A 264,053-nucleotide genomic window follows, 5' to 3' on the forward strand; every position below is an offset into this window, starting at 1 on the left:
AATGGGCTCCAGGCAGCAGCAAGGGCACAAGCCAGGGAAGCAGGGCCCCATCTTTGGGCTGGTCACTGGTGTTTGGTGTTGGTGAGCCCCGTGGCATCGGGGGAGCGAGGAGGTGTGTCACTGTTGGACACACAAAATGATTTACACAGACACAGTTTGAAGTGTGATGAAAGAAGAATGTTTAGTTTGGTTTTTTTAGTGTTTGTAGATTTTTGATAATGACCAGGGATTTGATAGTTAGGTTATCACTTTTTCAACTATACTGGTCGTGAGAGATGTCTATTAAAAGGTATATCTTTAATGGAATGTATAAACATCTATGTTTATAATTACTTTCCTGGGAAAATGGCTAGAAATTATGAAAACAATATAAAAAAACTTAATTCTCAAAGTGACAGAGGTGGGATTGGTGTCAGTGCCCATTCCCAGAGCTCTGCTGCAGGGATCTGATGGCTCAGCCAGCGAGGCAGAGCGAGGAGGGGCTCAGTCCCACCAGCAGCTGCTGGCACAGGTCCTCACCTGAATGGGACCTACAGGTGGATTGGCCCTTGTAACCCTGGGGGGATGCTGAGCAGGAGACCCTCTGACTTCTCCCAGTAAACTTCCATAGCAAAGGAAAACTCCCCCTCCCAGGCTGCTTTCCCTCAAAAACGCCTGGGCTTGGAGCTAAAGACAAGAAGCAGGCTATGTAATGTCTCAGATGGGATTTACTCCCCTGCAGCACTGCTAAGTCATGGATGAGGTGTGATCAAATCTCATCTGGTGTCCAGCTCATGGTGGGGATGGGACCCTGCCCTGGAAGCTCTGGAGGGAACAAGAGCTTCCCTGTGCTGGGATTGCACAAGCTCCTCTGTCAGAGGTTCAGCGTGACCTCTGCCTGACTCATGTTTTTTCCTCCTGTTACCAATAAGAACTTTTTCCTCATGAGTCACTTTGAAACAGTTTGTGTGTGTTCAGGGAAAAAAAAAAAAACAAACCCAAACCAACAAAACCCAAAGGTTTTCCTGAGGAAGGTTTGTTGGTGAGACAGAACGAATCACTGGGTACTGTCAGGGACTGTTCTGCCTGCACAGTTCACTTAATGAGCTCCTAGGGCTGCCAGGGAATTTTTTTTTTACTGTCATTTGTGTATGTCCCTTCATTTTAATGCTTTGAAACGCAACAGTGAAAAACCCAAGTGCTACTCTTCCACTCTTTGAATGCCTGAAGCTCAGGGAAAAAATGACCCCTTCAAAAACTGGCCAGTTTAGCTGTGTCCATCCTAACACAGACCTAAAATATGCTGGCAAAACTGTACTTGTTCTCTTCCACTTTCTTTTCAGGTAACACAAACGAAAACATATGTATAGTATTGCAGCTGTGACTCTTAAAAGGTCTGAAATACTGGGATTTCTGCCCCCTCCCATCCCCATGGCTTCCTTGCAGGGGCAAATTTGACCTGTATGACTTCACACAGCCCAAGAGCTTGGTGGCAGTGGCAGGGAATTCAAGTCCCTGGAATCACAGACAAGCATTTTGACTCTGAGAGCTGAGTAGTTCCTGAGAAATTCTTTTCTCTGTAGGGAGTAGACATTAAGGTACTCATTGTATGTGTTCATTTTCAGAAGTAGGGATAAGTTTGTATCCTGATGGCAGGAATTATTTGTTTTTTTTGTATTTGGCTGCAAAAAGGTTATTTCTGGCTAAGTCAGCGTGTTCATCTCTTCAAAGACCCATTGGCCCTGCTGATTGATTTAAGCCAGTTTTGACAGATCAGCTGCAGGCTCAAAGAAACAATTAAGTTTCTGTGGTTTTTGTGAAGATTAGGAATGTAGAAGAGGGAAGAAACCTTAGCACTGCCCCACTAAGGGAAAGACTGGCTTGAGCACAACCCTTGCTAAACATCTGAAATGCCACAGCAGGACCAGTTTTAAGACTGCCCTGATGGTGAGACAAAATTCACTGGGCAGCAGAAAATGCAGTCATGGTGAAGAAATCAAGTGGAAATCAGGTCTCATCTGAACTTCTTGTCACCTTCACTGGCAGCATGGTTTTCCCTTTGCCTTTCTGTCCTGGATTTGTTCATTTCCACTGTGAGATCTTCAGGACTGGTGAATGGACTCCATCCATCCATCCCCACACTCTGCTGTGGCCATAGCCTGGAATTTCTCAGACTGACAGGCTGTAATCAGGCTGAAACTGTGTGGGCCTGGTGAGGTCTCTGAGCATTTACAGCTGATTTTGAAAGGTTTTTGAGTGGCCAGAAAGTTGAAGGAGGTGGTTCTGCCCCTCTTCTCTGCCCTCCTGAGACCCACCTGGAATGCTGCATCCAGCTGGAGCTGCACCCCATAAGAAGGATGGGAACCTTGCAGGGTGTAGCCAGAGGAGGCCACGAAGGTGGTCAGAAGGCTGGAACACCTCTGCTGTGAAGAAGGTCTGAGAGAGCTGGGGTTGCTCATCCTGGAGGAAAGAAGGCTTTGGGGAGAACTTTGGGCACTTTTCAGTGACAAAAGGGGGTGTATAAGAAGGAAAGAGATATAATTTTCTAAGGGCCAAATAGCGAGGGGAAAAGGGGCAATGTTGGGTGATATTTTTAAACTGAAGGAGAGCAGGTTTAAATTAGATATATAGAAGAAATTCTTTACTGTGAGGGTGGTGAGGTGCTGGCACAGGTTGCCCAGAGAAGTTGTGGATGCCCCTGGATCCCTGGCAGTGTTCAAGGCCAGGATGGATGAGACTTGGAGCAGCCTGGGATAGTGGAAGGTGTCCCTGCCCAAGACAGGATGAAACTGCAGCCCAAGCCATTCTGTGATTCCATGATTCTAGATTAAATGGCTTAATAGTTCTCAAGCTTTAGATCCTATTCATCTACAGGAAGATGTGCTGGCTTCTGAAGCACAGAGCAGTTTTTGTTATATTCCCAATGATATATTCCTCAAATATAATTCCCAGTGAGCCCAAAGTCCTGTTCCCCTTGTGCATATCAGCCTGTCTTGAAATGTCATGACCATTTTCTGCATCTGATATAATGATTGCTTTATAGACAAAATAATACAAAAAAATGTTCCAGCAATGACCTTTCTGCGTCAAACCCCTTGCCTAGAGAAGATCAGGATCTTCTAAGTGACTAATTAAATCAGAAGTGAATCTGTCAAGAGCAATAAATGCCGAAAAAGTATGATGAGAAAGCCTGCTGTCAGCCACAATATTTCAATTACTGATAGTACAGCCTAGGAGAGTCAAATCCCATCTCTAAAAATCTGCTTCTCGATCCCGTAACACTATCCACAAATGGATTTTGATGTGGCTTTTAGCCCTTCCTTGTATAAATGGCAAACTTTAGATCAGTTTTGATGGTAGAAATGTAACTGCAGAAAGTTTAAACATCAGAGCTGGGAGAACTGATCAGCTCCAGATGACTGTGCCAGGAGAACTGGGATGAGCTCCTTCCAGGCTGGAGTCCAGCTCACTTCCAGCTCCACAGCCAGGGCTTTTATTCTGAACATCTCCTTTTCCCTTCCTCACCACCAAAAAGAGAGTGGGAAAATCTTCTGCTGGAGTCCTAATACTGAATCACAGAATCATTTAGGCTGGAAAAGACCTCCATGATCATCAAGTCCAACTTTTGACCGATCCCCACCTCATCACCCAGCCCAGAGCCCTGAGTGCCACGTCCAGCCCTTCCCTGGGCACCTCCAGGGATGGGCACTCCCTGGGCAGCCCCTGACAATGCTGACAACTCTTTCAGTGGAGAAATTCTTCCTGATGTCCAACCTGAACCTCCCCTGGCACAGCCTGAGGCCATTTCTCCTTGTTCTGTCACTTGTTCCCTGGGAAACAGAGAACACTTAAAAGGGATAAGGGAGAAAAGCCAAAAAAATTATCTGTGAAATACAATGATGGTAACTAAAACTGGTGCAATGTGCTGTCAATCCATGCATGTACAGATGTTCAGGTATCCAAAATATTGATCAATCTGTAGTTTCCCTGCAGGAAACTGTGTTGGCTTGTGCTGAGCCAGTGTAACTCATCACAGTATTATGAAGAGCATGGGCTGCTGCAGGGGATGCAGGACAAAATCTTAAACTTGCTGCAATTAATACAGGACAAGAATGTGGCTGGAAGACATGAAAAGGGCTGGACAGGACACAGGATGCATCCTTAATTGCCTGAGTGGTCTTTTCCAGTGTCTGCATTGCTATAAAGTAAATTGCTGTGAGCCTAACTGATGGTAACTGAAGAAATAATGCTGATATAAATCAGAACCTCAAAGAATTTGTAAATTGTGAGGTAAATCCTGAAATACACATTATTTCTGTATCTATTTCTTGTTTGGATTAACCATTTAACCACTGACTTTTCTCAAATTTTTATTTCAAAAGGGGGTTCTGCACATTCTGTATTTAGGAACCATTTAATTTACTACTGCAATGGAATTCCAACTCAGATGGAATCCAATTCACATGTCAGTCTGGAATTACCTGTATTTGAAATTGGACAAGACATATACTTCTTTATAGGAGGGACCCAGAAATTTCTAAGGGCTAAAGATCTGTTTTTTGTCAGTGCAAGACAAAAAAATTCAACCAAGACTTTTTTTCCTGAAAATTTAGATAGTTAAAAAAATATATATATACAGATCATGAAGAGAAATATTTATATTTGAATATTGAATTTCATTGACTTGAGTCTTCTTTCTTATGATTATTTATTTATTAGTGGGGTTTTAAAGTCAGATAGCATCCTCTGCCCGGCTACAGCCATGGGCTTCTTGTTGCCTTCCTGACAGGAGATGTAAGTGGTGCATCTGTGGATAGATACAGCCTGGAAGGACATCCTGGTGCTAAGGTGAACAATCTCCTTGGAGCAGAAACGTTTCCACATCAATTATTTTTTTCTTTTTTAAATTTTTTTTTAAAGCATTCTACAATACCGATTTTTTTTTCTTCTTCTTCCTGGGCAAGCTTTAATTTTCCTTTGTTCTTCCTCCTTTTAATTTTCTTTACCCCTTGATGAGCTTGATATTTGATTTTCTGAGCCAGAACAGCTCACAAGTGCCTCAGTGCTACACAAGGTCCCATCTCTGCTACCTGAACATAGACAAATGAGAGGGTCTGTGGTTCCAGATCCCTTCCATCCACATGAAATTGTCTGCAACACTGTGATATGTATTTAAGTGCTTCTCTGAACATATTGCCTCAGCTCCAAGAGCTGTACCTGTGATTTTCCATCCTTTAGCGTCAGCTCCTCATAAAATATCATCCCGTGTTCACTCCTTGTCTTTGCCTGAGCCAAGTGACATTGCACTCAAGTTATTGTCATGTGTTGTAAAGCTGGAGGCTCATCTATCTTGGGAATGTGCCTTGATTAGTAAGACAATGGGAAAGAAAAAAAAGATTTTTGTTTTTTCAGCTCTGCTTAACAAGGTTCTTGATTTTCTGGCATTGCTCTGGCTTAGGGAATGTTGGAATTGCAGTGAAATGAGCACAGGGACAGCAACTGGACAAACAGCTTAAACTCAGGAATAAACATTCACACAGGTATTTGCTTTTACTCTTAGTCTGCTTTCAAGGTTCAGGATTAAAGACCTTCAAAGCAGTACCACCTGATGTGTGGACAGGAACTGAATTCAAGATGTTTATACCTGATATTTGAGGTGAGTCTGGCTCCCAGAAGTTGAGTGCTTAAGGTGTGAGAGGGAATAAGCACTCTGAAGGATAAACAGGGACTAAACCAGCAGTTTTAAAATGGCTTTTTCTCAAAGTCAGGCCAGAGGAGCCAAGTTGAACAGGCAGAAGAGGCAAGATCCCCTGGAGAGAGCACAAAGGAGAGAGGAGCAGCAAAATTCCCAGCGGAGCATCTTTGTTTCTGTTGCCAGCAGTTATCACCTCCCTGCAAAAGGTAAAAAAACCCAGAGCACCTTTTCCCCTAATCCAAAAGCCAAAGTGTAAGGACAGCCAAGCTCTGCCACCTTGGAAACAAAGAGATAAGAAAGGTTTATCCAGGATGGGCCCTAGGATGGCCAGGATCACTCTCATTTCTGTGCTCATCCTCTGGGCAGCCTCACAGCAGGGAAGAGGAGATGACACTACAGGTGAGTGATGCAAACCTGGCCAGAGGACAGCTTAGTTTGGATGCTGGATAGATAATTCTTTGAAATAAACCAGCCAAGGCAGCCACTCTCTGGAGAACTGGCAATGTCCCAGTGACCATTTAAGAATCCTCTGTCGATAATTGAACAGAGAAAATCTAACCAAGCAAAAACGCAACCTTTGTCCCCAGCCTTTCATCCCCAGGCAAAATCCTTGTCATTTCCTTTGTGCCAGAAATAAACGAGGAATGTTTCTGCTTTGTCTTCAGTATTGTGCAAATTTTTATGAAAATTGTCTTTAAAATAAGCTTTAGCAGGAAATGATGTAGTAATGTGCCTGGCAAATTCCCAGGGATGCATAAGATGAAGCTGTAGAAGACAAGCTTAAAATTTCATCTGTGGTATGGACTGTAATTTTGAAAAACCCTAACCCAACTGTAACTGCTAAATGAACCTTTAATTTACTCTTCATTTCTGGTTTGATTCATTTAGATGAGAAAATATCATGATTTTTGACTGCTCTTCATTGCTTTTTTTTACTTAAGTGGTTTTGTGAGTCTCAGTTAAATATAAACCATGTTTCTTAGAACCTTGCAGACTTTTCTGTTATTCTGTCAAAGCCACAGCTTAAAAGAGGTTTGCAGAGATTAGGGTCAATAGAACTCCCATCCTAGTGCCACTTAAAATAAATGGTGTTGACTTTAAAATTTGGAATTTGTAGGAAAATCGAGTCTATGATTCATTTTTTTAATGTTTTGGAGTGTTTGCATTTCAAAAATGAGCTTGAATCTGCCCTCCATCCTGTTCCAACCGTTTGTTTTTGAGGTTTTGGCACTTGCCTTTCAGTCTTACTGCTCTCCAGTGAGAAAAGATTTTGCAGATCCCAGCTCACAGTGGCTCCTGTGGCACCTGAGTAGTGAAGTTTCCAGAACTGCAGCTTTGTCTGTGGCATAAATGCTATGAAGTATTTTTTTATTGCTGTTTTTTTTGGTCATGCTCTCAGTTCTGATCTAGGCTTAACGCTGAGTTCCAAGGAGTTTTTTCCTGTGCAGCCTTTGCTCCCAGGATTTCCTTTCAGTGTTTGTTTCTGTTAATAAAGGGTTTGCATTAATTGTTAATGCTCTTTTTTAAATAAAAAAAAAAAAAAAAAAAAAGATATTTTCCCTGATGCTGCTGAAAGCTGGTGGTTTCTGAGACAAAATCCTAAAATCCAGAAATGATAGGTGTAACATACCCATTCTAATGGCAGGTGACTGCCTTCTGCTGTGCCATTGACTTCAGCTGTGGGTCGCTGAAAACAGCAGCCAGTGCATTTTAATTCATTTGATTGTGCCATAATCCCATAGATGGGAGTAATAAGAACAGAAAGCAAATTTGCTAAAGAGCCTAAATTGATCCAAGCCACATTGCTCAGCAGCAAAACTGCTGTCAGCAAAATAATTGAGCTCTGTGAGTGTCAAAGGTTGTTTAGAACAGTATGGAAGTGATGGATGGGGAAAAGGTTGGTGGTGCTGCAACTGTCCCTGATGCCTTCAGTCCAACTTCTTGCACTGAGGGCATCATTTTTTACCACCACAGCCTTTTCTCAGAGCTCTTTAGGCTTTGGCAGCCTCATTCTATACTTTGTGTGTATATATATTTATATATATGTACCTAGTATCAATGTTTAAGTATGAAATATGACTTCATATCTGCTCTGACAGCTGTAGCTTCCAATTATAAACTGTGTCTAATTCTACACCATCTTATTCTCAGTTTCATACCTGTATTTATGTTGCACATTGCTGTAGAGACTGAGCCAGCTGACTCTGGAATTTTTAGCTTTCCAGTGCTACGTCCTGGCTGCAGCCTCAGCTCTGCACGGACAACACGAATCCTCAGTGCTCTCCTTACTCAGTTTTTCCCTTCCAGTCCCTGCCTTGCTCTTGCCAGGCTTTCTGTGAGCTCTGGAGAAAAAGAGAGATCATGAGGATGAGGAACAAGGCTGAGCTCTTGCTTCTTACCTGCCCTACTCCCCTCTAATGTGATTTTATACTGTAACAGTCAGATTCCTTAATACAGGAGTTTCTCTTTTTCATAGAACAGTATTTTCCTGCTCCTGTCTCCTTCCATGGTCACAATAGATGTTTGTGCACTTTCTCCAGGGAAAGGCTATAACCAGAATTATTTAGGTATTAATTCTGTTCCACTCTGGTTATTTAGCCATTCAAGTTACAAACTAATTTAAAAAAAAAACCAAAACAAAAAAACCAAACCAAAACAAAAAAACCAAAACAAAAGCTGAAGTAAGATTTTATTATTTTTCCCCCCACACCTACATGCCTGGAAGCATTTGTGGAGAAAGGTATTCTTGGAGCAGTCTTAACACGTGGCAAGGGAATGCTTTCCAAAATGCAATAACAGCTGTTTCTTGTCAGGCACTTGTGCCTCGTGTGAGGTGTTAATGGTTCAAATACACTGAATAAAAAGCAGCCCTTGATCTCTGATTCCTGCTCCAGAACACAGGTTTGTTTTCCTTTTCCATTCTCCTAGAGAGTTATCCTAAAGTTAGCCAGAGGGAGAGGTCACCTTGCTTTCTCTGGCTCACTCCTTCCATGTCCTGGTCAGAGCTCCATCCCAGCCTTTGGGATCCTCTCCTGCCTCAGGCAGGGTCTGGGCTTGAGCCAGGCTTTGAGCCAGGCTTTGAGCTAGGCTGGGTGTCTTCCTGTCCCTCTTGACCACCTCCTTCCACTCCCTGCTTAGGGACCAAGAGCAGCCCTGGTGCCAGCCGGGGATGTGGAGAGCTCTCACATCTTTTCTTTTTCCAATGGACCTCTGAGCTGCTGTCCCTTCAGGGAGGGGGCACAGAGGTGCCCTGCTGGAGGCTGGCCAGGAGGAAGAAGGAGGGAGTGGGGTTTCCTGGCAGTATTTTCCTGCTGACCTGCTCCAAGCAGCAGCACAGATTCCCTGGATTCTGCTGGAGCTCTCTGGCTCTCACATGGACTCTCTGGAGCTCAACCCAGCATCAGCTCAGCCTTCTGCTGCAGGAGTGAGGCAGAGCAGGGCTGCACTTCCAGAGACCACATCTAGACACCAAGTCTGTTCCTTGTTTTCTTCTGGACTGTCCCTGCACTACAAATGGATCCTCCACTCCAAAGCTCTTTTCCTAGTCCTGCTCAAATTGCACAAATGTCTTTTGTTAGCTGGAAATCTAAATGTGATAAAAGCACAGGATTCCTGAAAGCCTGACAATTCTTATTCTTTTTTTTTTTTTTTCTTCATGAATTGTTTTAAACATGTTTCATGTTTTGAGGCAGGAGATAAGTTGTACAAATAGGATAAGCTGGAAATGTTTTAACTGTATGCCTGTTGTGTATATTGTGTTGGCTTCAGTCTGCCTGTTGGCTGACCCTGGTGCCCTCAGAGTTCTCAGAAAAGAAAAAAAAAAATCCTTCTATATTTGAATCTCTGCAGCTAATTCATATTTCTCCTTATTAAATTTTCTTCTGCTTTGGCTAGAGGATGATAGAGGCATTTCAATTCCATCCGATCTGTTGCCCAAATGGGACACAGGGTGACTCAGCCCCTCTGGCTTCTATAACATCTCATCAGGAGCCAGCCTGATGTCTGTGACAAGACTGTGGGTTGCCTACTGCTAATTCTTAAACTCCAGCTGCCTTTGTTGCTGTTATTGGGGTTTCTTTGTGTTGTTTGACGTTGGGGTTTTTTCCCTGCTGAAGTGTTTCAGTTTTAAGTAAAGTCATGAATTCACTCCTCATCAGAAATGGTTTCAGAACCCTGGAAGCTGAGTCCCATCCCCAGACCTGTGTGAAATGATGCAGTTAATGACCTTATCACTGACTTTGTTTATACTCAAAGCCAGTGAACCACTGCAGGTTTCCAGTGGTGTGATCAACAAGGTCTGCTACAAATGCAGAGAGGCAGCACAGGATCTCCAGGAATACCTTTTGTGTCAGCTACCTGGAAGTGCTTCCCAGTGATGTATGAGTACCCAGTTTTAGCCTAGGGTGATGTCTGAAGGATGTCTTATTCCAGACATCTACTGTGACTCATCTGCCCATGAGCTCCTCACCCTTTGTTCCCTTTATAGTCAGTGGAGAGTGATGAAGGCTTTGGCAGCAGGAGGCTGGAGTGGGCTTTTAAACTACTGGGATGACTCTGCCCTGGAAGTGCCTATTGTGTTCTACTCTTAATTTATATTAACATATGTAAATTTCCTTATTATTAGCTTGAGTTAAATTGCCCTTTTTCTGCCTCACACCTGAAGGCACCAAGAACTCTTAGAATTTTCTGCCAGTCTTCATCCTTTCATGACCAAAGTGATGCCTGTGACAAGCAGTCACTACCAATTCTTTCTTGTGTCTGTTTTTTGAAGAAATGTTCTTCCCAACATCAGCATTCCTGGGAATCATTCATCTGTGTTGGTTCTGTCACTGCTTTCTTATCACTCTGTGTTTCACTGGATACTGCAGGGAGCTTCTGCTCTGGGGTGACAAGTTAATGCTGATCCCTTTCTTTCCTGCTTGTGTTTCCTAGAAAAAGGCCTCTCTTTGCTGGGGTACCACCTGTGCAACTACACCCTGACCAAAAGTGTGCTAAAAATGGTTGCCTACCAAAAGTCCTATGAGAAGAACACACCCTGTGGAGGGTGGATCCCATGGATGGTGTGTCCCCAGACACACCACAGAACGCAGTTTCACAGCGTTGAAATCCCTGAAACCATCACTCTCACAGATTGCTGCGAAGGATATGAACAAGTTGGACTCTACTGCTCTCTAGGTAAGTTTTAGTCAGATTAAGAGATGAAATAAATGCTTCTTATGGAAGAAGATTCACTTCAGCTGAGATGTGTAAAGGCTTAATTCAGTTCTGGGCCATGGGCTCCTATTAACTGAAATAAATGACTTTAAAATAATATACAGTTAACTTTGTCCAACCCGGCAAGGAGTAGACACAGCACATTAAAGCTCCTGATTCTTGCTTTCTGCCACCTCTAGTCACAAGTTTACTAAACTTCCAGGGGAGCCTGAGGAAGGCAGCTGCTTGTTAGCCCTCCAAGGGCTCATTACCTGTCTGAGTTCAGGCCAATATCCCTGGCCAAGAGCAGTAATTCACTGTCTGGTGCAGTGTCTGCTCTGAGCCTGCCTGCATCTACACCAGGAGCTTTCTCCTCAAAAGTAATTCAGGATGCACTTGGGATAGCATCTCCTTTGATGTGGAGCAGGGTCTGTTTCCAGAATGCAAACCCATTTTTGGTTCAAATTTAAGACAACCTGTGGCTTCAGGGCAACTTGATGCCAGATGCTTTCCAACCAAAACTACGCTAGGACCCATTTTCTTAGGACTTCCTTGGTTACCTATGACTATGTGGGAGGTCTGAGAACTGGTGAACTTTTTGGTGGATCTGATCTAACATCTGAGTGTTAATAAGACTCTGCTCAAGAAGACTTTATCAGCTTTGTCTCAAGATGGAAGCTTTTTCCCCTTCCCACATCAGGGTTTGCAGCTGTCAATCAGAAATTCCCATTTTTATTAGAGCTTGAGACATGGATGGATGGGATTCCTTGGGGAAAAAGAACTTTCTTTTTCCAGTGGATAAATTTAGATGCTTTTAAGCTGAACAGGCATCTTGAATTATCTAAACCAGCATTGAACTGTTCTGTCATATGGAAAAGTTCTGCAGGACATAGTTTTGTCTCCTGTTTTCAGCATGACATTGCATTTTCTCTATTTCCACTTGTCAGTATGGACCTGGGCATTTACATAAACACATACAGGAACAGCAGATTGAAAGGAAAGGTCCTGTTGCAGCCCTGGCCCTTGTTTTGGGTCATAAGACTTGGGTGACTCAGATCTGTGGGAATGTCCCCAAACCTGCTCCTGCACCGGATCATATAACGTGACTTGAGGGGGGATGAGCCATATGTCCTGTCATGGGATCTGTCAAGAACAATGTCTTCATCCCACATTTCAGTTGCTTCAGAGCAGTGGAAAAAAACCTTCCAAATGTTTTTCTTTTTTTCCCTTAGGCATTTTCCCCACAGTCACAGGTAGAATATTGTGACTAGCAGGATTTTAACAGAAGGATGGGAACACAAAAATTGTCCATGTGTTTTATTTGTTCCTGAAATGATTTGCTAGAGAAGAGAAATTAAAGTGTAATTCCTAATTTACTGTGTCCTGCTGATGTTTGGCTCCATGGCTGTTGTGGAGTCCCAGCAAAGCAGAATTTGAGCTGCAGGTTACTGTGTGCCCAAGCAGATTTGTCAGACAGGCAAAGGACCTGCTGCTGATCATCTCTATTTTCCAAGCATCGGTTCCATGCTGGGGTAAAATCTCCAGTGCAACTAATTATGGTTGAAAAGTTACTTCAGTGAAGTCTTTTGGATATACAGAGGTGTGCATACATGTGTGTCTGTAGGTATCAAATGAGAAGACTGAGAACCAATCAGAGAAAATAGCTTTTTAATTCTGTAGCACAAGAGAAGAGCTGTGCCAGCCAAATGTGGAAAAGTCACTGTGGTTGCCACTGTTTGCACAAGAAATTCAAGTGTTTCTGAACCTCTGAACATCAAGACTATCTTCTTGTGTGGGGAAAAAAAAAGCTTCCTGGTAACACTTGAAATATTTTTCTCCCAGTACAATTCTGTCTCTTAAAAGCATCTCTAGGGATATTTTAGGCTTGAGAGCTGTTGATGATTCTGTTTCATCTAACATGAACAAATCTGTAAATCTCTTGTAAAGCTTAGCTGCAGAATTTCTACCCTGCTCTTGCCATGTTGTTGATGGGCACTCTGGATAAGTTTGTCCATGAAATACTGTGGTCACCCTGACACTTTTTCCTGTCAAAGTTAATTTGGGAATGTTTAAAACCATTTATTGTATGGCTTCTAGGTGATTTCCTTGTTTACATTATTCTGGTATCTTTGCTTTTCAGGGCATTAGTCATAAATTCTGTGAATGGTAATGCACTGTCTAGACACAGTCTTAAATAAATGATGAGAAGAGAAACTGGAACTGCAGAAATTACTGCACAGCACGCTGTTGAACTACTCTTATTTTCTTCTTGACGTTATCCATGCTGGCATGCTCTCCATCCTGCCAGGAATGGAAAGGTCTCCATGACTTTCCACAGCAGCCTGTTCCTGGCCACTCCTCACCTTCTCATCCTAGAGGGAAACATTTACCCCTGCCTGGGATATGGCAGGCCCTGCTTTTATTATTTCTTTGCTCTTGGGGAAAAAAATGTCTAGATCACTGGTCAAGTTGCTCTGGTAGTTCTCACTAGTTCTCTGTCCATTGGGATAGGGTTACAGGTACACACACAAATGACTTTGACATTTTTAAATAACAGCTGGAAAGTTAAATATCTAAAAGTTATGAAGTGCTGGAATTCATTCTTAAGGTAGAATTAAATAAAACAACCTTTGTTTTCTCTCTTTTTGCCCATGCATGCAGATCAGTGAACTCTTTTAATTACCTGATCCAGTTCTGCAGTGCCCCAATTTCCCACATTTCCCAGTGCCCAGGGATGATGGAGCTCCCCAGAGTGTGCCATCCTGACCTCCACATTCAGTGCTCTGCTCAGCCTCTCACTGAGCAGAGAATTATTTATCACCTTTTAGGTGAATCCTGGGGGATTCACAGGCAGCAATTTGTCCTCACAAAGGCTATGGGAAGCGAGGGAGCTCCTGTGTCTTTCACAGATGGGCAACTGAACTGCAGAAAATCTGTGATCAAACCATTCTGTGTCGGTTTCAGACTTGCTTTCAGACACCTTGGGTACAGTTTTAATTTTTTCATAAATTTATTCTGATTTCCATGGTGCTTAGTGCTGCTTTTAAATAACTTGTATGGTTGGGGCACAGGGCTGCAGGTCAAGCTCACGGGCCTGTGAAATCCACTGCTCTGAAAGGTTGTTTCACCACACAAAACTTCTCCCAGCATCTTGTCTTTTAGGTAGAGATAGGACCCAGTTCTCCAGGCTTGTTTCCAGCTGCCTGAATGGATGGGATGGTTATTTCTCCTGGTGACTGGCTTGCTGCCCACTTTCCAGCATAAGATGAAACCAGAGAGCTCCTTATCTGCCATCTAACCCTTCCTGATCCCCAGCTAGGGAGGGAGAGTGCATCAGCACATGGTGAATGCTGGGTTTTAAGCACACATGTACAAAAATACCTTGAAATAAGAAGGCCCAAGACAACTTTAATTGTGGAGTTTCTTGAGAGCACTTGATGTGCAATGTTAAAATCATGATTTAATCACTGTGCCTTATGTGCACAACTTCCAAAGGTTTTCAGAAAAGCAGCTACAAAGTAAAAAAAAAAAGCTGATTGTAGGTGTCCAAGCAGCTCCTCAGCCAGGCTGGGACCTTGCAGAGCTGCCATGCAGATGTTCCCAGAGCTGGCATGCAGATGTTCCCAGAGCTGCCATGCAGATGTTCCCAGAGCTGCCATGCAGATGTTTCCATGCTGACTGTAACCAGAGCAGCAGGAGCTGGGGCACTGCTGTCCCTGTGCTCAGCTGCCTCAGGAAAGCCAGGGGACAGTGGTGTCACATTTGGGCAGCACTGCAGCATCAGCCTGGGGTGGGAAGGTGCCAGAATGTCCTGTGGGACTTCACCCAGAAGCAGGTGGCTCTGGCTTCCCTGCAGTTTGTGTCCCTTGTGTGCCCCCAGCAGCTGTTGAAATGGGATTATCGGCATCCCTGCCACAATTCCCATCCATCCATGGGAATCCTGTCTGGGAATTGCCTTGTCCCTTTTTGAGCCCACTGAAGCTGTCTGTCTCCATACTCCCTGTGCTGACAAACTGCAGAAGTTCCCTCCTGTTTGGGTAAAGAAGTGAGTTCTTTCACCTGTTTTATCATTGTGGGCTCTGGTGAAAACCAGCTCCGCCTTCACCTTGCCCCCCAACTCTGGGATTTTGTAAACCTTGATCACTTCCCCCTCAGCCTTCTCCCCTCCAAAGCAAAAGTAACAGCCAGGAAGGGTGTTAAATATTTGTCAGATTCTGGATCAGCACAAATCCCAATTAAACCCCTGGAGAGGCAAACAGGATGGAAAACGTCCACCTGAGCAAGTAAAGCTTACCAATGCTCCAAGACCCCAAAACCAGGGTTGTGTGATGAAAACTGCCAGCCTGCCTTTGGAACAGACTTTCCCAGGAGCTTTCTCTGTAGTTTCATAGATTTGTCTCCACCTTCTGATACCTGAGACAAATGCAGGGTGCTGGTCCCTGGGTCCACCACACCCTCTGGAAGAATCCATCCCTTCCAGAGGGAAGGAGGGAGAGGAAGGGGATTATGGCTGAGCTAAAGTTGTCCCTCAGCATCAATCTCCTGCCCCATCCTGCAGTGATGGCAGATCTAGCAGCTGTCCAGAGGCAGGCTGGCAAGTGACCTTTGGTTGCTAAGCTGCAGTTCTGCTTCCATACATTTGTGGAAATAAAGGAGGAGAAAAGCCTGTACTTCATCCAAATGACAGAGGAGTTGGCTGGCTTGCTCCTCACTGTTTGCTTGGAAGGTGACTGTCCCCAGCATGATTGAAGAGGAGGGCACAAATTGAATTTTCAAAGTGCATCTGGTACAATTAGGCAGAAATGTGAAGTGAATCCATCTCTGTTTCCGTTGATCCGAAAACGATGACCTTTTGATTTCGGATAAATGGCTGCTGTGGCACCCAGCCAGGATTCAATAGTGTTTTCTGAGACTGCATGTGACTCATTAAACCATTTACACTGCAGTTAAACACAGCAAAAAAAATAAAGAGACACAGGTGGGGAAAAAAAAACTGCTTTGGACCTCAAGCCTGCTTGAACTGCACCTGAATATCAGGGCTGGAGGAATTTCCATGCCTGGGTCCAGCTGACCAAGATCCACCTGCTCAAACCAGGGTGAATAGGGAATTTTTCAACACAGGGTGTTTGTGTTTGTGCAAAATCCAGTGTGAGGGGCTGCTCAGCTCCCAGCACAGGAGGCTGAGAAGGAGCAATCATTTGGGAATGTGTGTGAGACTCAGCTAAGAGCAGCCAAGGCTGTATCACACCTTAATGTGGCTTTGGAAATCAAGAGGGATATTTCTAGGAAAAGGACCTGTTTGGGGGAACCACCTGTAGTTCCAGCCCCAGAGACAGAGGAGGATCTGGAATGTGCATGTGGCAGCAAGTTTTGTAGATTCAGTTTAAGTCTTGGTTAACCAAGACAATTTCCCTGGCTAAGAAACGTACTTTGCTGAGGCCAAAAGTGCTAGATTCAATATCCCCTCCTGCTTCTCAGAAACCTCACATTTGCTCTCATCCAGAGCCTTGGCATAACAGAAATTGTAAACCCACAGAACTGCTCATAATAGATTTATAGTTTGCCGTGGATCTTTCACTTACTATGGGTTTTATTACGTCAAACGTGGTTTTCCTGCACCACAACTGTTTCTATTGCAACAATCAGGTCCATTTTTCTCCTGGCTGACTTTAATTGCCCAGTAAAGGATCAAAAATGAACGGAAAAGAGATTTCTTTCAGGTTGCTTAGAAAGACCAGAGCTGAGCATTACTTGGAGCTGTGTTTGAGAGTGTGGGTAAAGAAGTGAGTTTATAGAGCTTGGAAATATCTTTTTTTTTCCTCCATAGAAGAGATTTTGTGCTGGCACTGACCCAGAACCACTGTCTCCTGCAACCTCCTGCCTCAGATGCCCTCTCTGGCATGGGCTGGAGTGGGAGTGGCCAGCTGGAACAGAATTAGTGCAACCAAGGTTAAATTTATGCCAAAAAATATTAAATGAAAGTTCTTGATTTCTATCTTGCACAGTACCTGTTTTCTTTGATCATTAGATATTATTTGGATTAGTCACAGCTGACACCAGGAACATTTTCTGTTCCACGGTGCTTCAGTGTCTCCACATTTAGAAACTTAACTATGAGCCCATCCATAATTATTAATGGAAAGTTAGAAATTCAAAATTTCTGCAACAGAAATTTCATGGACAAGAGAAATATCTGAGAATATTTACACCTTTGAAATTAAATAATGATATTTTAGGCTGCTGTTTTCTTCCCATTAAAAACTCAGAGCAGACATGCTTGTAAAATGAGGAGGAGGTGTTTGGTATAAATTAAATATCACAATTTTATGGAAACAACTTTCTGTATTTTTGTTCTCAGAAATGTTTTTGTTACTTAGCACTCAATAGATCCAGTGTATTTGCCTCAAGACCTGGTATTTGTCCAGTGAAGGATATGGAAACATTTGATTATCCTTGCACGTTCGATACTGAATGTCCAGGGCTGAAAAAATGCTGCAGCTCATCCAAAGGAGCAGGCTGTGTGGATCCCATGCCAGAGGGTATGTTACTGATAAATTCAATGCTGCTTCTAATAGAAATATCCTTAATTTTCCCTCCTGAGGGTAGGAGTGGGCAGGAAATCTGTTACCATAGCTCTTCCCGAAACAAATACGGGAATCTGCTTTGGATGGATTCCAGGATATTCAGCTCCAGTGCTTGCAGCCGTGAGCACTGAGTGGTGTGTGGGTGCTGTGGGTCCAGCAAACCTCCCTTGGCTCCTTCCTTGGCTCCTTCCTTGGCTCCTTCTCCTCTGCTGGCTCCTCTGCCTGTGGCATATGGCAAACGAGGCCCTGGCTGGTGGCTGCTCGTGGGCCCCTCACATTTTGCCAAGTTAAATCTTGCTTTGTTTCCTCAGAGCCTCCCTGAAGCTCTGTTGCCTTCTCTAGCACCAGAGCTCAGATGACTTGGCTGTTTTATTTCCTGTGCTGCAGGGAGGACGTTCTGGTACAACGTGACAGTGCTCGTGAAAATGGATTTTAATGAATTAATCCGGGTGGATCCCCACCTTCTGAATCATTCCCGCCTTTTGCACTCTGTGGTATGTATAAACACTCTTCCCTCGTTGTGCCCATGATTCTGTTCCTCAGGGGCCACTCTTTGCTCACCCTTTGTTCTGCCAGATTGATGCTTTTTGGCCCAATTTCTGATTATTTCTGTATTTCTGATTACTGAATGTCAGCTGAGTCCTTAAGCAATTCAAGTAACATTGATTGACCAGCTTCTTTAGCAAATTTTCAGGTCTCTTCCAAGGGCAATTTAGAGACAAACTGAAATAAAGGAGGTTTTCCTGCTTAAGTAGTGTTTGCTCCAGCTCTCACTTCAGTTTTGGGCCTATGACAGACTTCAAGCCCCTCAAAACATGATATTTCCTGATACAGAATTTTAAGTTAAGCCTTTCCAAGACAAACCTATCTGCTATAATCTGCTGGCACTGATGGGCAGGAGAATAGAAATGATAACAGCATGGGTGTAATTCTTCCTCCTATCTAATTTCCCCTTCTCATATCCTAAAAAAGCAATAAACCCTGGTCCTGTTGCTGTGTAGTAGCAGCAGAGGGGCTGAACCCACCAAGGGATCCACCAAGGCTTTTGTATCTTGGTTTAAAACAAGCTATGTGGGAGTCAAACACTCAAGAAATGGGGAGTTGAGGTGAAGCTGTTCAAGGAGCTGCTACTCAGTGTCCTGCTGTCCATTCCACTGACTCTTAATGCTCAGCCCACCAGCAGATCCCTTCTCTCATTCCTGACTCTCAGCTGGGATGGCTTGGTGTGCCTGGGGTCTCTCTGTGGCTCTTAATCCCACTCCTCATCCTGAGTCTGTTGCTTTTTCCTCTTCTTCTTTCTATTCCCTTTGCCAGCAGTCCATTTAGCTGTTCAGAGAAGTGTTGGACAGCTTTATTGCAGCCAAACTGCAGGGGCCTGTGTAATGTATTGTAATCCACTGAGACTTTTCAAAGCAGGACTTTTCCCACCTCTTCCTGGGTTACTCCTTCTGCCAAAGCATTTTGAGATCAGCTCCACACGCCCTGCAGCTTGGCATTTCTGTACCATAAATCTGTTGTGAAATGTGAAAATAAGAACTCACCATAAACACAGGCCCAAGCGGTACCACTTTGCCATGGTTTCTGAATTTCTTCCTACACTCAGATTATGATAATAACCACTGCATAATTCATGTGCTGGGAAATGACCAAGGTGCTCCAGTGTTTGCTGCCCTGTTTTCCAGATCACTGGAGCACTGCAGCCCCTGAATGCCTCTGTGCACCACATCCAGAGTGACCGTGGGGACATCTACGCTGGGACAGTGGCCTCTCAGCTTCTCCTGGGAATGCAGCAGCCAGCTCCTCTGGCAGAGGTTTCCTCCTCCCTGAAGGCCATGGTGAAGCGAGTGTATGAAGTGATTGACACACAAGTGCAAGGTCACTGATTGTAATCCTGTCACATTTCAGGGGGTTTCATCCCTCTTCGCTTGGGATCTCATTTATATAACCATTACTTTGCACAGAGGATCTTGCAAACTTTGCAAACACGGCCCTGACCGTTCTGTTTTAGGATGGAGAGTTAATGGTTATTTTGGAGTGAGTAGTTTGGAAGGGAACACTTCTGAACCCTCAAATTTATTTTCTCCCAGTAACATAGTTTTTCAGATGAAAGAGCAAATATGTGCATATTTGTAGCACAACCATTAGTAGTATTAAACAGACTCTTTGAAAAACTGTTTTCTTGGGGAGCAGATAGATTCTGTTGCCATGTTACTTCCAGTAGCTTGTATGAAACAAGTCATATTTATAGTCTGTTAATTACTGTAGCATATTACTACATACTTTTAAAATGTTACATAAACATTCCAATACATTAATTTTAAATTATATCAGTCTACTTACTGCTTTGCAGTTGTCTGAACATTTTCACTCCTGAAATGCATGCATAAGCTCCATTATCAGTGCTTCTTATTCTGTGTTTACTCAGTCCAGCTTTCAGTGAAATCACTGGGTAGTCCTCCTTCCCCCTGTGCTGACATCTCAGGTTTGGATGGCATCCTACAGGCTCCTGTAAGCAGGAGCTGCCCCTAACTGTCCTCTAATTCCAAAGAATTGGGGTAAAAAGTGATTGGGTGATAACATCCAGAATGGCTCTAAGAGCATTACTGCAGATTTCTGGTTATTTATCATAACCAGAGCGTGGTCTACACACAGTGCAGATCAGTCTTGATGCTGCTCCCAGTACCTGTGCAAAGTGTGTTGTTCTTCCTAGATGTCAATGAATGTTCCTATGCTGAATTCAACGCTTGCCCTGAGAAAAGCAACTGTGTAAACCTGGAGGGTTATTACAGCTGCCACCCTCAGCATGAACATGCCACTGTCATCCCTCACTGGCTGAGCCCAAGGAAGGAAGGTAAGAAATGTTGGTCTCAGCTTGGCAAGTGCTGAGGATGTTCCTGCAGGACATTGTGCTCCTTTGCAGGAGTCACCTGCAGGAATTTCTGGAGCATGAGTGCCCGTTCTCCTCCTGTTGGGACAAAATTCCACATAAACATGTTACCTATTTCTGATGGAAATGCAGAGTATTCATTTCACAGTCCCTCACTCTTTCCTCTATTTCACCCTCAGCTGTCCTCATTCACCTGCCAAAACCTTAAACTTCAGACCCTACAGCTTCTCAGTGCAAGTCACTTTTTGTCAGTGCACCTCTCCAGCCTCTTGAGAAACAATTAATGGCATTATTTCTGCCATTCTCTTCTTTCCTGTTTTGACTGCAGCCCAGACTCAGTGGTTGTATGAGCCCACCCTGAGCTGCTGAGCCCTCTGCTGCAAGCAGTTTGGCACTGGCTGAAATAATTCCTTGTGGTACCAGTTCAGCAAAAGATACTTACAGCCCACAGACATCAACGGGCCTGCTAATAGGCTTTAAGATAATGAGATGAATAACTGCTTGCACATTTGATGCTTTAGTTAGAAAACAATTCTACAATCCCTTAATCTCAAAAATTACGATAATGTATTACTTTATGCTTTTGTGATATGATAATACTTTTATTTTCTATTTATATTACTTCTATTGCTGCTTTTAATGTGGAAAACATGAATAGTATTATTTTGGATTTGCTTTCTTAGCAATACTCTTAACTCTTTGACAATATGATCTTCCCCTAGGCATTGCAGCATCTACTCCAATTTCAGTAAATGCTGTTAACACTGCCACTAGTTATCCCTCTACAAGGAAAGCAAATCTCTTGTCCATAACCAACCAATCTACAGATGTTGGGTGCTGTAAGTAACCTTGGATTTTAATAAATGTTTTCTTGATTTGTGATGGGAACAAACCACAGTAGATTTGTGTTTACATGGGTGATGCAGCCCTTTCAGGCAGGAGTTATTACAATCCTTTTAACAACACCCTGTTCTTCTGTGGGAGGAAATAGATTTAAGTTGTTCTTTAGGAGTTCAGAGAGCCAGGCTGGATATTCTTGTTTTTCACCCACAACTTCTGAAGGAAGCTGAAGCCAGAGGAATTAAACTAAGGCCCCTCTATTGCAGGGGAGAAAGGCTTTTGGGGTGTTTGGCAGCCACCTGGCCCAGAGTGCTGGAAACAATTGTGTTCTATTGAAGCAGTTTATGAAAGCAATCTTTTTTCCTTAGTCTACCCATTAGCATGAAAAATTTGAAGCTGTGGCAGCAGCATGCCATGGTCTCTGGGTTAGCAGGGGGTGTGATGCTCACCTCACCTGGCCCCAGCTCTCCCCAGCAGAGGTGTCTTGTCTGGGCTCTGTCTCCAGCCAGACAGACTGGCTCTGCTGCAGGGCAACTCACCCTACCCAATTTAACAACTCCTCCTCCCGGGAGAGGAATCATCTCTGAAGGGCCCTGTCTTTTCCCATTGACATGACAAAGATTGCACTGGACTAGAGTGGAATAACAGGTGAAGTGCTGCACACCACTCTCCCCCAGCCTGTTAGCTGGGGGCTGGAGGGGGTTCCAGGATAAATCCAGGCAACCTTTGCCTGAATGGGTACATTTTGATGATTAAAATGACAGGAGGTGAAGCAGGTGTCAACACATGTAGAGTGCCCAGAGTAACTGTTCCAAACTTAGTCCTGTTGCTTGTACCTGTAGCTCACTGGCTGATTATTTATGTGAGTGGAGATTTGGAGGAGATTAGGTTTTCCAGAGGAATTGTGGCTGCCTCATCCCTGGAAGTGTCCAAGGCCAGGTGGGACATGGCTCTGAGCAGCCTGCTCCAGTGGAAGGTGTCCCTGCCCATGGCAGGGGGTGGAACTGGATGATCTTTAAGGTTCTTTCCAGCCCAAACTATTCTGTAATTCTATTATTCAACAGAAATGCATATAGTAAAGGGAAATAAAAAAGTTAAACACTAAACCAGTCACCACAGTGGGATGGTTCATAGATGAGGGGATCTGCTAGTGTGAGAGGGGCAGATTCTGTCCTGACAAAAAGAGAACCCTACCCTATTGACTGTCAAAGTGCTTGTCTGTAGTGGATTTAGAACAGCACAAGGCTTTAAAAGTTAAATGTTGCTTTTTCCATGTCCACTCTTCCTGGGACTGCAACAGATCCCTCTGCAGTTACAAACCATCGAATCCTCAGCGTTACCAGCAACAGCTTTGAAATGTCCTGGCTTGTCATTCCCACTCTGAACCACACTTTCCAAGTCCGGGTGTCCAAGGGCAATGAAACTGTGCAAAACCTGCAGACAGAGGAAATGCACATGGATGTGTCTCACCTGGAAGCAGGTGTGATGTATTCAGTAGAGATCAGCTATGAAACTTGTGGGAAAATCATTATCTCCCATCAAAATGTTAAAACAGGTAAAGAAACACTTTAAAATACATATATATAATATAGTATATCTCTATCTTCTCCCTTCTCCTCCTGCCATCCCCACTCACTTGCAGTTCAGCAATGATCCTTTGGTCCACACTGAACAACATTTCCCACCTTCTTCAGCACTTTTTATCTCACCTACTCCAGCATTTATCCAACCCAGAATATCAAACAGCAGAACTTTATCCTTAGTTGATAAAGGAGTGCTGGAGCTGATCAGACAATTACAGATACCAGGCTAAGCTATAATTATTTTTTAAAAAAAATATTTCTTTGGTGCCTGGCACTCCTTTCTGCTGCCACCCATCTCCCAGAAGCCTCATTTTTTCCTGGTTGATGTCTTTGGCCAGTGGGAAATCCAGGCAACTGGTTTGTCAAGGGCTCAGCCGAGCTAACAAGAGTGCCCAGAGGAAGGGCAGGTTCTGCTCAATAAAGGATTAAAGAGAATTACATGGATTGAGTAAGAAAGCTGCAGACTACCTGCCCAGTTCTGTTCAATTAACTGGTGGTGGGAGCTTCCTGAGGCCCTAGTGTGTTGATCAAACATAATTTTGCTTCTTCTCTAGCCTTAAATTATTTCCTAAGCCTCCATACAAACAAGGAAACAAATCTCTCCTCCTTTTTTCAAAGAGCAGGCAGTGAACTATTTTTATTGACCACGGAGGGAATGCTGCTGTTCATGTTTATCCCTAAGAGCCTTCCCTTTGATGAGATGAGGGATGACTCCAGTTTGGGTCAGAAGGAAATTACTCTCTTTGTGGAGGGAAAGTAGGAGGTCTAGTGGTTATGAAAAGGGAGGGCTGAACTTCAGAGTACGGAGCTGGAGCCCTTGAGAAAAAGAAAAGTTTTCCAAGGATCAGCCCAAGGAGTAACAGCCATGGAGTGTTTATACAGGACAAAGCAGTTAGAGATTCCTTGGCTCTTGGTTTTGGCTCCTGTGCTTTGTACAGTATCTGTCAGGGCTCACACACAAGAGGCATGCACAGTTTTTTGTTGTATTTTCAGTTTAAGAATATATTTACTATCCCCACTATCAAGATCAGGAAAATAAATAAATAAAAACTGTGACTGGTGGGCCAGTGATGAGCCCATGGGCAATTCTACCCTGGGTGTAACTTCAAGGCAGGAGTTATGTAGGGCCAGGCCCAGGTATGTGTAAACCCACACATAAAGTATATGTACACCCTGTTCTCATGCAGTTGCAATTAGGCACCAAAATATCTCTTTAGACCCGATAGAAGTGCATCTTCTCAATGTATCAAAAGCTTACAGGAGCCTATTGGCTTTATGTTTTTGATTTCATACCAAACTCTCTCAATCTTGTCCTCCTTTCTTCCATCAGCTGAGATTTTGGTCCAGGTACATCAATTTTAGCTGAATCCTTTCCTACTCTGTCGGTGTGTTTTAATGTTGTGTCCTACAGAGGCCAAGATATTTGATGTTACTATGAGGATTCTCAACTACAACTTCACTGATGATTTCCATAATTCCAGCAGCTCAGCGTATGAGGAATTTTCAAGACTGTTGCTTACAGAGGTAAACTGACTATATCTCTGGGTAATATATATAATTTTTTTTCAATGTAAAACTTATTTAATCTAATAGAGAATTTTATGCCTGGATGAAGTATTCCTTCAAAATTAGTATACTATTTCCTGTGACCTTTCTTTATAATTACATCAAAATTCAACTGACTAGACAGATCAAGCCCTTGGCCTTGTTAGCAATGAAGCCAGTGAGAATTTTCCCCTACAGAAGAGTGAAGGAATTAGAAATGCAGGCATGCAACAGGGGCTCCTCTCCTTGGATCTTTAATTTGGCAATAAACTCAAAGTAAATTAACTTGAGCCTTTTAACGGATTATTGAAATGGCATTCCTGGCATTCATTTCAGCACAGCCTGCTTAATAAATGTCTTTCTCCTCTCAAAGCTCTTCTTTCAGGAGAGGTATCTGGATCAAGCTTTCTTCTCCAGCCTCATTCCTTGCCTGCACACATGTGGTCACTGTCCACAGGCAGGTGCAAGCAGCCAGAAACAAAACTTGAGTCATCAAGTCTGGTGCCAGCTCTCAGCTTCCCAAAAAACGAGGAGGTTTCATATGGAGCAATCTCCTACAGTTTTGCTGCACAGAACAGGGCCTCTACAGAGGAATTGGGATCTCCATCCAAAACAAAGCTTCCCCAAAACAAAAGTTGACTCATAATCATGTGTGAATTTAAATGCAAGAGAAAAACCCAAAACAATAATGGAGCTGTAAGTTCAAGGGCAGCAGAGAAGAGGCATTTGCCCAACAGAAATTGCTAGTTGAACCTCCTCACATGGTTTTATTTCCCACAGTTACAAACTGTTCACTTTTGTTGTGCAGGAAGATTCTGGTGAATGAGTCTTCTCTGTGATTAATGCAGAGCTGATTGACTTCATTGGGGTGGGAAGAAAAAGGAGCATTGCCCATCTGTGTTGCTTCTGCCTCCTTGGGTGTTTGTGAGCACAACATCCCCCTGAGAGGGATTCTTCTCATTTTCTTGCCTCTCTAACCTGATGTGAGCTCAGACCAGCTAAACGGCTTGTTTGTAGGAATCTTTCTGAGCAAGCTCTGACTGAATGGGAACAAAGCTATGCTCATTTATGACTCTGCAGTTCGTGCTCAAAGGCACGCTCTGAGGTGTATGCAGGAACAAAAGGCTCAAGCAAGAGCTGCCTTTTAGACATGTAAGGTAAAACTGCCAGCTCCTGCACAGCTCAAATACTGACAGCACTGTGCCAGCTTCAATGGTCAGAGTAATGCCATTAGTTCAGCTGAAGTGACTGCTCACTGGTTTGGTAATTAACCATGATGTAATTGTGATATTGCCTTGAAGCTGAGCTGTCTCAAACATGTTTTTTGAAGTTATCCTCCCCCATTTTTTCTTGTCTCTCATCCTGAGGTTTCTTTGTTATTGGACTCGGCTGCAGGCTGAACTTGGGAACTAAAGCCATGCCCACACATGTAAATGAAATAAAATACATGTGTGACATACACAGATAACATCAATGCTCTGCTGCATGCACTTACCTGGACAATTCAGCCAGGGCCAGGGGGAATTCTGCTCCCTTGAGCCAAAATTTAGAACTTGATTTGTAAGACCAATGGTCAGATGGATTCAGTTTACAAAGGTATCATAGAATTATATAATCCCAGAATTGTTTGGGTTGGAAGAGGCCTTGAAGATCATCCAGTTCCAAACCCCTGCCATGGGCAACACCTTCCACCAGACCAAATTGCTCAGAGCCTTGTCCAACCTTGCCTTGGGTACTTCCAGGGATGGGACATCCACAGCTTTTCTGGGCAGCCTGTGCCAGGGCTTCACCACCCTCACAATGAAGAAGTTTTCCCTAATATTGAATCTAACTTTATCAGTCTGAAGCCATTCCCCCTTGTCCTGTCACTCCAGGCCCTTGTAAATACTCTTGCCTCATCTTTCCAGTCAGTTCCCTTCAGGTACTGGAAGGTCACAATTAAGTCTCCCCAGAGCCTTCTGCTTTCCAGGCTGAACAATCCCAATTCTCTCAGCCTTTCCTAAGAGCAGAGCTGCTCTGATCCTGGAGCCTCCTCTGGGCTCTCTCCAGCAGCTCCAGGTGCTCCCTGTGCTGGGCCCCAGGGCTGGGGAAGTGCTGCAGGTGGGGTCTCACCTGAAGGGGCAGAATTCCCCCCTCTTCTGCTGCCCACACTGATTTTGGTGAAGCCCAGCACACAGAGGGTTTCTGGGTCCCAGTGCACTCAGCCAGGGCATGTCCAGCCTCTCATCCACCAGCACCCCCAAGTCCTTCTCAGCAAGGTTGCAAGGACACTCACATTACTTTGTGCCAAAATAATTACTGAAAAATAAGATTTATGAAATACTTTGGAACATTTCTTTTTACAGCATCTTCTATCTTGTGCTTATATAAATATTTAAAGAGGTACCTGTTGGCTCCCTAATTGTCAGTGCTTCTCTCCCATTGCTCAGCTTGAAAATTCATTTCCACCCAACATTTCTGCCTTGTACAAACCTGGGAAGCTGAAAGTGCAAATTGTATCCCTGGCAGCAGGAAGCATCATTGTGAGGCTCAGAATTACCGTGCAGGATCCCGAGTTTCCAGTGGACTCCTCCACATTTGCCCCAGTGCTTTCCTACCTGCACAATGGCTCCGTGCTTGTGGTGGATCAGCAAAACACTGCAGTAAAAGGTAATTTTTCAAAGAAGAGAGCAGCATTTGTGTTTTGATCACGTGCAGAATCACCAATATTATTCACAAAATAGAAAAACAAAGGATGTGGTTTGCTGAAGAGAAAACCATCATGTGAGAATTCTTTCAGGGGTTTTATTCATAAGCCCAGAAGTGTCAGACAAAGGAGTGCTGGCTGTCCCCAGGTACTTGCAGGCACTGCTTCTCCTCACTGTGTTTAACCCAAGTGGAGCCCTTGGTTTCCCTGTTCATTTTCCTCTCTCTCCTCTCTGTCCCCAACTGGAAGTTTGCCATATCTTTCTCCAGCTGAATGGCAGACAGGATTACTGTGGAATCTGTATGCTTTAGATACACAAGCCCTCTAGGCAGTTTTGTGCTCCAAGACTGGGGGAATGTATTTGGGACAAGGTTTAAGAAATCTAACATCTTCACTCTAGAAGCCCAGCCAGAGGAATTCCCAAATGTCCTTGTTGTGAATAGGATGGAAGAAACTGGAAGAAACGTGCATGGAATTTATGTTAAACCAGGCCTTTGTTTAATCTTCAGTAATCACCACTTTTAACTTCAAAGGACTGAGTTCTGTCCTCAGGTTTCCCAGCTGGCAGAGACAGCAGAGTTCAAAAAGTTGCCAAAGCCAACAGAATGGGTTATTCTTCTCTCTTGTTGTATTGAGCCTTTCTGAGCAGGAAAAACTCCCTTTGCAGCTGTGGAACATATGGAGGTTAAGGAGAACAGGACAGGAAAAAGACAGGAGACAAATTGCACTCAAAGCCTACAAATATCACAGTAGCAGCTGAGACTGATGTGTGCCAAAATACTTTGAAATGTTATTGATCCTGGGACCAAAAGGCTGAGGAAGAAGAAGGTGATAGCTCTGGATAGTCACTTTAGCTGCACAAAACCAGGTGGCTTCCAGTAGCACCACACTCATCCAGGGGCACAGCCAACACCTCCACTCCTCCTTAGGGGCTGAGAAAAGGGGTTTATTTCTCAGCTTTACCCAAAGAAGAGTTTCTTCAACCTGAGTTTCCTAAGTGGAAAATAAGGAGTGAAACACAAGAAGAAAGGATTTATATAATGGGGTGTTGTGCTTCCTGACCCTGGAGAGCCCCAGGACATGACCTTTGCAATAAACCCACCCAGATCCTGTCCCCTGGATCCTCCCTGCAGCCTGACCACCACCAGGCTTTGTGCTTGGTTTAGTGAAAGTCCATTCAACTGTGAAAAGCAGGGATGAGAAGTCAGAAGGGACAGCACAACTGAAGGGACTGGACCAGATCTCTTCGAAGATCCATAAATTATTAAGTTTATCGCCATGATGAATAGAGACAATAAAATCTGTTTGTGGGGCATGGTAAGAGAAGAGAAAGGGATGTGTGCTGAATCAGGCACGAGATCCTTCTAGCACAATGTCACTGTCTCAGTAGCAGCCAGGAGCCAATTCCTGGAGAGGCATCACCTCCCACTAATAATCTCCTAGCCAACAACTGTTTTCAGCTCCAGGAATCCCTGAATCCAGAGGGGTTTCTTAGGGTTTATTTATCCCCCATCAAATCAGGTAGATCTTTATCATCTGCAACATCATTTGGCAAGGAGTTTCACAGATTTTTACCCTTTGCATGTACCCCTTACAGGTGTATAATAGGTAATCAGAGTGAACACAAAGGTGGCTTTTTAATCATTTTTGGACTGGGACTGTTGGTTGAGGTGTGTGAAGGGAAGTGCCAAATGTGAAGGGCCAGAGAGGTGCCAGGAGTACAGAAAGAGCTCAGAGCAGACCTTGGCTGAGAAGTGATGGTTTAGAGAGGAAAAAAGTGCTGTGTGTGTGTGTGGATGTGCACAAGTGATGCAGCAGTCAGTGCCAGTGTTTTGACCCGATGCATGATTGAATGTGGCCATCAGAGGTGAAGGAATTTGCTTAAAAAGCCGTGCAAAGTGAGGGGAAAGGAAACCCTCAGAGACAATGAAGGCAGTGAATGTAAGTGATTTGGCAATTAGCATTTCTCGGATGGTGTTGGAAGCCACCAAGGGTCACAATTATTTCATAGCACAGTTAGGAATTAACAGGATTTCATCTCTGGTGTTCAGTCAATCCTGCACACTTCTGCATTCCCTCTAAGTGGCTTAGGCTGGAACATAATAGGCTGGCCACAGGAACATGAAATTGTCTAATGGAAACTATCATGGACACAGCAATTATCCAAAATGACAAGTAAAAATAATTGAATTATTAAAATAGAAAGAATTGAAATTTTAGCTAGAAGGAAGGAAAAGCAAGCAGAAAGACGAGTGCATGTATGTGCATGCACACGGAATGGGACATTCCTTTGCTTCAGAGAAATAATCACCATCATTAATCTGCAGGTTTGCAGAACAAGCACTTATGTTAATTTGTTATTCAAAACAATTTTCTACCCTCTGATCTATTTGTCCCAAGACCCAGTTTTTAGCCTCATTTGCTGCTCTCCCTCTCTCAGGCCCCTGAGGCAGTGAAGGTGAGCAGAGAGGCAGTCACACAGAGAAGCCTCACCTGGGATTCACTGGAATTATTCCTGTCCAAAGGACTAACTCAGCCCTTGTAGATTTGCTGGAACAGGGTATGAACGGCAGCACAAGACTCCAGATATAAATTCCTCCAAAGAGAAGAGACTCAGCAGTAACATAGGTCTGTAACTGCATGAAAAGGCATCTCTAACTCATTCAGAGCAGCTGAAATCAGACATAAGGAACACCCTCAGAGCATCTTCATGCATTGATGAATCAGGATGTCTTTTCTGACACTACCAGAAAGAGGGTCACAGTTTTACAGTATTACTTTTGAGAAGAAAAATTGTACAAAAAGAGATTTTGCCTTTAGCACTTCCTCTGTTAAGAACAGAATAGTGCTTCCCGTGGGAGCTACTAGCATTTACTTTTTATTTGAAGCAGAAGATTATTTGGTTTAAGTCTCTATTTAATGTTGTATCTACTGGTAGCTAGTGGTACCATCTATTAATTACCTGATATATCTGGAAGTGCTGTACACAGAACTTGGTATAGTGAGTGATTTTGATATAACTGTAGTACAAACCTACAGCATTTTTTCACTTTAAATGTGTTTACCTCTAAAAACAGTTATTTAAAAAGCCTTTACTCAGAGAGAATACTTTTCAGAGTACAAGAACGAGAGAATAACAAAAGAGATGGCGTTCTGCATCACTCAGAGCTTGGCTGATGGTAAATGATAAAAAGGAAGACCACATAAGTAAATTAAAAAATGACTACTTAATGATTATTTCTAGCTAAATGCAGCCAGCAGGGAGGCTCTCTGACCCTTGTTCTTGTTTTGGTCCCACAGACTGGGATGAATGTGCTTCCCAAGCTGAGAATGACTGCTCTGTGTTTGCAGAGTGTATCAATTTGATGGGCTCCTACATGTGCAAGTGCAAGACAACCGTGGATACCAATCCATCCCGACCTGGAAGAAACTGTGAGGGTGAGAAAAAGGCTGGCAACTAGGTTTTTTTTTTTTTGCCATGAAACATTGGAATAAGTCGTGGGGTTTTACATCTGCTTTTATAGCACCTGTTCATATAATTGCACCTTTGCAGTCTGTGACTGGAGGGGTATATATGACCTGTCTCTAAATATACACATATATATATATATATCTATTTTTATATATATATATAATAAATAAATAAATAAATAGATTCAGATGAAATCTCTCTGAGATCCTCCTTGATAACTGCAAGGAGTACTTTTCCCTCTTTTGCTATGTCTGTGGCTAGTTTCCTCCCATTGAGTTGATCCATAGCCTTGCCAACCAGAACAGGAGACCCAAGAATGAAATCTGCTTCTGGCACAAACCAGATTCAACCCCAGAAAAATCACATGTTCTACAAAGTGTTTGTGAAAATCCAGGACCTGTTTCTATAATGCTGCCATGGGCGGTTGAGTGGCCTCACTGCCATTTTCAGACCAGGCCTCGGTGCCATTTTCAGGCCAGGCCCTGGCTCCTCCTCATCCAGTTTCAGGCCCCATTTCAGGACGTGTTTACTGTGTTGCAGGTGAGATTGTGGATCCTCTCACTGAAACCATGGCTTCTGAAACAAGAAACAGCAGGGACTTTGCCCTCGAAGAAGGAAGCCCTGCAGGCCCTGCTCCCGCTGCCACCACCGAGACAATGGCGGCTGCAGGCTCTGTGTCAAGCACCGCCAAGCTTCTCCCTGCCGCGCTGGCCCTGGGTGACAAACGAGCGTCCCAAGGTCCCACCAGTGCTCCTCCAACCCCTTGGCAAAAAGGCCTGGCCCCACAGATGGGTTTCAGCGGGGGCAGCAGCCCCACGGCCAGCAGGGCCCTGCCCGTGGGCACAGGAGCCACAAGTCGGTCACGGCAAAGCTCCGCTGCCACGGCTGCTGTCCCAAACAGCCCCAGGGGCACGGCGGGGCCAGAGCAGCTCGCTGCAGTTTGGGGGCTCCCAAACCGAACAGCCTCAGGTGCCAGCAGCGCTCGCACGGCTGCTGCCGTGCCCCGAGGTGGCCCTGGCACCGTCCTGCTGGCCACAGGCAGCGCTGCCATCGCCACCCTCCGAGCAGATGGAGAGCAGGGCAGGGAGAACAGCTCTCGGTCAGAGGGACCCACGGCAGCCTTGGGGTCACCAGCTTTGCCAGGCTCCTCTCCAGCCCCCAGCCCGTTCCGCAGTGAGTACGCATCCCACGGGATCTGCACGTGTGGGAATTCACCGGGGGGAGATGCAAAGCCTCGCTCAGAGTTCACAAAAAGGCATCTAGAGCTGGTTTTTCAACGTCAAAATTATTTTTTTGGTGCCTGCAAATTTTTTTTTTCTATATCAATAATATTTTCTGCAGGAATTGGCACTTTCTCTTTCGCTAAATCAGCTTGTGAAAGCGATTCCTCTTCCTGGCAATTCAGCAGTTGCTTTTATTGATGTTACATTTCTTCAGCTCCAAGAGGAGGAAGCACATAAAAGAGTGCACTGAGTGTGGCTCATGGCAATATTTGCTGCTTGTCCTTTTGCCACATATCCCTGTTTTTCCTGCAGCCTCTGGCACCAGGACACAGCAGCAGCAGCTGGCTATGGAGTTAATTTAGGGAGCTGGGGAGGAAAAGGACCTGCCTTCCCCTTCCTCTCAGCAGAGGATGTTTAGTCAGAGTCCTCCACAAATCCCCTGTGAGGCAGGAGCTGCCTGGAAACCTGAGAGACACTGCCTCAAGAGCTGTAATTGAGAGCAACAAGACTGGCAAAGGTTTCATCTGTTTGGGTTTGGGCAGATGTGTTGCAGCTAATTAGGGGATTTTTCTGTTGATTGGAGCTGAATCATGTTTTAGAGAGTCAGGTCTTAAAATGACAGTTTTGTTTGGGATAGGAATGCTGCTGTCTCTGCCCAATACTAAATGGTATTTTTTTTTTTTTTGTAGTGTGTCACTATTTGGCTGTTTCAGTTTTGATTCTACTTGTTTTTATTCTGTCTCTCGTGCCCTCCACATCTGTCTGATCCCAAGCCACACTTCCCTCTGCTCTTTTATCTCCCCCTCCCCTGTGATCTCGCATTCCTGGTGGTCTCCACTCATCCAACCCCACTTCTGGTGCTTCCTCACTCCTTTCTCCCTGGAAAATGCCTTTTTCAGCCATGTAAGGCCAGTTCTGCTGCTTCTCCAGCCTCTCTTGTCCCCCCAGGGCTGCTCACCATGTGTCCCCTCCTGCCATCCTGCCCTGCCTTGGGCAGCTATGCCAATGCCCTGTTCAGCTGCTGTCTTCTCTCCTCTTGAAAAATATGTTTGGTTTGTTTTTTTTTTTAAATGAAAACAAAGATTATTTTTAAAGTATAAAAATAGCTAATTTTAACTGACAAAAAGTCCCATAAAGGCTGTTCCCAGCTGGAAAAAAAACCCCTGAAGAATCATAAGCAAAAAAAAAGTTCAGTTTATAAAAACTTGGTTTATATTCCAGATAAATTAAATATTCAGCCAAGTGCTTTTGCAGGGAAAGAAGCTTGTGAAGGGCTTATGCCTAAGGAATAAAAGCAAGAACCACCAGATTGGCATCTCATTAGCCCAGGGCAAGAAATTCAGAGGGCAAAATCCCATGTTTGGTGAAATTTCATATGCAGCTCCTCCTTGTGGCCTCATCTCTGACCTGGAGGCTCAACCTCAGCCAACTCTTCTTAGTCTTTTAAATACCAGGGGGTATTTTATTATTATTATTTGAGAATTGTTCAGAACATTTTCCCCTCTCTGAGACAACTGAATGTGTTTTATCCCCTAAATAGCTGTGCTCACATGCCATGGCAAAAAAGCCATGCAAGCCCAAATCCTTTGATCTGACTGTCGGTGGTGAGGATTCCTTTGGGATCAGAATGACGCTGGGATAAAGGAACCCTCCTCCAGTGGCCTGCTTCAAGCAGGCATTTCTCCCCTCCCCTGTAAAGCTTGACCTGATTTCTATTTCTTTTCCTCCAGTACCTGTCCTAGTTCAAGTGATTATTTTCCCAATGTGAGTAGAACCTGGATGTAAGTGGTCCACAGAGTTTATGCAGGGCTTTATAATTCCTTCTGTTTCAAAGAAAGCAGCTAATATGGCAGATTAAAATGGAATATAGGAGTCTGAGAGTCTCAGAGCTGGAACCTGGTGCCTGATATCCTGTGGAGGTGCAGTCTGGTGTGTGCAGGGAGGAGAGTAGATTGCTACACCAGAAAATTAAGACTGGTAACTTGATTTAGAATTTTAAATTGAATCCTGTCCCAGGTGATAAAATTCTTGAAGTTCTTGGTGAAGTCTATCCTGTATTTATATAAACCATTGAAACATTAGGTTTTGCTGTGCCGGGAGTGATGATTTGTTGGGAGCTGGGGGCAGAGTGAAGGCAATTTGCTGGCAATGGTCACAACATTGGATGATTGCAGTCATTGCTAAACGGATGCCAGGGGCACAAACAATGCCTTGAGAATCCCTTTGTCTGATCTCTGATCACTTCAGTGTCTGTAGTAACAATGCCAAACCCAGAGATGCTGGGAAAAACGGAGAAATCAGGAAATAAACTAAAATGTTTGAGTCTGCCTTCATGTCATTCAGCAGATGTGAACTAGGGGGGATGTGTGCACTCTGTTGGGGTTCACCTCATCCCACCCCAGCTGTCCAAAGTGTAGATGTCTAAGCTCAGGCAGCTGCCCAGCCTTTCTCTGAGGCTGCAGGGAGGATTTGGTTTTCCTCTGGAGGGACTGGTGGGACAACCAGCTGAGTCTGGGAGAGCAATTCCAGTGCCTGAACAGAGCAACATTCCCACATCCCCAAGGCAGAGCTGGCAGATATGGGACCTACAGGAGGTCAGTGCCTTTCTTGAGAATCATCTGGGGCTCACACAGGGCAGACTAAGATGCTGGATGACTTATTTTTAGACTTTTGGGGTTTGGGTTACGTTTCAGAGGGCTGGCCCTCTGCTGCTATGAGTTGATGCACGTGGCCAGGAATGCTGGACACTGACGCATCTGTCCATGGAGTGCAGTCCATAAAACAAATAGAAATTGTCTTTTTTCTTACCTTGCAGCCTTCCAGAAACTTAGTGGCACAGTTTGGATAACAAACATGGAATACTCTCCAGGCTTTAGCAATACAAGCAGTGAGGAATATCAAACGTTTGCACAGCTCTTTGTTGATGAAGTAAGTGTTGAAGAAGGATGTGGCTTGTTACCTGTCTCAATAAAACCCTGTGTATGGTCTTTATGCCCCAAAGCCTGAATAACTCATGTGTGTCCCATGACACATTTGTAAGGTTTGGCTCCCCCTGACTGCCTGAGGCTGCAGGGTAAGTGTGCAGCTGTGTTTTAGAGGGAGATCAGGATTTTGGGGTTCTCTGGTACCTCCATGTCCTCTCCTTCTCATACCTGGTTATACTGAATTATTGATCTCCCCCAGGGGTGTGGTGGAAAGTTAATGGAACTAATGCAGTGTTCTGACACCCTTGCCCTGAACAGCCCTATCCTAATTAGCTGTATGATTGTTATTGTCCTTTGCAGCAGTAGCTCAAGGATGACAGTTCTTGTAATCACTCTGGATTTTGTAGCCCCATATCTGGAAAGGGAGTGGTTTCTTGAAAAGTCACCTCTGCCCTCACTTCTAATTAGAGTGCAGGATATCAAAGCACAACATGATATCTGCTGTGCCTTTAACCTTCTCAGGATTCTCAGGTATTGCCTTTGACAGTATCAAATATTGCAGTGAATGTGTCAGAAGTTTGTTCCTTCTGATGCTCCCTCAAACACACCCATGCCTGGAAAACCACTGGTTACACTGGGCTGTTTTCTTGCCTGCCTGATCTCCCCTCCACCGTGTCTCCAGAGGCCTTGATAAATGTGGTGATAAATCCATCACTGGCAATTTGATGGATTTTCAAATCCTGCCGAGGCCTCCCAAGACTTCCAGGGGACAGAGGTGCCACGGGAACACAGCTGTCACCCGGGCACAGGCCAGGCCAGCCTGGGCTCACACACAGCTGCAGGGAGGGGAGAGGGTGATCCATTCATCCTTCTTGGACATCAAATCAGTTTCCCACTGCTCACAAGGGTTTGCACCTTCCTGGGTTTGCTAGCAGAACACAGCTTTCCTGGAGCTGTTTTGGCCCCAAGCTGTCACATCAGAAAAGCTGTGACAAAACGAGAGTGATGTGATTAGCAAAGTGAAAAGGGAACAATTCCCCACTGACCTCCCTCTCATTCAGCACCACGCTCTGCCCGAGGCTATTTCAGAACAGCACAGTATGGAAATGGACTGAAATTAAAGTAGTTTCTTCATTCAGTCAGCTTAGTCCAGAAAATCATGGGTACAAATATATTTAAGAAAAATTGTAAAATGGTTGCATAAAGGAACAAAATGAAGTTTTGTGTCAGTTTTACCCGGGTCTCAAATTTCCGGGCAGAAAATGATCACTTGTGATTTTAAGGAGCTAATTCCTTTTCCCATCACTCTGGTTTTGTGGATCAGGTGGAAAGATGAGTTAGTGCTGATTCCTTCCACCTCTGAGCCACTGTAAATGGGTATAATTGCATAACTGCTCTAAATAATATTACAAATACTGTATTTCTAGATGCCAAAGAAAATTTAGGAGACCAGAAAGATCTGTATATTTTCCTTTCAGGTTATGAGGACCAGAAATGGTTATTTTAAAGTAAATGAGGGAAGTTTTATGAGCTTTAAAAGCACTCTCAGGTTCCAGTTAAATACAGTTTGCCAGAGATTTTTTTAAACCTCTTTGGAGTCACAATCTACAATTCAGAGGATTTATAAAACCTAATGTGTATAATGTTCTTTAGGCCCAGCACTTAAATGCCATGTGGTTAAATTGGCAGCACAGCAAATGGAAATATCATCCTTTAAATAATGAAAAGGAGGGAAAAACCTGATGTGACAACCTGCACTGTCACTGTCCAGGCCACTTCCACCACCTTTCTTGTAATGCAACTTAAAAACAACATAGCTAAAGTTAAAAAAGTATTTAAATCTTGGGGTTTGTTCAGCTTGTGCTTTACAACACCCCAAGAAAGATATCATGGCTTGTCCTCAAGAAAATCAGTTGGGAAAGCAAAAGGTTTGAGTTGAAAATACATTCACTGAGGTGCAGTAAATTCCCAAGCAGAAAGCTTGTTTTGAATTTGGGTGTCTTAGACTTAGCTGAGTGACAAAAGGTGTGAAAGTATTAAATGCTAATGCCTTATGAAGGTGACCGCCTCATTTGGAAGGCACACAGCCTGTGTGTGTAGCTGATTGCACCTAAATGATTGTAGTTGGAGTTATATGGATGTGGAATGAGTGTAGGAAGAGGGATTAAGGAATTTCCACTATTCCAGTGTCATTTCACCCTTTTGTTGAGTTTATCCACCTTCACATCCTGGAAGCTGCTGGTGCTGGTGGCTGGGCACATCTATGCTCCGGTACCTTCTCCCTGAAGGTGCAGCCAAACCACAGACAGTGGGGAAAGATTTTGGTTTTTTCTCTCTCTGAGTCAGTCTTCAAACAATATTCTGTTCAAATTGCTGTACCTTTTCCTTACTTATTCCCAGTTTCCAGACTGTCAGTGCATTCCCTGCTTAGGTTTCCTTTGTGTGCCACAGAAATTGCAGATACAATGACAGACCTGAAAATAATTTCTCTTGTAAGAACTCCCCATATTCAAGAGTATTATATATTGAATATTTCCTTCAAAAAAATTCCGTTCCCCTCGCCCCCTCCCCTTTTTTTTTCCTAGCCTTGTTTCATCAAGCGTTATTTTGATAACCCAGGGTGTGGCACCTGTTGGGAAATCCTGGAATCTCTCGGATAAAGGGTTTTGTAGTGTCACCTAGTGGCTAAATACAAATACTGTGAATGTGCCCTGACATTATTCAAGCTCTGGGTCCTGCTTTGGGAGGAAAATTGGAATAATTACAGAAACAAAACAGGAACAAACAAACAAACACTGTAGCCAGGTGGGGGTCAGGCTCTGCTCACAGGGAACAAGGGACAAGACAAGAGGAAATTCCTCAAGCTATGCCAGGAGAGTCTCAGGTTGGACACCAGGAGGAATTTCTGCACAGAAAGGGAGCTCAGGCCTTTGCAGGGGCTGCCCAGGGAGCTTTGCAGTGCCCATCCCTGGAGGTGCCCAAGGAAGGGCTGGATGTGTAACTCTGTGCTCTGAGCTGGGGACAAAGTGGGGATTGGTCACAGGTTGGACTTGATGGTCTTGGAGATCTCTTCCAACCTCAGTGATTCTGGGATTATGTGAAAAAGAAGAAGTAAAATAATAAAATTAGCAGATAGGGAAAGAGGATGAGAACAGGGTGGGCTAAGAGGATGTCACAGGTGTCTGTGTTTAATGTTGAGAAGTTTAGACAAAATTATGAAAGCTTAAAACTTAGGTCTGACCTCCAGCTTTTCAGTACCTGCTTGTGAAACAGCAGAAAGAGAGAGCAGAAGCAGCCAAAGAGGCCCTGTCTTGGTGAAATGGGAGATTTGGGATCTGACAAGGACAATTTATATTCTGCCCAGGTTTTTAGAGGGGAGCCAGCTGTCTCCATCCTCCCAGCTCTGCCTGAGTGCTCCGTGGGGCACTCCAAGGTTTGCTGTGTGGGACCTGCAGGCCCACAGGAGCTGTTTCCAGGGGCACACAGGGGGTTTGCTCTGTGCCACGTTGCCCTGGCACCCAGCAGGAGAAGCACATCAGCTCTGGTGACTCAGGAGAGAGCTGCAGGGCACCTGCAAATCCTGGGGCTGGCTGCAGGATAACAGACAGAGGGGAAGCCAGGGCTGGGCAATGTGCAGCAGGCAGGGCACAAGGCAGTGCAGAAGCTGTGAGAATGCAGCACTAAATGCACCAGCTCTGTGAGTGGGTGTGAGGCAAACAAGGCTGCTTCTCCCGGTGGCTCCCAGCGCTTGCCTCTTCCCTGGGCTCTTCCTGGTGGGAATCACTGCTGGCATTCCCAAGCATTACACACTGCAATAAACTGTGCCTTCAACTCATGGCTGAAATCCAGCCCTGCTGCTCCAGATATTTCCTGCAGAAATCAGGGAGAGGAAGAAGCAATTGGAGGTGGCCACAGTGTAGCTCCCACCTGGCCCCTTACTACCTTGGGCTGGGAATTTAGAAAGAGGTGGGTTTTGCTTGGCTCTGGTGAGAAATCAGCTGTAAAGCAAATTTTGAAGGTTGCCTGCTCCAAGTTGTAATGTTCTTGGGCTGAGATAGCTCTCTGAGGCAGTGTGGAGTGTCAGGAGCACCTTCATTTCCACCAGCAATTCCTTCTGTTGGATTGCTTCTCTCCCCAGAGGCATTTTGAGATGCAGAACACGGGAGCTTCCCTGCAGCTTCCTCCCTCCCTTTCTGTTGCCAGAGGTAAGGTCTTGTGCCAAATGACAGATGAGATATCTTAATCGCTTGGCTTGTTTAATATTCATGGTTAAATATGCACCACATCCTTCAGCTGCTCTGGAATGAAAATGTTACAAAGCAAAAGGTCAATTTTCTGCTGCTGCCCTCCAGAGCAGGAAGCACAACACTCATTTCTGAGCAGTGTACACAGCCTGAAATGTAATTGCTCCATCTGCCTATCCTCACACACATTTTGTTTTTATTCCAGGTGCATAAATCTCTGCCCCTTGAGGTGCTCCAGCAGATGGATGCTGGTCTGATTAAAGTGCTGGTAACGGGTGTTACTAATGGGAGCACAGTGCTAAGTTTCAATCTGCTGCTTGCAGAAGAAGTGGATGTCCACCATGTCATCACCACTTTTTGTGAAGCCTTGGAACACAGCTCCTACTTCACCATGGACAGGAACAACCTCTCCATACATGGTGAGGAGCAGCTTGTGCCCCAGTAATTCTTCAGAACCAGACAGATGATAAAAGTTATTATTAATCTGTGTCTTCTGAGGTGAAAATATCTGTAAAACACTTGGATGAAAAGCCTTTTTCTCTCCTTATATTGCTCCTGCTTATCCATCCAGTAAGTTTTTCTGAGAACACCCACAGATGACATAGCAGGTGAGGTACCACCGATCCAAAAGGACAAAACCAGCTGGTCTTTTTGACAATATCTAGAATCAGTTTTACAGAGAAAAAGGTAAGGAGATTTTAGAGGTCATGGATTGAGGGATTTATAAGCTACTAGTAGAAATGTGTCCCTGAGCACAGCCATAACTACTACCACTGTTTAAAATCATTTAAAATCACATTACACTCTGCTTTGCACTGATAATTTTTCCATTAAATAGAAATCCCAATAAATAAATGGAGATGCGAGTTCTTCTTCACAGGGAATAGTTGTTTTCCTCACCTCATCAGACCTGTGGGTCTGGAGCTCAGGTGAAAACCCACACTTTGCCAAGCCCAGCATGATGGCTGATTCTACAACTTCCTTTCTTTTATATGCAATCAAAGTAAGTAACAAAAAACATTAATCTCCTGACCAAGAGCAGCTGAATTCTGTTTCACAAGCCACCTCTGAAAAAATACCAAATACTGTATCCCTGGCACAATCCATTTCTCCAAAGAATGCTGTTATGAGCTGTCAATTAGAATCTCATGCAAAATTACTTCAGAAACATGTTTAGACTCTGCTCTATAATTTTTTTTTATATTTTTTTTTGCCTGTTAGACTCAATGCTGTAAATCTGGAAAGTTACATATCCTGGTAATTAGTAGGAGCAGAACTATCTTGTGGTAGTGCTTTGTAGAGTACCTGCCCCCCTCAAACCTGGGCTAAAACAAAGGATTTGTTTCAGGGACAGGTCCCCATAGAGCAGGTGGCTGGTGCTGCTTTCTGAGTCCCACCTATGGTCTGGTTTGTTCAGGTTCTTAGATTTTGGAAAGAGAAAGAGAAGTAAAAGTAGGTTTTCTTCTCTCAAAAATGAAAATTTTGGCCAGGTGAAAATTAAGACAGCAAATAGACTGCAACCTGGACCAGTCACACTTCTGCTTCACTCATGCTGGTCATTTACTCAGCATCTCCTCAGAATTGTGAAATGGGAGAGAGAAAAACTGAGGAGGCCCCTGGGGTTAAAGCATCCCCTTGGGCAGTTACCACTTTAGGAGTGGGAGTGTATTATATTAATATTTAATGCTGTAAGGTTCTTTTAACAGTTCTCTTTCTCATATTTGCCACAAAAATTAGACAGGATTGTCAAGATTCTTAGTGATTTTCATTAGCAACAGCAGAGGGGATGGAAGAGGTAATAGAGAAAGTAAGAGAAAATACTTGATGGGTGGCTTGACCTTTGTATGGCAGCAGGGAGGAAATGCTGGCATTATAAATTACATTTTCATCTGGCTTCTCTCTTTCTTCAGGTCATTTGTTAGCTGCTGTATGATGGGTCTTCCATTTCCTAAATTCTCTTAGGCTTCTTCAGTAATTCATGTTTGCTTTTGTAACCACAATGATAAGGAACATTTTTTACTGAAGTCACAATGACTTGTCAATTGATACCAACCTTTGTTCAGTCTTAACTAAGATAATAATGTGATAATAAGCTTTTGGGAAATCCAGCTCGGGAAGAGCTCCAACTTTTATGTTCCTTCCTCTATTGTGTAAATCAGTGACTTTTGCACTTGGGGCATTTCTGGAAGCTGGGCAGTTCCCTAAGGATTTATATGTGTGTACAGATTTTATGTATTGCTTGGGAAATAGGGGGTATTTTTATATTTAAGCCACTAAAATTATTTAAGAGAAGTTTTGTGCGATGAGACACATTGTTTGTGCTTCCCTGCAAATATAATTTATTGTCTTGATTCTCTCTCAGTCAGTGGTGGGTGAATACTCAGGGTGTAACCCCAGACCTGTGCAGGATGTTGGGTGTTTGACACACACATTGATCTGAACCTGTTCTTCCCTTTTTAATTCCTGGAACCATTAGAGATTGCCACTGGCACATTTGTTCACCTGTCTCAGGACAAACATGCAATATGGGGCTGCCACATGAGGTTTGTCCTGCACATCCTCCAAAATGAGTTTTCCAAAGCACTCAAAGTCCCATTTTTTGGGTACAAACTGGTCACAAATGAGGCCTGTTTTTTTTAACAAACTCCTGTTTATGCCCCCAGACAGAACTTGGCAGTCTTCTGCAGCTCCAGGCAAAAACATACAAGCACTTGTTGAGCAACTTCCAGTGGGGGATATTGTGCAAGCACTGATCCTCCAAAAGCTGTATGTACATGTGTAACACACTAATTATTGCAGCTGCTGGGAAATAAAAGCACTTCAGCTTTACTGATGGGCACTTTATGTGTCTCACGGGCTCCTTTCTAAAAAAAACCCAGCTCTGGCAGTAAGTAGAGCAGGTTAAAAGAACAAAAGAAGCTGGTTTCTTGCCAGTAACTGTGAGCTTCCTCCTAAGAGTTTGCTTTTGCTTGATGAGACCAATCTGAACATGTAAATTACAACAGTACCTTTATTTTTGGCATTCTTCAGCTCTTCCCTTCAGCCAGAAAGCAACAGTGATGGATAAGAAACCAACAGTGATGGATAAGAAAAATGTGCACAGCACAATTTTACCTGTGACATCTTCGCAAACTTCAGCTCATGTTTCCTCCCCTGCTTCACTGGACTTCTCTCCTGCTGAGCACAAAGCTCTGGTGGACACCAGGTTCTCCAGCACGGTGCTGACTCCTCTCACCACCAATCCCATGGCAACTCCTGATGTTTCTCCTCCAGCATCTCCAGCTCCCCTTGTCAAACCCACCCGAGAGGTTTCCATTAAAGAAGCAGTGAGTGTGTTTTGTGAAATTGAGAGGATCGTCCTTGCCATCCAGAAGAGATTCTTGCAGCAGGAGTCCATCCCAGAGAGTTCCCTGTTCCTGGGGGAGCCTGGCTGCAATGTGAGCACCAGCAATGGCACCCATGTTGTGCTGCAGGCGGGCTGGAGCGACTGCGGCACCCAAGTTGAGACTGTAAGTCCTCTGATCAAAGGAATGCAAACAAGCTCTGGAGCACTTTATTTCTCTTTCAGGAGGGAAGAGGCAGTGGCAGATCCTTAGCTAGGTGTACAGTCTATTACTCTGTTTGGAGAAAGAAATCCCCTTCCTGTGACAGAAAGTTACGTGTCAGTGTGTGATGAGAAGCACCAAAGAGAAGGGGAATCTTTGAGGTCAGGCAGCAAAACTCAAGTGAGAGTCACTTCCCATGCCTCTGCTGGGTCCCCTTTGCAGCTGTCTTTTCTTAAAAGCAATTTCATCATCTCATGCTGACAAATACTTCAATAGCTACCAGCAGTGGGGACAAAGAGTGATAGCTCTCTTTGGATCCCAAACCAATGGCTATGTTCAGACTGTGCCAAAGTACAGAAACTCCCTTCTAGAGCAATGAACATTGCTAAGGAATGATCATTGCCCCATCCCTGCAAGTGATCAAGGCCAGGCTGGAAGGGTCTCTAGGCAGCCTGGTCTAGTGGAAGGTGTCCTTGCCTATGGCAGGGGGTTTGGAACTGGATGATTTTTAAGATCCCTTCCAGCCAAAGCTGTTCTGTGATTCTATGATTCTATGATTCTATGATTCTATGATTCTATGATTCTATGATTCTATGATATGACAAAAAGGAAAAGGAGGAAGACTGGTGTGTTTTCTTTGTTGTTATTTGTTCAGCAACAAAGATACTGGAGGTTTAATCTGTTTGATTTTTGCTGTCAGGAGAACGGGGAACACCCAAGCACCTGAAGTTGTAAAGCTCTGGTACAACCCTGGAAATGCTGATGTGCTCTCTCCTTTCTGTGCTGCAGAACATGACTACTACCGTGGTGAAAACCACCCTTCGGAATGATGTTTCTGCTCAGGGAATCATCCACCACTTGAACATTGCCAGTCCCATCCACTGTGTGTTTCAAAATGATGTCTTGACTTCCTCTGGGTACACTGCAGATGGGTGAGGAGCACCTCTCTCTGCTTTGAAATCCTGCTGTGTGGCTGAGTGCTGCTGCGTTGGGAAAATCCCCAGGGGCTGTAGCTGTATCCAGTGACAGCACTGGGAGCAGTCTGCCATCCTGGGAATCCTGTGCTCAGAACCATGCCTTAAGTTTTAGCTTTTATATTTTTCAGATCCTGTACTGCATTAGTGTATGACTCTGAACTCCACTGAGGGTGTTAGTAAGATCTCTTCACAGTGTGATCCTTCCAAGGATTGAGAACCAAGGTCGTCATCACAACCTCAGGCCTGAAAAGTATAAACAAAAGTGAACTGGGGGGAGAAGCAAACCAGGGGAATGTGACTTCATTACCTGGAGCTGTGATTGGACAATTAACTTTTGATATACAAGTAGACCAAACTATTTTTCTGTCTGAAAAACTCATGACCATCATCCATCTTGGGTGTAGCCTCTGCCAGGCTCCTGCACTGCCCAAGGTGTATCTGTTAAATGCCTTTAATAAATACTCACTTTGTTCCCTAACTCTGTCTAGCCTCTGTTCTAGGTAGCCATTCCAAGGCACCAAGGAGATCCCTGCTGTGCTTCTCCCCTACTCTGACTAATGTACCAGTAGATCCAACAAGCTTGGCCTTTACCTGGCTAAACCACAGCTGAAAATAAACCTTTGGGAACTGCTGCTTCAGGAGTCAGAATTCCTCATTGCCTTCCTGGGCAATCTCTTGTAGCAATAACAGCATTTTCCTGCTTTTGGAACATATCTATAGTGTATCTTCCCACTTGACATGGGCCTGCAGATTGCTGTGTGCCTTCTGAGAATGGCATTTTTTAATCTCCCCCAAATCCTTCTTTGGTCAACTTGAAAAACCAGAAGATACATAATGCAAATACTTTTTTTGTTGTGTAAGGCCTCACCTTCAAGTAAGATGGAATCAGAGCCACACTCCACAGAGAATCAAGGCTGTGCTGACAGAAGATGTGACAATAGAAGCTTTTCTCTCATGGGGAGTGTCCTCCCTTCATACAAGAGCACCTCCTCTCTTGCCTATCATCATGTTTAAACTATTGGCACCAAATCCAGTTTCTGTTTTCTAGCCCTGTCCAGAGATTGTATTTTCCTTCCTATTCCCCAGCAAAATCTTTGTCAGGGCACTTTCCTTTGAGCTCTATAATTTTCTCATGCCTTTCACTTTTTGTTCAGATTTTCCCTGTCTCAGTTGTTTTTTTTTTTGGTTCTTCTCTTCTGCACTAAGCTTTTACTGTCCTTGTTTTGAGCTTTCAGAGTCTTGCTCTCCTTCTGCTCCACTCAGAGCAGTTTCTCTCTGCCCTGTTTGAATTGCTGAGACCACCCTTTGGATTTTCCCACTTGTGTTTCCATGCTCTCTGCCTCCCCAGCTGAAAACTCAATGCATTTTCACCTTTTCTTTTGAACAGAGTCCTGCCATCCTGGACTGCAGATAACCCTTCACTGTTTAAATATGTAGGAAAACAGGCACTGATTTAAGACTTGCAGAGCCTTACAGTCAATTTTGTGGTCTTTAAAGAATGATAATTGATTTTTTTTCAGACTTTACACCATCTTTGAGGATTTGCACGGATCTGGACACTTCAGAACAGAAATGCAGTTGTTTATTGGAAACTCCCCAGTCCCCAGAAATTTCAGTGTCTCTGCCAGTGAGGATGTGCTGATTGAAGTGGGGATGCAGAGGGCAGACAGCAAGCTCAAGGTGGTTCTCACTGACTGCTGGGCCACTCCAACCAATAATTCAGTGGATCCCCTGTCATTTGTTTTTATCAGCAACAGGTACAGCAATGCCATTTGTAAATACCATGAGCCATACCTTAGGTCTTACAGTGGTACTGACTAATAATGTGTTATATTTTCAATGCCTTTTACATCTGTTCTCACCAAAGCACACCCCCTTTCTATTTGGCCTGATTACACCTTCTTTGAACAAGAAAGGTAGATATGAAAAGAGATTTCAAAGGGCCATGTGGAAGTTTTTTGAGTTTGGTTGTCTTCCTTACAGTTTTGTGAGGGAATTGTGTTTTTAACCTGAAGAAATCACTTAAGGTGATTTTGGTAGTCAGTAGTGAAAGGGCATTTGAGAAGTGGGTGCTTTATCTCCTTCTCTATGCTTCAGAGGTTTCTCTGTGGTTTCAGCTTTATCAAGAGCTTATGTGCCTCTTGTCAGAGAAGAAATAGGTTATTTAATTCCTCACACATGATATTAAAGCAGTCTCTGGTGAAAGAGGTTTGTTCCTGTCTGGATCCCTGATCTCACCCCAATGTCATATTTCTTAGGCTCACCTGCCATCTTAAAATACAGGATAATAATTTTCCTCAGTAACAAAATCTAGTCCTTTAAATTTGATGGTTTTTTTCAATTTGTGTTTGGTGAAGCCAAGTTTAAATCCTTCTTTCTGTTATTCTTTCCCTTCTTCTCCAACTCTCCAACCACTTACCCCATCTCTTGTTCCATAAGGTCACTGTGAGAATAAAGCAGCAAACAGCCCCTTATCCCCACTGCACTGCCAGAGCTGCTTCATGAAGGGTCTGGCTGTAATTTCCTAAAGGAAGGAAAGCCTTAAAACCCAAGTTCTGTGCTAGAACCAAAACCTGCCTTCTCTAGCCTTAGCTGCTCTGTGTGGTTCTTGTCTCCCTTTTCAGCTGTCCCATCCCAAACACTTACACCACTCTGCTGGAAAATGGGAATTCGAGCAAAGCTCAGTTTAAGATGAAAATTTTTTCCTTTGTCAACAACTCTGTGGTTTACTTACACTGCAGAATTCGTATTTGTATGGAGTCACCAGGAAGCACCTGCAGGACTGTAAGTGTTTTGCTCTGTTATTTTCCCCCCCCAAATATATTTTTCTCATTGTCATATGGACTCCTGTGATGGAATGGAAGGAGTAGTGTTTGAAAACAAGGTTTAAAATAACTCTTGAGGTTTCTTTTGTTCTCTGGTGAGAGCAGAGAGGAGTAGGGAAACACTACAACCATATGGAAGGGTCAGCTTTTCTTCCTGTTGCTCATCCTCCTAGAAAAACACATGGAGCTTGCACAGAGCTGGGGAACCTGAGAACTCAACCTTCCACTCATTTTAAGGATGACTAAAAAGCAATGAAATTGGGCTGGTTAGAAAAGTATCAGCTCAGATGGATGTGTCACAAAATAGGAACTCCCAGAGGAGTCAGAAGAACGTCTGAGTAAATTTATGCATTTTTCTATCCTTTTTTTTTTTTCTTATTCACTACAGATTTGCTTCTTCAGCTGAGAGTTTAGATGCCAGGAAAGGAAGCTAAGTGTCATTAAGTTTCTAGGGCTGTGACTTTAATAGAGTTTATTATGGCTTTTTGAAGCAATAAACTAATCCATATTCTGATAAGAACTGCAATTTTTAATTGTCTGTGCTACAAAGCATTGCATTGTTTCTTTTTACTCGCAAGTAAGTGATACACAGCTTTAAAAATGTGTTGCTGCCATAGGAATAAGAAAAAACATTTAACTGATGTGGGGTTTTTTTCTTACTAGCAGACACTTGGGAATTCTCCTCTTCCTCTGCCAACCTTCCTGGCTCTTTTTCTTTCAAGGATGTTTTCATTAGCGGTTTGGTGTTCCCCCATTGTTTAACACTTTCCTCTAGCTCTAAATAACACAGGTTAAACCCATTTTAAAGCAAATGATCTCTTCCTAAAGGATTTAAAAAGGCTACCAGAAGATGCTTGTTTCCTTTCTCAAAGTATAAGGCTTCCTCCAGACTGAAAAAACAAAAATAAAAGCAAAAAAAGTAGGGACAGGAAACATGACTGACAATGGTAAGATGGCTCCAGTTTTCACAGCTGAGTACAAATACAAATATATATAAGATGCATTGTTCTTTCTCCTATGCAAAATTTATCCTGTGAGAAGTCAGTGAATTCAGTATCTTCAGTTGAGGATAAATTGTGATGTGGGGAAGACAAGTCCTGCACAGGGTGAGCAGTGGCTTTTACAAAGAAGGGAGGAGGAGCTGCAGAAGGTGCAAAGATCAAGGAAGATGAGCAAGAACAGAGGATATTTGTAAATAATGTAAGATGGCTGGGAAAATGCCCTGGGTCAGGGATCTGACCCTCTGATCTGTTACTCTGGGGAATAGTGACTTGCTTCAGGGCAGGTTTAGCTCAGCTCTTCACCCACACACTCGATGCTTACATCTTGTATTATTTCTTCTTACTCAGTCTATTTATTTTCTGTTTTCTTTGTGGAAGACAGTAAGGTGCTCTAAAATTTAGATTTGAAATAAAAAAAATGGACTGACTGAGGAGAGAAGTAGTAAGAAATGAGTAAGAAAAATTACTTTGAATGGGAAGAGGAGGGGTGTGCCACCACCATGCAGATGTTTGGTGGAACGTGGCTGCTCCATAGCCATGTGGAACCAAAAATTCATTTCCATAAGGGAGGAACTACATAAATGTGTTCTCTAATGGATCTACTGACCAGGGAAAGTTGTTTGAAAGCAGACCAAAGTCATAAATAACCACATGGCTATTTTTCTGGGGGCTGACCCAGCTGAAGACAATGTTGCTGGCAGTGCAGGATGGTAGATGTTATTCAGTGCAGCCAAACTGGTAACAGTGCTGAGACATTCTGATGAAAACAAGCTGGTAAGACACCCTGCTGGTTTTGCTGGTCATGGTATGGTGCTGCCATTTCTCTGGGGTTTTTTGTGCTCATCCAGGAGAGCCACAGTACCCTTTGAATAACGCCAGTAGGTTTTGGTTCCCATCAGGGAGCTTTAGGCTGCAGCTTAAAACAAAAAGGCAGCGAACAAAAACAGAAAGAAAAGAAATGCACAGAGAATGCCTCTCTGCAAGTGCTGCTCACACAGAGCTAAAGCTGTTCCCCAGCATCCCCCAGGACAGGGATTTCAGCTCCCAGACCAATGGTTCATGTGTCACTGAGGTTGCGGGTAGCTTCAGAATGACACACGCCTCAGCAGGGTCTGAAAGCTGGTGCTGCTTTTGCTGGTGCTGGTTGCAGTGCCCGCCATGGGCAGCAGAAAAATCCAAACAAAAGTGCTTGTAAAACCCTGGCATTAGTGATAAATTTATTCTCCCATAAGGTTTCTCTAACATAAACAGAAAGTCAATGGAAAGTTTGCCTGTGTGTTCACATCAGTGTGTTCCAGTGTGACTAATTACAGATTTTATACTGATTTTTCCCTGATGCCATTTCTTTTGGACTTCCTTTTGGTGCTGATTTCAGTTTAACAGAGCATAACACTAAGAAACAAAAGCCCGATGGTGAGAGTAGCACCGGGCTTTCACAAGCTTATCAGAAGGCTTTGTATTTTTAATTAGTAAAGCCACATGACTTGTTGGAGTTTGAATTGATCGTTGCAGAGATGCCATGCAAGGGCTGGACTCCTGAAGGCTGGAGAAACCCTCGCCCTGCACAGAACATCCTGGGGACCCCTGTGTAAATCAGCTGGTGAGTTGAGAGCACACTCACATGCCAAGACAGATTATTCTCTGCTGCCAAAGGAACCTGAAGACCTGTGACCCATAGGGTTTTGTGCCCCTCTGTATTCCCTGGGAGCAGGTATTCCTGCTGGAGCCACGTGGCAGCGTGGAGAAGCACGTGCCCTGCTCAGAGCTGGGACTGTCAGGTTGTCAGGGAATGTAGAAAGGAAGATAAGGTGCTTTTGTGTGGCTGTTTGCACAGGGTAACAAGTGCAACAACCACAAAATCAAACAATTATTTCAGTTGTAACGTGTGAAAGCAGAGTCACCTTTCCGATTGCATCTGGTTATGAAGTGTTTACACTGCTGTTAGTCTGCAATTATTTTGGGCTCTGAAGTCCCAAATCAGAGGATGTAAGAGATTTTATTGTTGTGTTTCCTTTGGCTCCCTGGTATTGACTTCATTTCCATGGTGAGGGGAAGTGGCAGAGAGCAGCTGATGCACAGCACCCTTGGTTAATTTGGTGCAGCACAGGTTAATTGAGGGCAAACACCAGCACTAGGGACAAGCAAGGTCTAATTTGTTATGCACCTGCTTTTTCTGCATTTACCCTGAGTGATGCTTTCAAGGGCACCCGTGGTCTCTCATGTTTTCAGTCATTTGGCCCCCTCCAGCTTTACATTTATAACTTCTTACAGTAAAACACTCATTGAGACTGTTTTGGCTCACCAATATCAGAATCTTAACTCGTGGTTACCGTGAATAGACAGTTCATAATGTTCTTTTGGACCTAGGAACTGACTCTGACTTAGAAGAATGTATTTTTCTTCCATTACATGGTCTGTTCAAATAGGCCCTCAGTACTCATTTCTGAATTAATTCTTAAAAATAAATAAATAGATAAATAAAGCAATTAATGCAGCTTTCTTTGTTCAGCTCTTACAAGTAGCTTTCACTCCTATTTTTGCTGGAAATCCTGATTAACTTCTAATTTGGAAAATGGCCATTTTCCAAAAGGGCCTCTGGTGAGGAGAGCTTTCTTTGGATTGTGCTAAATTGATTTCCTGGCAAAGGTGGCACTTTTGGATGCTGTCTCTTATTTCTAGTTTGGATAATCATAGCACATATTAAGTGATCTACATCTCTGTATTGAAGGGGTAACATGAATTATCATGTCAGGTAACAACAGGTGTAAGTGCTGCAGTGGAACATGAAACACTTTACCTGCTCTGCCAAGACTTGCTCAGCTGTCATATGGCAAAGTCCCACGTGCTCAGGAGGGCCTGCTCTGTGTCTGGCTACAGGCTGCCATTCCCACCGTGCATGTTCTCCTTTATTCCTTTGTTTTATGCTGAAATTCAAAAGTGAGACTGAATATATTGCACAGCACTGTTTTGGCCTGTCTTGGAATGATGCCCTGGGTGTCCTGTAGCTTGAGCACTGCTCTTACTGACCTCTGGGGCTGCCAGCAGTGCCCTTTGGCCAAAATATCTTGTCTCTAATTGCAGGCATGTGTGCAGTGGTATTTATCTTCTGTGTACCTCAGGTACCACACAAGTGCCTGGCAAAACAAGTGGTCTCCTGAAAATGTAAGCAAAGAAATGCATGTTTCTGTAAGTGCATCGAGGAAGGAATTACAAGCACTTGGACAAATAGGAAAAGAGGCATAATGATAAAGGGAGAGAATAAATTCTGCTTGCAGATTTGGACAAATATATGGAAGTGGTTAAAAGGGAACCAGGAGAACTCTTTCTGTGATCTGTGGTGCCTTGGGAGGCAGTTGGCAATGTGGGATTTGACTCTTGCCCACACTGGGGCATTTGGTGTTCGTTCTTTCCTTCCCCTCTGGGTCTGGGTGCTCTTCCAGCAGAGCACAGGTGTCCTGCAGGTCCTGTGCCCTGCCTGCCAGACTTGTGCAGACACTGCACACAGCCTTGGGCTGCTCAGTTGGCTCCAAATGACTGCTCAGCTGCAGCACTGAGCCCGTGGTGACCAAGCCAGTGTCACTCCACTGACCACCCAGCCACATCGCTGCTGGCTCAGCTGGGAGCTTAGAGACCCAGCACACACAGAGAACCTTCCCCAAATAACCTGTGTTTGAAGAATATTACATATATGATAAAAGCAAACCAAGTAATTTTTATAATCATAAATGAATGGAGGCAGGATTAACCTAGGGGAATGCTTCACCTCTAAAGCACTTCTGAAAGCAAGGCAGCATTTAAAAGAGTCACCAGCACTAATTCTTTAATTCTTGCTTTAGCTGAAAATCACACTCATGTCTGCAGGGACTCTACACTGGTATGTAAAGAGAGAGCATGGTCTGTCCTCACACCCTTTGCATGAGAATCACCCTCCCCAGAAGGCTGATACACTGCTTTAGCACAATTCTGTACTGGCATGTTGGATAATTAACATGCAGGGCTTGTTTCTCTCCCCAGTAAAAGATTTAGGAATATCAACGTTTTTTACTTTTACCTCTTGATTTATTTTATTTATTTATATTTTTTATAGCATCTGATTCGAAGAGAGGGAAGGAGGCTGGCATGGGAATTGGATACATCATCCTCATAGCCCTTGCTGTGTTTGGTTTTGTGCTGGGAGTTGTGACCCTTCTCATTTTCCAGTACCAGCGAAAGACGGGGAGATACAACCTCAGGATCAAGTCTGACAACTTCAGCTACCAAGTGTTCTATGATTAGTGATTCCCAGGTTGCCACATGTAAGACATGAATTATGATCAGTTGCACTTTTTAGCTGTTTATCTCTTCCTGAAATGGTGAAATACTTGCAGATGAACATCTTTTATATGAGAATATTTGAACCTGCTGTCCTCTTTCCTTTTTGCTGTGGGTAAAGGCCATACAAGTAAGAAAGAAATTCCTACTGTTCTTCCCTGTTTTCAAATGATGCAGCCTACAAGAGGAAGAAGACTGTATTGTGTCCTTTATCTTCCTTCATGGTTTTGATCTCAGTCAGAAGATGGCACATCACCTTAGAAATGGCACATCACCTTAGAAAACACCAATAATTATTTCCACCAAAAAAACATATAATTTTTGAGTTTAAACCAGTCACTAGTGTAATAAAGGAGAGAAACTTTACCACTCTCTTTATAAATTTATCTCAGAAGTTATCCCTTTCTGCAGAAGCTTAGGTTTAATTATTATTTTTTTGAGATTTTTTTTTTGAGAAAGTAGTGGGATGTTAAACATGTAGAGTTTGAAATATTGAGATGCATAAGCAGTGCTTACATGTGCCTGCAGAGAGTCTGAAAGCACAGCTCTGAGGAGACTTAACCACTGCCACATGGTCTGAAACTTGAGAATTTAACACTTTCTCAGGATACCACAGGATTCAGCACGTTTTTCTGTAGAATTGCAGAATCTAGCAGCTCAGCATCATTTGCATGCTTGTCTCTTTAAGAGGAGGAGAGCAAAGTGAGAAAGCTGTCAGGCTGAGAAACACCACCTAACAGCACTTCCCAACTCAAGGATGTTTGCTGTGGATTGAATTCTGCTCCTGGAAACGGGTTTATTTGCCATTATTGCTAGAGTTAGTCAGTAATCCTTCCCTGGAGCAGGCCTCCCACAGGACAATGCCACGGCCTCAGTAAATGCACTGGACACATCCCCATGGCATTCGCAGGTGATTCATTTCAATTCGCAGTGATGTGTAATATACACCACAGGCAAAGGACAGGGAAAGCTCTATCCCAGCTTCCTGCTCCTAAGTCTTGAGTGGTCACATTTAGCTGTATTTCCCTGTCTTTCATCCCACTTACCCAGCTCTGGGCAGCTCCTGGGAGATGGCTGAGGTGAGGGTGATGTTCTGGTGGCTTCCCAAGAACTGGATGTGTCAGGAGTCCCAAGGGAAGGTACCTGGGACTCCTTGGTACAACTCCAGCAGCTGTATTTTCCATCAGGGATACGAATCCCACCACAGAGCCATAAACCAGCACAAAGGGCATATCAAGATTCATTGAATTAAAACCTACACATGAAATCTCTGAGTCTCTCCACAGAGCAAGAATGGCTTCATTCTTATTCTTCTTCTCCTTGTGCTCATCATTCTGCTCACCTGAGTAATACCTCGTAATAATGGGAATTCTGGAGTTGTGCAAAGAGGTTGTAGCATAAAGAATATTGTCAGGTTCATAACACTCTTACATCATGATGGAGTCTCAGTTAATGGCTCCCTTTTGGAGCTGGAACTACTCAGCTCTTCTTTCCTATGTATTAACTGTCTTTGGAAGGGAGCTGATTACTTGTCTCAGTCCTGATTAATTTAATTTATATTTTTTTTCCTAGTGGGATCATATCACAAGGAGATCTGAAGTTTGTCTTCACTCAGCATTTGGCTTTCCTTGCTCTACACAACACTGACTCTTTCAAATTAATGTAATATATAAAAGGTTTCTATACCCCCTTTCTCCCTTCCACCTCTTTTTTTCTTAGCAATCTGGTTCTTCCCTGGTGTCTTAAGAACTCTTTGTGACAACAGCTCCAGGTTGAAGTGAATTTTGGCAGTTTTTCCATTGATAAAATAGAAGGGAAGAAAACAAAGACATCTGTCTCTCTCTTCAAGTTCCAAGATCTGATTTTCTCACTGTGACATATCACTATGTGCTCATCTCAGCATCACTTGTGCCATTAATATTGACAAGCTGCATGTTCCCATTGATATTCAAGGAAGTGAATCAGCAAACCCTCAGAGAGATCTCTTTTTCAGTTTGTAATTTGCTGTTTACTCAGGGTGAGGTTGAAACTTTGAGCTGCAACAGCGTTGAAGACCTAATTGTGCAATGCCTTAAGTATACAGAAGCTGGGGAACAAGCACTGGATTTGCCACCAAGTAAGGAAAAGCCCCTGTGGATCTGGGGCTTAACCTACTCAGGGTGTTCTTCAGCAGGAGTTTTTAAATTTGATTCATTCTGTAATCAGCAAGGATTCAGTGGAAAAGAAAGAAAGAAAGAAAAAAAAGATAAACTATTTTTGTTGCTGGCAGCCCATGTTTTTCCAGATAAATCAACTGATACCTGTGTATTCTGCTTAATTAGACCCTAATGATGGTGCAGTCAAGCCACATAGTGCTGCCCACCTAAGTGAGGTCTCCAACTGCAAATAAATTTGACCTGAATTTTGCCTGGCTCCAAGACCATCAGTGCAGCAGCAGCAGCTCAGTTTGCATGGTCCATTGGGTACAACAACGATCTCAGCTGGATAAACTGGAGCAGAAACCTCTTCCATGCAGTCATCATCTCCTGCAGGGCTCTTTCCTGGGCTGCTCTTCTCTGCTGCCCCAAATCCCCACCTCAGTGGGTGTGCTGAAGGATGGGAGGTGAAGAGGTGTCAATAACTTGTCCCACCAGCCCATGGTTCTGCTTGCTGCAGTCACTCCTCCTACACAGTGATAATCTGCTGTGCCTGGGTCACAGCTAACTTAGTGATTTATAAACTAATGGACACCATTGTAAATAACTCTTAGTGGAAGTTGGTCCTTAGCTTAAGTCATGAATGTTTCTAGTAGCCAAAGCACTTAGGTGCTGAGTTTTGGGTACAGAATAGCAGAGGAAAGTGGCTTTTCTATCCCCCTAGTCCAATTTCTATTAGGTAATAAGATTACTGGGTAACAGACTTCCACATTTTGAAAAAGGTTGTACTGATTGATTTTAGAGCTTTTATATATGCCTTTTAACTATATCAATAAATTTCAGAATAATCATTTGCATTCTGCTTTAGATTCAAGTGACTCTATAAGGAGTAAGACACTTTGACTTATCTTCTCCTTATGGAAATAAGAGCTACCAGATCCTGATCTAAAAAAATAAAAATCCATTTAGTTGTAAGTGATGAAACTATAAAATATCTTTGCAGTCTTAGTCTGATGAACGCGGACTCACAGAATGGAAGGGTTGGAAGGGACCTTAAAGACCATCTAGCACCAAGTCCCTGCCATGGGCAGAGACACCTTCCACTATCCCAGCTTGCTCAGATTCCCATCCAGCCTGGCCTTGGACACTTCCAGGGATGGGGAGTCCACAACTTCTTTGGACAACAGCACAACAATTAGTTCTTGTTATGTAGGAGTCTCTTAACTTTTGCTCAGTTTGCTGTCAAATGTGAAATGTCTTTGCCTTCGGCACTCAGTGACAGGATCAGCTATTTTACTATAAATATTTTTCTAGTTTTTAGTACTTACAATCCTGAACTTCTTGGAGGTGACAGGATTAGAGATCTGCCTGTTGATTTTGGTGGAGCTATGCTGTTTTCAAAAGCTGAGCATTACTCCTCAGGATGAAATGTGAACCAGTAGCTTGTATTTGATACCTTGCATGCTCAGCAGAAACTGTTATTTGTGACTGAGTCTGTTTATAGGAGTTTTGTTATCTTAATAAAAGCAGCCTTGTAACTTATTGTTGACTTGTGTACTTGTGTTATGTTTTCCTGTGTGATTTAGTCACAGGTATTAAAGATGTGCACTTGGTGGATGTGGCAGCTTCTGAACTGTTCCAGTATCAGTATAATGTTCAGAAATCACTGAAAACATGGCACAGGACCTTATCCAAACCCCAGTGGACTGCAGTTACCACCAACTATATTCCTGTACCCCCTGAAGGTATCTTTCTTCATCTTTACAAAGGGTAAACACGCTTTAGTTTCATCCTTTTCAGCAAAGACAACCAAAAGAGCATTCAACATTCCCAGTCCAATTTATTGCAGCAATGTGGTGATTCAATCTGAAGCTACTGTCACACCAGCCTCCCCAGGTGTTTAATTTGCACAGTTCTGACAGCTGCTCCAAAAGAAGAATTGAGTGCTCTTTGCTTGAATAAATAGGTTTTTAAAGGTGGCCAGCTCTGCACAGCTCCTTTCCCTGAAGGAACTTGTCCAGGGGATTCCATCCACTGGTTCCTTAAACAACTGATGGTTTGTCTTCTAAAATTCAGTGTTCTGACTCTTTGTCTGGCCTGTATTCCTTGTGGGCTTGTGAAACCCACCAGGGCATGATCACTGCAGCCCACACTGCTGCCAATATTGACATCTCTACCATTTAAAAAAGTAAATGTAAATAAACAAACATATAAATAAATAAAAACCAAGCTCACAACATTTATTTTATCTGTTCTGGTAAGCAACAGGTGTAGTGATGCTTCCTCTCTTTTGGTACTATCACCTGGATAAAGAAATTACCCTCATTGTGTCCAAGAGCCTGACAGATTGCTTTCAGACTCCTGTGCTGCTTTTTCCCCTTTCCAATTTGGTATTGCCCACATTTTGTTCTTTCAATGAAGAGCTGGCTCTAAATAATTATTTAAAACAATGAACAAAAAATATGTAGAAATAAAGATTTAGTTTTGACTTCTCTCACTGTTCCTAAGAACCCCTTTAGGCCAGTGGTGTGCATGTTTAATGCTCATGAGAACACAGCACTGCTGACACCTGATGCAAAATTATTCCTTTCTCCCATATTAAAATGCTGCCAAATTCTGGTCCCAGTGGGGCTGGGAAGAAGCTGAGATACTGGAAAATTTCCTCATCCATTAAAATATAAACAGGACAGGTTTTTAATGCCTGTTTGGAAAGTTTTCTTGCAGGCTGCGGAAGGAAACAAAGGAACTTAAAAAGTTTGGCTGCAATTGATCTAAAACCATGGTGTTGACTATGAATTAGTCAAAAGCCTAGAGCAGAGAGCCTCCTAATGGCTTCCCTCATCCAGAGGCAGAAAATTCCCTTCCCTGCCTTTCCTGCCCTCCTTTCCCCAGTGATTTTTACTGTGAAATCCACAGAAGGATGAGTTTCAGAGACCTAACACAAATATTTGCACACTAAGAACAATCATAGTGCAAGTGTGAAAGAAGAATCGAGAAAAAGCCAGAATATTTGGAGGTGGCAAGGAAAAGACCAGAGCAATGAAGTCCAAATTCTGTATGGAAGTTTCACTAACAAAACACTGCTGTACTGCTTGCAAAGGATCTCAAAACATCCACTCACAATATTCCCTTTAAATCAGCTGGTCTTCAATCCTCTCTATGATGAAAGCTAAAACAATTAAGGGTAACTGAGTGTTTCTGCCTAGAAACGGGATTTGATGAAATAATAACTGCAAGAAAAAAATATTGGTTTTATCCAACTACCTTTTTGTGTGTTTAGGTATGTGTTAGAGAAAGTTAGGCACATGTAGGAATACTGAAATTTTACAGTGCAGAGAGATCAATTTGAGTTCACTTTTTTCCCTTTTCCTTTCCCTGTCCTTACAGAGGAAATATTAGTAAAAGTGCTTTTTCCTAGGTAACTTTCTGGCATAAAAAAATATTTAATACCTTCTGGAAAATTACAAGTATTTGTAAGAACAGGTGAAGTAATAAACTTTTATTTAAAGGGTGGTTTTCTCCTTTTCCTGCTTTACTACATAGGTCACCAATTTCAAATGGAAAGTGGCATTTCTCTTCCATGATATTTCTGTTTAAGCCCATAAAGAACACAATCATTTGGCAGCTGCTTTTCTTTGACTTGTTTGGTGTCTGGTATTGCTACAGGTAACTCACGGGAGGACCAGAACCTCAGGAAAATTAGAAGAGAAAATGAGCTTTGGTTACTTTATTGCTGATGCAGTGAATATTTGGCAAGTTGCTGCATGGGACTTTTACTCTTTCCCCATCTGGATCAAGCCTTTGGGAAAATCCAAGGAAAAAAATTGATAGAAGCATTGAGGAGTGCTTGGGACCTGCAGGCATGGTGGCATGATGGAGTTGCTTTCACTGGTATTTGGAGGCAGATCAGATGTGGTTCAGCAGGATGTGAGGAGCTGCATTCTCAGCAGGGCTGACACAAATCCATCCCAAAAAACCTTGCTCCCTCCAGGACTGTGAAGGTGAGTCTGAATTCCAAGAAGAGGCTGCCTTCCTGCCACAGTTGGGTAGAATATTCATTTAGGAATAATTATTCCAGCAAACAGTATCACTACATGCTTGGGAATGTGCTGGCAGCTAGTAACACTACTGACAGTGTGGATTCTTCATGGATTATGCTTAGTCTTACTGAAGCTCTGGAAATCCACTCAGGAAATGTCTGGCTTTGCCTCTCAGAGCATCTGGAGCTTTGATATGGAATGCTGGCCACTAACAATGCTCTCGTTTATCAGCTGCCTTTGGCATCTGGCAGTTTGAAAAGATGAAGGAAGGGAATTCACAGCAATACTTTGAACAAATATTGCTATTATTGGTTCATGGAGACAGAAGGGTCTTGTGTTTGTTCTCGTGCCAGCCTTGAGAGGCCAAGTACTGAGTGTTACACATGAATAGTGCTCTCAGGATTATTCCAGCATATTTAATTGTGCTCTGTATCATACCTGCTCAGTGAGCAAAGCTGCCCGCTGCGTTCCTCAGCCAAAAAAGTGAAAATATGGAGGAACTGGGATTTAGAACGTCATGTTTACTGAATCCAGCTTTAAATTTTACAGAGCAGTTCTGGGGCCCCACCTTATGTGTGTCTGTAAGGAATATCTCAGTTACAGCTGAACAAGATGTTATTTGCTTCTGGGCATGTTTTTTATTGTTCCAGAAAGATTTTCAGCTGGTAAGTTGTTTGAGACTACATTTTGTAGCCCATATAAAAATCAGCTGGCTTAGTCACAGGAGATGGTAGATACTGCTGCAAATTTCCTGAGTTTCTTGGCATTTATTTGACTACCTGTTACCATTTATTTGACTACTTGTTCTCCTCCTTTTCACTTGACTGGCTACAGCTGTGACATGGAATTCTTGAACAGGAGAAAGGCACCTCTGTTTTCTGAAAGATCTGTGAGAAGCATGACTTTGTGAAGTTTAGTCTCTTCCCTGAAAGGACTTCTACCTTTCCCTTGGTTCTAAGAAAACCAAAGTCAGTATGCCAGGATGTCCACGCTGGGTCTTTGTCCTGTATCTTGGATGTCCTGTATCCTGCACTTCTCCTGTGAGACAGTACTCCCAAGGATAACACATTTCTTATATACCTCTTCTTCTGCTCCCTATACAGACTGGAGGCTGTGTGGCCTCCCTGAGAAAATAAATGTTTGGCATCTTCCAGGTTTGTTATTTCTAGCACTTCCCCTAGAATTTATTTTCTTAAACTGATACTGGGATTTTCATGGGATAAAGCCATACACACCAGAGAAAGAAACACCTGGGGTGGCCTGTGCTGTTGGCTCACTGCCTTCCTTTGTTATAACCACAGATGGAAGTGTCTTCCCATCCATATGAGTGACTGATATTTGTGGCATGTCTTGGGGTGGTGCCTCTTTGCTCCTCCTGCTTTGAATTCAAATTCAAATTTGAATTTGTGCCACTCAAATCCATTCAGCTGCTGTGACTGCCTCTGGCACTTGTCACTGAGGGCAAGATGTGACACACATTTGCCTCACAGCAGCCTTCATTTAGACCTGTGCAGGCATCTGCCCCACTTTCCCAAGGAAATTCAAAATTAAGAGTAAGAGATACAGTTTGAAGTTAATGTGATGGTGACTGGGCTTTTTGAAAGTGGGATGCCGAGTGAAAATACAACCTCCCTTTGTGCAAGTTGCTGATATTTGAGGTAATTCTTCATGGCAGCTTCTTGCTGGAATTCTTGCTGCTTTTGACAGATGATGGATGAAGCAGGAGATAGAATAAAAGGATGAAACAAGACCTAAAATTGTTTCTGTGATTGTACAGCTTTTGTTTGTTTAGGAATAGGTATTAGTGACTGTCAGCTGAACAAACTGTAGCTGTGTTCTAAAGAGAGCTGCTTGTAGTTTGTTTTCTTTCCCAGGCTCCATAAAGATGCCAACAGATCTCTCTCTATTTTAGCACTTCCTTGGGGAGTCAGATGGACCCTACTAACCTACATCTGACAGAATCCCTCAGCCATGCTCTGCACATTTACTGGCACGGGTTTACTCAGGTTTTCTGTCTAGTTACACACAAAATCTGCAATTACAGCTGCTGGAGTTAATAGGTGCTTTGTGGTGCCCTTGCAAACCAACCTTACATTATTAACATGCCCAAGTAAAATCACATGGAAAGTTTTACTGCATTTTCCCTGCCAACACAGCCTTGACTAATTCACTCAGCACAACCAGGTGAGTTAATGTTCTGTACCTGCTTCCCAGTTTTCTGAGCTCTCTCCTGGGAACTCACAGTGGTGCCTTTGGCCTCTGCTTTGCTGGAGAGGATCTGCAGTCAGCAGAAGCAGCCCCTCACAGCTGTACAGATGTAAGCAGCTGTTTTGAATAGACACACAGAGGGATTTGAGTTGGCAGATATCAGGAGCCTGGCAGCTGATAAAACACCATCCTCCGAGGTCACAGCTGACCAAACACACCTTCCTCCTGGAGATGCCCTGGTTGAGGATCAGCCATCCAGTCCCTGACCCCTGGGCTGGCAGCAGTGGCTTGTCCTGCTGAAGGGAGAGGGCAACCCTTCCTCTACCTTTGCACAGAGAAACTGTTTTTCCTCCTGCCAACAGGGTTTGGGTTTTTGCTAATCCTGCCATTGCTTTGCCATGTGCTGGTGCCAGTGGTAGGGGAGCACCCAAGGCAGGCAGAGGATCCAATGAGGGTGGGGAAGCCCTGGCACAAGGTTCTCAGAGAAGCTGGGGATTCCCCATCCCTGGAAGTGTCCAAGGCCAGGTTGAATGGGGCTCTCAGAAACCACTTCTAGTGGAAGGTGTCCCTGCCCATGGCAGAGGGCTGGAAATAGATGATCTTTAAGTTCCCTTCCAACCCAAACCATTGAACAAATCTATGATTCTAAGTCCAAAAACCAATCTCCTGTGTTTAATTCCTGCCCTGCTGTGTAACACTGCAAAGTCAACTTCCTCCTTTACTGTCACAGATTTCATAAGCACAGAACCAGGGGGAGGCAGCTGCACTACACATGCCAAGGTAAGCCAGCACTGAGTTACATGTGGACAAAGTGCTTTTGTCACATTGCTTCCTTGTCACATGATTTGGCACTGAAGGATTTTCCCTCCCAGAAGAAGGTAGAAGCTGTTCAGGATCTGAAATGAAAGTGCTGTTTCGTTCTCAGCGCAGTGTTTCGTTCTGCAATGAGAACTCTTCAGCAATCTGGCAAATTATTCTGTTTATCTACCAAGCAGAATTAGACATATAAATAACTGTTCAAAGTAGTTTGAAGCCATGTCTGAAGAATAGCACAGGTTCTCACATTCTTTCCCAACAAAAAATAAATTATTTTGGGCCTTGGTAGTTTGTTTGTTTTCCTGTTGTGACTAATATGTCAAGTTTAAACTTCTTAAAGTGTTAAAATTTCTGCCATATTTTAGAGTTTAATGAATTGCCATATCCTGTCAAGGTACATTTATTACTGCATACTATATATCATATTCTTTTGTACCACCAATATATGTAAATTCTCAATGTGTGGTTTTAGCTGACAAAGGGATTTGCAGAAGAAATCTATGTGTGATAAAGAGACCACACAAAACATATAAAGAGCATTTTTCCCTAAATATGTGACCTGAAACTTCCTCTTAAGTCTGTGCAGCTGGTTCTGACCACAGGACAGATTTTTTTTACTCTTTTTTCTGCACCTTTCTCAAGCTTTCCCTTTAAAACAGCAACAGATACAATAATTCAGTTGTTCATAGTTTGTTGCTACTCACTGTGTACTTTTATCTGATAAAGACACATTGCCTGTGGATTTCTCTTTTCTTTGCCCTATGGCAAATAGCACATTCCCATCAAAATAAAAGGACATATCACTTTATTTACAGTACTGGAAACTCAGTTATTTCTATGCTTCTTCAAGTGGAAATGGCTTCTGTAATACAGATCCTGTTCTGTGGCTTGAATCACCCAACTGAAAAATAGACTTTGTACAGTAGCATGCAGTAGCATAGGACAAGGGGGAACGGGGATCAAACCCCACTGCTCTGCAAAGGGAAGGACAGTAGGTTTAGATTGGGTATTGGAGAGAAATTCTTCCCTGTGAGGGTGGTAAGGCACTGGAACATGTTGCCCAGAAAAGCTGTGGATGCCCCTGGCTCGCTGGAGGTGTTCAAGATGAACAAGGGAGGGGGCTCTGAGCAACCTGGGATTGCAGAAGGCGTCCCTACCCATGGCAGGGTTTTGAAACATAAAGGCTCCTTCCAACCCAAACCATTCTCTGATTCTATTAAATAACTCATCTCTTATTGCAGCCAGTGGCACAATTTAAAAATTAGTGGTCAGATGGGCTGAACTCAAAGAGGAAAGGCAGCCCTCTGTAGCTCACAGGATAACCTCTGGTAGAAGTGAAGGTCCAAAGACTGGAGAGGAGAGTAGTGCAAATCTTCCTTCATGTAGCTTTTCCTCTGCTCTGCACTTGAATCTACTCTCAGGAATATAGCTGAATACACTCTCAGGAGACATTCCAGCCCTTCTGTCCATGATCTCTCTGGAAGGCATCCCATGGCCAAAGGAGGATTTGAGACCTGATGCATGTGGGCAATATTTTAGCTCTTCCAACTGCTGCATTCACGGAGGTGGATGAGCTCACATTTTGAACGTTCCCATGTTTATATGCAATGAGAAATTTATTTACAACTGATCCTTAGAGATGACGTAATTACTCTTTTTATAGTCTCAGTCTCTGTTGATAACCATCTGCTGAAGCTGTTGACTCTCTCCTCACATTGCTGCAGGGAATTTCCCCAGGCTAGGGGGACAAGTCAAGGACAGCCATAAGTGAGGTGTGTCATTATTTCTGTCCTTCCCCTCTTCATTTTTTTAACCACTTTTGACCAGCTAGAAGGTGAACAGGAACTTTACTAATTAGAAGTGCACTATAGGTGTGCCTTTTTGAGGCATTTTGTTGTGTGCCTTTTTGAGGTATCTTGCTGTGTGATTGCATCACTACTGAAAATTGCTTTTTCATTTCTGTTCATTCAAAACTCCTCTGTCCTCCCCTTTCCCCCTTTCACCTGGGGTAGACAGACTCCTCTTCCTCTTCAGCCAACAGTAGTTTGGCTGAAAATACTTTGAAAAGTTGTAAAACTGAATTCTTGCAAGGCTGGAGTGTATCTGGTAAATTCACTATACCAGCAAGATTAACCTACTCATGGTGTCAAGAAACTAGAGTTTGGATCATAAATCTCAACAAAACCAGAACCCTCCTTGGTTTTATTCTTTTACACAGAAAAGCAAAGATATTATTTACTTGGGGAAAGGAGGGAAAGTTTGGGGATAATAAGGGAGTTTGGAGAGCCAACCACTATGAGTCAAATCTCAGTCTTTATGGGATAAGGGTGGATCCTTTCTGGAATCCTGCAAGAATATCTTTGTATTAATCATTTAGTGAAGACCAGTCTAGGATAGAAAATATGCTTTTACAGTTAGATAATAAGCCTCTAAGTGCTCCTCCCTCCACCCCCTCTATTTCTGTCCTGGCAGCAATAACAATAACTATTAATTTCAAGTGGCATGAGTTTGGGAAAGTGTTGCTTTCCAGTGCTATTATGCAGGAAATAAGCAAAACCACAAACCTGTCTATAGATATAGACAGATAATGAGATTCTCTTCCAGCCTGGCCTCATGGAGACCTGCTGTGCTGTGTACTTCAGCCTGGAGATTGTTTTGTCCTGCTTACCAAGAGATCTGCCACTCTTGGGAGCTGCTCTGGTTACCTGTCCCCAGGTGACCCAAAGCAGCACATGCAGCAGGGAGGGCAGAGGTTTTACAAAACAGCATTTGGGACAGGGGAAAGATGCTTTTAAGTGTCTGCACATCACAGTGCAAACCAAAGTGTTTATAATGTGACTAGAGCCAAGACAAACTTTAGCACATCACCCAAACATGCCAGCAGGATGTGTTCTGTTTCTAGTTGAGATCTACCTTTTTGTGTTTGGAGGAGTTGGGCTGTGGCCAAGCCATGGTTTCCTCCCACACCTCCTCTCAAGCAGTGCAGTCCTGGTCCCCTCCTTCATCCCTCACATTGTCCCTACCCCAGTGCAGCCACCCACAACATGCCACCACAGCAATGGACAATGGGAAAAGCCCTCAACAATCCTGCTCTCAGGCTGGGCCATGAGGCACTTACACCCAGGAACAAGGAGAAAAGAATGTGCTGAAGAAAAAGCAAACACAGATCTGCAGTGATAAGATCAGAAATGGCAACGGGCAGTTTTGTTCTCGGTGGAATGCGGGTTCTGACCTTTGTGGGTTAATTTTAGAGGCTTGACTTCAACTTTCAGGTAGTGTTGCTTGTTTAGACAGCACCTTTAGTGTAAATTGGAGTCAGGCTTATGAAAATACTTGCACTCAGCCAACAAATCCCACAGTTAAATAAGAAATCTTTAGGGAAATATGCTTCAAGGGTATTTGAATTATTGCTTTTCTTTAAATATCTGAGGCATGCACTTTTCTTTTATACTTACACATTAATCTTTCCCCATAAATTTTATTCACCTGCTGTTTGAGTCACTCAGGAGAGAAGGCAGTTTTCACCTGACTATTTACACTGTAAAGTGATGTGTGGTTTCAGGATTGCTCAATAAAGGAGGGGCTCCTTCCTTGGCTTGTTTCCCTCTTCCCTTTCACCTCATCCACCAGTGTCATTTCCCCCTTCCCTGTTACGTAGCAGAGCTGAACAGAAAGTTGTCACAGAATCAGAGAATCACTGGATGGTTTGAGTTGGAAGGGACCTTAAAAGTCATCCAGTTCCAGCACCTTCCACTATGCCAGGCTGCTCTCAGAGCCCCATCCTACCTGGCCTTGGACACTTCCAGAGATCCAGCCCCAGCTTCTCTGGGCACCCTGTGCCAGGGCCTCACCACCCCAAAATAAAGAATTTCTTTAAATATCTAATCTAAACCTACCCTCTTCCAATTTGAAGCTGTTCTCCCTTGCCCTGCCTCCAGCTGCCCTCATAAGTAGTCTGTCTCCATCTTTCTTTTAAGCTGAATTCTCAGCAGCTTCTCACAAGACTAATTCAGAATTTGTAGCCAGTTTTCACTTCTTGAGACTGTGTTCACGGCTCCTTTTCTGTCTTCAACAGTAACTGGAAGGCAAAGGCAGGAGAAATGCCAAGCAAGTGGGTTTAATAATTTGTGTCGCAGTAGAGCAGGGGGGCAGGTTGGCAGTGGAGCCACCGTGCTTTGTGCTGGCCCTTTGTAGGACATGACTGTCCCTTTCCCAAGGAGATCACAGAGCAGTGACAGTGGAAGAAATAAGCTGTGTGCAAAATACCCAGCCACTGATCTAAGAAATATTGATGGGGTTTTTTAATGCCGTGCAGTAACACATCTCCCATGCAGTAATGTATGCCATATCACAGAAAAGGAGGTTACTTACCAACAGTAATTGGTGATTTCTATTTCATGTGTGTATATATTTATACATTTTCTCTAGGCTGTAAGGACACTTATATCATGAGGACCTCAGCACTGAGGCTTTTTCATTTCAGTGACTTCTGGACCCACCTCCCCTGGTGTTCCACACAAAGGGGCACTTACCACCCTCCACACCCAATTCTATTTTGCACACTGGTTTCCATTCACCCTCCGAAAACTGTTGATCAGAGAGACACATGGTGGAGAATGAGCAATAAACGTGCACATGGACAATGTATCTCAAGGTACTCCAGTTGGCAGTAGGTACCCATTTCTTCCTTCCTTGAGGAAATACATTTACAATCCTAAAGCTCCTCTATTTCTGTCCCCCTACATCTCTCCAAACTTACATTGCTTTCATAAAAGTAAATATATATAATTATTTGTTCAAATTATGGACCATTATGGTCCTCATGTTGTTCAACCACTTGCATCTATTTGGGTTTTAAGCTTTTTTCAGGGAATTAGAAAGTTGTCGAGGTGTTTGAAATTTCTACACACCAGTTCTTCTCCTCTTGTGGTACCAATTTATCTGCTGCATTAATTCACCTGAAAGCTTTCCATGCCAGATGTGGGCAGATTTTTAGCCTCTAAGGCATGGTATCTGTAGTCTTCAGGAAATCTTTGTGGAAGCACTTCAGACAGATATCTAACCACTAAACATCTCTGTTAATAAAACAAGGGAAATCCATCTCAGCAAAACCATTGGGGCAGATGAATTGTGAAATGTAACCAAATCATGTTTCCAGAATGCTCTGAAAATCTCAAATGGCAGCTGCTGTAGAGGTGCAAACTTTAAGCTTGTTTCATAATCCTTGGGCACTGAAATCAAATGACTGCCAATGTCAACACAAGCTTGGAGGACTTGAATAGATTTTTAAATTATTTTAATTATTTTAATTAATAATTAAACAACAATAAAAATAATTATCTAGTATTGTTTTATTTGCTAGTGATCATAGATCTTGCTATCCTATGCAAATTACACTTAAAATATAGAATCACAGAATATCCTGATTTCAAAGGGACCCACAAGGATCAGAGTCCAACTCCTGGCCCTGCACAGACACCCCAACAATCCCACCCTGTGCCTGACAATGTTATCCAAGCTCCTGGAGCTCTGGCAGCCTTGGGGCTGTGCCCGTTCCCTGGGCAGCCTCTTCAATGCTCAACCACCCTCTGGAGGAAGAACCTTGTCCTAAAATCTGCCCTAAAACTCTCCTGACACCACTTCATGCCATTCCCTCAAGCCCTGTTGACAGAGAGCAGAGATTGGTGCTGCCCCTCTGCTGCCCCAGTTTGCATTTCTCACACACATTTCCTTTGCAGGGCTCATACAGGAATTTGAAGCTTTCTTTTGTGAGATTCATTTAAAGAACTGGTTCTTTAGAGAAGGATTATTAGCTTAATTGCTTGAGATAAGATCCCTTTGTTTCTGGGTATATTCTTGCTAGATAAATGTGCCAGCTTATGTTTGTTTTGAAAGCAGGGACAGATCAGGCTGGTGCAGGAAAAGGTCTCCAAAGCCAGAGTCTAGGCTAGAAAATTATTGAATTAATACCCCTCTGGAGAGCAAACCAAACAAATTAAAGTGAGGAAAGAAAAGAGCATTCTAAGGAACCGAGACAGAAAGAAATAACAGCAGAGGACAAGTCTTAGTCACTGATCTCCCGCTGGAGCCCTCGAAGGAAGACAGCAACAGGGAAACAGAGCCTTCCATTATATTCAGTCTTGAAATGAAACAAAACAAGAATATGGGTCCTATCCTTCTCCCATTAATGCTGGCAGGCCCCAGAAGAACAATTTACATTCCAACTAAGCCCTAGTTGCTTTCATATCTGACTTGCAAAACGGTTTCTCAGAAATAAGCTGGAACAGGCACAGAGAGATGAGCACACCTGGCGATTGTATTAACCTAGAAAGAAGCTTGAAGTCTTTGAGCTGCCCCACAGTAATGTCACAGGAAAATTCAAAATCATCTTAAGCTGAAACATCTTTCACAAACTTATAGGGTGGTTGCAAACAAGGCTGTTTAAACTCTCTGTACCCTATTCACAAATGTCACTGAATTCTTATTCCCACACCTGTGTTGTGTAGGGACATTTTTTGTGAGGCTTTGGAACACAAAAAGGGATTGTGATGCCATACCTGGTATACTGAGCACTCATTACAGGTAATTATTTCTTTTTTTTCAAACTGCACAAAGGTTGAGGCTGTTTTTCATTGTGAGAAAAAAGCAGCTAGAAGCATTCAATAATCCACATACTCATGGGATTAACTTTGTCACTAATTGCAATAATTGGCACTGACATTCTGTTGTGGTGCTGAGGATAGGCAGAGAGTGGGAGAGTCAGGCTGTGTGTTTGTAGAGATGGAAATTTCTGCTACTCTATATCCAGGCTGGATGGGGCTCTGAGCAACCTTGGAAGTGTTGTAGTAGAAGGTGTCCCTGCCTGTGGCAGGGGGTTGGAATGAGGTGATCTTTAAGGTCCCTCCCAAAAGAAATCATTCTGTGATTCTATGTTGTGCACACCTTCAGGGTAATGTGTGCTATCATGCAATATTCATATTTGTATAATTACATGAGTCACCTATTAACTCATTTTTATATTTGCTCACTGCTTTGAAGAAGTTCATTATATTGTCATTTACCTGATTCATGACTTTATTTATATACTGTTTTTAATGATTAAAACCAGGGCTTAAGGCTATTTAAATGTTAAGGATAAATCCCAGATTTTTGCTAGAATGATTCTGTAGAAGGCATACCTGTCTGGAAGGCTGAAACTGCCTTGCTTCTAGTGAGCAAAAGTCTTTATTCTTTATGAAAGAAAACTTAAACTAGTGGAAGAAAATCTGAACTATCTGCCTGTGTGCTCCTCTAGGCTGAGCTAGTCAGAAATCCAGTGTCAGTCCCTTTGCCTGAATGTTTAGCAGGGAGCAGCTCCATCGCCCTTGTGCTATTTGTGCAGAGGGATCAAACCCAGACTGGATTCCAAGGTTGTTCAAACATTGAATATTTGGCTGCTGCACACAGTTGGTTAACCCAAACACACAGAGTGAATTCTTGGAAGGAAATTACTTATTTAGCACAGCAACCAATAAATAATCAGCATTCATTCCTCAGCCAAAACAGATCCCCACATACCCTTAGCACAAGTGCATTTTCTTCAAGATGATGCTCTCATCTTCTCATTCTGGTCCTGAATCTTTCAGATCTTGCACCTGTCATTGAGACATTAGAAAATGTATGATTGCTGCCTTTCCTTGCAAAAAAACCCAAAAACCCCCCCCAAAAAAACCCCAAAAAACCAAACCAAAAACAAAACAGAGAAATGCTTCCATAAATGCCTTTTCTGGATAAAAAGAAGTAACACATTCTCCCCAGTGACATCTATGCTTCTAAAAAAGTGTGGGCCAGGGAGAGAGTTGATGCACTGGACCTCTGATCTCTCACAGTGCTTAACTCTCAACTCACTCCCTGGTTCTACCCAAGACAAACCTGATTTAGAGGGATGAGCTCTAAGCAGTGTAATTTTTGCCAATTTTTGTCTCTGGCCTTGGGGCCAGGAGCAGCCCATAGCTCCTATTTAGTGAAGTTTGTGTTGAGGGTGATATTATGGCACCTCCTTTTCATTTTCACTTCATATCTAGAAAAGACAGATTTTTAATTTTAAAATTTTTTTTAATTATTATTTTTTTTAATTTTTAAAACCTCAACACTTTGAAAAAGGTGGTGGAAGTCTGGAATCCTGATCCTGACTGTGGTGGTATTTTTTGCATTGTGTTGAAGCAAAAGAAGTGATTTACAATGAAAAGGGTGTAGGTATGAAATAGGGCAGCCTAAGATGGAGCAATGTTTTCTTACACAGTCATTGCTAAAGCATATCAAAGAAGATGATCAACATAGAGGAGTCACTGGCAAAAAAATTACTCCATTGAAAGGTCTTTAACTATGATTTTTTTCCCTTCAGAGAACAGACTATTGAAAAACAAAACCTGTTTACACAAAAAGAAAATCTCCCTGAGAAGTAGACAGTTTTCATTGGAATTCTCATGGAAAACTTATCACAACACTTCTTCCCAAAATACTGTCAAATAAACTTTACTCTGTCTTTATAATTGTGTATTTTGGATAACATTGCCATTTGACAGAGTTGGGAAATCAAAGTGTTTAAATTCAGATGAGAGTCAAAACCAAACTGTTCAGACTTAATGCAACCAAGACTTTCCTTCAGACTGAAAATCTTTTTTTCACAGCACCTTGTAGCTCTTTGGAGAGTGGTGACATTTTGAGTCTTGAAGTTAAGGTTCAGAGTCTTGAAACAACACAGTGGCTCTCACACCTACTGCTACTTTTATTAATGCTGAGCCCAAATAATTTTCAAAATTTTGTGGCTCACTTCTGTGGACTAAGGCTGGGAAGCAGAAAAAGTGATTTATGAAACACCTTTTTTAAAAACATCCTGAAACACCTGTGGCAAAAAGGTGCTTATTGAATTAATTCTTTGTTCCAATATCTATAGGTGAAACAAAAGAATTCATCACAAGGGTTGATACAGAGCATCAAAGTTGTGGTTATTGAAGTTATACTTTCACTGTTGGCAACAATCCCTGGCTCAGTGCTCTTGAATTCTACCCTGGAAGCCACAGGTAATTTCTTAATTCTTTATTTTCACCTATGATTAACGTGGGTATTTGTTCTGACAGTGGGGCATTTTAACGTGTTCCTACAACAGATGTTGTGTCGGTGATGCTGCTTCATGGAGAACTGGAATTTCTTCTCTGGAGTAATTTTCTCTGTATTTTCCTTTATTCCCTGGTAGAGCAAACTAATGCAGATGCACAGAGCAGAAGAAAGAAGTAAAGAAATGAAGTCACAGAAACAGCATGGTGTCATTAGTATAGATCAAGATGATCAGAGTTTTTCTAATTCTGGTTCTAGAGCCACCTTGGCTGCTCTTGTCTGAGCCATTTCTTTGTGCAGGGCTACTGGGTGAGGCAACAACACCCTCTGATGATGCTGTGCTTTTGGTTTTGTGCCCTGCCCAAATGCAGAACATCCCCTCCTCTTCCAAACTCCTCTCCTACACAGGAAGTTTCTCCCTATTTTTGCTACCCTTATTTCCAGAGCATTTTGACAAATCCATGTTTTGGAAGCCTCAGGGATTCCAAGCTATACTTGGAATATACTGACCTGTGGGCATTGATTTGTTTCAGCTGCATCTTTATCTGTTCTGTTTGTCCTGGTATTTTGTACTTGATTCCTCTTCCATTTGCTCTTTTCAGGATAATCCAATGCAAGGCTGGGAAGGAAAATGTGGGTTTCATTTAGTCAGAGCTAGTTAGGGCCCACTCATCACCTTTGTGGCTCAGCACCATGCCTTGTCAGTCCTCCACAAAAGGAACTCTGCTTTGCCAACTATAAACAGCAATAGTTTTTAATGCATTAAAAAGTATCTCAATATGAACTTGAAATTCCTTATATCTAGGAGGCAAACAGAGATACCTTTCTTATTTCCTTCCTCTTCATTTCTCTAATTTTATTTTTCCCCATGAAAAACTCATGACTTTTATTAGCCTGGTTGGGCTGAGCTTTGGATCTTGTTTTAAGGTCTTCAGTGTGGTTGATGTGGAAGAAGGGACACTGGAACATGATGTGTTGTTTAGGTCTCAGGCCAAGCCAACTTATACCCCATGCTAATATAACCTAATTTCCTTATATCTGATTAAATTTTAATGCTTCTCAGAAATATTTTTTATTACCCTGTGTAGTAGCTTTTAGCAGTAGCTAAAAATCACCAGAGTACTTACTCGTTTCTTGCTGTGAGATATGGATTAGGAGAATGGAAAAACAGGCTTAAAACTTAAAAGGAATAAAGAAAGTTTATTAACAGAGCTACAAGAATAAGAAACCAGAATAAAACCTCCAGAAATCTTTCCTTTCCCCCCCCCCCAATTTTTTCTTTCCCAACTGATAACATAGAGACAAAACTTGGGGTGTTAAAGCAATTTCCCACTTTTTTTCCTAAATGCCAAACTACCACACTCTGTAACATTTTAAACCCTCGTGACCTGTAAATTTGGAGTGCACATTTAAAGCCAAACACTTCAAATGTTTTGGAGCTTTTGGGATCTGTGCTGTTTGAAATCACACCAAATTAAAAATGCACAAATCAGGTCAAAACAAGAGTTGTTTAAAAAAAACCCACCACATTCTCTCTGGCACTGAAATTACAAAAGGTAGCTTTTCTGGAAGCAGTATTAGACGTGAGAGATTTATGATTAATGATGGACTAAACATAAAATAAAAACTTGAGACATTGTTAATAGGTAATAGGCTGATACAGAGAAAAACCCGGTGGTTTCCTCTGAATAATGCAGCTGAACATTAGGGGGGGCTGAGCTCTCTGAAATCACAATCACACACTAAGGAACTGAAGAGAAAATTCAGTGGTAGGGCACTTCTTACACAAGTGTGGTTATATATAAGGCAGAATGGCAGCTGGAAATGTCACTGACTCACAGCTAATATTAAAATTATAGCAATAATGCTAATAATAATAATAATATTGACAATAAAGAAAATTACAACAACAAGTACAGCAATAATAATCTTGAGTGACTGTAGAAGGCAGGAGGGTTTGAATGTCTGAAATCCATACTGTGACCATGCTTTGTGACAGTGCAGGTTCATCCTGCTTCTAAGGCTGTTTCATTTATCAGCATTTCCTTATGGGAACAGGTTGGCTACATAGCCCTGTTTCTGTCATCATCAAAGGTGATGAAACACATTTGATTTTTACCAATGACAGTTATATGAACTTACAGACATTTTTTACACACCTGAGAAGTACAGTTCTTACCTAAAAACCCCATTTTCCCTCCACTCCTAATGCCCACAGACCAATGCCCATCCTCGCTGGCAGTACTGACACATTTTAGGAAGTTCCTGGATATGTAAGTTTCTTACTACAGCAGGATAAAAGAAGTTAATTATTATCTATTATCCACGATTATCCTCTTCCCCCAAATTGTGATTTCCACAAGAAATTCCATCTCTGATTTATAAAATGACAAGAGAGAGTCTGGAAGTGTTTGGGGATGGCTGTCAGGAGGGAAAATTAGAAAATGGCATGCCTCAGAATGGGTTGTTTATTTTTCAGCTGTCACTAGCATTTCTCCCCAGCATTTGCTGCTTCTAATTTAGGTTGGCTGAGGGGCTTAGAAGCCCCCAAGGATTTTATTTTTTTCCACATTGTATTCTTTGATTTAATAAAAGATACTGCCTTCACCAATTCAGCTGCACTCTGTATTTCTTTTAGCTTCATCCTTCTTTTCTTGTTTGTTTTGAGAAGTTAAACACAGGCTTTTAACGACGTGTTTTTAAGCAGATGGAAATCAGTATCTAAAAAGATATTTTTTTTCGAAGTCCTGAGTCTTTGGTCACCTCAAAGGAATGATGAGTTGCAAGTGAACTAGATGTAATTTAATCTCGTTATTTCCTCATGTATCTTCACCTTCTAACTCTTGGTGAAACCTCAGCATCTTTCAAAAATAAATGTAAGAATTAAGTGATCACTTAAATCTTGAGTTGATAGGTTGGTGAGATGAGTCACAAGGAACTTAAAATATTTGAGAAGGGTCACCAGTTTCATTCTGGGAAGTCTCTTACCTGTAAGGTATGTGGCAAAACTTGTTCTGTGTTTATGAAAAAGCAACTTTTACTGTAAAGTACATGATAAGCCGAGTTAAAAGTTGGTTTGGTTTTGGGTCACTGTCAAATTGAAAGAAGAGAAACTGTGAATTGAGGCTGCCTAGCAGAGGAGCTTATCTGAACCTATGTCCTGGTGACAGGCTCTAAGGCAATATCCAGCCTCTCTGCTGTATCTATTTCCTGAAAAAAAAGAGAGTTTTTGATTTTTTTTTTTTTTTTATGCTATATGTCATTTGCTGTATGTTACTAAAAATGGGTTTATGCTGCCACATCTGAATTTGTTTCTCTTTTTATATTTTCATACATAATTTAAATGTCACTAAAAAACAGTGGTGCTTCTAAGACACTAAGAATTTGACTTAATAGACTTTGCAGCCAAGTTTCCATGGATGTCATTTCATAGAAAATCCTGGTTAAGAAAGTAGGGAGTGGCATTTCCCACCCTGTCCTCCATAGTTTGCAAGCTCATTAAAGGTTATTTGCACAGAGTAGGACCTGCAGAGGTCAGGGAAGGGATATAGGGTCAAAACCTACCCTGGTGTGTGGGGATGTACCACCAGAGTTCCCAGCTGAGCATGAATTAGAGACTGGGTTTGGTCTTATGGAAGTCCAAGAGAGAGAAGTCTGACAATGTTGACCTCCTAAGTAGAAGGAAATGTGATTTCCAGTTATTTATGCAAGCAGAAATAACTTTAAGAATTCCAGTTAGATCTGTAAACAAGTGATTGCTAATAAAACTGACTGAGTCAGGAGTTTCTACATCAAACGAGGCACAAAGCTGAAATTGCTGCCTCACACCAGAGTACAATACCCTTAAGCTCATTTCAAGGAATATTTTTCTTTGTCTTACTTCCCTGCCAGAATAAAACTGAAATTAAACCAATTTTAGAAAACAGCGGCTGAAGCAAAATCTGGAATTTATGCAGTTATAGATGTGCCAAGCCTTGCAGGTCTAGAAAAAACTTGAATTAGGTAAATAATGATCTTCCTTCTTCAGGCCTTACTCTGCCACACTCCATTCTGTCCCACCCTACTCAAGACAGAATTCCTCTCACATAGTGTGAATGGAAAAAAAATCTCACTGCAAATGATTTAATGAAGACTTTTACCAGTATAAACCTCAGGCAGGGTAGGGTATTAAAAATATGACAAAATGTAAATGTTCAAGTCATTGATGAGGCACACAGAGGCAGTTTGACATCCAGCTCAAGCTGTGATCCGGATTTGGTGACCAGCAGGGACTGTCCATGGCAGCTGCCTAACCTGCTAAAGAAAATGGGGATAAACTCAGCTAAGAATGACAAGTCTGCTCGTCCAGTATTTTCCACCTGCTTCAAAGAAGAGAAATAATGGAGATTTACAACCACTCCAGTCTCTTTACAGTATTGCAGAACCAATGACTGGCATCTGTTTGGTGCATTTCTAGCAATTTGCTCTTCTAATGCAGTAAGCATGCAAGTTAGAACTGAATATTTAAACATTTTCTCCTAAATAATTAATAATACAGGAAAATATGGAGGGAAAAGAGGTGGATCTACAGATTAAAGTAAGACTTTTGGACCCAAGGCCCTCAGTTCTGGATCTCAGTCATGTATTGCCCAAACCCAAGGCTGTTAAAGTATTTTACTTATTGAATACCCAGAACAAAAGAGTGTCCAGTTGCGTTGCACTGCTCTCTAAATTCTTCCTGATTTTGACTCACCTTTGGCTCACACTCAGATCTTGCTCCATTAAGAAAAAGCAAGCACGCTTCAATGGAAAACGTTGGAATTTATTACAGAACAGGTCAGGTGTGAGGTTTTTGTTACATTAGCTGCGATCCCGATGTGCGTGAGGCGCTGGCAGAGGCTGGGACGTAACACTTGCAGCCTCGCCCCTGTTTAAATGACCAAAGTGTTCCGTTCAAAATGTCACTCTCACACAGGGGACGAGCACTGCAAGCAGGGGAAGCCTCGACATGGGCACCTGGAATTACCTCTGGCATTTCATCCTCCCTGTTTTCCTCTGTAAGTAAAAATCTCTTTGATTGTTGATTGTTGCTGTGTATTTAGAGGATGTCCTTGAGAAACATTCAAAATGATAATCAGGGAAGGGGGGCTGCTTAAAATGGATATAAAATCCAATAACATGTGATATTTACAGGGTTGTAGGGTTTTGGTCTTCTGTTTTTGTTTTTTTTTTGTTTAGCTTGAATGCATTGGATTCCAGCAGATATTTTAATAGGGATATAAATCTGTAAGTAGGTAAAAGAATGAGAGCAAAGTGCTCAGAAAACTCATCCAAAAGACCAAACATAGTGTCTGACCAGATTTTATGATTTTTTTACACCTAAGCTTAGTTATGAATGATGTATTTTGCAATTTTTCTCCTCTGAAAGACTCCTTAGGAAAAGACACATAAAAAAAGCATGGATTAGGTTGTATTAACTGTGATGTGTTCTCACTGCACTGCAAGAGATTTAAAAAAAAATCTAGAAATTCAGAGGGCTGAATTGTTTTATTCTTAATATCTGGTTTCATGTCGTTCAGTGCAGACAAACACAAGTTTCTTAAGTGATCAATACCTGCTGTTAAAAGTCTGAGAGTTACAAGCACAGGATCTTATGATTCAAACTGTATTTGGGTGTAAAAAATATATCAGTCTGCAGGAAGAATTTTGAAAAATATGTATTGTTACATTACAAGTTTCTATGTAGATATCAAATGATATGAAAACACCACCTTCGATTTACAGGTGAATAGAGTCAAAAGCAGTTAATTAATTTGGTTCTTAAGACTTTGATAGAGCTGCTCCAATACTCCCTGTCTGAGAATCCTCTGAGTTTCCTTCAGCCAGACCCAAAGATCCAGGATAATAAATTAGTGTTGCTAAGGAGTAAACTGACATAATGCAGAAGGATATGTCTGGGTTTTCAACAGGACCAAAGCCACTCTTCAAAATCAAAATTGAATTACCAGATCAAGTAAGGAAAACTTAGCCTGACTATTTAATCACAATGGAAAAAGAGTTTGATTTTCCTTTTAAAGAAACTTTGGGAGAGTTAGAAATGTTGCAGAATTGTCACCTTCCCACTTGCAAACTACAGGAGTTACAGTTTATTGGTAGTTAAAAATAGAGGTAAACACAGGAAGGCAATGAATTTTCACCCAGGATTAATATGATTTAGAACATCAACAGAAAGGTATCCTCAGAAAAGGTGTTCTCTCCCGCCTGACAAAAAATAATTAGGAAAGGAATAAATGCCCTGCAAAATAAAAAAAATTAATTATTATTTTTGAATTTAATTATTATTTTTGAATTGAATTATTTATATAAAATATACACAAACAGGCAAGGAGAAAATTATGCTGGAAAATCCATTCTGCCAATTTTTAATTTTCCTTTTAATTCTGTATGAATTTTAATTTAGAGCAATCATAGGATCATAGAATCATTTAGGATGGAAAAGACCTTTAGGATCAAGTCCAACCTTAAACTCAACACTGATGAGTTCACCGCTATACCCTTTCCTTACTGTAAATGAAATTATATTTACAAGAAGAAAAGTACATGGAAAATTGAAAAAATATGTAAACTAGGAATAGAAAGGTAACAGAAATCTCTACATTTATGCAGAAAAAAAAGTACTACCAGGAAATTGGCAAGATCTCGAATTTATGCAAATGAAAAAGGAAGATCGTAGTTGAGGAATAGCAAAGAATATGAAACTGGAGATGAGGAAGAAAGGGAATAACAATGAAGATGAGAACGTTAAGTGAATTTTTCACACAAGACCAAAGTTACACTCGGTAGACTATTAAAGTAAATCACAGAATTACAGGTCAACAATCCATAATTCACATTTCTGAAATTCTGACAGATACCATAATGACATTAGAGGGAAAAGACACAGCGACTACCACCACTGAGAAGCATGTAGACATGTCAAGAAGCACAAACGACAGAACTGGCCCAGCTCTAAACAGCTCAAATACCTCTGTGACAGAGCCCAACACCCAAAACCTCCTGGGCACAACCTCACTGTCCCCCTCCATGATGAGGACGATGGGTGGAGGTATGGATGAAGGGAGGATGGACACTACACCCACAACATCAACGCGGCAAGGGAGCTCACTGGGGATGTCTCCTGGGAGTGGTGCAGTGATGTCAGCATTCCCAACAGGGAATGACATCACCACTGTCCCCAGCATGGGCACAGAGAGTGGCTCTACTTCCTCCCCACATCTCAGCTCAGGCACAACGAGCCACTCTTCCTCCTCCTCCTCTCCTGAGGGCTCCCCAGCTGTGACTCCCAGCCCACAGCAAAGCAGCACCACTGGGATGCCCTTGGCCACCACATCCCGCCCATCCACAGCAGTTGTGCTCTCCTCTCCGTCCTCCACTGCTGGCATTACGAGTGCTCAGTTCTCTGCTGGGACAGCAGAGACCAAGCCACAGGGCCCAACTGCCCCCAGACCTCCCACCTCCAGCACCTCTCCTGCCTCAGGCACCACTGCATCCAGCCCTTCATCCACACCAGGCAGCAGCACGGGGACACCGGCACCCCGACACACCTCCACACCCCTCACACAGGGACAGCCCGCAGAGGAGGTGGCGGCTACTTCATCTCCCATGAGGACCTCCTCGCCTTCCACAGCCACAGCCTCTGTCAGGAGCCCCTCACCTTCCACAGCCACGGCCTCTGTGGGCAGCTCCTCACCTTCCACAGCCACAGCCTCTGTGGACAGCTCTTCACCTTCCACAGCCACAGCCTCTGTGGGGAGCCCCTCACCTTCCACAGCCACAGCCTCTGTGGGCAGCTCCTCACCTTCCACAGCCACAGCCTCTGTGGGGAGCCCCTCACCTTCCACAGCCACAGCCTCTGTGGGGAGCCCCTCACCTTCCACAGCCACAGCCTCTGTGGGCAGCTCCTCACCTTCCACAGCCACAGCCTCTGTGGGGGGCCCCTCACCTTCCACAGCCACAGCCTCTGTGGGGAGCCCCCCCCCTCCCACAACCCCAGCCTCTGTGGGCAGCTCTTCACCTTCCACAGCCACTGCCGCTGTGGACAGCTCTTCACCTTCCACAGCCACGGCCTCTGTGGGCAGCTCTTCACCTTCCACAGCCACGGCCTCTGTGGGCAGCTCCTCGCCTTTCACAACCACAGCCTCTGTGGGCAGCTCTTCACCTTCCACAGCCACAGCCTCTGTGGACAGCTCTTCACCTTCCACAACCACAGCCTCTGTGGGCAGCTCCTCGCCTTCCACAGCCACAGCCTCTGTGGACAACTCTTCACCTTCCACAGCCACAGCCTCTGTGGGGAGCCCCTCACCTTCCACAGCCACAGCCTCTGTGGGGAGCCCCTCACCTTCCACAACCACAGCCTCTGTGGGGAGCCCCTCACCTTCCACAACCACAGCCTCTGTGGGCAGCTCTTCACTTTCCACAGCCACGGCCTCTGTGGGCAGCTCTTCACCTTCCACAGCCACAGCCTCTGTGGGGAGCTCCTCACCTTCCACAGCCACAGCCTCTGTGGGGAGCTCCTCGCCTTCCACAGCCACAGCCTCTGTGGACAACTCTTCACCTTCCACAGCCACGGCCTCTGTGGGCAGCTCCTCGCCTTTCACAACCACAGCCTCTGTGGGGAGCCCCTCACCTTCCACAGCCACAGCCTCTGTGGGGAGCCCCTCACCTTCCACAGCCACGGCCTCTGTGGGGAGCTCCTCACCTTCCACAGCCACAGCCTCTGTGGGCAGCTCTTCACCTTCCACAGCCACAGCCTCTGTGGGGAGCTCCTCACCTTCCACAGCCACAGCCTCTGTGGGCAGCTCCTCACCTTCCACAGCCACAGCCTCTGTGGGGAGCCCCTCACCTTCCACAGCCACAGCCTCTGTGGGGAGCCCCTCACCTTCCACAGCCACAGCCTCTGTGGGGAGCCCCTCACCTTCCACAGCCACAGCCTCTGTGGGGAGCCCCTCACCTTCCACAGCCACAGCCTCTGTGGACAGCTCTTCACCTTTCACAGCCTCTGTGGACAGCTCTTCACCTTCCACAGCCACGGCCTCTGTGGGCAGCTCTTCACCTTCCACAGCCACGGCCTCTGTGGGCAGCTCCTCGCCTTTCACAACCACAGCCTCTGTGGGCAGCTCCTCGCCTTTCACAACCACAGCCTCTGTGGGGAGCTCCTCGCCTTCCACAGCCACAGCCTCTGTGGACAACTCTTCACCTTCCACAGCCACAGCCTCTGTGGGGAGCCCCTCACCTTCCACAGCCACAGCCTCTGTGGGGAGCCCCTCACCTTCCACAACCACAGCCTCTGTGGGGAGCCCCTCACCTTCCACAACCACAGCCTCTGTGGGCAGCTCTTCACCTTCCACAGCCACAGCCTCTGTGGGGAGCCCCTCACCTTCCACAGCCACAGCCTCTGTGGGGAGCTCCTCGCCTTCCACAGCCACAGCCTCTGTGGACAACTCTTCACCTTCCACAGCCACGGCCTCTGTGGGCAGCTCTTCACCTTCCACAGCCACAGCCTCTGTGGGGAGCCCCTCACCTTCCACAGCCACGGCCTCTGTGGGGAGCAGAGCCACGACTCCTGGAGGAGAGGAAAGTTCCACCATGGACCAGGGGATCAGAACATCTGAGCCCACTGCCAACACCTCCCATTCCCTCCCTTCCACATCCTTGGCAACCCCATCCACAACGAACCTTAGTATAACAACATCTGTTAATCCTCCTTTTACTGGAACTTGCTGTGAGTATTTTAACACATGATACTAAATTTATTTTGATCTATTTTTGGAAGAGTCGAGTATAATTTTCTTTCATTATTGTTATTTTTAGTTGGCATTGGAGCTTTTTTACAAGGTCTTTTTTAAGTTGGGAGTTTAATCCAGGAATATGAATCCCTGCATCTATTTATTTTCTGAAAAGCTGCAGTTCCAGTCTGGAGCTGTTTTTGAAATTACAGACTTTGTCTTAGGCAGTGCCACAGAGGTAAAAATCTGTGTAGTTATGCTGCATAGGCCAAGTTATGTCAATGGAAAGTTTTATTGAATTTTATTGGGTTTTATTTGTTTTGTTGATTTTGGTCTTGAAATTTCCTTTTATGAAATACTGAGGCAGTTCCTTCATTGGGAGAATCCAGTTGATTTTTTTTTTTTGCTAACTCGATTCTTATTTGTTTTATTAATTCTTTTCTACTGTATCTTAATTTTTTTGCCAAAGTGCTATCTGCCCATATTCAACAAATACGCAGTAATCCATTGGTTGGATTGGATGGCAGAGCCATCATTTTTCAGTGGATAAAAAAGTAAAGCAAAGATGGAAAAGAGGAGAATGCAGCCTTTTTGAACTCTGCACCCAAAAAACAAAGGCAGCATGACTTCCATTTTTAGCACATAGTAATATTCTTCAAGATCTATTAGTCCAAGGGGTTAATCCTTCCCTGATCTGGAGTCACAGTGTCCATGGAATGCAGTAGGAGATATGCACACACACACAAAAAGGAACAACCTGCTCCTTGACAGTGGCTCAATGGCCAAGGACAGCCCAGTGACCAGTGGTTCCTCAGGGGTCACTCCTGGGACTGGTGCTGTTTAATGTCCTTGTGGGTGACATTGACAGCAGGGTTGAGGGCACCCTCAGCAGCTTTGCTGATGACATCACACTGTGTGGTGCAGTTGACACTGTGGAGGGAAGGGATGGCATCCAGAGGGACCTGGACAGGCTTTAGAGCAGGCCCCCTTGAATCTCATGGAGTCCAGTGAGGCCGAGTGCAAGGTCCTGTACATGTACTGGGGCAGTGCCAAGCACAAACACAGGCTGGGCATGAATGGACTGAGAGCAGCTCTGAGGAGAAAGACTTGGGGGTGTTGGTGGATGAAAAGCTTGGCATGACTCAGCCATGTGCCTCCACAGCCCAAAAACCCAAAGGCATCCTGGGCTGCATGCAAAGCACCATGGGCAGCAGGGGACGGGGGGATTCTGCCCCTCTGCCCTGCCCAGGTGAGACTCCACCTCCAGAGCTGCCTTCAGCCCTAGGGTTCTCAACATGAGAAAAACGTGGAGCTGCTGGAGAAGGTCCAGAGGAGGTCACAAAGTTGCTCAGAGGGGTGGGACACCTCTTCAGTGGAGGCAGGCTAAAAGAGTTGGTGTTGTTCAGCCTGGAGAAGGCTCTGGGGAGACCTTAGAACCTCTTCCAGTAGAGAGGGGACCTACAAGAGGGACTTTGTGCAGGGGTGCATAGTGACAGGACAAACAGCCTTTAACTGAAATAGGATAGGGCTAGAGTAAATCATAGGAAGAAATTCTCCCCTGTGAGGGTGGTGAGGCCCTGGGACAGGTTTTCCATAGAAGCTGTGGATGCCCCAACCCTGGAAGTGTCCAAGGCCAGGTTGGACAGGGCTTGGAGCAACCTGAGATAGTGGAAGTTGTCCATGCCCATGGCACAGGGTTAGAACCAGAGGATTTTTAAGGTCCCTTCCAATCCATTCTGTTGATCTTCAAAAGGCTTTTATAGGAGGTATGAATTTGTTCATCACTGTGAGTTTAAGCAGTAGTGTGTATTTTTCACTGATGGTAACAGTGAAATGAACTGCTCTCAGCTGTATGAAACTTTCACACTTTACAGCAACAGTGTCCATCGAAGTTCAGAATGTGACTGAAGAAGAAATACAGCTCAGCTGGACCAGTAGCAGCAAAGGCAGCCTCTACAACATCTCTGTCATGGATGGAGAGGAGATAAATACAACAACTACAAAAGACACAGAAACTGTGTTTAAAAACCTGCTTCCTGGCCATGTGTACAACATTTCTGTGGCAGTGTCATCTTGTGTTAATAATCGTTCTTCAGTCACTGTCCGAACAGGTACCTCCTCCATCGCCCTGGCATTTCTTTTTACTTACTATAAACTCACAGTATCTTGTTGTGATATGATCTGGATTTGATCTCACAGACTCTTATTCCTAAAAGTAATTTTTATTTATTTGACTCATCCCCTTATTTGGATAGGACTGCTTGAATGAAACGGGAGTTTGCAAGAGTAAGAGCTCTGTAAAATTTCTGATCATGCTGTATTATTGAGCCAGATAATTCTGTACAGAAGTCAGGATATTTTGGTTGTAGATTTACCAGAAAATATTCCTGTAGTATGGAGTTAAGTTCTACATGCTCTTGTGAATGCAGACAGTCCTTAATTGTCATGTTACCTTTTTAATTTCATCCTAGGTTATAGACATTAAGGCAAACATTTTAATTGTGTCTCTGTACTGAAACTGATTTTGAAGGAACATGACACACAGTATCCCTCTAAATCTAAATCTCCTTTTAAAACTCCCCATTGCCATCTCCCCCTTAGCCAATTCCTTTAGACAAAACTTACTCCACTTAAAAAATTACCACTTGGCACTGTATACTTTTGCTTTTCCATCACTGGAAGAAATCTAAAAGTCAGCCTGTCAAAGGAAGCCACTGGGTTATTTTGGCATGATCCACGTTTGATAAAACTGTGCTGCACTTTATCATTCTTTCCCAGTGGCTGAGAAAGTGCTCACAATTTCTTTTTATATAACTTGAAAGATCTAACTTGGCTTTGGCAATTGTTACTTTCTTCCAGCATTTCTCTAAAACATAAATGTCCTTGTTTCAGTCCTTTTTTGAGTTCTCCAGTGGATTGTCTGATTATTCTCAGAACTCTTCTAGGGCAATTATTTTGGCAGTTGACTGTGGGGGTTTCTTCTGATGGACTTACCCTCTCTCTTAGTCTTTAGGACCACAAAGACAAGAAATTCTCATCGTTATTTCTATTGAAATCTTTCAATTCTTCAGTCCACTGGCTTTCATTTATTAGTTTCTCTATTCAAGAAAAATAAAAAATTGTTTTCTTTTGTAATCTGGAGCCATCTGCCCTACCAGAAAATTGTTTGTAAGCTAATTAAAAAGAGCAATAAAGACCAAGTCATCCATATGTCATGTGAAATTAAAGATTATGTTCAATTCTATGAGAACCGGAGATGTAATCCAATGAGCTAACCACATAAAACCTGCTATGCCAGCCTTTAATGGGTTTTGACCCTTCATAAATTGTTCAGATTAGCAAATCCAGACAAGCATACTGAGGTTTTGAGACCCCATGATGCATATTTTTTCCAAAAGAAATTGCAGGTGACTTTTACTTCTGAAAACTCCGTCTAGCTTACCTGAGTTGTACGAGCACATAATAGCACAACCTATATCTTTAGCTCTCATGAGAAATCAGAGTTCTCAGTGCTATTTCAGTGAGCTCTCAAATACCACCTACCCACCCACCACCTGCCTCTCTTTTGATATGCTCCAATTTTATAATTGGCGAGTCTCAGTTCTCACTGGGCCAAAGGAATTGCTGCTTTGGTGACTCCTTGGCCATAATTAAAGACTTTCACCTATTCCATAATTTTCTTATTAGCATTAATAATGCATGCACAGAAGTGATTATCTTGATTTTTTTTCATTTATTTTGCAGATCCTACTTCCGGTTTCGAAATAACTGAGTTTTGTTCAGCACAAAGTACTGACTATTCTGACTTAAAAAGCATTGCATGCTCCAGTAAGTTTATAGAACCTTAACATTTGTTTATCCATAACTATGGGGTATTATTTCACAATATAGTATCTCCCATGAGTATTTTGCCATCTGCTTTATTATGTCAGTTCACACACCATCTGAAGTTCACACTTTGGTGCAGAAGCTGCCTCCATCAAACTTCAGTGTCAGCTTCCAGCTCTATTTTAGTCTGGACTTTTCTATGTAAAGCTTTCTTCTTTTGGCTCAGGGCTCATCCACCTACTCAGGAGGATTTAAACTCACTGAGAGCCTTGCAGAGTCTAACAGACTGGTGTTGCTTCTGCTGAAATCAATGGGAGAGTGGCTGTTGAATTAGGGAGTGGGATGTACCCTAAATAATACAGGAATGGTGAACAAATTGTGAGGATTGCGATGGCTGACAAACTCGGAGAGATTCAGCTCTGAAGGTTCCAAAGCCACTGCATTAGACACACATGATACACTTTATTATTATTATTTGATTAGTTTCTGGTTTTACTGCTTCATATTATAAACACATGAGATAATAAAGTCTAAAGACCAATTCTGGAGGTAATCCTGACATTCACCCAACTGTTTCTTCATTTTTTTTTTTTCTTTTATTTTTTCCAGGCCAAGCATTTGCCTGCAGCGTTCGGTTAAAAAATGAGATATTTAATAATACACTTTATAACTCTGCTAGTGAAGACTACAAAACAATGTCTGAAAGGATCAAAACAGACGTGAGTTGATGCAATCTTCTTTGTCAACATGAATGAGCTGCAGAAAGGCTTGTGATTAGCAACCTTAGTCTCCTACATTCATTGTTAAATCAAGACTCTGACAGGTGAAAAAGAGAAAAGAGTATAGGAAGCACAAAATACTCCAAGGACAGACAGCTTGTTGTCCAATGAGGAGAGCTATATTCCCTAAGCCATCCTCAAATATAAGTTATTTAGTGAAAGGCACTTTAAGATCCTATTTTTGGAAGGAACATCCCGTTCTGTTTATTTTCTCCCACTTCATTAAACTGATGTCTGTGGAGGCAAAAAAAAAGGATGTTATTCAAAAACAGCATTTCAGACAGAGTTGGATACATGAAAACTTTGCAAGTGAGTGCTGTGAGTCCAGATCATTGGTGATGCACTTCATCAGGATTATCATCCTGATATTCTGGATGCAGGATTGGACAAAGTATCAAGGGGTCCATTTTAAGGGGGAAAACGAGGAGAGGGAGTGGAAGCTTCGAGCTAGTCACGCTGACAGGCAGAAGCATCAGTCTGCCACTCAACTGTCTTTAGCAGCATGTTAAAAGAAACCTAATCATTTCAACACCTCTCAGGAATCCTGATGTATATAAGCCTGCTGGAAAGGTAAATCTACTGTGAGATTGGGGTAGACTGCTTTAAATAACTAACACAGCTATTTAAAGTGTGATGATCATACCCTTTAGCTAAGAAACTCCACAGATTTCAAAAGCAGTAATTAATTTGTTCTCACCACGCCAACTCGGAGGTAACCTTGTCTTATGACTGCTAACATCTCCACTTCATGGATAGAAAATTTATTTTAGTGGATGTAAAAGGTTTCCTCCAACCTGACTGAAAGCAACAGGAATCCCTTTACTGGCTTTTAATGAGCTTTTACCTCATGGAAAGTGTCAGCTTTTCTTCAAAAAAATGGCAAAATCAAAGAGAGGCTGAACTAACATGATTGAAAATATAGACAATTTCTGTATTGGATTTTTTTCTGTCCAATCTGAATGTTGAACTATTTCTTTTATATTCCACAGTACTACCACTCTGTAGTTGTAGCTTTGAAATTTTACAGTTTTGCCTGCATAAGTCAGGTTTCCCATCTAGACTGCTCATCAAGGTGAGGAAAATAGCATTTTTGGAGCCTCTGGCCAAGGAACTTGAAGGGATGTAAAGTTTGGGGTGGGGGTTTATCCCACAGAGAAGATGGAGGCAAAAAGCTGAGCAGTGACTCAGAACAGGGTTTGTTATCATCTATGAAAAATAATAATCTTTCAGACTTTTCAGATAAAATACCATACTTATCCACAGTGAGAGGATAACTTCTCCTAGTGAGTTGAATCAAACACCTAATTTTCTGAAAAGATCGGTCCTGACAAAAACATTTCAACCAGTCTTGCTTAAAAAAGGGAACTGTTTGTTCTTGCTTGATATCCATATGAAAGCACTAAGCAAGACTCTACCTTTGGAGATATCAGTGTAGTTGATTTGATTTTGGTTAGTGCCATAGGAATACACTTGGTTTATGCCAGAATGATTGAGAGACAAATCACACCCTTGTCTCTCTTTGCAAAGGTATTCTGTAAGGTCACGGCTTTGAAAATCTGGTGACAAAATTAAGTTTTAAACCTCTCACATCAAATTCTGTGATGGTAGTGCATGCAGGACCGTGCTTGAAGTTTAGTTGCACATTTAAAAAAAGTTAGGGGACACTGAACATAACTTTAGAAATATTGGGTGCTCTTTGCAGATTCCAAATATTGTACAGTCAGGGTCCCATATGGGTTTGTGGAGGAGGACAACTTGTTTTAATGCATTATTCATTGATCACTAGCTAAACAGATTGGAGCTCTGGAAGTCAAACTCAGATTTCAACTTTTCAATCACAGATGACACGTCACTCCAGAATCCTCTTTCAATATTTTTGTTATCCCAAAGCAATTACCTTGAAAGAGTAGTAAGCAAAGATTTAGTGATTTAAAAATAAATATAATTTTCACCTTGCACAGGTTGTTGAAGGAATGCATGCTGAACTGCCACAGTGGAATGACACCTTCAATATTGTCATGCTGGATTTCAGACCTGGCAGCGTGGTTGCTAATTTTCTCTTTCTGCTGCCAAAAGAAGCCACGGATGTGGGGAATATACAGACACACCTGAAAAAAGTATTAAGGAACAAGTTTGGGCTGTTCCAAACTGAAGTGCAACGTAAGTGATGCTGAAACAGCTCCTTTGTAATGGTGTGGGGATTAAAGGGTCAGATCTGCTGCTGTTTAATTAAGATGATAAATTAACTTCTCTCTTTTAAGATATTCAAATAGTTCAAATAGTTTAAATAACCTATTTAAACATTCACCAGACATATAGTGATTTAATACAGATTATGAAATAATAAGCTTTAATATAGTATATTAAAATATACTATTTTAAAGGGTCATTACACATACCCAGTTCTAGACTCAAAGGATGGGTTCTCTTCACACAAAAGGATCTAAAAACTCTCAACTTACACCATTCCATCCATCAAATCCTCAGAGCAGTTGTTATGGATGTCACCAAGAGATCACAAGGACCCTCAGAAAAGATTTCTAGTTAACAAATCTTCACCACATACAAAAACATTTTCAATATTATTCAAAAGTTTCAAAGCTGCCAAGCAGTAAAACACAGCTGTCACTTAGGGCTCCAGGATTTCTTACACCCACTTTTTTACTGTTTCTAGCTAACATTTCTTAAATGTGTTTTAAATTTCCAGCTCTGTCTGTTCAGTCATCAACTGACAACAGTTCCTCCTGGAGAGTAGCAGTGATTGTCCTTGGAGTTTTACTTGGAGTTGCATTAGTACTGATTCTTCTGGCAATACTGTTTTACATCTATGTGAGGAGAAGATCAGGTAAATACTTGGTTGAACCTTCAGGACTCATCGGAATGTTTGTCTACAAGCACTTATAAGATAAACCATCACTTAAATATTATGGGCAAGGCAGAAAATTAATATATTTATCTTATCATTCAATGTTAATAGTGCATATTAACTTAGGATAATTCCACCCTTTCCTTCCCAATGTCCATTGCCAAATTCATGAGCTTCTAACAACATTCAATGAATCTTCCTTTAAACAGGTATGGAATTTCCCACATTGTACACGTGGTAGAGTGAGGAACAGAGAAACTTCTCTTCAGCCTATCCCCTATAGGTACTGCAATGACTCCTAACACTGGCAAACTAGAGAGACAGGATCCAAACTACTCAATACTGTATTTAGGTGACACTGAAAACAGGGTGACTGAGCCTGGTAGCTGTGGCAGATCACTTGAATGCTCAGCTGAGTCCAGAGTCACCCTGTTGGGTTTTGTGCACTTGGCCAAGGGTGATTTTTATTTAAGGGAGACTTTTATCACAATATAAAGATACCTTTTTCTCTCCTGTGACTGCAGAATGAGCCCAGGGTAATTAGCGTTCTAGCATATGCAACTTGATCAGGAGTTTGGAGAAAAATGGCATACATCTCAGTTATGTGGGCTTGCTATAGAAGTCTGGTGGACCAGAAACTTGATTTGGACTCTTCTCAATTCAAAGTTTCTTCAATTGCTGGGCTGTGAAGGAATAACTGCTCATATGTGTGAAATGTATAGCATGCTAAATACAGGTGTGGTTCCACAGCATAGTCTCAACGTGCTAGTAGATGGGGAAGGGAAACATTAGGTTAATTTGACCTAAAAGTATTTTTCTCACCTCTTTTTGCCTGTCAAAAATGGTTGGCTGAGCAAGGATGTGCCATAAAGTGCAATATTGTCCTGCTCTTGATAATCCTAAAGTAGAGTCCAATAGAAGAAACTCCTGTGACATTGGAGCAGACCTTGCTTTAGATTTCTTCTAATTGGTTTAGAGCAATTAGAAGAAATGATCTTTACCTTTTTCCACCACTCTTCACTGCAGTCCTGGAGAAGTTACAGTCTGTTTCTACTATGGTGCAGTTTTTCCTGCTTGGACTGTGCTGAACAGATGATAAAGGGGCAGTTTACTGCTGTTCATATTTCCAGCAGGATTTATGTGTTTCATTTCAAACCAGCTCTCCCTGTATCTGTACATTTTGTCAGTCTGCCTACACTCGGAATTCCTGTTGAGGCACTGAGTATCCTGTGATGTTGAGGCCCTGGCTCACACCCCCTGAACACCCCTGTTTTCTGGGGATTAAGTTATTGTTATTTGGCACAGCTTAGAGTGAATTGGTGCCAGGACTGCAGCACAAGGTGGGAGTTCATCAGAGTGGGGGTGCACAAACAGCTCTGCTCTGCTCCATATGCAGCCAGCATTCATTCTTTTCATCCCTCCATCCTCGTGCTCTAACACAGCTCCTGGCAGAGCCCTGCCAAGGACCCTGGCTGGAATATTATTTTTAGTAGCAGGGACCTAGGAAACAGGGTCTTGCATGCTCTCCCTTTCACATGGAGGTCTTGCACACCCTCCATGCAGTGTCAACTTGTCTATCCTGATTAGGTCTGGGGTGTGGAGTCACAGACACCCCACTGATGGAAAGAGAGTGATTAATATTTGTTAAACTTTTATTATGTGGCTTTTAAATATAGCTAGCTCTGGGTGTTCTACTCACTGAACAGTCACTCAACAATGTATTCTGTCAGTAAATACAAGTTCTCTAGGGAGCTCTGTTGAAAATACAAATGAGTGCTCTTGCTTATGTTAATACTCTTTTATTACTTTTTTTGAGGGATCTACTTTAAATAGCAAATCCTCATTGTCAGTAAACCTTTCTGATGTTCTTGTAAATAGTGTTAAATAGAGACCATGTACAGCAGGCTTCAACCGTCCTGGGATTGTTCACACAAAATGTGTTTAATGTCTTTGGGGGAAAAAAAAGTGGTATTTTAAACAATTTTCTCAAAGATGCTTTACAAATAAAACCTTTATTTTTACAATTGTGAATTCTGAAGGAATCTGCTGTTCTTGTTTTGTCGTGTAATTTGGAGTCTCTTCTACCTACAAGGGGAGAGGGTGGCCAGTGCAGTCAACAACAGAGCTAACCTTGGTGTGATTACACAGAAGGATGATCTCTTTGAGCTAAATCAAACAAGAGAGAAGATCTACTGAATCTATCCTTTTTTAACTTCTGCTTCAGTAGAAGTCTCCCTACCACCAGAGTGTGGAGTCTAGACTCTGAGAACTCTCTGAAATTGAGAGCAGGAGAAGCCAGACCTCCTCTTTTCACAGGGGAACACTTCCTCCCTCCCAAACAGCATTCAGATGGGCTCCTCATGCACATTCCCTTCTCAGAGAGAGGCAGCAAGTGGGACAGAGAAATAAATGGCTGAGGATAAGGCACTCAAAATGTCGAGGCAACAGGCTCCTGTTGATATCAGTGGGATTTAAGCTGTTCCTCCATTTTTGTGTCAGGATGTCTGTGACTGAGAAAGGGCATTTTGCCTGCTTCAGACTTGCTTTTCACCCTCCTGGAACAGACTGACACTATGTTCCAGAAAAACCTGAGCTACCTACCAATCCCTTCATGCATGCTGTGATCAAGGTCTTAGGGAATACTGTGTTCTGTTCCTATTGGAACTGATGAGATGAGACTCAAACCTTCAGCTGACTTTTTCCAGCAATTTCACTTTTCCACAATTTAGTATTCCAGCTGCTGTCAATAACCAAAAGCTTTTGCTTCACCAGTGTGAGAAAATCACGGAGCTGTGGAACCAGGGCCATAGCCAGTTGTTGCACTGCATTCCCAAGGGCACAGGCAGTTTGGGCCTGGATAAAGCCAAGCCTTGAAAGAGCAGATTGTTCACTTGCCATCTTCTATCTAATTGAGATTATTTAGGCTGTGCTAGGAATTCCCCTTAGTGCCTTTGTCATTGTAGATTCATGACGGAACGACACCTTGAAAGGGAGGAGAAAACAAGAGGACAAGCTCTCAGACTTTACCAAACAGGCCTGGGGAACACTGGGGATGCCACATCTGCCCTACTGTCCCCCAGCCTGTGACAAGCCAGAGGAACAGAAGGAATTGGGGATTATCACAGGGAAACCACAGGTCCAGAAGTTCCCTCTGCAGGGAGCTGGATCTGTGCTGGAAGAAAGACTGGAGTGAGACACTAAAGTGTCTGAAGACACTCAAGTTACACCAATCAGGAAAAAGAGGGGTCAAAGTCACAACTAGCATAGCAATGTGCCTTCCCCAAACTTAGCTGCTTGCTTTCCTCCTCTCAAACAGCAAGAGAGTGCTGTAGGACTCCAGGACATCCCAAGCACATGTTGACCTATAGCCTAAGGGGTGCATGTGTGCCCTCAGCACGGCCTGGAAGAAGGAACTGGGGGTTTTGGGTCTGGCAGCTGGTGCCAGGAAACAAGCACAACCTGCTGAGACATCAGCCAGCCCCCTCCTCAGGCCCACATTCCCTGCACAGGATATTGCAGGGCTTTACCACTGGCTGTGGCTGGTCCTCGTGATTGACTTTGGAATAGAAAAGCTGCTGACATCAGCTTCCAAGTGTACTAGTGGGGAAAAAAAATCCAGGAATAGAAATATCACTGTTGGTAATCCAAGAAGACCTGTGTCATTTTAGTCACTTTTATGGGAGCTGGGATGTCTAAGGACATTGCATTCTGGAGCCCTAAATCAATAACATCCCTGTTTAGCAACTATTAAATGGATCAAGCTGGTGTATCTGCCTGCTGGAAACCCAGTTTTCCCTTTTTGAGCAGATCCAGACTGTGCTGCTGCTGAAAAGGAGTTGGATTTAAACCTTTTTTTTGGTGTATAAACACACCCATCTGCCAATGTGTGTTAACTGGTTCTTTTAAACACTCAGTTTCTGAACAATCAAAAAATTTAAGGCTGTGCTCAACTTCTGGTTAGAAAGCTTGCAGTGGAAAACTGGGATTTGTCCAGCTCACATCCACTTTGCTGTCCCATGGCCCCACTTAAAAGTTTGTCCTGAGAAACTGAAGCTCTCCTGAACTGTAGGTCAAATCTGTCTCCATTCCTCTTGCTGTGGGGGACACCTGATCTTTAGCTTGTGAAATTGGGCTAGAAACTGTGGCAGCAATTGATGTTTTAATTCAGGGATGTATAAGCTGTTGTTGCTGGTGTTGTATGTGCCCTGTTCTAGTCTCACCATGATCTTGTGCTGCAGCAACACAACACAGGTTAGACAGGATTAGAAACGACTCAAAATGATTTTAGGATGGCTTGGTCCTGTCAGGTGTTTGGGGCATTTCCTACACCAACACTTGACTCACAGGAGACACTTCCAGCTTTGTGTCCTGCACTCCTGTGCTCTTCCAGCTTGGCTGAGCTGCTGCAGTGAGTCAATGGGATCCCACAGCAGAAAATATTTAATGGATTAATTAGAAAATATAGAAATATGTGTGAGTGGGCTGACTTCAAAGCTATTTCACTGCCAATTATTCCTTCTTCTCAACTTCCAGCTTCGTAAAGAAACATATTTTAATTTTATTTTTTTTCTAAATATGAGTCTGAACGAATATAACAGGACATCTGACCCTCCACAAGTCTTGATTAGACTTGGAAAACTCTCCCTCCATGAAGGTGTGGGATCAGAAAGTGCTGCACTGTGCAGCAGGAGCCACCAGATAGCGCTCCCTGTACCGGCACCAGCTGCTCCAAGACCTGTTTGCACCAAAAATCTTCAGTAATTCACCAATTTTTGGCTCAGCACGGGGTAGCCTGGAAATTCACTTCCTTCCAATGGCCTTTGCAATGCTTAAATGCACTTCAGTTCTCTCTCCAAGCCGTGCCTCCTTCCCCAGCACATGAGATGGCCTGAGAGTTGGGAAATTACTAAGTTTTATTGCTCTGGAGAGGTGACACAGAGCAAGGAGAGGCTGGACACACAAGGGGAGCTGGACATCCTGCAGGTCACCCTGCAGCTCTCTGGTTACACATGCACTTAAGCTCCTGGGGGAATTACAGCCAAAAAAGGAAGGGATAAAGGTGTCTGTGGGAATCTCAGCGTGATCCTACCTGTCTCTCTGAGCACCTAAATACCAGCTTAAAGCACAGCCCTGAACCCTCAGAAAATACCCAGAGAAAAAGGGGGCTTTTGCTCCACAAACTCCTCTTCCTCTTGTTTTTTTTTTTTTTTTTAATATTCTGGATTAGTGCAAGAAGTAAGGGTATCACAATTCAAGGAGTCAGGGAGGCAGGAGCAGTCACCTGCCTCCCCCTGAGGCACTGATGTGTTTGTTGGACACTACCAAAGTCACTTCATTGTCACTCTGGTCAGATATTGACAGCAGCTCCTAAATTTTTATTTGCCTCATTGCTGCAATAAACTATTCAACTCATTATAAGGTTAATTGTCTGTGAAATAAATTTGAAATCTTTATTTGATTTCTCATAATCAGAAAGCTTAAGCAGCCTATGAGCTCTTATATTTTTCAGTCATTCCTTGTGGAGATTTTCACACTGGATTCAGGGAATCAGCAATTTAAGTAAACTAATATTAAAAAAAGATATAATTTCATGAGCATGGCCAAATTATCTATGAAAAAAACTCCACATGAATTAAAAATGTAATTAAATATTAGCTTTTGGCTAATTAAAAAATGAGATATTCCAACTGTCACTTTTCTTCACTGTCAGTAAGGTCATTTCCTGTGTCTAATCATTCCCCTTGTCTAAGGACAGGGATGGCTGCAGAGAGAGCTATCCTCTTGAGTATCACATACAAGAGCCTGAATATTGTGCCATTAGTTATTAAACCCTAACTAGTGTTTAAGGAAAAGATCTTTTTATTTCTTCCCTTCTGATGGGCAGTGCCTTAAACCTGTGCCTGGTACTCAGGAATGAGAAGGAGGAAGGAGGGAATGAGAACATGGATTGGCAATAGATGGCAACAAGAGGCCCTCAGGAGGGTCCCTGCAGTGATGCTCAGCTTGCAGGGCACGTGATGTGCCATAACCCTACAGCCACGGGCTCCTGAACCGCCCTAAAGTGCCAAAGGGATAAGCAGAACAGTCTCTGGCCTCTCCTTTCTGTCTTTCCAGAAGAAATGGACTCGGGAAGAGCAGCTCATCCTTGGCCTGGGGGCAGCCACCCAGCAGGGCTGCCCAGGAGGAAGGAGGAATCCTGGCAGGAATCACAGCTCGCTCCCTCCCAGGGATGCAGCTGTGCTCGCTGTGTGATGCTGTGACAGGGATGAGGCATCTGTCTCGCCTCGGGCTGGCCTCTGCTGTCAACAGAGAAAAATGAGCACCTCCAGGACATGATTCATGTGCCCTGTGTTGTGTGTCTGCTTCAGATGAGATGAAACCTCCCAGAAATGGCTGTTTCTCTCCTCTGTGTCTGTAGGGAACACACAGCAACACAAACTCCTTGACACCTCCGTTATAACACAGCTGCAGGGGCTCAGGAAAAGATTCCATTCCCAGCTTCCAGGACTTGGAAGAAGGTACCGGCTTTGTCTGTCATGCCAACAGCTGGTGAGGTGGGTCAGCAGATCTGTGGTGTCACAGGCCCAGACAGAGCATTATTTTGGGTCTTGAAGAAAGAGCAGGAGTTTTTGCAAGCATGGGGAGTTCAGCAGCAACAGGGATCTGTGGCTCTGCAGGCACACAGCTGGCACTAGAATTTTTCTCTGTTTTCCAGGATTTTGCCGAAAGGGTCTATTTACCACATCTCTTTTCATGACTGGTGTTTTTCCTCCCTTCTCTGCTTTGAGTATCACAGAATCACAGAATAATTTAGATTGGAAAAGACCTCCAAGGCAGCTGAGTCCAACCTGTGCCCAATCCCAACTTGTCAACAAGCCCAGAGCACTGAGTGCCACATCCAGCTGTTCCTTGAACACCTCCAGGGATGGTGACTCTACCACCTCCCTGGGCAGCCCTTTCAAATGCTGAAAAAACCTTTCCACGAAGAAATTCCTCCTGGTGAGCAGCTGAACCTCCTCTGGTGCAGCTTGAGGCCACTTCCTCTAGTTCTAAATAACTGCATAAATGGGATGGCTCTCACTAACAAGATTTTGGTCCTGTGTGGGACAGGAGAGAGGTCCCTCGTGTCTCTCCATCCCACATCCCTGTCACCATGCCTGTTGAATGCACCTTGACCTCAACACACACATGTTACAGAAAATGCACATGCCCTCATCCCTCTTGCACGTAGAGCTGCAGCCTGATTTTGTGTTTTGGCAGAGACTGGGCAACCCAGGACGGGAGGGGAAGACAGAAAAAAAAAAAAAAGGATTAATGCAAGGATAAGCTGAAAAATTCTTGAATGCCAAGTTAGTGCATGCTGATTGAGCTAAGAAAACTAAGGGGAGTTGTGACTGCTTCCCTCTTCATGGCAGATCACTGGCCAGGCTCCTGCACGGAGCCCTGGGAGCAGGGATGTGTTCTGACTGTGAGAGCCTGACAGGAGAAACCTGCTCTGATTCTCACTGCCAGCAACCTGCCTGCCTCAGACAAGCAGCTGGCAGCAGCGGGTGGCTCAGCTGATACTGAGATAGAAACCAGATAAACCCCTCCTCCTCCTTTTTTTCCTTTTTTTTTTTTAATATATTTTGTCTAGGCACAAAGGTTTGTAGTTGGCCTGCTGCTAACAATGAGTGTGCTCCTGCTGCTCTGAGAAAAATTTCCTTACTTCTAGCAAAAGAGTGCTGAAAAATCCTAGTTAGAAAAGAGAATGGATCTGCAGTTTTATGCCATGCTTGAAAATGCCCTTTTCTTTGAGCTCTTCAGTCTCATGCCAGGAACTGGTTCCTGCTTTGCTGTAACAACTCTGTACTTGGGTTGTCCTTAATGCCTTTTACAACACGAGGGTGCACAGGCATGTGAGGTATTTACAGTTCTCTCACAGGAAAATATGCTCTGGGCTGTCACTGCCAAAAGAAAAAACCCTAGCAGAGGAAGCTCTTGGGTCACTGTAAAGAGGAATCTGATTTTGTTCAGCTTGTGCAATGGTCAGAAGTGGCTGTTATCCTAAATATGAGGAAACAGAGTTTTCTGCTTTGTCCTGCAGCTTGTATTGCAATTGTCTCTGTCTTGTTCTCTTGTATTAAATGACCTCTCCAAGAGTAGCCAGGAACAGTCGCCCTGTTCATTCTCTACATTGCACAATGCAGTCTGAAATTATTTCATTATGACTTTAATTAGTCTTTCTTACATTAAGGTTACAAACACCACATATCATGATTTTTTTTATTTATTTAGTTTACTACTCAGCTCTTAAAGGAGCTGAGGGAGTTGAGGGGCTTATAAGAGAATGAAATGGCTATTCAGTTTTAGAATTACCTCTGACACAGACTCAAGAGTACAAAACTAGCTGTCATTTTTTTCCAGGCCAGAAAGATTACATTGGAAAACTGCCAAATTCAGGTGACTCTGTAGGATCCTGTCAGCTCAGACTGGCCAGGGAGGCTGCAGGTGCCAGCCTTCAATCTGCTTCAGATAGGATGGTGGGGAGCTCAACAGTGAAAACTTCCCTGAGGGCTCCTTCCTTCCCTAACCATCCTCTCCTCTTCCCCTTCCTTTCCCAACAAAAGGCTCTACAAAACTGGAAGAATATCTTGAGTAAAATTATGCTGGAGATGCTTCCATCGGCCTGGACAGTTGTCATAACCATCTGGCCTGTCCTCTTCTACTTAAAAGAGTTATCTGAGCGAAGTCTGAGGAGCTGCTGTGATAATTTGGGATGCCCAGTGTGTGTGCTCCTGCCCCTAACAACACACCCTGCTGCCATGGAACATTTGTTACACTGTGAGCACGTACAGGACTGGCTGCAAGGAGCTTCTCACCACAGGTGCTACATCTGGAAACTCCAGATGTCCACAGAGCGTGCACAGGTGAGGTGGGAAGTCGATCTAAATGGTTCAAAACAGAAAAAGGAAACGGAGAGATGCTTGCTGTCCATGTGCACCTTGGTGGAAATAAAAGTAGAAAGATTTTAGCTGTTTTCTGCCGCTGTCAGTGCTGAACCTACACTGGAATCTTTAAAGAGTATTGGTTTGGTAACATTTAAAAACATTGTGCTAAACATAGGGTAGCTGTGTATTTTCTGTCTTGCTGGATCAGAAGCCAATGGCTGCAGAGCCACCACTGGTGCCAGTTCTGTTCAGAGAAGAATAGAATATATGTATATTTATATTTATATTTATATTTATATTTATATTTATATTTATATTTATATTTATATTTATATTTATATTTATTTTATACTTCTAGATAGATGGAGTGGAATGGAATGGAATGGAACAGAACAGAATAGAACAGAATAGAATAGAATAGAATAGAATAGAATAGAATAGAATAGAATAGAATAGAATAGAATAGAATAGAATAGAGTAATAGAATAGAATAGAAAAGTTTAAGTTTTAAGGGACCTTAAAGATCATCCAGTTCCAGCCCCCTGCCATGGGCAGGGACACCTTCCTCTAGACCAGGTTGCTCAGAGCCCCATCCAAACTGGCCTTGAACACTTTGAGGGATGGGATTTGGCCGACCTGACATGTGATTTGGCTACATTCTTGTGAGGTTTGACTTGGTATCCCATCCTAATCTATCCAACACTGTACAGTATCATAAAATAAGATAAATAGTTTAGCAACAGGTAAACTAACATCCCTCAAGGCACTGGGAAAGCTTCTAATGGGCATGTTTTGATTAAGAGATTTGATTCAGGCCTAACACTGGAGACAGTGTTAGGCCTGAAGAGATTAAATATTTGAATCAGTGATTTGGAAGTAAATATAACTCCTCTGCTGATTAAGGTGTGTGACTTATGCAGGATGGTAAACAAAAAGGCAAGAACGGCTGCAATGCAACAATCTTGACTTCTTGATAAGCCTGACTCACTTAAGTGAAAAGTATTTAAGCAGCTGACTGCCCAAATGCACTTTTAGGAATCAGGAATGAAGGCCACATCTCCAGAACAGGAGGCTGGGAGCAGCAGGAATGGATTCAGCTAAGGATTTGGCAGTGGAAGGATAAGCAGGTCAGCCTGAGCTCCCACAGTTACATCGTGGCCAGAAAAGGTTAATGGGATGCTTGGATTAACAGTGCGCAAGCAGGGCAGGAGCAGGCTGATGTTAACTCTGAACATGGCATTAGTGGGATCAACACTGAAATGCTACATCAGGTTTTGGCATCAACTGCCCTAAAGAAAGGCTGGGAAGGTACAAAAAAAGGAGTCACAAATGATTGGCTGGCAGGAGAAAATGCCACAAAAGGAGCCCTAAAGGGTTCAGTGCATTTCGTTTATACAAAAAAAAAAAGATTGGACACAACTTTATTATGTCTTTGCTGTTATTATGAGGTATTTACCTTCTTGGGACCAGGAGAGGGAAAAGTACCAACCTGCAAAGGCCTTTTTAACCTGTAAAAAAACCTTGTAAAACCTACATGTAAGCAATTAGTGGAAAATTGGGGTAGATATGGAAATACTCTACAAACCACTTTACAGCAAATGACAAACTGGTGGAAAAACTGTCCAAGGTAACCTTTCTCTCCTTTGATTTGATTTGATACCTTCAAATAAAGCCAGGATAGAGAAGAGAGCTGACCATTGCTGACTCCCACAGAGGGTAACTGCATGGCTGAAGGACTGGTGGGTTCCAGGGACCAGATTAGCAGATATGAGCAGGTATGACATGATAAGTGACATGTGCCAGTCCATCAGTGGCCAAATGGGCATGGATTAGGAGGAGCTCATCGTGAAAGGCTTTCATGTCAGGCCTGTGGACTGGCCAAGGAAGTCAGACACTGATGGAATTCTGGCTGTGAGGTTTGTGGCGGTGCCAAATAATTAGCAGGGTTCCCAGCTCACCACTCTCAAGCCTTTTATAGCTGTCCCAGGGACTCCAAGGAGCTCATCTCTCCCAAACTGATGGACTGTCACTCTAATGACCATGACAAATCTGAGTGTAGTGCAGGGCCTGCAGGTTGGCTCCCTCCTGGGTGATGACAGCTCTGCCTCCTTGGGAACCCCCCTGGTTCTTTGAACAGAGTGCATCACACTCTAAAATCCCAGATCTTCTGTGCTTCCGCTGCCAGTCATGTCCAAAAACACCTGAGGCAGACAGGCTGGGAAAAGGACTCTTTTTTCCCCTGGTGTGGATGGTCAGAGTGCCCATCTGCCAGGCACAGCCACTGCTCCACCCAGCCTGCAGCAGGTGGGGTTATTCAGGGTCTCCTGACCTTTGTAAAAGAGCTGCACACCCCAAGGTGAAACTGTGCATTTCATGAAGCTGTTCCACTTCACACAGGAAAAAAGAGGAAGGTGGTATTCACATCCTTTCCCCAGCTGGAGTTTAGTTGCCTTTTCAAAGCAGAACAACTGTGAGAGGAAAGGCATAAAAAAGTTTCCCCACAGAATACTTAACAGCAGTGACTCAGGCCTTCTCCTGTCCCATCAGGCATGTTCTTGAAACAGAGCAGAGACTGAATTTGAAATGTACTTTTTTCATCTCCAGGATGAGTGCTCAGGGTGTTGTGGGAGAGGTGCTGCTTGCAGCTTTCGGTGAGAAAAACGTGAGTTTGGGTCATGGCTGAGAATTCCCTTTGGAAACAGCTTTCAGGAACTAAGTCCAAGTCAATTCCTCCAGGCATGAATCTTTCCCTGGCATTTCCTTCTGCCTAACTTTTCCTGGTGATGGCTGTGTGTCCCCCTTTCCCAGGTGCTTGACTCTATCCCTTGGCACTGCACAGGGAGGCTGAGCTAAAGGATTTCAGGAGATTGGTGCTGTGCCTTATTTCCATGTTGCCCTGTAAATTGAGACTGCAGCCTTTTCATCAGACTGTGAGAATATTTTCTTCACCTAATCTGCTCACAACAGGTTTGCTGAAGGTTTTCCCCTTGGCTCTCACTGCATGAGTGCTATCACTGGCTCCCCTGTGCCCAGACCCTGGGAATACAGTCTGGGAAGGTGCAGTCTAGGGAGATAGGATGCCTAAAAAACCCAGCTGTGGTTTCCAGTCATTAGTCTGAGCAATGTGTGCACATTTCTGCTCATAACCAGGGTAGTATGATTTGAGGGAGGCTGCACTGGAGGAATGCAGAATTATGTCCAAAGTAGCCTCTGTGCTGGGGACCTTTTCCCTAGAGCCCTTGTTTTCTTCCAGCATGAAGAAAAATCTGCTGTTTCTACCTTCATGATAACCAAGGGAAAGTAAATTTGCTCTGAGTGTGCTCTGTTTACTTCAACTGAAAGCAGTGAGTTCTTATAAATTATGCCCAATCTCTGACAGAATAACTCTATTTGTTCAGGCAGGAAGCCTGACTGTTTTCTTGCTCTCTCCTAGCACATCTTGGGATCAGCTGGCAACTGAGGGCTACTTAGATACAGACTAATGAACCACCAGGTCTTGCAGAGCTGAGCTAGGCCCCTATGATTTCATCCTACCAATGCTACCCCCCTTCAGTTTGCTTGATCAAAAAAATCTCCAAAAAAACAACCAAACAAAACAAAACAAAACAAAAAAAAATCACCTTGCATCATAGGCTGTACACCTGTTGATTGCCATGAGTGCCACAGGGAGCAGCCACAGAAATGAACTGCAGCTAAACTGGTCAGACACAGGTTGGTGCTCTGCCCTTGAATTTCTTGCCTGTGCATCTCTGGATGGGGATGCTCCAGTACCCAGATGTAAAAATACAGATAAAATCTGGTGTGAAGTGAACATGTGAAACCTCTTGTGTTATTCCTGGAAGTGTCAGCTGAAGACAAATGTGGGGTGAGACACAGCTCAGGTGCATCCATCTCTGTATCACTGGCCATGGCTGTTCCAGGTGTCAGGGAAGCCAAGATGGATCCAGAATCCATCCCAAATCAAGGTCAACATTTAAGAAGGAAAGCCTGAATTTTCTTTTGGGGATGCACATTTCTTTCCAATCTCTCCAAGATTCTCACTCTTTTGAAAGGGAATCCACATGACTAGCTCAGATAGCAATTTTCCAGGCAGCTAAAATTAGAGATGAATCCCACCCATTACACAGCGTATACCTAACCTGAAAGGAATGACTGATTATGTTCTTCAATATTAAATAGATCTGAAGGCAGATCTGTTTAAACTGACTGATCACATTCTTCTCAAATAGCATTATGTGAATATTTCCAGTATGGATAGGGAAGTATTAATGTCATGTACAGAAAGACATGACAAAATTCAGAGGGGTTATGAGTTGTTCCAATAAATAGGGAAGGGAAACAACAGGAAGGACCACAGCTGTGAGATCAAATCTTCTGGGGAGGGTAACTTTCAAGTCAGAACCAAAGCATACTCAGGGTATTCAGGATCTTTTAACCATTACAAGACTTTATTAAAAATATGTGATATTATATCTTTCCCTCCCTTTTTATTACACCCTAAAAATTTTGTAATTTGGCTAAACTGCCTTAGATTTAGCAAGAGCCAGAAGAACCATATCCTAAAATACGCCGTAGACAGTTACTCAAATGATGGTTATGAAATATGGGGGGAAAAAAATTTATTCCTCTCCTTATATTCTGGTCTGCAATATGATTTTGCCCTGTTTGCAGATTGTTTCCCCACAAAACCCAAGATAATTTCAGGTCTAGTGGCTGAAGTCGAACAGGATCTAGGGATTTCTGAGCAGATACAGCACAGGCTCTGCCCTTCCATGGGGTCACCTGCTGTGATGACAGACACCCACCAAAGCCACTCTGCCACTCCCCTCACAGGGGAGGGAAAACATAATGCCCATGAGTTAAGGGCAGAGAGAAACTGCTCTCTAAACACAATCACGGGTGAAACAGACTCATCTTGGGGATAGTAACTTAATTCATTGCCAACAAAATCAGAGCAGGAAAACGAGAAATAAAAACAGATCTTAAAAACTCCATCCTCCCACCCCTCCCTCCTTCCCAGCCTCCTCCTCCAGTGCTGCTGGGGATGGGGATGGGGGTTCGGGCAGTCCATCACAAGCTGCTCCTGCCCCTGCTCAGGGAGGGGAGTCCTTCCGTCCCACAGGACGTGCTTCTGCACGAGCTTCTCCCACACGAGTCCATGGCACGGGAGACTCCTCCAGGAATTCCTCCAGTGAGTCCATCCCTCGGGCTGTCCACAAACTGCTGCAGGGGGGTCACCCTTCCACGGCGCGCAGTCCCTCAAGGCCAGGCTGCTCCAGCCCGGGTCCACCACAGGGTGACAAGTGCCACCAGGAACCTGCTCCAGCCCGGGTCCCCCCACGGGGTGACAAGTGCCACCAGGAACCTGCTCCAGCCCGGGTCCCCCCACGGGGTGACAAGTGCCACCAGGAACCTGCTCCAGCCCGGGTCCCCCCACGGGGTGACAAGTGCCACCAGGAACCTGCTCCAGCCCGGGTCCCCTCTCCACGGCTCCCCTCGGAGGTGCCCGGGGGCCGTGCCACGGCAGCCACCTCCATTCCCTTGGCCAGCAGGTGAAGCGCAGCCAGCCTGGCACAGAGAGCTGGGGGACATCCCACCGAAATCGGAATTACGGGACGCACAGGACGCTGGGGAACATCCCACCGAAATCGCGATTACAGGACACTGGGGACATCCCACGCCAGCAGGAGCACAGGAGCCGGAGCACAGGAATCACCACCCCGCCGCAGGGATACCCGGCAGGACTGCAGTGTTGGCTCGATGTGTTGGGGCGCTCAACACGGGGCGCTGCCCGGGGGCGCGGGTTCGAAACCTGCGGCTCCGAGGAAGAGGACGTGGTGTGGTGGCAGTTTCTGCATCGGGCAACCCTGGCCCCGTGTCCGACTCGCGGGGACAGCGTGACCCGGCTTGGTGTAGTGAAGCTGGAAGCACCAGGAAGAGTCCCTGAGGACGTGCCAAACAAGCAGCCTGACCTACGCAACCGGGAGTCAGCCAGCTCCCGCGGCCGCCTGTACTCTGCGATACTGGGAGAAACAGCAAAATCTCCCTTTTCGTTAAAATTCATTGTTTTATTATCTTTCACTAAGCTGCTGGTTTGTTCTCTCCCCTCCCTGTGCTTTCCTTGCCGCTTGTCCCTTTTTCTCCACCATGGACTCACAGCTACCAGAATCAAACCATATGTTTTTTGTTCTCAACCTCATCCATCCACTGCTCTAACCTGTGTTCTTTCCACTTTTATTTCCCTACTATATTAATTGGCAAGAGCCACAAGAGCTTTCCTTCCGCACTTCCTTCCGCACTTCCTTCCTTCCGCCACTTCCTTCCGCCCCTTCCTTCCTTCCTTCCGCCACTTCCTTCCTTCCGCCACTTCCTTCCTTCCGCCACTTCCTTCCTTCCTTCCTTCCGCCACTTCCTTCCTTCCTTCCTTCCTTCCGCCACTTCCTTCCTTCCGCCACTTCCTTCCTTCCGCCACTTCCTTCCTTCCTTCCTTCCTTCCTTCCTTCCTTCCTTCCTTCCTTCCTTCCTTCCTTCCTTCCTTCCTTCCTTCCTTCCTTCCGCCACTTCCTTCCTTCCGCCACTTCCTTCCTTCCTTCCTTCCTTCCTTCCTTCCGCCACTTCCTTCCTTCCTTCCTTCCTTCCTTCCTTCCGCCACTTCCTTCCTTCCTTCCTTCCTTCCGCCACTTCCTTCCTTCCGCCACTTCCTTCCTTCCGCCACTTCCTTCCTTCCTTCCGCCACTTCCTTCCTTCCTTCCGCCACTTCCTTCCTTCCTTCCTTCCTTCCTTCCTTCCTTCCTTCCTTCCTTCCTTCCTTCCTTCCTTCCTTCCTTCCTTCCGCCACTTCCTTCCGCCACTTCCTTCCTTCCTTCCTTCCTTCCGCCACTTCCTTCCTTCCGCCACTTCCTTCCTTCCTTCCGCCACTTCCTTCCTTCCTTCCGCCACTTCCTTCCTTCCTTCCGCCACTTCCTTCCGCCACTTCCTTCCGCCACTTCCTTCCGCCACTTCCTTCCGCCACTTCCTTCCGCCACTTCCTTCCTTCCTTCCGCCACTTCCTTCCTTCCTTCCGCCACTTCCTTCCTTCCTTCCTTCCTTCCTTCCGCCACTTCCTTCCTTCCTTCCGCCACTTCCTTCCTTCCTTCCTTCCTTCCTTCCTTCCTTCCTTCCTTCCTTCCTTCCTTCCTTCCTTCCTTCCTTCCTTCCTTCCTTCCTTCCTTCCTTCCTTCCTTCCTTCCTTCCTTCCTTCCGCCACTTCCTTCCTTCCTTCCTTCCTTCCTTCCTTCCTTCCTTCCTTCCTTCCTTCCTTCCTTCCTTCCTTCCTTCCTTCCGCCACTTCCTTCCGCCACTTCCTTCCGCCACTTCCTTCCGCCACTTCCTTCCTTCCGCCACTTCCTTCCTTCCTTCCTTCCTTCCTTCCTTCCTTCCTTCCTTCCTTCCTTCCTTCCTTCCTTCCTTCCTTCCTTCCTTCCTTCCTTCCTTCCTTCCTTCCTTCCTTCCTTCCTTCTTCCTTCCTTCCTTCCTTCCGCCACTTCCTTCCGCCACTTCCTTCCGCCACTTCCTTCCTTCCTTCCTTCCTTCCTTCCTTCCTTCCTTCCTTCCTTCCTTCCTTCCTTCCTTCCTTCCTTCCTTCCTTCCTTCCTTCCTTCCTTCCTTCCTTCCTTCCTTCCTTCCTTCCTTCCTTCCTTCCTTCCTTCCTTCCTTCCTTCCTTCCTTCCGCCACTTCCTTCCGCCACTTCCTTCCGCCACTTCCTTCCTTCCGCCACTTCCTTCCGCCACTTCCTTCCTTCCGCCACTTCCTTCCTTCCTTCCTTCCTTCCTTCCTTCCTTCCTTCCTTCCTTCCTTCCTTCCGCCACTTCCTTCCGCCACTTCCTTCCTTCCTTCCTTCCTTCCTTCCTTCCTTCCTTCCTTCCTTCCTTCCTTCCGCCACTTCCTTCCGCCACTTCCTTCCGCCACTTCCTTCCTTCCTTCCTTCCTTCCTTCCTTCCTTCCTTCCTTCCTTCCTTCCTTCCTTCCTTCCTTCCTTCCTTCCGCCACTTCCTTCCTTCCTTCCTTCCTTCCTTCCTTCCTTCCTTCCTTCCTTCCTTCCTTCCTTCCTTCCTTCCTTCCTTCCGCCACTTCCTTCCGCCACTTCCTTCCGCCACTTCCTTCCGCCACTTCCTTCCGCCACTTCCTTCCGCCACTTCCTTCCGCCACTTCCTTCCTTCCTTCCGCCACTTCCTTCCTTCCGCCACTTCCTTCCTTCCGCCACTTCCTTCCTTCCTTCCTTCCGCCACTTCCTTCCTTCCTTCCTTCCTTCCTTCCTTCCTTCCTTCCTTCCTTCCTTCCTTCCTTCCTTCCTTCCTTCCTTCCTTCCTTCCTTCCTTCCTTCCTTCCTTCCGCCACTTCCTTCCGCCACTTCCTTCCGCCACTTCCTTCCGCCACTTCCTTCCGCCACTTCCTTCCTTCCTTCCGCCACTTCCTTCCGCCACTTCCTTCCTTCCTTCCTTCCTCCCTTCCTCCCTCCCTTCCTCCCTCCCTTCCTTCCGCCACTTCCTTCCTTCCCCTCCCCACCTTTATTTCTCTATATAACAAATAAACCTACAGAAATAACAGGCAGTTATTAATAATAATTAATAATTACTATCAATAATAATAGCAGGAATTCCATTCCATGCTCTATCTCCACAGGGCAGGGCATAAGAAGACAGGAAAACATACCCTAGAAGCGACCCAAACCAGTGTTTTCAAGTGGCAAAATGATCCTCTGTCCACAAAAAAAACGTTGCTGGGGGTTTGTCCTGGCAAATAATTGCATGAGCGTTTCACAGTGGGCAGTTCATTTTTGCTCTCAGCTTGACTCTTTAGGAGGATTTATCCTGAAATATTTTCCAGAAAACTCCTCAAACTCTGCCCAGACCAGCTTAAGTGAACAGCAAGTTGCAAGTAGCTGAGGTAGAGTTTTATTAAAAATTCTATCTAAAAATATTTTGCCCTTTTACAAGTTCTAACTTTCTTTTTCCCATCTGCCTCCTCCACGCTTCTCGCTGGACTTTTCCCACATGTTGTATCCCAGCAGTGAGGTCCACAGTGGCCTTTGCATTTCCCGAGGCTGTAGCACATCTATACATGAACTAGTTCTTGCAGAGGCACCAGGGCTGTCAGTGCTGCACTAAAATGCCTCCCGTGGCTCTGCTGAACAACTGCCCCCTCTTGCTGTTGGTGCATTTCCACTTTTCCCTGCCCTCCCCAGAGCAGTTCTGCTTGCAATGTTCTTTTTCTTTCCTGTGGGCTGCACCAGTCTAGTGTCTGTAATGCTTATCCTGCTGGAAAGCCTGGAAGCTACTACTATTTCCTCATCTATTTTAGGAGTCAGGGTTTTGTCCCTGCCTGCCTGTCCTCACCTTCATTTGTAATCTCCTTTTTTTTTTTTTCTGTGTGTCCTGGTTTTTTTCTTTAACACAGTTTTATATCTCTACTTTTTTTTTTCTTTTTTTTTTTTTTTCCCTTCACACAGAGTTGTGTTCTTGATCTTTTTTGTCTGCAGGGACCAGGGGATCACCTACAAAGTTAATGGAAGAGTTAATGAGGGAATGTAGGAATGCAGTTGGCTGCTATTTTTAGCATGCTTCAACTTATGTAATGATTTTTTTTTTCCCTGTGTGGTATCAAAATAGATACCAAAATACCAAATAGAACTTGGTTTCTGATAAACCTGTTTTATGTCTCAGTGTTTTACAAGAAGCCCCTGTAGATACTGATACTGCAGCCACCATGATAAAAATAAATACTGGGGATCTGGTCGTGTACACTTGCTCAGGAAAAACTCTCGTGGAAGGCAGCACCTTGGTACCACAAACTTCTTATGGACAGAGCTGAAACTTGGTTTGTGCAGCAGATTTCAGGACTGTACATTTCAGTTCTGCTGCAGCTTTTATGTTGCGTTCCTTGCTTCTCTCTCAGCCTTTAGGAAGTTAAAAGAGGATAGCAACCATCATGCTGGGTGTGTATCACACATTCACTAGGGTATGGTTCCTCTCTCTCTAGTTCCACCTCACAGTTAAAATAATGATGTTTTTAAGTTTTGTTGGGTTTTTTTTTTACCTTGTAAATGCCTTAGACACACACACATCAGTGTTTCATAGCCCTTTTCAGCTCCTGTATGGAGATAATGGAGATAATGCAGCTTTTACAATGTTCTAAGGGAAATTTTAAGAGACAAACTTGAATAAATTGTGAGTTCTACAGACACATGCTCCAAATTGAGTTAACTGAAACCCTGGGATCCTCACTGGAAGAATGCATCATGAATTATCTTTATTCTTAATATTAGGTGATAATTGTCTTTAAAATGTTTACTCAAACACAGTTTAAGCCTTCAGTGAGAACTTCTGGATGGGCCCATCCATGTTTGAGTGGTATTCCATAGCAGGTAGATACTTCTTCCCCAATAAATGAGTTACAAGTAAATAACTTTCTGCAACATCTAAGGACTGAATCCAAGGCCGAGCTTAGAGTCTCCACGCTATTCCTTGCCAGTGGGTTGCAGTGGATGGTAAATTTTGCATGTTTCCAAGGGGGAATCTTCCCTCATGGAAGAGATTCCCACTAAGGGTTACTACCACATTCTGGAGAGACAATCACATCAGGAATTCTTTGAGCCAAGAACAGCTGGAGAGCACCAGGGAGACATTTGATAGAAGCCAACCCTGCACTGAAGCGCTTCTTTGCACATCCATCTCGCAGCCACTGTCAGGAGGGAGGATTCTGCAGGGCAGGGACCCCATCTGACCTGGCCCAGATGTTCTGGGCAGCAGTTCCCTCCCTGCAGCACCGTGCTGCAGCTTGGCAGGGATAAAATACTTACCTGCCTCCCAGGGGCTTTGTGAGGCTTATCCCATGTCTCTACAATGCCACACGAGTTCCAGCCTCTCCGGGAAGCTCCCTGATTAGAAGATTCCTCTCAGATTATGAACTCCTGTATGCCATGTTTGGTAGCTGCTTTGAAACCAGTGCTCAGACCCCTGCTGTATTTCATCCCCACCTTCTGCTGCTACCAGAGGAATTGAGAGGGAGCCTCAGCACACACCTAAAACAGTCCCAGCAGGAATGGGAACACTCAGATGGTTGGTGGTTTCTTGGCAAACTGGTTGGGCAGAGCTTTGTGTCCCCAGGTAGCACAGCCAATGAATCCAACCTGGAGCCGAGTCACGGGTCCAGGTTCAAGCCAGCACTGCCAACTCAGCCCTAATGCCATGTGAACACCACCCACTGCCCCTCACCTGCGGGACCTCAGTGTCTGAAGGGAGGTGTCAGAGGATGAACCGTGCCCTGATCTGTGGTGCCCGGAAACGGGACAAGAGGAATGGGCAGAAATGATGCCCAGGAAGTTCCACCTGAACATGAGGAATAACTTCTTTCCTCAGCAGTGACTGAGAACTGGTACAGATTGTCCAGAGACGGTGTGGAGTGTCCCTCACTGGAGATATTCCAGACCTGTCTGGACACAATCCTGTGCTGTGTTCTCTGGGGTGACCCTGCTGCAGCAGGGAGGTTGGACTTGGTGACCCCCTGCAGTCCCTCCAGCCTGACCCATCCTGTGATTTAGTGATGGTGTGACCTCTCTGAAATGCAGGTCATTGGTGTGATGAGTGAATGCATGGAGAATGTAACTCAGCGACAACTTTCCTTCCTCTCCGTTCCTGAACTACAATGGCTTTCTCATAAATCAGTGGGCAGGAGCCCCAGGGCCAGAAGAGCTGTCTCGTCCTCATGAAGACGGGATGGCACAAGGTGATATTGGGTGGTACTTCTGCTCCCCGTTTCCTCAGGGAATACCTCCGGGAGCCCATCAGGAAGCCTGTCCCCGCATGGGGACAATGCTGGCTGCCCTCCTCACTGTGTCCCGGCGAGCGACCTTCGGTGCCCCAGTCCGCGGGACAAGCGTGTTGGGGCAGAGCGACAGCCACGGCCACCAGCGGCTTGGGGACACGCTGCCCACCTTTGCCGGTGCCGAGGGGCGTCCCGACCCCTCGGCTCTCCCCATCCCCGGTGGGGGCGGGCCGGGGCGGGGGCGGCCCCAGCTCCATCCCTGCCCGCCCGCCTCCCGCAGCAGTCGGGGAGGAGAGGCGGCACCGGAGGGCTCCTCCGCCAGCAGCCGGGCGGGCAGCGGTGCACATGGCATGTCTGATGGCGGCTTTCTCCCTGGGCAGCGCTTTGGTAAGGCGGGCCCTGCCTTCCCTCTGCGGGGCCGCGGCGAGCGCCGGGCGGGGGGCGAGGTGCGGGGCTGGGGCACGGAGATGGAGCGAGGGCTCCGCGGGGAGCTCCGAGACGCTTCCCGAGGGAAAAGCGGGGTCGGAGGGTGAGCCCGGGGCTGCGGGGTGCCGGATGTGGGCTGAGGGATGCGGGATGCGGGATGCAGGGTGAGGGATGCGGGATGAAGGATGCGGGATGAAGGATGCGAGTGTGCGAGCGGCCGGCGGCGCTCGGCGGGACTTGACCGCTGGTTACCTCTGTCTGTAGCTAAGGCGGGGGGATTATCGCCGAGCATGCTCCCTGCGCCGCTGCGCCCCGCCGGCTTCCCGGCGGATTTGCGGAGGGACCGTAACCTTTGCATAACAGCCGGGGCCGGAGGGGCACGGAGCAGGCAGAGCCCCGGGACCCTCCTGCCGCTGCCACCGGGCGGGCGCTGCCGTCCCCGCCGGGCTCCGGGAGCGGCCCGGCTCCTCACCGGCTCCATCAAACTCCATGGGAAATAGCCCAAAGTGGCCAAAAGCAGCCGGGAGGTGAGCGCGGGGCTGCGGAGCGGGCGCGGGTCGGGATGCGGGGCTGGGGCAGCAGCGGGGGCACAGCGGAGCGGGGAGCGAGCTGCAGGTGCTGGAGCAGAGGGGTTCAGCTGTGTCTGTGCCTTCCACACGGCTTGGCCGAGTCTGTGGCTGTCGTAGCCGCGGGATTGACCAGGTTTTTCCGAGCGAAGGTGATCCCAAGACGGGGAGGAGGTTGGACCATCCTCACCCATAGCAGCTGGTCTCTGGAGGAGGCAGGTGTGTGAACAGGCAGTTCGGTCCACAAAGTGGCTGGAATTGTTTAATGTCCCACGAACAAAAGTCTTTGGCTTCGTGCTCTAGGGTGATCAAGTAGTCAGAGGCAAGGCTCTTGTCCAAAGGATATTTCCTTTTGGATCGATCTAAACTGGAGAAGCTCTGGCTGTTACCTGAATAATCAAGGTGACCTGCTCATTGAGAGTTAGCTTTTGGGCATTCCCTCTGATTGTGTTAAGGTGCTCAGTGGTTCCTCAGAACAAAACAGATTCTGAGTGCCAAAGTCAGCCTTGAAAACATTCAGGGAACAATATTGTTAACTCACCTTCTCTTAGTTTTTAGGGAAGTTCCCCTGCTTTAATTGTTGAGCTCTAAGATGTTTCACATTACTCTTGTTATGTTCAAATTACATACTGTGGCAGTCAGCTCTTTAAGAATTTGACAGTAAGTGTCACTGGATACCTGACCTCTAAGTAAGTTGAGAGCACGATTAAAATCTCTTTCTTGAGAAAATGTGGTGAGCAGAGCTGATTGTTTTCAGCTAGAACTTGGGGCTCCCAAGTTGTGCTTGAAGAATGTGAAGATGCCAGCTATGGAGTGGTTATGCAGGAATACTTTTTTTCGTCAATGATTATGTTGGACTGGAGGTTTTTTGATGTTTTTGTCAGCATTCATGACAAGTGAGTGATCTGAGCTGGGCTGCTGTTACAGCAAAGATGAGAAGACCAGGAACCATGAGAGGGAAATGGAAGTGGCACAGGGAAGAGGAGGCAGTGTCACTTCTTAGCTGAATTAGAGAAATAGAGGGGAGAAGTGGCAGGACCTTCAGCTCTGTGTTCATGCATTGAGAAGTAGTGCAGCACATCTCCAAGAGATAACTTTGTAGATTGTTAGGCAGATGTCAGCATGGAAAGCCTGGCACATAAGCCATCTACAGAAGTCCTTTCCAATACAAATCTGCATTAAAAATACTAAATTTCCTAATAGACAACTGTGCAGGTGTTTGGCTCTGCTTATGACATCCACCAAGCAACAGATGACAGCTTCAGCTGAAATTCTGTTTAACTGAAGAAATTTCATTACTGTTTTTCCTTTTGAGCTTACACACATCCTGCTCATATTGGTGCAAGACACCTGTGCTGGTAAAAGGAATGGAAAAAAAAAAATCCAGATTTTGTATACATAATTAAAAAAAAAAATAAAAAAAGAAGAGAAAGGTGGGTGGAAGGCCATTGTCATGGTCAGGAGAGGAGGGGAAGGAGACCTTACAGAGTCAGTGGTGCAAGAACTGGAGCAGGGTTTGTGTGTTTATGTACCTGGTAAGATTTCCATTAGTTATCACTATGAAGCATGGAAAGCACTCGAGGTTTTTGGGTGCAAAGCATTGTGCTTTCCTAAAAGACCTCCAGAAAAGAACTTGTACTGTCATCCCAGGTTGCAAAGTCCCCAGAACTATCAGTGCAGGAGAAAATAAGGCATGAAATAGTGCATTTGAAATTCTCAGAAATATAATTTCACCTTTACAGAAGCATAGGCTGACCCAGAGGAACAGGAGCTCTTAGACATTTTGAGCAGCTGTCTTTTGAAATGTCTGTAAAAATAACTGTTCAGCCAGCTCCCTTCCCCCTTCAGCTCTGTCCCAAGCCCTGGAATCAGAGTAACTAGAACCAAATTCCTTGAGTGCATGAGAAACCAAATACAATGGGAACTGAACTTATAAATGTATTAATCTGGTGCAAGATCTGAAAGGAAAACTAGTGCTAAAGGAACTGTATGTGCTGCAAGAGCTCTTTTACCTCTTCTGTCAAGGCTCAGGCAAAAGAACAAACAAAAGATTGCTTTATTTTACTCCTCTTTCACCTTTCAGTGCATTACAGCGCCAGATTCTTGTGCTATTTAAAGAATAACTCCTGTGATGGAGAAAGGTTTGATAGGTGTTCCTAAAGTCTGTGAACTTTCTCCCCTTTCCCTGCAGGGTGGCAGCAGCTCTGGTTGCACCATGGCCGAGCCAAAGTCTGTGTGTGTTTCGGTGGACGAGGTGGTCTCCAATGGCACAGACCCCCAGGACATTCGACTCATGAATGGACACTTAAAAAAAGTGGACAATGCCCTGACAGAAGCTCACAGGTTCTCCTACCTGCCCCGCAGGCCAGCTGTGAACATTGAGTTCAAAGAACTGTCCTACTCCATCCAGGAAGGGCCATGGTGGAGAAAGAAAGGTGAGGAAAACAAAGATTCACCCACAAGAAGCTGTAGATGCAGCAGTTCATACAACTGCTTATTTCTGCCTCCCAATTCTTAAGTATTTGGTGTAAATATAGTATTGCTGTGCTGCCAAATATCTGTCCTGTGATCTTGCCTGTCTACAATTTATTGTTGAGGGTGGGTAGAGCATGCAGGAGTTTAAAGATGGGGGTGGGGGAAATGAGGAGGCTTTGTTTTTTCACTCCTGCAATTGGCTGTTTTGTGAAATGGTTGTTTTTTCAGTACTCTTTCAGAACAGCAAGTATCTCAGAATTTCAGAAGGCATTAGACCAAGATAAGAACTGTTTTCTTTAAAGGCTGTTTGGAAAAAAAATAAATGTTGGGAGCTATAGGTTTCTCTACAGCTTAGATGGTCTCTCAAAGCTTATCATTTCTTTGATGAAATCTCTGGCTCTTGCTGGGACTGAATGCTGAGGTTCAGTCAAGGACCAGGATGCTCTTTGGGTAACTCCTCTGCTGATACACACTCCAAAGAGTTCACAGCCTGCAACACAGGGCGTACCAAAATGATAGATATTGGGCACTTCTCAAGGAAGAGAAGTGCTGGGAGTAAGAAGGAATTATTCATCTCTCTTCTTTATAGGTTCTTGGTTGATTCCAGTTCTAAAAGGTGATTCTGTCCTTTCTCCTCTGCTTGGCAACAATTCCTTTCATGCCTTCATTTGCTTTGTGTAACCATGTGTTTCCTAGAGAGTTTTTTGGTGTTTTTCTTTTTTTTTGGTATGTGTGACTAGTCCTCTCTCTCTGAAAGGAAAACTAGGTCGTGCAGTAAATTCCTGCCAGCAAAAAGAAGTATGCCCAAGAGACAATATTGAAATCTTCAGGAGAATTTTGTGTACTAAACTACATAATTGCCCTTCCTTGAGGAATTCACTCCCAGTAATGAAAATTGGTGTGCTTGTGTGCTTTAGTTCTTTTAAGAGATAAGGCCCTGCCAGTGCAGCTCTTACCTGAGCCATACTTGATACCTGCACTGGCTCTGAAACTATAAATCCACTGGCTTAAAGGTTCCACTTGAAATTGTTTCACAAAGTACTTGGCTGCTGTCTGTAAATTGTGTCATTATCACGACACCAAGGCTTCAATAGTCTAAAAATGTGTGGTATGAAAAGCACTGGAGCTGTTGCCATGAACTGTATGGGGACAGGCTGGGCATACAGTTATTCATTTGTTGAAAGATCTGCAGATTTCATGCTTTAATGGGTTTTTCAACATCCAAACTGTATGTAGACCCACTGGCATTCTTTTAATTGTTTGCTAAAATTACACAGAGTCACATTGTCCATAGGAGAACAACTTAGTTTGGCAGCAACTTTGGTGCATTCAAAATTATTCTTTATCTTATCAGAATGAGCACAAAATGTTGAAGGTTTTTTGTCCTATAAGAAATGGAGCTATGCCAAAATGTCTCATTTAAGATTTAAAAGCTTGAGATTTCTAACTGAATCTCTTTCTCACTGGCCAGAATTGATTGAGGGGTTCTATACCCAAAACTACTGCAAATTTTCTGACAAGCCTGGGTGACTTGGCTTGAATAAAACAATGTCCTGGCAGACGTCCTGGTGCTGAAAATGACCTGTGGAGGTATTTAGCTCTGGGGTATGGCTGTGGCTGTGTCACCACATCTGGATTTGAAAGAGGAGATTGAACTTTGCTGGCTGGCTGTGTGCAAGGCTTCAGATCCTCCTCACCTGCTCTCACACCTTGTGTCATCCCTGGGACCACCAAGGACAGCCTCAGAGTGGCTGAGCTGCTGTCTGCCAGCAGGGCTTGGCTCTCCTCTGCTTGCCAAGCACCTGAAACAGACTTGGGAGGTCTGCACTCAGTGCCAGGAGTGCTCTCACAGCCAGGAAGGTGAATCACATCATGTGGTCAAGGCCATTCCCAGCTGCAGCCAAGTCCTTCTCCTTCTCCTCATCACTGAGAGCACAGCTGGAGTATTGTACCAGTTTTGGGTGCTTCATATCACCAGAGATACTGGGAAGCTGGAAATGGTCTGTCAGAGGGATAAAAAATGGTTCAGGGCACCTACAAAGAGCAGCTGAGGAGTCTGGGCTGCTCCTGCCAATAGGGCCAGATGATAAATAACAAGAACCTGTGGCCACACACTGCAGTTTGGGGGGGCTAGGGTGGACACCAGGAAATCAATACCTGTTCCCCAGGTGGGCTTTCTCCATCACAGGGGGTGTGGGACACGTGGCTGAGCAGCTGATCTGATCTGGAGCTGGTGGTTGTCGTGCTTTGAGTAGAAGGCTGGGCCAGGAGACCTCCAGAGGTCTCTGCCTTCAGTGTTTCAGTGAGTTGCTGGTCAGATTAAAGAAACCTTCTGGAACCAAACTTTCCTCCCAGCCAAGTTCCCTGCTCCAGGGACTGGCTCAATAGATTGGTTTTAACAGAAAAGATCTTCCATTAGAGAAATAGAAAACCTAAATATTGCCTAAATAATCTCCCATGAAGGTAGGGACCAAACAATTCAGATTCTTTGAATTGTTTTAGGGGTTCTGCAAGTAGAAATTTTATTTTGTGTGTAATTTGGGATATCTCTGTTCAAACCTGATGGATTTGTAGCTGAGTGCATTACATATAAAACTATTCTGAATGCCTTATCCTGGTTTCTGCTCCAGTGGGAAACTGGGACTTTGCAGTGCCCAAGAGAAGGGCAATATTGTGCCTCCAAACACTGGTGGTTGCTGCAGTTCAGCACTCCTTGTAGATTCTTTGTGCTAAAAGTCTCTCTCGTTGCTTTAATGTGAAATATTTGAATTCACTTTTTGTGAGAAGAGTAGCAGAAAACATGCTGGGGAAAAAAAATGTCATTCAGTTCACATTGTTCTTGGGTGCTGGTTGTGGTAAGAAGAGATAAGGGATGCTGTTTCAAAAATGTCTTTTAATTAATGGTGTTTCTATTCTGAAATGGAGCTTGAAAAAGAAAATCTACTATTTCTACATCATTCTGTATGACTGTAATGAATTAGTTAAAACCTTTCAAGAGTGTTGGATCACAAAGGCAAAAGTACAGTTTCTTTGCAAAGACAATTTGTGCCAGCATGTTGGAGGGGAATTCAACTGAAGAGCAATTCCCTTCAGTAAAAATGGCATTGCAAAGTAATATTAAGGTTAGGCTCTAAATTAGCAGAAGGAGGAATAATTAGTAGTGCTGCCATTGTGTTCTGTACTTAGCTTGATTGTTCAGACAATGCAACTCATGGTATGTCATGTCTCTTACTTTTCATTAAAAGCTCAAAGAAAGTTGAATTTGCATTGCTTGTCAACAACAAAGAAGCTAAATAAGCCTTAGTAGACTTCAAATTGGAATTTTTTGTTGATTTTTGTCTCAGCCTTAAACTGCTTAATTAAACTATTAATTATCATTTTCTCTTTAAGGAGGGGCATTTTGATTCTGAGGTTTATATGATAAATGCTGCTCTCCTCATGAGGCTTTAGCAGAGATTGGTGTGACTCTGGAGTTGATTAATTCCTGGTGTAATTTCCCCTGAGGTCAGTGGGATTAACAGGGAAGGAATATGGCAGGTCAGTCCTTGATCAAAGCCACTGTATCTGACCCATCCCGTTTAGCAGGAACTGTTGCCAATACAGGAATTTGGAAGAGGTTAAAGAGGTAAGAAGTTTCAAAAGGTCTCAGCTGACTTTGGCATTTTCCCTGTAAAGCTTTTAGGGAATTGTTTCAACAGGTAGAAACAACACTTCCTTCAGGTTTGAAGGAAAGAGATTTTCGAGTGACTTGTGAGGTTAAGGATCTTCCAGGATGGAAAATGGGTCTCAGTCTTTGAATCCAGGCTATGTTTGAGCATGTCCTGGGGGTTTGCAAGGGCTCACGATGGCAGAAAGCCCCAGGACTCCTGGAGGAGCTGTTGTGAGAGGGACTGGCAAAGCCAGAAAAAGGAAACTTCAGCACATTCATTAGAAATAATAGGGCTGCTTAGTCCCAGGATACTTCTTCTTTCTATTAGGATGAGGGACCCAGCTGGCTTGGAGGGGAAAAGAAAGAGTCTTGTGTTAGATCCAGTGTGGATCCTTAAATGTGAAAAGCAAGATCTGCAGAGCTTTGGAACAAAACAGGGCTGAAGTTTCACTGTCTTGTCACAAAGTCATTTATCTAAAGGTTGAGAAGGAGATAAAAGTGGGTCTTGGCTTCTGAGCTGTATGTTTAAACTGCGGTTTGAAATGTAAATCACAGGAACACAGAGATTGGTTTTACCAGTTCATGGAAAAATGGTGTGTAGGTTTTCCTACTAGGACTGCCTGAAAACTGTTTGCAAGAGGATTTGGTAGAAAAGTCAGTGCCTCGGGTTTCTGTCATTTTTGTTAAAAGCACCATGAAATAAACTGAATTGTGGTTTGGGGATGAATTATGTATACTCCCCTATACAAAGGGGGCATGAAAAGTACTTTGGAGCTTTCTGTCTGGGTCAAAGTCATTCAGCTTTAAAAAAAACACATGTGTTCTATATATCCATAAAAAGGACATGTGTTCTATTATCTCTAGGTGGGTTTGCTATAATATAGGATGGAAATGGAAATATTCTGCCTATATAATTGAGTGCATCCAGGAAGAAAGTAGTAATAAATTTACTTGCAGAACACCACAACAACTCAGGGATTGCTTTTTTCTTTTTTTATTTTTTATTTTTTCTCCCTCTCACACTTCTCAGTATTCATGGTTAATTAGGCAACGTTTTAGTTGGAAATTTCTCCGTTGTTATTTTTAGGACTGTAATGAGTCATTTGTGCTGCGTTCGAGTGCAAGTTCTGGGAGGATTTGGTCTGGAGTAACCTCTGAGGGAATGGGCTCCGGCCGGGTATTTTCATAGAGCAGCTTAGGAGCAGCACAGAAATCAATGCTCAGCAGAAAAACGCGACATTTCTTATTATTTTTGGTTTGTTCTGCTGGCTCAAACGCCGTGGAAACAAACCGGAGAGGTGCTGCTGGCTTTGCTGTCAAGGTTGCAGCTTTGAGCGGCAGGAGGGGAATGAAGGACCGGGCTCCTTCTGGATGCTCCGGTGGGGGAACACGGAGCCTTTGGCAAGTTCTTTGGTATTCATGGAAGGAGAAAAGTGGCCGTCACAGCCCGAGATAGTGTCAGCAGAACAGCGCGATCCCTGCCTTCCAGCTCCGAGGGCTGAATATTATGTTAATACCGCTCTCTGCATAAGATGGAAACTTCAGCCGCTGTCAAACCATCAGCAGAGATTTAAACAGGCTGGGCTTTGCTGATTTGCCTCGGTGCCGTCTGAGGAATTAGTTCTGGTACACACACTCGGACAGACCCCTTTCTTTTTATTTAGTTGGGCGCTTTTTAAAATTTATTTACTTATTTGCAGCATCCTCTGTACGACTTCATCTGAAAGATCTCACCCCCCCTCATTTCTCCCATCCCCTCCGGAGATACCCGAGCCAGAGGAGGGCAGGGGGAGCCGGGCAGGGAGGGTTTGCTCGGGATGCGGGGCTGATCCGGGCAGGGGGAGCCGAGCAGGGAGGGTTTGCCCTGGATGCGATGCTGATCCGGGCAGGGAGGGTTTGCCCTGGATGCGATGCTGATCCGGGCAGGGAGGGTTTGCCGGGGATGCGATGCTGATCCGGGCAGGGAGGGTTTGCCGGGGATGCGGTGCTGATCCGGGCAGGGAGGGTTTGCCGGGGATGCGATGCTGATCCGGGCAGGGAGGGTTTGCCCTGGATGCGATGCTGATCCGGGCAGGGAGGGTTTGCCCTGGATGCGATGCTGATCCGGGCAGGGAGGGTTTGCCCTGGATGCGATGCTGATCCGGGCAGGTGCAGTGCGCCGCAGGTGCCGCATCCCGCCCGGCGCGGTTACTGGCGGCCGATGCACTGCAGTAACCCCGCGGGATGCTCCCGCCTGGTTGGCTGCTCCAGGCTCTGTTGCTAAGATAGGAAGGAGGGAGGGAAAGATGCAGAACAGGAATGAGCGAAAACCCACTTTGCGAGAGAGGTTTTTCTTTTTTTCTTTTCCTTTTTTTTCTTTCTTTTGACAGATGGGTTGTATTGTTGTCGACCATTTTTTGCCTGCTTTGTCTGAGAGTGTGTTTTCATCTCAGAGAGGAGGATGTGTGCAAATTAAGATCCATATGTTAGGAAGAATAAACAAGCTAGGCTGGTCAAAACCAACTGTGATTCTGGTAAAAGGCTCTTTTTAGGCAAATATTGTGTAGATTCCTTTTCAGTGGTTTAGAGGGTCGGCAAAATTAATTAAAATGAAGCATATTTTTTTAGTAGAGGGTTTCTAACCACATGTTTTAACCTTAATAAAATCTGTGCAGTTTCTCTTTTAACACTTAAGCTGTGTCAAGATGGTAAAAATATACTGAGTACTCACTGTTACTGGAATAGTTCACAGTGTTTTTATTAAGTGATAAATAACTCTTTCCAGTGTTCTCTTGCATATGTTCCATAAAATAGAGGTTATTTGGAACAAGTCTTGGTCAGCCCCTTTGTCTGATCCTTCTACTGTTTCCCAGCTGAGCATGACCTTACTTCAGCATTACTTGTTTTCCTTCAAGCAGAATCCATTGCTATTGTGGGTTTGTTTTTTGTTGGGGTTTGGGTTTTTTTGTTTGTTTGGAGTTTTTTTCGACCTGCAGCTTTTTTTAGAAACGTGCCTTGAGTTTGACTCCGTGAGTTTTGGTCACTGAATCTTAAAGCAGAACATCTTTCTCTTTGCTGTATTGTTTATTAAACCTCAACATTACAATGACCTCACTGTTCTTCATTCTAGCTAATGTTTTGATACAAAAAATTTTATTAGCTGCTGCTGTGAAAACTTGTGGCTGAGCAAGGAGGTTTTAGAGAGACACCAGTTAAAGCATTGTGGATTTTATATGCCAGGAAGTGGTCGCAGTGACTTGTGGGGAGTCTGAGCTCTGTTCTTTGCAGTTTCCATCTCTCAGAAAACGTGTTGGGGGCTGGCTGTAACTCACCCTGAAGCCCTTCCACTTCAACTTTCTGTATGCTCAGTGGGATTTGATGAAATGATTTATCCTCTGCACGTGGTGGTCATGCCCTGCTGGAGGTGTTGAGGAGGTAGAGACAATATGCACCATCATCTGGGTGTACTTTTGTCACATTTCAAAGTAGACTTTGGTTTCCGTAGTCTGGAGATCCATCTGAAGGCTGGGGAGAGATGAAGCAAGAGGCATTTTGCAACTGGAGGCTTCAGACATCACGTGATTGATCAGGGTTTTCCACAGCCTCACTAAAAGGAAAGAGAAATCGCAAGAACAGACAAAAGTAGAAGCCAACTCGAGTAAAAATGCTGTTAAAGTTAATTTTTTGTTGTGTACTTTCATGCCATTTTGGCAAGTGCCTTCTGGAAGTCCTTGGGGTCTGAGCTTACCAGCTCTCTAGGGCAGGTTTTTGTTCTCTGGGGACTAAATATCTCAGAGTTCAGCCCTGTATCCTCTGAGAAATTACTTGTTTCACACTTCCCTGTAGCATTGTTCTTGTGCATAAACTGTGGAGACAGTCAGAACATGATACTGCTCGGAATGTGGCAGGCCCTCACTCAACTGCTTCATAATTCACATCTGCACCCTTTAAACTTTGGGTGGGTAACTTTGTTTTCTATTAGAAAACAGTGTTTGGTCTTATTAGTAAAATAACAAGTTAAAACTTACAAGAAACAACATGCAAGGAGAACCCCAGAAAAATTTACATGGCAGCTAAGCACATGGGAATGAACTGATTCGAATTTATAATTAAAGAGTTGCAAACTGAAAGGTGGGTGTTCATTCTCAAAATGAAAGTCCTTGAGGCAAAACCTAAACCAACTAGCGATGCTTTAACCCCAGAAGCTCTGGTGAGGTGAAGAAGGACATGTGCCTGGCATAAGACTGAGTTTTTGTCAAAAATAAATCAGGAGTTTGGGTCATTGTGCCCCTTTCTTTGCTGCAGGCATCTGAGAGAAGTGGCCACCTACCTTCTTGTGGGATTCATTTATTTAAGAGCTTTAATAAAATGTCTTGTTGAAACATGACATCCATGTCAGATGACAAAATGACCCCCTTTTTTTAGGTATTCCTTCCAAAGGAAATCACATACTGTTAATATTGCCAAACCTTGTATCAGAAACTTCTGCACAAGGCCTTTTATCTCCTCTCAAAAGCCTTGATACAGTAAGAAGCTGAGGTGTTGGTGGTTCATATTGCCTGCCCACTGTGCCAGCTTTGAGCCCAGCAGCCAGCTGGTTCAAAAAACCAGGTTGGTACAGAGGAAAACAAATCCACCAGCCCTTGCCTAGACTGTACCATGTGGAAAATTCAGGTTTCTGCTCTGAAAATAATTTACAAGCAGAGCTCTAGTCCCAAGGACTGGCAGAGTGTTCCTTATCAAGCCCAGGACCAAGCTTTAACAGACATCTTCTTGATATCAAAGTCTATTAGGAAACGGAAAAGGGTCCCCAAATTGTCCAAATGTAGTCACTTTTTGATGAACTTCACGAGAAGAATAGATAATACACTCTGTATGGAAGAATTACTGCCCTCTTCAATCAATTCTTTAAGTTGTTCATCCCCAAGTCTGATGGAGAAGGGTAACAGCACAGACAGAGAAGGACAGACAGTTTTGGTTGTTTTCAGTAACTCTTTGAACCTCAGTAACTTCCTACAAGTAACTGTAAGGAGGCCTGCTGAAATATCCCATTAGTGATTATTTTGCAAGTGAATTTCCTTGTGAATTCTGTGCTGTAGTGTAGATGTTTGAGTTTTATTTGGCCTTTGGACACTTTGTCGTTTAGAAAAGAAGATTTCAGAGAGAATATTTGATCTGAATGTGAGTGGTGACATAAAATACAGCAGGACTAATCCTATGGAAGTGGAACAAGGACAAAACAATTCTGTCTAGGAAATGGTGTGGCTGGACCTTCTTGTCACTGCTGGGCTTCTGTTCCCATTTACAGCTCATTTGGACTTTGCTGATTTTGTGGGGGAAACAGATGTGCTCTGCAGACTTAATTTTCTTCAGAAGGTAGAGGGATAAAGCCATCCAGATTCTTACCAGGCAGAACTATGTGGAGTTACATAACAGCCGAAGAGAAAACCACTTGTTTGTTCGGGTATTTTTTTTTTTTGTTTGTTTTTTGTTATGTATTTGTTCCAAATAAAAAGAAATGGCATAGACCTTGGCTTTACAACCTAATTTACCATCTGCCTCTCATCTAGTATGTACAGCCTGCATCTTTTGTGTAAGAATCATATTTCTTCCGGCTTCTCATGTTTAGAGTAATGACAAATGTTGTTTATAATTGCAGCACATCTGCTGCAAAAGAGAGGAGAAGATAGAATATGCAGTGGTCAGGTTCCTGGGTAAATGAGAACAGACCTGTGCTCTGCCTCTTGCTGAGCTTTAGAGGGTAGGCTTTTATGCCAGACAGAAGAAAGACGTTTCAAATGAAGTGATGCACCTGGTTAATATGAAATTTAAAGGAAAAAACCACCACAAACTGAAGCTTTTAATACTCTTGTTGAGCACTGGAGTTAAATTCTGCCCTGTTGCATCAGTTTTGTGCTTTTGAAGCAGTCAAGTGGATGGGGCTGCACCAGCAGAGCCTGGCCAGTATAATTTTTTTTTTTAGTCATGATGCAGTTATTACCTCAAGTGCTTTGAAAATTAAACACTCTAATAACACCAGCATGGCAGGGCTAGAGTGGGTAAATGAGTACCCAATTAAAAGAAAAGGGATTGAAGCTAAATATTTGCTATTAGAGGAAGAGCATTTTCTTTTTCTGGGTCAAAAAGCCACAAACTGCAGCCAGCTTATTGCATATGAATATCAAGGCCTGACTGTCTAAAATGCTATTTGAGGCTCATAAAGCTGAAGCCTGTGGGTGGCTGGCTGGGATGGAGTTCCATTTCCTTCTCCACTTGGAGAGGTGAAGGTCTCATGCTGCCACCAGAGAAATGTGAGTCAGAAAGCCAAGGACAGTGCAGAGGAGCACATCTGTGCACAGCTGGCAGTGAGAAGTTGCACCCCTGGGTTTTCATTTTGGCCCTGAGTCTGGAAGAATTACTTGAAGAAGAATTTTCCCCAGAAGAACAGGTTGACAGTACATAAATACAAAGATGATCAATGGGAGACCTTTTGGAAAGCGAGTTGGGTCGGCCTGTTTTCTAACCAGAACTGCTGAGTTCTTCACGAGGAGTGTCCAGCAATAATGACAGTAAAAATGAGATTGTTAGTAGTGGCTGGAGCTGGTGGGGCTTTGAGACATGAGGGGATTGCTCCTGCCCTGGTGTGTGGCAGCCTTTGTTCTGTAATTCCAAGTCCAGCTGGTGGTGAGGCAGGGCCCCCAGGAGCTGTGTGGGCCAGCAGGAGGACAGAGGGCTCTCCCAGCACCCTCCTGAGCACAGGTGACACTTGGGCAAAGCTGAGCAGCCCCAGTGTCCCAGAGACATCCCTCCTCTCTGGCTGCACGCACAAACACACAGACAAGGTCTCTCCACCTTGGTTGGTTTTGGACACGCTGTCCCTCCAGTCTGTTCCCTCAGACTCTGGTCTCCTTTGGTTGTTGGCACCTGGACCTACAGTAACCCCTCAGATTTGCAGCCTTTTGCTCCAGCAAATGCAAGATTTCTGCTGCTGACTGCTGAGTCCACGGTGTCCTGCACATGAACTCACACTGGTGAGGGCATTCCCATGTGGGACAGTCAGGACTGGATTTTAGCAGGAGTGCAGGCTGGAGTGATTGATGAAGAGCTCTGTCAGACAGCTGTGGCTGCCTCCTTACGTGCCTCTGGCCTCTTTAATCCCCATTTCCATCTACTTTCTCAGGTCTGTTCCTCCTCAGACCTTGATCCATCCCTTTCCCTGCCTTTGGCAAGTCCCCTAAGTGTCCTGTGATGGATATTTCTCACTCTCATAGGCACCCCGTGGCTGGTTTTACACCATTCCAAACTTCTGTTCCTTCTGGGTGGCATGGTAAAGTACAGCATTCCAGGGAGACAGTTTCCCTGGGGACACATCTTGGTGGGTTTTCCTCCAGGAACAGTAGTCCTGTCCTTTTTATTTTCACATCTTCAGAGTGGCCAGTTCAGGGGGCTGTGGCCTCTGAGCCTCAACTCAGTCTCTGTGCTCACTTTGACTGGCCTTTTATCACATAACTGAGCAAAGACCATTTTTAGACCTTCTTGGTTGATTGGATTTTTCTAAGCTTTGAATTTAAAAATAAATGAGCTAATAAGGCTGGCCAGTCATTTGTTTAAGCCCATGGAAAGTTTGCCTGTGGTGTAAATCATCACTGCAGTGGAACTCACGTTAGGCACATTTTTACCCTCTCCTGTGAAAGTTTCAGGAAAGTTGTGAGTGACTGCAAATGGGGAATGGAGCTGCTGCACTTGTCATTATAATAAATCAGGTTCTGCTGTCTTACAGGCTGAGTTATGACAATATGTGTGAGCTGCTAGATCACAAATAGAGGAGCTTGACAGACATCCCTGAAGGAGGCTGACTGATTTCTTGCCTGGGAGAATGATGATGTAAACCTGAAGGAGAAGTACATAACCTGAAGTATTCACCAGTCCATGGACCCTGGGGTCACTGTAAGACTTGGTGGAGAATGACTGTGTCTTGTGCAGGAGTCTGACACCTGGGGACACCAAAAGAAAGATTAAAATTCTGAATATACATAATACATAACAGATTTACCCTTTAGTCTCCAAGCAGAAGTATGGGCATCAGTTTCCTGAATCCCATACATTCTATTCGCATTATAAAATCAACCAAACAAATAAAAATAAAGCAGGCCTTCCCATATAGGGCATGGCTGTGAAGTTTTAGCACTCATCTTTTGATTCTTATTGACAGGCAGTAAAAATAAGTTCCTCCAGCAAAGTGAATTGGGACAAAGGATGGCACACGCTTTACAGTAAATAAAAATAACTTCAAAGCCAACCTACAGTTCTTCTCGGATGTTCATACTATGCTGCTCTAAAAGTCCAGGCCCAAATGAACCTTGGAATCACTGCAATGACACAGTGGACAGAGTTTAGCCAAGGAACAGGTATCAGCATTCTGCCAGGGCTGTTGTCTTATGACAGAATATTTTTGACCAAATTAACAGAAATTAATAAAGTTTGATGAAGGAAAGGCATGGCCTAATAGCCAGAAGGAACTTTTTCACTTATTTGTATGTTTCACTGCTAAAACAACATTCTAAAAAATCCAGAAGTCAATGAAATTAATTTTAAATGTCAGTGTTGAGTGTGACCAACACACAAGGCATGTTTATATGGTGGTGGAATGTGTCAGCAGACACCATCCCATAGAGACGTGTCTGAAAGCATCAGAGGAAGCCCTTTCAGAGTACTAAAAGTAATATATTGTATGTGCAATGCCTTTCTAGATATAAATATGTTCAATATATATACATTTAATTTACCTATATAATATACCTGTAAATATGAGTGAGTATATATAAACACACAGGCCATATATATATCTATATCCATATATCTATCTATCTATCTTTATATATCTATATATAGGTTATATACAGATATTTATAGGTTATCTCTGTTTTCATATTTAGATGTATGTATGCACATATACTCAGGTATATTTATTCCTGTACAAAAGCTGGCTGCATATCACTGCAACAAATACTTTGAAGATAACATTTTAATCGAGGTGTATATTCCTCCTCCTCCTTTGTAGTGACAAGATGATGTAATTATGGGAAAGCATCAGCAACCTGATTATTTTTTTATTTTTTTTTAATGAAAAGCAAGAGAGTATCGGTTGCTTAGGAGTGGTTCAGGTCTGTTGCTACTGGATTAACAGCATAACAGGCTAAAATAGCAGGAAAAATGAATATGAAATGGAAGCTGTTTCATCTGAGTGTCAGTGGTGTAAAGAATGGCATGAAGAAATGGCAGCATTTTGCAGATGCTTTTCAATAGGGACTTATTACATTACATAAGTTGAGTAATTTTCTGCTCCCAGTCATTTCTCTCGTAATCAGATTGTTTGTGCTTTGTTCTTGTTTCCTTTAGAAGTTGTAAGAATTGCTTGGAGCTCTCATGTGTAGCAGTGGTGGGTCCAATTCAGACCTGTTTGGGCAATTTTGCCTGTTTACAGTTGCCGACATCATTGTCTGAATTTCCTCATTAGCTGAGCATTTTTGGAGCTTGCTTCCCTGCTGGGTGTAAAGGAGAGTGTGTTTATGTGCCAGATAAATGGCTGCTACTTCTGTTTGTTTGAACAGTGGTCTGCTGGTGAAAACTGGGAGGAGTTGCGTATCTTGGGGTGCAGAGGGAAAACACTGAGGTTTTAAGTAGAATAACGTGCTTTGATTTGCAGGAGCCACCAAGGGAGTGATGCAGAGAACAGGGATATGCTAGAGATGTTCCTCTGGTTTTTCTGGGGACTAGAAACATTCCTTATCTGCACCAGGAATGCAAATAACAGCACTGCAGATCCGCAGCTGGAGGGCACTTCCCAGGAAGAGCTCTCTGCTCATGGTGGGTGTCCACATTCCCTTGTGGCTGCATTTGCCTTCGTGATTTCCCATTGTGATTTGGGAAAGGGAATGGGCCAGGGAGGACATTGCCTGCTTGTGGTCAGCCTGGAGAGGATCCACACTGTGTACCCCTCACACATCTCAGAGCTGTGAGCGGGACTGGTCTGTGGTCACTTCACCACTCACTGGGGTGAGGAGGGTGGGATAGGGATGACAAAAGCTGTATTGGCATTTTTGCTGGCCACACTGGCACTCCCAGACCTCGGGATTTGTGTGAATTGCCCAGTGTCCTGTAGAAGATGGTCCCACCTGTCCCTCCTCCAGCTCCCCCATCCACAGTAGCAGCCATTCTATGCGAGTGCTGACGCTAAAACCACACAGAAGGAGGTGGCTCCAGATGCTTCCAGGGTGTTTACAGCTGTACACAAGGAAAGGAGATTGGGGATATAGGCAAGATTAACCTCTCCTTTTGTATTGCAGTATCATTATCTAATGAGATCAGAAGCAAAGCCCAGCAGCTTAGTCAGTATTAGAGCGTAGGCACCCATTTCAGGAGGGAGCCTTTGAGAAGAGCAATCCTGAGCCGTCCACCTACACCATTTTCTTTGCGGCTTTGCAAGATGGAAAAAGTGACAGCTGTAAACCTCCCCAGAGGCAGTTGCATGTTCTCCTCATGTGCAATGCCTCCAGACACTTCTGCCCCCCTGCACTCATGGGTGATCTCGGGGGGTGACCCCAGCCTCTGCTGTCCCTGGTCTGCTGGGACAGAAATAGGATGTTTTCTGCTGGAATTCGTGAGGACAAGGTCTGGTTTTGAGCCGTCCATGCTATTTCCACCAGACAAGGTCCCATTCTTGGGGTTTATGTACTTTAGGACTCATGCCCTGTTTTCTGCCTTGCTTCTGTTTCAGTTCTGAAAGTACTTTCTGGTTTAAGTTCAGCAAACACCCCTCCACAAGAGCTCCTCAAAACCCTCCACAAGAGCATGCCTTGTGCAGTTTCCCCAAGCAGCATTCTAACGTAACAGATGGTGGGATTTCTGTGGGCAAAGCCAAACTTTGATTTTTGTTGTGTTTTGAATAAACCACTCTGTGTGACCATTCGCTTTACTGACATGTGAGGCTCTCAAGAGCAGTGCTGTGGGAACTGTAGCAAACCCTTCAGCTGTAAAAGGATAATTTATCATCAGCAAATAAATGGAGAGTGTGGGAGACAGGAATTGAGTAGGTAAGATCCTGTCCCTGCTCCAACATCTTGAGCTTAATATTTGATGTCCATAGACTAAGAACATAGGACCAGGGCATGTGGAGGCTGCTGTGCTAACAGTAATGTCAGCTGTAAGTACACAAGGACTATTACAAATATTACAAGTACAGCAGTAGAAGCTCATCTGTTGGGGGCAGATAGCAGAGCTAAAAAGCAGCGTGTTGGGTTCCACTCAGGTCTTCACTGGAAGTGGAGCAGTGACTCAGTTTTAACACATACACACAGGAATTTAAAAACATGGCAATATTTTGAAAATGTTGTGATCTGGTAACAGATTCTGTACTTGTGCCATTACCCAGATTGCTGCAGCCCCTGTCAGAATAAGGTAATCTCACCTGTTGGCACAAGGAGAAGAAAAGACACAGGTGGTGCATTCATCAGTTGCACATAATGATCAAAAGCATTTAGACAGCGCTGAAATGAAAACCAACAATATTAGAGGTGCTTATTTTTCCATTTGCATGCAGACTACAGCTGTTATCACTGTGCCTTGTTCTGTCACATACACTTAGAATAAAATTGCTTCAAAACTCTGAACTTGTGCATTGCCCATATGGCACTGAGCATGTTGCCCTGAGAATTGTCTGTAGCCTGGCAGACCACAATTGCTTTATCTCTGTGTGTGATTCGTGTGACAGTGAGATTTTAAATTATTTGAAGGTATTATTTAATTTTAAGGTATTTTTAAAAACATGGATTGCATGAGCTGTTGTACCTAATAAGCAGTAGAGCAATTTTTTTCCTCAGGGGTCTCACAGCAGTGAGAAACAGGGCTGGACACATTCCTAGAATCACAGAATGGTTTGAGTTGGAAGGGAACTGAGAAATCATCTTGTTCCAATCCCCTGCCATGGTCAGGGACACCTTCCACCAGCCCAGGCTGCTCCAAGCCCCATCCAACCTGGCCTTGGACACTTCCAGGGATGGGGCAGCCACAGCTTCTCTGGGAAACCTGTGCCAGGGCCTCACCACCCTCACAGGGAAGAATTTCTTTCTATTATCAAATCTAAATCTACTCTGTTTTATATTGAAGCCAATTTCCCCCTTGTCCTGTCACTCCATCCCTTATAAATCAACCCTCTCCATCTTTCTTGTCAGTTCCCTTCAGGCACTGGAAGGCCACAATTAGGTGGCTAAAAGCTCATTTCCAGGCTGAATTAACCCAGTTCTCCAGACCTTTCCTCATGGCAGAGGTGCTACTCCTTTGAATCCATGTGGGCTCCTGCCGTGTAAGAGCATGTGTACAAATGACCTGTAATAAAATAACATGTAAGGATCCTTTTCTTGACAGAAGATTTCATTGATGGTCAGAGGACTGTGAGTTACTATGAATTTCATCCAAAAGATGCCAGACAAGTGAATCTCCACATTTCCTAGGGGAAGTAGTGGCTGAGCATCCACACAGCCATGCCCTCAGTGTCTCCTCCACACCCCCAGAAGAGAGGAGAACAAAAGCTGAAAACCAATGGATGAAAACTAATGGATGAAGATCCAGGGCAGTTTAATTAGTGAAGCCAAGCTGCCTGTGTCCCCTCCCAGCTTCTGGCACACTCTAAAAAACCAAAGCCTTGGCTTGGTGCGAGCCCTGCCCAGCAATAGCCAAAACACAGTGTGCTAGGAATACTGCTCCAGGAAATTCCCTCTGGCCCAGCCAGACCCAGCAGAACAGCTCACATTTCATGTTGACATTACAGATGTTTGCAGCTGGTTGAAATGAGCCCCACATTGGCGCTCTGGGTTCCCGGTACAGCGGTGTGACGACGTGGAAGGTTCCCATCTTCCACTCTCTCGAGTGCTGCAATATTGCCTCGTGTCTAGGTTGTCATGAATCCCTGCTTTTGGTCCCTGAGCCAACACAATCCTGTGCCACTGTATTGATTTTAGTGGTTCTGTGTTGTTTGGCAGGAGCTGTGTGGAGAGTACCTGTGATTTTTAGGATCAAAGCATGTTTTGAGGTGACACGGATATTCTTCTAACTCTGTCTCTTCATTATTTCATTTAAAATGACAGTATTTGTGGGGGAAACTGTGTAAACACCCTGGACTCTTTATCTCCTCTTTATTTCCTGTGTGTTGTAACTGATGTGTTAATAGGTAGCAGAGATACACAACTTTGAGAAGGAGTAAAGTAGTAAAGTATAGGTAGACCAGTGATACAAAGTCATATAATAAGGGAATAAAGAAACCTGAAGTGACAAGTCAAGTTGAATTTTCTGGTAATGCATTCAACCAACACTTCTTTGAAATGTCCTTGTCAGTTTAGTTGGTGGTCAGGAAAAAATGGAAACATGTTTGCCTTGACTTTGGGAGAAAAGATGTGTTTTGGAATAGGGTTTACAGAGACACTTAATTAGAAGGATATGAGAAGACCAGCATTTTTTATGTGTGTCTCTCTTACTAATGATATACATGAGTCTTCAGGCCATTAAAACAGCTCATTTCTTTTGATGGACTTCCAGTTTGTGGAGGAAGCAGCTGCTTTTACTACCAGATTTCTCCTGTCTAATTAGACCAGTTGAATCAGCCAGCTTAAATCAGCCCATAACTTACCCTTTGCCTCTTCAGTGAAGAGCTGAATAACCTAATTGTAAAGAAGGACAGAAAATGTCAAAAGAAGTTACAGTTGTTACTGGGAAATGAACCAGTGCAGAGTAAAAAATACAAGGGAAAAAAGGCCATTAACACAGAGGGCCTCCTGATGAGCCTATAATGAAAATCCCTCTGGAAATTCTCAATATCCTCGCTTTGTTGGCAAATGACAGTGCATCAGAGTAGAAACTTGTTGTTTGTTCACTGTATTTTCTTCTGGCTACATTTTCATGCAGGAGATTTGTTAGGTCGAGGAGTTTATGGTTGGGAAGAGGGAAAGCCCAGCTGAGTCGATGACCAGGGCTCTTGAAACTCTTTGAGACCCAAGCTGGAGTTACTGATCCAACTCAAGGATTTAGGTGTGGATCATCCTCCCCTCAGTGAGTTCCACTGGCCTCTGGAATGACTTCTTGCTGGTTTGCCAAGAACATAACCAAGCAAAAAAAAAAAAAAGAATCCACCTCCAAAACTCACAGTTGAATTTTCTCTCTGCCTCAGAATAAGGTGGGAAACCTGTACTGGAAGTCAGGCTGTTGTGATAGGAGTTACTGCTTCCCACCTTGCTTCAGTAATAATTCTGTAGATAATTCCAAAAGGACAGGATTCCCAGAATGCTGAATGACTCTGATACCTTATTTTATTATGTCCTGAAAATGTGAGCCAAAGTTCATCCTTTTTTTTTTTTTTTTAAACTTCAAACCATTTTAATTTGTACATTTGAGTTTTTTTAGTCTGTGAAATCAAAATTAACCAAATGGGTGGTATTTATATTAGAATTAAAGTGCAATTAAATATAAAATTTTTTTTTTCTGTTTTGTGTGTGAAGAGTTTTTCTCTTAAAAACTCTTGATTCTTCCATGGGACATATTATTGATGGAACATTTAGTTGCTCAGGATATGGTTAGCAGCAAGACTTCTGCTTTGCTCATGCTACTCTATAAGCTTCAATAATCCATAACATAAAATGTAGGTCAGCTGGAGCTTTTAAAAACAGATGGAAACTCAGGAGTTTACAATAATTCAATGGATATATGTCCCTGTGAGGCTGCCAACTTCTCCAAATGCAAAAAAAAAGCAGATATCAGGGTGTTGAAAGGTGCTTATTTTACCTCATTTCCATTCCAGGACCAGCAATGCCCTGTGCAGTGGCTTTTGTTTGTAACATATTCAGCACTGCCATGCTACAGAAGATGATAATTACTTCTGAGGTGTTTAGAGGATTTTATATTTAGTTTGCTGACAATGAAAAGTATTTTAATTTGGGCAACTTCATTAGTGTAAATATTCTAGGAGAGAGAGAGATAAAAACACAGTTGTTCTAAGTAAAATGTGAGAAGTGGAGGTAATCCAGGGTTTAGTTATGCACACACTTCAGATTTTCCTCAGTTTTTACATTCAGGATCATAGGTTGTATCTTTTACTAGATTAGTGCTGAAATAAATACATTACCCTGTGTTCCTGTTCCATTTAAGTCTTGAGTGTTTGGAGGAGAAGTGATCAGAACAAGTGTGGCTGTTTCTGAAAATAGAAGCCTCCCAGGACACGTGCTCCAGCTGTCCATATGGCAGGGAGCAGGGATGTCCTGCTGTCCTGGGAGCTGCTGCAGCCTCAGCAGCTCTCCCAAACTTGACTCCTGCTCCCTCTGACAGAGCTTTCCCAGGTTGGAATGCCCATCAGGAAGTTTCTATCCATGTCTTTATGGGTAGGAGGGTTAAATCTTTAATCCCAGCAGGGTTAAAGACTCAGTGCATGAGTTTAAAATTTTTAAAACACTGCTGATATTTGCCCCCAAGTGTGTTTCAAAGAGTCCTCCTGGCTCCTGGTGTTCCTCACCTTCTTGTGGGAGAGAATGGGACAGGAGCAGTGGGAATGTGAGGGGATGGAAGTGCATTTGCAGTTTGCAGTGCAGAATTGGTTTGAGAGGGTGGGGAGAGGCAGGGGAGGGCAGGAGCTGTTCCGAGGGTCAGGTGGCAGAGATCTCCTGTTCTTCAGAGACAGTTCCTGTCATCACATGGGCAGCTGAGTTAGACTGATGTGAAAAAATGGAACCTGTTTGGAGTCAAATGTGACATCTTGAGTTTCCAAAGCTGACTAATGAACTGTGATTTTTTTTTCTTGATATCAGGTTCTCTGGCAGCTTTTAAATCACAGTGACTGAGGCTGAAAACATTTTTCAAAATCCAAGAAATGTCTCTCTTCATGTCTGTAAGGGCTGGGGACAAATCATCATCTTGTGAGCCATGGCAGAAGTCTGTTTTAGACAAAACTCTGTTTGTAATAATCTGAGAAAGGTTTTTTTTTTCTCCTCTTTAGTTTACAGGAGACATTTCATCACATTGTGGTTTAACCTAGAGTTTGTGATGAAGATCACAGAAGGCTTTCTCTTTGGACCAGATATTGCCATGAGGCCCAGTGTGGAGGAAAGAGATGCTAAATAACATCAGCTACTTCTTCTGTAACTCTAGAAGGCCCCAGGGCTCCCCTCTAACCCTTTACACAGGTGGATAGGAGGAAAGAGCCAAAGTTTTACTTTTGCTTTTTCCCCTTCCCTCCTTCTTGTTCTGGGTACACGTGGGTGGGGAGGCTGGGATGAGGAAGGGAGAGATTCACAGTGTTATAGATACATATTTTATTATTGGCTTTTCACAAATATTAAAATGAATGTTATATGTATAAGGTTAGAAAACTTTGTTGTTTTAATATAGTTCCTTCTATTTCTGTTATTGATGAAACTTAGAAATAATGGTATAATACATATATGTTGAGCTATGGCATAGTAGTAAAGTAAAAACTATTTTTGTTTGTATAACCCAAAGACTGAGAAAGGTAGTTAGAGACACCCCTCCATTCTTAGATTATCTTGTCCAGATGAAGACAGCATCCAGGGACAGAATTCCAGGGGAGGAATTGCATTTCTGTTATCAGGGAATGTAAAACTCGGTGGAGCCAAGAAGATTGATTTATTGGGAAGGGGGCAAGATAAAAACTAAACAAAGAAACATCCAAAACTTAAGAGAAATGTTTGAATCATGTATGAGAATTTATGGATATGTAGTAGGGTTCTGTTTTTAAGGGACAATCCTTTGTTAGTAAGGTGTGCTCTCTTGGCTGAATGCAGAGACACCCGGGTGTATCTGTATACTTTATCTCCTAATTGGCCTTCTATTAAACTATTAAATTCTATAAAAAATATGTGAACCTTGTTTTTCACAGCAGTGAAAGGGGACTCTCAGCATCAGCACAGGAGAGGCAGAGCAGAGTTCTCTGAGGGAGGAAAGCTTTCTGTCTGCAGGGAAGGCAGATGGGGCAGTTCAGTTCAGAACAGCTGCTGGGGTATTTCAGAATATCTCCCACTTGAAGATTATTTTTTTTTTTTCCCCCCAAAAAGGAGCGGCTGTTGTGAAGGATTCTGGGTTTTTTTGTTTGTAAGACTGTGAATAACACTATTTGTACCTTGATGTATGAAGGTACTGCAATTATGAGAAATTGCTTTCTGCCTGATTATCACACGTAAACAGCTTTTATCTCACAGTGTATCAGGCTCGTGACTCCGGTTTGTCATTTGAGGGAATGTGTCAGCCTTTCATTTCAAACTGGGTTGGCTTTTCTTTTGTCAGGAAAGACCTTTCCTGTGTGCTGAAGTAATAGAAACTAAGGCAATTAAAAAAAAAAAAAAAAAGAAAGAAGGCAGTGAAAAGCAATTATCAAACAAAGATTAGGCTCAGGATATTGCTTGGAAAAGACAATTCTACTAGATTCAGAAGAAAGATGAAGCTGTGTGTCATTCATACCTTTTTTTTCTCCTTTCATACTTCCTAAGGGTTGAAGATAAATTAGGGTAGCTATTTTCTGTGCAGGCAAAGTACAAGCTATGCCCCAGATCTCCAGAATGCTTCAACATGTAAATACAGCTTCTGGAGCCATCAGGTCCTGCTGCAAGCAGAGATTTATTTGCATTCATGTTTGAAGGTTACTTTCGTTCATTGACCTATTTAATTGTCATGCTCTATCCCTGGCTGCAGGCATATGGCTCCATGTGCCTGTGGAGGGAAGAGGAGCAGCTTTAACTCTCTCAGGCAGAAACATTCCACAGGAAAAAACCCAAGAACTGAATCTTAACATGGACGTAACATGGTAATAATAAAAACAATAAAAATAATAAAGAAATAAATAAAAGAATAAGAATATAAAAATAAGAATGAATAAGAATAAGAATAAGAATAAGAATAAGAATAAGAATAAGAATAAGAATAAGAATAAGAATAAGAATAAGAATAAGAATAAGAATAAGAATAAGAATAAGAATAAGAATAAGAATAAGAATAAGAATAAGAATAAGAATAAGAATAAGAATAAGAATAAGAATAAGAATACCCCTGAACCCATGTGTAGTGGTGATCATCCTGTAAACCTCAGTAGAAGGCTGCAGGACCCAATAAAGTGAGACAGAAAAGGTGAATGCAAGGAAACACATTACCAACAATTATTTAGATGCTTCTGCTCTGGTCATAACCATAAAAAAACACAGAATAAAAGGGGGCTGGCACAAGCCCATCCATCTCCCAGTGGGGAGGTGTAACCAGTAGTAGCAGGACTAAGGAGGTTTGCCACAATATTGGTGACACTGACTCTGTTCCTCTCTTCTGTTGCTGGAACATTTCTCAAGAAAATCTGAATTCTGTGTCCACCTGCAAACACCTCAGTTTTTTGTCCCTTGGAGTGTGGGTTCTCCAGATGAGGGGAGAGGGGTTGTATAGTCTGTTAAACCCTCAAACTCAATATTAGGGGGCTGCAGAGCTTGCAAGCCTAACAGAGTGTCACATCTAATTAGTTATTCTGAGGAAGAGCAGCATTCAGATACTAAAATAATGTGATGAGCAGCCAGGATACCAGAGACAGAGCGCAGTGCACATAACTCTTATTTCAGAATTTCAAAGGAGTGGAATCTTTACTTAGTCAGGGCTTTTTTTGTTTGACTGCACAATGTGAACTGTCACATCCAGTGTCTTGCATAAGTTTAATATCTAGTCCATGGATCCGAGAGAACAATGAAATTAAAGGACTTTTCAGATTCTTTATAATCTGCGGCTTGGTTTAAGATTCTCCCTGTGCTAGAACTCGGTTTCTTGCCTGCTTGGCCATCTTCTCATCATTCTCTTTTATTATCCAACATGACCTACAGTTAACTGGGAATTTTGTGTGGTAAATCTTGGCTTGGGGGCTCACAGTCACTCTTTAGGCTCCAATTTATTTTGTGTTTTTCTGACTTGCCACGGAAGGAAGTTGCTGTTCAGCACAGAGGAAGTGCACTGGTGTCAAACGTTAGGCATTCATACAAACAAAATTCAAACCTTGCTTTTGAGTTTGTCCTCAAATGTTTAGCTTCTGATTAACATCTTCCAAAGCTCATTTGGGTTTTTCAGGCTGTGTAGTGGTTTTAGGTTCACTAGTTTGAGTTTTTGACCAGCTCTGAGATGTTCTGGTCAAGTTTGAAGCCAGTGCTCCCAGCACAGGGCTCTGTGCTTGAACAGCTTGAAGAAAAAATGTGTGAACTGTCCCCAGTTATCAGAGTGCAAGGAAAGTGCCAGGTATTAAAGACAGAGTGAAAACACAACCTCTGATACCTTTGTGCATCCTGAACACGGCCAGGCTGCTCTTCTGGTGGGTTCCCAGGGAGCATCTGAAGGTGTGGAGCTCCAATCCAGCCTGAAGACACAGGGCGTGTGCAATTGCTGTGCTCAGTTGTTGTGATTGTGCAAGCAAATCAAACTGACATTTAAACCCACAAAGAGGACACTGAAGTCAGCCATCATTTTGGCAGTGGATGGGATTTCTCACAGCATCATCGAGAGGCTTGGTGTCTCACCTAAGCTAATTGTCCTAAACTCCTGCTGTAGTGGAGAGAGAGGCACTTCCACAGGGTTATTTATCCCTTCCCAGAGCAGGAATGCAAAATAAGGAGAATTAATCACCATTTTGGTGTGCCAGTTCCTATCCACTGATAATTTATGGGCCCTAGAAATGAATTTAGGTTAAGCATCAAACATTTTGATGTGTCAAATTAGGTAGATTGAACACTCCAAGCCTCGCTGTGAGCTCGGGCTAAGCCCTGCATCTGAGTTAGGACTAATCCACCTCATGACCACTAAGTGGGAAATCGGCTGTGGATCAAGAGCAATATGTTTGAGAAGGCCTGGCTGCAGGCTATATTAAGAAATGCAGTTTAGTCCACTACAAAGAAAGAGCTTTGCTGCCCACAGGGGAATTTCTTTTCTTTCTTTAAAGCTTGAAAGACTTATTATTTTAGGTTGCGAGGTATAAATTCCTCATTTCTGAGTTGGAATGGGCTGTGAGGCAGAGGAGCTTGATTTGGTTACTTCAAGCACTCACTTGGCTTTTCTGCCCTTTCTGTCCTGATGTTTTGGTGGCTGGCATGCTGTTTTATAGACATTTACATAACGAAGGTCGTTTCTCTGAGGCAAGGTACAAGAATACATTACAATTGCAAATTCTCTTAATTGTCCTAAAGCAGGGCTCAGAGCTTAGACAATGGAAAATCCTATTGTTCAGTGGCCCTGAGGGACTGTGTGAACAGAACAGAGATGTGTGGATGTGTTGATTCTAAAACTAGGGTGAGAAAATGATTGGTGAAAAAGGTTTATTCACTTTTGGTACGCAATGGATGGCAGAAATCACCAACCAATGACATATGAGTTCACATACAGGTTTTATTTGGTAGGCTTAAACATCTTTATTATTTCTAGTGTGACTTTGCCCCTCCAGGCTTTGTAGAGGTACAGTTCAAACCAGGATAAAATTAGGAAGGTGCCTGTTATTAAAGCAATATATTTTTCCACTCTGTTTGTCAGAAAAGCTGTTTCTGTCCCTCAGATTTTCTGGAAATTAAAAGATGCCTTTTTTTCTTCCCAAGCATCTGTACCTGCAATTCACTTTAACTTAAGCTTGTTTGAACTCAGTGTGGAGCTTGGGAAAGAAACCTTCATTTAAATAATCCCCATCAAGAGGGTTTTTAAAATCCAAATTATTTAAATAATCATCAAGTGATACAGATAATCCCTTTCAACTGAGAATTTACAAACTGAAACATCTACAAGCCCTGTTGATAACAGGGAGAGGAAAGTGCTCTGTACTCAAGCAGTGGGTGGGGAACACTGTGTTCTGGCTGGTTAAAGCAGAATTAGAAATATATGGCAAGCACCTCCCTGCTTATATTCCAGTTTGGGGAAACACCCTGCCTTTGATCTAATATTGGTTTAGGTGAAAAGCCCCAATCATCACTGGATGAAGCAGACTGGTGTAGTCCCTTCTAGTAAACCCAAAGATGTTTTTCTGTGAGAGTGGCTTCTCAGGAGCAAGAAAAGGGCTGAGGTGCAGAAAGTGAGTAATAGATTGAGAAGGAGCAGGCAAGAGAATTTCTTTCTGGCATATTCACACCTGCGTGTATGGAAAGGGATGATGAAAAAACGATAAGGAAAATGTTTCCTAGCTGATGTTTTATTACATCTCCAAATGTAAACCTGGCCTTGAGCTGTTATCTGTGTGTGTGTGTTTCTCATCTTCTGCCTCTCCATAGAGTTTCTGCCAGTATTTCCCAGCTGTTCAGTTTTCTGATAGAAATCTAAAGAATGAAAAAATAAGTACCAAAAAAATAAGTACCAAAAAAAGAAAAATAAAAAAATGAAAGGCCTGGCAGGTCACCAGGGGGTGTTTCCAATGTCTGGGTGGGCTTCTGCAAGGTTCTTCTCTCAGCCAAAAGTCACTGACTCTCCCTTCAGTATGACCTGGAACCAGGTTATCCTGTTCTTCCTTTATTTGTGTCCAGTTCAGAATCCAGGGAGTGGCCTTTGGCCTTCCAGGTGTGACTGGAGGATCTCAGGGGCTGCAGCAAAGTCATTAATTTCCTGGGAGTGTTTTTCCTTAATAGGAGGGTTCCTTACTCCTGCCTCAAGGGGAAAGATGTGACAGCTTGGTGCCACATCCCCTAATTTCAGTTTATGTACTGGAGAATTCCCTGGACTTCTGCATAAATTTGGGGATTTTTTAATTGATGTAGGAGGAGGTGAGATGAGGAGTGAGCCTGTAAACTTTAGAATAGGAAAATACAATGGGGATTCTTTAATGGGTCGATATACAGTCCCAAGAAATTGCTGCAATTTCTTGTCATAATTTAAGAAACAATTTGGCTGATAATACATTAAGAGAACAAATTTGAGGATTGAAATTTAAACTGCTGTTTAAAAAGTATGTTACTTGTTGAAATCATTAAGGCAATGCAGGAAAATAATACAGTAGTTTCCAGAGATGTCTTCTGTATTTCCAGCTGGATATTTCTCAGTAGGAATACATTCTACCTAAAAAAAGCACCACAAAAAAAGGTGCAGAAATAGAATCCTTGTGTAATTATTTAATTTTTAATAAAGGAATGCTTCATTTCTTCCTGGCAGGGAGTGTATAAAGAGCAGGTTATGATGTCTCTGGTTTTGATTTTTAAGTGCCAAATGCTGATTTCTTTGTGGCTCAGTTTCCAGTTGCTTATAGCTTTGCCAAACTCGCGCTGCTTGAGTTGAAATTTCCTGTGTTGCCTTTTACTTCAGTAAATGCTCTGAGAAACCTTGGAGCAGTTTCAGGACAGTGGAACTTGCAGGGCACCAGCAGCAATTTCCTGCCTCCAGAAGAGCTTGTGATGAAAGAGAAGCAGTTCAAATACATTGGGAAGGGCAAATCCTGCTGGAATTGCAGGGAAAGCCTGCTGTGCTTACCCAGGACCTGAGATGGGGTCTGGGTGCCCACTGATGGAGGCAGAAATAGGTTCCAACACCCAGAAACTTACCCAAGTCTGTGTGACATTCCTCTGAGCAAGAAAAGAGGATTACTGATGATCAAATGCAAATGAATGAAGCATTTCAGTCAAGAACCTAGAGGTGGTATTTACCTGAGGAAGTTCACTGTGAGGTGGGAGTGGGTTTTGGTTTTGTTTTAATTGGTGCTGATTCAGACACATCCTGAGGCATTGCTCCTACCCCAAGGAAGAGGAGGGGATGGCTTGCTTCTTTCCAGATTAATCATAATTTCTGTGGGAATGGTAAAACCAGATCTCCCATAAATCTCCAAGAGGAAGTAGATAAAACCATCAACATGTTTCTCCCTTGCTGATTCCAGTAGTAAAAATTTTGTTGACTTGAGCAAGGAGAGCTCCCTTGGTAATTTCATCAGAGACACAAGGTCACCTCTGTCCATTTATTGAAAAAGTGGCTTTTGTGGGCTCTGCTGCCAGGCAGGGAGGGAATTCCACCTCTGGCATGGGGAGTCAGGCCAGGCAGGTGGTTCAGCTGTGAATCTGGTCAAATATCACACTGCCTCAAGTTTGATTTAACGGGAAATCCTGACATGGGGAAACGAAACACAATCTGCTTCTCAGGAGAAGCATCTGAACTCTGGAATGTAATGTGAGGTGAAATTAAGACCAAAAAGTTTTGTATCACTAGAATTTTCTGTCTCAGTTTTGATTTGTTTCTGCTGTGTTCTATTTTTAGGGGGTTGGGCTGAGAAATTTGCTGAGGGGTTGTTCTGGTTCGTGATGGCATGTTAATGTCAAATCCGTATTTTAAGCAGTTCTTGAAAACTTCTATTAAAATTCCCATGGGTATCAGCCCTTAAATACATCTTTTTAAAGGTTGTGTCACAGTAACTTCAGGAGGAGACGTAGGGAAAATGAAAGATCCACGCTGATTTCCGCTGGAAGTTGAAAGAGTTTTAGGAGAAGTGAAGAATGAGAAAGTCACAATGCTACGCTTGTCCTTGATGTAGGTGGAGTCCGCTGGGCTGGGGCTGAGAGTAGTGAGAAATTCCTGATATATGGCAGATATAGGACATGAAACAGGCCCTGTACTGTGAGAATACAATCCCCTCCAAATGCATAATCTGTTTCTCGTGGAAGACATGTGGCCCGCTATAGAAGTTTTAGGTCAACTGATTCGGTTGGAGATTAGCCTCGATGTTCTGAAAGGGAAGACTGTGGTTACTTAGGGGACTTTAATTCCTCATAAAGGATTATACTGGGGCACCACACCACTGCCACGGTGTCAAATCTTTTTTGTGGGTTTGCTAAATTACCCTTTGTAATGGAAAAGCTTATTATGTGCTTCCAGTCAAAGGAAGAGACGGGTTTGAGTTGGTAGCAACTTAAAATGCCAGTGATTAGGGTCCTAATCTAATATTCATAGTTTTGGGGCTTTTCTTTTATTTCTTCTTAAAGCATATTTCTCTACTGTATTGCTGAGAATTTCAGGAAGAATTTCTTGGTGGAAAGGATGGCCAAGCATTGGTGGGGGTGCTCAGGGAGGTGGTGGAGCCCCCATCCCTGGAGGTGTCCAAGGAAGGGCTGGATGTGTGCTCTGTGCTGGTTGATGGGGTGGTGATCAGTCAAAGCTTGGACCTGAGAATCCTAGAGGTCTTTTTCAAGCTGATTCTGTGTCTCTCTGATGAGTCCTGCTCTGATTTAACACCCTGTGTGGGGTACCTAAAACAGGAAAGTCTGTCAGAGGGACAGGAACACGTGCAGGTCACGAGGGCGAAGGTAGAGCAGTTACTAAAGGTAAAACAATTATTTGTGAAACTCTGGGAAAAGTGACTTTAATGTTAAATCTCACAGTTGTAGGTAGGGAGAGGAAAGGTTTCAGTTTTAGGTAATGATATCTATGTTATCCCATGTTTGCAGATACTGAGTCTGTATTTTTGGTTGCATGTTGATGGCAGTATATATTTTTTATCCTCCCTCAAGTGTTTTTTTACAATATTTACTGCCTGGTGCATAGTGCAAATAATTGGTGGTACATTCTAATATTTGAGTCCCTTACAGGCTTAACAGGATTGGGAGAGAGCTGGTTCTCATTACACCAAAGAGGTAGAATGAAGGACTTTGTCCCTACTGATCCTTAATTTAAATTTTATTAAATATTAAATTTAAAGTTTATTAAATATTAAATTTAAAGTTTATTAAATATTGGCATGTCTGAAAGGCCTGATTGTTCCTTGCACTTTCCCTTCAGATGCTGCTGTGGATGGTGAGATTGGTGTGAAGGACAAGCTGGTTGACCTTGTGGGGGTGCCATGGATTTCTCTCTTCAAGTGATAGATTGTCCTTGCTTCCCTTTTCAGGACTTGTGCCATAAACAGGCAGTGTGGATATTCTGCTATTTTCACACCTGTGCTACCTCATGGCTTCCAAACAACTTGTTTCCTTTAGGTCCAGAGCAAGATTTTTAGTGAAAAATTACTGGCCTGTTTAAAAAAAAAAAAAAAGGCACTCAAGAAAATAGTTATTTAGATCCATTTAATCAGTTACATTTTCTGCCACGAAAACAGTGGGATCAGATATTTCTAGAGAGGTTTTGTGGCTACTGCATTCCCCTGGGCTGGGGTGTGCTCGGGGGAGAGGATTTGCTGTGGATTTTGGAGACCCCACAGCAGCGTGACAATGGTTTTGGTGCAAAGTTTGCTCTCTTGTGGCATAGGAGGAGGGTGAGTTGAGAATGGTGACAAGAAGAAAATTTAAAGAGAGTAAGTGGAGATGAAAACAAATAATGAAGTCAGAAAAAAAGAGAAATCAGAAGATAAGCCACAATTCTTTTTATTTTTCTAGGAGCTTGCAGACAGTGTGATTTATTTTTTTTTACAGCATTTCCATGTTCCAGCCACAGCCTGTGCTGATGCTCAGAGGTCTGGGATAGTTTACATGTGGGATGTACATATGCCTGCATATCCACCAGTGTGGCAAAATGGAGTGCCAAATCCTCTGCATGTAAATGGATTTTCCACCCTTCTGTTTTGGTTTTAACTGAACCACATAAACATTGTCAACATATGAGGTTGGTTTTTGACACCTTACTTAGCATTTTTTTAATAATTTAATGCTTTAGCTAGAAGCACTGGCAATTAAAATAAAGTAAGCAAGCAAAAAAACCAAAAAATAACAAAAGGGAAAGAGATCCTGAAAAATATAAATGCTGGTCAGGGCTTTCTCCACCTTCCTTACACAGCTTTTATGCCTTTACATGGAAATTCTGCAGGGCAAGGTGGATGCAACTGGTCCAAATCTGGAATTCTCATTGGAGCACAGTTTGCTTACACTTAGAGTAACATGCAGTTAAGGCTTTTTATAAAGGTTTACTGGCAAAGATAATTAACTCAGAAATAAATTGAAATGCTTGAAGGAGGTGGTGTTGTCACTTTAAAACATCCTTGCCTGAGGATGTAATTATTGTGGCACAAAAGTTTTGAAATGGATCAATCTAAATTAGAAAAAAAACCCTGCATGTTCTTAATCTGGAATAAGTGTCTCCCTAGAAATTGTTTTTACAGTTTTACTGTGGTCAGTCTTTCTGTCTAGAAAAGTTAGAGTTTAGAGTTCCTCTGGCAGGAGAGTTCTTGTGGCAAGAGAATGAAGAAGCTTTATGTATCTCCTTTTGCTGAGTTTCTTGTCATACAAGACATTTTTTCCGTTTCTTTCATGGAAAAAGGCAAAGGTCTTTGAGATCTCGGCTATTGCTCTCTCTAAGAAGTTTTGGTGAGAGGGCAGAATTTTGGCAGTGAAACTGCAGTGATTGGAGGCCAGGACAAGACTGTTAGCTGTGGGATATTGGATATTTTAGCAGCAGCCTGGTAAAATGCTCAGAGGAGACACTCAGAGAATGGCAGCAAGGCTTCATAGCCCTGTTTAAAAATCATCCTGTGGTGATCCACGAGCGTGAGACCCTGTAATCCCATTTGTATCATGGCAGGAAGCTGCTGCTCCCACTCACAATTTGACTTTTGATAGTTATTTTTGCTAGTTACTGCAGCGTGCTGATGCTGGCATCAACCTCTCAGGAGCTGGCTGTTCACAGCGCCCGTTTGTCATCAACATTCAGTGGAAAGGAACTTCCATCACTCCCCAGATGTGATTAAGGGTTCAGTGAACTTGTCTTTCTTCTTCCAGGTTATAAGACCCTTTTGAAAGGAATTTCAGGGAAGTTCAGCAGTGGAGAACTCGTTGCAATTATGGGACCTTCAGGAGCTGGGAAGTCAACGCTTATGAATATTCTGGCAGGATACAGGTCAGTATCAATGAGGATCCCAAGGTGAGATTACCAACCCTGAGGGCTCCTTGGAGACAACAGCAGAAGAAATTTTAGCCTAGAGTTTGTCAAAAACAGGCAAATTCATAGATTTTGAATTAAATTCTTATTGCTAATCTTTTTTTTCCCCTCTGTGTCCCATTTTGGTCACTTGGGATTTATCTCTTAAGGGGTCTGATCCAAAAATAAGAAGAAATTTAAAATCAAAAAGCATGTTTATGAAGAAAATCTTCTTTTTTGGCTGTGTAACAAATCTGACTCAGTGTCTTATGTTTGTGATGTTTTTTAAATCACATAAACACTTGAAAAATCTACTCTTTTTAGTCACCACTTCAAAATGTTGATGTCTTCCTCACCAAAATGCAGTTACTTTTATCTTTCTAAACCCCCTCTTGTATGGCCATACAAGGTGTCTCTGCCTTGTCATTTGGGGCATAAGGAACAGGACAGAGAAACCTAAAATAGCACCAACTTTAATTTCTTGATTTTTTTTCAGATATTTTTTTCAGATATACGACAGAACGCATTTTGAGTAAAATTTTCAGCATCTTGGCATGAAGCTTTATGTGAAAGAAAGCGTAATCAGGAAATAATTTAATTTCTATCCAGTCTACCAAATTTATTTCGTAGTGGCAATAAGTACCTAAGACCTCCAGGTGCTCAGTCATGTGGCAGCACAAGTGAGGGCTGAGATTCACCTCTGTTTTGATGTTTGGTTTCAGAGAGACGGGGATGAAAGGAGAAATCCTCATCAACGGGCAGCCCCGCGACCTGCGCTCCTTCCGCAAAGTCTCCTGCTACATCATGCAGGATGACATGCTCCTCCCTCACCTCACTGTCCAGGAAGCTATGATGGTGAGCTTTGTTCCTTCCTCTCATTTATCTGAGCAGGAGAAAATGGAAGGTGGTTTTTGTTGTGCCCTTGGTTTTACCCCTGGCAGTGCCGCACGGTGTTATCCCTGCCTGATCCCGCTCCATCAAAGTTCTTGGAGTTTGGTGATGCCTTGGATTCCATTTCAGGCTCATCCTTCTAGGGATTCTTTGGCTTTATAATTTCCAGTTTGTGCCCAGCATTATGATTTGGAAGGAGATCTAAGTGTCTGCTCCTTAGATCTCCTAGAGAACAGAACCTGAAATTCTTCACAAATGAGCCTTGGTAGGGACCATCTGTTTGCTTGGGTGGTGGATGAGTAACCTCATCTCTCTTTTTCTCCCCATCTTTCATCTTCTGACTGAAAATCGTTATTTACACTTCAGTGTGATCTCTCTGCCACTTCTACTCTTTTGTGCCTTTTTAAAAATAAAGGCATTTTACAAAATCTCATTTCTTCATGGGGAAAAAAAGCAACCAGGAACAGAATAAGTCCAAGATGTACAGGCAGTGTAAATTCTTCTCATTGTTTTGCGTCGCATCAGGAAGTTTATGAATTGCCAACTTGACCAGTTAGTCTGGAAGTGTCTGTAGCTCAGCTTGAGAAGTGAGCCAGTTTTTCTCAGAAATTGTTATCAAAAATAAAGCTTGGGTTGCTCACACTGTGCCAGCTCAATTCACAAATTTTAAGGCCAGAAGAAATCATTCCAGTTTTTATGCGGCTAATTTTTTGCAAAGGCTCTGTTCTGTGGAGAAGTTTTTCTTCTCTTTTGTTTACTTGAGTGTTTTAATCAGAATCCCATGGGACCACTTTTGCAGAATTGGGCCCAGATTATACTTGCTGTCTAAAATTAATCAATCAAGGCTCTGCCAAAAAATAATTACTTAACAGTTTAATTGCTTTTAATAAAGGTTAATCATGATGTTTTGTGGAGCTGCCTCTCAGGACAGCAGATGTCATCTTTTCACAAGATTATTTATTTCTGCACTCACTTGTTTGCATCCTGGAGAATGGCAGAGTTCATTTATCCTTACAGTGTGAATGAAGCACAAATAAACTGTGTTTTTAGAATTGCCTAGGAAGTTTTTGGGTGTGCAAAATATGTCACTCTCCCATCTTCCTGTAAAGCTCTTTGTTTTGCAGAATGGCCTTTTTTTTCGAATACACTTTTTGTCGGGTGCTTTGCCTAAGTCAAATTAGACTCAGTTATTTACTGCACAGAAAAATGTGATGCTTGTGGCTGGAACATTGTTGTTCAAGTTTAGGTTTTCTGACTGGGTTGAGAGAAGTTGTTTAAATGGTATCTTGGAGTGTTGTGCCTGAGACATCTACTCTAAAATCAAAATCCATTGTTTTACATTCCAGGTATCTGCTCATCTGAAACTTCAAGAGAAGGATGAAGGGAGGAGAGAAATGGTATGTACACTGCCCATCAAACTAGAATTTGGGGGATGCCAAGAAGTGGGCTCTGTAAAGCAGACATTTTTTACCTAATACTGAGCAGAATTAATACAGAATAAATCCAGAATAAATCATAACCTCTGGGCTGACAAATGTCATTAGGAGGGAATGTTCACTGCAGTCTCCATGAAAGCTACTTTCAGTATGAGACTGGAAAATTGTAAAAGATTTACTGAAACAAATTGCACAGGTTTTGCAGGATTCCTGTCCATGCACCTTAGCATCTTGGATTCTCCTGTGTCTGAGGGCTCAGGAGAGTGAGATAAATCACCCAGCTGGACCTGCACTAGGAACTGTGCTCCTCTAACCCATCCACGGGGAAAAGCACCTCTTTTCCTCAAATATGACAACTGTGGCAATTTCCTAGGTAGAGCAGCTGTTTTTGTGACTGTCCTTTGTCTGTTTCCAAATTGGAGCTATTGGCATTTCTTCAGACTCAAAAGAATCCTTGAAAATCAGAAAGGGAAGCTTACAGGAATCAGCTTATGTTTGGTAAACACAGGTTGCTTTTTTATTGGAAAAGAAATTGATATAGAAACAGCTGTTAACTTAGTTGTACTTCAGAAGCCTTAGCTCATTTACACTCTAGTGAAGTTAGGCCAAGCAAGTTAATTCACTTGTTCACACTGTCACTGTAATTACAAGCAGCTCTTTGAATTAAAAACTGTGCTGTGTTTATTCAACACTTGTTAGAAGAATTTTCTGGTTAGTGTTACTGGCCTGAGCAGGAGAAGATAATTCATTTTATTGTTGTAAATTGGAGTGTAAATGTTTATCATAGATAAATGTTATGAATTTATATACTTGTGCTAGCAGGATTGCAGACTCTTGTTTAAAGCAGGGACAAGTGAAAATCGTCCAGTGAACCACAGTTTATGTTTCTAGCTGTCCTTGCTTGTGCTTCCTGAGTCCTGTTTACCCTCCCCAGAGATAAAGAGAATGAGGGAGTTGAGCTTTTTTTCTCTGAGAATCAAGGCTTAGTGGGTTTTGCTATTTTTTTATTCTCTCCTACTGGGAAAGGGAACTCCTGGAAATCAAAATCAGGACAAGCAAAGGGTCAGGCCCTGGTTGGTCTCACCAACTTTCACCAGGTCAGGCACTCTTTCTGGAAAACTCTCTATCCAAGCAGTAGGTATTTGAAAAATGATGGGCTCTGTTTCCTCAGTGAAGTATTAAGTGTCTGGGCTGCTTTCTACCTCTGAAGTGGTGGAAGTTTTTAACTGCACGAGCAGTGTAGCTCATGGATTCACTCATTTTTGTGTCCATGCTTTTACTGAGGCCAGAGAGCTATTTCCCTTATATAGGGCTACCAGACCAGACCTACAGCCACTGAAACAGAAAAAAATCATAGTTCCTGGGATTGTTCTCCTTTTGCTCCCAAAACCCTGGGAGGAGCTGTGCCCTTCCTGAGGCTGTGCCCTGAGGAAATCCCGAACATCTGAGAGCACCTGTGACAACTGCATTGGCTCTGAGGGGAGTGAAAACACTTGAAATCAATGGCTGCACTTGAAAGAGGAGACTGTGGAGAACAGAGGAGATAAAGCAGGTCACTGCTCTACAGAAACCACTGGGTTTTGTTACAGAGTCCCTTGCAGAGACAACCCCAGAGTTCTATTGAAAGAAGCTGCTTGGTTTCACTGTGTAAGAGCCCCTCACATGCTGCAGAGCTCTTCTGATGTAAGTGCCACATCCATAAATACACAGCTACAGAAGAACTGGCTTCCACTCCTTTTTCACCTCTTTACTGAGTGAGGTCATGTAGGACAAACAAGCAGAATTTGGGTCAAAGCAGTAAATGGTACTGAGTCTAATAAATGTTACATTAGATGGAAAAAAGGCTTCAAGTGTGTGGGTGATGAAACAAAGTCGTGAGCTGGTTCGCAACCTCCATGAAAATCAGTGCAGAGGCTGGAGGGGGTTTTGTGCTCATTTTATGTGGAATGTTCTGTTCCCTCCAGGTGAAGGAAATCCTGACAGCCCTGGGTTTGCTGACGTGTGCCAACACGAGGACTGGGAGTCTTTCTGGAGGCCAGAGGAAGCGTCTTGCCATTGCTTTGGAGCTGGTGAACAACCCTCCTGTCATGTTCTTTGATGAACCAACCAGGTACTTCTAGGCCAAAAATTAAAGCTAGACAAATATGGTTTTGCACAGTAGAACACAGCTACAGAAAAGTTATTCATCTCCAAATCCTTGGGAAAGGCTCATTTGGTGTTGCCTGCAAGCACTGAAAGAGGCCAAGAAATAACTTGATTTGAATTCTTGGTGCCTTGGGTCACTGTTGCAACTGCTGGACTGTGGGGCTGTAAATAATATTTAAAGCAGACACAAACTGCAGGAGGAGGGAGAAGAGAGAGAAAAATATTGTGGCATGGGTTTTCTTTTTTGAGCGAAGACAGCTTGAATATAAACATTTTAAAATGTGACTTTTGGTAATGAATGTGATCAATCTGGGAAGAGGCTGGGAAAGCCATGAATATGTATCTATTCATTAGAGTTGGGAGCATTTAAATCTGCAGCCCTAAAATGTAAAAGTCCCTTAAGGCAGCTTTGAGAATACTCTTTTTCATTCTCAGGCATGCTTCCAACTTAATTAAAAGCCTGATGGAGAAACACAAGCATAAGGTTGGCATATGATAAAATGAAACTGCTACAGAGAAAACTTGTAAAAGGATAATAATGGGAAACCAAGTAGCAAATGCATGTGCTAGTTTTGAGTGGTGCCTGTGGATAACAAACTTATTTGTTTTTTATTTTCCAGTGGCTTGGACAGTGCATCATGTTTCCAGGTGGTCTCTCTGATGAAGGCTTTGGCCCAGGGTGGCAGGTCCATCATCTGCACGATTCACCAGCCCAGTGCAAAGCTGTTCGAGCTCTTTGACCAGGTACTGCTCTCAGACTTTCTCTTCATGGGTAGTTTAGGGTGGTTATGCTTTCAAGGCTACACTCTTCAATCTGAAAACATGACTGAGCTGTGTAGTTGACGGCTACAAATCATATAAAGAAATTAAATAAATAACAGCAAAATACACTTTTTGATTGTGGTTTGGTTTTTTTTCCCTTCTTCTCTGCCTGTTTCCTTTGTTTACACGTAGTGTTTGTGAAGAATCTTGCTGTTAGGTTTGTGAAATCATGGCTGTTGCACTGGTGATTGTCACACCTTCACCCAGCGCTGCTCCTGTGCTCAGGGCTGTCACTGAAGTGAATTACAGCAATATAAAAGCAGGAGGGCTGCAGTGCCAATGTCTGCAATGTTGCAAGTGTATATTCTCGTCCTAGATACACAGGTGTAGATTGAGAAGAGTTAATTCACATGAAATGATAATAATCGAATTTAGTATTGATAATTAATTGAAATTAAGTCAGTTGGAGAGCTTTTCTCCAAGCTAACAATGGCATGTGGACCATGTGTGTTTAGATTAGATAAAAATGTATTTTAGTCTTGTTAGAGGACTTAGATTAGTCCTGTGGGAGCTGAGAGAAAACCTCCACCACCACAGGTGAACAAACTCTTGCAGATTGCCAGTCTGGCAGGGAGGTTTATTTAAAGTCAATATCGTGGCTAAAAGTGAGAGTGATTGAGCTGTTTGCTGTTGCTGTGCTGTCCCAGCTCTCCTTCCATTCCTGCGTTCACCAGCCTCATCTCCCAGCCCAAAATAGCCATAATGTGTGGAAATTAGATGGCTTGGCTCTCCAGCTCCTTGCCTATTTTCAGCATGTGCCAAAGGCTGGAATTAGTGTGTTTCTGTGTTAATGTGTTTGAAGTCCTGCAGGCAACGTGTGCAGAATTCAAACTCCAGGCATTAAATTTTCCATTAGCTGTAATTCCGTGCAAAGTTAATTTCAAGTGGTGACAGATCTTCCCAAGGTGCTCTTCTCACAGGGACAAGGAGATGTTATTATGCAACAGGCTCAAATATTTTTGATACTATTTCACTTTTTTCTTTATTTCTTTTTCTTCTATTTTCTTTTTTTTTTTTTTTTTTTCCTTTTCTTCTTGTTTTCCAGCTCTATGTTCTAAGTCAAGGTCAGTGCATTTACCGTGGGAAGGTAACAAATCTCGTCCCTTACCTGAGAGATTTGGGGTTGAATTGTCCAACCTACCACAACCCAGCAGATTTTGGTAAGGACAGCTTGAATAGTTTATTTCATTTATTTTGTATTTTATCACCACCTTCAGGGTAAAGGGAGCCATGGTGTGATTTATACTTCTGTACATATATTCTTATGTGCTTTGTTCATATATGAACCAAAATTCAAAATAAATTTTTTTCCCTGAGTAATTTGAATGCCATCTAGTGGTACAATTTAGTTTATATTTCACTCTCTTAGAAGTCCAGGTTCAGGAAATTAAAGATAAAGCATAATCTTTAGTGTTTCATAATAACTAATATTAGTGGCTTTTTTAAGTGGCTCCAGTATTTTGCATGGGGTTTTTTTATCTTGAGCAGTACTACTGTGGTTAGAGCATTGAGGGTTTTTTCAGTGTTGTTTCTTAATGAAAAAAGAATGGAAAGTGCCATAAAAGTAGACTTTTGTCATTTTTTGTTACCTGTATTCATTGCCTTTCCTCTGAACTGTTTCATTGAACATCCAGGATAAAGAGATCTCTCTGAAGATTTATGGACAGATGCATTTAAATGTTAATTATATAGACACGAATTTGCACGTGTTTTAAAAAAAAAAAAAAACCTACTGAAAAAAACCTGAAACTACTAAAAAAAAATACCTGTTTTTGCCAGTGCTGCAGCATCAAGGGGATTTAACACCGAGGCTGGTACGTGGTGAGCAGTGCAAAGCAGTGACTTGGACCTTTGCAAGGCTAACTCAAACTCTCTGTTGTTGTAGTTATGGAAGTGGCCTCTGGTGAGTACGGGGACCAGAACAGCCGCCTGGTCAGGGCTGTGAGGGAGAGGATTTGTGACACAGACTACAAGAGAGACGTGGCTGGGGAGCACGAGCTGAACCCCTTCCTCTGGCACCGGCCCTCTGAAGAGGTATTTTGGGCACCTCAGCTCATGGGGCTGCAGGGGAGGGGGGAAATTCAAACCCTCGGCCGGTGGAGGAGTCTCTGGGCACACTCAGCTGATGTGAGTGGGCTTTTGTGAATGAAAACCAAAGCAGATACTGCGAAGGAAGCAGTTTATTCTGTGGTGTGTTTCTGCAGGACTCCTCCTCCACAGAAGGGTGCCACAGCTTCTCTGCCAGCTGCCTAACCCAGTTCTGCATCCTCTTCAAAAGAACTTTCCTCACCATCATGAGGGACTCGGTAAGAATGGCTTTATAATAACTTCTGCAGCCAAAAGTTCAGCTGGGTGTGAGGAAGTGCAATGCACCTCAAAGGTCCTGTCCAGCAGCCCATCCATGAATTATCACAGAATTTCAAAGGGGAGAGGCTGATCTTTCAGTCTTGCTGTTAACTCTGCCGTCTTCATTGTGAACGACATCGTTCTACACAGCACTCAGAAGTACCTGGCCTAAAAACCCAAAGTTTAAACCCCCTCTGTGCTGGCAGGTCCCTTATACAGTTATTAATCCTACTGAAAAGTGAGTGGGAAGTTTTAGTGCTCTGTCACAAAATGAGGTTTTCCAGAAAATTTGGGATGGTGGAGAAAATAATTTCAGTGTGATATAAAGTTACTACTTAAAGTCTTCATTTTTGGAAGTAGAAAATAGGTAGATAAAAAGTTTGCTTCTTTGCCATAACTTGTTCTCCCTTCCTGCTTTTTATAAGTGCATTTGTCAACAAGGATTAATTAAGTTAATTAATTAAGATCAGGAGAAACTGTAGCTGATTTGCTGATGTATAGATTGAAAGACAATGTTGTTTTTAATATATTTTTTTTTTTCCTGCTAGACTCCAAAGGTTTGCATTTGTTCCCAATGTTATTATTTCTTTTGTTCTTCCAAGCCTCTTGTGGGAATACTGTGTAGCAGAGAAGGCACAGAAAGCTATTTTATTCCTGGTGAAGTTACTTTGGTCTATACAAGCCTGAAATGCTTTTCCTGCTTCTCTTCTGCTCTGGGGAAATTTATCTTTTTAGTCAGAAAGTCTCCTTCCCCTGATGAATAAGAGGCAGTGGATCCATGATATTGTCAGAGAGTGAGATTTCAGGTTGCAGCATTTGCAGTTCCTATATTACCTGGAAGAAATTTCTGTGGGAAACTCATAATTTTTCTTACCCAGTAGCAAATGAACATTTCTCATGGCAGGGCACTGGGACTAGGTGATCTTTAAGGCCCCTTCCAACCCAAACCATTCAATGATTTCTATGTAAGATTTTCTGGACATAAGTGCTGCTTTCCTGCAATCTGATTTCAGCCACACTGACATTATCTTTGAGCCCAGACTTTGCACTAAATGCCTCTTTGCTTACCCCAGGTCCTGACACACTTGCGGATCACCTCACACATTGGCATTGGGCTGCTCATTGGATTGCTCTACCTGGGCATTGGCAATGAAGCCAAGAAAGTCCTCAGCAACTCGGGATTCCTCTTTTTTTCCATGTTGTTCCTCATGTTTGCTGCGCTCATGCCGACTGTCCTCACCTGTGAGTGCTGGGCACTGTGTCACAGCACAGGGGAGGGGGTTGCAGGGAGGTGGGAGGCTCTTGGAATGTCTCTGGTTTTTTATAAGATAGAATTTGGCTTGTGATTCTATTTCTAAGACAGGTGGGGGGATAAATCTTGCAGCCACAGAAGCACTGCTGTGCCAGCAGAAACAGCCTTGGCCAGCAGCACTTCTCCCTCCCCACTTTTTCCAGTGTTTTTCAGCACAGACAGTTCAGTGTTACAGTCCTGGACTGGAATTTTCTCCTTATCCCAGTGCATCTTAGCCATGCCCTGAGCTCGTGGATAGATTTAGGGAGGATGGAATAATTTCTGTGGGGCTTCCAAGTTATGACTCCTGCATAAAATCAGGTTGTTCATGTGGTGTCAGAAGCAAACTCCTGCAGAATGTTGTGTACTTGCTTTGGGAGTGCTGGCACTTTGGATTCCCTCTTGGACCAAAAGGAATAGCCAAGTTCTTTAGGTCTGGAAACCACTTTTAATTGAAAAATCCTCTTTAAGGGGGGTTCAGATCATCTGAGTAGACCGGTCCATAGTCTCAACAGGGAGTGGTTTTAGGGGCTGACCTCTCAGATTTCATTACAAGTCACTGAAACTTTTGCTGCTCTGTCAAAGACCTGAGAGTTCCAGTCCCACCCTGGGACAGCAGCAGTGCAGGATGAGATGTGGGTGAGCTGTGTTGTTGTTGTGTGCAGCAGTATTGCACCCTGCCAGTCTAACTGAATAACCTGTGTTCCCTGCAGTTCCCCTCGAGATGGGAGTATTTCTCAGAGAGCATCTGAACTACTGGTACAGCCTGAAAGCCTATTACCTCGCCAAAACCATGGCTGATGTTCCTTTTCAGGTACATGCTTGACTCTTCAGTGAAACAGAACCATTTAAGTTCATGAATGACAAGCCCACTTGCCAAGAAGATTAGTACTGGTGTTCTATCCATTGGAATACTGGGGAAAATGCACATCTGTGTCTGGTGAAGTTTCAGGGATGAATCAGAAGCACCCTGAGAGTGCAGGACTTCACAAAAGCTGAGACCTGACCCAACACTCTTTTAATAAACACATGACCAGCTTTGCTTATTTGCAGGAGGGGAACTGTGAAGGGATGGGAGTGGAGTTTCCAAATGCCCAAGTAGAAAGACAAATATCACACGCCTGTCATGTAATGGAAAGGCTGAGAGCTGTGGATCAATTAGAACCCCACCAGGATTTTGTCTTGCCCAGAGCAGCAGTGAATGCCTGGCTGTCAGGGGCTAACTCCCAGTGTGTGTCCTTGCAGATCATGTTCCCTGTGGCTTACTGCAGCATCGTGTACTGGATGACTTCCCAGCCCTCCGACGCGCTCCGCTTCGTCCTCTTCGCAGCCCTGGGCACCATGACATCCCTGGTGGCTCAGTCCCTGGGCCTGCTCATAGGTGCAGCCTCCACATCCCTCCAGGTACTGGTGGAGTTTGGTGGCCTCACAGCAGCTCTGCTCCCTGTCACTGCTGCTGTGTCCCCAGGATGGTGGCTGAGAGCAGGCAGGCAGGAAGTTTCTTGCTGTAGTAAAGCTCTTGAGGCTCCCCACTCACACAGGGGCACAGACGAGCCCTGGCTGTGAGGCTCTGAAGTTCCTGCCCCACCTGAAGGGGCTGTGCCTGCCCCTGCTTGGGTGGATTGTCACTTGGTGTTCACCCCAGACTGAGCAGGTCCTGGAAACTGCAGGACTGGTGTGCTTCTGCATCCCCACAAACTGGAAATTTTCCACAATAGGAGAAGGTTCTTCCATGCACACCCAAAAAAGCTGTAGAAGGAAAGGTAGGAAAAGGCTTGCCCAAAACCCCAAATTTCTGGAAAGGGAGGGAGAGTGGCAGCTGTTGGCATGACTGGAAGCTGGCTGTGTAACTCCTGGCAGGAGATGTGCTGAGGTGACCATTCCACAGCAGAACAGATGATTCTGACCTCAATATGCCTTGATGCTGTCAAGATTTCTGCAGTAGAACACCTGATTCCCTCTCTGTGCCAGCCTGTGGAGACCAGCATAGCCTTACTGTGTGATTCCTGTGCTTCTGCTCTTCCCCTCACAAGAAAAAGAAAAATCAGCAATTTTCTAGTATTTCAAAATGTGATAATTTGGAGGAGTAGAATTATTCCTAAGAGTAACAGAATAGCAAGATAATTTTTACTTTTTGTCTGTCTTTCTGACAAGAGACACTTTATTTCTTCTCTTCAAAGGTGGCAACTTTTGTGGGCCCAGTTACTGCCATCCCAGTCCTTCTTTTCTCTGGGTTTTTTGTCAGCTTTGATACCATCCCAACATACCTCCAATGGATGTCCTACATTTCCTATGTCAGGTACTGCTGGGGAGGCCTTCACCCTCCCATCTGGAAATGCTGTTTGTTTGCCTTTGCTTGGTTATTTTATTTTATTTTATTTTATTTTATTTTATTTTATTTTATTTTATTTTATTTTATTTTATTTTATTTTATTTTATTTTATTTTATTTTATTTTATTTTATTTTATTTTATTTTATTTTTTGTGCCAAAGAGACTGTTCACAGCATGTTCTTCTAGGGCATAAACATACTCATGCCTGTGATGCAAACCACATTATCTCTCTGCATTTTAAGTTGTATATGTTGTGAAATAAATAGGAACAGGTTACTGGCCACAAGTCCACACCCTTTGAATTCAGTGGGACTGCGCAGCATGAAAATCTTCCTGGATTTTGCTGTGGTAGATTTATGAAATAACAGGTACATCACCAACTGAGAAATTGATGCCAGCGCCTCCTTTTGGAAGAAAATGTTGTATAATTCACTGCTTTATCCTAGATAGGTTTGTTGGATACAGGCCTGTGTTTAAGTTTTGCAGTAGCAGTGCCACAAAAGACAGAGGATTTGTGTCACCTCTAATTTAAACTGCTGCTTTAAGATCCATAGGCACCTTATGTGTTGTCTGTGTCTGACACAGCTATTTTAGGATGGGACAATTCCCACCAGGAAACCTCTGGAGGGATAGTTTAGATTAGACACTGAAATGTTTATAGCTGAAATTAGAGAGGGGAATTTCCCATTCCCCATTTCCCCACCCTGCCCAAGCTGCACTTATTACCTGAGAAATCCCAGGCAAAAAAAAAATCCTCTTTGTCACCAAGTGAGGTCCTACACAAATTCCTATCAAAGACAATGAGACTGCACCCCCTGAATTAATACTCAGAATTCAAAGGGAGCCCTTAAACCACTGCCTGGCTCGTGTGGGGCCTCCTGAAGCCAGAGGGAGCTTTCATATGCATGAGATCCATGATGGTTTATCTCCTTGCAGAAGCAAATCCTGGGAGCATTATCAGTGAAACCATTAGTGCACAGAGAGAAGGAGAAGGGGCCTTCTAGGTTGATGCTGGTTTTAACATAATTCTGACTTCAAGCCATGATTGTGTCCCTGTTGCTTGTTCAAAAAAAACAAAAAAGGCAAAATAATGATGTCACTGTGAAATGGGGAATGTCTGAATATGAGCTGAAATTATGCTGCTTTCTGATTTAACATTTTTCTCTTGCAGAAATTGCACTGTGCACTAACTGGGAGCAGTTAAAGGCAAAACTCCTGCCCTTGTTCCCTCTTACGTAAAATGCCCGTGACATGTGATGTGTCTGATTGCAACAGGGATAGAACTGTGCCCCAAGACAGATGTGTCAGAGCAATATTGAACCCCTCAGCGTTTCAGCTGAGCTCTCACAGGGATTGTGTTGCACTTTTAACCAGATCATCAGGATTGTCCCTGTAATCCCTCCTTCTTCTTTCCAGATATGGGTTCGAAGGAGTCATCCTCTCCATCTATGGACTGGACCGAGAAGATCTGCATTGTGACAAAGATGACACCTGCCACTTTCAAAAATCAGAGGCCATCCTGAAAGAACTGGATGTAGAAAATGCCAAACTTTACCTGGACTTCATTGTTCTTGGGATTTTCTTCTTCTCTCTGCGCCTGATTGCCTATTTTGTCCTCAGATACAAAATCCGAGCGGAGAGGTAAAGGAAAAGCAGCTAAGCCAATGCAGTAGGAGAACTTTAGACATGCAATAGAGGGCACTTGACATTGTCTCACTGTGGCAGGCTGGGCCCCAGTGCCCAGCCAGATGCTGACCGAGCCCATGGAGAGCCACAATGGGATAGTGGACATACAGTGTTAAGCCAATCAGTCCAGTTGGGTTGGGTCATGTTTTCATTACACTTTCTAGCTTTAACTAGGAAGAAGAACTAGAAGGGAATTTTACACCACAGAATATCAATACTGAGGCAGTGTAACTTGTACAAGAAACCTGGCTGCAGGAGCTTTCCTTATGAAAACCAATTTTGGAATAAGGTCACCGGGATACCAGTCCTGGTGGCCAGAATAGTGTAATGTCATCTCTAGTTGACAAGGTAGTGAGATGCAAAATGAGGAATGCAAAGAAAATAGGATTCTCTCATCTTTTTGAATTTCATCTTTGCAGTTTTCTATGTATTATTTTGCAATTCTTTTCCACAGAATTACCCCTTCTGGCTAAAAGTCTGTAAATGTATTAATAAGGTAAAGATATCTTTTTAATACGGATACTTTTTTAAAAGAAACCTAAAGTGATTCAAGTAATTATTTTTGTTTCTGTCTGAATTTAGAATTCTGGTGCTTTACTTGTCGAGCTGGTCTCATATCTGAAAACTGTAATGACAGGAAGAAAAGGCAGATTCTGAATCTGCAAAAACCTGTGGTCCCATTTGGAAGCAGCACTGGATAGCACATGCAGTTAGACATGGTCAAGCTGTCACTGAATGGTTAAAAAAAAGATTCTTTTTCAGTGTCTTCAAATCCTTAGTATTTGTGATATTTTGGGATACTAGCTGTGTTCATTGATCTACCTCCTGCAACTGAAAAAAAAAAAAATCAAAGCACTCCAAGGCTCATTTTTAATTAAATTTTGAAAGCAGGATCTGTCCCTAAAGTGATTGTTAAAGGAGTGCAAGAGCCTGTGACTGCCTCATCCAGAGGTGTTCATTTATATCTGCAACACACTGTGTAGGACTCTCCAAAATATACACAAATGACTTGTAACACTGCAGGTCTAGGTATGCCAGGCAGTTCTGTTCTCATCCCTAAGTCTACATAAACAACATGAGAATCAGTTGAACTGAACATCAATGAAACTGTTATTTTGGGTATGTCACCTCTGTAAATTTGGCAGGGGGGAATTCTGGTCTTAATTTTGTCACTTATTTTCATGGATTTGCATTTTCAACCCAAAAGAATCCACCATACTCACACTTGGAGAGCTTTGGTGCAAATTGCACAGCCTTCTGCCATGACTGTGAATTTATCTTGGTGTCCCAGACCCCTGAGTGAGTCCTGCACCTCCTGTAAATGCATTATTCCCATCAGGATGCTGAAGTCTGGCAGGTTGGAGGCAGCTCAGTGTCAGCAAACCCTCGAGGAGCCCAACAGCTCATGGCAGCAGGGCAGGTAAGAGAGACCTGGCACATCTTCCGGCCCCCAGCAGATTCAAAAATTCACAAACTTTTCCAAGACTCCGTGGCTGTGTCTGTCCTAGTGAAATAAATAGTGCCAGGGCCAACTCTGCCAGTCCTCAGGCAGCTGGGGCTAATAGGAATGGCCCCTGGACTGACTTTTACACAACGCAAACACTGTCTGGAGAAGCTCTGGCTGTGCTGGGCTGCAGCTCTGCCTTTCAGCAGGGAAGAAAATTGGTTCTCAGTTTTCCTGACCTGTGCCCAGGCTCTGTTTGATTTACTAATACAGACACAGACTGCATGGATCTGTTAAACTCAGGACATCTGAACTAAGCCTGTTGTCTGGAAGTTTAAATCGAGTCACATATTTCAGGAAGGCTAGCTGAACTTTCCCTGAATATTAGGTTTACCTGTGAAAGCAAAATTAATCTTTACTGTAGAAGAAAAACCAAATTCCTTGCACAGCCTCTTTGCATAATTTTTGTTGCTGTTTTTTCTCAAAAAGCTTTTGAACAGCTCTGCAGCTTTTCCAGGCATAATCATGAGCAGGTATAAACCTATACGGCTGTCAGATTTGAAAAATTAAGAGTTTGAGCTATTCTAAATAATACTCATAGCTGTGAACAGTTTTAAACAAGGCACAAGCTGAAATCCCTTCAGCAAAACATGCCTTGATTATTTCAAGACTCTCAAAGTGGTTGTGAGTATTAAAGGCAGTTCAAACATTTTTTTGCAAGCAGACCAAGGACTACATTTGCCAAAATTACTCTTGGGTTGCAGACTTCTGGTCCAAGCTGAGGTCAAAGAGTATGACATCCCTGGCATTGAACAGCTTCAGGGTTTATGTTTTGTGTTTACCAACACCATTTACCAAATACCACCCTGACAATCCCTTGCAGTGTTCCAAATGAGGTAACTTTGCTGGCATTTCCACACTGGTATCTTGTAGGATGCCATTCTCTCCCATCCAGACCAGTTTAGCTGTATGAATTCCTTGGATAATGTCTTATCTCTGCCTGTTCCTCTCTTTTTAGACTGTCTCATTTTATGTTTGTAGCCTCCAGTATGTCCTCCTGTACTGTAACTTTGTATTGTGTTATGGTAGCCAAAAACCTGGCCCTCCATGGGTGTTCTTGAGAAAATTCCTGCTCTGGGAATATTTTTTGTCACTCCTTTTTTTTGTTAGATTCGCTTTTTCCAGCCTTCTGCTGGCAGCATTTAGCTGGAAGTTACTATTCTAAGGAATGATTTCAGACTGTAGTATCCCAGTAAAGAAGTAATTCTCTGGGAACTCAGTGACACACATAGATGAGATAATAATTTTTTCCCTCCCTAGCTCACAAATTAACTAATGATCTCTCTTTTGTCACTGCTGTGGGACAGAAGCATTTTAAATCCATCCCAATTATGTTTTCATCTACTGCAAAGATTTTCAACGTAGTCTCAGGTTGGCTTTTTTTTGTCTTTACCTGGAGATAAATTCCAACAGGTTGGTATAAAACACATTCCCAGGTGAATGGGCTGAGCATGCAGGTGCTGGTGAGTTGAGCAGCACTTTGTGAAGCTCTGGAGGCTTCATTTGGAAGAATAAGGCCAGTAGGATTCTTCAAACCCTCAATTTAAAAATCCTCAGTTTTATAGCCATATATAAAGAGCCATAAACTCTTTGAAGTCAATGCCACTATTACCATTTGAACCAGTCACAGCCTGGCTAAAAGTTGTGGAGGAGGCAAAAGGTGTCTAAAGGTCACTTGAAAACTGAATGTATGATTTTTGTTGGGATTGCAGGAAGATTTCAGTGTCCTGTTGGCCTCCTTGTTCTATTTTGACTTGTTTTGAGACATTGCTTTGGTTACTGGGTGCATTAGTTAAGACTTTAGGTCTTTCATACATTTTTTGTTGTTTTTCTTTGTGGAAACTTGCATATAATCTGAAAAACCCTGAAGGTTTTTAAAAAACAACTTGAAGCATTATTATTTACACTTAAATAAAAGATTTGGAAAGCAGATTCTGCTCTTAAGAAATTGAGAAGATTCCATTGTTACAGGTCAAAGGGAGTGGAAGAAGACTGGTGCTGAAATCCTCTTGGGCTCTCAGAATTTAGAGCACAAAGCACCTATTTTCATTAAAAGAGAGGAATATGTGCACATGTAACAGGGAGAGCTGGTTATGTAAGTGGGAGATAATGAACCTGAGTCCAAGAACTGGATGTCTCAGGTGATTGACAGCTCCGTCCACACTTTTGTGTCAAACTCTGTGTTCTCAGCAGAAAGGAATGTTTTATTAAACACTCGTTCCTGCAAGGAAGTGTGGTGCATACTGACCTGTGCCACCCCAGTGATCCTCACAGAGATCCTACCTGACCTATTTACACAGTGCTGGGTGGATTTTGGGACTCTGAGAATTGGGGGGAAGGCCAACAAAGCAGATATCCTGGTGGGAGTCTGTTACAGACCACCCAACCAGGATAAAGAGGCAGGTGAAATGTTCCATGGGAAGCCTTGTGGTCAATGCCCAGTGTTCCTGTGGGAGACTTTTACTTGCCAGATTCCTGCTGGAGATACAGCACAGCAGAGAGGAAACAGTCCAGAAGGTTCCTGGAGTGTGTGGGAGGCAATTCCTGCCACAGCTGGTGAGGGAACCAGGCACCGGTGATGCCCCACTGGAGCTGTTGGTGAACAGAGAAGGGCTGGTGGGTGATGTGATGGTGGGAGATCCTCCTGGGCACAGCAAACATGAAATGAGAGGTTTTGGTTCTTGGGGAGATGGAGGGGTGGCAGCAGAACCCCCACCTCGGATTCTGGAGGGCAGACTGTGCTTGGGAGCTGGATTGGCAGAGTCCTCTGGGAGGCAGCCCTGAAGGGCTGAGAAGTCCAGGAAGGCTGGGGATCCTTAAGGAGGAAATCCTAAAGGCACAGCAGGAGCAGGCCATCCATCCCCACGTGCCAAAGGACGAGCCACAGGGGGAGAATGATTGGCCTGGCAGAGCAGAGAGCTTTGGCTGGAGTTCAGGGAACAAAACAGGGTGTATGGCCTTTGGAAGACAGGGCAGGCAACCCAGTAGGACTACAAGAATGTTGTGAGGTTATTCAAGGAGAAATTAGAAGGGCCAAAGCCCAGCTAGAACTTAATGTGGCTACTGCTGTAAAAGACAATTAAAAATATTTCTGTAAATACAGCAGTAAGGAGAGCCTCCATCCTTCATTGGATGCCACCCTTTATTTCCTACCAGAACAGCCCCACAGGGTGCAGCTGCTCAGGAATTTCTGAGTGGATTTTCCTGTGAAAAGCTGTTGGGAACTAGAAGTAGGCAGAAAATGACACGGTGTCATGTCCTCTGTGACAACTTGTGACAGGCTGATCACTGCAGTGCCACACAGCACTGGTGAGTGCAGAAATTATGTGCTGAACACCACTGGAGTTCATCAGGAGGTCTGCCATTAGTGAACAGGGGCAGTGGCATTTTCAGGGATTGACTCCTGCCGCCCTCCTCTTAAATACCTGTTCCCACAGTACACAAAGGGGTTGTTGGTGTATCCCACGGAGTGAATTTATCAGCCCACATATCACTCTTCATATTACGTGTCTAAAAGTTTCAGGTTGAGCCTGCAAACATAGCAAGTTTTGTTTTAATTCTGTTTAATGCTTTATTTCTGTTTCTGTACATATTTCAAGTAGAGTTTCTGAAGGAGTAATTGTACCGTAGAGCACAAGATTCAGCTTCAGTCTTTTTGTCATTTTGAAATCTTGTGGCGGATGATAATTTCATGCAGTTGTCAGCTGTAGAACCTTTCTTTAAGAGATTTAGATTTCTGTTGGGACCTGTTGCCAGCACTGTAAAATAAAAGGTGACTAGTCAGGATGTGTCTCATGTCACCAAACATGGCCATGGCTCAGCCTGCACTCTCTGCACTGGTTGTGCCTTCAAGACACACCCAGCTTTTGCAGCTTTTGCTGGTTCTTTTTTTTTGGTTTTTTTTCTTTTATCTGGGGGTTTCCCTGCAGCTCAGCTCATGCCTATCGATTACTTGTGTCCCTTTTTTCTGGATATTCATGGCTGCTGTCCATGTGGGGTGTGAAAACTAGCTGCTTGGGAAGAGTGCAGGGTGGTTAAAGGTGGGTGGGTGACTTGGAGACTTCTTTGAGCTACCAAAACCCCAATGTGCTGGATCTCTGGGCGTGCTTTACTCTTTCAAAAAGAAAAGAAATTCAAAAATGTCTTTTTAAGCAGATTGCAAGGCAACATGGAAGCTTGTACTTCTAAAGGTTGACGGGGTTTTCTACTTCAGTGGCATCTGTGATGTCTTTTTTTCTGACCCCACAGTAGCTAATTTAGTGGCCCATTTAGGGTAATCATTAAACAAACTCCTTTCTGCTACTCCCAGAAACCAGCTTTCCTGGCCTCAATGATAATTGTACCAACCTTTACAAATGTGAATTGTCGATCAATTTAAAATTAAAAAAGGGAAAAATTCTCTTATATCATGGCAAAAGAAAATTAAATTTGAAGCAATTACACTGATAAATTTTAAAAGAAGAAGATAACAAGTCCTGCAGTGGAGCCAAGCCTTTACCTGTGTCAGTAAAGATTTATCAAATACCTTATCTGAGTCAGTTGACCTTATTGTGAGATTCTGCCCTTGAACCTGTTACTGAATTATTTAACATTCGGTTCTTTTGTTTTTCAAAGCAAGAGTCAATGCAAGGTATGATTTTAAATCAGCGTGCTAAAGTGTGCATATTCTGAATATCTAATATGTCATTGTTGTCTCTTGTTTCTGTAATGCATTTGCATTACTGTGAATCAATTTTATTCTGCTTCTCTAGAGACTACTGCTGCCTGCACGCTGTGATATATTTGCACTGTTGTAGATATATATATATACATATAATGTAATTATATTATACAAACCATGTCTTTTTCAGGTTGCTTGTTACCTTTGTAGTTTACGCTTCCCGGTACAGTGAACCTGAGTAAAAATGTGGGATGTGGGGCATTCTGATGATATATTACAGTAATAGAGAAATCTTTGTATATTTCTGTATACTTAATACCTGTAAGAAGAGATTTGTATGTGCATTATTTTCCAGACTTAGGGCTTTGTTTTCTGAGACTAAAGAACATTTATGATAACATAACACACACACACACAAAATCAAATAAAGTGTTATTATTTTCAGACAGATGCCTTTGGTCCTGTGTTCACTCTGAGGGAAGGGGAAGAAGTGTTGGTGGTGATACATTTTCACTGCCTGCTCCTTGATCCTGGCAGCCAGCAGGGACATGGAATTGCCTCTTTGCAATTGGGGTGGTTTCAGGTAACTCCCAGTATAGGAGGGTTACAGAAATATCCACTAAAAATCCTTAAAAGCATGAACGGTGGTCACACTAGACAATGTTGGAGGTCCCTTCCAACCCAAACAGGGCAAGCATCAGAGGGTGCTTCTCTGAGAAATCCTACAACTGAAGGACTTCTTGAACCAGTGAAATTAATTACTTTCGTATTTTCATGCAATTTTGGTGGATTTTTCCTTCAAGGACTAAATCTTCTGTTCATCTTGCCCTTGCTGCCTGCAAGTGGCAGATGTTCCCTGCGCTGTTTCATTACAAGAAGCAGGAAAGGATCATTCCCTGTTTGCCTTCTGCTTGGCACTCTGCAGTGGGTGGGTTTCTTCCTCCCTTCTCCCCAGCTGAAGAAAAACTCTGTTTTATCCTTCCAGTCCCACCTGTCCACTTCCCATTTTAACAAAAACCGCTCTCCCTCATTCTGCTGCAGCACCTGTGGGATGTTCTGCAGCCCTCTGGGCATTTCTGGAAAGCCTTCAGCTGGTTTAGAAAGTCAGCATTTTCATTTCCTGTGTTCCTCCTGAAGATGCACACTGGCCAAGAAGTGACATGCTTACTGCTCCTGCTGCTTCCTACTGGGCTGGCAGGGAAACCCTTGGGCAGAAATCCTGACCTGGCAGTGCCAGGAGGAGGGTTCAGTGTTGGTGTGCTGTGCTTTGGCAAATATTCACTTCCCCTGGGTGGTTTTTCATGCAGTTTTTAAGGCTGTTTCATGGTGTTTGACTTAAGGCCAAGCCTAGACAACATCACTGTCTTTGTGCCACCCGTCCAGACCACCACAGCAACCAAATTACCTGCCTCACTCACACAGTTCAAAGAGAACTGGCCTAACTTTTACAAGTACCCACTCATAAATAACCTGAGCAGTGATGCTTAAAGCATGGATTGCCCTAAGGATGCAACTGGATTACATTTTCAAGACAGTTTTCTCACGATGACAGAGATCATACATTTATGTTATGTTTTATAGCCCTGGAAATAATACTTGATTGAAGGAATTATGTTCCCAAAAACTAAATGTCTCCCTGTGCCAATTGTTGTCCATAGATCAGGAGGGGAGGAGGAGGAATGGGAGTCCTTCATAGCCTGAGTGGCAACATAAATTACTTCAAGCATTTTATACGGCAGTTAATGCTTATTAAATAACCCAACCATAAACTTCTCATTAGCAACCCTGCAAAAATTAATATACCTCACATTCAATTCCCATCCACCATGCGCGCCAAATGGATTCATAAAATAAAGAACGTTTGAAAACAAAGAAAACTTTATTTTCCAGCAGCTATCCATTTAAAACCTGCTTAGGAATGCATGTTGAAAGGCATGGGAAGCCAAGGAGGTGGGTGGGGTAAGAGATGGGCTCGTTGAGCATGGGAGGGTGCAGGGATCTGCCCAGGTGAGCGGTGAGCAGGTGCTGTGCTTCCAGCATCACTGACATCTCCCCATGGGACAGCCTTCATGAAGGGCTTGGTGGGAAGTGTTGCCAGCTTCATTTAGGGGCAGAAAAGCTGTCAAGGGCTGGATTAGTCAAACTGACACTAATTGCATTGGTTTCTATTGTTTAGTGCATTTTAAATTTCATAGCCTCGTTTGGTTCTGTGTTTTTTTCCTCCCTGTGCCTGAAGATTGTTTCAAGATCTGTGAATTTTATTATGCACTGTTAATTCTGTGTGATGGCTTTTCTGGATTCCTGACATTCCTGTTCCAAGCCTGTGCCTGCACACATATGGGAAGGCTGAGAAAAAATGCTCTCTCTTACACAGACAGAAAACATTATCAAAACACGAAGCTGATCCATTTTCAGCCTTTGACAGCAAAAACACCCCTCAGAGTCGCATTGTTTCCCCCAGTTCTTTCTAGCAGAGTTATTCTCTTGTCCCACTGCCTGTTTTGCTCTGCTGGACAGGCAGAATAAAGCTTCACCTAGGTTCCTAGGACCTTTTTTTTTATCCCTGGCACCAGTATAATCAAATATGAAGTAGATTCTGTGGCTTCATCAAGAGTCTTACAGGTGCTTTTTGTCCTTCTCCTGTGTAAGAATCAGACAGTAACCCCAAAGTACTTAAAGAAAAACAGAAGCGACAGTAAACCTTTTCATTTTGCTCCTTCTCTTCATTGAAACTCAAATTCTGTGTCTTGGTGAAGCATCCCTTGGATGGGGCATAATGCCAAGTCTCAAAAAGGGTAAGAAGCAGAGAAAATCTCATTCTGTGGCAGGAAGGAGCTGGATTTTACCTACCAAATTTACTTCTCATGAAGCTTTCTGAAAACACTATAAACTGGAGTGTCAGTCCACACTGGTGGCAAGTTAGATCCCTGGGAATTTCCTAGAATTTCTGCAACAAGTTCAGCAATTAAGATTATTTGGCTCAGCTGCAGGGAAATATTTTACTTCAAGAATTCCAGATTATCATTTCAGTTGTGGTGTTCTAGTACTGAATCCCTCAAGACTGCTGTTTACCAAAACAACCTCCTGTTATGGTCTGAGACAGAAGCACATGTGGAGAGACCTAACTCAGAGACAGGTGGGAACAGGACCCAACAAGGGCCTGTCTTTGTCTGGTGGCTTCTCCAAGGGAGATTTCTGGCTGCCCCCGTGGGTGTGCAAAGGGAGATGACAAAGCACAAGAAGTTATCATAGCTAGGTGGAATAGAAACACTGGTCTCCAGCAGGAAAGTACTTTGTTTTCTTACCCTGCCCACCTCTGGTACATGGAAATTGTATGAAACAAAATTTTATAATGTGAAAAATGGAAAATTTACCTGGCAGGGGAAGGAGCAGCCTGTTTCCAAACACTGGAAAAAGAAGCATCCTTTTCTACAGCACCTGAGTGCTACCCAGCTGGTTTTAGGATGCATTCTGTGTTGCAGCACAAATATTCTACAGTAAAGTCTGTTTGTCTGGCTGGTTTTTCCTAGTACTGAGGACACATTTGTAGTCCCATTGTGTGCCTGGTGAAGTGTGCTGGGACAGGGACCATCCTGATGTTCATATACCAACACTGGCAGCTTTCAAACATTTCAGGAGAAGGATCAGATCAGGGGAAAAAGCCTGCAGAGTAATAATGGACTCTTCTGCCCAAAGAGAGTTATTGTTTCTGGCAGAGAGCTGCTTAGAAAACTCCCCTGAGAGCTTCTGAAGTTCTCACCTGAACTTTGCTCCTAAGGAAGCTTTAGCAGCCATCACCCCAGAGCAGTGAATTTTCCTTTTTGGGCTCAGTCTGGCAGTGAGGGCAACCTCTTGGAAACTGAATCTGGGTCTGGAGATGCTGGGTTTAACACAGGGAGCAAGGGTTGGTTCTTGTGTTTTATTTTCTGCTCTCCAAGCTGTTTAATGGCATCATGGTCGAGTTTTCAAGCTTTACTAAAGGCAGTAACTCACACAGAGACCTGTGGCAGCACCGTGTGATTTGGCTGCTCTCAACAGAGGAAGATTTCAGTTTCCATATTCTTTTTCACTTCAGTTTAGCACCTTGTCTGAAATCTTTCTTTTGAGCACGAGCTTTGCCTGAGGAGGTGTGTGACACTGTAGCAGGATCCATACCCTACCCGGAGTCATTCGGGAATGGCACCTGAAGGAAGTGGCACATTAAAAAAAACCACTTTTTTTGGAGGTATTTGAGATTAAATCCCTTGTTCACGTGGCTACAGGTTTGTTCTTTGTTGCTAGCACCCATCTGCTCAGAGCTCCTTGTCTGTCCTAGTTTTCTCTCCTGTCAGCCAAACACAGCTCTCCTGATTACTTCAAAATGAACAATTTCCAACACCTTTCCCTTGACGACAATTGCTTTAAAAGCCAGTAGAACATCTTCACTCACTGAGGCACCATTGCAATCAGTCTGCAATGTCAAACATGTTCTATTCAGCCTTTATTAGAAGCTGGAGCTTTGGTGGCACTCAGCTGCCATGGCTGCAGTTTAGGACTATTGGGTATTTGGGGTTTTAAACGTCACTCACTGCGTAATGGCTCCATCAGCACAAAGCCTTTGTGTCACAAACTGACACAAGTGGGTTCCTGTACCACCTTTGCTGACTAAAATCACAAAGTTGACCTAATTTTTTTTCCCCTCCAGAAAATTATTCAGAACTTTGTTTACCTATTTAGCACCCGCTGCATGGCGATGTCGGTGTGCAGAGCTGCAGATACAAAGGGTGAGTCTTCACTGAAGGCTTTTTCTCTCTGAGGCTGGAAATGAGTCCTATGGACACTGACTCGGGTGAGGGGAGCCCTCAGAGTGATCCTGAAGGGGAGGAGAGGAAGGTCCCTCCTTTTGTAGCCACATCTCTGCAGGTCCTGCACACTTTGGTGGGCACTCCTCTTTTGGTATCTCACTTTGCTCTGCCTTGGCTCTGCCTGTCGTCTTCAAATCTTCAGCGGCTGCGGCTTTCACTCTGTTTCTGCCAGCTTTATTTTCTCAACAAAAATGTTAGTTTTTAGAATTCTAGGGAGTTTTTTAAGGTTCATTTGTGTGGGTGTTGATAGCAGTCTACCTAGAGAGACCTCAAGCGCTTTCCTGGGTAAATTCCCAGAATAGACATCGTCCCTTCGGACTTGGTGATGACAGCATATCCCCAGGTAATAATTATTAGTGCTGTGAGCAACTGACTCTGATTTATAAGCCCAAATGTCTGGAGCAGCTGCATGACCCAGTGGTGGCTTAGCTCTTGGGAATGCTTTGCCTCAGCCCAGCAGCTCGTGGTTTTTGCAGGTGACATCACGGCCAGGGATGGTGCTGAGGGCACTTGGTCTGTTCAGGCTGTAGAAGGGGAGGCTGAGGGGAGACCTCACTGACCTTCCTCATGGGGAGAAGAGGAGGGGCAGGCACTGATCTCTGCTCTGTGGTGACAGTGACAAGACCCCAGAGAATGGCCTGAAGCTGTGTCAGGAGAGGTTTAGGTTGGATATCAGGAAAAGGTTCTTTCCCCAGAGGGTGGCTGGGCACTGAACAGGCTCCCCAGGGCTGTGGTCACAGCACCAGCCTGACAGAGCTCAGGGGGTGTTTGAACAACACTCTCAGACACAGGGATTCTTGGGGCTGTGCAGGGCCAGGAGTTGGTCTCAATTTTTGTGGATCCCTCCCAACCCAGCACTTTCTGTAGCTTTTTGAAACACCTCCAAAGACCTTCAGTACACTGCTCAGTTTATTGCTCATGTTACAACTGGTATCCTGCCATATTCAAATCAGATTTCTGAGTCTGTTGGAAGTGGTTTATGAATGACTAATTTTTTACCTGCCTGGGTAAACTTATTCATCACTAAAGTGTAAAGGGATAGGTCAAACCTCCAAGGAGGCATGTTAAGGAGGAAGATTTTCACAGTGGGGGTGGTGAAAGGCTGCAACAGGTTGCTCAGAGAAGTGAAAAATCCCTGGAAAAGTTCAAGGACAGATTGGCTGGGGCTAGGAGCAACGTGATTGAGTTGAAGATGTCCTTGCTTGCTGCGGGGGGTTTTTTTTAAAGTCCTTTCAAATAAACCATTCTATGTTTCTGTGTCTCCATCTTTTTCTCTCTCCTTGCAGCACAGCCCTGTACAACTCCTGTTCTCCCCTGCTGAGCCCTGAGCACAGTTTCTTGCTGCTGGAGCCTCAGGGTCCCCATTTTATTCCCAACACAGCTCTTAGAGGCTCTTTACTGGGCTCTTCACTGAGCTCTCACTCAGCTGAAGCAGGGAAGCTTCGAGCTGCTGTGCTGAGCATTAAAGACTCCCAGGCGAAGGCAACCACACAACTCCAGGAGCTTCTCCTGTGTCCGGCGAGACACAGCAGCTCCATTTCAGGTTTAGGCCAGGATTGGGAGAGCCTGTGTGTTGCTTTTAGTGTCACAGAGACATTTCCTGAGCATGACCCATGGGACCTGCTTGTGGTGAGCACCAGAGCCAGGGAGGTGCAGAGAGCAGGAGGTGTTTGAGTCAGACCAGCTCCGTGGTCAACTATCAAAGGTACCTTCCCTTCAAGGGGGGGAAAAGAAGCTCAAACCCACAGCTAAATCTATATAAAGGCAAACTCTGAATATTTCCAGCATTCAGAAGGATAGGTGGCCCGTGTGATGCCAGCTAACAAATTCAAAGCAGTCACTTGCAAGTGTGAAGTGTAACTAACACAAAAAGCTGAGTGCCGTGCTCCTTTTGGAAGCACTGGTGCCTGCTCCCTCATCAGCAGGTTGCTGACATGCCAAATTTCCTGGGAAACGGAGAAATGCACAGCTTTAAAATAAAGACAGCAAAAAAAGAAAAAGAAAAGCCCTCACAAGTTGTGTCGTACTTCTTTTATTACAGTGAAAACTGTGTGGTGCTAGCCTACTGAGAGAATAAAAGCTACCAGTAACTTTTCATCAGAAAGGAGTCAATCCCAGATAAAAAAGCAGCCTAGAAATCATGGCTGTTGCAAAATATAAAGTCTGAGTTGGGACCTCTGTCTGTCATTCTGTTGGAGTAGATCCAAAGATTGCAAAGTTCTCGATGGAAGTTTCTCCTTTTAACAAGCTGGGGAGGTAAAGAGGAGAAGCAGATTAAGAGACATGTTTTCTCCATAAATCACACAAGATGCTAGGAAGTGTTTTGCCTCAATGTAGGACACCCAAAATGCAATTTTTTAGCCATCTTGAGCAACCCCCATATGTAGATGTGTTTCCCAGTTATGATCCAGATCAGTAAAACCGAATTATGGTGAATTGTATGTAGTGCAGAACACAGTGTGGCTGAGGCTATTGGTTATTAAATATGCTGAAAGGTCAATCCTAACTAAAACAAAGTTGGCTGGGGATCAGAAATTTCTGTAAGTTTCATTCCACATTTTCAAAGCAAAGCCTTTTATCTCTCATGCTGATAAGGTGGATGTGAGCTGGGTGGCTGCACCTCTACTCTGGGACTAGCTGGGGTCTTGAGCTCACACCTGAGCCCAGACTGGCACACTGCTCACATATCCCAGGCTCAGATGCATCAGCAACACCCCACTCTCTGTACAAGAAGTTGATTTTTTAGGGTTTAGCCACCCTTATTTGCTCCCACCCTCTGGCTGGCACAGCTCACCAAGCCTGGGACACTGCCAGGAGCAGTGAAGCACTCGGAGGGACACAGGGAACATCTCCTGTGGGACATTACCTTCCTCCACGACGCGGTGGTAGAAGCACCAGGGGACACCAGCGGGGTGTGCCCTGAAGCAGCAGCCCTTCCTCGTGCATTCCCTGGGCTTGATGCCAGGGTGGCCACAGTTTATCCTGGTGTAGGGATCGTTGGGACACACTTTCCTCACTGTGTGGAGCAAAAATAATGAGAGAAGGAAGGACAACGTGTTACTTCGCGTTCCCTCTGCCTGCTGATGTAATTCACAAATCAAAGGTGAGGTCACTGGGCTGATGTGATGGCCACGATGACCTTCTCTGAACCAATTTCTGCCAGCAGATTTGCCCAAATCCTCACCCAGCCTCCCAGGCAAAACTAAATTCCAAAGGGTGATGAATTACTGCTGCGCCCCAGGGACAAGAGGAGGCAAAATTCACCCCTGGAAGTGTCTGGCAGCAGCCCATCTTTACCTTTCCTAAATCCAGCAATGGGGTGAAAAGTCCTGTGTCTCCTGTAGTGGTTACACATACCCTGCCCTCAGACCATGACCTGACCCCAAGCTAACCCCAGAGCAGCCTGGCTACCACAGGGAGAGGGTGACCCAGCCCTCTCTGCATGCCAGCTTAAGTTACAGAAGGGAAATAAGTCTTTCAGGAGGAAATCACAGCTCTTCCAGGCACTTAAAACTAAAATGCCAAGTAAAGAGATTATAGGACCCAGCTTGAATACTTCAGTTTTCCTCTCATAGAGCAGTTCTGCTCAGAAAAGCAATTCTATGAAAATGGCACCCTAAATTGCTGCTGCTCATTTTTCAAGGTTTACAAGAATTGCAAGCAGTGCTCAAAAGCAAAACTATTTTTTCCTACTGTACTTCTGATCCCTGTTGACTATTCTCAATTTATTACAGGTTCTTCTGTTGGGTAACATTGGCTTTGCACCCCTCATTTCCTTTCATGTCACCTGTGCAACTGCTGAGACTGCCCTGAAGTTCTCCTAAGAAGGAGAACTTCAGCAAATGTCAGCCCAGCAAATGTAGCTTACATTGAGTTAATTAATGCAGCTAATTACACTCCATTACTTAACACAGTTATGTAAAATATACAGTTAATCCTTGAAAGACTGGGAGAGCAGCTGTTATCCTCTCTGAGAAAGCAATAGTAAAAAATAGAAGCAGGATGCTGACAGATGTCAAACAAGCAAACCCACTTAAATAAGTGCTGAGCATCCCTTGCTCTGCCCATGGACAAGAACACAAATGACACAGAAATGTCTCTAAGTAATCAGCACAGGTTGTTTGATAACTAGAAGCCTGAAGGAAGAGGAAATACATTGTGTGAAGAGGATGAAGCAGAAGTCTGATGGGTAAGCAAGGCTTGATTTTGCGTTTTACTGCCGCTGGTCTCCTAACAGAGATTTGTGCCCATTTTTCTGGGCTAAGGAGAAAAGCAGAACTGCTCCCTGGCTGCACACATTTCTGGATAATTAAACACGAGGTACATCAGTGTTTCTGGCAAAGATATTACCTTTCTTTGGTTTAGGATTGTAGCACCAGGGGACGCTGGGGACTGAAGCGTTGAAGCAGCACCCAATTTTCCTGCATTCTGCTGCTGAGATCCCTGGGTAGCCACAGTTTGTCCTCTCCCTGGGAACCACTTTACACTGGCATTTTGCTGTTCAGGACAGAAGGAGCAAGTTACAGTTTGCACACTTGTTATGGAGGGGTGTTTACCAAATGCTCACTGGGAACAATGCTCTTTCCCTAGATGCTTTCCATCTTTTCAGTTCCCCGCTAAGACCACAGCCTGGGTGGTTTAAAAGTTGCCTTTAAACCACTACCAATTTTGGTCTTGGCTGTACATCAAACTCTGAGAGTCTGTGGTCTCATTTGCAGCCAAGCCAGCCCAGCCCAGTGGGATTTGTGGGCTTCAAATCGACCACACCAAATGGGAAATCCCAAGAACTTCAAATATTACACTATTAAATGTTTGCTGCTTTGTCCATCTCATGTGAAGAGGAAAAGACTTAAGGGTCCAGTGGATATTCAAACATATACAAAACAAGATACAAAATCTTTGCATTCCTGACAGGTGATTATAAAGGATGATGTGCAAATAGCTGCAGCTATGCTTTTAACATTTAAGTCATTTGCACAGTCAGCCACAACCATGAAATTCTGGAGCTGTCCTCCAGCTGTCATTGAGTTACTCGCTTTCCACTTCTGGAGCTGTCTAAATGACTTGCCTTTTAATGAGGAGGCAGATAGGCTCCTTTAAAACTGTATTCACTTGGCAAAGCAGCATAAACCAAATGTCAGAAGAAAATTTAGACAAAGCTGGCTCCTCTTCCAGCCCTGGTCCTGTTCGAGTGACCTCCTCTGCCTTTACAGCGGGTTCTTGGTTATTCCAACAACACAAGAGTTCAGCTGCAGTCTTTCACGTTTTGCTATTTTTCTCTTTGATAAAAATTAAAAAGTAGGCTCCACTTGGAGCCTGGCCTGTTAAAGCTGGCAGGTTCTGGCTGCAGCCAGTGGGATGAGGGTCCCACACGTACCTGGAAGGCAACAGTACATGGATGTACTTACTTGGAGGCGCAATTCCCTCTGCCAGGGTGCTGAGGGCTACGATGAGGGTGACAGAGAGTGCACAGAGCACCTTGAGATCCATGGCTCTTGCAAGAGGAGAGGTGCTGCTCTCCCTGGAGGCCGCGGGTTTTATGCGCTCCTCATGTTTGCCCAGCGAGGTCTGATAACATTGTTCCATCTGAAGCTTCACCCAGAAGGTTGGGTTTTCTTTTGTTTGGTTAGGAAGTGTTGCCGTGCATATTGTGATATCCCAGAGATAAATTTCTGGGCTCCTGAGAGTTATTGATCACATATCTATTACGTACCTATAGATATATATCTATTACGTGATCCTATAATCTATCAAATGGATGCTGCTGGGTGCCTTGGATGCCAGAGGCTCTGGCTCTGAGTGCCAGATTTTATTGTGCTGTGATTTCATTGCCTTTGGACTATTTTAGACCTCTGGGAAGTTTTATTTTCCAGTCACTACTGAAAAATATGTACATACCTTTTCTACCCAGTGTCTCTTTTCTGCCTCAATTTTTCCCTGGCCTTAAGGTTTTGGTTATGCTTACTCTGAAACAGGTAAGGGAGCAGGGCTGGAGCTGTGAGACCTCCAAGCTTCAGGAGACCACTGTGCACCTGAAAAAATACATAAACACAGAAAATGGAAGGTGTGACTGAGAAACACTGAGCACATGAGGCAACTGTTGGTTTCCACACAAGGGGATTTAGGAAAAGAAGGCAAGATCAGGGATAAAAACAAACCCCAAAAGCCCAAGTGGTCCAACAGCACAGAGACACAAGAGAAGAAATGAGAGTTTCTGGATGATCTCAGCCTGCCCCACAGGTGCTGTGCTCATCCAGGCATCACTCCAGAGTGTCCCAGTTTTATCTGGGAGTTGCTGCCCTGTGCAAGGTCCTGTTCCAGGGGTGCCACGACAGGGGCTGTCCCCATCCCTCTGCCTGATCCCCAAAACAGAGCAGCACTTCCCAACACATCCAACACCACCTGCATGTGTTTTGCCAAAAACAAACTTCTGAAACACCATGTTTGACCTCATAACTTCCTGACTGCTTTTCTGCTGGTTTCAAAGGTGGTCTCCTAGGCAGCCTTTGGATTGTTTTGGGACAACAAGCCTTGAGACTTGGACTGCTGAAAGCTTTAATCTTCCTTTTGGACCATTTTCTACCATTTATTGAAATGTTTCTTAACTTCTCGCTAATTGTCAACTCTTAAAGACAATCAGAGCAATGCCAGGGAGGGAGAAGAAGCAGTGGGATGGTGGAACCATCTCTGCACGCTCCCCACAGAAGGCACCTGGAGAGCAGGTAGGACAGGCTGCAGCCCCTTGGGTGCTCTGCAGCATCACTTTTCCTATGGGAAAACCACCAGGTAACCCTTCATGTTCATCATCAAAATAAAGAGATTCAATGCACTTTTTTATCTTTCAGAGACCTGTGTCTTCTTGCTTTTGAATAGTATATATTAATTTTTTTTTGGTGCATCTTTCCATTACAAAGCTCAAAGTGAGAACTTTCAGCTTCCACGGTTGTGTTTTGGAGGAAGTTAATTTGTTGAAAAGTATTTCCAACAAAGTGGGAGGAATTTTGTTCTACAAGGGAAAAAAAAAATAGGGTTCTTTTTCCTAAAGGTTATTCAATACCTTGTGGACTCTATTTATATCCATTCCCACTTATAATAAGGGTGGCATTTCTCACTGAGAGCCACAATTCATAAATTAGATATTTTGTGTAGACAAAACACAAGACACCAGGCTGCAGGCATGAGAGGGCTGTTCTCCCTCACCCAGCAGCTCCTATCACACTTTTAGAGAAAACATCGGACTCAAGACTTTAAAATCCAGTTTTCCATCCATTTCCATCCATGGTGCCTGTCCAGAGAAGTCCTGGGCAGTTTTTCCAGGGACCTGGGAGATGGGCAGTGAGGTTGGCTGAAGCGCTGCCCGTGGTGATCCCGAGGGGACCGCGCTGCTTTTGGCCCTCCGTGGATTATCAGCCCATCGCGTGAGTCAGCTGAAACTGCAGATAACGTTTGTTGCTCCTGCTCCTTTCTGGACATTAATTAAGCTCTTATCTGCTGGCTGTCACCTCTTGGGCCCGATCCCAGCTGCGGGCACAAAGGCAAATCTAGCCCCCAGCTCTCGCTGCGGAAAGAGCGTTTGATTGGCATCTCAAAGCAAACACAGCGCAAGAAATGGGCTGCTTGCTTTCTGCCAGGGGATTACTTAAAGATCTTTAATATGTTTATATAGCAAAGCCTTGAAAATTATCTGGGGTTTCCCTGTAAATGTGTTTCCTTCTGTGAAGCCGGCACCTACCTAAACTTTTAGGTAACTCTATAAAGGATCTCAGGCTCTGAAAGGGCCAGAAGGGGCTTGGAGGGCTCCGTGTCCTCTCCAGGCTCTGTGTTCTCCCTCCCCACCCTCCCCTGGTCCCTTCTAGCTGCCCTGTGGTGCTCTCATTTCCTTTCCAGCGAGGACAGCGTTAAGTTTCACCAAGGGAAATATAGGTTGGATATTAGGAAAAGGTTTTTTACTGAAAATATTGGAAGGGTTTGCCCAGGCAGGTGGTGGAGTCACCATCCCTGGATGTATTTAAATAAAGACTGGATGTGGCACTGGGTGCCATGGTCCAGTTGTGGTGTTAGGGCTGGGTTGGACTCGATGATCTTGAAGTTCTCTTCCAACCTGGTGATTCTGTGATTCTGTGACATGGAGAAATCACCACGTCTGGCACTGGATCTTGCAGTGGATTGGTGGCGGCCTACAACTCTTTATTCTAATTGAGAACTTTTGAAGGATAAGGATATTTTCCTACCTCTTTTCACCTAAAATAACCAGCAAACAATTTTGATTTTCATCCTAAAGGGAGTGTTGTGTCCTGAAGGGAATTTCATTTTGTGGTAACTGTTAGTTTGAATGCTGACATGAAGAAATCTGTCACTGGGCCAACATCATTGCTTAGGAGCCCACAAAGTAAATCCCAAGTTTTAAGTGCTCTCTAAAATAAATCATCATAACAGAGAAAAAAATCAGTGGCAAAGGAGAGGGGTGTCTGCAATTTTCTCCTTCCAGCTCTGTGAGGCACAGAAAAGTACGAGCTGGCACATGAAATTCCTCAAGCCAGGACAATATCTGTCTGTCCACCAGATAACACTGAGGAGTCAAAAACCAGAGAAAACCCTACATCTTAATTTTGAAGATGGACAGTTCAAAATAACCCCCGAGATCCATGGCTTTGATAAAGATCCCTACCACAGATGTATTAATGCAGTTGTCAAAATCAACTTGAACTTTGTGAGATCAAACTCCTTCAGGGGAATTTTATCAGAGAATATGTCATTTCTACAAACCACAGACAGTGCTGGAAGAGGACTTTTGTCACATTTCTGTGGCAAACATCCTTGCCCAAGGTGAAAAGAAAGATTACTGAGGTTAATCAAATGTGTAACTCAGATCTGAGTCAGATCTAAAAGCCTGAATTTCAGCATCCAGTACACTATGAAAAGGTTTGATTGTGACTGCAAAGCCCAGTTTAGAAACATAGATCTGAGACAATAATTTTCCTTAATGCTTCTGGGATCTCCAAGCAGTTCAAGATCTCAGCATTACCATCACTTTTTTGTGAGCACCAAAATAACCCCAGAAAATCCTTATCATTCCTGTAATGAGGTGGGAACCAACCTGTGGAGAAAAGGACACACTTGCTGGAGCCAGCAAAGCAGGGAAATATGCATTTTATTTCTTTTTTAGACCTCATCAGATTTGTAGGGACCCAGAGAAGGGAGGAAACTCCTGAGAAATCTGATTCAAAATGTGGCCTCTGAAAGGTCTTGTTATGATAATGGTTGTGATGCATTCCAGTTTACCATGCCACAGGCAATGAGGGAGCCCAAATCCTGACCTATTACTGTCCAAAAAGGGAAAAATAAATCAAGGAGACTTACTAAATTGAGCTTAAAGGAAGAGTAAAATGTGTGAAATGCTGGCAAACAGCAGGGTAGACACAGTATGAAAGACACAGTATGAAAAACTCAGTACATATTTACCACTGAACAAAAAGTAGGAAAAGGATATCCTCAGGCACACATAGAGACCCAGAATAATTAAATGAGAGAGTAAAGGAAGCTACTAGAAGAAAAAAAAAGTATTTTTTTTTTTCAAGTAAAATAAAGAAAATAGAAAAAAAACACTGCAGGAAAATAAATTCACAAAGAGGTAAACAAATAACTTCTTTTCAAATAGGAGACAAAAGTCAGCAATCACAGGGGTGAGGAGAGGATTTTTGCTCAACATGCTCATACATGATCAGGAAAGCTTGGTGAATAATGAAGTGATGAATATGCTGATGATTCAGAATTATTTTTCATATTTTTTTTAAAAAATGCAGCTAGCTGAACAGTTGTGGAAATATCTTACAAGTCTGACTGGGTGATAAATGGAAAATGAAATAAAAACTAAAGTGCACAGAGGAAGAGTAACCCAAGTATATAATCACCAAGATGGGCTGCAAATTAGCTACTGTCACACACACAACTTCCCATCACTGTGGATGTGCCAGCTGAATATTCAAAGTGATAAAAAGGCAAATTGCTTTCAGTTGTTATTAGGAAAGGAGTACAAAGAGAAAACATAATTCTGGTACGGTCCCAGTCCCTTTGTGAGGTTCTGGCTGCCCTGAGTTAAAAAGGAGACAGTGTAATTAGAAAAGATGGTGAGAAAAGCCCTCTGGCTCCTGAGAGCAATGAGCTATGGAAAAGTGTTTTCAGGAGTGTAGGAACTAAGTTGTCACAGGACAGTTGGGGAAATTTTCTCCTGGATAAAAACAGGTCAACAAGCTGAGGGCAGGATGGCTTGCACTGTGGGGAGAGGTGATGAGAGGGCTCCTGCAGATCTGTGCTGGGACCTTTGCAGCTTAACAGGATCACAAACTATCTGAAAGGGGAGGTGAGAGGGCAAAATCTGCTGGTGACACAGAATTTCCGTGGCAGTAAAAATACGAGGCGGTTGCTGCGATGGATTGTGCAAAAATGGAGTGACTGCAGAGTTGGATGGCATCATGTCTGGAAATGTGGAGTGATGCACACCTGGGAAGGGAGCAATCCCACCTTTTCAGTTGCAATAAAGGACCCTGAGCTGACTGGGATCACACAGGTTACGGTGAGTGCAGTGTGAGGATGACAGGAGCATATGGAGGATAACAGACAGTTTGTGAAAACACCAGCTCAGTGCTTAGCAACCGTGAGAAAAGCAAATGACAGATTAACAATTCTTAGGCAAGGAATAGAAAATCACAGATTTACAAAGTTTTTCCATTTTATAAACCCTCTCTGTGTCTGCTTCTTCATGCTGTGTTCTCAATCTCCAGCCTCTAAAGGTCCTGTGGTGGGGATGGCGGTGTGGGACAGCATCCACATCAGGAATATTTATGTACACCAGGTCTCTCCAGATCCATACAGGTCACAGGAGGCACAGCTCATGGTCCCATCCAACATAAAAGTCTCAGTGATAAGTTGGAAGCACATGAAGGAAGATGGTTCACCACCTAACACAGGGATGTGATGCAACTCAGCTGTGGATGTTAAAACTTTCCACAAGTCTGAAAGGCAACTGGGTGAACTCATTGAAGAAAAACTGTTTGGGGCTGTTAAATCCCCAAACTGCACATCTATCTCAGGAAATGTCTAAGTTTCAAATCCTTGGAGGTTGAAAGGGTATTTTTGTGAAAGTATCACTGACTGTGGCTGGCTGGACTTGAGCAAATGTTACTCATAATTTCTCAGAATGAAGCAACCAGAAGGCATTCAATGAAATGATGGAGCAGGAGTGGGAAATGAGAATAATGTAGTGTATGACTGGATTATCTTTGCACCTTGTTGAAGTTTTCCTGTGAGCACCTGTACCTGGCTCAGGGAACTGGGCTAGGGAGGAATTCATTTAGTCTGGCTGACCTCATGATTTTATCATTGCATCTTTTGACTTTCATCATTTCTCAGGGACATCTTTTCAAATTGTCTAGTGAAAATTTCAAGCTCAAAACCAAGATAATCTAGTCTGGGTTTAATACTGAACGTGGTCAAAATGTACTGGTTTGGAGAATGGAAGATGCTGTGATGGGTGGAGCTTCATAGATCATTCCAAAACTCACCAAAATCTAAAGCAAGCCCATGTCTGGGGGTTGGTTGTGATTCCCAGAAGGAAGACCCAAATCCAGCACCACTTGTGATGTGGAGAAGGTTTCTGGGTCTGTTCCCTTCCACAGTGCCTGGTGGGAGGGAGGGATTCTTGCAGGTGCAGTGAAAGAACATCGTGCAAGGGGCACGAGCCAACACCTCTCACCTGCACACAGGGACAGGGGCTCACTGAGACCACCCAGCAGCCCCAAACATGAAGTTCTGAGGGCAATGGCATGCAACAGCTGATAGATATTGCCCATATTGCATCACTTCAGCATAATTCATTCATTAATGTCAGAGCAATTAGCAGTGTAAATAGCTGCAGGCAGGGGTCAGCAGCCATTCACCCTGCAAGCTAAAAGGAAATGTTACCCCTTTCGTTTTCTGGCAGTTTCTTAGGGCAGATTGAGAGCTCTGGGTTTCACCTCACTTGTCAAGGACTGAATATTATTTGGGACACATAAGGTATTAAAAAAAAAGGACCCATGGCTCTCATTTTCTACTATGGGAACAGTGATCAAAACTTTGAAAACCAGGCAATGCAGGAAAAGGGCTGCAAGGTTATTGCTGACACAAATAGCTAAAGAGATAAATACAAATGAGAAATGCCTGAAATAGGAGAAGCAGCAGACCTAGGAAATAATAAGCGAGCCTTAAGACCCTGTGTGGGAGGAAAAGGTCATTTCAGAGAAGTTTTGCCCTAGTGATTTCAAAAGTGGGCAGCAAAAAGATACTGCCTAAACTGCTGTCTCCAGCTGATGGTGAGGACTGGAAAGGCTCAGAGGGATGTACAGTGTGACAGGGTCTGTAAAAGAATTGAGGTTAGAAAGTGACCTGGGCTGGCTCAGCTGAGCTGACAGCAAAAATTACCTACAGAGCTGGCAGAGCAGAGTCAAGATTATTGCTGTTTTTAGCAAGTTTCACTTATTGCTCTTTTCATTGATGGCTGTGAAGGGAGGAAATATTGGCCAGGAAGTGTTTCTTCTGCACCAATTAAATGTGGTTAAAAATAGAGGGAGAAATATTAAGCTCCAGTGTTAGCAAGAGTTGATATATGATGATTAGTGGGAGAGCTACTTCAGGGGAAAACTGTGTCTCTATTCAGTTCAATTCTTCAAGGGATTTAACAAAATAATGATAGAAAAAAAATGGAAAGTAGAAAGAAAAGAAGTAGAAATTTCAACAGAAAAAAAAGGGTGGCTAATGAAATTCCTTTGAAATCTTCACTTTAAAGTTTTTTAAGAGACTGGGCATACAAAGTGAACTGTAAAGTTCTGGCAAGAATCAGAAAAGAAAAAAAAAATCCGAGATGGGAAAATCTTAACAAGAACATCTTATTTTACTGTGTTTTTTTATAAAAGTTACTGCGGGTGAGAGCTTTGCAGAAGCCAGAGCTCAGCCTAGAGGAGCACGTTGGAGGTTTCCAGCTGGGATGAAGGATGAAGGCAGAGGAAACGGCACCTGAGGCTGCCCTTGCTGTGTCCTGCTCACCTGGAGTAACCCCACAAAAAGTGGTGCAGCCACTCACTGATCTATAGCTGAGGAGCAGGAACTGGATCAAATGCACCCAGCAGGATCAAAACACGGCTGTTAGAGCTGGCTGGGATCTCTCCAACATGAAGTTTTGTCAGGATGGGCAGATTGAAGCAGAAACTTGGTGCCTGCAAGGATTGAATTGGCAAACCAGCGCTGTGACAGCTCTTCCTGACCTGAAGGTGTTTTGGGATAGGGCAGGCAGCAAGCAAGAGGGGTCCTTGTCACCTCAACAAAAAGCAACAAATTTGTTGAAAAACAAATTTGCAACAGCTCCTGGAAGGGAAAATCCATCTGGGCTTTTAAAAGCACCAAAAATATCACAGCTGGTTCATGAATTCCCTGAGTCTGGAATACCCAGCAGCTGGCAGGACACGTGAAGAGGACACTTGCCCTCCTGTTGTGGCCAAGTGTATCCAGGGCCCAAGGCAGCACAAGCTTGTCAAGAACGTGGCTCTGGCACAATCTTCCCCACCCTCATATCAAGTCCTATCTCAGATCCTCAGGACAAAGTGAGAGCTGAAGCCAGAAAACCCCTTTGATAGTGAGAACATAAAGCTAGTTTGGTGCAAATAGCAGAGCAATCAAATTTTGATGAAAGACTTTGTTCACATTTTCTCTATATGTCACATAGACAATGCAGTAGCCCAAGAGGGCATTCACATTGGATCACTGGTTTAAACCTGTCATTTGTAGCACAAGAAAGTGAATTGTCAAACATATTTCTGTCCACAGTAGCAAAACAGCAATTAATCCATGCCCATAAATACAGGGGGGGAAATGCTAATACTGCAGTAAACCAAACAGCTTCCCTCTCTAACATATTTTGTTTTTCATAAATGAGACCTGAATTCTCAATGTCTCTCCGCTAATGGGAAAATTCTTAAAACCTAATTAAAAGGTGTCTATTCAATGGGCTGTGGAGGATTTATAGCAGTGAAACTGCCTGTGTCAGACAGATATGCTACTGAGAGTCCTGTGGGAGCTAATGATGAAGGGACTGCAAGTAAGAATGGAGGGGAAAAGGAACTGGGAGGGGAAAAAGAACTGGGCAGCAGTGTGGGCATTGTTTCAGACAGCTGTGGTGTGTGCAGGGGGGCTGGGGAAGGGACAGGACTGGGGACATGCTGGTGTCAGCCCTAAAAACGTGCTGGTGAGATCCAGTGACTGTGGTAAAAGCCACAGAGGCTTCTGGAAGGGCAACAGCACCAGCATCTGTGAGGAGAAACACCTGTGCTGAGAGCTGGCTTTGCCACGGATGAATTTGATGCAAACCTCACAAATTCAGGGGGAGTTCACAGCATTTCTCATTTCACAGCCACTGAACAAACACTGCTTTTCTCCCAAAGTAAAACCAGTTTACCCAAAGCTGGAACAGGCTCTTGCACAGCATTACAGGCGTTTTCATGCCAGGCAGGTAAACAAAGGAAAGCAGCCCAGCTCTTTCACCAGCCCTGCCCCACTGAAAATGCTTAATTGGTGGCAAATGTCCCCTTCCTACACCTTTAGAGAGCCACTGTGTTAAATTCTGAGCTGGTCACCAGTGCAGAGCACAGGCACACAGCACTTTGCAGACAAGGGTCTCTCACTGGAGATATTCCAGAGCCATCTGGGCACAATTCTGTGCTCTGGGATGCCCCTGCTTGGGCAGGGAGGAGAGGATGGCTCACAGGGATGAGCCACTGTGGTCCCTTCCAGCCTGACCCATCCTGTGAAGGGCTTTGCAGTGGCAGCACCCACTGCTGACAGGAGGTTTCATTGCTTACAAACTGAACTGTGAGCTCCTGGTTGTTGGAACCCACTGTTCCTCTGTCCTACAAATGCTGTTTCTGGGTTTTAGTCCCAGCCTGGTCAGACTTTGTTTGGAGTGGTTCAAAACCTCTTTGTTCACCTCCTCGATAACAAAGGAGAGGTTTGGAAGTGTGGAGACATGAGGCCCCTGTAAAAAAGAGTTTCTGAAGAACCCAGGCACTCTTTCCTGCCTTCCAAATGTCCTCCTCACTCAGCAACAGGAGCAGCCACTTTCACTAATGCCCATTTAATTGTTTGCATTAAGAAGGGCCACCTGCAAGGGGAGAAGCTGAGAGGGGAATTATGTGAGTCAGAACGAAGCTTTGGAAGTTGGGAGCCCCAGCCAGCTGCTCTCACCTGAAAGTTTCAGGACTGGGGCTTTTCCCCTCATTCTCTCCTCTAGCCTGGACTGGAGGTAGATCCCTGGCTCAGCCCCTTTGCCCCTTTAAGATACTTTTACTTAATGAAATTGCATTGGGAGTAAGAAAAAAGACCTGCCAATAACTTAAATTATTTGTTGCCACCTCTACAAGTCCTGCTGTTTGTGCTGGGATCTATTCAGAGTAACTGTTATTTAGTAAATGCTTTGTTTGCTATTCCTAAGAGTAGTTTTATACAAACTTTGATTAGAACATTCCCTACCAGTTATGGGAATGAACACACTCATCAGGAATTTTCAGTCAGAGGTTTTCTTCCCATGCTGGAACTAAACTTGCCTATTGTAACTGCATGATGTAACAAAATGATTGCTACTGCAAGCCCTAATTTGGTGATTTTTTTGGTATTACATTGGGCTCAGAGATTTGCAGTGTTCAAAGCAAGTGATCCCTATTCCTGGCCTTTGGGAAACACAGACCTGCAGAGGGTGTGAAATGATGGGACACCCTCAGCTGAAATGCTCCTGAAAAACCAGATTTCAGGTGAGAGGACATCTGGGAAGTTCTTTAAAGGGCAACCTTGGCAATGAGGCTTTCTCCCTTCTTTTATCCAGACATTGGAAGGTGAAATTCATTTGTTTTAGCTGTCACCAGGGTCAGGGCTTCAGTCTGGCACGAATATTTGGTTCCTATTCACATTAGGTGGGTCATCCTAGTGCCAGCAGGACTTTCTGGGGCTGTCCTGATCTCATTCACTTCACCTTCTAACAGAAAGAAAGAAGACAAGTTTATTTGTATCCTTGGAGAGACCAATTCCTGTACCATGGTTGCAGCAAAAGGGAAGAATGGGGAGAGGATGAGGACAAATGGCTTTATGTGTTCCATCTATAATCTTTATGTTCTTCTAGGATATAAAAATGTGAGTCCTCTGTCTGTGGGACTGATGGAGAGAAAATGAACTCTTCAATAATCTCTCTGTCTTCCTCTTTTTAATTGGTTAAGTCAAATAGGCTGTGTGCACAGAGACCTCTACAAAGCAGATGTGCCTTAAATCCTGTGCTTCACTAAAGTTTGGGGCATTCCTGTCTTGAACTCATCCCTCTCTCATGACACAGCTCAAAGGAAGGTAAGATTTAGGAGAAGGAAATAATTTTCTCTTACCATCCTTGTACCTTTTTAGACTTTTTAATATGAAAAAAATGCTCATGGAATAGTGAATCCTTGCTTTAACAGCTCCAGAGTTCCTGCTTGCACTTCAGGTTACCCCTCTGACTACAAGTCACATGAAGCTCAGTGTGGGCCACTGATGGCTTCAGAAGACTTGATGTGACTGTCGATGGTCACCAGGGAAAACAGCCCAGGCAATGTTCCTGCTTGGGCTGGTGGAATTCAATCTGATTCCAGGAAAATGCAACAACAACAACCCCAGACTGAGGTGACCAGTCCCTTTTTCACCTGCCTTCACACACTGGGAGGCAGCAGGGCTATCTTGAGGCCCTCCATTCCTGCTGGGTCAATGTTTGCTCCTGCAGGAACAAGGTTGGAATTGCTAAATCAGCCTCTTTCCCAGGTTTTGGGAGACAGCCTTCTGCTCCAAGCTCTTGCCTACCTCATCCTCACAGAAGAAAGTTGGCAGTCTCTCTTCTCAGGAAAGCAGCAGGATGAAAGAAGCAGATTTCAGCAGGTTCTCTGTTTCACTCCCTTGCCATCCAGCTAAACTTAGATGGTGTCTTTCCTCTCCAGTCCTCCATAATAAGCATCCTGGACCTAAAAGTAAGCAAAGCTGGTTTTGAAATCACAAATTAATTAGGTGGGAAAAGACCTCTGAGATCATGGACTCCAAAAAATTCTCTTCCACATGCTGTGGGGTGTGGTTAATTATTCAGAGTTGAAGTCATGGGAGTAAAACCCATCTGAAATGCAAGATCCCTGTAGGAGGTGGGGGTGGGGGGGGGGAGGAGGGGAGGATGGAGTCACAGCTCACCACTTTTTGCCCCACTTTCCCTGAAACCACGAGTGTCCAGGGATGAAGCAGCAGGAGTTGAGCTTTAACTGGGCCACAAGGAGGGCAGAAGCTGCCCCAACCATGGCTGGACCCTGCCTGTCCCTGGATCTGAGGGAGCTGCACCTCTGGAGCCAGTCCTGAAGGCTGCATGGGAAGGGCTGATAATTGCAAACTCCATGTTTTCCTCCAGCTTTCCTCTTCTTCAGCAGTACTGGGACAGGAAATATGAAGGGACTAATTACCTGAGGTATTTATTTTTTCTTTACAGATTGAGCACTTTTGGGTAAGCCCAATTCCCTGAGTGCTCTCCCTCAGGGCTCAGTTTGGTTGTCTGCACCCTTAGTGCCAGCTGCGACAGCCCATGGGACCTGCAGCGCTCCTGGGAGTTCTAAGCACAGCACAGAACCTGGGGAATTTGCTTTGGGGCACCCAACACCCTGGTGTGAGCATCCCAATCCATCCCTGAGCCTCTCTTCCCTGTCATGCTTCCTGTGCACAGGTGGTTTAAAAGATTCCCATAATCCAGGGGTTCTGAGGGGTTGTGTTTCCCCCTTCCCCTGCCTCCCTTCACCAGCATCTGAGCACATCCATGCTCGAGCTTGCTGCAGGAGAAAGGAATATATTTTTCTGGTTAATTTGTGTACTTAATGACCGCGAGATAGAGTTGTTTTCCTTTGGCTCGGGCCAGCACCAGGATTACCCTGAGCTCCTCCTAGCCCTTGTTCTTGCTCCCCGGTCGTGCTCAGACCTCTGCTATCAGCACACAGTGGCATTTGATCACCCCAGTACCCACAAGTGCCTCCTCCCATGCCCCAGCCCTGGAAGAACTGGCACCACACCATAGGCTGGCCCCTGAAGGCTGCATGCCACAAAATCATAGCCTGGACTGCATTGGAAAGGACCTTAAAGATCATCTGGTTCCAACCCCATGACATGCCACAGGGTCCTGGTGACAGCTTCTCCTGGGTCCCTCTGTTGATGTCAGGGCCACACCTGCCCTGGCTGCCACTGATGGGCGGCCAGTCCTGCATCTAAAATAGCCACAAACTCAGATTCTATAAATAGCCCCAGCACAGGTCAATCCTCTAAGCAAAGGCTGCTTAGAGAGTGTAGGTTCTGATCCTGGCCTGCTGTCAGAGGCAGAGTATGTTAATATTCACACTTTAATTTGGTATTTTTTTCTATTCACACTGGTCCCTCTCTATGCCTGCAGCCAAAACGTAGTTGGTGTGTCCCTGAGGAGCCTCCGAGGGGGTGGCACTGCCTTTCCCTGTGCAAACAGGCAGTGCTGGAAGCTGGGAACATCAGCTGTTCAAAGGTGTGAACACAGGGGATGGATGGCCTGGCTGTGGTGTGAGAGCAATGCCATGAGACTGGGCAGTGCCAGGGACAGTCCCTGTGACCAAGGACGGGTCCCTGTGACCAAGGACAGTCCCGTGTGACCAAGGACAGTCCCGTGTGACCAAGGACAGTCCCTGTGACCAAGGACAGCTCTGTGAGCAAGGACGGACCCTGTGAGCAAGGATGGGCCCCTGTGAGCAGGGACAGGCCCCTGTGACCAATGACAGGCCCGTGTGATCAAGGACGGGCCCGTGTGACCAAGGACTGGTCCCTGTGAGCAGGGACAGGCCCCTGTGAGCAGGGACAGGCCCGTGTGACCAAGGATGGGTCCCTGTGACCAAGGACTGGGCCCTGTGACCAAGGACAGCCCTGTGACCAAGGACGGGTCCCTGTGACCAAGGACTGGGCCCTGTGACCAAGGACTGGGCCCTGTGACCAAGGACAGGGCCCTGTGACCAAGGACAGCCCTGTGAGCAAGGACAGTCCCTGTGACCAAGGACTGGGCCCTGTGACCAAGGACAGTCCCTGTGACCAAGGACAGGCCCGTGTGACCAAGGACAGGCCCTGTGACCAAGGACAGTCCCTGTGACCAAGGACAGGCCCTGTGACAAGCAAGAGGCTTGAGCACAGCCCCTCAGCTCTGAGTGGCAGTGATGATGGGCTGGGTCAGCAGGGTGGCTGATTTCAGCCTGCTCTGAGCCCAAACCAGGCCTTTTCCCCCATCCCCTGGGAAGCTGCAGCCAGCCCACCCAGGATGCCCCAGGGGCCAGAGGTCCAGCCAGAAGGTCTAAGGCTGTCCCACCCTGCCTGGGTACAAACACAGCATAAATCCTTTTATTCTGTTTCACAGAGCATTGCCCAAACAACACTCTGACCGACCCGGTGCCTCTCCTACTTCTTCTCCAGGACACTCCAGGCACTGGAGCCTTTCTGTGCTGTGTACAGCACGGATCATACAGGATGATGCCCTAGAAACTTATTTAAATAAATCTTACACTTAGCAGATTAACTAAACATTCAGAAAATCTCTTTTCCCTTCTGAATATTGGCTTATTTTTTGAGTTAATTTATCTTGGGTAATGAAAATTGATTTGATCTTTTGTAGCACAGTCCTTGAGGTATGTTCTCAATGCCACTTTATTTTTCCTGATGTCACATATACAACAGAGTGAGAGGCACCCATACAGAATCTGAAAGCAGCAACACAGCTTTACTCCCTGATTCTCTGCTGGTAGAATGGGGCTGCTCCTTTGGAGCTGCTGAATGGTTTCAGTCCAAAATTAAACCAGCTTTTCACCAACTCAAGAAAGAAGGAAGCTGCAATAATTCCTGATCTGATTCAGAAAAATGTTATTTTTGACCTGCTCAAACAGCAGCACTGCTGGGAAAGCAGATCTGTGTGTGACTGTGCTACCAGAGCTCAGAGAAACAAAAAATCATTGGTATCCCAAACCTTACCCTCCCTCCTTTTCTGAGGAACAGTGCTCAGATTGTCTTTGTTTGCTATGTCCATCATGATCCTGTACTGAGCTACATTTTACCTCTGCACAGAACTTTACAGCTATAAGCACAGTGTTCACTTAATGTTCAGTGTTTCTTGGTAGTTAAGCAAGCTCCCTATGAAGTGTTATGTAGCAGCCCAGGCTAACTTCAGATGCTGGATTTTATAGGTCCTGGATGCTGAAAAGGAAACTCCTGAGCTTTGTCTCTGGGTCACTGCTGCCCCACAGCCAGGGAGGTGGTCAGGATTCAGGGTAATGTCCATCTGCAGGCTTTAGGCAGGATGTGTATCTAAAGGAAACAATCCCTTTTGAGGCTTTTATTTTACTCAAACACTCTGATTTTAATTGTGAAGCTTTTTTACTGTTTTAATTATTTTTAGTCACTTTTGATTAACATGTTTTTAGTACATTTAAAGCAGGTTAATGGCTGATCCTGGGCAAAGGGAAGCTCAACCATCAAGCTGGGCATTCCCACCAGCCTGGCTCTCATTTATCACTGGGTGTGTGTTCTGCCAGGTGCTACGTAAGTTATCTTCAATACTGTGAATCACCAGATCAATACTTTTATATGTGTGTGCAGCAATATTTTCTATTTGCTTCTTAAATTATGCAAGTGATGGGAAGCCTTCAAGCAGTGCTCAGTCCTAGAGATAAAATTAACAGGGGCTGCAAGTGATGGGGAAAAAAGAGAAGAAATTGTTTTTTTCTTTAGTGAGGCAAATATGGGCAGACCCAAAGATGACAGGATTTGCAGAGAGGCTTGTTATTATTCCTCCTTTTTTTTACCAGTGTTTGGTAGATTTGGTACCTGTGCTTTCAGGTAAAAGGCAGAGCAGTGGTGCAGTCCTTCCACTCCAGGCTCTCCCTGCCTTGCTGGATGATGAGCAGAGGTTGTAGCACTGGGGAAATTGAGATTATGGGTCTGGTGGAGCTGCAGTTCTTCCTGCTGAAAAACCACCATTGGTTAAAAAGCCTGGAAGAAGCCCAATTCCCGTGTGTGCCTGTGGTTTCTATTGCTTCCCAGGAACTTCCACAGGGCCTAAAGAGAGGTCATTAAATGTTACACTCATTGCAGTAATTGCTATCCATAGGGTCTGAGTAAGGCTCAGTCAACATTGCAGAGCTGGTGACGTCAGTGGGGTAGGAAAGGTGACACTGCTGCCTGCCAAGCTTTGGGGTGGAGGGGTTACCCCAGGCAGGCACCAGCTGGGTGCAGGCAACCCTTGGGAAAGGGCAGCTTTTGGGAACAGGCAGCCCTTGGGAAGGGGCAACCCTTTCAGGACTGCAGGAGCCCTTCCTGGGAGGGAGAATGCCCTGAGGGCTGGGAGCTCTCCCAATAGCTCCCCTATCCCAGGGATGGTTCTGGCTCCATCCCTGCTCTGCTGCAGTCCTCACTCTTGAGTAGTTATGGAGTCTTGTTATTTGTGTGATTCTCACGCGTGACAAATCCCCCGTGTCATGCGGGTCCCTGTGAGGATGGGTCTCACAGTGCCATCCTGCTGTCTCACAAAGGATGCTGGCAGCGCTCAGGGGGCTGTCTGGAACAGCAGTCATCACCTTCCTCTCCAGCAAATCCATACAGCAAACCCATAGCTCAGGCAGACACCAGAATTTTCAGGTCCCAGAATCAGCACCTGCAATGGGAAGGGAATTAATTAATCAATCACCTCAAGCAGCATTTCTGAATTTCCAGTCCCAATCTGTCAGTTGGCCAGCACAGCAGCTGCCAAAAGCATAAAGAAAAGAGCTTTATAAATATGGACACATGCCCATGCATATATATGAGTGAACAGGAAAAGAGAAGTCACATAAATAAAGAAGCATCTCTACTTGTGAATAAAAAATCATTTGGCTGCATGGTCCAAGATGGTCCTGACTTTGTTTGAAATGACTGTGGCCCATGGGGTGAGAGAGCTGGGAAGGGCTGATCCCAGTGCAGCACATCTGGCACTGCACAGCAGGCAGGGCTGCCAGAGGCTGTTATTTATCCCACATAAACTGGGATGCTCCCAGTTTGCTCCATCTGCTGCCCCAGGGAGGGCAACAGCTCTGAGTCCTTGCAGCCATCCGAGGCAGTGAGGTGTGCTCTGCCTCTGCAGCCACTGATCTGGGCTCGAGTTTCTCTGTGGAGCCCAATCTCCACCAAACACACCCTTTTGGGTGCTCCTGGGCTGTGAAAGCGGGGAGCAGAAGGTTCTGGATATAAACCACAAATGTAAAGTTCTTTAAGTTTTCTAAGGCATTTTTTCCATTTTTGGTTTGCTGGCTTATGTTTATTTTCAAGCCTATCTGCAGTTTGAGGCTTCATTCCTTTCTCTGCTTTCCTCCTCTCTCTGCAAACACCCAGGGGGCTCAGTTGCACAGGAATGAAGGATGAGGTGGCCAGTGGGGCTGGGGCTCCCTTGGGAAGGAGCAGTGCCCAGACACCACAGGAGCAGGGGAACAGGACCTGCTGCGAGCAACACCTGTGCAGGGACAGCAGGAAAAGTGCAAGGATGCTCCAGGACTGACTGGCACTGGGACAGGAACACAGAGCAGTGTGACAAAAGGCTCTGTCCCAGAGGGATGAGGAGTTGAGGAGGAGAAGGTGCTGACTCTTGAAGGGAATGAAAGCTTGAGGTTATCTTATACCTTGGGGTTCTGCCTGTTTATTGCAAGGAGGCAGCACATCTGCCCACCTTCCTCTGGGCTTCCCAGTCCCCCAACCACTCCATGGCCTAGTTTTGGCTGGGATAGAGTTAATTTTCTTCTCAGTAGTTGGTGCAATGCTGTGTTTTGGATTTAGCAGGAGAATAATGTTGATAACACACGGATGTTTTGGTTGTTGCTAAGTAGTGATCACCTTAAACCAAGGACTTCTCAGTCTCCCATGCTCTGCCAGTGAGGAGCTGCACAGGAAGCCACAAGGGACAGGACAGGTGATGTGAAGTAGCCAAAGGGATATTCCATGCTATGGAACCTCATACTCAATGTATGAAGTGGGGGCAGCTGTCTGTGAGGGGCTGGGCTGAGCATTGGTCAGGGGGTGGTGAGCACTGGGCATCACTTGTTTCTCTTGGGGTTTATTTCTTTCCCTCTCTCCTTTTCGTTGTTGTTGTTGTTGTTTTTATTAATGTTATTATTTTCAATTATTAAACTGTTCTTTTCTCAACCCACAAAGTTCACCTTTTCTTTCTGATTCTCCTCCTCACTGTGGCAGGAAGGGGAATGAGGCAGCTGCTTGGGACTGGAGTTAAACCTCAACACTCCCAAATCTGTTGGACAGAATTTGAGAGAGAAACTGCAGGAGAAACTCATGAAACAGCAATAGCAACATCTGACAAGTTTTGTGCAGGTTTGTGCCTGTTCCCACTGAGGGAAAAGCAGGGAATGTTGCAGGCTTTGGCTTGGCATCAGCTGCTGGGCTGATGGGCTGGTGCCTGCCCTGCCTCCTGCCAGTGCCATGGGCAGGGTACCTAAGGGACAGCCAACAGAGGGAAGGTTGGACTTTAGGGACACAGGGACACCTGTGGAGAAAGCAAAGGGCTTGAGAGGATCTGGGGTATTGCAGAGGAGGAACTATAAAAATCAGGGATTACCGTGGCGTGGGTGGATGTGGGGATGCAGAGCCACAGAGGGGCAGGGACACAGAGATCTCCAGCTGCCCTGCACATGACTTCCTCCTTCTGCAGGGAGAGGCAAGAGGAGGAGGTGAAGGAAATCTTGAATAGGTGTCACCTTTCTCTTCCCTCTTCATTGCAGCCATGGTGCAATTAAGTATTTTGTTTCTGGAGAAATTCAGCTTCCACTTCCCTACCAGCTTTAAGCATTTTCTTAACATTCTGTTATCTGTACACGGCTGTAAGTGTCTAGCACTGGGTACCTGTGCAGAAATATTTTTATGTGATGGTCTTATTTTTGCCCTGAGGCCTGTAAGTTCCTATCCTAGTCCTAGTAAAAGTGCTAATAAAAAGGAAGGTTTCTAAACCTCTAAATAAACTTTTTTCTTTCTGTCATTGGTGAGTGACAAAATAATTTCTAAGAAGGTTCTTTTTCACTGTTAATGTCCAATTGTAAGTTCCACTGGGAATAGACAGGTATTTGGAGGTGTGGATAATAAACTGCTCAACAGATCTCTCTGGATCAAAGCCAGCTATGCAGTGGCAGCTTACTGCTATCCCACTGTAATTTTTTTTAATAGTTTGAAAATAAAAATATATCAAAGCATGAGAAATCCTGAGGCTGTGATTGCCAGGGCATCCCACAGCATGAGAAGCCAGCAGCACTAGCACACAGCAGCCACAGAATTTGGGGAGCTGGGGCCAGCACCCACCAGAGGAGACCTGGGGAGGTCTGTGGATGCTCTGAACTCACTCCCAGGTTCCTGAGGGTCCCCTCCTCTGCTGGGGGATCTGCATCTCCTCAGCAACCTCTCCTCAAACAGCCAAGAAAGTGACAAATGCATTTGTGTTACCCACTGCTGGTGGCTGAGGCACAAACTGTTCAGCATTTATTTCTTTTCTAACAGAGGATGGAGGCAAAATTTTGCTTTATGCTGCCATCTACTGTGGGCTTCATATGATTATGAGCATTTCAAATTTGTTTCTGATAAAGAGTAAAGGTGACCAAATAAATGGCACATGGAGTTGTATGAAAAGGATCTAGAACTCCCCTCCTCTTGACCCTCTATATAAAATGTCCTTCAAACAGTGGGAAACCTGTAGAAAGGAATTATGATTTACTGGTGATTTTAAGGGCAAATTATTTCCTCTAAGTGCTTCATGCTGTGGTGTTTCAAGGCATTCTTGTTCTTTTCTCTTCCCTTCTCATTCATCCCTCCCTCCCTGCCTTCTCTCTCTCACCTGAGAGCTCCAAGGGGAGGAATTTATGGCTGGCAGGCTCAGAGCAGAGCTCTGACGTGGGTGCCTGAGGCAAGGCCAGGCTCCTGTCTCAGCTGCCAGCCCTGGGCCTGCATTTACCTTCAGTAAATACGCTCCAGCATTAGGAGGTGGGGAAATCAATAATCTTTTTTCCTCTTGCTCATTGCATTTTACAGTTGCATTGCTCAGACTGGCAGCTATCAAAGCTCTCTTCAGGGAAATGAGTTGGTGATGGAGACAGTTTTCTTTTCATCAAGAAAAACTGGTCTGGTCGTATTTTTGACAACCCATTAGACTGGTGTGTTTTTTATCTCTCCCTTGCCAAAAATGGTGCAAACTATTCAAAAACATACTCATGATACCTGGTGTCGATGCTGGGGCCACAACCTGCTGTCCTCTACTGGGGCTGGAGCTCCACCAGCAAGAAAACGTGTGACAAAAGCAACTAAACAAACTTGGAAGCCTCTGCTCATGTTAAACACATCAAAAGAGAGATTAGAGGCAATGATCGAGTGTGCTCTTTCAGTCCAGATAAGAAACACTTCCTTGTACCTTCCCTAAAGTCAAACACAGCAGGTAAGCTCCTTTCTTACTGTGCTTCATGTAATCTGGGGCTCTTGGTGCCCACAACGCTGATACTGCTTCTCACAGGGCTTTTTGTTGGAGGAAATAAATTTGGCCTGTGGATCTTAAACCAATGCTACACTCACAGAGATGCTGGAGTGTGTGCAGCTTTCAGAGCTCAAACTAGGCTGGAACCAGAACCAGCAGGATGCACAGTGCAGCACTTAGAATGAAAGCTTTCAACCTGCTTTGTTTGGCTATTGGAGACACTCTAAAAAGTGAAGAGCCAGATCTAATTTTTTTTTTAAGCCTAATGTACAGTTCTTACATTTCTTACTTGAATCTTGTCCTAAGACCAGAGCTGGGCAGATCCCCACCTCTGTGCTGGGATGCACCTGGTGCAGGATGTGTTAAAAGCATGTCAAAAGCAAGCTAAATGCATGTCACCTCTCAGAAGGCACTTTGGCTTCCTCAGACACTAATCTTAGGCTCTTGTTTTTATGCTTATCTCTGCCTCTTTACAGAAATTTCCTGCTTATTTGTATATCACAAGTGGTGAAAAAAATGAAAAAGATAAAGAAATTTGGCTTGGCCAAAGGAGAGTTCACCCATGTGATATTCCTCAGAATGTCTAGGAAAACTGCATATTGAAAAAAAGTCACTTGTGGTTCATCCAAACTTAACAGCTTTGTCTCAGTTTCCTGACTAAATTGTCATGGTGACAGGAACAGATGATGAATGGCAAAAGAATTTTTCTTCACATGCTGGACATTCCTTGCAAAGTCCAGCCTGTGAAGAACATTGGATTAATTTCCTGACAGTCTGGGCCATGTTTCTGCAAGGCTGTGCCTACAAGCAGGTTGTTTCTAAGGGACACTGTGGTGTAATTTCACCCTGTGTCACACCAGTGATCTGAGTTCACAAACCAGAGGCTTTTTCATCAGCATCTTTAATAATGTGGCAAATATACACTCCCCTAATAAAACACTCCCAAGGTGTTTACCATGAAACCCCTAATCAGGATTACTTAAACCAGAGCTGCCTTCAGCCCCACCTGCTTTGGCAGCCCTCTGTACCTGCACATGCGGTGTTGAGAATTATTTTTGTTGAATAAAGAGAAGAAATCCCAAGGGAAAGGAAAGGTTTGGTAACCTGCCTTAAAAACTCTTTGGAAAGTTACTCTTCTGTGCACCAGTTCATTCCAGATGTAGTACTGATAACCAGTTCATCAGTCCCACATCTCTGAATAAAACACAATGCCCGTGTCTGTACAAAACACCTCCCACAGCAAATGTCCTAAACCCCCAGGTATATTCACTTAATCTAAACAAATATGTTAATATTGTGATTATTTTAAAGCCTCTGGCATGAATGTTAATGGCATATGAAGAGGGAGAAAAATCCAGCGGTAGGGAGTGACTCTTATCTGGCAAGGGGGTTGGAGCTGGATGACACAAGGTCCCTTACAAACCAAACCATTCCATGATTCTGTGATTCTATATCCTGCCTGTGCATTATTAAGACAGCACAGCAAGGGGTTTAACAGAAATCAGAAGGAAGATTGAAGGAAGATTTGCAGGCTCACTGGGCTGGGTCTACCCATAAGTGACTGTCATTGATCTGGCTTCTGGTTGGGAAGATTTCAGTATCTTTCCACATTTTACACTGGATTTCTCTTTAATACAAAAGCAGACCACAATGGACACTTATCATACAGTCTTTTTATAGAAACAGAAGAGTTCAAAAGGAATTTTCAGGGGTCCTTTCAGAAACATGAAATAACAACACGGTCAGCTCCAAGAGCAGCACCCTCATCTCCAGACTGCTGATAATATTAAACTCTCAGCCTCACTGGGCTGTGAAAATGTCATGATAACAAGCACTGAACATTAAAACTCTTCTGAAAGTGTCTCAGTTACACGAGGGTTCAACATACTTTGTGGAAGCTCTGTCATGCTTCTGTCAGTTGAAGTTAATTCCAGCTTTGCAATAATGATTCTCCTCTTTTTTAACAACACGCAGGTTTGGGAAGTGCTGTTTCCATTGCACTGCAGTTTCTTCAGTCAGGGTGAAAGGTTTTGGTGCAGTGCCCTGTGATATCAAGGTTTGTGTCCACAGGACAAAGTGGAGGTTGACAATTCATGTGGGTTTGCAGTTTTCTCTCAAATTTGACCTAACACATTGCAGCAAAAATTAAGTTCTGATTCTGCCGGCACTTTCTTGCAGCAGTGGTGATGCAAATACTGATTTAGAAGCACACAGATTGCATCCAAAACCACATCTCAAGCAGATCACCAGCACCTGATCAGATGATAAGATCAATTTTGGCTGGTATTGGAAAGCTCTGACAAGATTATCCATTATTCAGCCCACACCATCCCCGGCAATCAATTCTAAAATTGACAACTTTCACCCCAGGATTTTTACAAAGGGCAAGTGTCAAACAATCAGGCATTTCCCAGCCTAAAAATAGCTGAGACTGTTGTATTAAATGGAAATCAGAAACCACAGCAGCATTTCAGATATTTTCTCCTTTGCCTAGCTGGCATCAGTCCATCCACACACTGAGGTCACTAAGAGACACAAAGTGTGTGGGATCTGTATTGTCCCATTAGCAGAGAAAAGGAGGGAAATCAGGGCATAAAGAAGCTCCTCTTCCATATAAGTTCAGTAATTTCAGAATTTTCCAGTCAAGTTACAACCTGTTGCTCATTTCAGAGCTATTTAGTGCAGGAAAACACTTAAGAATTTGAGTTTTAGGAACTTCATTCACAGTGACATGATAACATATTGGAATTCAGAGATTATTTTTTTTAAGAGTTGAACATTTGTGTCAAAAGTGCCAACCTTCTGCTTCCTGCTTGTTTTTGGAGTCAAAGGAAGCTGCTGCTGCCTGTGCAACAGAGCATGGACCTCTCATGGATCTATATGGATACTTTCAGGAAAAAAAGTATTCTTGTCTGGTTCTTGGAAGGTAAGTACTAAAATAACAGTGAGCAACCTGATCTAAAGTTGCTCTGAGTCTTTTTCTGCAAAACTTTATTGTGACAGCATTCAGGATTATCAGTCTTAGTTTTTTTCTGTGTGTGAAATTTACTGTGACTGCCAGTAGACACACACACTGATCATCCATCATCCATCTGCTTCTTCCACCCAAAACAGGCTGAATGTGCAACAGTTTGCATCAAGTGCAGTTGCCAGTAACAAAAAGAAATGGTAAAAGGTGCTCTGTGAAGGTCCAGAGCTCAGAGCAGGTGACCACAAGAATGGGCTGGGTCCTTCTGCAGGGCTGGAGTGTGATGTGGCTTTTCAGGAGCCCAGAGCACAGCCACTCTTTTCAGGTCTGCAGTTCTTCTCTCTGGGGGAAAAAAAAACATGAATGAATCTGTTGCAAATGCTGGTGTTGCCACCTGTTGAACTCTGAAAGAGTTTTCCCACTGCACTCAGCTCAGCAAGGGAACTGAGGGGCTGCTGGAGCCTGTCCTACCAGGGATCACAGAAACATGGAGCAGCTTGGGTTGGAAGGCACCTTAAAGACCATCTCATTCCAACCCCCCTGCCATGGGCAGGGACACCTTCCACTATCCCAGGTTGCTCCAAGCCCTGTCCAGCCTGGCCTTGGACATTTCCAGGGATCCAGGGACAGCCACAGCTTCTCTGGGCACCCTGTGCCAGGGCCTGCCCACCCTCACAGGGAAGAATTTATTCCTAACATCTAATTTAAATCTACTCTCTCTTGGTTTGAAGCCATTCCCCCTTGTCTTGTCACTCCAGGCCCTTGTCAATAGTCTCTCTCCATTTTTCCTGCAGGCTCCCTCAGGCACTGGAAGGTCACCCCAAAGCTTCTCTGCTACAGTTTGATCTGGGCTATGCCCCAGTACAGCTCTGCCATTCCATTGGCCCCACTTCCACAGGCACACTAGTTCTACTTTCTTTAGGTTTGCTTCAGAGTCCATTAAAAAGTGTCTATGTTTCTCTGCCCTACCTGAAAATCCTTTCTAAGGGGATAAATTGTGGAATTAATGATTACATCTGAAGGATGTCCCTTTGAAAAATTCCAGTATTTTAGCATTTGGCTCAACAAAGGTTTTGCTGTACGTTTTTTCCCCCTTGACCACTTTATAATTATTTACTAATCATATTATAATATTAATATTAAATATTATAATATTATTTACTTTTATAATGGAGATCTGTGTTTTCATGTGATATGAGCTCTCCATCTGAAATGTTTGTATATATATATATATATATATATATATATGCAAATAAATCACAATGATATATTCAGGGGAAAGAAAATCAAGTAATATTACAGGTCTTGAAGATTCAGAAATATCCTGTTTTCATGTTTTCTTTGAGTGACAGATAGGCTTGTGATAGCATAAATCTTCATGTGCCATATAAGTTGTGAAAACAGTGTGTGTCATGCAGTATTCAGACGTGGGCTGAGCTGAAGTTGCACACATCACCTTATTTGGGGCATTTGCTTGTCTGTGGATGTTTGATATTGGCACTTTGGTTAGAGGAGGAAGTCTCACATACTTCACAAATGAGATGGTGACAGGGGTGGTTTCAGCATGTGCCTGGATTGCTGGTGCTGGAATGGCATCATTGCTGTCCATGCAATGTCATTCCAGCAAGCTGGGTGTTGGAACAGCAGCTCTGTCTGCGAGGGCAAGGCTGGAGCAGAATGGGTGCACGCTCTGGGGCTTAGGGTTGGCTTTGCCACAAAGACAGGAAAATCACAATTAAAAGCCAATGCACTGCTCTCTACCTGTGCCTGCATGTCCAGAATCCTCCCAGGGCACTGAAGGAAGGTTCACTTGCCTTGCACTTGTCCTGTCTAGTGACACTTGCAGTGCCTTAGTGCACCTGGCACCACCTGAGCCTTCACAGGGCACCTGAGCCATCCCCATGGGGATGGATGCTGGATGCAACCCAGGGCGAGCTGCAGATCCTTGCCTTCTGCAGCAACACCTGTGAGCCAGGCAGGACAGGCTGAGATCTCTGAAATGGCTCTGGATGACCCTGCTTAGGCAATGGAGCCCAGCCTGGGAGTCCCACCTGCAGCACAGCGCCTGTCTGTGCTCCACTGACTGAACCAGCACCTCTCTGGCAGCACTGGAGAGGTGCTGACAGCAGCAGAGCTGGTCTGCTGAGACTGGGCCACCCTTGGGTCAGGTGAAGGTGGCTGCAGTGTCCCCTCACTTCCCTTCTCTGCTCTCCTCTCTTTTCTAGCCAACACTGTGTTCCCTCTGCAATTTCTTTGGCCCACTCAGCTTCCACTCCCCAGGCTTCTCTGTAGCAGCCTCACGGCTTCAAATCAGCTCACAGAATCATAGAATGTTAAGGGTTGGAAGGCACCTCTAAAATCAGCTCATCCCAGCCTCTCCTGCCATGGGCAGGGACATTTCCCACTATCCCAGGCTTCTCCAGGCCTTATCCAACCTGGCCTTCAACACTGCCAGGGATCCAGGGGCATCCACAAACCTCCCTGGGCGACCTGTGCCACAGCCTCACCATCCTCACAGTAAAGAATTCCTTCCTGTCTAACCTAAATTTCCCCTCTTTCAGTTTGTACCCATCACTCCTTGTCCTGTCACTACAGTTCCTGACAGAGCCCTTCTCCAGCTTCCCTGTAGCCTCTTCAGACTCTGGAAGGGGCTCTGAGGTCTCCACAGAACCTTCTCTTCTTCAGGCTGAACAGCCACAACTTTTCCAACCTGGCCTTGTGGAGGTGCTCCAGTCCTCTCAGCAACTTTGTGTCCCTTCTCTGGACTGGAACCAACAGTTCCACATCCTTCCCATATTGGGGGCACCAGAACTGTACCCAGGACAGTCCCCTCTGATCTCTTTCCTTGACCCCCATCTCCTGACTCAGCCCTTCCGCACCTCCCTGCTCTGCCTGAGGGCCAGTCCCCATCCCCAAACACCCCCTGGAATTCCACACAACACAGACAAATGTGGGCTACACCCCGTGTGGCACAGGAGGAGCAAAGTGACAACCAGAGGTGGAGGAACAGGGCAAAGCCAGACCTCCATCTGCTCGTGGATCCAGTCCAGGAAGGAAGTGGTTCTGCTGTAGACGCCCGGCTTGTTCTTCTCTGCACAGCCCACTCCAAAGCTGGTGGTGCCCACCAGCTTCCAGATACTCATATCTTCACATGCCAAAGGCCCCCCACTATCTCCCTGGGGGAAAAAGAATTAAAATGTCAGTGTCTCAGAAAAGGATGGAAATGTCTGTCTGGGGAGGAAGGGGGAGAGACATAGTCCAGTAATTCAAAATCTCTTGTTTCTGCTCTGTTCTGGGTCCTGGGAAAAGTACATTACAGCAGGACTTGGAGACTTTTGAGACATGTATGAGACACTAAACTCACATCTCACCTCCTTCCCTGCCTGCTCCTGCCTGCTTTTCCAGCCCTTCCCAGACACTTTGCCACACAGATTCAACTCAATGCACTCTTATTTAAGTACTGAGAACTCCCCATTTCTTTTTTCTCTGGGGCAGTTTCCTGCCCCACGAGACTCAGAGCCAGCACAACTGGAAGAAAGGGAATTTGGAAGAAGCCTATCCCACTGGAGAGCAGGGCTCCTGTCACGTGGAGCTGTGTGTGCTGAGCACGCTGCCTTTGGGCAGGTCTCCCAGGAAAAGCTGGTGCCAAGTGCTTTTTTGGGGGGGCTGTGTGCAAAAAGGGGATGAAATGCAGATCCAGGCACCCACTTCCTTTGTGCTTTTTTTGTCCCAGGTGTGACTGGGACAGAGCAAATCTGGAAATGTGAAGTTCACAGACTCATAGAGAGGTTTGGGTAGGAAGGGACATTGAAGTCTGTGTAGGTCCAAGCCTCCTGCTTGGAACAGGGACACCTTCCACTAGGAATTCCTCCCCAGCCCAATCTGGCTGCTTTTCACCACGGGCTGTCTGCACCTTGCAGGTCTCTGGAGCTGCTCACAGTGCAGGGAAGTGCAATTCAGTGCAGTGCAGAGGTCACAGCCAAGGCAGAGAAAGGATGGCACCGTGCTGCAGCACATGCAGCAAAATATGTCTTAAGCAAATCTGGCTTCAGAAGTATCCAGATAAGGTCCAGAGAAGAAGTATAAAAAGGAAATTGTAGCGTGTGAATGCACATGGTCAGTGATTGATAATCGTGATAAGCAGAATAAATGGCACAAACCCAAATGTTTGCCCAAGAAAAGCCTGGGAGTGCCTTGTGATAACTTATCACTCATATTTTTCCATTTCCAATGAGCACAGTTGCAGTTTGGAAACTTCCATACCTGGCAGGTGTCCACCCCTCCCTTTAGGAAACCAGCACAAAGCATTGAAGAAGTTATGATCCCACCGTAGACATCCCTGTGATTGCAAATTGCATTGGAAATCAGAGGAACACCTGCATAATTCATGGTGTCAGATGTGTCACCTGTTAAAAAAACAGAAAAAAAACAGAAAAAACTTTCCTGTCCTTGAAAATAATCTCCATTTATAAACAGAGGATGTTTTATATACAAAGAATTGGCAAGGAAGGATGAAAGAAATGTGGTTAAATGACAAGACAAAAGTAAGGCAACTTGGTGTCTCATCACTTACAGAACACAGCAATTATCCACTCTGTAGAGATGTGGATTATCACAGTGTATAAAATAACAATTAAATAACAATAAAACATGGACTTTGTGCATTTCCACTTCAAACTAGACAATTAATTACACTAATGAACTAAAAAAACTTGTTGAACATTGTGTTCAAGACTAGTGCCAAAACCTGTTCCGAATTTATCGCCTGTTCTGTTAGTCAACAAATCATCTGCAAACATCTGATTTACTTTATAAATATTTATTTTATTTCATTCTGAGCCTGAACGGATCCTTTCCACAAAGGGGAGTATTTGCACACTGCCTATTGTCAATTTAGGGCTGTTTTTTTTTTTTTTTTAATGTGGCAAACCTTGCTTTCATTTTCTCCCCACCTTTGGCTGTTATCTGTGGGTCAGGTAATGTTCTGTTCTTGTTCTCTGAACAACGGGAACACGTTCAGTGACATGAATGAAGAATGATAAAAAACAATTGCCTGATAATTCACCCATTTTCACGTGAAGGTGGTTCAGTTTATATTATTGATTAGCATGACCCATGAGTCACGGTAAAAAAAAAAAAAAAATCCCTTTTCTTTTTGATGTTGTTTTATCCAATTTCTACATCACCCAACCTGCCTTAAAATACACATATGCTTTCTCAGAAAAAAAGGAACGTTGAATTCTTGCATTCATGCTGTGCTTACTATGCTTGGAGCTCTAAAGGGCACAGCCTGTTTCACTGAGACTTAGTACAATACTGGGGAGATTTTATATGTGCAATTTTCAACTGTTTCAGAGAATACCCATCCATTCCTTGTGGTAAGAGTTTGCACAGTGCTTTTGCAGTTCAGTTTGTGCATAACATTTGGTAATATGTCTTTCTTCCCCCTCCAGATAATCCAGAAAATTTAGTGTTAAACAGTGTTCCAACCAAATCTTGTATTTACTGTATATGAGTGCATGTAGTGAAATTATCAGCAGACAATTTAAAATACCTCCTTCCACAGTTGCTCCCCATCCTGATACCCAACACATTTTCCCTGCTGGGAAATGTTCACCAAAATTGGGCAGACAGATCGGTTCAGTGTGACCTATAAAAAAAAAAAGAAGAAAAAAAAAAAAAGAGGGAGAGAAAAGAGAATCAAAATTTAGCAGAAAAAGTTTGTATGTCTCAGAAAAACCTGAAGATTTGGCTTGTAGTGAACTTGTGATGAACACCACCCACTCCCCACATAAATAGCCTGGCAGTTTTCTGCAGGTTTTTTGTCTTGTGGGCAGCATTGAGGGTTTGAGACAACACTCCCAGCAGCCCAAATGAGTTTTGGGTAAGAAGAAGCACAAGGAGGTGTCAGCAGGTCAATACATTGAAGAATGAGCAAACTAGAAATGCAGCTGAAGGGAAGATCAGAGCCCCCAGGGCTGCTGGGGTGAGACAAGGAGCTGGGTGTGCACATCCCTGAGAGGGCAAGAAGGTTCTTGGGAGGGTTCTTTGCTTCTCACCCATCAGCTCACAGAGTTTCGGTGCCTCTGTGCTCTGGGACATGGAATTTCATGTGATAAAATCAGTGCTTGATGCTTGCAGGGACAAATGGGTGCTGAGAAAAGGGAGGGAAAATACAGAATATAACTGGGCAGCCCCCAGTGGTTCTGTTCCCCACAGTGCAGCGATCCCAGCTCAAGGCATCAGCCCCCAGCATGGAACACAGTGGGATCGTGCTCAGGTGCAGAGCCACTGCTGCTCCTTACAGCTTCCCAGAGCTATTCAAGGGCAGAAGAGAGACAAAACAGAACAAAATCAAGCTTAATTTTCCTTAATGGTGAAATTCTAAACCATTACAAGAGAATTGATTTAGAACAACTAAATGTGTCAAAGAGCACCAGCTCCCCTTTGCAGTCAGCTCACAGAGATTAGGAGGTATTGGCAGGTGAGCATTTCAATTCATACAATATTATTACATATTATTTCAACTCATTGTACCAGCTGCAGGTAGCATCCTATCAAGAAAATAAAAGTAATTTTCATTTAAATCATCATTATATTTGAATTTCCTTCTCTTTGAAATTCAAGCTTGATTTTCAGCTTTGGACACTTCTGGATCCCCAAGTACTCACAGAAAGGACATGATAAAAATCTCTTTGACCTCCAAGCTGAATGAGGCAGGGTGTTTATTTTAGATAGGAAGAATATTTAGAAAGAATAAAGTTAATGTTTGCCTATTAATAAATGCCTGCAGTAAATCAATACCAGAGTGGACTGGGAACATTTTGCAGCACGTTGCTGCTGTCCATGCCTGGATAGGGAGTACAGAGGAGGTGCTCACACTGAGGCTGGGGGGGTTCCTGCTGGTTTTGTGTGGACTGAGGGGTTTTAGCTGGGAAGGTGAGAAAGTGAAAGCTCACAGAGATAAATTACCATTGAGAGCGAGGGGTGCTGCCAGTTTCATCAGTGCTATGTCATTCCCCATAGTCTTGGGTTTGTAATTCCGATGGTAAATGATTTTTTCCACCGAATGTGGGTGAACCTGGGTGTCCTGATGAGTCACAAATCCAACCTGAACGCTCCAGGAGCTCGGCAAGTACAGGCTGGAACAAAGAGGTAGGAGAGAGTGTCAAACCTCCAGGAAAACCCTCAGATTTTTCTAATTGTCCCCTGAGCTTGTGGACCACATAAATCTCTACAGGCAAATAACACCAGTCTGCTGTGCTGGCTTACCTCTCTATCAATAATGGCTATGCTTTGCATCTAATCTTTAAAAATGTAAAAGGGGTGACTAATCTTAGTAAGACACCGGGTCACTGGTATATTATCAGTGCAATTATCTCTATCTTACTACAAATATGTGAGAGTTTTTCATCAGCCCAGCTGTCTGTGCTCCTATGAGACCCCACAGAGGCCGCTTGGCACACCTGCACTCAGCCAGACCTCAGCAGTGCTTGTGGCAAGTTATTTTCCAGGAGAAGCTTCCCTTCTGGAAGGTGTTTCATGAGCTGGCACATCCTTCAGCCTCCAGCTCCTCTCCTTTTGGCCTCACTCGCCTGGGAACAGACTCCAGGAATGTGGGCTGTGTTGCCAGCTCCCATCCCCATCACCCTTCAAACTCACCACATTCCACCTTGGGGGAACAAAGTCAAGGACAAAGGTTCTAAAATGCTGAATTCCTACTTTTTATGGCAACACAGGGCTCTAAATAGGAACTAGGAGTGGGGTTTGTCTGTCCCATCTCTTCTCTCTACTGGGTATAAAAGCATCCTACAAGAACTTACTCAGAAGAAGGCATCCATATTGTAGGTGGCTAAGAGTGGTCAGACAAATCCCATTTTAGCTGTCTAAATATCTTTGATGAAAGTGTTCTGGAGTTTGTAAGAGCAAGAAGTGTTCCTGCACTATTAGCATCAAATAAGACTGCAAAACCACATAGTTCATTATAAATATGTTTGCAATTACACAAAGAAGAAGAGCTTAAATAACTATTTAACATCAATTTACAGCCTGAAGACCTCTTCAGCTGCATAAAAAGGAGTAGTGAGAATGTGGCAAAGGGTACAAAGCACAGTACAAGTGACTAATAATCACAGATTGATCTTGTCAACTTGAAAAGAATCCTGTAATTTATTTTGGAGGTCCAGTGGATCAGAGAAGCCAGATACAAATTCTGTACATGCAATTTACAGAAACTGTAGGTTGGGATACCTAAAATCTAGCACTTAAATCTTGTTTTAAGATGTTTTCCCAGGGTGCTGTGAGTGGCCAGAACATCTGGAAACTGGGGCCCTGGGTTTGGATCACTTCTTAGGGAAGCTTTTATTCAATAAAGACTCATATAAAAAGAGAAAGGAACGGCTTAAATGTTATGATGCTTTTTGGGGACTACCTAAAAACAGAGGCCAGACAAAATTAAGGGAATAAAAAGTGGTTATATTTATTGATATATTGATATTTATTGGGCCTTCAGGTACATTTAGGGCAGATGAAGCCTTCCCAGGGGCTACACCCAAAACTGGACGATGGGTCATGGGTTTTATACTTTTATAAGTTTGGTCCATTTTGGGAGTGAATCTTCCAATTACAGCTTCAGGTAATGAAGTCATTTACCCCAAGTTTGCTCCCCCCAGCTTAATTTTGTTTCCATTTCTCAGGCCCTGGGACAGTGAGGTGTCCTTGATTCCCAGGCCTGGAGAGGAATTGTGTTGTCTGACCAAAACAGGAAAGCAGCAGCTGTCAAAGAATATGGAGTTTAAGAGTTATACACTAAAGAATTGCAGGGTGACAAATACACGAAAAATAAAAAGGCTAAAACCCTAAGGCATCAGTCAAGGATGGGGCAGCGTGTCCTGAGGGTGGTTTTTCAGAGCAAGCAGAGTGTCCCCGAGCAGGGGGCTTTGTGCACTCACTCGTAGACGCAGTGGGCGGCCGTGAGGATCCAGCGCGGGGCGATGACGGAGCCCCCGCACAGGTGGTGGCCCTGGAACTGCAGGCTGACCTGCCAGGGCCACTGCCGGGGGGACGACGCGTTGCCCCCCACGATCCGCGGCCCGTAGCTGGCCCGAGTCCCACACGCTGCCAGGGAGAAAAGGTTACAGTCCAGAGAGGAAACACAGCCCTGGATTTTGGGTCACTTTCAGCCCCTCTTCTCCCAGCCTTGATGAGGGTGGGAGGTGTCTACAGCTGGAGCATCCCCACCCCATCCCCATGGCCACATCCCAGAGCTTTCTCCTCTTCCCTCCATCCCTGCAGGTCACTCATGCTCTGGGGGCTGTGGGGTCCATGTCTGTCCCTCCATCCCTGCAGGTCACTCATGCTCTGGAGCTGTGGGGTCCATGTTTGTCCCATCCCTGCAGGTCACTCATGCTCTGGGGACTGTGGGGTCCATGTCTGTCCCTTCCCTGAAGGTGCAGAGCTCAGCTGAGCTGTAAAACCCCCCTGCTCTGCCCTCCTTCATCCTCAGGGTCCCACAGAGGCAGGCTCAAGCATCTCCTCTCGCCTTGTGGTGATTTTGCTGTTGTGTTTTGACTTTTTGTATCCCAATCTGAAAATGAGGTGGCATGGAGAGGTGTGGGATGAAAATTCAGTTAAGGCAGAATTTCCCTTTTTCCTGCCAAGATGCCAAAAACTTGGAATTACAGTGTGAGTCCATGGACTCAACACACAGTCCTTAAATATGCACTTCCTACTGGGATTCTCACTGAAATGCTCCTGCTATCTGATGCTACCAATCTGCCCTCCCAGCCTATTTTCCCTTTCTGAAATTCCTTCAAATTTTACATAAAAAATACAGTTTTTCTTTGGTGTGATGAACTGTTAGTAAAATATGCCCTGAGTACACAGTTGCTCCCAACTCTTACCATGCAGTGGAAAAAGACAAATTAGAAAAATTTTTAAAAATTAAAATTATTAAATTATTAACATATTAAAACATTAATATTTAGTAATATGATAAATATAATTTACACAGTAAAAGAAATTAAATTATATAAGTATTAACTTAATATATAAATATTATTTTACATAGTAATATTAATATTGACAATATATTAACTAATATAATACTAATAATATTACTTTACATAGTAATAATAATATTAATAATATATTAATTAATATAGTAATATGAATAATATGTAATATTTATGAATGTTGTGTTGATTATGTAATTAATATTGATTTATATTTTATATTAATTTGATTTGTATTATAATTAAGACTAATATTAAAATATTAAATAATATATTAAAATAAGTTAAGTTTTAAAAATTAATAAATAAGAAAAATTTCTGCTTTTATTTTCACATTTTCTGATCCTTACCCAAACACTTCAATATGATCACATTACCAGAAGTGCACTCCTCCCTGAGATGAGAAGACAGTGAATCATTAGTCCCAATTCACAAATACTTTGAGATTTTTTTCAATATTGTATCATTTTCCTGTGCACATAAATCTAAGTAACTCATATATTGAAAGAGGTACAAAGGCATGAACTCATCCAATCTAATCTTTAACTGAAACACTGAAGTCAGGAGCTTGGCCACCATCAGGAGGCTGCAGACCATATGCTGCCCTGCTGAAGAGAGGTTCACTCTTCCACAAGGGAAAGCTCATCAGCAGCTCTGAAATCTCCTCAGATCCACTGCTCCCCTCTCACTGGAAGAAAAACCAGCATTCATCAGGAGGAATAAATGGACCATAAAGGGTTCATAAACCCACCGGGAAACGTGTAAGGATCTGCAAACTGAAACAAACTGCTTCATAATGGAAAAAGAAGTGCCTGGTGCCTATCCATTTGCAAAAATGACATCATGGGACAAAGAGTCATTTCAAACAGCTCATTTGAAAGCCTTTGTTGATTTTAATGGGTCTTGAATCAGACTCTTATTCATATTCCAGCAGGACTGCTGCTGAACCTCAGTCTAGCACGTGTAACACCACCAAACACTTACAAAGCACTATATGCCTGAAAAAACAACAACAATCCCAAACCACCAATAATTCCCCTTCCACTGAAGGAGAATTCTGAATCCTGAAGCAGCTGAGGCATACCTGAGGTTGGTGGCATTGTGCAGGGATGTCACTTGGTCAGCTGAGAACCAGTGGCTGAGGGATACGAAGTGTCTTTGGAACTGTTTTTCGACTGCAGCCACGGGCAGGTAACCTGAACTCACATAACTGCAAATAAACCATAAACACAGCTTCCCCAGACAGCATCACAGCAATCTGCTTAAATAATTCACCAGTTCTGCTAATGAAAACCACAATAATCAGATTCTGACATCTGATAAAAGTAATTCTATCCTGTCCCTATGCTCCTTACCATGTGCACGTATTTTTGATATAATCCTGTGTTGAAGCCACACATGCTGAGATGCATTTAACTGGCAGAGAAAGTAAATTTTAATTGTAATATTACAATGGAGCTTTTCACTGTAAGTGGTTGGACCATTTCCTGAGGCACTAACAAGCTCATTGTCTCCTTTTTCTAGAGTTATGTTTTGTGGCAGGAAGGATGAATAATTTTTAATATCTCCTTCTTTGTTTAAAAATTGAGATATATTTTATCCTAAAGGCAACAAGAATTTATTCAAAGAAGATTTATACTGCTAACTATGAAAGAAATCAGAGTGATTCCATGGTAAGAAATAACAGAGGATCATGCTAAATCAAAACTTCAAATTTTTCTCAATTTTGTGTAAGCTTCTGAAAGAAATGGTGCTTTTTCTGGAATGGGATCAATCCATCAAGAACTGCCTTGCCATGTTCTTCTATAATTATGAGGTGGACCTTAAATCCTATCAGATGTCATGGCTTGAATTGTGTATACAATTTACCTACAGGGGAAGTAAAAGAAGTGGAAAATGCTCATATGTTTTTAGTGCCTCTCTGACAGGCTACTAGAGTGACAAATAGGAATTTGGCACACAGGGAAGATTTAGCCAAGCCATTATATTTAGCCATCATGCAGGATTTATAGCAGTAAAAGGTATTTGCCATGTACAAGTACTCAGAAGCATTTCCCACATCATCTCAAATATCAATCGTATCACTCACAAACGTGGACTATTAAGCCATTTTTAAGGCACAAAGTAACACAAGGTTTCATTAGAAAGACTGAAAACCTCAGAGTTTGTTCAAAATGCCAAATAAAGCTGCTGGTGCTTCATGTCCATACCTTGAGAAGCCCAGGTGTTTGCAGGTGGTGTTCCCGTACTCTGCCCTCCAGTCGTCGGAGCAGACCGTTCGCCAGGACCCAAAGGTGAACACCTGCAGCACTGCCCTCTTCCCACTCAGCCTGACTTTGAGATTCAGGACAAGAAAAGCCTCAGTGAGCTGTGAAGATCAACATCAGGCACACGACAGGCACACGACAGTGCCAAGGCAAAACTGTGGTGTCTGTGGTGTCTGGCTCGCTGAGTTTTTACTACTTGTCTTTATCGGCACTTGGATTCTTTGACAGATTTTTTCTGTGCTTTGTTTTTTCCCCTCCCATTAAAGAAAGGAACTAAGGTACTGTGAGCTAGGACAGCTAGGGGAAAAAAAATCTTTTCTCATGGGAATGTCAGCTCTAATACAGGTGGTGAAGGCTGCCAGTCTTGCTGATTGCAGTGAGCTGGAGCTGCAGGTGCTTTGCCATGAGGAAACCCATGGTCAGGGTTAGGGATGGAAGGTGGGGAGCACCTCCTGTGTCAGAGGGGTGGATGCACTTGTGCCCAGCTGTCCTGGACCTGGGAAAGGGCACATCAGTGTGGTGTTTCCAGGGAGAAGGGAGGCCACCCACGTGGTCGCTGCTGAACAGGGCTTTCCCACACGTGCCCACAATTCCAGTGTGTTGGAATTGCAAAGGAAGACAGGAAAAGCAGAAGTTTTGCCACTGGCTCCATGGAGGCCTCAAGCCTCCCTGGGGAAAACTCTCCAAATGCTGAACATGTTGTGCAGGGTTAGCTGGGGCCAAAAGCCTGTGGCTCTTGTCATTCCTCCTACGGCACAGATGGAAAGCTGTGCTGCCTCAGGCACAGGAGCCAGGACTACAGAGGCACTGAGCTAAAACCCAATTATTCTGTTCTTTAATACTAAAGTCCTTTCCCTCCAATGGCTGTGAACACCACAGTCACCTTCTATAGCACAGGACAGGGAAGTACCATTTAAAACATCCCTGTGATTCCCAAAACCACCACAGAGAGAAATTCATAAAGAAGTTATCCATTTCGCACATGAAGCAGCAAACTCTGCAGTACTGAGTGCACAAAAGGCTGATTTCTCCCATTCCCACATCCTTTAAGATAACACCAGGCTTTTGCAATCTTCAAAACTGGCACAGCACAACGGTGTGAATATCACAGAGCTCTGCATTTACACTGCACAAGGCAGTGGGGTTGTACCTTGGAGGCAGAGGACATGGGAGCAGAAAAAAAAGCATCTGGGCTGCTAATGGAGGAAATTATCAAAAATGGCAGTAACAATATTCAACAATCATCACATTCCTCTGAAAAGCAGTTTGATTTTTCATAAACTGTAAACCAGTACCTCAAAAAGATAATTCCTCTGAAGTGGTAATTTAGATATTCCGCTGGTCTCTGTCTTTCTTGTAACACCCAAAGTCTTTACAACAAGCATTCCTTGGTGACTTGCCAATTCTACAGGAGGAGGTAGGAGGGATTTATAATCAAAATTAAATTACCACATCTGTACTCATCCTCCCCTTCTTTACAGTTGAAGACACCATTGCACCTGGCTGATTTCTGGATACACTTAAAGGATGATCGACAGCGAAACTTCCCAATGCAGTTGTACTGGACTAAAAGGAATGAAAGAACATAGGGCAATAAAACACATTGGGATTTTAATTTAACACTTCTGCATTCCATTATCTGTCCAGATTTCCATCTTGCTAAGGAAAAGCCAGCTCCTGAACTCCAGGAACTTTTGAAATACCACTGGAGGTTGCTATATGGTGCTGCTAAAACTCATTTATTAGTAATGACTCGTGGGAGGAGTCAGCCTTGCTGTGTGTGCTGACTCCTTCCCAGCTCCCTCTAAATCTAAATAGTTTAAATTTCACTTGAGGGTGAGTTCCTGCCTGGTGCCTCAGTCCCTGACCAGGAAATTAGGGAGACACTTAGAAAACACATCCAGTGCTCACTCTTCACACTCTTCACAAGGGAATGCCTCAACAAGCTGATCCCAGGTGTGGAGACACAGCAATATATTTGACCCCTGGACTGGGGCAGGTCACTTCCCAGCCACAACTAAACTCATTCTGCATTTTTTTTTTTCCTTTGTAGAAGTTGTTTTTGGTAAGGGAAAGTTTTCTAGTTCTTTGAAAGAAAAGTTAGAGAAGTGAATTACGAGACAAAAATACGCTGTGGCTACCCACAGGGGGTTTCTATACCCTCAGTTTCTAAACTCATCTCACTGCTCGAGGGGAGCTGACAAAATTTTACTAGAGAAAGGTGTCCTGAAGCTGCAGGTTCCCCAGGATTGAAAATATTACACCACTCCTCTCATGAGTGCCAGACCTATTTTATCCCTACATGTAAATAAAATTTAAAGCCATCACATCAACAAGATTTTTTACTTCCACAAACAAGCCACAGTAGCAGTTTAATTCCATTCTCAGTAAAAGGCTCATGAAAAATTAAGCATTTGAATGGTTAAGTGAGAACCTAATGAATAACTAATGGTACTCACCACCCAGGCCAATGGCAACTGCTAGGATTACTGCAAAGAATAGACCACAGATAAATGGGAAGTATTTTAGGGAGGCAAGAGCATGGCACATTGAAGGTGGTTCAATATCACCTGGAAAACAGAGATAAAGCTTCTGTGAGGTTAAACCAGCTGAGTTTGCAAATAAAAAGATTTATCTAACATTAAGCTAGTTATCATCAATAACTCCTGGATATACTTTATGAACTGACCTCGCCTGAAGGGATTTGGGTTTGCTTTCTCAGAGAATGAGAAAATTCCAAGAGATTTGGGGCTGCTGCTGCTCTGAGAGATCCCCTGAGCATTTGCTTTGGGAGGATCTGAACTGTGTCCCTGCAGAGCACCTGTCCTCAATGCAGTCAACAATGGGAGCTCCAAATTTTCATTTTCATGGGCTAAATCTCACTGAGAGCTCTTCAAGCATATGAGCACCTCTGTGGGAACGGGTCTGGCTGGGGACCCAAGCCAGCTGAACTTTGCCCAGAAAAATACAGGCATTAAGTTCAAGCCTTGGGAAGCATCCCTTGAGGTTGTGGCAAAAGAGAAACGGCTTATGGCAGTTCATTACGTTAATCAAGTCACCCCATATGAGGTTATGTTTCTAGAATGTTCCCAGATCTCTCCCCTGATTGGTCGTAATTAGTCACTGTATTTTGCATATTTCTAACCCCAGTCTGTGATTGGATCCCTGCCCTCAGACTCCGCCCCCAGACCGCCCCTAGATATTACTGTGTCTGGGCCTAGCCCTGGTCCCTGTGCTGTGCATGGTTTATGGGCCTTGCCCCTTCTTTATTTTATTATTAAAGTTCGTTTGTTTTCAGGCACTCCATCGAGCCCGCTCCTTTCATTTGCACCTCAGTTTCCCTGGAGTCGGGACCCTCAAGTTTTAAGGATTGTTGTGGCCACCCTCACTGCTACACACCTCCACTGAAAGCTTTAGTCCTGAGATAAGAATTAAATTCAGACCTGTTCTGTCTGTAATCAAACCTGTGTGCAGCTCATAAATAGAAGTTCAAGACAAGAAGGAGAAAGTCACTGGTCCCTTTGGACTTGGAAGCAAGGTTAACTGAAAATTATTGAAAGCTAAATTTGCAAAAAAAAGCAGAATCCTCTAAATAGTCTCAAAAACTGTGAAAAAGTGATCTGTTCAAAGTTTTGCTGTAAGGTCAAGAAGAGAACTAAGTGATGGCTCAAGGATAAGTCTTGAGTTTTCAAATACAAAAAGATGCATCTAAAGTTAAAATATACATCAGTACACTGCATAATACATTTCATGAACTGGAACTGTTCACCCACCACCAGCCTCCAGAGCTGACCTCTATCCACTTAGTGGTATTGCCAGTCTGGAAGACAACAAGAGATTCTGCTGAAAATAATGAGTGGTTCACTTGTCTCAAATGTATTCTGACACACAAAGGGCAAACTGGGGGGAAATAGCAAACACAGGTGGGTCATGAGTGCACACAGGAACTGGCAGAACCTTGTCTTTAATTTTAGTTCATACAGCTCTTCATTCCTCAGGCTTTATAACTGAGGTTGGCAGATACAATCAGTCATGAATAGGGAGCGTCTTCAAGGGTTTATAGACTCTCTAGCAAATCCCAGCTTCCTCAGACTCCCAGGAGCTGCTGAGTAACTGGTTTTGGCAACGGAGTTGGTGTCTGGTATGCCAAAAATCTTAGACAGCTGTAGCAGCTAATGGACTAGAAAATGACATTGCTCTATTTTCACTCTGTAAGCTCAGCCTGTCTCTGCTGGAACCCATGGCTATTTTGAAACCTATGGGAAGCAGCAGACAGACATGCTAATCCTCCGAGGCTGCTGCATTGTATATTCAGGTTTTTTAATGGACCAACTTCCAGGCTGGCAAAATTTCAAACAAACCATTCAAAAATGTGTCTGAAAAGCGTGGGGAGACCTTTTCTTCTGTGTGAATAATCTGGCTGTGAAAAATGCTTGAGTGTGCAAGTGGACACAAGGTGTCATCACATCACTGAGCTGACAAACCTCACACCTGTGGGAGGGAGGTCGTGTTTCTTCCTCCTGGGAGATTGCTTGCTCTGGCTGGGCAAGCACAGTTTGGGACACAGTGGCCATTGGGATGGAAAAGGTCAAAGGGTTATGGATTGTCCCTACCAGATCCATCTGCACTCGGGTCCACTCTTGCTTGTGGTATGAAGAAAAATCTTTTGAAGGTAAACTGAATTTGTGGTACTGGCGGTTCATCTGCTGTAACAGAGATGATTTCAAGACTTCCAGTCGTGGGATTTGTCTCTTGAGCCTGACTCAACGGGAGAGGAAAAAAGAAAAAAGGGAAGAAAATAATCATTATAATGTTGTCATAGAGTCACAGAATGGTTTGGGTTGGAAAGGACCTTAAAAGATCATCCTGTTCCACCCCCTGCCATGGGCCCATGGGCAGGGACACCTTCCACTATCCCAGGCTGCTCCAAGCCCCAGTGTCCAACCTGCCCTTGGACACTTCCAGGGATGGGGCATCCCCAGGGCACCCTGTGCCAGGGCCTCAGCACACTCACAGTGAAGAATTCCTTCCTAATATCTCATCTAAACCTTTCTGTAGCCCCCTTTTGGGTACTGGAAGGCCACAAGGTCTCTGTGAAGCCTTCTCCAGGATGAAGAACACCAACTCTCTCAGCCTTTCCTCATAGCAGAGGTGCTCCATCCCTCTGAGCATCTTCCTGGCCTCCTCTGAACTCACTCCAGCAAGGCCCATGACCTTCCTGTGCTGAGGATCTCAGAGCTGGACACAATACATTGTTATGTACCTAATGTTCATGTGGGAAGCACTTATAATTAATTTACCAGCAAACTATTTTAATAGAGGTTAATTTTTGGTCAGATTTGTCTAAGCACCAGAGCTACTTTTAATAACTCACACTGGGGGTGTGAATCCACCCCCTGATCTGTAATTACAATAGGAAACAAGAGAAAGACTAAAAGGCATAGGACAGCAGCACAGCACCTTACAGGATCCTCATTCAGGGGAATTTTACTCCAGTAAACTTTTAATGACTTACTACACAGGGGGAAAAAAAAAAAAACCAAACAAAAAACAATTGAAATGAGCCACACTAAAATTCGGGGCAAATAGATTTGAAATCCTAATTTCTGACTCTGGGGGTGCACAATGGAAAAAGGAATCAGAATTTTCAGCTCACAGTGGTGGGAAATAGGTCCAGTTTTGTAAAAGACAGTGGAGATGGTAAGCTGTAAAACCAGTCCCAGAAAAAGCTTACAGTGACACATTTTAGACAAAGAATACATGTTTTATCTGTGACATTATATCTATAATGGAATATAACCTGGAATATTTTTCACCTTTCATAAGGTTTATGCTCTTTCATTTGGTAATATTTCACCTGCATTTCAATGAACGTAAATTAAACTTTGTAGAGAATCTGCCAGCATGATTGTTAAATATTTAAACCAAAAAGCCTTCTGGCTGGTGCAAATTTGCCCATCAGGAAACAAAACAGCATTGTGAGCTAAATTACATGCAAGCCACACACTGACATTTCACTTATTCACAGGCTGTCACATGCTCCCAAACCTTCACTCACCTCTTCCTGAGAAGTCATAGTTAAAAGCAAAACTGTTTTCCTTCTTCATTATCAAAAGCAACCCAAAGGAGAGTCAGAGTTTGCTGAGCCACTCTGCTCGGGGAGGGTTTCCAGCCGGCCGCTGCGCGCGGCATCGCGGCCGCAGCCCGTGTAACCCAACCTGGAGAGGGGTATCGGATGGCCCCGGATGGCATAGCTACGGAAGGGGGGAGATAAAAATTCAGCACGCTGTTTAATTAGCCTAAGAACACCAGGCAACATTGTGGGATTTGCAAACCTTCCCACAACCCCTTGGCAAAGGAGCCCCAATAACGCCTCGTGAGCGCTTGTTCATCCTCTGTCAAAACCGAGGGCCCTGAACACCAAGAGCTGTGGGTGGCAGAGAGCATCAGCCCCAGGGCTTCATCTCTTCAGCACACAAAGCTCACAGGCTCACCTTGCTCCTCCTTCACTTGGTTTAGCCGTGTGCCTGCACGGGGTTTTTGAAAAAGCAGCGTCTCATGTTGCTGAAGGATCAACTCAGTTGTACTCTGGCAATTAGAAAATGGAAATGTGCATTCAGCTGCAAGGAATGCTCAAGAGTAGTAATAATTTGGCTGTGCTGTTTTCACTTAGAAGAGAGATTCCCAGCAGAGGGAAGGGTGGAGGGAAGAAGGAAAAGGAAGGATGACACAAAAAGCCACAGGAGTGTAAATGAAACAAGGCTTCCTCAAGAGAGGCAAGGGAGGAAATGAGAGTTTTCCATGATAAAACCCACATCCCTGGAATATGGCTGAGATGAGAGAAGCTCTTCAGTCCCATTTCTGTGCATGATGGAGAGTGGCACTTCCAAAGGAGAGGACACTACATCATGATCCTGTTAACTTAAGCCATGACATCAAGAATCCTTCATCATCTCCTGTGTCACTCTTTCAGAAGCCTTCCCTGGAAATGGGGTACTCTCCCCACCAGGCCTCAGATAGTTCTGATGGTTCTCCAAATGTCTGGAGAACCAGCTCAAGCTGGCCAGATGTCCCATGGGGAGCTTCAGCCAAAGTGGGGAAAACATGAAGGCTCATTTCAGGTGGCCAGCAGCTCAGGTGATCCTTTCAGTCCATGGGGTGAGGTGTCCCGTCCTCCAGAGAGAACACTGATACCTGAGGACAGAAAAAACTGTCTCCAAAACCAATTCACCCACTCTGGCCACGCTGGAAAGGCTGGGGACCAGCCAGGGCAGCTCTGCAAAGGCTCCCACAGTGTGACTGGCACCACTGGAAAGGACAAGTCCTTCTCCCTGCTTTACCCTGAGCTGCTCCAAGCTCAACCTCAGGTGTGGTGTCTAGATGGGACATTGGATTTAATCTTCCACTGTTTGGTTGCTCATTGCCTTTGGATAAGAAGACCAAAGTAGGAGCCACACATGATATGGGCAGGAGGACTTGGAAACTGAGCCCAAAAGGAAAGTTTTGGCCTCCAGACTAAGTTCCTACACGCTGTAGGACAGCCCCACTTGTTCCCCCCAGTGCAGTTGCAGCTCAGGTGGAATTCTTGGCTTTCAGGAGACAGTTTAAAGTGAAAAGCTAAAAGGTTCCACCTCAGCCCCTTCAGCCAGCCCTCTCTGACTGTGGTGGTTACCTTTGGGTTCCTCATCTTGTTCTGCCAGGGCAGATAGGAAAAACTTTTGCTTTTTCAGCCACCCTATGACAAAAATTCAGAGGCGTGGATTCTATGAAAACAGGATGTCAGCCTTTTGTCAGAAAAGATCACAAGGGGAGTGAGGTTTCTTTATTTTATTTTATCCGCCTCTTTCTCTCTCTCTGTTTCATTTTCTGACTCCCTCCTTCACATCCTCCTCCCACCTCCCAGTTTCTGCCAGCGCTGAGCACACGGAGAGGGGAGGACGCGGAGGAGATGGCAGTGGCCAAGGCACAGCTGTACGCAAAGGTGTCCAACAAGCACCGGGGCAGGAACACCTCTGCCCTCCTCGAGCCTCTCCTGGCCAAAGGATTTCCGGCTCATATCGCGTGAGTAGTGTGCTCAGCTGCCTTTGCACAGAGAGATTTATTTAAGATGTGTGGTGTTTGCCATGAAATCTCAAAACAGGCAGCCTGGTTTTTTCGGTCAGGAGATTGTGCTGCTCCTGGGGGTGATGTCTCCATGCAGGGATGAGACCTGTCTAGCTCTGAATTTCCTGTAGAGCAGTGTTTATTGCCCACATAGCATAACCAACCTGCTTAATATCCAGTATCTTAAATACTGTGTAAATCTAAAGATGCACACCCTTCCACATCCTGAGTTTTGGGAGGCTTCTCCATAAGTTGAGAAGTTGACCATAGTTTGCTCTTGGGATGCATCCTCTTTCATTTTTTTTTCTGCTTATTACTTTTATTATAAGGGAATTAAACATGGATGTAATTTCTAACCAAAGGGGCTTTTTTCAGGCCTGGCAAAAATCTCTTGCTGGATGGTGTCACTGGAACCTCTTTTTTCCCTTATGATGCCCCATAAGTCTCTCAATTTTTCTTCCTGTCTTGAATCAGGATCTTGTTCCAAAAATCATGTCCTGCCTAGAAAATGTCATAGCAAAAAATGAGGCACTACTCTTGGAAACTCCAGTGGATGAGAGCATAACTGGTGACAGGTAAACAAGTTACTGCAAAAGAAAAGTGCCAATCATTCCTCCCCCAAACATCTCTCCTGTTGGACAGGCAAGTTTTGGGGAGGATTTTCCAATTTCTGGATGCCAAGTAGGGACATTTTGGTTCAAACTGTTAAAAAAATGAATCTTATTATTTGTATCAAAGAACCCGTTATAAAAAAAATATTTTAGAAAGAAGAGCAATTTCTCTCTACCTTTTGACTGAAAATTGAGTGGAAAGAGTTCCATTTGTAAGTGCTGTGTTGTTTTTTGGGAACAGCTATGGTAGCAATGTCAGACACGATGGGCACAGCTCACAAGGGAACTGTGAGTCCCCTTCTCCCAGTGATGCACAGTGGGATTTTAGCTGTGGGCTGAAAAGATGGCTCATGATTTCTCTGTTAATACTGTAAGTTGGGTCAGCCCAAAGTAATGGCTACTTTTTCAAGTTTTATTCTGCTTTATGTGATGCTTTTCCAATCCCCTTCAAAACACTTTCTACTGCTACTGACATGACTTCGTGCTTCCCAGTTCAAAATCAAAAAGCAGCAGCAGAAATACTGGGCAAATTGATGTAAGGTAACAAAATATCAAAAAGCAATTCTAAAAAAAAATATTTCCTATCATTGACCTTAAGACCTTCAAAATTTTGATTGTGTTTTTAAAAAACCTTTTAGCTGTCTCTGTTGTCCCTCAATTAAACCATGAATGAAAGTAGTGAAAAATTTCTTTTGAGATGTCCTGGCCTGAGAAATATGAGGTGGGGTGAAAGTATTACAAAATCTTCCATCATGTACAACCAACAGGCCAAAGCAGCATTTCCCCAATGAACAAAACTCAAATATGTGAGGGTCAAGATCAAAGTTCAAAAAATTTCCACAAGAAACTGTGCCAGCAGTTTTTAGGGAAGAGCCAGCTTATTATCACTGTAGATTTATTTTTAATCTACTTTCATTATAGATTCTTACTGGTTTATTCTTCTGAGAGAAATTGGTACATGCAGAACTTATTCTTTGCATTATTTTTTAGTTTTCACTTTTCATCTTGGAAGTGTAGGATTAGTCACAGCCTGATGCACCCCTAGTGTTAAGGTCTCTATAAACCTTGCTGGAAATCATCCTACAGCCAACATTTGTGGTGAGACTGGAGGTGGGGATGGCTATGGAGAGAAGCAGAAGAGAACAACGAGATGGGACAGAGCAGGATGGAAGTTCATGGCCTCAGGTCTCACTTGTCTAATTGCATTTAATTTGGAAGGCCCTATGGTAAAGAAAAGCTGAAGCCAAGCTCTGTTTTAGCTCCAGAGCTGTTTGCACAGAGCTTGCCCCAGGGAGGAGAGGTGTGGGACAAAGTGGTGAAACACTCACTCAGAGGTTCAATGAGTGGTTATGAACCCTGGCTCATTGCCACTGACGCTTCCACAAGGCTCAGCAAGAAAGGCTGAGTGAGGAGAGGGACACAAACACTGTTGTTTGTGTTTGGTGTGATGGAGAGAGAGGGCTCAGCCGAGGCACAGAAAGGAAATGTGCAGTGTTCAGTCACAGAGGGCACGGGCTGGCTTTAGACCTCGTGGCATTGATCCGGCCACGGGAGTTGATTTACTTTACAGAGAAGAGAGGTAGAAGGTAAAGTTTGTCATGCTTGTCCTCATCCCTGCTGAGCCTCACTGAAGAGCCAGCAATGGCTGCATATAAATGTTATTAACAAGCCCAAGTATGGTTTTTACTCTGAAGAGAAGACAGAAGACTGGGAGGGAACACAAGGGAGAGCCTGAGTCCTGCAGTTCAATGCACACACTGCTGACATGTGTTTGGGTGCCACAGGGATGAAGAACAAAAATAGGAGACAACACAACTCAGTGCCCTCAGGAGCCAGTGGCCACAAAAGAGAAGGAAAGACATCAGCAGATGCCAAGAAATTCAGTAGTTTTTTTCTAGCGTCTTCTGTCTCTGCTTCCCCTTCTTCTGAGAAGTTTGTAGATGCGTTTCAGGGGTGGAAATGGGTTTCATGAGTGCAGCTGCTGCTTGAACACTGGAATCCTTCCCCCATCACCCAGTATTTAGGCACAAAGATTTGCTCATGTGAAACACGTGGCTGGCCTTTTGAAAGCTCTAGTTAGAAAAGGAAATGCGAATCAAATCCCAGCCCAGAGAGTGGAAGTTGCGTTAACAGAGAGAAATGAGAGATTTTGTCCCTCAGCTTGGACTGAGCTGCTGGATTAGATCTGGCTCTCTGCTGCCTGTGGGGGATCCTCAATCCAGATTTCAAACCCCAATATAAGCATGTTTTGCTTAGTTTTAATGTTTGGCTTGGCCCTGGCATCTTGAATCAAAACCTTTTTGTTAAGAACCAAGAAAAACTTGTTCTTACAGTGCTTGGATGGACGGTTTATCTAACCCCAAGGAAATTCATATAGTTGGTAAGGCTGCTAAGGAAACACCTCCAGAACACAAAGGAAGGGGAGGACAGGTTACCAATCTTCCAGGAATTAAAGACTTGCAGTGAGAAGAAAGTTATCTGGAAGGTTTCAAGAGCAATAACACCTGCTAGGAAAATCTTCTTGCTAAAGGTCCTGCCTGTGCTGGAAAATAGACTTGATGACCATAGTAACTAAATGCCTTTACTTTATAAAAGCTTTCTTTCTGGTATTCTGAGGATCCAATTTTGTGCTTTTTCTAGGCAAAAAGCCTTGGTTGCTACTGGACAAAAGACAATAGAAGATGCAGTAAAATGGTAAGTACCTGTGATTTCTAAGGTGTGCCTTCACATCAAACCTGCCTAAAAATCCTTTTTGATGTTCTCATCCTGTCACTGAATTTGAAGTTAGCTTCCCTAAAAAAAGAAAACAAACCTGAATTTAAGATTTTTTTTTTTTTCCATTTATTTCACTCAGAGAGAGAAATATTTGTACTGATTCTGGGACACAAGGTAACTTGCAGAAAGTCCAGGTAAATTAAAAACAAGCAGCCAGTTTTACCAATGAGTCAGTTCATGGGTCTGGTCAGAAAATCCTCCTCAGCTTTAAGCCTCCTGAGAGAAAGGAACAAAGAAACAGGGAAAATTTTTGTAAACTCATGACTGTACTTAGAAACACATGCAGTAACAACAGCTGAAGGGGAACAGAAAGATCCACCACAAAGTAAGGTAAAAGGCTGAATGGTCATACGGAGGTATTATTACAATAATAAAAATTATAATTAAATATAAATAATAATAGTAAATATTAAATAAATATAAATAATAATTAAAATCACTTCTCAGTTTTGAATGCCACAAAGTTTTCTCCTCCCTATCATGAGTCTCACAGTGTGTTTATATCTCATTCATGTATTGATAACTTATCTTTTTTTCATTGTTTTAATTCACCTTCACATTAAATACAGTCTCCTTGCACTTTCTTTTGGGTTTTGTTTTGCTTTTTTAATTTTTTCCACTTGGTTCAGTTGCTTTTTTCTTCTATTTTCTTTTCTTTTGTGAAAATCCAGAGGAGGCATTTGAGAATGGCATATTCTTTCCAAATAATTTTCAGTGATGCTGCTACACTTCCCAACAACCACTCCCAATCCAACAGATGCAAAGACAAACATACAGCATGTGAAGGATATGATGAACAATATCATCACATGGCTTATGAGCTTCTGACCTTTCCTTGTGCACTTCTGACTTGTCTTGCTTGCTTTTCTTAGGGCTGAATAAAAAGGCTCTTTTTGAGGGCTTTTTTAAATTTCAGCTAGTTTTAATTTTGTCATTCTTCAACATGTTCCACCCATTGCCTTTTTCCTCCTCCAGTCCTTTGTTTCCAGTTATGAAAAAATGGAATGGGGGGGGGGGGGGAAACAAAACCCTAAAATGGTATTTTTTGTTTTCTCTCATTTTCAGATACTGATAGAAGTGAAGGCACATAATGAAATGTAAAGTACTCAAAAAATAAGCAGAAAAATAATTTCTCCATTATTTTATGTATATATTACAGGTATATATTATATATATATAAATATATATATTTTATTTGTACATATACTTAGATTTTTATATATATTTATATACATATATATATGCTTCAGAGAGGAAAAAGAGCTTTTCAATTTAAAAATAATTTCTCCATTATTTTATGTATATATTATGGGTATATATTATATATATATAAAAATATATATATTTTATTTGTACATATACTTAGATTTTTATATATATTTATATATATATGCTTCAGAGAGGAAAAAGAGCTTTTTAATTTAAAAATAATTTCTCCATTATTTTATGTATATATTATGGGTATATATTATATATATATATAAATATATAAATATATATATTTTATTTGTACATATACTTAGATTTTTATATATATTTATATACATATATATATGCTTCAGAGAGGAAAAAGAGCTTTTTCATTTAAAAATAATTTCTCCATTATTTTATGTATATATTATGGGTATATATTATATATATATAAATATATAAATATATATATTTTATTTGTACATATACTTAGATTTTTATATATATTTATATATATATGCTTCAGAGAGGAAAAAGAGCTTTTCAATTTAAAAATAATTTCTCCATTATTTTATGTATATATTATGGGTATATATTATATATATATATAAAAATATATATATTTTATTTGTACATATACTTAGATTTTTATATATATTTATATATATATGCTTCAGAGAGGAAAAAGAGCTTTTTCATTTAAAAATAATTTCTCCATTATTTTATGTATATATTATGGGTATATATTATATATATATATAAATATATAAATATATATATTTTATTTGTACATATACTTAGATTTTTATATATATTTATATATATTTTTATATATATATTATAGATATATATATATATGCTTCAGAGAGGAAAAAGAGCTTTTATTTCAGCTTCTGACATGTAAGAAAATAATAAAATTGCATTTCCTTTATCTGATCTCTGCTATGGAGGCTTTCAGCCACACGAAGCAAGAGCCAGCGGTGCACACACTCACTCTCAGTGTTATGCTCTTGATTCCAGGTTGCATTCCCACTGCAATGACCCCTCCCTGGATGACCCAATCCCTCAGGAATATGCCCTTTACTTGTGCCCCACGGGCCGCCTGCACAGCCGCCTGCAGGACTTCTGGCAGGAGAGCAAGCGCCAGTGTGGGAAGAACAGAGCCCACGAGGTTTTCCCCCACGTCACCCTCTGCGACTTCTTCACGGTGAGGCTAGGGGAGTGCAAGGGTCACATTTCAGCTGGGTGATAGCTGGTGAAACTGGGCCATCTGCTGTTGTCTGACACCAGAACTTGGTGGCGATCAAATGACACGACCCAGGTCCAGGCACGCTGATTAATGTCTGAGTGATGACAGTTAATGTTTGAGTGAGATGTTTCGGGGTAGCTGATCCATCTAGAGCAGCCCTGTGCGGTCCAGCTGCTGTCAGGCTTCCATGTGTCCACTGCTGCATGGATTTAGGATGATAAACCTTCCCAGCCATCAGCCAGCTGTGCAGCAGGGACAGTGTTATCACGGGATGCAGGCAGCTTTGGTGCAAGCCTGTGGGAATCTCAGGAAAAGCTCTGCCTTCCTAGAGAACCCCATCAGCAGGTTTCTGCTGTGGTGGCATGTCCCACATTTTACTCTTTTTATTGGATCTGAAGATTTTGTGAAATCTTCTGTGAAGTCCAGCATTTGACTGGTCTGGAAAAACTCTGGAGCCTCCTGGAATCCAGTTTTAGCATGTTGATGGTGCAACACACAGACATCAGCTGTATTTGGGATGTGCTGAAACAGGCTTGGGCTAGAGCAGCTGGACAAAAATTACTTTGTTCATCATACTTCTATATTAAACCATTAAGTGCTTCCTTCCCCCTAAGGGTGGGTCATCACAACCATGCCAAAAAGCAGGGACAGTGAAAATAAGAGTATTTTGTTGCAAAATACTGAGTGGTTCTCTGTCACCATTAAACACAATTATACAGAACAAAACTCATTAATTAATTATGAATGCCATGCTCTTGGGAGGCATCAAGTTTAAAGGCCTGTCTGGAAGAGATGACTGCATTGCAGCCCTCACCTTGCACATCTCAGTAAAGGACTGTAAGATAACAATAACACAAATTCCTACTTAAAATTAAAGAGGGAAATCAGGATCCCTGTCTTATTTCAGACTGGTTACTGCACACCTGGCAGATGGTAAAATATTCTGGCTTTTTCCTACCCTGGCTAGATACACCTTGGGTTGAAGGCTCCGTCTCCTGTTACAGAACCAGGACTGTGCTGATCCAGCTGCCAAATACTGCTGGGTTTAATGCCAGGAATTTCAGGCAAATTCCTAGGTATTTTGTGTTTCTCAGGAAGTTTATAGCCCCACAGTTTTCTGGCAGTGCTGTATGACAGAGGCTACAACACTGGCTGTGAGCTGCTGGGTAAAGGCTGCTCCTCTGTTTTCTTTCAGTGTGAAGACCAGAAAGTGGAATTACTGTATGACATCTTAAAGCAAGTTGGTGACAGCTTTTCCCAGAGCTTTCCACCATCCATTTCCCTAACACTACATGCATCTCCCAGCTACCTTGGCTTTTTCATTGATGACATCCAGGCAAATGTCCTCAAGGAGTTTGCTGTGGCATTCTCATCAGAGGCTTCAGCCCTGGCAGGTAGGACCAACACCAGAGGGAAAATGGGTGGGTTGTAGCCCAAATGCGTAGCCACAGTACTGAAAACATTCCCTGTGTCTCCAGGGGAGCTCATATGATGTTTTCCTGCCAGCAGCCAGCCTTTTCTCCTACAGATTTGCAAGCAGAGTAGCCAGAGGAACGTGTTTTAGTCTTTGAAGACACAGCACTTTTTGCCTAGAAGCTGAAATGATCCTGTGTACAAATTGGCAGGTGATTGCTCAGGGACACAACACTCCCCACGTCTCCACCCTCCTGGTGCTGTGGCCCAGCTTGAAGGCCTGGCTGTATCCCTAGGAATAGTGCCTAATATCTTCTCCAAGGGAAACTGCATCACCAGTGGAGCCTGAAGGGGCACAGCCCCACCGCTGCTTTGTCTGGGAGAAAGGCGTTCAGTACATCTCAGGCTGGGAGAGGAATCAAACCATGATCATTTCCTCATGGGTGAAGCCAGGAAGCAAACCCAGTCCACATTTGTGAATAACTTTGGCATTAATTAAAACCATGACACCCTTCAAAACCATTACTCAGTCATCTACTCTACCACTAGTTACTATGATATTTCCTGCATCATGCAAATTGTCTAGGATAAAACAAGAGGAGCTTTAAACGACCTTTGTTTCTGTGTTGTGATGTGATTGTTTCATCCCTAGACTGCCACGTGAAGCCCTCCTTGAAGCAGTTCCACCTTACCTTGGCCCACAGGTTTTATCCTCACCATCAGAAGACTTTGGAACAATTGGCCAAATGCATTAACCCAGGGGAGCCTTGCCAGTGGGTGGCTGCTCTCTATTCACGGGACATGCGTTTTGTGCATTACCAGGTACTGGAATCAGATTTATTTCATTTTCTGAGCCTTTAATTTTCTTTGCTACAGTCATTTTGCCTTTCCCATCCTTAAGAAAATCTCTGCCTGCTCAGCACAGTGTTTCAAAGTGCAGGGTTGTTTCCAGCACCATTTTCTCCTAAATCAGTAGACTATACCTTTATTTTGGTAGATTGCTTGTCCTGCATGTCTCAAAATCTAATTCCAAACCCCAGCAGAAAAAAACCTAATCTTACCATGACATGAGAAAATAAGAGACAGGAAATCATGATTCTTCAATATTTTCTAGGATTTTTCAGTTTACAGTTTTGCAGCAAAATTCCCTTCAGCAAAATTAGTTTTCTTGATTGTTCCTGCCATGATGAAAACTGCAGCAGTGAGCAGGGATCAGTTCTCGCTGCTAATTTTCTGCTTAGCAAGCTCTTAGTTGAAGCCAGTCAACGTTCATTCAGTTCTCATTTCCAAATTTAAATTATGGATTGTTCAACAGCTTTTTGTCGGACCAGTAAATCACTTTTTCTCAAGTCTCATATTGGATTTTAGTCACACTCAGGAGAGCTGCAAGCAATCACAAAAATAGGTCAGATCTATGTTCACTTTCAAATACACCTGTACCAGTCACAGAGGGGAAAAAAGTATTTTTGTGAAAACCAAGTGCCTGCTTTTACACATATTGTAAGTGTGGTAGTGTCCTTTTCCTCTGCCAAAATGCTGCTAAGGAGCAGGCTGCAGAGTGGAAAACAGAACCGGTTCTGTGTCCAGGACAGGCAAACAACCATCCCCTGAGCAGCACAGGAACATCCTGACCCTGCTGTGTGTCCCCCCAGAGGCTGAGGGCCCTCTTCCAGTACAAGCCCCAGAACATTGACGAGCTCCTGATCAACGCTGGGGATTTGATCTACGTGGACCCACGGCAGCAGAGCGACGCGAGCGAGGGCTGGGTGATCGGCACCTCGCACCGCACCGGCTGCAGAGGCTTCCTCCCAGAGAACTACACCGAGAAAGCCCACGAGTCAGACACCTGGGTCAAGCACAGGTACCTTGGTGTTTCATGGGCCTTGCTTTCCTGCTCAGGAGCCGTGGCAGTTCCTCCTTGCCGGGAGCTGTGGGCAGAGGGGGAATCCTGGAGGTCTGGGTGGGATGCTGGGATGTCTTCTGAGAGAAAAGAGACAGGACATGCACCTGCAGACACCCAGAGTTCCTAAGTCCAGGTGCTCGAGGGATGACCCCTGTTCACTCTTGAGGAACCTGAATGCCCTAATGAATTTTGAAAGAGCACATTCTGCCAGGGCAGGCTCAGCCTTCAGCCTGGCTCTCTGGTCTCTTCTTTTTTTCTCATTTCAAGGGCTTGCAAAGTTAGCTTGAAATGAAACCACACAAAGGTTGCTCCACCACCTTGGCACCACCCTTATCTTGTTGATGTGCTCTGCATCAGAAGGCACCTGTCTGGCTTCCTGCACTTCATTCTGCAGCTGGCATTCTGCAGCACAGCTGATGCTACTTGTAGATTAGAGCTGATTTTTCTAAGCTGGGAAGTTTTGGTGCACTTCTTGATGTCTCAGAGAAAGGGAGGAGGCCACTAGGTAGTATTTCCTGCTTGAAGGTCCCACTTTAGCAGGGTTACACTCAATATACACCATCAATTCCTAATATTTTAACCTCATTTTTTATGGTGCATATTCCAAATGATCAGCAGAGTGATGAGGGAGAATGCAAGCGCGCAAAAAGTATTGAATGGAGCACAAATCCTGACTTGCTGATCCTGTAAACAGCATCATGACTCAAAAGTCTCTTCTATTTGTGTGTGTGCCTGTATATTTGTGTGTGTGTGTGCTGCTTCTGCTTTTTCTACAGGGAATATGTTTTTAACACAGCTTCGAGACCCTTCACCAAAGCTGGAAAGGAACCCAATGTAAAGCTGAATGGGGAAGCCCATAATCTCAGCATGTCAAGGAGTGTAACCAATGTTCTTTCTCTTCAGGTGATTGTTTTTTCCATTTCTTATCTTTGCCACATGCTTTGGCAGATATGCTATTAATTAATGGCATTTAGTAAATTTAGTGCTCTTCATTTTCCTCCCTCATGTCTTCATAGTTTTGTTGTACATTTATACATACCATTTTATTTATTATGTTGTATGTTTATTTTTACATACAAGCTCATACTGTATTGTATAATATCATATTTTTTTGTAATGTATATGATGCATATCACTCTTGTCTTTCATTAATCTTTCCCTGTTCCTGTCATAATAGCAAACCGCATGAGTTCTTTGCTCAGGTTTGTCTAAGCACGGCTTCAGTGGGTATGGAGACAAGTCTGACAGGTGAGACACAGGCACAGCCTGCCCTGACTTCCACATGGCTTCAGGCAGAGGAACTAAATCAGAATTAGGCTCACTGTTCATGGCTGATCTTATGTCCAGTTTCTATGGATGTTGTCTTGGAGGTTTCCACCACCCCAGATCACATTTAAATGTTCCACTTTCTTCTTTATTTTTAGATATGTAGCTCATGCAGATAACTGCACAGAACAGCTAGATGGAGTGGTTAACAGCACTGGTAGGATCTCATTTTTCACCCAGGTTCAAAATCAACAGGTATCAATTTTTCCTGTGTCCACTGGTCTTCTGGTAGGAAGAGCAAAACAAATAAGGACTCTGATTTTTTCCTACAGCACATTTATACCAACATTGCCTTTTTGGCTCTGTCAGAGATGCCAAAATGCACTTTCAGTACAGACATGCCTCAGAAACCCCTTTAGCTTGCTGGCCCCCACAGCCTTTCTTCCTGCTGTGCTGGGCAATAACCCTGGGCTGGTTTGTGCTGACATCAGAGAAACTGAGGGCACCTTGAGGGAACTTCCATCCTGGGGCCTCCAGGACACCATGTATATGACTGTAAGAACTTTCTGAACAAGTCACACATCCTTCCTCTGGCTCTTGGCCTCTCTTATCCAGGTCAGATCTGTGGCAGAGCCAAGGCTTGGCCTGAGACACAAGTTTTGCAGATGGGCACATCTCCAGTCTAGAGTTTCCCTGGCCTCTGTGCTCCTCTCAAGCAGAGGAGGAAGACCACAAGACCTTGGGTTTATACTCTGATCTTGTGGCAGTTGATGGGTGTTTCATGGCAGAAGTGCAAGTATTTAACAGAATGCATGACTATCAACCTCAAACCACTTCTTAAGAGTTCCCTTCTCTGTTGCTGAAGATGCAGAGCACTTCACTCAGTGCTGCAGCAGTAACGCTCTTTTAAAGTTTTAAAACCTTTGACCTGTTTCTCCTTATCTTCTTCTCATTTGTATTTAATGTGCATTGCATACTAACCCCAAATTACTTCAAGCTTATTTGTAATCCCATGCAGTCTAAGTGAAAAACAGTGGTCTTGTAGGAGATCTGGGTACACTCTTGATCTGGCCACACTGTTATGAAAATGTAGAAGTAGTATTTTCACTTGGAAAAGAAAGAAAATCTTTGCATTAGTCCTGGTGTAGAAAAGGGTATTACCAGTCATAGTTTTCTGGTTTAAGTTTATATCAAACATATGATATAAATTAAAGTTATGATTCCTTCCCATACTGAGATTAAAAGATCTGTCTCCAGCAATGTCTTTCACTAGTGCTAAAACAGAAATAGAACCTGCAGCCCATGAGGGTCAGGGATGTGACCTTTGACAGGACAAGAGGAAGTGGCCTTAAATCACGCCAAGGGAGGCTCAGGCTGGATACCAGGAAGAATTTTTCCATTGAAAGGATGGTCAAGCATTGAACAGACTTCCCAGGGAGGTGCTGAGTCACCAAACCTGGAAGTGTACCAGAAACCACTGGATGTGGCACTCGGTGCTGTGGCTGAGGTGACAAACATGCCGATCAGCCAAAGGTTGGACTCAATAATCCCAAAGTGATCCTTAATGATTTTATGATTCTCTTTCATTTGCCTTTAGTGGAGAGCCAGTCAGGTTTATCACTGTCCTAAGGACAGGTGTCTATTATAGTGTCTCTTCTCCAGGAATCCAGACTTTTCCTGCAGGTTATAGATAACATCCTTATGAAACTCCCTTTTCCCTGCTGTCTCAGAACGCCGCCCTGCGGAGAGCGGTGCTGGTGCTGCGCCACGGGGAAAGAGTGGATCAGGTCTTTGGCAAATCTTGGCTTCAGCAGTGCCTGACTGCAGATGGTGAGTAAGGTAACGGGAGGATCTTCAAAAACCAGGACCAAACCAAATCAACCCCAGTAATGGTAGAAGAGATTTAGTCTTTGTGTAAATGTCAACACTGGCACAAAGGAGTGATAACAGCGCAAGTCAGGCACTGCTTTGACCCGCACATAACCAGGTCACAATGTCCTAAAGTCCTTCATGTTTATGGTCACTAAATTCTGCAGGTAAGCAAAGCTCTTGTGTCTCACTGGTACGTGAACAAATCACAGGAGCACACTTGTCACCTCTCACTATGTGAGGTAATGGTTGTCAGACCCCTCCATTTTTCTGTGCCTGAGTCAGAATCATAGGCTGTTGATCAGTCACACTCCATCAGTAGTCTGGGGAATCTGTGGTGGAAATAAAATGTCAGCACTGACCTAATTTCCTCTCTCCCAAAAAAAAAAGGTGTGTTTTCAGGTGAAGAAAACTGACCCAAAGCAGGGAATTGTGTGTGTCAGGAGGAAGGAGGGGAACAAGAAATTCACAAGTGAGAGCTTTATGCTGAAAGTCTCCCTTGCTATGCTGGAGAGTCCCCTTATTTAGTGCATGGAATTCACACCAGATAAGGAGAGAGGTACCTTATTGCTGCATGATCCATGCATTGGTTTCATTTTGATTCAGTGGAAATGGGTTTTTTCGGTCACTTTGGCAACTGTAAAAGAATATAGATAGGGAGTCAATTTTTGTTTCTCCTGAGTCCCACAAAGCCAAATTCTCCTGATTTCCTGTTCTTTCTCTCCTCCTCCCCATTTGCTCCTTCTGAGCTTGAAGAAGAGGGAGCTATTCTGTCAGGACAGATGATTTCCCAAGCCAGTGTTGTAACCTTAAAACATGACCCCTTTAAGGTAATAGCACTGTCTGGTTTTCATCAGTGAGACACTGACTGTAAAACAAACATAACGCAGCTGCTGCCTCCCTTGTGCCACAGCAAAATGTCCTGCCTTGTTTCAGGGAAATACTACAGAGCAGATCTCAACTTCCCCTCCTCCCTGCCGAGGCAGAAAGACAGCATGAAGCAGTTTGAATGTGATCCTCCATTATCTTGCTGTGGTATTTTCCAGTCAAGGCTTATAGGTAAGCTGGATATTATCCTCCTGCAAATGGAAGGGTTTGGGAAGCAGGCTGTCATCACCTGCCAAAGCTCATGCTGGCTTTGCAGCAGAACAATTTCCAATCAGCACTCACTGTGGCCACAATTCTCTGTGGGCAACCACTGCAAGGTCTTCTTAAATTGTAAAATAGAGAAAACACAGCTGGTTATTTGTCTTTGAGACCCCCCTCTGCCAACTCCTGGCAGAGAAAATCAGAAGGAAGAAGCCAGAACACTACCTGTGCTCTGCTGCTTGTCTGCAAGGGATTAATGTCTTATGCAGCTGTCCCTGAGTGGGCAGTGAGGAGTGAAGGGGCTGGCCAGAGGAAGCAGCTCCATGGTCAGCAGTGTGGTCACCTCCCTGCAGGAGGATGGATGGTGTGGGTGACTCAATTCACTCACCAGTTGGAGTTGTTTGTGCTCCCTGAGCAAGATGCATGACTGTGACAGTGCTGGTCTGCTGCAAATGTTTGTCTCTGATGGCTCAGATATATGGAGATAGCCAAATGCCTAACTGCTGTTTGCAGGTTTGGGGTGAATCTTCTGTAATTATCTTCCCAACACTCATTTTAGAATTGATGTTTCCACCAGAATGAGCTTTCTAATGAGCTCAATCAGCAGATAGTGGGATAAAAAATGAATAGAAAGGGACTGTCAATGTATCCTGTGTTGATGAAATTGCAAAGCTCTGAGCTGTTTTTTTGCAGAAAGTGGTTTGTAGTCATTTCTCATCTGTCACACTTTGCTGTTGCCATCCAGGGGAAGCTCTGCTGGACCAGGAGGTGACAGTCAGCTACGTGTACTCGTCCCCCGCCCTGTGCTGCGTGCAGACAGCTCAGCACATACTGCAGGGTAAGGCAGCAAAACCTGCCAGGTGCTTCTGCCACACTGGAAACATCTTCACCAAACTTCTGTGAAGTCTCTGACACGAGCAATTAGGAAGATGTACGACTCTGTGGTTATTTGTGGTTTTCTTTAGGCAGGGAAGGCGAGGTGGTTGTGACTAGGTGGTAATGTAGGCAGTAAACAAACCTGCTGGTGTGTGCACGTTCCGTGGGATGTATCACAGTAACTCTGGTCCTTCCTAGTTAGAACAGAATAGAATTTTATATGAAACAGAGGTGTTTCTTATCTGCTTGAATTCAACATTAGTGGCTTTTCATCAAATCACCACTGCCACCTCTTCCAGAAAATATTTTGACCCAAATGTCAGATGTTTCCAGAGCTCTGAAGGATCTGAATGTGAATCAGGGAAGACTGCTTCCATGCTTTCTTTTGCAAGCCAAACTATTTTTTAATCCTTCATATTGCAGAACATCTTTCCCTTCCTTTCCTTTCTCTCTCTTCTTTTTTCATCTCCTGTTCCTTTCAACAAGTTCACACCTCAATACCATGTTTACATCAGAATACATTCATTGCTCCATAGTAACCCCTCTTGAGAATACTCAAAAAGTAACATTCCTTTTGACAAGACAATTCCATTTCTAATACTGGACAATTTGGACAATTTACTGCCCCACTGAGGAACACTGAGCAAAATGTTATAAAAAAAATGGTAAAAACATTTCCTTTCTGAAGTTTATTCAGATTGCAACATTGCAAAACTGAGTTTTTTCCTTCTAACAGAGCATCACAGGAGAGCTCCAAAAATCATGATTATGATAATGATGATAATAATTTGTAGTCCCTTTATGTTATTTAGATAAGAATATAATGGTGGTTTCCTTTAATCAATTGGTTGATAATAAGTAATTTGTTTTCATTAATGAAAGTACAACAGCAAACAAGGCAGACTGTAAAGCCTGAATATAGCACTTTGAGTGTACCTTTTTTGTAAGTTATAGTTCTTGTTCCTACAGGGCTTAAATTAAATCAAAAAGTCAAAATCAGGGTGGAACCAGGACTGTTTGAATGGACCAAGTGGGAAGCAAGCAGAGCAATCCCTAACTTCATGACTGTGGCAGAACTGGTGGAGGCATCTTATGACATAGATACAAGTTACAGGTAACTGTGTCTGGCTGATGAAGCTGTGGGGATTTTCCCTGAGATATCTTGGCCTTTTATGTGTCATAAATCATTACAAGCACTGCAAAGATTGGGTGATTCTGATCGAATTCAGATCAAAATAGGATACAAAAATAAGATATGCTGTCACCAGCACATGGGTGCACTAGCACAAATGTTTTGTGCATGGGACCAGCCCTTCTCTGGTGCTGCCTTGACATTGCTTTTACCTTTGGTTCATGTGCAAAACACTTTAGAAATGGGAAGAATAACCTGATTTCCAGTGACAAAGAAATGTGATGTTATGTAAGGTCAGTCAGCCCTTGGCAGAGCAGCAGCAAGAGGTTTTGGGGACAGGCAAGATAAGAGCCTTTCACTTTAATTGATGCTTCTGGCACCGTTTTTTAAGTTGCTCAAAGATTCATACTGTGCTCAGCAAGGGCTTTTTGGAGCCCTCATAGCTTGGTGGGGTGAGGGTCGATGCCTTTTCTGAGCACTTGCAAACCACAGCCCAGCAGGAAATGATAAACCTCCAATTCAATCTAGCTCCTCATCTCGTTCACAAACCAGGCTGCTCGCTGTTTGCAGTGCACAGCCAGATCCAGGAAATTACTCAGCTGTCTCTGGGATTTCCCATGTATTCAAGAAAGGGGGAAAGGAAACATCTCATGTCTTAATGCATTCCTTACAGCCAAGGATGTATCTTTGTTTGAGACTGTATAAAGACTCCAAAATCCTTCTTTTTTTTTGGAGCACAGGTCTTTCTGGTGTGTTTTGCACTAGCAGACTGTATTCTCTTGGGGTTTTTTGGTACAAAATCACTTGCCTCAAAAGAAACTCTGCAAATACAGAGTTAAGGAGGTTCAGAGGGGAATCTCTAGGGCAATGTTAACTACAGTGTTTAGGCCCCTCACAGCTCACTCAGATCCAGGCAAAAACAGGGTGGTGAACTATAAACTTGCATATAGAATGCCAGTTTCTTCCCATCACATGCAGGGTTAAAAAAATCCTTGGATGCCAGGTGTTACGAATGAGTGTTTGAGATCACTTGAAGAATCACCAGCAAAGGGTATCAGTAAAAAACAGATGTAATATTAAGCATCAGCACAACAAAATTCACTGTCCATTCGTTGTCTCCAGCTGAGCTCATTGAACAGCAGGGTCTGGTTTTACCACATTCAACCACTGCAAATGTTGTCCATCACCCAAGCCCCCCCAGACCTCTGACACTGCCCTGATTCACAGCAGTGTGAAAATCAGGCTCTTATTTTTTGGGGGTGCCTGAAAAGCACTGGTATATAAAAGAAAGAATTCCTGGTCTCAGCATGAGTGATCAGATACTTTGGAATGATGCATTGTGATTATTGCCCCTGGAAACACCTTTTTTTTAACTCTAGCAGTGGAAGTCTTTACTATCCATTTGACCAGCAATGCAGATAAGCCTCATTCAGAGATTTTTATTTTAGATTTTTATTAACTGGGTTTTTTTGAGGAGATTAATGCTGAGGTACCAAATCTTGCAAGCATTCACACCATGAGTGTCTCTCCTTTGTTTGAACTCAGGACTGGAAAACCCAGACAGCTCTGTAACCCGTGTCTGGGCAGTGGTCCTTGCTGGCAGAATTGCTCAAAGCTTTTCTTAGGCATAAATCCTGCTTTAAATAATCTCCACTGTAAACTACAAGTTTTATTGAAGCCTGGTTTTCCCTCCATCTGGTGCTTTATGAGCTATGAGGAGACTTAGCCGTGAGATTTAATGGAAATTACTCAGAGAGAAGCTAATGCTTCAGACAAGCAGAGGTAACAGTGTGTCAGCCAAGTCAGTGGATAAACCTTTTAACTAAGTGCCTTTTCTCTGGTGTAGTCATTCAATGCTGCTAAGAGTGTGTTCATCTAGATTAACATATATCTGTAATTTTATTGTCAGGGGTAACTTCCCACTCTCTTCTCTGGTGCCATCAGAAAGTTATGAAGACTATGTCAGCAGAAGCTCTGCGGTTATAAAACAGATCATCAGTGACTGCCCCAGCAAAGGTAGAGGTTTCAGGTCTTTGAATATTCTGTCAGACACTTGCAGTAACAGGAGCTGGCAGAGATTTGCCAACAGAAGCACATTTAATGTGAGCTGTTGGCACTGCAAAGAGCTCAAGGTAGACTCAGTGCTTGTCCTGGGCTACACTGAAGTAACATACGTGCAATTTATGGGATAAAAATGAACAAAGTAAAATAAAACTGAGATGGTAGAGTACTAAATTGCAGAAGTATATTCTTTTCTTGGTCTTTCTACATCAGGATGTAGCTCAGCAAAAGATAATACACTTTTCTGGAAAGCTCTTTTCTCCTTGTAAATGCCTTCTGTCAGTAGCTGGCATGCTCAACACACCAGGTATTTTCTGCCCATCACAACATGCTCTGCCACATTATCGAAAAGGTCTGCAAAGGTGAACATCCCCAAAGCCACCTCATCCCCATCTGCTGACGGGGAACGTGGCAGTGCTGCAGCTCCTTTACCACAGTTCTTTGCTTTTCCTGCTGTGCCAGGTGTCATCCTCATGGTGGGCCATGGCTCCTCCTTGGCATCTCTCACCCGAGTGCTCACAGGGCTCCCCAGCAGAGACAGTGGAGACTTTGCCCAGGTGGTGAGGAAGGTAAGAGGATTTTGTTTCATCAGGAAGCCTTTGGGTTGTCTCATTATGTTTTTAATAAGGAGACTGCTTATGCAGCAAGAGGTGTGTAACAGCATGCCAACACCAGTGACATCAGCTCTCTTGTTCCAAAGGCAATCTCACACACTTTTAGCAAAGCACTGGAGGTAAAGAGAAGGATTTTATTCTGGGAGCTTTGAATGTGACTGGCAGCTGAGTCTTTGGAGAAGATTTTCATGTGGAAAGTCAATGCCACATAACACCTACAGACAAGAGGCACATTTTGAAACCTCTCCACTTGGAACTGGTCTCCTTCTTTTTAAAGTGGAAAAAGAAGGCTTTGGGGTGACCTAATTGCAGCCTAATTTAAAAGGGAGCCTATAAGAAAGATGGAGAGAAACTTTACAAGAGCCTGGAGTTACAGGACAGGGGGAAATGGCTTCAAACTGACAGGGAGTAGGTTTAGAGTGGATACTAGGAAGAAATTCTTTACTGTGGGGGAGGGTGAGGCACAGGAACAGGTTGACCAGGTATGAATGTGGAGTGATAACACAAGTTCAGCTTTCACCTCTCGGGCTTCCAGCCTGGTTTTTGTTCACTTCAGCAGTGACAGAATATCAGGGGCTGCTCTTTTCTGTAGCAAAGCCTCTGTTCATGTCAAAGCAATGACCCCGCTGGTAACTTCCTTCCCAGATCCCTTCCCTGGGCATGTGTTTCTGCGAAGAACAGAAAGAGGAGAACAAATGGAAGATGGCCAACCCACCAGTGAAGACATTAACTCATGGAGCAAATGCAGCATTTAACTGGAGAAATACCGTCATGGAAGATTAAAAGGTCATCACTGCCTTTGCAGTTGTCAAAAAGGAGCCAAAGGCAGGTTATGGTTCATCACAGTGCAGTGATTCATCCAGAAGACACACAGAGGGTGGGAAATGCCCTCTCTGAGTTGTCAAAACACAGAAGAACACTTCCCAAGTTTGGTGCCTGGATTTTGTTTTTATTTTGGTGACTGCGAAGAATGAACTCATGAAACAGAATTGAAGTGAGAAGTAACACTTCTGGTGGTGGTGAGGAAAGTACCTTTTAACTTTCCCTGAGTGTACAAATGTTCAATAAATAGGGATATAACTACCTGATATTCCACTCCAAGAGGCACTGCAGTTAAACAATGTCCTGTTTTTGAGACCAAACTACATCCAGCAAGAATTCCCTTTTTGTTTTTTCTCTTCTTCAGTCACTTGGATGTTTTCAGACAACAGAAAAACTGGGACTGAAAAAAAGTCAACTCCTACCCAAAGAGGGGACCAGCTCTTGCTAAAGCCACTGTGTTTCCTGTTCACTCCATCAGTTCTGTGAGAGCAAATACCACACTGACTCTGTGTTTACCTCTTCTATGAAGGGAGTCCATTTTCTGTCACACAAGCTCCTCATCCAGCAATTCTCCAGTGATGCATATTGCTAAAGGGTCTAAAGTATTCCTTTCTGAAGGGAAATCAACTGATTGTTGTTTCTGGGACAAAGAAAGATGTCCTGTGTTACTGTACTGGTGACAAAACTGACATGAGCAACTTTAACTCTGAACCCTTCCAGAGGTGGCACTTGCCCCACAACAGCTTTGCTTTGTGCTGGTTTGTGCCAAATTTATTAATGGTGACCTGAAAGGTTTCTGCAGCTCTTCTCTAGGCAGTGTGTTTAATTAAGGGAACTTAATTAAGCAGCCCTGAAATTTTATGCACAAACAGGAACATGCCTTTCCACTGTGTGTCTTTTCTCCTGCTTTTCCTTTCTGGTTATCAGATAACTTATTCCAGGAAAGTACAATGTTTCTTTCAATGAAAGGAAAAATGAAAATGTTTCTCTCAGAGCATGACTAAAAATGTTTTCATTTTCACTCCTCACTACCTGCTCCTATGTGACATCTGCCTGCATGCCATTAGCTATCATGGCATGCAGAACAGCCCATCCAACATTCTGGCTTTGGGGCTGAGAAGTGTCTGACAGGCACCTTTAGCTGTGAATGTAGAGATTTTGTTATCTCAGCTGTGCAGCTGCAGTGATTCATTCTGACTTTCCAGCTCTGGTGGAGTTGCTTGAGCTCTCAGTTTTCTGACAGTGCTGCAATTTTACTGTGAAAGTCAAATGTCCCAGGGCCAAGACAGGAGCTCTTTAATGACCAAGGGCACAGGACTCAAGCTCAGGAGACAGGTGGCTACAGCTGCAGTCTCAGAAAAAGAGAAAAACACCAAATGTCACCACAACCTTTTCGTAATCAGGGGAAGCAGGATGCCACTGCAGTGCTGAGAGGACTGTGGCTTGGTTGCTTCTCCACATCTCAGCCCAGCACACACTGCTGTCAGCCAAGGGAGGCAGGTGTGGTGAGGGATGATTTTGCTCTGAGCACTGAAGATGGTGGCCAGGCTCCTCTGTGGTCAGCAGGGAGGACAGTGACTCACAGGTCTGGCTGAGAAAAAGCACTATGGTACAAGAAAATCAGCAAAGCCACTTATAAGATTGGTAATTTCTAATTAAATAGTAATATTAAATTTCATTACAAATTTTCTTCTACCTTTCTGGAGATAACATGGGATTTTTTTCCATAATGCTCTTATGCATTAATCCTAATTTGGGTCTGCAAACCCCAGTTTGGTTTAAGAATCTGTGTCTTCCTTTAAAATACCAAAATAAAATACCAAGTGAGATCTCTCCCTTCACCCAATGGCATCAGATGTATTGTCAGGGTGAGTCTGTTGTGAAAAATAACCTGTAAGAACAGCTCCATCTCATTTCTCTAACAGCATCATCTCCTTTCTTTAAGGAAAAGAGCTTTCCTGTGCTGCTGTGCCACTGTGTATACCATAACAATGAAATAGTTCTTTTTGCTTTTCAGTCCTTCTGGTCTGCAGAATAATGTTTCTGAAATGGCAGTCTAATCCTGTTATTGTCCATCCAGCTCCTATCCTGAACGAGTGTGTGCAGCTCCCTAATGGCAGGTGACAGGAGGGGAGAAGAACATGATGGCTGGGGAAAGCGTCTGTCTCTTATAGAGGATGGATTTTACTGCTCCACCCAATCATGGCATCTATTCAGATGCCCACAGTCCATGGACAACACTATTGACAAGTTAAATATACTCAACAGGCAGATTCCTAAAACACTCGAACCAAAATCCCATTGTGCTCTTCTTTTATTCTCAATACAGATGCACTCCAAGGAATTTTACTTCAGTGAGAGCAATGAATTAAACTTCAGGGCATGTTGAAAAAAGAGTTTGGGAACTTTTCTTTTGTGGTGGTTTCTAATCCAGACATCACAGTGCTAAGGAAGTGAGGACAAATGCTTAGTCACAAAATACTGTATTAAAGTTATAAAGACTTCTCCATGTCTGCTGTTTGAGCCAATTGAACAGAAAGAACATGAATAGAAGGAACAGGCAGCACACTCAAGAATCCATTGAAACTCTCACAGTCTTAAAAATAGAAGGGCAAGGACAAGCTCTTCTATTCACAAGGACCCTGATTTTGGCTTTCTGGGGACCCCATGAGTACAGCTTCAGCTCTGAGCACTTTTTAAGATCAGAGTGAAATTATGTCTTTAACAAACAAGGTTTCTTGGTTGTACAATCTGGTGCTTGGGGGAGAGAGAGAATTCCTAATGTGGTGTGTACACAGCATGAGACTAATCACTAAATACCTGTGAAATGAAGAAAATGTCCTTGGAGTCTTCCAAGTTATTTTTGTGGTAAGCAAAAGAAATAGGAAAATATCTTCCAGTTTCTTGTTTTGGTTTCTTTGGCTTTTTTCAGTTTTTGTTTTTTTGTTGTTTTGGTTTTTGGTTTTTTGTTGTTGTTTTTTGGTTGTTGGTTGGCTTTTTTATGCAACTTCTAAAATTATTTGTTGCTTTACTCCATTGCAGTTTTCTTTCACTGGATCCATTTCATTACAGTTATGGACTGCAATAGATGCTTTTAATGCTGCCCTGAAAATCTGAATGTTTTCCTTGTATCTTAAAATGTGAGAGCATAAATTCTTTTGATGAAGACCTGCAGTGAAACTAATCTATGGTGATGTGACCCCCTGTGAGAATCTGAGAAATTCTGAATTCTGAAATCTGAGAAAACCTCAGATTTCTATGGCTAAATAAGGTCTGGTGTGATTGAGGGATGAGGAGGAAGAGAAGCAATTTTTATAACAATAATACTTCTTCCATACCCTTTGAAAGGAAATTAACATCAAATATTATATTGTTTGGGACTATTTTTAGGCAGAAGAGCTTGGACAGACAGTTGAGACAAGTTCTTCTGAAAAGTGAGATAAAACATGCTATTAATGTTCTGATTCTGATTTTCCAAAGTTTTTCTCCTTATGCCAGCATTAATATTGGTGCAAAGAATATGCACAGTTCTGCTGACTCAGAGATGTAGATATTTCTATTTTTGCACCGTTTTAAGTCACATGTGAGGAATAAAACAGTTGAGTGGATATTTTCTTCTCCAACAAAAACACCGGAGGTCTCCAAAAGGAACAAGTCCTGTTCTCAGGAGCAACCTGTAATGCATTCAAGATTTCTGGATGTTCTCAGCTTTCCTTGGTTCTATTCCAGGCAGGAGGCTTCTTATTTTTTTCAGGAATACCACTGGAGGTCACTCACGTACTAACAAACAGTGCTGCAAGGGGAAAAAGTCATTTAAACTATCCAAGAATGAACTCAGCTTGACTTGAAGATGACGTTAAAATGGAAACAAGTTTGGAATTATGTTGTGCAGATAATCCTCGAGTTATTACAGTACATTATAATAAAAGTAGCAAGTAAACTAATTATCTAAATTTTCTTATAAAAAGACTAAACCCCCACACATACACATTAGCAGACCAAGTTAGTTTTGATCTAGCTACAGTAATTATGAAAATGAGCACAACTCTTCATCAAAAAAAGCAAAAATAGGAAAAGAGAATTCATCTAAAAATGCTCACGGGGGTAACATCAGTGTGACAAGAAAATGCAAACAAAATGTAAGCTAGGAGAGGAAAAATTGCATGGGAATTTTCTCATGATGATATTTCTGGTAGTAAAAAAAATTGCAAGGAAGAAGTAATAAACTTTATTTATTTCATATGACTGGTTTCCCTATCTCCATTTTCTCTTAATCCATTTTTATCACTAACTTTCAAACTTTCAGGTACATTCTTGCTGGAAATCTGAGTTGGAGAGAAATGGAAATGGTTAAAATGTTTTTCCTCTTTCTGATAAACTAAAAATTTAATACTGATTTCTTGCTCTAAGGTGAAGAACTAGGAAATATAAGTCCCAATCTGGTTGTTTTACTTCAAAAGCAAACTGCTGCTGGCTGGCAATCCTCTACCTTAGGCTCCAGGCCCATTAATATTCATACCAAAATTCCCACAGTATGAGAGAGCCAATTAAAACCAGACAGATATGCGTAATAATTAAGGTATTGCTTACAAATTATCAGGGAAAAAAAGTTTCAGAGCATCTTTATTCACCTGCAGAAAGACAGAAAATGATCTGTCAGCGGTATTTAGTGCTTGTACAACACTTGTACAGCTCTGCGTTGCTCTATACTTTTAATTTACTTTTTTAATTATACTTTTAATTTACTATTTATGTCTTTCCATTTGATTCTGGAAGCTTTTAGGAGGGTTCTGCAGCTGCTGTGTCCTGCCAGCCAACTCCTGATTGCCAGGTTTTTGATTTCAAACTAGCTGATAGGGACTGCTGGACTGGGCTTTGCTCGGTAAGAACACTTCTTCCACTGGGAGAAGGGAGCAGAGCAAGCAGAGCGTTTGGTAATTTGTGTGGGTGCTGGGGAATGGCAGAAACTCTCCTCCAAGCAGTGGCAACTGTGCAGCACCAAGGCTGAGGAACCACTGGGCCCGATCTCCAGCACCCTGGAGAAATTTCCCTTGGTACAGCACTGGTGACAGCCTAGACAGGGTTTGGGTGGTCCAGGCACTGTGTCCAAGGCACTGGTGTGCAGATTACTCCCTTTTAAGGAGGGAAAATGGGATATCAGCTGGATGGAACTCCACAGAGGTGAGAGCCTGAACCTGAGGTGGAGGGATGTTAGGGGTATGCTGGGTGGAGCAGAGGAGGAGAGCACTCTTGAGGGAAGTTGCTGAAGTTCATGATTTCTGACAGCAGCAGCAATGTTCCTTGTCCCTGCTCAGACCTAAGGGCACAGTGTGTCAGTGTGCAGGGCTGTGTGTGAGCATGCGGGACACTGCTGGGAGCTTTGGATTTACTGGAGGTGCAGGAGTGTCCAGAGCTGCTGTTGGTGATGGCACCAGAGAGCCCCTGGGGAAGGATGGAAGGACAAACAAATGAAGCAGAATCACAAGCTTCACAAGTAGAATTTTAATTAACCCCCTAGCAGTCAGGAATTCAGCCTGCGCATCTGAGAGCTTTACAACAGACTGGAGAATTTCATCACGCTACAGATATTTACATGGCAATTCCTCCAGTCAGGAGTTCAGGTTTTTGGGTTGTTTCAAAAAGTCAATGACCTTGTAAAGAAAGCAGGAAATGTAAAGGTACTGCTGCCCTGGAAGATTCAACTGTTCCATGTAGTCATATCCTGTAAATGGATGTTGTGTTCATATCAGCAGTTAAGACTATCCCTCAACAGAGATAGTAGAGGTTCTAATATCATCCAAAATCATCTATCCCAGGAATGGGTGGGAGGATGGCAGGAAGGGAAAGGAGAAAGGGAGGACATTGTGCTGTGTTCTGTAGCGCTGCCTCTCAGGATAACAGCAATAAGGGCAGCCACATCCCACTCCATAGCTAAGCTGGGTCCATGTCTGGTTGTGAAGGAGAAAGCCCACCTGGTTTACCAGTTGGGATTTTTATCTGTAGTAAATCTGACATCCTGAGCCTTTAAAATAATGCATGTTCCAGAAATAACGAAGAGAAAGTATATAGCATCTCCCATATGCTAATTCAGCATGGAATATTGCATCAAAATTACTTTATTCAAAAGTGACATTTCTTTACTTGAAGTGACTATACTGCTGCACATCTGTTTGAGAACATCGTGCATCATCATTGTGTGACAATGCTCTTGGCCACCCAACCAGGACAGTGACCCAAAAAATGATTCTTTAAGGAACCAGGGTTCACCTCCAGATGAGCTGCCCTTGTCCCTGTGGGGGAATTCAGCTTGCCGGGTGTGCACTGGGAACACCACACAGCTGGTCCAAACAGCCCCAGGAGATTCCCCAAACACCTGCACGACAACTTCTCGGTACAGGGACTCGGGGAGTGGCTCGGAGAGGAGCCCTCTGGGATTTGTTGCTTGTTCCCAGAGAGGCTCTCGTGGCTGGTATGGGATTGTCTTGGCCACAGCGACCGCGCAGCCGCCGAGTTTCAGGTCTCTGCTGCTTTGTCTGGCTCCCGAGATGGGGCAGGCACAGGCGAGCATGGCAGGAAAAGCAGCATCTTTTATCAATGTGTCCATGGCAAAGCTGTTGTCCCAAAATGGATTCTTTCACCCCGTGTGCAAGAAGACGATCCCCACACAGAGTTCAGATACTTCTTTTATTTACAGTTCTGCACAGAAACAGGTGCTGGGGGGCAAATCCACAAAGCCAGCACAGCGACTATCAAAACATTTCACTATTTATACATTTTACCAAATAAAGGCATTCATGTGCATTGGCTACCAGTTACATGGTTTTCTTACTAATTTCACATATTATTTCTTTTTAAAATGATTGTAATATTTTTACAATATCATATCTAAATACTTAGATATTACATTCAATATATGCCATATATAATGTTCTATATCATATATATGCTATATCTTATGATATTCAAAATATATTTCTTATTAATAAATAATATATATTGATATTATAAATATTTACTTGCATATAATTAAATTATATATTGATATTATAAATATTAAATTGCATAATTAAATCAATTATAAAAATTAAATTAAATTAATTATTAAATTAACATTGATATTATAAACATTATATTAAAATATAAATATTAAATATATATTGATATTATAAATATTAAATTAAAGCACATAAATATTAAATTACATTAAATTTAATTTAAAAATTAAAAATATTAAATTACATTACATAAATATAAATATTGAATCTATATTGATATAAATATTAAATTACAATATATATTGATATTATAAATATAAAATTACATTAATTTGTATGTTATATTAGTATTATGTTTTTGCTATTTACTAAATATTAGTGTAATAATTTTGGTTATTATTAGCTAATATAATTAACTGTAATTTATAATTAGCTAATATGAATTTCTTAAGATTTTATTCTATTGGATATAAGATTCTTTTGCTTCTTGTGCTAACTACTCTTTCTCTATGCTCAGTCTTCCTTTTCTTTTGAAGAATGTCCTTTTTTCTCGCTGGGTTATGGGATCTCTGGGCCAGGAGTCGGTGGTCGCCATCTCCCTGTGCCAGAAGTACCTTTTCCCCAGCTGGAGCCGATTTCAGCACAGTTCCTGAGTTGGGTTTATTAGTTTTGTCCTCATCTGGGAAGTTCTGCCAAATGTCCTTGTGGCTGTCACTCGTGCGTCCTTGGTGTCCCCTCTGAGCAGGAGCTCCTTGTCCCCAGGCTTTGTGGCCCTGCCCGTGGCTCTGACACCACTGGTGCCTGTCAAGGCCTAAGGCTCAGCCAGGCCCTTCTCCTGCCAAGGACCTGATGTCCCTGACACCTGGCCATCAAAGGCAGCCCGTGTGACAGGGGCAGGCTCCGGGCCAGCCGCCACCTGGGGAGCTGAGGGCTCCAGGGGGCAGCAGGGGCTGTGTGGGGCAGGGCCCCGGCTCTGTGGAACAGCATCGGGGTCCTGCAGGAGCTGAGGGTACTTGGGGTTGACCCAGATGGTGTGGATGGTGATGCATTCCCTGTCTGTCTGTGACTCCTTTGTGTCACTATCGCCTCTCTCTTGGGACACCTTTGGATATTGTCTCATTTCTTCTTCAGACAGCTCTTGTTCAATGGAGTGTTCCCACTGGGGAAACTTGTCACTGCTGTTTTCCTCTTGGGACACCTCTTGGATTCCCATGTCCAGCAAATTGAATAGCTTTAGGTGTCTTGCAGATTCCCAGTGGTACAGCTCTGGGTCTATCTCACCTTCTGACAGGTCTCGGTCTATTTTGTCATCCTGTTTGTAGAGCTCTGGGACATTCATATCTTGATTTTGGGAAGGCTCCTGGTATGTCACATGGGACAGCTCTTGGTCTCTCTCAAATTCCAGTCGAGAGAGATCTTGGTATTTCTCATCTTCCCACTGCTCCAGCTCTTGGGCATTCTCCTTTCCCACTGGGTTAGTTGCTGGCCCAAGTAGGGTTCCCACTCTCTCTCCTCTCTGGCCAAGTCCCACTCCACAGTCTGTGGCCCTGGCACATCTGTCCCCCCTACTGCCCCCTCCCACTGCTCCACGAGCTCCCAGTGCACTGCTTCCAGCCATCCAGGGCAGGGGCTGGGGGGGCAGCAGGGGCTGTGTGGGGCAGGACCCTGGCTCTGTCTTCTGGCAGGAGAAGCTGCTGCCTTGGCCAAGTCCTGGGGAACAGCATCGGGGTCCTGCAGGAGCTGTGGGTACTTGGGGTTGACCCAGATGGTGTGGATGGCGATCTCTTCCACACCCTCCTCCAACTCCTCTATGTGTCTCTGGGGTCGCCTTTGGGACAACTCTGGGTCTTGTCTGACTTCCCCTTCATACAGCTCTTGGCCAATTGGGCCTTCCCATTGGGAAAGGTCATGGTGTCTCTCATATTCCCATTGGTAAAGGTTCTGGGCACCTTCATTTCCCCATTGGGAAGGTATCGTGTGTCCCTCATACTCCCATGGGAACAGTTCATGGACTACCACATTTCTCCACTGGGAAGGCTCCTCGTACCTCTCATATTCCCATTCATAGAGCTTTTGGACAGTCTCATTTCCCCATTGAGTAGGCTCCTTGTGTCCCTCATATTCCCAAGGGAACAGTTCATGGACTCCCACATTTCTCCACTGGGAAGGCTCCTCGTATCTCTCATATTCCAAATCTCTGAGCTTTTGGACAGTCTCATTTCCCCATTGGGAAGGCTCCTTGTGTCCCTCACATTCCCAAGGGAAGAGTTCTTGCACTCTCACATCTCCCCACTGGGAATGCTCCTGGTATCTCTCATATTCCCAAGGGAAGAGTTCTTGCACTCTCACATCTCCCCACTGGGAATGCTCCTGGTATCTCTCATATTCCCACTGCTCCAGCTCTTGGACATTCTCCTTTTCCCACTGGGGCAGGCCCTGGTCCAGGTAGGGTTCCCACTCTCTCTCCTCCCAGGCCAAGTCCCACCCCACAGTCTGTGGCCCTGGCAGCTCTGTCCCCCCTACTGCCCCCTCACACTGCTCCACGAGGGCTTCCAGCCACCCAGGGCAGGGGCTGGGGGGGCAGCAGGGGCTGTGTGGGGCAGGACCCTGGCTCTGTGCCCCGGCTGTGGGGGAAGGAGGCACCAGCCCAGCCCTGGCCCCCAGACCGCTGCCTCCAGCCCCATCCCAGCTCCCTCTGTCCCCTCTCTCTCCGGGGCTGGCCGTCACCTGGGGCCTCAGGCACAGGCCCGGCTGCTCCGTGGCAGGGGGGGAGTTGGGGTTCGCCTCCTCCGCGAGCGTCTCCATCGTGCTCTGCTGCTGAGGCTCTCAGGGAGCTGCTCTCTCCTGACAGAGCGGCTCTCTGGGACTGGGCACCCAGGGCTCTGTGCCCCTTATATACCCCTCTGGCAGCGTGGGGCTCTGCCGTGTCACAAAGGCCTCTGGGCACCATCATGTCCTGCATCAGCGCCTGTGTCACAAAGGGCCACACCCGACATCCCTTCCACAGCCGACCCCACTGGAACTGGTACCGAGCAGCCCCAGACTTGGGCACTTGTAGCCCCTGATGTGCCCAGGCCCCTGTGAGGAGGACTTTGCTTAGGGAGACTGGGCCAGGAGAGGCTTTCAATGGCCTGACAAAGGCACCAGTGTCAAATTCAGAAGTTTTGTTGGTTTTCATACAATAAAAGGGTTCCCCTTTCCTCAGTGTCACTGAGTGATGCTCACTAAGCTACAAGCTGTTGCACACTAAGCAACAACTGCAAAGAGTTATGTGGACAGCCCCACACGTTTCATGCAATAATGAACCCTGCTAATGCCACCTGTGGGCACTGGCCTTTGGCTACCAATGGGCCTGGCTTTCTCCTCCAAAAAAAGAAAGGTCACAGAATCTTTGTGGCCAGGAGGCCAAGGCCTACTCACCTGGCTTGTAGCAGAATTACAAAGCCCAGTGACTAAAACAGCTGTGCTGCCTCTCAATACCCAGCAATTGTATGAAGGAAGCCTTTAATGTGACCCTTGGGGGTCTGGCATCAGCCTTCACATCCATGTGGGAACAGCTACAGAGATCTATACAGAGCTTTCAGAGTGCCAGCTTCTCAGCTTAGTGCTGTTTGTTTCCTTTCTCCCTCTCTTTGCCTGCTGCTCTGTTTCTTTCCCAGGGTCTGTCTTTACATGTGGCACCTCCCAGCCAAAGACCCTCCCCTGATTTTTTTTTTCCCAATCCACATGCTAAAGCAACCCTTGATGAAATTCTGAAGGCTGGCAGTGAAATGTCAAGATCTTGCTCCACTTGGCTTTCAGCCCCTTCAGAGCTTTGCCTTAAAGCACAGGAGCATCTTATCCTTGCTGGGAGCTGGAATTCCAGAGCATTGCAGTGTGTGCCATGGACCACAGAGGGAATTCCCGAGGCTCTCAGGTGCTGGTTCTGCCGTGCCTCTCGAGGGAGCTGTGCAGGTGCAGGGGACAAGGTCCTGAAGCTCTGTGGGCTCCCAGAGCAGACAGCAAAGGCTTTTCTGCTGGGCATTTTCAAGCACATTCCCAGCTGAAAGCAGAGGCAAGAAGAAAAGGGAAGCGAGGAGCTGACAGAATCCCGGGATGCTTGCGGCTGGAAGGGGCCCTGTGCAGGTGTTACGAGCCCGTGAGGGAGAGATGCCTCTGCCTGAATGAAGGTGCAAAGGAAGCCATGTGAGGACAACGTAGGGATTTTAATTAACATGGATTTTGTGGAGGTAGGGAGGTAGAAAGAAATAGCAAAAAGGTCTGAGAGAGAAAGAGAGAGAGATAGAGAGAGAAAAGACAATCAGCTGGAACTAGATGATCTTTAAAGCCTTCCCCTTCATTCTGAGATTCTAGAAGGTGTGGATTTTGATATTATTACTTATTACTACTACAGTTTCATCATCTTCTTTATCTTATTATCTTTATTTACTATTACTAATATTTCTTTCTTCATCTTAGTAATTCTTGTTCTTTTCATTGTTTTTCTCTTATTAATTGGTACTAGTATTATTCTAGTATCTAGTATACTAGTATTCTAGTATAAGTAATATAAGTAGTATATTCTTCTTATTCTTATTATTCTTAATCTTGTTCTTATAACTCTTATTCAACTTATTATCCTTATTCTTTTTGTTATTCTTCTTATTACTCTTTCTTCCTCTTTATCATCTTTTTCTTTACTACTACAATGATGTCTTGTTCTTTATCTTCTTATTCAACTATTTTTGTTATTCTTTTTCTTCTCATAATTATTATCATTTACTACTACTATTTGCTCATCATCTTATTCCTCTTAATCTCTTATTCATATTCCTATTAAATTCATTCATTAAACTCTTATTCATATTCCTATTATTATTTTTTGCTGGTTTTTTTTGTTTGTTTGGGATGTTTTTGTTGTTTTGTTTTTTTATTGGGGAGAATTTTGGTAGGTTTTGGTTTTGTTTTTTGGGGTTTCTTTGGGATTTTTGGGCTTGGGTTTTTTTCCTTACTACTACCATTTCTTAAACCAAACTTTCATTGTTTTGGCAGAACAGTTTATGACGCAGTCCTGCTGAGCCTGGAGGGCCCCGTCGGGGCAAAGGCAGCCCGTGGCTCTGACACCACTGGTGCCTGTCAAGGCCTAAGGCTCAGCCAGGCCCTTCTCCTGCCAAGGACCTGATGTCCCTGACACCTGGCCATCAAAGGCAGCCCGTGTGACAGGGGCAGGCTCCGGGCCAGCCGCCACCTGCGGGCCCCGGCCTGGCGCGGGCAGCGGGCACTGATTGTCCGTCTGTGACCTCAGGCAGGGGCAGCGGAACAGCGCCCGCAGCGCCCGCAGCGCCCGCCTGAAGCGGGACGGGCGTTTCTTGGGGGGAGCCGGCAGCTCCCTGAGGGCCTGGGCTCCCGGCTGGGAAAAGCACAAGAAGCAGCTGAGCTGGGCAGGCTCCGGGCTCTGTGTCCCTGCCGCTGGCACCTGCTCCTCGAAGGTGGGAGAAGGCGCGGAGCCCTGAGGAGGCCCCGGGGCTGCCAGGTGGGGAGGGGAGGCCCAGAGCGGCTCTTGGCACGGCTCAGCTGCCCCGCGCTCAACCCGGGCCTCCCGCGGGACAGGCACTGGGAGCCTGCCTGCCACAAAAACTCCCGGGCTTTGCTCCCTGACTGCCTCACTCAGCTCCAAGAAGCTCGGTTTGTCCCACCTCCTGCTCCCACAGCAAGGGCTTGACCCGGATGCTGTGAAGCCTCACGTGTTCCCAATTGTCCTGAGCAAGCTCTTTGTCACCATCATCTTCCCGACTGGACTGCACGGAGGGTCTGCTACCATTGCCTTAGGACAACTCCTGGCCAACAACTTCGGCAAGCTCTCGGCCAACAGAGTCCTCCCAGTCAGACGGTTCTGGGGAGCTACCGGCTTCTCCTCAAGGGACAGCCCTGGCTCCATGCATTCCTCCCGGGCAGAAAACTCTTGGTAGCAAAGGGCTTCTCCCTGGGACCGCTCCTGCTCTCCTCATCCTGGCTGGAGAGTTCTCCACAGCTAATGACATCCCCTTGTTCCAAGCATCCTTCCCAGTCTGAGACCTCTTGGTAGCTCCTAACATCTCCCCACTGGGAAAGCTTATGATCCATGCTAGATTCTCACTCTTCCTCCATGCTGACAAAGGCTCCATCCTCCTCAGTCTCTGACAGGCAGGACTGAGTCACCCAGTGCCCCCACCAAGTGCCCGCTGAGGGCCTGGTGTTCAGCCAGCTGGGAAAGGGGCTGGGTGCTGGGAGTGGTCCTACTCCATCTCTGTTGTGCTCTAGCACAGAGACATCCCAGGAGCTGCTTTCTCCTGAGAGGCCCTGGGTTCTTGTGTGGCTTCCCCAATGACACAGACAGTGCATCCAGCTCACCCTCAGAGTGTTTGCAGGGGACAGGAAGCTGAGCAGGGCAGGTGAAGTTGCTGCCTTTGCCACCTCTTGTACCTCAGTAGCAATAGGAGGACGGTGCTCCTCCTTCGGCTTTAATCACTATGGCTCCCCTCTTTGAGCAACAAAGTAAGAGTGTGTTTTCCAACAGGTTTGAGAATCTGATGAGAAGAAACTTGGGATCTTGGAGGATGGCAAGAACTGCTTACACTAAGGAATTAAGTTCAGGGTTGCTATGTAAAAGGAGCAGGGTGATGGTAGCAAGATACCCATCATGAAGCTAAAACAACTCAAAAAGAAGCCTGCTTCACAGTATATGTATAAGACTGTGAAAAGAAAGGAGGAACTAGAAACTGCTTCAGATGCAGAATGGTGACATCCTCAGGAAAATTGAAAGATGGTGGGACAGCTCACATAACCAGAGCTCTCCAATGAATGAAGGGCTCATTAATAAAGATAGAAAGGTAAAATTTGGAGGAGAGTTTTCCTCCATGTGAATAAGCTGCTTGAATGCATGGAACTGTTCTGCATACGGACAACATCTTTTTAAGAGCTTGTGGATCACAAATGATCATTATGATGATGTGGCACAGTGCCAGGAATTTGTTACAGAGCCACCTCCTCACCCTGATTGGTTGAGTGTCCTTGAAACAGCTTAAGGAAGGCACATGGTAAAGAAGGATCTTTGGTGCAACACACCAAAACCAAACCAAACCAAACAAGTAGTATACAGAAAGCAGAAGGAAAACCAGCCTAAAAAGGAAGAATTTAAAAACACTGCACCCATCTGTTAGGATAAAAAAATTCAGTTGGAGTTCAAACTGGAAAGTGAGGATTTAGGGCAACAAGAAGAGTTTTTACAGATGCAAGGACAACAGCAAAATAAACAAGAAAAATGTAGGTCTGGAATGGTGCCCTAGTGACAGGGAAAATGCATAGAACTTGGAAGTCCAGTCCTGCCTTTGTCTTCACCAGCAACACCCCTAAGTCTGTGCCCAGAGGCAGGGTTCAAGAAAGACAGCAACTACCAGTAGTAGAATATTAAGTTGTGAGGACACAGCTTCATGGCTTCATGAATCCAGAATAATTCTGCACTGAATTCCACACCTCATTATGGGCAACATGGAATAAAGGACGTGGCTGAGAGATTCTGAGATTATAAAAGGCCCAAAGATACACATTCCAGACAGAACACTCACAGAAATGTTTATTCAAAACATCTTAACACACCCTTTTACAAATAAAAATATTGCAGGCTTACCACACTAAATCATCTACTTCAAAATTTCAATTTTTTGGGTCTTTTCCTTTAGTTGTACCCAATTCCTGTTTCCTCTAGTTCATCCTCCAAAATCAGTAATTTCTGTGGAGTAGAAGGAAAGTCAGGGCATAGAGATGCATTTTATTATAAAACACTGAAAAGTAATCCCAGTAATCTAAAACATAACTCTAGAACTCTGTTGTCCACTTCAGTCCTCCTCACCCATTGCCTTTCAATGTCAGTACTTGAATTCAAGTTGTTTACATTGTTTGTCAGCTGGCAGACAGACTCAGTACACCCACACTGACTGCCAGCCAGCCTGTATGTAACTCTGAACAGCCAAAAAATGTCTCCTGGTTAGATGATATCATAAGGAATGCAGAACAAGAAAGAGGGAATTTCTGTGTGGAAAAAGAATGATGGTAAAGGCACAGGGAATACCAGGCTGCAAAGAAAACAGATTTTTTTATATCTGCTCTTCACAGGATGCATATTTTCTTCAAATCATTCCCTCTTTCTATAACTTAATCTTGCTAAACATAAAGACAAGGGGAACAATACATTGCCTCCATAAAAATTATGGATGGAGTCCTAGGCTGAAAAATGTTTTAAATCATACAACTCCTTGATTCTGGAAATAAAGAGTTGGAGGGAACTTTGAGAACATCTATCACTTTGCTGTGTTTTCAGGCACTGGCATCTGCCTCTATGCCATATCTAACAGATACCTGTTCTCAAAAACATCCTAGAAAAGCCACTAGGAAAACCAGAACTGCTTTGTTGTGGTGGGCCAGAAAATTTGTTAGGATCAAGTTCAGTCCAAATGGTTGAGTCCAAGGGTCTTTGAGACAAACCAGGCTCAATGCACTTTTTTCAAAATCCAAAGCAGAGCTATAATCTGCTGAGGTTTCTGCTGGATTTGACCCAAGCCCAGGGATCCTGTAAGATGTCAGCCCTACACACCGGGTCAGCCAGCTGCTTGTTCTGCCCTGAAGCTGGAGAGCACCTTCAGAGGTGAAAATGAAAAGCAAATAAACTGAAAACTACAAGAACTGGCCTAAATGTTTGGTGTGTACCTTCAAACATTTTCATATGGTTTAAGAGATTTTCTAATCCCTAAAGACAGTGGTTGGCTTGGATTTATTGTAAAATTACAAATGGATAAATTTATCTGATGTTTTCCTACCAGATAGGCAAGCTTGTAAATTTTAAGGATACATACAAAGAACACAATTGGTTGGAGGCTTATAAGCTAAATATGAGTAAAAATTGATGCATCCCTGTTGCTTCTTGTTAACTGTGTATTTAAAACTGGCTTCTGAACTGCCTGGAAGAAGATCTGAGCACCTGAATTTCAAATCTCCTTAGTTTGTAGGAGAAGCAAACCAATCAGAGAGTATTTAAACTAGAATGCATAACACCTAAAATTTTTTTCTTCATATTTGTTTTCCCTGCTTTTGAACTACAATTGAGAGAATTAAGAATACACAGTTGCATTCATGAGAGGAAAGTGAAGTGCTCAAAACTCCCTGAACTTCTCAGGACCTGACATATTTCCTCTCATTTTTGTTATCAAAAAAAAAAAAAAAAACAAAACCAAATAGTTTGGAAAGACAATCTCATACAAATTCAACTCTGCAAGTGCTATCAAGTGTACATGCACAGAAGTGTCACTCTTAATTTGTTCTGTTGCAGTATATGAATTTAACTTCTCATCGTTTATCTCTCCAGAGGACTGCCCTCTTTATGAAAGGTAGAGATTCCCATGGTCTCCCAACAGCAGCATGGCTTCAGCTGATTGACATCCGTAATTTCAAACCCTGACTGCTAATTAAAGAATGGACACACGTGCCCCATTTCTCACCTTGATCCTCCTGATCTTGGTTTACTTCTTCCTCTCTTCTTCCCTCACCTTCCCCTCCTGCATCGCTGGTCGGGTGACTCACAGCATCATCAGGGACTGAAATATAAGAAATTAGAAATACCAAAGAAAACCAATTTTACAAATTTGCATTCAGCCTTTGTTTTCATGTAATAGCTCCTAACTCCTACTGAAGGCTGCAATTGTTGTTCACGTGAGAAATCCCACAAAATCTTCTCTGTTTATAATCAAGTTTGTATAAACCATGATATAAAGTAAAATAACTCACAGGCTTCCCAAGACAGTTGTATCTCATGCTATGTGAAATAAAACAGATACATACATATTATGCAGTTTATGAATACACTTGGAAGTTCCAAACATCCAAATCATAGGAAAAATCATAGGAAAAACAAAACAAAACACAAAAACCCTCTCACATCACTTGATATTAAACCTATAAAACAATGGTCACCATAGTCAGAGCAGGGAGTTTCCAGATGTTTCCAGAGCAAACCTATAACTGATGGAATTTTCTCTTCAGCTACTGCACCTGCTGTACCTGCTGCACCTGCTGCTTCTCTGGGGTCTAGTAGCTCCTCATCATGGGGAGACCAGGGTGTTAATTTGGTAATTTCTGATACTTTCCATATTGGTTCAAGAGGTAATGGTGGTTCCTCATCTTCTTCCTCCTCTTTTTCCTACAAGAGAATTCATGAAATCCAGTGTCTCATCCTACAGACAGTAACTACGATGATGGGCTAGTCTACTAAAACCTCCTTATGTGGGATAAATGGCAATGACCTTAAAAGTATTTACAGGTGGAGAAACTTCAGCAGCTGCAAATGCTGGAGAAGAATTACACTTTGAACCCTGATCAGGTCAGTTGGCTATGACTGATTATTGATACCTGATGTTCTGTCTGGTGGATGCTGCACTGTCTGACACAGATACTGACTGAAAAAACAGCTGTTTCTGCCTCAATCTTTGCCTAAGGAGGACATTTGAAAGGATCTAGGAAGCAGTAAGGTGCACAGAGCTTATGGTTTTGAAATCTGAAAATATTTCTTAAATTAATAAAAATCATGATTTTTCTACAAATATGAAGGAGTCAATAATTGCATCATTGTCTGTATTATTAGTATTATTAGCTAATTTCTTCTTTTTTTTTTTTTTTTAAACGGGCTTTGTTCTGTAATTACTTCAACTAAAGCAAGGGCAAAATTTAATCTTTAGTGACAGCACTGTCCCTTGCTTTAAAAACTCATCTAAGAATTCCCTGCTGAACTAAGGAAGCACACATTACTCTGGATACTTCTATGAATCTGGTACTTAATTTGAGGATCTCTTGCTTTTGGCTGGATAAAAACAAAACCATCTCCAAGCTCTGCAAATCTCTATCACAATTGACAGGATTTTGATGATTATTATTTTATTCTTCAGAACTGATTGCTGCATCACAGAGTTTTCAGAGAGTGTTTAACGGGAACTAATGTGTCAGACAACAGAGGCAGCAAACTCTAAGCTAAAATGTGGCAATTTTTCTTGAAATCAAATAGTAATATTAAAATATAATCTCACTTCTGTAGCTATTTTTGTGCCATATCTATCAGAAATGTTTCAAAACATTCAAGCATAGAGAAGGGAAAACAGACTTTGATCCCAAACGCTCCCTACAATTATTAGAAGCTGTGGATATTAAGCTCCTAACATGACCAGAACAACAATAGGATATATTTCCCAAACATGACTCTGCTGGAAATTACCATTTGTATGCATAGCACCAAGCACTTCAGAAATACAAGAAATATTGCTCATTGTTTTCTGGTGTTCAGAAGAAAATGCAAGAGAGGCTAAATGTGCATACAAATGTATCTATATTCCTCTGTGATCTGAAGCTTCAAATGTTTTGGTAAGGTCTTGATTTTTTTTAAGCAGAAGGGATTTATGTCTGCAATCAGTGCAAAATCACACCTTGTACATTTCAAAGCTTACACAGTAGAAAACATTTAAAAATTAAAAAAAAACCAAAATGAAACCTCATTTAGTTCTTAAGAATGCATGAGTTTCCACCCTTCTTGCCTTATAGGATGTACTTAAATATCCCTGTCTGTAAGGCATTTTAAGTATTCCTCAACAATAGGTTTGATTTGCTAAGTCCTCTGATACTCACTACAATTTGCACTATTTCTCTTACCTGCACTGGTTGTATGTATTCACCATGCTGCTCACATCCAATATCAAAGATGAATTTGCCACGACCTAAAGGCTGCATGAAAACACAAAAACATCAGGAGAACTGAGCAGTTAATCCATTCTAAGCACAGAAACATAAAATATCCTTTACTACAAATTCCATACAATAGTCAGTGACACTAAAGTTTGAAAGCAATGTTGCAAAGAAACCTGGCATTGTGTCCCACAGAATAATTCAGTTTCACGTGTTACACTTACGGTACAGGAAACACTACAAAAGATCAGAAACCTAGCTTCTTATTTTAAGTGGAAATAGGTCATATTAAGACAATTCCATGCTAACTGTTCAGATTAATAGAAAACATTCCTGCACACTTACCTTTCCATTGAGAAACCTGCCCTTAAATCTGTGGTTTAGGTGGATAAGTTCAGCTGGTCCATCCTGGATTCCATTGACCCAGCAGCCGACATACTTAGATCCTGTGTCTTTATAGACGTAGGTGCCTTGCCCATGCCTAGGGAGAAAATAATAATTTTGTTTTATACCAGTGAATATTAACAATTTAGGCTGTTGTTATAATTAAGGCATTAAAACAGTATTAATCAAGCAGCTGAAACTACTCAAGCTAGACTAAATTGCCAAGGTCACCCCTGGACTTCATTTGCTGCAGTCAGACATGCTCTGAAAATAATGTTTGCATTTTAATGTCCTAGGGTGACTTGAAACATCCCTGTGAGAAGGAAACAAACCTCTTGTTGTTAGCCCATTCTCCAGTATAGGTGTCACCATTTGCATACAGATATTCTCCATAGCCCTGTCTCTGGTCATGCACCCAGTCTCCTTCAAGGACAAAAGGATAAAAGCAGTGTGAGACCCGATTTATTTCATTGTGTGATACAGTAGCCACTTTGTAACGTTGTCATACAAGTACTAGGGAAGGAAAAGAAAGCTGTGGCACTGCTGGGATTCCTCACTATTCCTTACGCCACTCCTTACCCTAAAGTAGAGTACCTTGCTCTTTTTTCATCAGGCTGTTCCTCTTCACATGTATTTATGCTTCTGCCTGACCTCCCTCTCCATTTTTCCATAATTATGTGTCTCCATTATCACTCTCTATTACCATTATGAACACATAACAACGCAGTCCTATCTTTAAATTGGGTAATCTATTACAGTTGCATTAGATAATGTGACATTTCCACACAAATTTAAAGAGGAGCTACTTTAATTTGACTCATTTGCTGAAGTAATCCTGTCAGTATTGGGACACATATATTCAGAAGGATGCTAGATGGTTTGTATCTTAATTATTCTTCTAATCAAACTTAAAATAAATTTAAAAAAATAAAAAAAACTCAGTGCATATGTTCCTGCAAGGCAAGATTGGGCTGCTCTTTTTGCTCTCAGCTTTTAGTCCTCACAATGTGAACATCTTTTCTTTCCTAGCTTAGAAATGAGGGGGGAAATATTGTCCTTTGAAACTTAATTGATAGATTCTGATTGTTTCAGGTGCTCTCCAGCAAGCAGGGAAACTTTGCATTTCAACTTCTTCAAACTTCTCATTGGTGTCCCATTGCCTAAATAAGGGCTCTAATAAGCAGCTTATTCTTTTAATGATAGACCTAATAAATGTCTTGACACAAATCCCCATAAATAAACCGCAAACTTCTCAGAACTATTACTAAAAAGAGACTAAGAGGGAAATATCTTGTAGAAAATGTATCTTCTTAAGATATTTTCCAATTTACTCTTTTCATTTCTGGGGGGAGGAGTGAGGGGGGGATGTGTCCTTTTGGCTACAGAAATCCTTACAACTGTGTTCAGTGCTTTACCTGCATATTTTGATCCATCTGGATAAAAAAATACACCTTTGCCATGCTTTTTGTTTTGAAGGTAGTCCCCGGTGTAGATGGCACCGTTTTTAAACCTGTAGGTCCCCTGAAACACATTTGGTACAGGTGAAATACCGTCAGTTCTCACCCTTGTTTCAACACAGAGCCCAAATAACACAACCGCAGAAGCAAGACCACAACCAGGGCCGGTGTCTTACATGTCCACTCCTCAAACCACACTCGTATTCCCCTTCGTAGGTGTCACCATTGGGCAGCTGTGCCTTCCCAAACCCGTGCCGCTGCCCTTCGGCATTGCGACCGCCTTCGTACTCCTGGCAAAGGCAGAGGGAAAATGGTTACAGCACCTGGCAGTGTGCCCTCATCAGAGGGAAACGGGTGTTTGGGGAAAGCTGCTCCAGCGGCAGTCGGTCAGACCCCGGCACCCCGAGGTTTCCTGGCACGGCTGGAAAGCGTGGCTGTGTCAAGGCCAGGTTAAAAGCCGGGCAGGTCGCACCGGGAATGCCACAGCCGCACTCCCCGGGGCAGACCTCTCCCCGGGGATGTTCCCTTTCCCTTCCCCGCTGCCCGCCCGCTCCCCCGGGCCCCGCGGACCCCGATGCCTCCCGCGGCCTCCCCGGGCTCGGAGCCCTCCTCGGAGCCCAGGTCCGACATGGCGGCGCCGTGCCCGTCGCTGTGACAACCGGCGGGGCCGCCCCGCTGAGGGAACCGGCGCCCGACTCTCCGAGCGGCCAGGGAAATTCATCCACGAACACCAGAGCTTTATGTCCAAAAAGGAGACAGAGGAGTCCTTTATTCAAATAAAGGGAGAAGCCATGGGGAATTCCCCTGGGGTCTCCCAAATTTTTGGAGGACACAGCCTCCTTTTTATCCTAATTTCCCGGCTGCACGTCCCTCTCTGTTTCCCCGTTGTCTGAGGTACTTGAGAGGTACAGACTTCCCGGAATGCCTGATACCTAAGATTCCCCTCTAATATATAACCCTCCCTCTTAATTTTTAATTCTTAGGAAATTATGGTGTTTCCCCACTGTCTCTTTCATCTTTCAATATCCAATTTCATTTACCAGCAATCCTACAGTCTGTTTGTAAAGGCAAATATCTTTTTTCCATTCATCAATGAGTGGAATCTTTCCCATTGTTTCTTTTATCTCTCAGTGCTAGTTTTATTTACCAGTAGCTTGTTTGTAAAGACAAACCCGTCACTCCTCTCCAAGCTGTTTGTTAGAAAGGCAGCATTAACCATTCAGTGTTGAAGGAGCATGGGGATGGCTCCCCACAACATGCATGTCATTCATCAAAATGCTTACCTATTTATATATTTTGGCAACGAGATTAGTGCTCATTGGCTTAAAATTCACATAGTTCTCTTCATTAATTAGTCTTCTGTCTTCTATTCGTTATTGGTTTCTCGCTTCTCATGCTAATTAGTCCTCATTTTTCAGTCTTTTTATTATCTTTTTCCCAGACAGGGCATCTCTGCTTTATGTAATGTGGTTTATAAATTCTGTTCAGTTCTCAACAATAAATTCCCCTCCCAAGCTCTGCTAACTTCCTTCTCAGGTCTGAGAGCATTGAAATATGTCAAGCCCTGAACTCTTAACTTCTTTTCCTAACACATGGACATCACCCAGAGTTTGCCCATCAACTGTGAACTATTTCACAGATTAAAGCTCTTCTCAACATTTCCCCCCACTGCAGAGGCACCTTTTAAAACAGTGCCAGACTCTGTTTAGTGGGACCAGCATCAGGATGAGGAGCAAAGGCCATGATATAAAACAGAAGTTCCACCTCAACATGAGGAAGAATGTCTTAACATTGAGGTGGCAGAGCTCTGGAACAGCTGTCCAGGGAGGGTGTGGAGTCTCCCTCTCTGGAGACATTCCAAACCCCCCTGGATGTGTTCCTGTGTCACTGCTCTGGGTGACCCTGCCGTGGCAGGGAGTTGGACTGGGTGATCTCCAGAGGTCACTCCAACCGTGTGCCTCTTCCCCTCAGCTTTTCCCAGCCAGTGCCTTTTGTGTGTTGAAACTGGTGTCATCTGGGATGTGACCTGAGACCCCCTCAGCCTTCTGAGAGCTCCCAGTACTTCAGCTGGTCCAGCCTGAAAACAACATTTTAGATTTAAAACCCATTCCTCCACCAAGTTTATTTTAATTTGCATGAGTTTATTGATGTTCAGAAATACCAGTCCACTTCTTGTTTTCCTCTCGTACAGAAGTCAGGCAAGTCACCTCACCATCACTCTGCACAGTAATTTAATAGCCAAGGATTCACAAAAGGAGCCAGGCAAGGATATGCTTGGTGAAAAGCAGTGAGCTAGACAAGCACTGGGCAGAGCAGGTGACGCTTCTGAGGTAGACAGGATTGGCAAGTGGCTGGAAAATGTGGTGGAGGTCACCTTATGCCCTAAATCAAAGCTTCACCACCCAAACCAGAAGAAATACAGGGTCATCATCACTATACAAAGATACACCGTATTCAGGCGGGTGTCCTCCTTGTCATAGGTAGGAATCTAAATAGCCAGTATTTAAATAAGATATGAATAGTAATAAGGTGTTGCTGCTGTGGCAAGTCTCTTTTTGTCCTCAGCTGGGTAAAGATGAGAAAGGAGGAGACTATTGCTAAATACCTCCGTGATCATAGGAACCCTTCCAGCTTCCGAGTTAATGTCCAGTTACTCATTTGAGAGCACTTTGCCTTTGAAGCAGTTAAGAGCACTGAAATTCAATTTTGTTAGCAGGCAGAGCATTAAGAAGCTGTACATTCATTGACGCAAAACTGTAGGGTTATTTCTCTTTCCTACACACTCCCAGCATTTGACTAGGGAAGCCTAATTTGCATAATGTTCTATTAATAAGCAATTGCAGAATATGCAAACTACTGCTCTGCTCACCTCCTGCAGAGCTGACATGAGTGCACATTATCTGAAGCACAGTCTGTGCAGTTCTTTCTTACTCTTGATGATGCCTCCCTTGCACCTCAGATTGCCTAAATTATTTTATGTATGATAGGGTAATGTCTCTAATTATAAAAGTGCTCACTTGGTCTGTGCATGGCAAATTCATTCTAAGCAGACACTGAGGCTCAGAGTGGCAAGGGAATTAATGTTTGGAATGCATAGGGAGGTGCTCCCTGTTAAAGCCGATGACAAAAATAACCAGACGTGTCTTTTGGCCTGGAAGGTGACGTGGCTCAGGGAACAGCTGACACAAACAGGAAGCAGTGACAAGACATCAGAGTCACTCCCCGGGATGACCACTAATAATGATCATTAACTGCTCATGCTTATTGTTTCAGATTTCTGAAGGAGGAAAAGGGTCTGAAGCAGATCTGTTTTCTTGAGAAGCAGCTAAGAACTCTTTCTTTATAAAAGTTAAACTGCTCAGCACTCGGAAGTGGCAGACAGAATAAATATCTTTATGACAGGATCATTTTACTTAAATGAGGAAAGCATAATTTAAAGTTTTCTATACCTAGAAACTGTCTTGTGAGGACAGCTACAGCTTATGTATAATTAATGACAAGAAGAATTTATTTTGTAGTTTCTTATCTTCTAGTTGAATTTGGATATATTTCAATGTCAGATTAAAGTTAAGCTTCAGATATGTCACTGTTAAAAGGAGGTCTGCTATCATCCTTATTTTCTTGTTCTTTTCCCTTTTATGTCAAAGGACCAGTATTCTTAAGGTCCTGCTGATCTTGTATACAAATTTCAATTGTCCAAAGTCCCGAGAGGGTAATTTGTGCTGATTACCTGCTCTGCCCCTGCTGCTGGCTGAGCTGGCAGCTGCCAGCACCGACTGCCAGTCACCCTGGCAGGGACAGCAGAAGCTGCCATAGCTGTGAGTGGCCCTGAAGAAGCTCCTGGTTTGAGTTTGACAGAAACCCCACAGGGAGCCAGAGCTCCACTAAAACCCAAAGCCATTGCTGCCAGAGGTGCTTAAAAACAGAGACAACAACACAGGGAAGGAAAAGGCTGCTGGGATTGAGATGCCAGAAGGTGCCTCCTGTGGGGGAGGACAGCCCTGGATGTCCTTTTATTCTGCCTTGAAGGTCCTCACTTTGATTTTAAGCTCCTCTTTTGGTTTTCAGCTCCTCTGCAGAGAGAAATGGCCAAAAAGCACTTTTAAGGCCGATTATGCTCCTGTTTCTCCTTTGACTTTACTCTCTCTGAGGAGGGAGAGACTTTTGAAGTTCAGGGATTTTGCAGGGAAAATGCTGCTGTGCCAAGCCTGTGAAACAACCTGAACTCTTTTCCAGCACTGACCAAGCTCTGAAAACACACATTGCACAATGAACATTAGAAACTACAGGACTATTTGTTGATCTCTACGTTTCAATCAGAGTCTTGCTTCAAAGGGGTGATAAAAATAAGGCAGGGTGCACACACAGCCTCTGATGTGGTAAAGGCAGCATTTTGCTTAATCCCCACTCACTGCACTTCAGAATTCCTGTCCTCCAGGAGCTTGCTGATCTCTGCCCCTGTCCTACCATGCATCCTTCTTCCAGGGGCAGTGCCTGGAAGCTTTTCTCCACCCTGCCAACAGTGTGGCTCTAGCGAGCTGCCTTTTCATCTTCTGCCATCAAAATTAACAGGACTAATGGAGATAATTTGCCTGACTCACAGGTTGGTTTCCTCACTTCACACATTACTCAATCACTCCTGACAGAGTTGGTGACTCTGGGAGGGCCAGTCCTTGGCACTCAAGTCAGTTTGAGTTTTGCTCTGGGCTCAATTAGAGATGCAGGTGATCCTTCATTGCTTTTGGTAGGGCAGACATGGGCAGGATTGTGTCTTTTGACAAGAATTTAAAGAACAGAAAACTCCAAGGAAATATTTTTTTTTCTATCTTAAAAGACAGTAATTTCCATTTTTCTCCTTATAAAAGTGCAATGCATGGCTGGTAACAGATATTAGAAAAGTGCAAACAGGAGCTGTCAGGAAAAACTTAATGAAGTCAGATCTGTTCCTCCTGACACTTTAATATAAACCAGATTGCTTTCAACAGCCCTTTTGGAAGAAAAATATGGGATTTGGGAATTGAAATAATATCCTAAGGGGAGTTCTTGTTTGGGAATATACATTTCAGGTCTTTTTAATATTCTGCAATATCATCAGGCACACTTTCAATATTTTCTGAGATCATGGGAACAAACAGTGGACAAGGGGGAATTTACTGTCTCTAACTTCCATATACTGGGTTTTTTTCATCCAACTGAGAATTAAGCAAGATTTTGAAATGTCAAAATCCTTTGCAAAATGGGAACTTCTCTGCACACAGCTCTTTTTAAGCTGGAAAAACGAAATCTGCTTACTCTGTGTGTATGCCAAGTAAAGATAACCTCTTTTTGTGCCCATAACTAAGTCAGAAGAACAAGCAAATGACCTTTCTAGCCACTCAGCTTACAACTGCCTCCTTCAAGTACAATTAACATTGTATATCCTGAAGGCAGGACGATTCAAAAACCTACGTTTGTGTGAAAGCCATTCTTGAAATACAGATAATGCTTTTTTTGTCTCTTGGCTAAATATGACCTTTCGTTTCCCTCCTGCAGATTATCCAAGGGAAAGTGTTCTGCTGTATTTATATCCTGCCTCCCATTTCTCTGACCTCACTGCTCAATTTAAAGTACAGACTGCATTGCATTCTTCAGACATCTGGGAAAATTGTCAGGTTTTTCCTTTTACCGAAGGGGTCTCCCTTTCCACTAAAGTGCAGTGGGGACATACAGAGGACACTTTGGTTCCATTTAGGAAATGGTTGCTGATGTCTTTTCTCAAGACTTTGATGACAGTCAATGTTACTAGTGATACCAAGAAAGCAGTTGGCATTCATGAGATTAAAAAAAACCAAAAATCTTATGGTCAGTATATGAATAAAGCAGCACCGATATTACAATTTTCTCTATTTTTCTCTGGAAGTGTTTTTGGTTTGGTTTTTTGTTTTTTTCACTTAAAAAAACCCCAAGCCTAAGCTTCTTTATTCAGGCAGAGCTTGTAATGACATAAAGCTCAAGCAGCCCAATCCTTTTGTCTACACCCCCTGAAGTCCTAATCCAGTAATTCAGAATTAATTCAATAGACAATAATGAAATTTTTAAGGTAGATGGGACTAATTTGCTGTCTCATTCCTGTCAGCTCAAATACCTTCATACTTCCTCTTCTTATTCACAACTTGCAAGGCAATTGCTTTAGTGTAAGCTCTGTTCTAGTCTGCTTTCTATTTTACCATGGTTCTGGTATTTGATTTCTGATGCACTATGCCTCAGTGCTCCCTTCTCATAAAACTACCCTTCAGTGATCAAGTCTGCAAGCAAGGAGAAAGGAAATCTGCCAGCAGCCCACCCGGCTAATTCACTATGTTTACCCCTCAGTTATTGTTTCTGTAGCCATATCTTGCAGTTCCACCCAGTTCTTCAGGAGATTTAAGAGTAGAAATAAGGGCAAAATGACAAGAAAAGCAATCCCATTTCCTGCAGGAAGCAGAATTAAATTCTTCAAGATAAGTTTCTCAAAATAGATTCGCATTTTGTAATGGATGATGGCCTACATGATGTTTCACAGATTCCATCTATGATAATACAGCTTGGTTGTGCTTTGGCTTTGGTTGTGTTCTTTTCGTTTGGTTGTTTTTGTTTTAAATTCTGCATTCTCAGAACATTCTTGTTCATTTTTCTGTCAGCAGGTGGCTGAAGATGTGAGAGGTACTCCAGGGAACCTCCATCCCTGCTACAGAGCCACTGATCCCAGGAGCAAAAGGCCAAGTGCAGCAGCTCTGCCCAGGGCTCCCTTCAGCAGATCCCCAAAAAACACCACTGCTGCTACAGCCACTTTTTTAACAGATCCTTCCTTAGACAGCATGAGGTGGTTTAACCATCCCACTCCACAGTCCTCTGGAAAGCCTTGGGAAGAGTCAGAGCAGGCAGAGTCCAATAGACAACTCACAGCTTTCAAATAAATGCTGTTATTTCTAATTGCCTCCTCCAGGCTGACTAATATCTATCTTTATGTAGGCATCTTTATACAGTTTTACTGCCCCTCCTTGCCCATGCTCCACATTTACAGGATGTTTTCTTTTCATAAGTCTTCCTTAGTACTTGGGTACTGCCCTGCTCTGCCTGGGGAAAAGCCTGTGCTGGCCCAGTGGTCTGGTCTGCTGGTGTCTTTTCCTCAAGCTACCAGCTGGTGATTCCCACTGGATTTCTGGCAAGATACATGCAGTGAAAGTACCAATGTGGAAATTCTGTGGTCATGTTAGTGTGGCACTGAGTTAGTACTAAAATTTCTCAACAGGCAGGACATAATGTGCTAACTCATCTCGATAGCTTCCAGCCCCTCCAAGTGCCCATCGACTCCCAAACATGTAGGCACAGCCTTCAAATCCTCTATTTTTTTGCCTCTTTTGGATATTTTTTTTTTGTGTGCCAAAGCTTGATGGCAGGTTATATCTGGATTGCACCCAGTGCTAATGTCAGTTGCTTATACAATATTCCAGCTGCTCTGTTGGGAAAACAATGCATGTGAAACTAATAAAGGCAACCAAAAACCATGATTATATCAGTCCTCAGAATCCTGCTACTTGTTGGGAATAAAGTCTAAGTAAATACTGATTTTCAGATAGTCAAATACTATTTAACAACCCATTATTATGCAAATAAGCTATGAATTTTTTAATTCTCCTAAGACAAAGCGATCATTCCATGGCCAAACAGGTTAGTAGTTTCCATCTGTGCAATTATGAATCATAAAAGATATATTTTATGCCATTTACTGGAAAGAAAATAAGTATTTTAATCAGCTAAGGGATGCAATAGTTGGCATCCAGACCTCTGCTCAGCCAGCATCACCTATTCAGTGCAGGAAAGATGACAGTGACATCCACTGACTTGAAAGTGTTTTGCTTTGTCTGGACTTGAGGAGTTAAGAGCACCTCTTGTGAAAGTAAAATTTAACTGTCAACCGGGAAATTAGATTATCTCTTTGGAGAGAAGCACCATCACAAGCACATGAAAGCATCTGCCAACTCATACATCTTTACTTCTGTTTACTTTTGCAGACAGGAATTCATCCTTTTCTATTTCTGCTGGTACGAACATTGCCAGGGGCTTAAAAAGCCAAACCGCTGCCACACTTTGTACCCAACATTTACCCAATTACCACAACAATTTCCTGGACCAAGCCCTTAATTTGTGTTTCCTTCTGGGAAACAACTGGCAAAACGTGATTTGTTTGTTTTTCTGTGAGTCTCTAGATCACACATGTTATTTTAAACCTTGTATGTGTGCGTGTTGTGTTTTTTTAACCGTGTGGATCTCCTTTTATCTCTGCCCAACCTCTGGCCCCTCTGTGATGCTCCACACCAGCAGGATGTTGTGCAACCAGCAGCACAAGCTCCTGCTGCTGCCTCTGCCTGTATTCCTACTCATTTGATGGCTTCTGGCAATTGTAGCTGCTGGTGACCCACACTGGCATAGCAGAGACAGCAGCTGTGCCAAGTGTGGCAGCCAGCAGGTTTCAGTGATGCCAGGGGAATGGATTACAGGAAACATTTATTTGAATGGGAGATGCAGTTTCTACTTTAAGTATGAAAAATATCAGAGTTTTCTGGGGCTGTTTGGCACGTGCTTTTTGCAAGCTGCTGGTAACAGAATAGTAAGATACTCAAGCAAGGTTATATTCTTTAAGGAATTTAAAAAGGGGCAAGGCAACAGCATTTTTTTTTAAAATGAGGATTTCACATGATGATGAATAGTTGTGATAATTTGGGATGGCTAACCATGTATACAGATGCACTGTGATGGGTCTGACCTTTTCTGCTGTAAAAAAGAAATCTTTTTTCTTGTGTGTCTGTGCACCAGTCAGAATAGAGAGTGCCTGGGTTCCTTCTGGTGCAGAAGTGCAGCCACATGATTCATGTAACTCATCTCCTCAGAAGGTAAGATTGTCACCAATCAAGAGCAGTGCATTAACTTTCCAAGCAGGACATTTGTAGGAAATTATTTGGGGAAATTATTTTTTTTAACCTCTGATTCACTACTTACAAATACCAGCAAGAAAGATGGAATCAACATCTGCCACCAATAAGCTTTAAAGGAGCAGATTTTACAGCACCCACCTGCATTTGCAATGGTTCAGATGCAACTCTGAGACCGTGATCCCGAAAATGTGAAAGTAAGAGTGAAGGGCTCCTTTACTGCCTGGGAGGTGAAGAAAAGATGCCCTGGGATCACAGAACAAAGCTGAGCATGTGTCTAAGTGTTTAACATGTTGGGCCTAAGGAACATCACACTGGGAGTCATTTATTTCTATTCTCAGCACAGGCAGTACAAGATGAGAGGGGAAAAGAGAACATTGGACACTTCAGTGAGTGCCTTGTCAGGCACATGGTGCTCTACAAGGGACAGACTTAAAAACCTAAACCTGCATGAGGTAACTTTAGCAGCTATGCAGTCTTGGATGAAGGAAGTAGCACAGGGTTTTTTGCTCTGGTGAGGTGGTCATGATGAAGAAATACACCTGCAGCAGGAAGTGTGCATTTATATAAAAAAGCTAACCTTAGACAGATGTTTTCTGAAAGACTGCAGGAAACCAGGAGACAACTAAATACATTCTTTCGTCTTTATTGAAGCCTTGCTGAATGTTTCACTTGGCTTTCTGATGATCTGCTGATGATCTGTGAACATTTGGCATCAGAAATACCTTCATGTATGTTTGACAGTGCTGCAGGGAAATACCTGTGTACACCTGCCCAGGCTGGGGGTGCCTGTCTGGGGATCCTTCTGGAAATGCTGGGCAGTGCAGAGGGGTCTGGCCACCACTGGAGCATCTGGAGTGGAAGAGGCTGCCAGGGTGACAGATGGGGACAGCAGGTGCAAGGGAGCATCTTTTCCTTCTCTGGCAGGACAGGGGTGAGCTGGGGCCCTGCCAGAGGCCAGGGACAGCAGTTTACCATCAGAATAGACCACAGTGAGTCACAGTCCAACCT

General features: G+C 43.7%; 7 protein-coding genes and 1 long non-coding RNA gene across 10 annotated transcripts; 5 read left to right on the top strand and 3 right to left on the bottom strand.

Annotated features, from left to right (window-relative positions):
* The first annotated feature begins 2,323 nt into the window (after positions 1–2,323).
* Positions 2,324–55,086, top strand: UMODL1 (uromodulin like 1). Its single transcript, XM_088068294.1, has 22 exons — positions 2,324–2,413; positions 5,540–5,635; positions 5,748–5,880; positions 10,607–10,849; positions 17,245–17,406; positions 17,839–17,945; positions 19,134–19,326; positions 20,162–20,302; positions 21,061–21,177; positions 22,479–22,733; positions 24,173–24,285; positions 26,736–26,955; positions 30,293–30,430; positions 31,005–31,637; positions 39,179–39,274; positions 41,886–42,364; positions 43,190–43,332; positions 44,898–45,134; positions 46,002–46,161; positions 48,716–48,803; positions 51,291–51,498; positions 53,087–55,086. The coding sequence occupies exons 2-21, from the start codon at positions 5,588–5,590 to the stop codon at positions 51,476–51,478; spliced, it is 3,894 nt and encodes a 1,297-aa protein (XP_087924420.1). The 5' UTR covers positions 2,324–2,413; positions 5,540–5,587; the 3' UTR covers positions 51,479–51,498; positions 53,087–55,086.
* A 19,680-nt stretch (positions 55,087–74,766) lies between these two features.
* On the top strand, positions 74,767–88,993 carry LOC106628354 (uncharacterized). The gene is made up of 8 exons (XM_014255660.2): positions 74,767–74,845; positions 76,699–79,569; positions 81,448–81,684; positions 83,318–83,401; positions 84,011–84,120; positions 86,142–86,340; positions 86,888–87,025; positions 87,256–88,993. The coding sequence occupies exons 1-8, from the start codon at positions 74,797–74,799 to the stop codon at positions 87,285–87,287; spliced, it is 3,720 nt and encodes a 1,239-aa protein (XP_014111135.2). The 5' UTR covers positions 74,767–74,796; the 3' UTR covers positions 87,288–88,993.
* Positions 88,994–108,061: 19,068 nt separating this feature from the next.
* ABCG1 (ATP binding cassette subfamily G member 1) lies at positions 108,062–161,294 on the top strand. 2 transcript variants are annotated; one of them, XM_005526540.3, is made up of 15 exons: positions 108,062–108,166; positions 110,963–111,206; positions 141,592–141,709; positions 142,453–142,585; positions 143,968–144,018; positions 146,022–146,167; positions 146,823–146,946; positions 148,070–148,184; positions 148,910–149,058; positions 149,229–149,330; positions 150,444–150,612; positions 151,375–151,475; positions 151,907–152,065; positions 152,842–152,960; positions 154,411–161,294. In XM_005526540.3, the coding sequence occupies exons 1-15, from the start codon at positions 108,125–108,127 to the stop codon at positions 154,637–154,639; spliced, it is 2,001 nt and encodes a 666-aa protein (XP_005526597.1). In that variant the 5' UTR covers positions 108,062–108,124; the 3' UTR covers positions 154,640–161,294. The 2 variants fall into 2 exon arrangements, with proteins under 2 accessions (XP_005526597.1, XP_087907557.1); XM_088051431.1 differs by lacking the exon at positions 108,062–108,166 and adding an exon at positions 108,547–108,732.
* Positions 161,295–167,704: 6,410 nt separating this feature from the next.
* On the bottom strand, positions 167,705–171,193 carry LOC102106878 (trefoil factor 1). The gene is made up of 4 exons (XM_005526613.2): positions 171,097–171,193; positions 170,039–170,185; positions 168,555–168,704; positions 167,705–167,936 (listed from the first exon to the last, which is right to left on the bottom strand). Exons 1-4 carry the CDS (start codon positions 171,176–171,178, stop codon positions 167,929–167,931), a joined length of 387 nt encoding a protein of 128 aa, XP_005526670.1. The 5' UTR covers positions 171,179–171,193; the 3' UTR covers positions 167,705–167,928.
* A 9,703-nt stretch (positions 171,194–180,896) lies between these two features.
* LOC148184768 (uncharacterized) lies at positions 180,897–182,745 on the top strand. Its single transcript, XR_015771990.1, has 5 exons — positions 180,897–181,016; positions 181,401–181,521; positions 181,981–182,104; positions 182,212–182,413; positions 182,549–182,745. It is a non-coding gene; the product is annotated as an uncharacterized LOC148184768 (long non-coding RNA).
* An 11,841-nt stretch (positions 182,746–194,586) lies between these two features.
* TMPRSS3 (transmembrane serine protease 3) lies at positions 194,587–212,621 on the bottom strand. The gene is made up of 13 exons (XM_088051738.1): positions 212,605–212,621; positions 211,159–211,313; positions 209,005–209,115; positions 207,995–208,111; positions 206,489–206,612; positions 205,363–205,488; positions 204,629–204,672; positions 203,217–203,382; positions 201,238–201,407; positions 199,820–199,915; positions 198,529–198,671; positions 197,289–197,441; positions 194,587–194,607 (listed from the first exon to the last, which is right to left on the bottom strand). Exons 1-13 carry the CDS (start codon positions 212,619–212,621, stop codon positions 194,587–194,589), a joined length of 1,443 nt encoding a protein of 480 aa, XP_087907864.1.
* Positions 212,622–214,487: 1,866 nt separating this feature from the next.
* UBASH3A (ubiquitin associated and SH3 domain containing A) lies at positions 214,488–237,675 on the top strand. Its single transcript, XM_088052021.1, has 14 exons — positions 214,488–214,606; positions 217,900–217,953; positions 220,246–220,432; positions 221,670–221,868; positions 222,540–222,709; positions 223,540–223,748; positions 224,567–224,693; positions 226,787–226,886; positions 227,862–227,984; positions 228,760–228,852; positions 229,860–230,004; positions 231,932–232,038; positions 232,546–232,652; positions 233,343–237,675. Exons 1-14 carry the CDS (start codon positions 214,494–214,496, stop codon positions 233,478–233,480), a joined length of 1,872 nt encoding a protein of 623 aa, XP_087908147.1. The 5' UTR covers positions 214,488–214,493; the 3' UTR covers positions 233,481–237,675.
* Positions 237,676–248,087: 10,412 nt separating this feature from the next.
* Positions 248,088–254,729, bottom strand: RSPH1 (radial spoke head component 1). 2 transcript variants are annotated; one of them, XM_088051839.1, is made up of 9 exons: positions 254,662–254,729; positions 254,268–254,381; positions 254,050–254,155; positions 252,967–253,057; positions 252,596–252,731; positions 252,218–252,289; positions 250,583–250,721; positions 250,024–250,119; positions 248,088–248,261 (listed from the first exon to the last, which is right to left on the bottom strand). In XM_088051839.1, the coding sequence occupies exons 1-9, from the start codon at positions 254,719–254,721 to the stop codon at positions 248,239–248,241; spliced, it is 837 nt and encodes a 278-aa protein (XP_087907965.1). In that variant the 5' UTR covers positions 254,722–254,729; the 3' UTR covers positions 248,088–248,238. The 2 variants fall into 2 exon arrangements, with proteins under 2 accessions (XP_087907965.1, XP_087907964.1); XM_088051838.1 differs by lacking the exon at positions 248,088–248,261 and having other exon boundaries at positions 249,950–250,119.
* Between the last annotated feature and the right edge of the window lie 9,324 nt (positions 254,730–264,053).

Source organism: Pseudopodoces humilis, chromosome 2 (assembly GCF_049639895.1).
Source record: "Pseudopodoces humilis isolate 2021_Gansu_Grassland_sample_001 chromosome 2, ASM4963989v1, whole genome shotgun sequence".
NCBI lineage: Eukaryota > Metazoa > Chordata > Aves > Passeriformes > Paridae > Pseudopodoces > Pseudopodoces humilis.

Coding starts and splice junctions, on each gene's coding strand:
- UBASH3A (XM_088052021.1), top strand. CDS start 214,494: ATGGCAGTGGCCAAGGCACAGCTGTACGCAAAGGTGTCCAACAAGCAC. Junction 214,607..217,899: donor GGATTTCCGGCTCATATCGC/GTGAGTAGTGTG, acceptor TGCTTTTTCTAG/GCAAAAAGCCTTGGTTGCTA. Junction 223,749..224,566: donor GACACCTGGGTCAAGCACAG/GTACCTTGGTGT, acceptor CTTTTTCTACAG/GGAATATGTTTTTAACACAG.
- ABCG1 (XM_005526540.3), top strand. CDS start 108,125: ATGGCATGTCTGATGGCGGCTTTCTCCCTGGGCAGCGCTTTG. Junction 144,019..146,021: donor ATGAAGGGAGGAGAGAAATG/GTATGTACACTG, acceptor TGTTCCCTCCAG/GTGAAGGAAATCCTGACAGC. Junction 152,066..152,841: donor CAGCCTCCACATCCCTCCAG/GTACTGGTGGAG, acceptor TTCTCTTCAAAG/GTGGCAACTTTTGTGGGCCC.
- LOC106628354 (XM_014255660.2), top strand. CDS start 74,797: ATGGGCACCTGGAATTACCTCTGGCATTTCATCCTCCCTGTTTTCCTC. Junction 79,570..81,447: donor TCCTTTTACTGGAACTTGCT/GTGAGTATTTTA, acceptor CACACTTTACAG/CAACAGTGTCCATCGAAGTT. Junction 87,026..87,255: donor CTATGTGAGGAGAAGATCAG/GTAAATACTTGG, acceptor TCCTTTAAACAG/GTATGGAATTTCCCACATTG.
- UMODL1 (XM_088068294.1), top strand. CDS start 5,588: ATGTGTGGACAGGAACTGAATTCAAGATGTTTATACCTGATATTTGAG. Junction 45,135..46,001: donor TTTGTTTTTATCAGCAACAG/GTACAGCAATGC, acceptor CTCCCTTTTCAG/CTGTCCCATCCCAAACACTT. Junction 46,162..48,715: donor CAGGAAGCACCTGCAGGACT/GTAAGTGTTTTG, acceptor TGATCGTTGCAG/AGATGCCATGCAAGGGCTGG.
- RSPH1 (XM_088051838.1), bottom strand. CDS start 254,721: ATGTCGGACCTGGGCTCCGAGGAGGGCTCCGAGCCCGGGGAGGCCGCG. Junction 254,156..254,267: donor GTGGTTTGAGGAGTGGACAT/GTAAGACACCGG, acceptor AATGTGTTTCAG/GGGACCTACAGGTTTAAAAA. Junction 252,732..252,966: donor GAATGGGCTAACAACAAGAG/GTTTGTTTCCTT, acceptor TTTTCTCCCTAG/GCATGGGCAAGGCACCTACG.
- TMPRSS3 (XM_088051738.1), bottom strand. Junction 208,112..209,004: donor AGTTGCCATTGGCCTGGGTG/GTGAGTACCATT, acceptor CATTCCTTTTAG/TCCAGTACAACTGCATTGGG. Junction 204,673..205,362: donor CACAATGCCACCAACCTCAG/GTATGCCTCAGC, acceptor TTCTCATCTCAG/GGAGGAGTGCACTTCTGGTA.
- LOC102106878 (XM_005526613.2), bottom strand. CDS start 171,178: ATGGATCTCAAGGTGCTCTGTGCACTCTCTGTCACCCTCATCGTAGCC. Junction 170,186..171,096: donor AGAGGGAATTGCGCCTCCAA/GTAAGTACATCC, acceptor TGTCCTGAACAG/CAAAATGCCAGTGTAAAGTG. Junction 168,705..170,038: donor CAATCCTAAACCAAAGAAAG/GTAATATCTTTG, acceptor TGCTCCACACAG/TGAGGAAAGTGTGTCCCAAC.